At 42.8% G+C, this 288,358-nt stretch overlaps 1 protein-coding gene and 2 pseudogenes across 3 annotated transcripts; all 3 read right to left on the bottom strand.

Moving 5' to 3' along the window:
• Positions 1-61,737: 61,737 nt before the first annotated feature.
• LOC148024325 (uncharacterized) lies at positions 61,738-73,151 on the bottom strand (annotated as a pseudogene). Its single transcript, XR_015693283.1, has 2 exons — positions 72,493-73,151; positions 61,738-64,220 (listed from the first exon to the last, which is right to left on the bottom strand). The product of XR_015693283.1 is annotated as an uncharacterized LOC148024325 (transcript).
• LOC148024326 (uncharacterized) lies at positions 70,758-72,480 on the bottom strand (annotated as a pseudogene).
• A 73,559-nt stretch (positions 73,152-146,710) lies between the features above and the next one.
• LOC148024324 (acyl-CoA) lies at positions 146,711-285,077 on the bottom strand. Of its 2 annotated transcripts, XM_087693943.1 has the most exons (13): positions 284,923-285,063; positions 262,506-262,843; positions 225,277-225,432; positions 224,992-225,171; positions 224,774-224,856; positions 201,440-201,638; positions 172,467-172,588; positions 150,370-150,436; positions 150,236-150,286; positions 150,055-150,107; positions 148,822-149,032; positions 147,104-147,274; positions 146,711-147,009 (listed from the first exon to the last, which is right to left on the bottom strand). In XM_087693943.1, exons 4-13 carry the CDS (start codon positions 225,115-225,117, stop codon positions 146,944-146,946), a joined length of 1,149 nt encoding a protein of 382 aa, XP_087550069.1. In that variant the 5' UTR covers positions 225,118-225,171; positions 225,277-225,432; positions 262,506-262,843; positions 284,923-285,063; the 3' UTR covers positions 146,711-146,943. The 2 variants fall into 2 exon arrangements, with proteins under 2 accessions (XP_087550069.1, XP_087550068.1); XM_087693942.1 differs by lacking the exon at positions 262,506-262,843 and having other exon boundaries at positions 284,923-285,077.
• Between the last annotated feature and the right edge of the window lie 3,281 nt (positions 285,078-288,358).

The raw sequence follows: 288,358 nt of genomic DNA, 5'->3' as shown, positions 1-288,358 counted from the left end.
GATGTTGCACACTCGCCTCCTCCACACGGGTTGGCAGTTGTATCCATGTACAGTATATGGTATTTCAAACACCTTGTCTTGCCAAAACTCTGCTTCTTCCTTTCCCCACAAAGTGGGGGTCCTCTCTCTTTGTTCCAGCCACTTCTGTCCCAGTCGGCTCTCTAGTCGCGATCACCTCCTCCATCACCTTGATCGGTAGGATCCTTCGCAGGCTATTGGACATGAGGAAGCTGAAGGTGAATGGGTCTTTTTCTTTTTCTTGTTGCTCCCAAATTACCAGCTCCGCATGGAATCTAGCAGGGAGATCATTGGGTCACGGTGGGAGGGGTGCGGATGACTGCGTGATCGGTTTGGCTCTTAGTTGCTTCCTAGTTTCTTCAACTAACTTTCTCTGTCTTTCCCTTAATGTAGCTTGTCTCTCCACGGATGGATCAACCTGCTGCAGTTCTTGGACACGCAGCGAGGGGGTTGTGGGATCACCTCTTCTCTAAATCTCCCCATAATGAGTTCAAGCTCGACATCCTTCCCCTGTCGGTCTTCTTGTTGTGTTTCTTCTTCAAAGCCCATTGCATCTATTTCTTAGGGGGTTAGGCTGGCCAATAGTAGGTATTTCTGTTGCTTTTCTAGGCTCAACCTAACCTCCGCAGGTTGGGGTGGCATCTGCAACCCTGCATGCAGGGCTCTACGTGCGATGCTCAGTTTTTTCTGTATGACCTCTAATGACTCCTTTCCCTTTGGCTGGGTCATGTCCAATAGTGTGTTAATAAAGATCGTTTGCTGGGCATTGAAGGCTGTCTAGGCGGCTTCCGCTTTACTCTCTGTGATGATTTTTTCTTTCTCCACCAAAGCGAGGCACCATGCCAGTGTCTTCACCCTTTTTTTGTTCTGTGCTGCCCATTCCTCTACTCTCTTGTTCATTTCTTCCATGCTTTCTCCCTACTTCTGTACCAAGGTTACGAGCTTCTGCTCTTGGGCTTTGAGTTCCCTACTCATGTTCTCTTGCTCTTCCCTTCCTGAGTGTAGCTGATCGGTCATAGACTCGATCTCCTTTTGCTGTTGCTCCCCCTCCTGCTTACTCTCCTCTTCTTTGGCATTCAATTCCTCCATCATTTGCTCGATGTTGGCAATTTTCACCTCCAATTCCCCTTGTTGCATCAGGAGAAGCTTATACTCTCTCTGTATCTGCACCAATTCTTGATTCTCATCCTCGAGCCGCTGCTCGTAGCTCTCCTCCATGTCCTCCTTGGCCTTTAATTCATGTTTGAGGTCAAAGATCTGTCATTGTTGCATGGCTATTGTGCGGATTTTTTCAAGCTGAAAAGCGGCTACCGACTCCTTTTCCGCCACCAACTCAGCTCACAGCTATCTTCTTTTCCTCCTTAGCCTTCTCCAATTGGGAGAGAAACTCAATGCTGTACTCATCGTAATTGGCTGGTAGCGTCACTATTATGTGGATTGGGGTGGTCGAGGCTTCCACTCTCTGACACTGCTAGTCCTGTCTCGACTCAGCATCTGCGGCTAGTCTCTTTTGCCCTGTGGTGGCCGTGGTCTCCGTGCTCTTTCCCTGGGCCATTTCTTTATTGATGAAATATTGCATCCAAGGCACGAAGTTGGTGGGGATGCTAGGGGTGAGGGTGGTTGGTTCGGTGGGGGGCACCATGAGGGTGGGGATAGGATGGAGAAGGGCCTTGCCTTTGCCTTCAAGGACAGCGGGCGGCGTGATACCTGCATGCTGGAACTAGGCCCTTCTTCCCTCAGTGGGCTCCAGGCTCCCAGTTCATCGACCTTGCTCTGCTACTCAATGGACTGTCGTGTGGCTTCGGCCAATTCCTCCTCCTTCCTTCTTAGTTCCTCTTCTTCCTCAACAGCTCTTCTTTGCCTTTCTTCTTCAGCTTTCTTGTACTCTTCCTCCAGTTTTTCTTTTTCTTCATGTTCTTTTCTTTTCCTCTTCCGACCTCCTGTTTTGACACCTTTTTAGCCCTGTTGACTTCGTCATTTGCTTTTTCTTCTTCATGTTTCTTCTTCTTCTCCCTCTCCTCGGCCTCCTTGAGGGATTCTCTTTTTGCCTTTTCCAAATCCTCTTTCTCCTTCTTGCAGCCTTCATCCGACTTCTTTTTCTTTTGTGCCATCTTCTTTGTGGGTTTCTTGGCCTGCTTTTTGCCCCATTGTTCTTCTTGTTCCTGCCCTTCCTTATCAGTCTCGGTCCTTCACTGGACCTCTCTTGGTCCTGGTGAGGGGGTGACATATCAGGCGTTTCTCCTTCCCCTTCTTCTGCATCTTGTGTCTCCTTCACTGCCTCCTAGATGAGCGCAATCAAAATGCTTCTGTAGGCAATAAACGAGGCCTTAGACGAGACCTTCTTTCTTTCCGTGGCCTTGGAAGCTGGGGATTCCCCTCCTGTTGGTGTGCTTCCTACTGCTAGTGCTTTAGCTGCCTGCTTGATGGTTTTGCATACATAACCGTTCCAGTTGACTTCATGCAAGGTGTGAGCCGCTACGTTCTCTAGCATAGGCACGCTGATTCGATGCATTAAGGCGTTGTAGTGCTGACTAAAGAAGAGCGTATGTACTAGCTTCACTTGCAGTCTAGCTTCCGCATCAGGAATGTCCTGGATGCTGATGCCGTCATTAGTTAGCACATCCTCCTTTTTCATTTTCAGCATGGCGTACACATCCCTCTTTTGCTTCTTCTCTATCTTTGGCTCCAGTCCCAACACCTTCTCCACCAAGGCAAGGTTTAAGTGAACCTATACATGGTTGGCGTTTTCTCCCCTTCTTACCATGATGGTGCCGCACTCATTGTCAGGGTCATAAGTCCTGAGAAACTCCACACACTTCGTGTGGTCAGATTCTTGCACAAATTTCTCAAGGTACTTGGTGAGGTTGCATTGTTCGATTACTCTCGTGGCTGCTTCCTCCTTGGCCACCACACCCTCTACGTTGTGAATGGTTCGAAACTTAAGCTGGTTGTAGGCGCGGCTTTCAAAAGTAATGCGGTATTGTGCTCTTTCGTCCTCCGTGAACGGAAGTTAGTGGGCACGGTCTTGCTGCGACATCTTTTGTTCTTGCCATAATCTCAAGTTTCCATTAGTGCTTCCAAATTAACAATTCACAAGAAAAGTCATAGTTAAAAAGAATGACTCTATATGTTTATTGAATGAAAGCATTAAAATCCCATCCAATGTAGAATCTTCCCTTTCGGCTTTAACTTTTTACCCTTTATTTCAAAGTTATCTTGTCGTTTTTCTACCTCGCTCGTTGTTTACGTGTTTATGCGTTTATGCGTTTTGGTTGATTTTGCTTGGTTTTAATTTGATTCACCTCACCCCCCTCCCCTCCTAGCTTGAGAAGAATCCTTCCTAGGATTGAAGGTTTTGGAGGTCGAGGACATTCTGCAATGGGCCTAGGAGTTAATGGTGTAGAAACCAAGTGTAGAAATCGGGGTTGTACTCTAACTGAGCTTCGTGGTCTGGATCAAAAGGTCGAGTGCCCACGTGTGTAATGTAAGTGAGAACATTTGTTAGAAAGTCACCAGAGGCGACGCAGCTAGCAATATATAGCTCTTTTTCTGTCAGTAGGCAATCGAGGTAAGGGTGTCCCTTGATGTGCTCTTCCAGGGGGTGACCATGAAGAGTGATTAACACTCTATACGAGGTTGGTGTGACATAAGTGGGGTCGTACTCTGCTATTTTGATTGTGCGGCACTGCTCAACATTTGTCATGACTCAGCACCCTTCTACTTCCCATTGCAACCTAAGAGTGTACCAGTGCCTCACGAATGAGGATTCAGTCTCAACAAGTTTGGATAATTCAGCAATTTCTTGGTCGATGATTGCAGAAGTGGTTCGCTGATCATATGATGTGATGAGGCGTTGTTTGAGGGCTTGCTCTTTAGAGATCTCGCTGTTGAGCAATACAGCAGCGGAGTTAGCTGCTTTTTCGTTATTAATTTTTCCAAGTGTTTTCGAATGCATTTTTCATGTTTTTTCCATGTGAACCCTTTCTAATTTCCCCCACACTGAGTTTTGATGTGCCAGTCCTGTGAATTCCTTTTTTTCGAACATTTTTCTTTTTTACCGCCTGCTATTCCGACGCATGGTTTTTCCCGTATCAATTTTCGAGTCCATTTTCGGGCCCATTTTTTGGATTTTTTCCATGTGAACGCGTCCTATCTTGATTGGAACTGTGTTTTCTCATGATAAGGTTGTCGAACACATTGTTCTACATACTTTTCCTTCTTTTCGCACTTCGTTCCGATGCATGGATTTTTCAATATTAATTCCCTATGTGTTTTCGAGTTTGTTTTTTGCGTTTTTCCCATGTAAACACCCTGATTTTTTCCCGGAACCCGTGTTGCATGTTTCCAACATTTTTCCCTCGTCTCTCGGCCCATTTTTTCTTTTTATGAATTTTTTATCCGACAAACGGTTTGGATTTTATTAATTTTTCTTCATTTTACGCCTGTTTTTGGTTTTACGTGCCTCGGGACGCCCGGTGGCGTCCATGGCTTTTGTGTTCCCATCCCTACCCATTTGACCCCATCATTGCAAATTTTTTTACCCTTGCCCGCGCATGTGCACGGACCAGGGATGTGTTCTTCCATTTTATTATTTCTTTTATTTTTCTTCTTTCATTATTTTTATTTAAAAAAACAAACAAAAAACACAAACACAGCACAAGCAGAAAAAAATTAATCAAAATAAAAAAATAATTTTAAAAAAGAAAGAAAAATAAAATAATAATACCTCAATTTAAAAAATAATTAAATAAATAGTAAAAATAAACTAAAACAAAACACAACCCAAATAATTTAAAAACACACAATTTTTTTTTAAAAAAACCAATAGGATAAAAAGAAAACCAAGCATAAAGAAAAAACTAAGAAAAAAAAAAGAAGAAACAAAAAGAAAAAAATAAGAGACAAACAAAAGGGAAACAAAAAAGAAGAAGAAAAGAACGAAGCCCTAAATCAAGAAAATGCGTTATTTTTATTTTTTATTTTTTATTTTTTAATTTAAAAAAATTCCCTACATGTCTGTTGCATGTCGCAGCCCTCCCTCCCTTCTCTTCTTCCTCCTTTTCCTTCTCTTCCATCCTTCTCCTCCTTTTTTCTCTCCCCCCTGTCGATCGCCGCCCTCCTCTGGTCGTTGATGCTCCCTCGTTCGCTGCCTTGGATGCCCTCCTCTGGCCGCTACTGCTCCCTCATCCGCCGCCTTGGATGCCCACCATCGGCCGCCTGCACCTCTCCTCGGCCGCCTACCCTCTCACACGGCCTCCTCCTCCAACCGTCGCCCTCACCGCTTGCGGCCGCCTCCTTTCCTTCCGACTCCTCTTCTTCCTCCTCCCCACCCTCCACCGCCGCCCCACCTGCGGCTCGACCCCCTCTCACCGCCTGCGGCCGCCTCCTTCCCCCCCCGGCCCCCCCCGACTCCTCTTCTTCCTCCTCCCCACCCTCCATCGCCGCCCCGCCTGCAACTCGACCCCCTCTCACCGCCTGCGGCCCGCTCCACCTCCACCTCCTCCCTCTCCTCCTCCCCCACCACCTAACTACCCAGGTTGGTTAATTAACCCCCCTTTAGTTACCTAACCCCACTTTAGTTAAATTAACCTAACTTTAGTTAATTAACCCCCCTTTAGTTACCTAACCCCACTTTAGTTAAATTAATCTAACTTTAGTTACTTAACCCCCCTTTAGTTAACTTAACCCCACTACAGTTAACCTAACCTACCTAGAGTTAGTCACTAACCTAACTAGGGTTAGTCTCTACTAACCTAACTATAGTTAGGTCCTCACTAACCTAACTAGGGTTAGTCCCAACTCACCTAACTGTAGTTAGTATGACTAACCTAACTCAGGTCAGTTCCACCTCCCACTAACCTAACCTAAGGTTAGTTGACACCTAACCTCACCCCAATTAGTTACCCCCACTGACTTACACCCTAGTTAGTTTCCACCTTTACTAACTGAACCCTAGTTAGTCAGGATTTGACTCACTACCTCAACTTGACTAACCAACCTAGACTAACTTAATTGACCTAACTAGCCTAGACTAACTCAGACTAACCTAATCAACCCTGACTAACCTAACCAGACCAAACTTGACTTACCCTGACTTAACTGACTTACTTAGACTAACCTGCCTTAGTTGACCTAACTTGACCTCACTTAACCAACTAACCTGATTTACATCATTACTTGATTTAGTTAATTCAAAAATTCAATTCAACTCAGAAAAATTACATAAATTTTTTTAAAACCTCCCCCCTATTTTTGCAATTTTTTTGGAATATTTTTCAAGCGGAAATTTAAACAAAAAAATTACAAAAAATTAACAATTTGAAAATTTCTTCAAATTTACATGAAAAATAGATAAAATTCATTTAAAATTAGTAAAAATACATAAATAAATTCAAAAAACTCTTTAAAAATTCCACCCACCTCTCTACCTTTTTTCTACTAATTTTTCACTTAAAAAATATTTCCATAAAAGGCAAAAATATTTTTTGAAGCACCAAAACCCTAGTTTTCATACTACCCATCATAAAAATTCATTTTAAATCCTCCAAATCATCTGACCATCATGGTTAAATTAACATAAATTGTGGATATTTCCTAACTGGCTGAAATTTCCTTTTTTTCCCTTCATCACATATCCATGTGCTATATATCTTGATTTAATTATTATTATTTAAACCACAAATAATTTTTTTTAAAAACAAATAAACCAAACCACACTATAAAAACAAAACAAACACACTACAAAATAGAAAATTCAAACTAAAATAAAACTCAACAAACACACTAAGGTGTTTTTTTTTTCAGTTAGCGGTCTTTAATTTTGTTTGACTGGATTCATTGCTTTTGGGGGACTCCTTCGTGCGCCTTCAGGCCATTGCATACACACCCCTATCAGGTATTTATTTTTTGCAATTTATTTATTTTCATTACCCCCTTACTCACAATTAATTACTAAAATAAACTTTATTCACTCATCTTTTCCACGCGCATTCGCACTAAACACACCATTTAATAATTTAAAAATTAACCAGCTGTTCACTTTACATGCGCTACGTGCGCTTAAGAGGCACCTTAATTGTTAATCAAAATGAACCAGCCGTCACAAAGAAGCACGTGCTGGCAAAAAAGCGCTCGACATTACTATTAATTTTTAATTTAAAAATTTGCATTAAGAGACCCAGTCTGGAAATCGTAGTCCGGGTTGCGCTAAAGTACCATTTCACCATAATAATTTGTAATTAAAATTTTAAGAAGGAACCGTCGTTTCTTATTAAGTTTTATAACCTAATAAAATGTCACCCATTGTTAATAATTTCTTAAAAGGAACCCTTTATTAAAATAATTCCCCCTCACTACACTTTCTTTCCCTTTTCAATAAACACGCTTCGTGAGATGGGCACGTAAAAGTCTTTTAGTTGACACTTATGATCCAAGTTATGGTTAGGTCCTGAGGTATATTTTTATGGTAGTCTGATTTGTATATGTGTTACGATTACGGAAACGGTGTGTAGTTCTTTCTTTGTTGCCTGATACGGGGATTTGGGTGCTTGTTTCTTGCATCGCATGAAGTTCTCGGTCGCATACGTGTAGAGGTCATGCCGAATTTTTTCTAGGATGTGTATTGTCTGGGGTGGTAAATGGGTTAGTTATGTCTATGTATGTATGTGTGTTCTTTTTTATTGATTTCTTTTTTATAGCCCTTTGGTTGTTTTGCAGGCATTCTTTGCGACTTTCTGTGTTGTAATGTGTGTATTTTCCATCTGAATGGCGCCTCACACTCCTCCCCCTATCCAGTATGTCCCGTTGATTAGTAGGGATTACTCTTCCCTACTGGCTTTTAAGCCTATAGCGAAAGTAGGACTCACGACTTTCGTGGCTGCTTCCTTCCCCTTAATTCCAGAAGATCCATCCATGTGTGATGAGTTCCTTGCCTCATACAGCAAGAAGTCAGCACTGGTCCATAGTGCTTCCATGACATTGACACCCCGAGGCTTAGGGAAGGCTTTGTCTCTTCCCTACAAAGGAGAGCCCTTTGTTACAACTAGACAACTATTCTCCAACGATGAGATTTTGAAGCTGTTACAGAAACAGACCAAGGAAATTCTGGATGTCAGGAAAGTGATCAACACTTCAGGAGTTTCCTTTTCCATGATCATTGATCATGTGTGGAAATTGGTTTGCCAATTTCTCCAAGACAGGTTTATGCGTGCCAAAACGCCATCCCATTACTTGTCCAAAGAGCTCTTTACAGCTTCTAGGATGATGTTAAAAGGAGTAGCTATTGATTGGAGCACTTACCTACTTACAAAGATGGATCAACATTTCGTCAAAGTAACCAGGGGAAATGTCACCAATGTCACCTATGGATCTTACCTATATGCTTTCTTGACGCACTCAAGCCTAAAGAAGGGTGTGCTACTACCTCCTCCATCTGATCCAGTCCCTCCTCCACCACCTTCAAAAGAGTCAGAACCTATTGATATAGAGGATTTCCTCCCCCACTGGTCATTCAACGAAAGCGCTTGAAGCGGGTGGCAGATAAAGCTCCTTCAGTTCTTCCTTCAATTACCATTCCTGCTACATCTGGCAGTGACCTCCCTGCTTATCTCACATGTAACAACCCGTTCAAGGCACATAGAGAGCATTCCCTGGACATATCAGTCCCTTCACTGAACAATTTAGTGTTGGGAGATGCCATTCCATTCCTCTGTAAAGACATTCAAAGTTCAATTGAACTTTCAATGATAGCGTGTGTTCAATAGCTGTATACTTCCTTTTATGAAAAACTGATGCAGTCCAAAGACCAATTGCATAAGGCAACATCAGATTTAGTCTCTGCTAAAGACGCACTTGCAGATCTGTTTAAGCAGATGGAGCAACAAACCCAAATGATTGAGACCCAAAGAGAAGAGATATCTTCTTTGAAGATTCAGTTAATAGAAGCTCAATCAGAGGCCACTAAAATCTCTGAGGAGAAAGAGAGGATGTCCAAAGAAGTGCAAGAGTTTCAAACTCTTTTAGATGCAAAACTCTCAGCCTTACAGACTGCTCAGGACACAGTGGAATCACAAGCTTTCCAAATCAAGCAGTTGCAAGACCAACTGGCACAATCACGGCATGTTCCTCCAAGCCCTAATGTTCCATTGATCCCTTCTCTCTCAAAGCAAGACTTGGCAGTTCTCCAGAGACAGGCTACCTTGTGTCCTTTATTCCAAGATAAAGTGGAACGATTACAGTCCAGGATGGATTTGCTATGGTCTACATTTGAGCATTTCCAAGAATATGTTCCTCCGGACCATTCTTTCTTTGTCCACTGTCAATTGCAAAAGTTGGCCTTTTACATGAAGCTTTCAACGATGGATCTTCCTCTTCCAGAGGATGGTTGGAGTGGGGCTTGGTCTCCTGAGTTACTGACAGAAGTGGTCTGTATGGTGTTTGAAGATTCTATGACGATGGATACCATGTTGCTGTCATATATGTATCTACGAGGTGATCTGTTGATTCCAGATGAAGTAGATATGGCCTGGTATGTGGGAGACATGGTTTTACAAGCTGTTTTGTATGTCAACTATTTGGAGTTGCGGATAGATGACATGTTCCAGAGTTACTCTTCAAAAGTGGCTACTTGTCCTTATAATTCCTGGCACTCAATGGTTGATTTTGTGGTCCTGAATCAACGGCAAAACACAGCTTCTACCTATGTATAGAGCACTAACCAACTGAGGGTGGATCTCTTAGCTCACCTTTCCAAAAATCATCCATTTGATTCAACCTTTTTTTATGTCTATTAGAGAATATCTATCTTAGGTCCCTCTGTTCCTAGCCTACTGTACTATCAACAAATGCCTCACCATTATGATACCTATCTTTCCCTTAATCAAACCAATTCAACAGCAATCTTACCCCTTCTTTTCCAACCTCAATCTTTTCCTTAAATTCCCATATTTACATATTGTTCTTTTATCGAAGATAGAGTATGTTCCCCTTCTCCACCATGCCCTTCTCCATCTATCCATGTACCTTCTACCTTTCCTATTTATCAATTAACACCTTTCCTAACTGATTCCCTAAAATTTTCAGCCACTCCTTCTTTAACTTCTTCCTCCTTTTATGATTTTGCCTACCCCTCTCTTCATCCACTTTTACTTATTCCACTTTCATCTCCTGTCACTTCTATCTCTCAACTCCCTCAGTTGGTTAGTGAATATGAAGGGTTTGATCAGCAGATTTCCAAAAAAAGAGGATGGAGCTCGACTAATTCTCTTACAGGACCTCAAATAAACTAGCCATTAATTTCAGGAGATTGGACAACTGTCAGTCAAGCATACCAAAACTACCTTCATTTTGCTCACTAATATTCACAATCTCTAGATCCTTCGATGAGATTGACGGCTCATTTTGCTTGGTATCTAGCATACATGCATAGGCATTCCCATAATGATTAAAAGGCCATTCCAAAGCTTTGTATGAATGTCAAAGTGAACATTGACTCCCACCTGTTGGATGTCCTGTATTTTCATGCCCTATGTCTCCCTAACAGATACCTTGTTTTGCTAGAAAGGATGTGTTGCCTGAAGTTCTTTCAAAATACTCCAAAGACATTTGTAGATGAATCCTTCTCCATGGATCATTTTTTAAACCACCAAGCCTTCAAAAGGGATCATCTTCATTGATACCTTTGCAATGTATTTTGGATAATTCTTAATTATATATATCTCTTTTTGGAGGTTTCATTCAGATGGTTGTGTTAGTGTGTGTGTGTGTGTGTGTGTGTGTGTGTGTGTGTGTGTGTGTGTGTGTGTGTGTGTGTGTGTGTGTGTGTGTGTGTGTGTGTGTGTGTGTGTGTGTGTGTGTTGTAATAATTGTGTGTGATAAGTTCGTGCTGATTGAGAATAACTTGTTCGAGAGCTCTTTTCAAAAGATTGATAGTGGATGGAAAGCCTATTGGGAAAAGCTGAAGAGAACCTCTTATATCCTTTACAAATTTGTTATGGCTTTTAAATGATTAATTAGATGAGTTATTAAATAACAGAAGTTTTCCTTTAGTAGTATTTTCTATCAGATACAGATGATAAGTTGGCGTCGTGGTTTGGAAAGATTATTGAAGATCTGACAGAAGATAAAATTGAGCTCTTTCATGAACTTATATTTTTTTTTTCCTTAGGTTGCAAGGATGCTTCCTTTCTAAGTGTGGAGATATGTTGAGAGTGGAAAAAGACTGAATTTTTTGACTGATTTTTGTTGTTTTTGAGGTTTGAATGATTGATTTTTGATGGATTTAGAGGTGACGGGTTTAGATCTCCCACGAAGGATTCCTGCCATCATGCAAACTAGTGCGGCGGTCGTGCTATCAAGCATCCCCTCATCTTGATGGCTTGCTCATACACTTTTTTATTCGAGAACGGCAGGTCGACTATAGCAAGGATATGCATCCAATTTTGCTCATCCTCTAGGCATGGGATATACTTGGTCAAGGGCCCATAAGACTTCTTGACTTGAGCGGAGATGGCATCCAAGTCGACTGGTGAGGTCTTTCAAGTGTCCATCTCTACCCTCACAGCTTTCGCTTTGTTGCCTAGGAAGATCAAGCCATTATCCCAATCTTCAACAGCTTTGACATTGCCATCCAGGGTCGGCCTAACAGGATATCGTAGTCCACCCCTTTCATGACTATAAAGTCGACAGAGAACTCGACACCCGCGATTTTCACCGGCCAGTTTTTAAGTACCCCAAATGGCTTCACTCTCATGCCGTTTGTTAACGTGACATTGAACCGAGTGGTCTCAACAAGTGGGTTTCCCCAAGTTTGTAGCATTGCGTGGCTCAACACACTAACCTCGGCTCCCATGTCTACAATCCCCTTTCTCGTTGTGTCGCCTAAGGCTAGGACTAGTAACACTGCATGCATCTCATTGCCTTCCCAGAAAGCATTAACGTGCAAGGATTTTGACATAGAGTGCAGAGTCAGACTCGGTATTTGTGTTTCTACATCATGATCATGCAAATCCATAGCTTGTTCTCGTGACCCCTTAATCCACTGCTTGAGGTCTTGCCATAGGGTGGGATGCTACTTAAGCAGGTCTCCCAGGCTTAACGTCACAGGGGTGGTCACTAGCGTGGTAAGGAGGATGTCGATTGCTCATCTCTCTCCTAAACCGGATTGTCCTAGCCAATGGCCATGACTAATTTGTGGGCCTCTAGCATCAAGGCTTGGCCTAAGCGATGCTGCCTGTGGTGCGGTTGCATCTCTTGACTTTGGTCAAGGGGGTGAGACAGCCCTACTTATGCTGGGGAGATCATCGATCTGATCCTCTAAAAGATGGGCTCAGCATCCCTTAAGTTCTCTTGGGCCTCTTTCACCTAGACCTTCACTTTCTCTATGGCCTCGAGTTGGCGCTTTGGATGCGGGTACTCCCCTACCTTGGTACTTCCCTTTTCAGCTATCTTGGGGACTAAAGTTTTTTCCTCTACATCCGTGACCTTCTTTCCAACGGGCAGAGTCGTAGCACTCTCAGTTTTCAATTTGATCTTAGCTTTCGATCTCTTCTTCCTTCGCCTACGGCTCTTCTTCCCTATCGAGGCTACATCGAGGTTGCTGGGTCCTGGTAGTGATATGCTAGCCTACTTCGTCTGGGCACAGGTCATGACCCGCAATGGGATAGATGTGGTCTCACCATTGAGGTTCTCGACACCAAATAGCCCCAATGGGACAGATGGTACATTGGCTGAACTTGAAGAAGGTTTCCACTTTGGGCAATTGACGAAGAGATGGGTGATTCCACACTCAATGCACCTTAGGTCAGCTTTGTCTCTATTCTATTGCTTCCTCTCAGGGCAACGTGATGAGACATGACCTGGATGACCACAATTCCACCAGATGATTGGATCCTGTGTCTGCCCTCCTAGGCCTCTACCTCATCCCCAACACCATCACCGGTACTGGTCGATAATCCATAAGAACTGTGTTGCCCTCGTCGTCGTGAGAGATAGAAGGGTATAAGTAAGTCTCTTCCTCATTTGGCTCTTCCACGTAGTGGGCTGGAGCGTCACTCGACGGATGGGTAACATAGGGACCAAGCGGTCTAGGTATGCCTGTAGGGTTTATATCCACCCTAGGGATAGCCGGCTTAATGTCGTTAGGCACAGAAAGGGCCAATGGGGCTCCCCTTCCGAAGAGTGGCTGTGGCCTGTTCGCTATAGGTAAGGCTGACCATATGGTTGGGAGTACGGAAGTCTTCTGGAAAAAGGTCTCGACCGAGGGTCTTGACACTCGGTCGGAAAATGGTTTCCGCCACAGTACACACATTGGACGTGTGGGCATGTTGGTCGTCTCCACGTGTCTTGCAGCTTGGCTATCTCCATCTTGACATAAGCCAAAAGTCTTGGTTCGTCTCAGTGGCTTTCCCTTTATCTTGGGATGATGGAGCTTGTCATTCACTAGAGGCTGACGCTCTCTCTGAACTTTGCGAGTTGGTTTCTTCTGAGTTGGAGCCCCTAGAGCTCCGCTCTTTCAACTGATCATCAACTCTGATGGCTTCCTTAAAAACCCTAACTAGCGCGTCTCGTTGCAAGCTCGAGTTGGCTGCCAAAGCCTTATATAGTTCCTCGTTTCGAATTTCGCTAATGAAGACAATTGAAACTACTCTTTCAATCGGTTGTTCGCCCGTAGGAATTCTCTTGAAGTGACTCCTCACGTGGGTTACGTAATCGCAATTGTCCTCCTTTTCTTTTTGCTTAACATTCATCAGTCATACTAGCAGATTGTCAGAGTATCCACGCTCGGCAAATCTCTTGATGAAGAGATTCTTGAGGCTATTGAAATTTGCTCGCTTTGCGACATCTAAGCTTGTATACCAAGTCCTGTCCTTGTCACCTAAGCAGAGCCTAAACGCTTGAGAGCGCTGAGTGAGGCCGTTGGCTTCGCAAACTTGCTCGAACTGCTCTACAAAGCTGTATGGATCGTTGTGGGGTTGTGGTACTTGTCGAGCTGCTTTGCGACTATTGGGATTTTAGACTTTCTCTTAGAGCCTTGGATTGCTCCTAATCCTGCCACTAGTGAGGTCGCCAATGCTATAGCACTTTGCTCTGTTATAGTGTTGTCTAGCAATCGCTTCATAAGAAGCTCACTCAGCGTTAAGTCTCCTTCTAGGGCTCTCTCATGATCCGTTCGATTCCTGCCAGCTAAGTTCAGCACTCCCTGCACCTCATGCAACTCCGTGCTTTGTCTTTTACTCATGGCCTGCTGGTCTCTATTGTATGCGACTATGCTCTGCAATGCTTTGTGGACTAGCTTTCTCTCTTCTTCTAAGTTTGCGATGATAGCATCTATTGTCCGACCATAGTGCTCATACCGAGCATGCGCATCGTAGCTGCTAACCAGTTGTTGCTGAATAGCCTCTGGGAAGATGCCTAAGTCAAGTTCCTCATTAGACCTGTGGTCTGAATTTTCTTATGCCATAGTCGAGTTCTCGTGTTCCACCAAGCTATCGATCACGTTGAGTAGGTTTGTCAAATCCACTTCGTTTGCACCGCTTGCTTGGTCCTACTTCGCATGTTGATGGTTTGTCTCCATCTGTGGGTTCTCTCCTATTCACGGGTTCCTTGAGTGGTTTATCAGAGTGAGTTTCTTGACTTATTAAATGCAATCCTCAATTTATCTCCACTCAGTGCATGTGTTCTTTCTAGTGCACTTGTGCTCAATCAGGCTTTCAATTTTCCTTAAGTGCACTTCAAGTGTAGAAATTCAAGGTGAGTGCAATAAACAGCCTCTAAGCGTCTTACACACCCTTGCTTCATTTCGGGCCTGATAGGCTTTGTCGATCGATTCTCTGGCCGTCTTGATAGGATTTAGGGCTTTTCGATTATGTTGCCTTGCTTGTTTTTTGGGTCCAATCAGGGTTTTATGGCTCAACAGGTTGCCTCTAGGTCCCTAGGTTTCTAGGTCTTGCGATAGCCCACTCAAATAGCTAACCGGCTGCGCCTTACTATTTTGTCTATTCTGCACGTCAGAATCAAGTTCTGAGCGTCAAGAGGGCTTGCGATAGTTTGCACTGCTGAGCTCTAGCTAGGTCAAGTCAAATTTCTGAAAAGTTGAGGTAAATACACACTCGGCCCAACTGGTCCGAATTGCAGGAGCCGAGTGGGTGACTCGGACGGGCCGAATCACACTGGTCCGAGAATGAAAAATTTTCGCGGGCCGACATCCGAGTGCCGTCACTCGGATGGTCCAAGCCAAGTCTTGGGCCGAGGGCTAAACTGGTAAGTGGGATCGAGTGGACTACGGGCCGAGTGTCGAGTTGGTCAAGGGCCAAGTGCCGTCACTCGGACGGGCTGAGTGGACTATGGACAGAGGACCAATTAGGGTTTCCGGGTCGAGTCGACCGAATGGCAGGGTCCGAGGGCCGAGTCTCGGCCTAACAACAGCCACTCGGACAGGCCAAACACGGCATGACGAATGCCGCACGACGACGATTTCTATCAAATCTCTCGATTTAGGCAATCACTCCAAGCACAAACTTCTAGATCCCAACTAAGGTGCCAAGGGAAGTGATTGGTATACCTGAGGTGAGCGATAGGCTCTCCGATGATGAGATCGAATCAAATCTTTGTGGGCTCTCTCTCTCTCTCTCTCTCTCTCTCTCTCTCTCTCTCTCTCTCTGTGCTTTGGTTGCAAACGAGCTCTCCCTTGGCCTCTTGGCTCTTAAACCCCCTTCCAGATAAGGTTTTGATACTCTCAATTACTTACTTGCCGACAATAAGCATTCCAAGCAAGCTTTTTGCCATTTTTTTCACGATTTATGCCCTATTTTGCAACAGTAAACCCTACCCTTTCCCGATTCGATTTCCTAATCCTATCCTACACTAAATGCAACAAGAATCAAAAGCAACAAATTGAAATGATTTCTCCATGTCTTCCAATCATCAAACTAACTAACTAACCCAAAATACTTACTTGTTTTGAAGATCAAAACACCCAAACTTCCTACCTATCTCAAGCTCCATTTCGGGGATGAATCCCTTACTTCGATGCTCAATATGAGGCGCGCAAGTACTCAAGCTTGAATCAATTGGTCCTAGCAACAGAACCAAAATTTTGGGAGCTTTCGCTCAACCGCCAAGACCCACGGACCACTTATTGTTTCAAGCATTCCAAGCCGAGCACTAATGGCTATCTCTCACATAGGCGACGCGTCGTTGAGTCTACGAGTGTAGTGAGCTTACCTTAATGCCGATATGAGTTGCCTTCTCTCTTTCGCACACCGGTAGCTCCACAATCCTAGATGCTAGCTCAATCATCCTCAAGCCTCCTCCATCTCCAAGCTCCATCCACCATAGCCGCACGTGCAAGAGAAGAGAAGAGAAGAAAAGAAAAGAGGAGAAGGGGAGATGGTGAAGAGCTTCACCCTCTTGATCCCTCACTCTCACACTCCATCTCTCAAGAGCACGCACAAGTAAGAAGAGGACAAGAAGAGAAGAAGAGAAGAAGAGAAGAGCTCTTGTTAGCCACACACCAAAGAATCAACTTCCATTCACTTTTTGAACTTCATATATACAAATCCTAAAAACCCCATGGACGCCCATCCCTTTTTACATGACCGACCATTGTGGCAATGTTAATTTTTCTAATTCCCTCTTCTTGCTTCATGCCCTAAGCCTATACGTGTCTATTCTTTTACAAGTGGCATAGGAGGGAGCCTAACGCTCTTTTACAAGAGTTTTTAGAGTTTTTGAGGCACCTTTCCTTAAATTTTCTCTTTTTGCCTCAGTTTAGTTTTAGATGCCGCCTCTACACCTTTGCTCTTTTTCCATTCTTTTTTCACTTTTTCATTCATTCTTCGACCTTCTTGACTTGGGGTTAATAGCTCTGGTGAAGGCTGAATTATTAAAACTTCTTGAAGTCGAGTTCATTTATATTGTGGCTAACAATGAATGGGTTTCGCCCATCATGGTAGTACCCATGAAGAATGGGAAACTTTGAATATGTGTAAATGTTTGAAAGCTGAACTCGAAGACGAAGAAGAATCATTTCCCTATCCCTTTTACAAACCAATTGTTGGACACAGTAGCAGGCCATGAGCTGTATTCCCTCTTGGATGGATTCAATTGATATAATCAAGTCCAAATTGCAGAAGAGGACCAATCCAAAACAACCTTCACCACAGAATGGGGAACCTATGCCTATAGAATGATGCCATTTGGGCTCTATAATGCTCCTGCCACCTTGTAATGATGGTTGCCTTCCAGAATCATCTTCATGATTTCATTGAGGTGTATCTTGATGACTTTTGTGTCTATAGTTTGATTTGTAAGCATTGGGGACACCTAGAGCAATGTTTTGACAGATGCCGAGAGTATGGGATTTCTCTCAACCCCGACAAATGTGTCTTTGGCGTCTCCTCAGGAGTTCTTTTGGGCCATATTGTCTTTGCACAAGGGATTGCAACACACCCGGCGAAGATTGAGAAGATTGCTGCCTTAACATCACCAACAAAACTCAAGCGATTGAGAGGATTTCTTGGCCATGTGGGCTACTACATAAGATTTATTGCACATTTTGCAACCAAGGAAGCCCTCTACACAAGCTCCTAAGGAAAGATGCGAATTTCCTTTGGACTGATGACTGCGAAGAAGCCTTTAATACCCTAAATTAGTGCCTTATCCAAGTAACTATCTTGCAGCCTCCTAATTGGACGAAGGAGTTTCATGTGCATACAGATGCATCAATCGAAGGGCTATATGCTGTCCTATGTCAAAAGAGCCCCTCTAAATTAGATCAACCGATATATTATGCAAGCTGTAAGGTCACTAATAGGAAACGGAACTATACAGTGAAAGAGCTTGAGTGCTTGGCAATGGTGTTTGCACTAGAGAAGTTTTGACACTATCTACTGTCAACACATTTCAAATTCTATGTGGACTATGAAGCCCTATCCTTCCTGATGAACAAAGTAGATGTTAAAGGACGATTGATGAAATGGTTGCTCCTATTCCAAGAGTTCGACTTTGAAGTGGTCACTAAGCCTGGCCATTCCCATGTCCTAACTGATCATCTATCATGGATCTCTCAAACTGCCGAAGAGGAACAGGATGATCCAGACCTTCCTCATGCTTCCTTGTTTCTAGTTGAAACAGTTACTCCCTGGTATGCAGACATAGCCAACCTCCTGGCAACTCAACAGTATCCTCCTAGCATCTCAAGCCATGAGAAGAAGAAGCTTCTGTTAGAATCAACCCCCTACACCTTGCTAGGTGGTGCACTATATAAGAGAGGCAAAGATAAAATGCTACGAAGATGTGTTGGAGGGGATGAAATCGGCATAGTATTGAAAGCATGCCATGACGAACCACATGGTGGACACTTCGTAGGCGAAGTGACAGTCAAGAAGGCTCTATTAGCAGAATACTGGTGGTCGACCCTCCATAAGGATGCACATGACTAGTGTAAAAGATGTGATGCTTGTTAGCGAATGGGAAAACCCACCAAAACAAGTGCCATGCCACTGCAACCTATTCTTCCCCTAAAGCCGTTCGAGAAGTGGGGGATTGATTTTGTGGGTCCCATTGATCCACCCACCAGATGGAAGCAGAACAAATACATCTTAGTATGTACGAATTATCTCACAAAGTGGTGTGAAGCTAAAGCTCTGAAGCGGGACGATGGTAACAGCGTAGCCTTGTTCATGTACGAGAATATTATCACCCGTTTTGGCAGTCCCCTTGAGTTGGTAAGTGACAGAGGTACTCATTTCCTTAACAAAATCATGGAGGAGCTAACAGAGTTATATAAGATCCGCTATCGCAAGTCCACTCCCTATTATCCTAGAGCCAACGGCCAAGTTGAAGTCCCCAATCGCATCCTCTGCTCGATTCTGACAAGAACGATTGCCGCACATCGTCGCAACTGGGATGATCGATCTATAGAGGCCCTTTGGACATACAGGACCTCCCATAAGGCAGTTACAGGACAAACCCCTTTCCACTTAGTATATGGTACAAAAGTCGTCTTTCCTGTTGAACTGGAATTGCCCTCTTTGTGAGTGGCAATTAAAGAACACTTGGGAGATGACGAGTCACTACAACACCACCTCCTGCACTTGGAATGCTTGGATAAGATACAGCGGATGGCCCTACAGTGTATGGAAACCACTCAAGCGCGATGCAAGGCCTATCATGACAGTTTCATCAAGCACAAGGAGTTCAAAGAAGATGATCTTGTCCTAGCCTATGATTCAAGATTTGGTAAGTTTCCTAGCAAGCTTTAACAACGGTGGATGGGCCCATACAAGGTACTTGCTGTCAATCCTAATGGCTCTGTTCAAGTGCAGACCGTTGATGCCTTTGATGATCCTTTCCTAATCAATGGCTATCGTCTGAAGAAGTACTTTCCTACTTGGGGATCTTGACAATCACAATTGACCTAGCCTTCCCCTTTTGGGTGTCGCACTTTTCCTTCTCTGTACTTCTGATAGCCCTTATGATTCTCCTCATGAGGCAGTCTCATTCTGCTAGCCCCTCACAAATACCTCTCAACCTGACCTTGTTCTCTTCTCATCTGATCCAACAACGGTGGCGAGGTTGGTCCTAACTCGTGGAATTTCTAACATTCTCTTTCTTAACGAAAAAAAAAACAAAGGAAAAAGCAAAAAGAAAAAAAATAAAAAATAAATAAAAAAACAAACAAACAAACAAAACTGTTATGGGAGAAAATGAAAAAATTCCATGTCATAACGGCCTCGTTCCAAGAAAATGTGGAAACACCCTTGGGCGAGAAGCTGACTGTGGAAAAGGTGGTAACACCCTGCAGTTCAAGATAGCTGTTCACCCGCAGCACCTTTCCAGCAAATAATTTGAAGCCAACTCCCTTGGTGCGTTGTCTCTGCAATATCAGTCTGTAGCTCAAGATAGCTGACTCACCCGCAGCACCTTTCCAACAAGTAATTTGAAGCCACCTCCCTTGGTGCGCTGTCTGTGCAATATCAGTCTGTCTGTCCTTCTTAACAGACGATTTTTCTTACAAATCATTGAAGTACGAGACTTGTTGGCTACCTCCCTGGGTACGCCTCGTCTTCAAGATCCTGATAACAACCACAACTGACATGATCTTCATCACCAATCCCTTGAGTGATGTGAGCTTTCATCCTGATAAGATGGAGACGTAAGTATGGACTGTCCTCTATATCTATCAGAGAGTGAAATAGAGAGTGGGCTGAGTGACCAGCCTTTCCCTTTAAATCAAATGAGCGGTGAGAAGTGTGAACGGAGTGTTGTGCACACGAGATAGACCTTTCAATGCACAAAGCACAATCTGTTCATGTGCACTGCACCATAAGGCTCCCTGGCCTTCCTTCCATAAGGCTCCCTGGCCTTCCTTCTTGCATTGTATGCCGGCACAAAAGGCAAGATGCACAGTTGCACCATCAATTGCGCACAAGGTATACAAGCTCTGCACAAGTGACAATGAGAATTACATCAATGGGTTTCAGGAATGGGCTGCCCTCTGTATCTTTCAACAGAGCGTGAGACAGAGGGTGGGCTGAGTGTGACTGGTGTTTCTTCAATCAATTATCGAGAGGTGAGGATTAAGGGACGTTACGACCATTGGAGTCATGTACGTTTCTATTTTTCTATGCACCCACGAGATGGGTCTTTGCCATCAGCACAGGACACATCAATATGTTCTCAGTACACTGCACTGCAAGGCTCCCTGGCCTTCCTGCTTGGACCTATGCCAGACAGGGTTGGACGCACTGATGCACCATCAATTGTGCACCCTAGCATACTCCCTCTACACCACCCCCTTGTCGATTCCTAAACCAAGTGTGAGCTCTAGGTTTCATCATTATTCACTCGAGTGATGTTAATAATGGGACGAGTGACTGTTCTTTCATTCCATTTGAGTGATTGTGAGTTGAGTGCAATATCCCTCATCATCGACGAATTTCGAGCAATTCCTTCAACAATCAGCTACCTCCCTGTGTACTGTCGCGTGGTCCTTGCCACGAAGGACGTGTGCTATGAAGACACCTTGGTACCTCCTGCAGCTAACAACGATACAAGATGCAACCCCGATAGTCGACATTACTCCTCAGTAATATGGGCCAAGTTTTCTAATCCCACACCTTCTGTTTCTCAGTGACGGTCATGTCCTAAGTGTGGGGACGTTCGTGGTTGGTCTGATGTATGGTACTAGGTCCTTGATGTTCGGTTTACCCTTCCTGTTTAAGGTTTTAAGTGTGGGGACGCATTCTCGCGCGTCTATGTTGCATATCCCCATGCATATATCCTGCTATGATCAGGCATCTACGCTATGACTTCATTTTACCCTGGTGGGATCCCTTTCCCACTCCTTGATTCTATTTCACCCTATCCCCGGGGCTGTTCTTTCACAGTCTACCTTTATCCTTTGTTTTGCGATTTTTTCATGTGAACGCACCCTACGTTCACTGAGACTCATATCCAACCTTACAGCCATGTTGATCCCTTCGAATTGCCTATTTTTTCTTTTTACCAACCCATGTTCCGATAGCCAGTTCTAAAGTTATTAATTTTTTAAGCAATTCCCGTAAATTGGATGGTTTTCCTATGTGAACGCATTTTTATTACTTTGGCACACTGATCTGATGTGTCAACCCTGTCCTACCCATTCTTCCTAATATTTTTTCTTTTTACTCTGTGTCATTCCGATACACGATTGGTCTGCTATTAATTTTTGCGGATTTTCGAACCCTTTTTGTGCTTATTTTTCACATTTTTTCATGTGAACATGCCCTCTTTTCACCGGAATTCTAGTTTAATTTGACAATCGTGTCCCCCCAGCCTTTCCCCCACTTTTTTCTTTTTCCTTCCCCCTCTTCCAACTGTTGAATTTTTAGTTATTAATTTTTATGAGTGTTTTCGAATGTCTTTTTTGTGTTTTTTCCATGTGAATCCCTAATTTCCCCCAAATTGAGTTTTGATGCACCAACCCTGTGAATTCCTTTCCCTCTGGCATTTTTCTTGTTTATCGCACTTCGTTCCGGTAATTGGTTCTTCTCATTAATTTTTGAGTCCATTTTTTGATCCGTTTTTTGGGTTTTTCCCATGTGAGCGTGTCCTATCTTAATTGGAACTGTATTTTTCTGTGATAAGGTTATTGGACACATTATTCTGCACATTTTTCCTTCTTTTCATACTTTGTTCGGATGCGCGGATTTTCTGATATTAATACATGTATGTGTTTTCATGTCTGTTTCTTGTGTTTTTCCCCTGTAAACACCTTGATTTCGCCCCAGAACCAGTGTCACATCTTTCTATCATCCTTCCCTCGTCTCCTGGCACCTTTTTCCTTTTTACAATTTTTCGATCCGACGTACGGTTTAGGTTTATTAATTTTTTCTTCCTTTTTGCCGTGTGGCCGCATTTCTCATGTCGCGCGTGAACGTGCTTGTTTTTTGTTTTACACTCCTCGGGACACCCCCGTCGCCTCTGTGACTCGCATGTCACCGTCCACACCCCTTCTAATCCTACCGATGCAAATATTTTTACTCTCGCCCCGTGCATGCGCATGGGACGGGGATGCGCTCATTTTAAACAACCATAACAAATTTTTTTAAAAAACTAAAAAAAAACAAACACACAAACAAACAAACCAACAAAAAAAAAACAAAAAAACCACACACAAAAATAATACAAATAAAAATCAAAATCATTTTGAAATTTTTTAAAAAATAGAAAACAATCCTAATAAAACAACAAAATTTAAAACAAAAAAAACCAAAAAAAAAAACACACAAAAACCCCAGCAACAATAACAAACGACCAAAGACAAGAAAAATTAAAAATTTAAAAAATCCTAATGATTAAAACAAAAAATTAAAAAAATAACAAGAAAAAATCAAAAAAGTAAACAAAAAAAGAAAAAAAACCCCTAATCATTTTTTTAAACAAAATGAAAAAAAAAATGAAAGAAAGAAAAGCGAAAAAAGGAAAAAAAACAGCAATGAACTGCCTTACCTATCGTGCCCCGTGCCCTCGCCCTCCTTTGCGCAAGCCTCCCCTCGGCTTCTCCCTTCCTCCATCTCCAACTCGTCTCCTCCCTTCCTCCATCTCTACCTCGCATCCTCCCTTCCTCCATCTCTACCGCACTTTGCCCTTCTCCCCCTCCTACCTTCCCTCCTTCCTCCCTTTCCACCTCGCCTTCTCCCCTGTGGCCTGCAACCCCGGTCTCCTCCCTCCCCTCGCTGCTACCTGGCCCGCCGCCTCCGCCTGCAACCCACTGCCCCTCCTCTTCCTTCCTCCCTTCCCCATGCCTCCTCCTCCCTGTCTCCTCCAGCGCCACCCTCCTCCCTCGCCTCTTCTGCCAAACGCCCCTCCTCTTCCTCCTCGCCGCCACTGTGCTCGCCCTCTCCTCCTCCCATCACGCCGCCACCACGCCATCCACCACCCCCCTTCTTCTCCTAGTTAGTTTGTCCACCCACAACCAGTTTCTTCCTTAACTAACTTAACTTAACCAGTTTCTTCCTTAACTAACTTAACTTAATCAACTTCCTTAACTAACTTAACTTAATCTACTTACTTAACTTAATTAACTTAACTTTACTTAATCTACTTAACCTAACTTAATCACCTTACTTAACTTAACCTAACTTAATTAACTTAATCACCTTAATTCACTTCACTAACCTACATCACCTACCTTAACTTAGATCACTTCCTTCCCTCACCTCTACTAACCACAGTTTCCCCTCGTTTTAGCCCCTGTTCCTGCCCCTTCTCCCCCTCTCCCTCCACTGTTCCCATGTCGTACGGCCTCTTTAGGTGTGACTGTGTGTACGGGCGTGGTAAGCGGGTGTTTACGCGCGACGCACATCCGATTTGTTCGTGCGGTGGTGTGTTGCAGTCAGTCGTTCACATGCAGTCACTAGCAGTTGTTCACACGCAGCTCTAGAACCGACTTTTCATTTCAAAACCCGAAAAACCCTAAAAACACATTTTTAAAAAACTTTCAAAATTCATTTCAAATCCAAATAAATTGACAAAAAAATCCTAAAAATTTTCCAACATTGCTGAAATCATTTGCACTATTTTCTAAAGTGGAAATTCAAGAAAATAAATTGTAAAATTTTCAAAACTTCAAAATTCTTTCAAAAATACATGCAAAATGAGCAAAATTTATTAAACATTAGTAAAAATTTAAAAATACTTTCAAAAAATTTTAAAATTTTTTACAGATCCCCTTGCTCCTTTTTTCAATAATTTCTCAATTGAAAATGTTTCCATAAATGGCCAAAGTATTATTTGAAGCCAAAACCCTAATTTTAATACCTCACCTCATGAAAATTCATTTTAAATTTCAAAAATCAATTGAAAAATCATGGATAAATTCAAACACATTGTTGACATTTGTTGGATTGCTGAAATCCCACCATTACACTTCACAACATATTCATGTGTCCTATATCTTGTTTTAATTATTCAAAAAAAAGAGGAAAAAAACACCAAGAAAATAAATTGTAAAATTTTCAAAACTTCAAAATTCTTTCAAAAATACATGCAAAATGAGCAAAATTTATTAAACATTAGTAAAAAGTTAAAAATACTTTCAAAAAATTTTAAAATTTTTTACAGATCCCCTTGCTCCTTTTTTCAATAATTTCTCAATTGAAAATGTTTCCATAAATGGCCAAAGTATTATTTGAAGCCAAAACCCTAATTTTAATACCTCACCTCATGAAAATTCATTTTAAATTTCAAAAATCAGTTGAAAAATCATGGATAAATTCAAACACATTGTTGACATTTGTTGGATTGCTGAAATTCCACCATTACACTTCACAACATATTCATGTGTCCTATATCTTGTTTTAATTATTCAAAAAAAAGAGGAAAAAAACACCAATAATAAAAAATCGAACATTCACCAAATCACACAATCAAAACACACTAACTTTATTGACATTTTTATAAGATGTTGGTTTTGTTACTGAAAAGTTTCTTTTGTCATAACTTTTCAGTTATTTGCATTTTATTTTTGGGACTCATTTTCATTATCTTGGGATTAAAACATGCCTATTCCATTTCCTTGCATACACACATATCCACTTCCATGTATTTTTCTTTTTTCCTTCTTATTTTTTTAATTTTCACTACTCTAAAATTCACGATTAATTCTTAGAATGAATCCTAAACACCACCATGGCACGTGCGTTCGTGCTAAACACACATTTTTTAATAACTTAAAATCAACCCACCGTTCACTTTTCACGCACTATGTGCGCTTTAGAAGCACTTTAATTTTAAATAAAAAATAAACCAATCGTCACAAAAAAGCACGCGTTGATAAAAAAAAGCTCCATATCACCATTAATTTCTAATTAATGAATTTGCATTTAGAGACCCAAATCTGGGTATCGAAGTCCGGGTTTCGTAAAAGCACCACTTCACCCTAATAATTTGTAATTAAAATTTTAAAAAAGAATCGCTATTTTCTTCTTAAGGTTTACAACCTAATAAAATTTCAACTATTGTTAATAATTTATTGAAATAAACTCGTCACTAAAATCATTCCCCTCACTGCACTTTTTTTTTCCTTTTTAACAAGCACGCTTCGTGGGATGGGCACGTATAGTCCTCTTAGTTAAAATTGTTGGTCCAAGTTCTGGTTATGTCTTGATTAGGTTTTTGAGGTATAATGGTTTGCTTGTGTGATATAATTACGGGTGCGGTTTGTAGGTTTTTTTTTTTTTTGCTTGATATGGGATCTTGGGTGCCTACTTATTGCATCGCATGAAGTTTTTACAATCTAATAAAATTTCAACTATTGTTAATAATTTATTGAAATAAACCTGTCACTAAAATCATTCCCCTCACTGCACTTTTTCTTTCCTTTTTAATAAGCACGCTTCGTGGGATGGGCATGTATAGTCCTCTTAGTTAAAATTGTTGATCCAAGTTCTGGTTATGTCTTGATTAGATTTTTTAGGTATAATGGTTTGCTTGTGTGATATGATTACGGGTGCGGTTTGTAGTTTTTTTTTTTTTTGCCTGATATGGGATCTTGGGTGCTTCCTTATTGCATCGCATGAAGTTTTTGGTTGTATATGTGTAGGGGTTATACCGAATTTTTTCTAAGATGTGGGTTGTTTGGGATGGTCAATTGGTTAGTTACGTATGTGTGTGTTTTTTTTAATCAATTTTTTTTAATAGCTATTTTGTTGTTTTGCAACAAGCATTCTCTGTGATTGTCTGTGTTTTTGTGATGTGTGTATTTTCCACCTAAATGGCGCCTCAAGCTCCCTGTTTAGTATGTCCCATTGATCAATAGGGATTATTCTTTCCTACTGGCTTTTGAGTCTATAGCGAAAGCAAGCCTTGCAACTTTTGTGGCTGCTTCACTCCCATTGATCCTAAACGATCCAGCCCTATGTAATGAGTTTCTTGCGTCATACAGTAAGAAATCAGGCTTGGTTCGTGGTACTTCCATGGTATTGACACCTAGAGGATTAGGGAAGGCTTTGTCTCTTCCCTACAAAGAAGAACCCTTTGTTACAGCCAGACAGTTATTCTCCAATGGCGAGATTCTCAAGCTGTTACAGAAGTAGACCAAAGAGGTTCTTGATATCAAGAAGGTGATTAACACTTCAAGAGTGTCTTTTTCCATGATCACTAATCCTCTCTAGAAATTAGTTTGCCAATTTCTCCAAGACAAGTTTATATCTACCAAAACACCATCTCATTATTTGTCCAAGGAGCTCTTCACAGCTTTCTGGATGGTGTTAAAAGGGGTTGCCATTAATTGGAGTACTTACCTTCTTACGAAGATGGACCAACATTTTATCAAAGTGACCAAAGGGAATGTTATCAATGTCACTTATGGTTCATATTTATATGCTTTCTTGACATATTCAAGCCTTAAGAAGGGTGTGCTTCCCCCCTCCTCCATCTGATCAAGTCCCTCCCCCTCCACCTTCAAAGGATTCAGAACCCATTGACATAGAGGATCTTGATTCTCCTCCTCCATTGGTCATTCAGCGGAAGCGCTTGAAGCGTGTGGCAAATAAAACTCCCCCAGTCATTCCTTCAGTAACAGTTCCTGCTACCCCTGAAAGTGACCTTCCTATCTACCTCACATATAATAATTAATTAAGGGCACATCGAGAGGATTCTTTGAAAATATCAGTTCCTTCACTGAACAGTTTAGTGTCAGGGGATGCCATTCCTTTCCTTTGTAACGACATCCAGAGTTCTATTGAACTCTCAATGATAGCTTGTGTTCAACAGTTATATACTTCTTTCTATGAAGAATTGATGCAGTCCAAAGACCAATTGCATAATGCAACCACAGAGTTAGCCTCTACTAAAGACACTCTTGCCGATCTGTTTAAGCAGATGGAGCATCACACCCAAATGATTGAGACCCAGAGAGAAGAAATATCTTCTTTGAAAATTCAGTTGACAAAAGCTCAATCAAAGGTCACTACAGTTTCGAAAAAGAAAGAGAAAATGTCCAAAGAAGCTTGAGTTTAAGACTCTTTTAGATACGAAACTGTCAACTTTGCAAACTTCTCACCATACAGTGGAATCCCAAGCTTCCCAGATTAAGCAATTACATGACCAACTAGCGCAGTCACAGTCCATTCCTCCAAGCCCCAATGTTCCTATTATTCCTTTTATATCTCAGTAGGACTTAGCAATTCTCCAGAGACAAGCCACATTATGTCCATTGTTTCAAGATAAAGTGGAAAGATTGCAGTCCAGGATGGATTTGTTATGGTCTACATTTGCAGAAGTTGACCTTCTATATGAAGCTTTCAACGATGGACCTCCCTCTTCCAAAGGATGGTTGGAGTGGGGCTTGGTCTTTTGATTTGCTAACAAAAGTCGTCCGTATGGTCTTTGAAGATTCTGTGACAACGGATACTATGTTGCTGTCTTATATGTATCTACAAGGTGATCTGTTGATTTCAGATGATGTAGATCTGGCTTGGTATGTGGGGGATGTGGTCTTACAAGCTGCCCTATATGTCAACTATTTGGAGTTAAGGATAGATGACATGTTCCAGTGCTATTCTTCTAAAGTGGCTACTTGCCCTGACACTTCATGGCATTCAATGATTGATTCTGTAGTCTTGAACCAACGTCAGAATACAACTTCTACTTATGTGCAAAGCACTAACCAACTAAGGGTGGATCTCCTAGCTTATCTTTCCAAGAACCATCCATTTGATTCATCCTTCTTTGATGCCTAGCATAGATGATATGTTTTAGGTCCCTCTGTTCCTAGCCTATTGTAATATCAACAAATGGCCCATCGCTATGATGCTTATTTTTTCCTTTATAAATCCAACTCAACAACTATATTACCTCTCCTTTTTCAACCTCAGGGTTTTTCTCAAATTCCTATATTTACCTATTGTTCTTTCATTGAAGATCAAGTCTTTTTCCCTTCTCCGCCATGTCCTTGTCCATCTATCTATATACCTTCTACTTTTCTTGCTTATCAATTGACACCTTTCTTAACTGATTCACTTAAATTTTCAACCACTCCTTTAGATTATTCCTCATTTTATGATTTTGCATACCCATCTTTTCATCCTCTTTTACTTATTCCATTTCCATCTCCTGCCACTTCTATTTCTCAACCCCCTCAGTTGGTTAGCGGGTACGAAGAATTTGATCAGCAGATTCCAAGAAGAAGAGGATGGAGCTCAACTGATTCTCTCACAGGACCACATATTAATTGGCCATTAATTCCAAGGGACTAGACAACTACTAGTCAAGCATACCAGAATTACCTCTATTTTTCTCACCAATATTCACAATCTCTAGATTCCTCAGTGAGATTGATAGCCCATTTTGCTTGGTATTTAGCATATATGCATAGGCATTCCTATAACGATCAAAAGGTCATTCCAAAGCTTTGTATGAATGTCAATGTGAACATTGATTCCCAACAGTTGGATATCCTATATTTTCATACCCTATGTCTACCTAACAGATACATTGTTTTGCTAGAAAGGATGTGTTGCCTCTAGTTCTTTCAAAATCCTCCCAAGACATTTATGGATGAGTCCTTCTCCATGGATCGTTTCCGTAGTTATCAAGCCTTCAAAAGAGATCATCTTCATTGATGCCTTTGCAATGTATTTTGGATGATTCTTAATGATATATATATATCTCTTTTTGGAGGTATCATCAAATGGTTGTTTTGTGTTTAGTATTTGTGTTGTGGGTTAATTTGTATGTGATGAGTTCGTGCTAGTTGAATAATTTATTCGCGAGCTCTCTTTTCAACTATTGATAGTGATAGTGGACGGAAAGCCTACGATGAAAAGCTGAATAACCTCTTATATCCTTTACAAATTTGTTATGACTTTTTATTGATGATCACATGTATTAATGAATAACAAAGCTTTCCTTTAGAAGTATTCCTTTCTAGAGATACAAGTGATAAGTTGGGGTCGTGGTTTGACGAGATTATTGAAGATACTGAAGAAGATCAAATTAATCTATTTACTGAACTTACATTCTTCTTTTCCTTAGGTCGCGAGAACACTTCCTTTCTAAGTGTGGGAATATGTTGAGAGTGAAAAAAAACTGAATTTTTGACTGATTTTTGTTATTTTTTAGGTTCGAATGATTGATTTTTTATGGATTTAGAGTGATATATGGTTGTTAATGGAAGTGTTTGAGAGTTTTTTGGATTATATTGATTATGTTTTGGAAGTTCATGATGATTCTTAGTGAAAATATGCTCTATGATGTTCTGATAGGTTCTGTTGAGGTTCTAATTGGTTCTGATACCTTCTGTATAGCTTCTGTTTTGTTCTGATTTTCTTATGTATGAAGTATGGATTGATGATTGATGAAGGTTGAAATATTTTGAAAGCTTATTGAATAGTTTTTTATAGTTTGGAATGGTTTTAGTATGAGTTATGAGGATTAGTTGTTCTCTGAAGACCTTCTGTAACCCTCTGTAATAGAGCCTCTATCTATGCTCTGTATCTGTTTTGTCTGTGCTCTGTTCATGTTCTGTGATGTTCTGTAGATCTTTTGTAAGTGTTCTGTAGAATGTATGTGTGACTTTGGGAAAGTTTCCTAACTTTTGGAAAGGATGAATCTAAGTTCAAAAGAGCTAAAACAAATGAAGACTGAAGAGAAAACTGAAGTGACAGTGACAGTAGTGAGCTATGAAGAGACACTGTAGTGGCTCTGGTGCCTCTTCACATCAAACATACCTCTTGGGAGGTGCATCCACGACCTAATAAGGATTATTGAGATTCATTATTAAGTATTGTAGTGAGGAGATGATGTATTATTGAGAGAGAGAGAGAGAGAGAGCCAAAGATATCCAATTCTATCAAAACAGTGTAACTGTATATGAGAGATTGAGAGAAAAAACTATGAAGACATTAAAGATGAATACTATGTGATTGATTTCTATTCAAAAGTGGTGTATTATTTTATATTCATTGTTCTATTAATGGATTCTATGAAGATGTTGAAGATTATGGTTGATTCTATCAAATCCGTGGGAGATATCTACTATGATGCTGCATGAAGGTTTATTGTTTTCTTTGTTTTGATCATTAAAAGAATGAAATAAAAGCTTGTTGATGTTACAAGATAGATTTTCTTGCAGTAGAATCCATTTTTTCTTGGTGTTCCTCTTGGGGCTCCAACGTGATTTCAGTAGGTTGCACCATTTTCTCATCCCGTCAAAAATGTGGCTTTCATCTCCAATACCTCTTCATGCCATTGGCACTACACAAATGTCTCATTTGAGGCATAGGATCATGCTTCAACCATGGCATTGAAGGCTTGAGCTTGGCATTGAAATTTGGGTCTAATATACTTCAGTCCAAGACTGTCATAACAATCCACAAGTAGCCTCGAACAATGCTACATTAGTATTTTATGTTTATGCTTGCTTGGTACTAGCTATTGATGCCATTTGGTACCCGAATCATGCCCAAATGTTATGGAAAGATATGCATATGATATGCCATTGATTTGGTGCTGATTTTGGCTCTGTTTATGCTCAGTTTAACCATGAATTTACTGCTATAATAGAGCAATCCTAAAGTTATTTAACTTAGGTTATGTTATGCATATTGGTCTCGGGTGCTTTCCAGATGCTTGTTATGACTATTTGGATGAAAACGGAGGTTGGTAAATGTCTTGGATGGTTTTGAAATGTATTTTGAGCCTCGTTTGAGCTCTGTATTGGTTGGCACTTACTTGACATCGAACTACACTGGCATGCTTTGTGACAAAGGTTATACCTATGGTTTATGCATGCCTATATTGTTTGAGCTTCTTTGCCACTTGGAGCTTCAATTGGGCTTGTACTTGGATACTTTGGAACTTCTTTTAGATGTTTCTTAGCTTTTCAGAGATTGACTTGGTTTCATACATGATGTACTTGGATGCTATCAAATGCTTGACCGCTTACATGCTCTTGGTGCTCTCATGATGTACAGTCTTGGCTATGAGATGTCTTATGCATTTACATGCTATCTCTGAGCTTGGTTGCTGATTTGCCATTGACTTTTGTGCCAGTGGGAGCTTTATGCTTATGGTCTTGGATTTAACCAGAGCTTGCGTGTTATACATCTGAGCTATTACTTGAGATTTGAGACTCGTATCTCTTACATGTCTTTGACTATGATATTTGCTTGGTAGATGCTTCCATGTTTGCTCTTGGATGCTCGAGTTGATTTGATCCGTCTTCATTGAGCATACACCGACCTTTGTTAGGTATCGTTAGTGGTGTGTACATCTTGCTTATTACTCAAGGGATATATCGGTTGTACTGATGGACTCCCTTGACACATTTGGGTGTTTGGCTCATTTTCATTGGCTGTCATAGTGCCTCTGTCATACCTGCTTGATGCAGGATTGGACTTGGTAGTCAATGTTTACTCTCAGTTACTCGTTGTTTCTACTTGGCACTTTACCTAGGCACTTTACCTAAGTCTTGAGATGTATTTCGCACTGCAATCTGTACCAACAAACTTGATGGGTTAAAATTGCAAGATGTAGAGAGTGCTCTTTTGACTGCAGAAATTAATAAGGAAAACAATTATACTTCCCGCAATTCACATGCTTTATCCGTTAGAGGTGGCAAAAGTGGCAAGAAAGATAATGATTCGGGTGTGTCTTTTCATGTGACCCCCTACCGTGAGTGGTTTCATACCTATCGCAGTGTATCTAGTACTATGCGCTTACCGTCTCTCACTGTTGTTGGCATTGGTGATGTCACTCTACAGTTTCCCTCTGTTAGCACTTTTATTCTGCATAATATGCGTCATGTACATGCACTGACTAGAAGCCTTATGTATGTTGGGCAGCTTGATGATGCAGATTATCATATATGCTTTGGTAATTCTGTATGGAAGATAACTCATGGCAAGCTCGTTCTTGCAAGAAGTGCCAAGTTTAGCACCCTCTACCCCTTGGTTGTATCTGGTACTATTGACCATGTTTTGTCAGTGGGTTCTACCCCACATGTATCTCTCTAGCATGCTCGTCTCAAGCATATGTCACTTAATGGTGCGCAGATCGGTCACAGATAGCTCACGTGGTGAATCCCGGAAGGTCCCCAAGAACAAAGTACTCTACTTTTTAGCACAAAAACCCATGTAAAAGCAAGCACGACAAGAGGCAAGAGACAAATTGGGTTCAATCTCCCCCATGCCTTGTGTGAGCGCTTCACAAAGCATGTATTTTATGTATATTTCCAATCTTCATGCTCAATAATAGCCCAATTACAAAAATATGACAAGCTTTTAGCTTTTGAGTTTGCTTTCTACAAAAATAGTAAAATAAAGCTAATGGACGGTGCCCATAGTGTCTGGCACGCCCAATCTCAATGTCCAAATAGAAATAACATATCCAGGCGCATAAGCGCATACAAAATAATAATAAATAATCGATGTCTCAATAGACATAACAAAATATAGGCGTGGCGCCTATCAAAATCTAATCCAAGAGTCGAAAACCCGCTAGACTCCAATGCTTTCCTCCGCCACTGCTGCTATCTCTACACATCAACTGAAGCATTCACAATCGTTAGTAAAATAACACAATTAAACCGACAAAAGTGAATACCTAGCAGTCTTCAGCTACATAAATAAATCAACTGGTTAGAAATAAATCCTAACCTTAATTTATTACGAGTGCGCACTCTAAACTCATAAACGTTTATTAATTTAATATGCATTTTGCGGAATCACCCGCTATGGAATCACCCATGTACACACTAAATTAATGAAACGCTCGAAAAGGACAGGCGTCCCCATCAACTTCTCGCACAAAGAATCCTCTTTGCGTATGAGCCCCGGTCATCTAAGTTTACGAAATCCACTGTAAAACCTCACGAAATCCACCGTGGAATATGCCTCCTGGCATCATACCCCCGGGGTGGGATAGCAATTGACCTCAATTGCTATTAGCTCAATGTGGAGCTAACAGAGTGGGGAAAGTATTTAGGTCTCTAGCGTGCATCCATTGTGCTTCCTCTACAGGATGGTTCTTAAATTTGACTAGATATCTAGAATACCTTCGGCCAGTTCTAGTGGTCATGTAGTCAGTGTCTATAATGGCTTCTGGTTCAAGTATTTCAATCTCTTCTTCTAGTAAAGGTGGGTTTTCATAGACAGGGTGGATAGGTAATTGGCCTCTAAATGGTCTCAATAAACTAATATGAAATGTATTATGAATTTTCCAATGAGATGGCAGTTCTAACTTGAATGCATTGTCATTAATCTTATGAATGATTCTAAATGGTCCGTAGAATCTAGGAGCTAATTTGACAACTGGATGTCTATCTACACTTTGCAGTCTACGCTTTTCTATTCTAAGCCAAACATAATCATCAACTTTGAAATTCATGGCTTGTCTTTTCTTGTTGGCTTGTTTGGTATATGATTGTTGGGCTTTAGCAATCATATCCTTTACCTCATCAAAAATAGTATTATGCATAACAGCAATATCATCAGCACTCTGTATTCTATTAGACAAAGATGCAACAGGTGTAGATAATCTATATCCATAAATAACTTCAAAAGGTGCTTTCTTTGTAGATATGTGCGGTGTATTGTTATATGCAAACTGTAATAAATACAAATGAGTATCCCATGTCTGTGGTTTAGAGATAGTGTATGCACGTAAAAGATCTAAAATGGTGCTATTTGTGGTTTCTGTTTGTGCATTTATTTCTGGATAAAATACACATGAGAAATCAATCTTTGTGCCTAGATTTGCAAACAGTGTAATCCAAAAATTATTACAAAATCTAGAATCTCTATCTGAAATAATCACTTTCGGCAATCCATGGTTAGTAAAAACAGTTTTCAAAAATAACTGTACTGCTTGTGATGCTGTTAAAGTTTTCTTACATGCAATGAAATATGCTTGCTTACTAAATCTATCTACAATTGCCCAAATCATATCATGGTTAGATTTAGTATTTGGTAAACCAGTAATGAAATCCATAGATATATGTTCCCAAGGTTTAGATGGAATAGACAAAGGCATTAATAGTCCATACTGTTTACCATGATGTCTCTTTATTCTTTGACAAATCAAACATTCAGAAACAAAATTAGATACATCTGCATCCATATGCGGCCAATAAAAATCTTCAGTTAACATGCGTAATGTAGAAATGATACCTCTATGACCTTGATATGGGGGACAATGAATTTCATTCAAAACAAAAGATCGGAATGGAATAGTAACACACAGTCTCTTTTTAAATAACATGAATCCATCATTATATGACAATGAATCAACAGGAATGAAATTATTTTGAACTAATTTTTGCCAATCAGAATGAAAAGTAATATACTGGTGATATGTGTCTTTCATGGCAATCAAAGAATCAAAAGATATGATAGAAATGTTATGAATTGCAGGTCTTCTACTCAATGCATCAGCAACTACATTTTCTTTTCCAGGTTGGTATTGAATGATAGGATGGAAACTTTGAATGAATGAAGCCCATTTGATATGACGGTCAGAAATTTGGGGTTGGCTAAGTAGATGTCTAATGCTTTGTTGGTCGGTCTTTATCATGAATTCTGAACCCATTAAATAATGCTTCCATTGTTTTAATGCTTGGACAACTGCTAAGAGTTCCTTGTCATAAGTGGAATATTTGAGCTCAGAGGGTTTCAACTTAGAACTAGAATATGCTATTGGATGGTTGTCTTGCATTAGCACGGCTCCTATTCCTGATCCGCTAGCATCGGTCACAACTAGAAAGAATGGTCTGTTAAAGTCAGGCAATTGTAGAACAGGGGCATTGGTTAATGCACGTTTGAGTAAGTCAAAGGATTTCTGCTGGTTTTCAGTCCATTGATAAACAATGCCTTTCTTAAGAACTTTGGTCAATGGTAAAGCAAGTAATGAGAAATTACGTACAAACTTCCTATAGAAACTAGCAAGACCAAGGAATGAGCGTAATTCATGTACATTTTTAGGAACATGCCAATGCAATATTGCATCAATTTTCTTAGGATCAACTTTTATTCCTTCTTTTGATACAATATGACCTAGATATTCTATTTCTGTCTTAAAGAATTCACTCTTGTCAGGATTTGCAAACAATTGATTTTCTTTCAGTAATTGAAAAACTAATAATAAATGCTCATAATGCTCTTTTTCACTTTGACTGAACACTAAAATATCATCAAAGAAAACAATCACACAATATTAATATTTTAGAAAAATACGGTTCATCATTCTACTAAAAGTAGCAGATGCATTAGTTAATCCGAATGGCATAACTAAGAATTCGTAATGGCCAAACTGTGTCCTGAATGCAGTCTTAAATATGTCGGATCTATCTAGCCTCACCTGATGATATCCAGACTTAAGGTCAATTTTACTAAATATAGAAGATCCTTGCAGTTTGTCCATAAGGTCATCAACTCTAGGTATAGGATACATATTCTTTACAGTGATCTTGTTTAATGCTCGGTAGTCAATACACATCCGATAAGTATTATTCTTTTTCTTGACTAAGAGCACAAGTGCACCGAATGGAGAACTGCTAGGTCGAATTAAGCCTCTATTTAGTAATTCTTCAACTTGACTCTGGATTTCTTTTTGCTCTATTTGATTGTGCCTATATGGGGCTTTGCAAGGTGGTTGTGTGCCAGGTATTAGGTCAATCTTATGGTCTTCTGGACGTGATGGAGGTAGACCTGGTGGTAGGTCTTCTGCAAAACAGTCCTTAAAATATGCGAGAAATTCCTTATGCCTAGGGTGCATATGATTTTCCTTTGCGTGCAATTCATTTACCCAAATGAGATATGATTTAGTATTCTTACGTAGTGCACGTTTTGCTTGAGTATGCGAAAGCAGTGGAAACATATGAGATGCATGCATACCAAATAATGTAATAGATTTTCCTTGAAAATTTATATTCATTGTGTGTGTGGAATAATCTATATTGGGATTATGTTGGTGTCTCCATGGCATTCCTAGAATAATGTCGCTAGACTGTAATGGGACAACTAAGAAATTTCTTCTTTCAATATATGGACCAATTTGAATTTCTAAATCTTGAACTTCTTGTGTGCCATTGTACCTAGTGCCTAAAAATGCAGCTTTTATACGATAGTGTGTAGGTACAGTATGCAGTTTCAATTCCTTTACCAATTTTGCTGAAATAAAATCATGGGTACTACCGTCATCATGCAATATAGTTCTTTCTTTTCCATGCACCATACATTTCATAGTCAACAATGAATGTGAAGTAGGCATACCTGGTAAAGTGTCAGAAGTAGTAGTAGGATCATCTTCTTCTTCAGTGAAATCTGGCATATCCTCATGCTCGTCTTCGTCCATAGCTCCAAGGTAGTTGATATGTGCTGATGGCTTCTTTGAATGACAATTTGTTGCGAGATGCCCTGGCTGGTGACACTTGTAGCATACGATGGGCTTGGCTTTGGTCACATTATTTGCAATGGCTGGGAGTCTGGGTATATTTGGATTTGCTTGTGGAATAGGTTTAGAATTTGGATTGACAGTAGATGGTAATGCATGTGGTTTAGACCAATTCTTGCGGAAAGATGGTGATGAGAAACGACCTGGATTAAACCTTCTGAAATTGGAATTGAATTGTTTAGATCCATAATTACCGTTTGCTTGGAATGGATGTGGTCGTCGATCTCTTCTGCGTAACTTATCTTCAGTGTCGTGGGCTAAGGAGATGGCGTCTTCAAGGGTAGCAGGCTTGAACATGTTCACTTCAGCGTAGTAATATCCAAGAAGTCTAGACATATACTTCCGCTTATGTGTCGTCTCTGGTACGTCTTCAAGCGTGCGTAGCTGTAGGAGTGCATTCCAAAAACGCTCTGTATACTGTGGAATAGGCTCACGATCACGCTGTTGAAGTAAATCCCATTGCTTGATAGCCTTCTCATGAAATTGCGGTGGTAGGAAATTTTGCATGAACTTCTTCTTGAAATCTTCCCATGTAGCAGGACATTCTATGCTCTTGCGGACTACAGTCCACCAAAGTGATGCTCTGTCTATCAGATGATTAGTAACACACTTGATTTTATCTTTTTCGGGATAAATTTTCTCATGAAAATAGTCATCAAACTGGCTAATGAATAATAAAACAGTCTTTCCTTCTCTTATGACATTGAAAGTGTGAAACTTGAAACTTCATTTACTTATCTTGGATTCCTTGCGAATGGTTTGTGCTTCAAGAGTGGCGTTGATGGTACGGCGAATCAAATCTTCAGCTTGAGGTTCTTCTTTGTCAGTGGACGCTCCTTGTAGCTTTGTCAATTGCGCTTGCAAGGCTTGCCTAGCTCTTCGCTCTTCTTCCAATTGCAGCATGATAAGATCCAGCTTTTGTTCCATGGTAGGCTCAGGTAGATCGTCTTCAGCCATAGGATCATCCATATGTGGGGTAGTCATCCTGTAAAACTTAACAAACCTTTCTCACTCAAAATCGGTTAGCGGGATGAGCATAGCTCAAATTTGGGGTTACAAGGCTATGTATTTTTGGGTATTTTCTTCTTCAATTTTCAAAAATTCTGCAATATTTCTGTCCCCGTTTGTTGAAAGTACTTCAACGAACTTGTAGATAGGTAGAACAGCTTGCTGCGAACAACTTTCCAGTTCAGAGTTTTTGCATACGAACAAGTCTTCTATGAGTTTTAAGCACTAATCAATTCTGATTTAGTCTGACTTGCAGAGTTGTAGACTTAACAGACTTGCAGAGTTGTTGACTTGCTGGACTTAGGCCGACTTGCAGAACTTGATTACCGTCGACTTACAGAACTTGACTTCAGGAGTGCGAGACCCGGAGTTACTGAACTTGTTTGCCCAGTGTGACTTGCAGAGGATTGTGTGACTTGAAGGAAGCTTAGTGATTTAAGCTTTGACTTAAGGATTAAGAGAGCTTAATGGTGGAGAACATGCCACCATTTTTTTCGTGAAGGGGGAGGGCCGTTTTTTCTCCACGCGGAAATTTCGGGGGGTCTTCTTGCAAATCGACTTGAAGTTTTGAAGCTTAATAAGCTTCTTAAGCTTTATCTAAGCTTATTGAAGAAATTTTGAGAAAAACAATGAAGCTTATCTCTGTAACTCCACGACTTGATGAAGGAGTTGGATGCGTGGTCCTCCCCCTGCAGAGCCTGGTCCTTCGCGATCTGACAGTGGAAACAGGGGTTCTTGATCGCCAGAAGTCTGCCTGTATCGACGGTTCGCGATGAGGTTGACTGTAGAGGCCGTTTGTTCCTCGAGCTCCGCCTTCGCCCGAGATTGGTAGCGATTGGAAGCTCTTGATCTCTGCTTCGCTCTGATACCACTGGTGCGCAGATCGGTCATAGATAGCTCACGTGGTGAATCCCGGAAGGTCCCCAAGAACAAAGTACTCTACTTTTTAGCACAAAAACCCATGTAAAAGCAAGCACGACAAGAGGCAAGAGACAAATTGGGTTCAATCTCCCCCATGCCTTGTGTGAGCGCTTCACAAAGCATGTATTTTATGTATATTTCTAATCTTCATGCTCAATAATAGTCCAATTACAAAAATATGATAAGCTTTTAGCTTTTGAGTTTGCTTTCTACAAAAATAGTAAAATAAAGCTAATGGACGGTGCCCATAGTGTCTGGCACGCCCAATCTCAATGTCCAAATAAAAATAACATATCCAGACGCATAAGCGCATACAAAATAATAATAAATAATCGATGTCTCAATAGACATAACAAAATATAGGCGTGGCGCCTATCAAAATCTAATCCAAGAGTCGAAAACCCGCTAGACTCCAATGCTTTCCTCCGCCACTGCTGCTATCTCTACACATCAACTGAAGCATTCACAATCGTTAGTAAAATAACACAATTAAACCGACAAAAGTGAATACCTAGCAGTCTTCAGCTACATAAATAAATCAACTGGTTAGAAATAAATCCTAACCTTAATTTATTACGAGTGCGCACTCTAAACTCATAAACGTTTATTAATTTAATATGCATTTTGCGGAATCACCCATGTACACACTAAATTAATGAAACGCCCGAAAAGGACAGGCGTCCCCATCAACTTCTCGCACAAAGAATCCTCTTTGCGTATGAGCCCCGGTCATCTAAGTTTACGAAATCCACCGTAAAACCTCACGGAATCCACCGTGGAATATGCCTCTTGGCATCACTTAAGAGAATGAAAATGCTTAGTGCTTTGCAGTAACTTCTGCCTTTTGACTACTCGCATTTTGAGTCATGTGATCATTGTTTCTATGGCAGACTGACTAGGAATTTTCATAAAAAGTATGGTATTCCACACATAGCTAAGTCTTTTGTATGTGGACCTATGCCATGTCAGTCATTAGGGGATGCGAAGTACGTTGTCAAATTTATTGACGATTATTCACATAAGGTTTGGGCTTAACCCATAAAGCAGAAATCTGATGTCTTGGCTATCTTTCAACATCGGCTTGCTTTAGTAGAGAATCAAGCTGGGCATAGGCTAAAATGGCTAAGGACCGATAATGGGAGTGAGTATGTCTCGCGTGCCTTTGAACAATTTTCTGACGAGCGGGGTATTGAGCGTCAGTTGATCACCCCTTACAACCCTCCCCAGAATGGTATGGCTGAGCGTATGAATATGACTATCCAGAAATGGGTCTGTAGTATGCTTAGCCAAGCAAGCTTACCACAGGATTTTTGGGCTGAGGCAGTCTCTACTACCATGTATCTCATTAACAGGTCACCTTGCAATGGTATTAACTTCCAGGTGTCAAAGGAGGTATAGACAGGAAAGCCTCCCTCATATGCTCATTTGTGCATCTTTGGATGTGAGGCCTTTTGCCATGTGCCCAAGGATAAACACAATAAACTGGATCCTAAAAGTGTGAAATACATTTTCCTTGGCTATGAAGATGCAAGTGAGATGGGATATCGTCTTTGGGATCCGCAAACATAGAAAGTGATCTGCAACCATGATGTTGTGTTCCATGAGGACAAAATGCATATATAGCTTGAGAAAGTTGTTGAGATACGCAAGATTATCTTTCAAGAGAATCCCCCTCCTTCAGCACAACTAGCTAGACAGCCTGCACAGCTGATCCTCATGGCCAGGATATTAGACAGGATGTTACATGAGATGTTAGACAAGATATTGGATAGGTAGCATAGCCTGCATTGAGGTGTTCTACTAGAGATAGATGACCTCCTAACCTCTATGAGCCCTCCATAAATTATGTCTTGGTTACAGATGCAGGAGAGCCTCTCACCTATGATGAGGCTATGCACAAGGGTGACTGTCTCTTGAGAGAGGGGTATGCAATCTGAGATTGACCCGTTGCATAAGAATCGTACGTAGGATTTGGTTTCCTTGTCTAGTGGCAAGAGGGCTTTGCATTGCAAGTGCGTGTACAAGTTGAAAAGTACCTCTGGACACCCAGACCGGCATACAAGGCCAGATTGGTAACAAAAGGTTTTAAGCAAGAGAATGGTGTTGACTTTGATGAGGTCTTCTCTCCTATGGTTAAGATGACCACCCTACACTTAGTCTTGGCTTTGGTTACACATCTTGACTTGGACTTATATCAATTGGATGTCAAGACGGCTTTCTTACATGGGGACTTGCATAATGAGATTTACATGGAGTAGCCTAAGGGCTTTACAGAGCCTAGCAACGAACACCTAATGTGCAAATGAGAAAAAGTCTTTATGGCTTGAACCAACCACCTAGTGAATGGTATCATAAGTTCGATACATTAATGCAATCACAAGGCTACAGCCGTAATGCTACAGACCCATGCTTGTACACAAAGAAAGTCTATGATGGATCTTTATTGATTTTGGTACTCTATGTGGATTACATGCTTTTGGTGGGGAAAGTTCACGATGAGCTAGATGCTCTTAAGGCTCAGCTCAAGAAGAGCTTTGAGATTAAAGATCTGGAATAGGCCTCTCATATTCTTGGTATACACATTACATGTGATAGGCATCAAGAACTACTCTATCTATCACAAAGAGAGTACATTCATAAAGTCCTTGAGTGCTTCCATATGCAAGATGTACAGCCTATTGGTTGTCCATTGCCTTCTCATGTGAAGATATCATAGGCCGACTATCCGCAGACAAATGAGCAAAGAGCTGAGATAGCCAAGATTCCCTATGCATCTACAGTGGGTAGTCTTATGTATACCATGATAGATCCACCCATCCAGATATTTCTTTTGCAGTTGATGTTGTGGCACATTATATGGCTAGACAAAGCAAGAGGCATTGGGATGCTATGAAGGGTATCATGAGGTACCTAAAGAGCATTGTTGATATATGCATATGCTATGGCAGTCAGGATATATGAGTCATAGAATACACTTAACTCTGACTATACAAGACATACAGATAGTAGAAAGCCCACCTCTGGCTATGTGTTCACTTTTGCTGGAGGTGTTCATAGATGTCCAGGGTGTAGAAATGCACGGCTCTTTCTACTACAAAGGCCAAGAATGTTGCAGCCACTAAGGCTTGCAAGGAGGCCATTTGGTTGGTATGCAATGGATCTCGAGCACACAAATAGTGTCAAAAAAGATATTGATGAGCTCTTAAATGTTGGATTCATTTAGGAGATTGAACATGTGGACTTAATATCACTAATTATTGTTGTGCTAAAAAATAATTACAAAATAGGAGCATGTTAAGAAAGTTAACACCACTACAAAGAGGGTTAAGCCTTTTCTCCCTCATGCGCACATTATGTGCTAGAGAGAGTCATAGGGAAGGAGACTTGTAACTACCTAAATGAAATTTTTTGGAATAATTAAGTGCAAGTCCACCTAAACAATAGGCATAAAATGGCATTTGATCACTAAGTGAAGAGTGTTTGCTTACATAATCATGTCCTTTAGGTTGACTAATGTTCTTACCACCGTCAACCATTCATGTGTACAATGTTCAAGGATATGCTGAGGAACTGACTTGAAGTATTCATGGATAACCTTTGTGTCCACACCAATTGGAAACTATAGTTAGAGAAACTATAAATAGTATTTTATTGTTGTTGACAATACAATCTCTCACTAAACCCTCAAAATGCAAATTCTAACTTAAGCACAAATGTATTTTAGGCATGTTGAGTTGAGGAATGGAATTGACAATACATGATACTACATGTGGTATGTACTAAATTACATGTTAATTGCTAGATCACTATACAAATTGATCATTATCTTTAAATGGATTGAGGTATGTTAGTATATTTGTGGAGTTTACAGAAGGTACTTTCTAAAACAACTATTTTACAAGCTCCAAAATTGGAAATCACATTTCCTATGCATATTGATGCACCTAACTTTGTTGTTGAAGTAATATTATGTGAACTTGGAGAGCAGAATATGGATTTCCCATTGATATTTATGAATAAATAACTCATTGACGCTTAAATGGAATATTCGACCAACCACTCATAGGAAAGGATTAAGAATGATTTTGTTTGTTAAGAAGTTATATCGTTATCTTTTGGCAATGCCTTTTACCTTTTAGTTGATCATTAGATACTACTTTATCACATTAACAAGTTATATGTTGTTAGATGCATTGTCAAATGGTTACTTCTTTTGTTAGAGTTTTATTTTCTATCATTGTTTGGAAAGGCAAACAATATTACATGCCATGTATGTCAAGAGTGATGAACGGAGAACTGGTAGGAAATGGAATTAGGGATGGCCTTCCATATATCCATTTATTTCAAATCTCTCAAGAAGAGAATTTGACTGATGATAATGTTGAAATATTTGAAAAATGAATTCCTAATTACCTCATCAAGGAAAGGTTTAAGCATCTTATCTTAAGACACAACCCTACTACGTAATTGCAAGATAATTACATCTATTAAGTCAAGATAATCTCATGGGAAGATGTGTCTATAAACATGAGATGCATGGTGTACTTATTAAAGTATATGGAAAAAGTACAAAGGATACTTTGACAAAGACAAAACAGAAAGAAAATTCCTTTGTCTTAGTTATGGCAACCCACTCTATTCCCACTTCATGGTCATTCATGAGAAGTTATCACCCTCCTACCCTCAAACACTCACAAGAAGTCATTACCCTACTATCGTTAAGTGAAAAGTCGAGCTAAAGCAATTAACAAAATTTTGATCGATGTTCTAACCAAGATAGCCTCAAACTCTACTAGTGACTAGGATAATAAGCTTATGGCAACTTTGTGGACATATCATACAACCTACAAGACTAAAACCAAACAAACGCTCTTCAAGCTAACATATGGAACAAACATAATCGTACCTATTGATTTCTTCATTCCTAGCTTACAAATTGTAGTGCAAGCAAGCTTAGAGGGTAAGGAAGCTTAGATCAAGCATCTCATCAAGTTGGAGCACTTATCAAAAGTTTGATACTTGGTCACATATATACTCATTTGTAAAAAGGCTTGCAAGAAGGAGCAGTTGGACAAGCACATGAAACAAAGAGACTTTCAGAAATGTGACAAGCATTGCTTTACTCAATTAAAGGACATAAGCAAAAGATGAAGTTTAGAGGTGTGGATCCTTTCCTGTATGGCAAATCACTAGAACGAGCCATCCCTTTGAGGACCTATCTATAATTTTAAATTATAGAATATGTAGCAACTTCTAGCTTAGACTTCAAAAAGTGAGGTGTTTTTTGTCTAAATTTAAAAAAACTTATAATTAGTTTGCTACGAATACTTCCAAGGACACTCATAGATATATAAGACTTTAAAAGTGTTGTTTTTAGACTAGTAATGGTAAAATTGATGGTAAGATGGCAAAAGCATAGAATGAAAGATAGTTTGACCGTGTTAATGGAAAGAAAGCAATACATCTAAAGGAAGGAAAATCACAAAATACAAGATTTTCAAACCTCAACCTTGTTACTAACCAATATTCATAGATAATATAATCATCAATTAGAATGTAATATTAACCTATATTTTCTATTAAAGAGTATTTATATTGAAGTTTATTATATACAAAGAAAATGCTTGAATGTCTCAAACTTATCATCTATTGGCACTATATACTTCATTATTTTCATCAAAGTTTATTGAAGATGGTGGTATCATCAACCTTATATTGATATCCACATTATTTCGTCAAGCATTAGTTGATATCTAACATGATAAAGCTCGATGATATGGAAAGAGCTCTATTGAGTAATGGGAAAGATATAATCGCATGAAAATATCCAAGTTTGTATTTAGTTTGCTAGGTACCTTATTCTTTAAAAACCCCATGAACATTCTTTCATCCTCATTGATCTTAAAATCATCGTCTAAGCCAAGTTAGCAAGCCAAAATTATTTTGTAATCGGGTAATAGCACCTAATTTTGTAGGCTTTGTAAGCTCACAGAAATGATGCCACATAATATCTCCAAAGCATTGTGATTGCTCTAATAATGCATCCCCATCTAGTATTGAGATGGTTTCTTCAAACTTTTGTACTTGTATAGCTTTTCCAAAGTAATATTTAAGGACATGGACTCTTTTCTTAAAATCTACTTAAAGAATATGGATGTCTTGTTGGTGGTCCCAAAATTGTGGATAAAATATTGGCATTGCCTCCAATAGTTCATCTCTTGGGAACCCTTGGTTCCCTACTCCCAAATGAAGCATGGAAATTTGCCCAATTCTCCATAGCCTCCAACTCAAATTTCAATGGTTCCCTACCCACAAATGTAGACAAAGAGACATTGCTTTGATGGATTGAGGAGAACATGGCAAAAGCAATTGTAGCACATGAAGAAGTCATGTCCATGTGTGAGTGTTAAAGGAAATTTGGTGTGAGTACGTGTTAGAAAAAGAAGACTACTCACGCATGGATATGAAAAAGTGATGTCCATGCGTGAGTGTTAAAGGAAATTTGGTGTGAGTGCGTGTTAGAAAAGGAAGACTACTTCCACAAATGGTACTCTTGGAAAGAGTTAGTGGGATGCCTTCAATCATAAGTACCAAATCTCACATTTAGGGTGACAATGAGTTTGCATAAATCAAGAATGCAAAGAGGAAAAAGTTGAAGCATTGACGAGGGAGAACCGCAAAATGAAGAAACAAAAGAAGCAAGAAGCATTGGCCTCTAAAGTTGCAAAAAAACAAGCTTGTGAGGAACAGAAGCTTGCTCATCAAGTAGGTAGAAGATGGGAGACCCAACAAAAAGAAATCGACAAGTATATGAAGTTAGTGTTGTGGGAGGGGGGTGTAGATCATATGCATGGGTTGTCTCTACTCCATGTGTCAACATTCTCGTAAAGATTAATAGAGAAAATCATTTACACAAAATGCAACCAAAAAAGCTCCATGCCATGGATGCATGTACCACATGATAAGTGCATATGTCCAAAGTCCTTTCAATAGCACTTCTCTTCTCCTTGCAACAATTTCTCTTGCTCAAGCTATGTATTAAAAAGGCCTAGCTCCTCATCCTCCACTTTTTTGTTAGATCACTTGTTGCGCTAGCCCTTTATCACAACATGTACATCACTAATCAAACTAATCTATATGTTTGCATATGCAATATGTCAAACTCACACTTCTTTGCTAGCATGGTTGTTAGCTTTGTAATACAATATCCTCTTTAATGACAATGTATCTATCTACTTTTTTATGACATTGCATATGTGCACTTGCTAGTATCTACAATGTTTCAACTAGAGTATTCAATTCCCATGAAGAACCATATTTGCCTCAGCCTACCAATCAAATGGAGGATCACCTTTGCCTCAATTTTCCCAATCAAATGAGGGGCCTCCTTTGCTTCTACCCAACCCTTTGCCTGGTCCAACCAAGTACTTATGCAAATGTAATTCTCAAAAAGGGACACCAATCAAAATGGACTACAAAAGATATGATGAAGGAAATTGTAGGTCATGGGGAAGGTATGTCATTTAGAGAATGTAGTAGGCAATATGGAATGAGTACTTCATCATTAGGAAAGTGGATTGATGGTAGAACAAAGAAAAGGAGGAAGGGCCCACTTGCCATACTAGCTGGTGAAGAAGAAAATGCCCTTGTTGATTGGCCCTTTCAGATGCAAACTGCTAGCCAATTCTTCCTCCATTGACATCTAATATAATGCAAAATCCTAGCACAATTGTGAATTCCAATCTTCTTGAGGTTCTATGAGTGCCAAGGGAGGATATCAATATCAATCAAGCCAATGGAAACACCTTTGTAGACTATTCTCACTCACTTATGCTCACTTCAAACCAATGCATTGAATCTATGAGGGCGAAGAATGCAAAGAAGTTGAAATTGGAGCACCAAAAGGAGGAAAGTTGGATTGAGCAACAGCAAAACAAGCAAGCAAAGATGGCCACTGCTGAGGATAGTAGGAGTCAACAAGAATATGAAAAGCAAGAAAGGGAGAACAAGAAGCAATTGGAGGCACAACTCATAAAATTAAAAAACACATGTGAGCATTCCTTTGAGAGGGATTAACGATGGACATTGGATGCTTGCCAACCCTACACATTCCTGCTAAAACATCTCAATTGAGAAGGGCAACACAAATTGCATGCAATGAGGCAAAAAAGGCACACTAATGTAATTGCATGGTATATTTCACATGGGCCCCTTATCTTTATTATCCTTCATTAGTATGATGAAGTTAGGGCCATCCAAATGATTTGAAAGAGGGTTGGTCTAGCCCCAACCACCATTATTTGGCATATCAGTTGTTGTTGACTCTATCATATAAGTAAAAATAGTAGTTTTGTCCCATATTGTTGATGAAAATCCACTAACTACAGCCGCCCTACTATTATTCTAGCATAGATTATAATTCATCTCCCTGTAAATCAAATGAAGGCCACCATAATTTCCCCTACTTGTGTTTACATGCATGCCACAAGAAGTCCTTTGTAGTGTTAATAACATCCATTTCAAATTCAAGATCCATTGATACTTTTTCAATTTGGGTGGAAAAGTGATCTATTTTATTTCAAAGTGACCAAAATTTATATTTTGATGGGATAGAATTGAATTTCCAAAAATCACAAAAGACACATTCATATAAATTGCTGCAGACACTCGTGACCATAAACATATAATTTGGTCAAATTTTTTTCCATTCAACCATACATAAACATATAATGAGTGTAATCTCCTCACAATGGCTATTTTCACTACCTCAAGATACATAATCTCAACGGTCCGTGTTAGGATTATGACGTTGGTGTGACTCTTATCATATTAATGACCATATTTGCATGTAGATTTCTTCAACAGATTTGATACATAGTGTGTCAAGTATATACCAAGCAATTCCCAAGAGTTTCATGTGCTAGTTCTACTCAAAAAGTTATTAAACTTGAGATTTATGTGGTACATTTGCCTATACATGGCAATAGCAACCAATAGAGCATTGACAGTACCATCATGGTAAACAAGGGCCTTACGACTAGACAAGCTTCACACAAGGAAAAGAACTAAAAAAAACTCAGTAGCTCGAGACAAAGTACCTAACATGTATTTGTATGAGCATTATGTTAGAGATCATCCCTTGGACACAAGCATTTTCCTCTTTCAAGCAGTGTGCGAAGCACGTCAGGGTCAATTTGAGTGCCACATCAATAGCAGGGTGCCACATCATCATTTCTGTCAAGTCAATAGTCACACATGTGATGGGAGATGCTGTCGACACTTTTTTATGCAATCAACTGCATTTAATACAACCGATGCTGTACATTATTTTTTCATTGGCTATATATAGCCAGTCTCTTACACACTCTCATTCATTCACATGCATTCTCAAGAGATCGTGGAGATCCAAGCCTTGTTGTTCTTGAGACGTGTGCGTGTGGTAACATCATAGAGGAGATACACAGACATATACACTGCACCCGTGTACATATCTGCATTCCTTTGTATTCAACATACTTCCTACAGTAGATCTTGCTCTACTATCTCTCTCCCTCTCTCCTCTGTGTTCACTCTCTCTCACAGTCTTGGTCCCACGCTTCCACATCACTACACTCTGACATGGTATCAGAGCAGTGAAGACGGACTAACTGAGTGAAGAACCTACCTGAAGAGGAAAAATTTCAACATGACAAAAGACTGTGTTTCCAACGTTTGAGGACGAGTGGGAGGGCTACGCTTCGGAACAAGGCTAAAGCGAGCATGGGCACACAAGAAAGGAGTCCAATTGGTGAATTTGCTGCTATTTGTTTGCTGTTTGAAGCGAAAGAAGGCTGCGTTTTCGGCCTTCAATTGCAAATTTTACATTTTCATCGCCTTCGACAACTGAAGAAGGTTCGAAAAGTAGAGGAAAGAACCCTAGTATGCTACATCTTCACAATCAGAGGGTGTTGCTTTTGCGTTTGTGCAAGCATTGCAAGTGAAAATGTCTATAAAGACCAGCTTGGAGTTTCAGGCGATCATGGACCGAAAGGTGCCTGTGTTACTAGCTCTTCTATCAAATCAAAAGCTCGATGGTGACAATTACAGCATCTAGCGTGTGATGATGTTGGCCATCCTCTCCTAGAGTCTTACGATTTGGCAAAGGTCGTGACGGAGGAGATCAAATGGCCCTTGGGAGAGATGAGTCCAAACTCTCTACAAATGCTCGTGCGAAGTTGACCAAGGCCTAGTCTCACTCGAGCAAACTAAATGCCAGGATTGGTTCTTTTCTTTTTCTAATTTGTACTACAACTGTGGCAGCTCACATCGAGCACTTAACGGTGGTTCAAGAGATATGGTTGGAGATCGACCACATATACAGCCAGATCACCCTAATGAAGAGGGTTTCTTGGAGGTACAGATGCAAACATTGTACGTGAACAAGCCTTCTTCATTACGAGAGCACATCAATAAGCTGAGGCAACTTCAGATGCAGATTTAGAATGCAGGAAAGCTGATTTTCTTCGAAGACAACGATCACTTTACTATCTTAGTTGCCGCCGTGATTCGATGCCTTTTATTCTGCTCTTATTGCTTCAAGGCGAGAGTCGACGACTCTTTGTTGGGAAGAGTTAGTTTCTATGGTCTTGGACCAAGAGAAACAGTTGAAGGAACAGAATGCTTCCAAATCGGATGCATTGACAAGTCAAGCCTTTCAAAAGAAGGGGAAGGACCAAAAGAAGACGGAGGACAACAAACCAAAGAAGAACAAGAAGGAATCAACATGCCATACATGTGGTAAGAGTGGCCATTGGAAGAACGATTTCCCCAACAAGGACAAGGACACCAAGGACCCGAAGGATTCTGGAGCGGTGGCTGCACCCTCATCAACTGCTTTTCTTCACTTAGCCGTCATTGAGGACTCTACACCGAAGACTTCTGATGCTGCGATGACGGCCCCCCAAGCTCCCAATTGGATCATTGACAATGCCTCACTACACAATTCCTATCATTGGTATTGCCCATTTGCGACCTTCGCGTGGGCAAATTCTCATAGGAGATAGCTCTTCAGTATCCATTGTTGCGTGCGGGGTGAGATGCATTTAATTCCAGATGGACGTGGTGGTACACATACTTCCGAGGTGTTGCATGTACTAGGTTTAGGGTATCATTTACTTTCGATACATAAGATTTGTTCTCTTGGCTTTTTGGTGGAGTTTGATAATGCTATTGTTCGAGTCCTTGATCGTAGATTAAGGAAGGTTCTCTCTTTTGGGTATGAGGAGAACGGCATTTACAAATTGAAATCTTCTACAGCTCTTACTTCTCCTTTTCTTACCTATTAAACACAGTTCGAGCTGTGGCATGCTCGATTTGGCCACCTAAACTATGATTATCTTCGAAGGGCGTCACAAGGATGGCTTGTTCGAGGTTTGCCGGACATAGTGGTGAGTCAACAACCATGCGTCTCCTACATTCGTGGGAAGCAACATAGGGATGCGATTCCCAACAAAGCTTTGAGATGGACTACTTCACCTATGGAGCTTGTATCTACAGATCTTTGTGGCCCGATGAGGAATGAGTCCCTAAAGGGAAGCTTGTACTCCACGTTGATTGTAGATGACTACAGCTAGATGACATGGGCCTACTTCTTAACGTTGAAGTCAAACGCTTTCTCCCACTTCAAGGATTGGCTTCTCTTCGAAGAGAACCAATCTGGTTGGAGATTGAAGACCTTGCAATCAGACAAGGGTGGTGAATTTGTTTTTAATGAGTTTGCTCTTTTTTGTGCAGATAGGGCCATTCACCAAGAGTTTACTAACACCAACACTCCTCAAGAAAATGGCATCCTTGAACGGAAGAACCGTAGTGTGATCGAGATGGCACGCACCATGATGAAGCACCGACAGACACCTCAGTTTCTATGGGCCGAGTCTGGGCTACGACATTCCACATCCTAAATTAATCCCCCACTTCTGCCATTGACGAGATGACACCTTTTGAGGCTTACTTTGGGACTAAGCCTGATGTTTCTTATTTCATGGTTTTTGGGTGTGACGCATATGTGCACATCCTTAAGCCTCAATGAGACAATTTTGAAGCGCCTTCCCGAAGATAGGTGTTCGTTGGCTACAACTCCCAATCCCAAGGATATCGCATGTATGATCTTGTGAAGTGAGATGTCTACACGAGCCAAGATGTGCAGTTCGTGGATGGTCCCCCAGCCACAACAAGGGGTGAGGAGCACCCCGTACTTGGAGATCCAAGGGAGAGTTGGGCTCCTGAGACAGTTCCTTTGAAGCCAAAGCCTCTTAATGAAGGTTCTCCTTCGAATACAGAGTCTTCTCTTCCACCAGCCACCCCAATGGAGCTTCCATCGATGGATGTACTCAAGTCTTCAGCAAATGGAGAGCGACGAGGAGAGATTCGGGAATCGAGGGGGTCCTTGGGAGTGGGTACCGTAGAATGGATCGTGGAGGTAACGAAGGCACTATGCACATTCTACGAAGCTTGTTTACTCTAACTATTGTTTGATGACCTGTGTTATCCAAGATCAAGAGCCCACCTTCATGAAGGAGGCTTTACAGTCTGACCATTGGCAGAAAGCTATGGAAGCCGAGTTGGAGGCTATTGAGAGGAATGGCACTTAGTCTCTCATGCATTGTTTCTCTCATAAAAAGATGATTGGTGTCAAGTGGGTCTTCAAGACCAAGTATCTTAGCAATGGTTCTTTGAACAAGCTGTCACGAGGACGTGAAAATTTGATGCTTTGCTTATGTTTAATTGACATTTGATTAAAGGATTAATCAAATGTGCAATTAAAAGATCCACGTGTTGCACATGTGAGGTGCAAGCTACTTTCTCACAATTAAAGACCGAAGGACCCTGTGAAAAATATGGGTGTCAAAGGCAAAAGTTGTAACAAGTTACACTTGTTAGATTCTAGGTGAATTTTGGTGTCAGTTTGCCCCTAGGACCATTAATTGGCCATTAAGTATCAGTGGTGACACTAGGGACTAGGCATTAATTAATGGATTAATGCTTGTCCAAGGGTCAATTAATCCATAGGACCATGTTGGGTTGCAAATGGTCTAGCCAATTAATTTTTGGATGGGCAATGTCAATTTTCTAGGCATGGATTAAGGGTTGAATTAATTTTCAAAATTAATTAATTTTAACAATTAATTAAAAGACTAAAAATTACTGAAAATGGATTAAGAAAGCTGCCACTTGGCAAAACTTTCCCATGCAAGTGGAGGAAAGGCTAAATAGGGCTGAAGGGAGAGGGAAATCTCGTTTTTTCATTTTGGAGCTGTTGGAAAGAGGTGTTGGACTGTTGCTGCCAGCTTTTGGGGCCAATTTTCAACCATTGGAGACCATTTTGGTGATGGAGATTGCATATTCTTGACCTTCGAAAGCTGACAATTGCTGTTGATGCGCTTTCTCCTGAAGATCACAGTCTCTGATACTCCTATTGTTGTTGGTGCATCCGTTTGGGGCTAGTACAGCAGGGCAGCAACTGATTTTGATCGGTTCTTCGCGACAAATCTCAAAATTTTCTCTCTACAACATTCTCTCATCTCCTTCAGCTATGCTCAGCCATTCTCAGCAATTCTCAACCATTCGGAGGATATCTTAGCTATTTTTGGTGGGCTGATCTATAATTTCTGCAGTAAATCCTAATTCACAGCAAAAATTAGGGTTTAGCAACCACCTTGGAATCCGTGCCAGAGATTGAAGGCTCAAGGGACTGAGAATTAGCATAGCTAATAATTGAAGATTATCAAGGGATTTCAAGAGCCAGCCCATCCCGAATTAATTTGGGGCAGCATTTGGCCAACCAAGGGTCAAATTGGAGAAGAAGTCTTGGGTGAAACAAGGGGCAAACGACCCAAAAGTCTTGCTAGGCATTTACAACAGCAAGAGCAATTGGTTAGCAAGAGGAGATTGAAGAATCTCAAGTTGTAATGCTTCCAATTAAATGAAAGCTAAAGAAATATTGCAAGGGCCGCCAATTTTGGGGCTAACAGGACGTCTACTGTCCAAGAATGCTATGGTAAAGTGTGTATATCATTTTATGTGCATTTATTTATTATTGTAATTAACTCTTAAATCAAGTTATCACCACCCATCTTTTTCACAGGGTCCTTCGATCTTCAACTGTGAAAATGTAGCTTGCACGTCACATGTGCATCTTTTAATTGCACATTTGATTAATCCTTTAATCAAAGGTCAATTAAACATAAGCAAAGCATCAAATTTTCATGTCCTCGTGACAAACCACCCCCTTGAAATCATGACGATTGCAAGGATTTCAATCGTTCTCGATTGCACTGTAATATATCAAAGCAAACAATACTGCACTAGAATTTTCACAATGCATCATAGTCAACACAATATTGGCCACTACTAACTAACTATCTCATATGCCCACCATTTGCTGAAAATTTCCAAGCAACATAAACATAGCATAAAGCTCAACAATAGTCCAGAAATGTTGCTAGAAACTCATCGGATGCATCCCAAACTCTTGTTTCTCAACAGTGCTAACTACACAGCCATAGTAAAGCATAAACCGAGCCGAAACTATGGTTGAATTGTCAATGATATTCGTTTACATGAGACTGTCCATGGAATCAACTGTAAACTATTAAAAATTGAGCATGACCTGATCATAAACTGATCATGGACTGATATGAGAACTGATTACAAATGGCTGCAAATGTGACTCCAAATTGATCACAAGCTGATGGTTTAAAAAAACTGATCATAAACTAATGCAAAAGCTGATGCAAAACTCATCCCAAAGTGATCATAAACGGTTTTCAAACTGATCAAAAACTGAGTAAACACTAATCAGAAATTGATCTCAAAGATGAGACAAAAACTCATATCAAACTCGTCCAAAAACTCATGCCAAACTAGTCCAAAAACTCATACATAAGTATAGTCTCAAAGCCGTAGTGACAACCATACTCATATACATGTATCTCACAGTGATTAATACATCGAGTAGTGACCTCATGGCAGATATACTATCAGCATAGTACCTTGAATGCATGTTGAATACATCCGAGATCCACTACATACGAGAGCTGTCCAAAACCGGTGGAGTGGAAGTGCTACCTCCCCCTTGAGCATCAAGCAATGCTCCGAACGCCCGCTCTGCTGAACCTGAGTAAGCCCAATCCAAAGTCGGCTCTAACTGAAAGGCATCAAGATAAAGTTGCAACAATTGAGAATGGCCTGCCAAGTCATCCTCTTCCATCCATTTTGCATCCATTGGTGAATAATTTTGAAACTTCACCAAATATCTTCTGAAAACTTTACCCCTGACCTTCCTTTCCTTATGTGCCAAAATCTGCTCGGGTACCAAAATCTCATCTAGTTTCTCAACATCTAGCTAAATTTCAGCAGATACATCTTCTGGCACATTACCACGAAAAGGTCTCAACAAACTGACATGAAAGGCATTATGTATCCGCCAATGTGAAGGTAATTTCAACCGATATGCAACATCACTGACCTTTTCCAACACTTAAAAGGGCCCATAGTATCACATGCTTAACTTCGAATACAACCTCTCTCTTCCCTTCATCTTTTTCAGCCTTGCCTTCGAAATGCAGCAATACATAATCGCCCTCTCAAACTACAAAGCACGTCTATGGCGATCAGCTACCCGCTTTTGCTTATTCTGTGATCTCTGAAGTGCATACTTTATCTTTGCATAAGCTGCATCCAAGCTTTCCACAAAGCGATCAGCCTCAAAGATCTTATCCTTAGTATGCAAAATAAGTGGAACCTTCTTGCCACCCTCAACCACCTCAAATGGAGCCTTGCTAGTGGAACTATGCACCGTATTATTGTATGCAAACTCAACCAATGGCAAATACTGCTCCCATTGTGTCTTGCGGTATGAAACATAGCACCTCAAAAGATCCAACACTGTGGAATTTGCTTCCTTAAGCTGACCATCCGTCTCCGGATGGAAGGATGATAAGAATTTTAGCGTGGTATCTATATTCTCAAACAACCCCTTCCAAAATAGACTAGTCATCCGAGGGTCTCGATCATTGATGATCGACTCAGGCATACGATGATACTTGAAAATGTGATGCATAAATAATCGTGCCATATGATCAGCCTTTATCTTCTTCCTCACCGGAATGAAATGGGCTTGTTTGCTAAACCTGCAAATAATAGTCAATTTCCCATCATTCCCTGTAGGTGTCCTAGGAAGCTCAAAGATAAAGTCCATAGCAATGCTCTGCCAAGGCCTATTTGGAATATGCAAGGGCTACAACAAGCCCGACATCTTTTGCATATCATGCTTTACCTTCTGACATATGATGCATGCCCTAACATACTGCTCTATATCATGCCTCAAAGCTGGCCAATAAAAAAAATGCTCCACTGCCTTAATTGTGGCATCAATACCTCTGTGTCCTGCATACAAAGGAGCATGACTTTCAATGATCACTCTAGGCCTCAACTGCTTTGTGGCACACAGTCGTCCATGCATCAACAAAAACCCATCTCTTAACATAAAATGCTCATGCCTTTGACCATTGCAAAGCTGATCATAAACATTAGCAAAGTCTGAATCAGCAGCATATTGCTCTTTCATGGCATCCAACTCAGTGTGATAAACCATAGTGACAGCTGAAATTTATGGCTTACATAATAGTGCATCAGCCACAACATTCTTTTTACCATCAATGTATATAATCTGAAAATGAAACATAGAGAGAAATTTTGCCCATCTCATATGCTTCTCTAACAACTTTGTTTGTGTCAGAAAGTACCTCAAAGTTTTATGGTCTGTTTGCACTGTAAAATCAGCTCCCAACAAATAATGTTTCCACATAGACAGTGCATGAATTACAGCCAAGAGCTCTTTCTCATAAACCTGTAAATTCCTCTCTACACCGTAGAGAATTCGCCTCTCATAAGCCACAACTCAGTCATCTTACATAAGGACAGTCCCAATCTTGTTACCACATCCATCACACTGAACCACAAATGACTTTCTTAGATCATGCAACACAAGCACAGGATTTGAAGTCATCTTTTCCTTCAACTTTTCAAATGCTGGAATTTTCACTGTTGTCCATCTAAATGACACATCTTTCTTTTGCAAAGCATGCAATGGATATGCAATTTCAACAACCCGCATACATACTTCCTATAGTAAGAACATAAACCCAAGAAGCTCCGAATCTCATAAACATTCTTCAAAGCTGGCCATGAACGTATTGCTTCAACCTTAGTAGGATCCATACGAATACCATCAACCGATACAATATGTCTCAAGAAGTGAATTTCATGCAAAAAGAATTCACTCTTCTTGTCATTGATAACCAGCCTATACTTATGTAGCTCATTGAAAACAATATCCAAGTGCTTTCTATGCTCCGTCTCATTCTTTGAACAGACAATCATGTCATCAAAGAAAGTACCCACAAGTGCTCTATGTGACTGAAAGATGCGATCCATCATCCGATTAAAAGTCGCTGGAGCATTCGTAAGTCCAAAAGGCATGACAAGAAATTCATATAACCCAAAAGATGTCCTAAAAGCTATCTTAAGCACATCCTCCAGTCTAATGCGTATTTGATGATACCCACTTTTCAAATCTATACAACTGAATATTGCTATCCCCTGCAATCTATCCATAACATCATCAATCCGAGAGATCGAAAAGCGGTTCTTTATCGTGATCTTATTCAGAGCACAATAGTCAATGCACATACGCCATGAACCATCCTTTTTCTACACCAAAAGCACTGGAAAACAGAAAGGAGATGAGCTGGGTTGAATCGGCCCTTTTTCTAACAGCTCATTTACACAACTCATAATCTTCTCTTGTTGGGTTGCACTGACTCTATAAGGTGTCTTATTAGAAGGGCTACTTCCAGGGATAAGGTCTATGCCATGATCTTCGGGTCTTTCAGGTGGTAGCTGCCCTGGAAGTGACTGAGAGAAGCAATCAACATACATTTTCAGAAATGATATGCGATCATCCTCTAATTTAGACATATTTCCAACATTCTCACTATCATCCTTATCCTTAGCAAAAACTAAATACACTAAAAGATGATTTTTCATTACTTTAGAAATAGCAGCAGCAAATACAACATGGACAGATTCTCCTTTCAACTTTACATCAAGTGTGAGTGTCTTTCCCTTATCTTGAATAGTGATCTCTTTTGCATATGAATCAATCATTGCATGCATACGGTGGCACCATGGCATACCAAGCAACACATCACAACCCTCAAGTGGAGCAATGTAAAACTCTTCGTTGTCCACATATCCATGTATGTGCAACCGAAGCTTTCCAATGAGTGGTGTGACAAGTTTTGCATGACCCTTACATGCCATTCCAACTTCCCCCATGGCTTCCATCTCATCCTCTTTGATGCCTAGACGGACTGCCATATCAATAGAGATGAAGTTGGCTCGTGCACCATTATCAAAAATCAATGCATGTTGATCCCTAATTTTTTCCCATACTCTGCACAACTCACTAACATCATCATTGAGATAATCACTAACAATATTGGGCACCAATCCCACTGATATTTTGGGCCTTTTACCCTTAGGATCTCCTTGATTTTTTGATTTCGCAGCTTGCTGCCTATTGGGACAGTTCTTTGCAATGTGACTCTCCTGCTCACAAATAAAGCATTTATTTGCAGCCATCAATTTCCTACATTGTACCAATGTTTCGAGCCATTTCTTTGCTGTTTTGGCCTCTTTTCAAGCTGGTTTTCAGATATGCCCCTTTTCTCAGCCTTAAACAACTTTTTATTCGGCTTCTCCCCGCTTTCTTGCAAGCCTGAATCCTATCCAAGCAGCAAAGCATCGGCTGTAGCAACAGTCTCTATGAGCTCAGACATGCTAGACACGGTGGATTTTATGCAAAAATCCCTAATTCCTTTAAACCCACGTACATATTTTTTTACTTGCTCATGAAGGGGTACGACATGATAAGAAGTAACGGACAGCAATGTATCCCAAAACTTCTTATTGTATTGCTCTAAATTCTTGCATTCCTTTGCATCAAGCTTGTTCTAAGCTGTCATGATGTCCACCTCAAAGGTACTAGTCAACCAATTCAATGCAAACATTTGCTTGAATTGTACCCATGTTGACAGTGCTCTACATTGCATCAAGAGCGTGGACCACCACTGCAATGCATTCCCCTTCAAGAAAGTGGCTGCCTTTCGAATCTTACAGGATTCGGTGAAGTTTCCCCCTAAATAGGCTGCATCAAACTGTTGAATGAAGGTCAAAGCTTTCAGTCTATCTTGTGCACCACTGAAGGACTCAAACTTCACTGCTTTTCCACCCTCATCATAGTCTTTTGCTTCCTCTTTGGGAGTCAAGTTGTCATACACTAGCTGCTGCAAAAAGGGTGCATTTGTTGTATTTACATCATGACCAAGCCCAAATGAAGCATTTGGATGACCAACAGTCATTCCTTGAGCCCCATAAGCATTCGGGGATGCAGATGCATTGCCAAACATTCCACTTTGTGCCCTAGGCATCAAGTCAATGCTACCATACATAGGATTTTGCGCATTTCTGGCCATACCCGAATACAATGGACCTTGCACACCATGCATTGGCTGCTGCATGCCATAGGGATTTGTGCCATGCATTCCCGTATGCGACCCTTAGCCAACCATTGCATGAAAAATAGTACTATCACCAAAGTATCCTAGCTGCCCCATCATAGCATGCATGCCCAGCTATCCAAAATCCATTGGATTGGCACTTCCATAATGGCCTTGCATTTGCATTCCTTGCCCCATAAGTATCAATTGTTTAGCTTCATTGCCCTCTTTAGAAGCTTCAAGTGAAGGATTTGACACTACCTTCGGTGCACCTTGCCGTCCCAAAGGTGTAGAAGTTGACTTCTTCTTCTTGCCCTTGCTGTCCTTCTTCGGAGCATTCAAAAATCGGGTGAACTGAGAATCCTTTGCCAATTCAGCAAAGAGATTTGCTGTTGCCCTCATCCGATTCTTAAACTGGTCATCAAATTCCTCTTCACTTTGCTGGTCATCTGCCTCATGACGGCTTGAAGGCCTTGCATCAAGCCCAATAGAAACATTTTCAGCTTATTGTCCATCATGAGAGCCTTGTCCAAGATTAGGCATTGCATTTCCTTCATTCCCATGAGAATGCCCATACTAAGAGGCATCATCATTGCTTGATTCCATCTCACTGTATGAAGACATGTTGCTGTAATTTCTCAGCTGAGCACAAAAATTAGCACTAGCACAAAGCTTTGGCTTGCAATCAAGTGCCTCGGGCCCACCAAATCAAGAGATTTGATGTATCCCGGCAATGGAACCATGCAACCAACCTTCCTTCTTGGAATGGGTAGTGATAACCTAATTTAAGAGTTAATTACAACAATAAATAAATGCACATAAAATGAAATACACACTTTACCATAACATTCTTGGACAGTAGACACCCCAGTATGTCTGCCATGAGATCACTACTCTGTGTACTAGTAACTGTGAGATACATGTATATGAGTATGGTTGTCACTGCAGCTCTGAGACTATACTTATGCATGAGTTTTTGGACCAGTTTGGCATGAGTTTTTGGATGAGTTTGGCATGAGTTTTTACCTCAGTTTTGAGATCAATTTCTGATTAGTGTCAACTCAGTTTTTGATCAGTTTGAGAACCGTTTATGATCACTTTGGGATGAGTTTTGCATCAACTTTTGCATCAATTTCTGATCAGTTTTTTTTAACCATCAGCTTGTGATCAGTTTGGAGTCACATTTGCAGCCATTTGTGATCAATTCTCATATCAGTCCGTGATTAGTTTATGATCAGGTCATGCTTAGTTTTTAATAGTTTACAGTTGATTCATGGACAACCGCATGTAAACGAATGTCATTGACAATTCAAACACATTTTCGGCTCGGTTTATGCTTTACTATGGTTGTGTAGTCAGCACTGTTGAGAAACAAAAGTTTGGGATGCATCCGATGAGTTTCTAGCAACAATTCTAGACTATTATTGAGCTTTATACTATGTTTATGCTGACTGAAAATTTTCAGCAAATGATAGGCATATAAGATAGTTAGTCAGTAGTGGCCAATGTTGTGTTGACTATGATGCCTTATGAAAATTCCAGTGCAGTATTGTTTGCTTTGACACATTACAGTGCAATCGAGGACGATTACAAGGATTTCAAGGAGGTAGTCTATCACGAGGATGTAAAAATTTGATGCTTTGCTTATGTTTAATTGACATTTGATGAAAGGATTAATCAAATGTGCAATTAAAAGATGCACATGTGAGGTGCAAGCTACTTTCTCACAGTTGAAGAACAAAGGACCCTGTGAAAAAGATGGGTGTCAAAGGCAAAAGTTATAACAAGTTACACTTGTTAGATTCTAGATGAATTTTGGTGTCAATTTGCCCCTAGGACTATTAATTGGCCATTAAGTATCAGTGATGACACTAGGAACTAGGTATTAATTAATAGATTAATGCTTGTCCAAGGGTCAATTAATGCATGGGACCACTTTGGGTTGCAAATAATCTAACCAATTAATTTTTGGATAGGCAATGTCAATTTTCTGGACATGGATTAAGAACTGAATTAATTTTCAAAATTAATTAATTTTAAAAAGTAATTAAATGATTAAAAATTACTGAAAATGGATTAAGAAAGCTGCCACTTGGCAAAACTTTCCCATGCAAGTGGGGGAAAGACTAAATAGGGCTGAAAGGAGAGAAAAATCTCGTTTTTTCATTTTGGAGCTGTTGGAAAGAGGTGTTGGACTATTGCTGCCAGCTTTTGGGGCCAATTGCCAGCCATTGGAGACCATTTTGGTAATGGAGATTGCATATTTTTTACCTTCGAAAGTTAACAATTGCTGCTGATGCACTTTCTCCTAAAGATCACAGTCTCTAATACTCCTATTGTTGTTGGTGCATCCGTTTGGGGCTAGTACAACAGGGCAGCAACTGATTTTGATCGGTTCTTCGCGACAAATCTCAAAATTTTCTATACAATATTCTCTCATCTCCTTCAACCTATGCTCAGCCATTCTCAACAATTCTCAGCCATTCTGAGAATATCTCAATCATTTTTTGTGGACTGATCTGTAATTTCTGTAGTAAACCCTAATTCACATCAAAAATTAGAGTTTAACAGCCACCTTGGGATCTGTGCCAAAGATTGAAGGCTCAAGGGACTGAAATCAGCAGCTAATAATTGAAGATTATCAAGGGATTTCAGAAGCTAACCCATCCCGAATTGATTTAGGGCAACATTTGGCCAGCCAAGGGTCAAATTGGAGAAGAAGTCCTGGGTGAAATAAGGAGCAAATGACCCAAAAGGCCTGCTGGACATTTATGACAGCAAGAGCAATTGGTTAGCAAGAGGAGATTGAAAAATCTCAAGTTATACTCCTTCCAATTGAATGAAAGCTAAAGAAATACCGCAAGGGGCGCTAATTTTGGGACCAACAGGGTGTCTATTGTCCAAGAATGTTATGGTAAAGTGTGTATTTAATTTTATGTGCATTTATTTATTGTTGTAATTAACTCTTAAATCGGGTTATCACCATCCATTCCAAGAAGAAAGACTAGTTGCACAAGCACAAGGCCGGCCTTGTTGCTAAAGATTTTGCTCAGTACCCAAGCATTGACTTCCATGATACTTTTGCCCCCACTGCTCATATGGCGACTATTCGAGTTGTTCTTGCCTTGGCTGGCCATAGAAGATAGCATGTCTATCAGTTGGATGTGAAGCCGATCTTCCTCAATGGTGACTTGCAAGAGGAGATATATGTGGAGCAGCCTCTTGGCTTTAGATCCTCGAATGGGAAAGTATATAGATTAAAAAAGGCCTTGTATAGCCTAAAGCAAGCTCCGCGTGCATGGAACGAGAAGATTAACTGATTCCTTCAGTCACAATTGAAATATCGACGCTCCAAGGCCGATCCGCAGCTTTATGTACACACTTCTAAGGTTGGTTATATGTTGTTTGTGTTGTATGTTGATAATTTGATTTTTACAGGTGACCGTGCACAGAAGGTCAAAGAGACAAAGACAACTTTACATTAGACGTTCGAGATGACAAACTTAAGTCATGAGATTTATCAATCTTCGAGGGGGATTTTCATCTCTCACCAAAGATACATTCAAGAGCTCTTGGTGACTTTTAAGATGAAGACCTATCAAACCATTTCTACTCCTATCCAAACTGGAAGGCCACTTCACACTCAACTTCTCCCTTGATGAATGCTTCCCGCTACCGTCAACTAATTTGATCATTGATTCGGCTCCTCAACACTCATGTTAATCTTTGTTTTGCTATAAGTAATAGGTCTCTTAGCGGGGTTCATGAGTAAACCAAAACAAGTGCATTGGCAAGCTGCCCTAAGGATTCTTCAGTATTCAAGAGGGTCCTCTGACTTAGGGATTTCTTATCCAACAGGTATAAGTGCTTCAGATCTTGTTCTTGCAGGTTGGAGTGACTCGGATTGGGCTGGTAATGTGAACCACCGAAGGTCTACTATAGGCTATTGTCTTACCTTGGGTACAAGTGTTATCTCATGGAGTAGCAAGAAACAACCCACGGTAGCCCTTTCTTCTACCGAGGCGAAGTATTGGGCCGCATTTTCCACCACATGTGAGGTTGTGTAGCTTCAAAGATTGTTGGAGAAGCTTGGTTGCCCCCAAACTCGTCCTACTCTTCTGCGGTGCGAGAACGAGAGTTGCATTGCCTTGGTCCGAAATCTTGTATTCCATGCCCAGACGAAGCACATAGAGATCCAGTACCACTTCATCAGGGAGAAGCTTCTGGATGCAACCATTGACGTAGAGTACTGCAAGACAGAGAATAACCTTGTAGATTTGTTTACGAAGGCGCTTCCCCAAACTCTTCTTCGGAGACATGCCAGATCCCTCAACCTTATGCCTCGTCCAGGATCTGAGAGGGGGTGTTGATATCATCCCCTGGACACATGCATTTTCCTCTTTCAAGCAGTGTGCGGAGCACATCAAGGTCAATTTGAGTGCCACATCAGCAGCAGGGTGCGACAGCATCATTTCTGCCAGGTCAGCAGTCACACATGTGATGGGAGATGCTGTCGCAAATGCCACGTGGCAGAGGACTGTGCAGTCGGACAGTTTTGGACTTTTTTTTATGTAGTCAGCTACAGCCGACCTGATGCTGGGCGTTATTTTTTCCTTGGCTATATATCACCAGTCTCTTGCACACCCTCATTCATTCACAAGCACTCTCAGGAGATCCTGGAGATCAGATCGTGATCAAGCCTTGTTCTTGATGTGTGCGCGTGTGGTGACATCATAGAGGAGGAGATACACAAACATACGCACTGCACCCGTGTCCATATTTGCATTGCTTTGTATTCAGCATGCTTCCTACAGCAGATCTTGTTCTACTGTCTCTTTGGTCCCATGCTTCCGCATCGCTGCACTCTGACACATTTCACTAATGATTGTAGAACAACTTACTCTCTGAAGCTGAAGTCTAAGCTGGGGTTCTGATTGGTTGGGTAAGAAGAGGAACTAGACTAACCACTATGCTTCTCTCAGGATTGGAGAGGTTACTCCTTCCTGAATATTGTACAAACTCAGCAACTATCGACGTGTTCTTTCCATGACAGTTGCACACCAGCCATACTTGTCTCATGCTCAAGATGTACATAACACCTTTAATGGTCTTACCATCGGGCCCAGTACCACTTGTAGAGACCCAATGTAAATCTAGGAGTGCACCCGAAGTTGGCCTTTTAGAAGCCGGTCCTGCTTGGCAACTGCAGACCTGCTCTGAGATTTCACTTGCCAGCTAAGACTTCAGGCACTCTTCCTCCCATTTTTACCCCAATCTCACCATCTTCATGTCCATACTGCAGACCTGCTCTGAGATTTCACTTGCCAGCTAAGACTTCAGGCACTCTTCCTCCCATTTTTACCCCAATCTCACCATCTTCATGTCCATACTATCATCACGTGGCTTGGAACCTGGAATATAGCTCTTCTCAGATGCGCTCGACATTGGATGACTAATCCTTTCTAGCATCTCACCTTCTGTTCAAGCACTTAAAAGGTTGATCCAAGACATCCTGGCTAAGCGAATTTTGCCTAGCTTGCTCCCTTTCAGGATAAGAATCCTGTTTCACAACAGGCTTTGGTCTCTTCGTATTAGGTTTCTCCGCATGTGGAGGAACTCGTACACGCTAGGTGGCAGGCAGGCAGTTCGCCTATTTCATAGAGGATGCATGGTTAGGTCTCACTTGATCTGTACAAGTGGAACTCATCCTGACCTGCAGTTGAGCAAACTTCTTATCTGCACATGTTCAAGGAAATGAAGTTAGGACTTGCTGTCTCAGCACACATATTGTCATGCAGATGGAAAGCAGATGCAAAACTTACAATGTAAAGAAAAACCACACTACTAGCAAATCCTTATTAAGGCTGAAAACACTTTAATGCAACAAATGTGACTGTTGTTACCTCACCTCTTCCACATTTCTGTTCGATATTGAGCTTGAGAAATAGATAGGCCAAAGCATGAAATCCCTGCTTCCATCATGGCCTTGATTCCACATCTTGGCCTACCTACCATTTTATGAATGCCTTAAAAAATTAGGTATACCTATTTCATCTTGATAGCACCTGTCCAGACCTAGGAAAACCAACCTGAGATTAGCAACTTGCAAGCAATGGAAACTTGAGCTGCCATAAAGACAATACTTGAGCTTGGATTAATTCTGTAAATAAATTTATAGAGGAGGCAATAGGTTGTCATTCTTGGAGACGTTGAATAGAAGTTTGAGCTTTGGTTTGCATATTGAATTTCATCTGCAGAGCAAGGATTGAGCACAGGTGGCCTAAGACTCTCATAAACATTGCTCCCTCAACACAGTCAGCCCCACATAAAAGAGCATCTGGAGGGACTTTCCCTTCTACCACAAGTGGTTCCCAACCACTTGAGGAAGCAAGAATAGATCCTGTACCAACCCATAATACTCTTTCAGAATCCTCTCCTGATCATGCTGCTTGTGTAGCCCACCTGAGGAAGCAAGAAGAGATCCTGTACCAACCCATAATACTCTTTCAGAATCCTCTCCCCATCATGCTGCTTGTGTAGCCCACTGTACAAATCCATGTACATGAAGGATGATACAGTGGGACTTGCTCATACCAATAGAGTGAATGCTGAGTACAATAACGAACACAAGGGCATGGACTCCTGCACATTTCGCCAGCTCTTTCTTGTCACTGAGCACCCTCCATGATTCAAGAGGAGGCCTGAAAAGCTTGCAGATCCTCAACTTGTACACCTTCTGCATTAACCTTACTGTGCGAAGGAAAGTGGCAAGGGTTAGCGAATTCACCATATACCCAACCACTGTTTAAAAAAATTACACAGCGCAGCGAACAGAATCTAAGAAAGAGATAGAGAGTATACAACAGATAAGAGGAGAATAACAAAATTTCTTTATCTCCAAACAACTGATACAAAGACGGCTCTGTCCACCTGTGCCCTGCCACTGTGAAGCTTAGATGGCGATCTAGACCGGAACACTCTGACTAGGTGAAAGATGGATAATTGATGGCTATGAAAGGGTTTAGCTTTTATACCTTGTGAAGGGGGTCATGATGGATGACCTTCCATATGCACCTATGTCTGTTGACCTTCCATGTGCACGTGTTTGTTGACCTTCCATGTGCACCTCCACTAGTTGGCCAGGGAATATTCTAAGGAATATATATTCTAAGGAATATTCCCTTTACCATTGGCTAGGGCCCCTGATAACTCTCTTACCCTACAACTCGATGCAATGTGCCTCGAGTTGCTACCAGCTTAACTACTCTGTCTAACCCAAAGATTAGACCCACGACGGTCACCGTTTTGCCATCCGGTCACATAGGCCTCATCTGACATATAAGTCAGGACTCAACCAATGTCCGGGCTCACATATGGCTTCTCCTCATAATGGGGGCCTTAAAACTTTGAGCACCATGGATCATTGGTGGCACCTTATGAGGGTGGGGCATTGAGCATATCTAACACCCCCCCTCAATGTCCACCCATAGGTGAACTATATCCTCGGTCCAATGTCAAGTCTTTGAAGATGAACTTGAAGCAGATCCTTCGTAAATGCTTTGGTGAAGATATCCGCTCCATTCTCCTCTGTTGGACAGTAGACCAGTTCCACTATCCCATCCTCGATCAAATCACACACACAGTAATACTGAATATCTATATGTTTGGTGCGCGCATGAAACACTGGATTTTTGGCAATGGCGATGCAACTCTGATTGTCACATCTCAGCACAGTTGGTTCTTCATCCTGCACTCCCATATGCCATAGGATCCTTCTCAACCATACTGCTTCACATACAGCAAAACAAGCTGCCTTGTACTCTGCTTCGGTAGAAGGCAATGCCACTGTTGGCTGCTTCTTACTAATCCAAAAGAAAATTCCTGGACCTAAAGAGAAACAATAACCAGAAACAGACTTTCTGGAATCACTGTCTCCTGCCCAAATCTGAGTTACAATTCCCCACAAGGGAAGTTCCGAAACTGTATATGATACCATAGTCAAGAGTTTCCTTCAAGTATCTGAGCACCCGCATCCCAGCTTTCCAATGACTGTCATGAGGTTTGTTTGAGAACTTGCTCAAAATACCAACAGCAAAACTGATATCTGGCCTGGTGTTACACAAGTAGATCAGACTGTCGACCAATCTTCTGTATCTCCCAACGTCTACTAGTGCTGATGTATCCTCAATGGATAACTTTGTATTCACCTCCATAGGTGTAGCTATCTCCTTGCACTCGGTCATGCCAAACGCCTTCAAGATCTCCCATGCATACTTCTTCTAAGAGATGAAGATCCTTCCTGGCTCTTGCCAGACTTCAATCCCCAAACAATAGTGTAGCAAGCCTAAGTCTGTCATTTCAAACTCAGAACTCAAAGCCTTTCGAGTTTGGTTGATCGTATCTTCATAGTCACCTGTAATAAGAAGGTCGTCCACATATAGGACAATCACTAAAGACTTTTTACCATCCTTGTAAACATACAAGTTAGCATCTGAGACATCTTTTGAAGTTTAAGCTTAAAAAGAACTTATCTATCCGCTGGTACCATGCTCTAGGGGCTTGTTTTAGCCCATACAATGCCTTCTTCAGCTTACACACTTTGTTCTCAAAATGGGGGGCCTCAAACCCTGGTGGCTGAGCCACGTACACCTCCTCCTTAAAGTCACCATTGTTTTAGCCCATACAATATCTTCTTCAGCTTACACACTTTGTTCTCAAAATGGGGGGCCTCAAACCCTGGTGACTGAGCCACGTACACCTCCTCCTTGAGGTCACCATTTAAGAACGCTAATTTAACATTCATTTGGTAACTGCTTGTGGGCGGCCACTATAAGTACTGTGCGAATAGTAGTCATTCTGGCAGTTGGGACAAATGACTCTTGAAAATCAAACCCTTCAACCTGTGAAAATCCCTAGGCAACCAATCTGGCTTTGTACTTTTCTAAGGTACCATCAGCCTTGTACTTTACCTTCCAGATCTACTTGGTGCCAATAACCTTCCGCTTTGCTGGTCGATCCACTAGCTCCCAAGTGTCATTCTTCATTATCCTGTCATACTCGACTTGCATAGCTGCCTTCCATGCTGGATCTACAAGTGCTTCTTCCAAGTTAGTTGGCTCCTTTACTTCTCTCATAATCTCATCCATCAAGGCCATATTGACTATGTGAGCAGAAGCCCTCATTTGCTCCTCTATTCTCTAAGACCTCCTTGGTTCGTCTGCCTTCTCCTCAACAGATGCAGGCATAGGATTATTGTGGTCATAGAGCTACTTCACCCAACGCGGCAATGGCTTTTCCGGTAGGGTGATGTCAGGTTGGTGAACTTTTTCCTCATCATCTGAAGATAATGCTTTCTCCTTCTTAAGGATAGGGACAGCTCTCGGTACAGGTTCATAGTGGACTACTTCTTCGCTTGATGATAAAGTGAAAGAACTTGCCTTCTCCTCCTCCACTGTATGCGGCTTCCTCCTCCTTAAGGATAGGAACAGCTCTCGGGACAGGTTCATAGTGGACTACTTTGCTTGATGATAAAGTGTAACAACTTGCCTTCTCCTCCTCCACTGTATGCGACTCCTCCTTGAACACCACATCACAGCTTGCGATGATCTTCTTTGCCTCTTGGTCATATAATTTGTAAGGCTTCTGCTCATCACTATAACCCAAGAAGATACATTTTCTATTTTTTGGTTTTAACTTGTTTTTCTTCTCATCTGAAACATATGCATAACATTCACATCCAAAAATTCTGAAATGTGAGACAGATGGTTTCTTAACAATGTAAGCCTCATGAGGTGTTTTTACCTTGAGAGCCTTTGTGTAGCTCCGATTTAGAATATAGACTGCAGTATTAACAGCTTCAGTCCAAAAATGGTTAGGCGATCCCTTGCCCTTTAGCATGCATCTTGCTATCTCCACAATGGTGCGATGCCTGTGTTCCACAACACCGTTCTGCTGAGGTATGTGAGGCATCGTCAATTGACGCTTGATCCCTTTACTCTTACAAAAGGCTTCAAACTCCTTTGAGTTGAACTCACCACCACCATCTATTCTAAATTTCTTCACACTTTTCCATGTTTCATTCTCAACAAGTTTTAGCAATTCTTTAAACTTATCAAAAGCTTGAGCCTTATCACGAAGGAAATACACCCACATCTTCCTATTGTAGTCGTCGACAATCAACATAAAATAAGAAGATCCCCCCAAGGCATGTGTAGACATCTTACCGCACAAGTCAGCATGCATCAACTCTAGAGGAGCCTGTGCTCTATTCTTGCTTTCTTGTGAAAATGCCTTTCTCTATTACTTGCCCATCATACAAGCTTCACATGGTTCCTTCAATTCAATCATTGTAGGTAGGTGAGCAACCATACCTTGCTTTTGCATCTCCTTCAACACTACAAATCCGATGTGTTTAAACCTTTTATGCCAAAGCTTACTTGTGTCCACTCCAACGGTGGCTGTAAGAGCACTTAGCTCATATAGGTTGTTCTTTCTTTCTCCTTTGCTAACAATTTTGCCAACACTTTCAAGAATTTCTGCACATGTCTTCTTAAAACTCACTTCATGACCAAGATCAGTTATGGTAGCAACTGATAATAGATTTCTCCTAATTTCAAGAACATACAACACATTTGAAAGCTTTTTGACTTCACCATTTGCAACAACAAAAAAAATAGTACATGTGCCCGCAGCAGAGCATTTTGTATCATTTCCAACCGTCACAATGATGGATTCTTATAGAGGCTGCATAAAACTATATAGACCTTTCTTGTTGGTCATGTGACGAGAGGCCCCACTATCCAACACCCATGAGTCAGCGGTAGATTCTTATAGATTTCTCCTAATTTCAAGAACATACAACACATTTGAAAGCTTTTTGACTTCACCATTTGCAACAACAAAAAAAATAGTACATGTGCCCGCAGCAGAGCATTTTGTATCATTTCCAACCGTCACAATGATGGATTCTTATAGAGGCTGCATAAAACTATATAGACCTTTCTTGTTGGTCATGTGACGAGAGGCCCCACTATCCAACACCCATGAGTCAGCGGTAGATTCTTCTTGCGCCGAGGAGCACACTTCCTCAATGGTCGCCATGAATAACTCCAACTCTGCTTCAGCCGTATTGGCTCTCTTTCTCTTTACTTTTAAGGGTACCATTCTTTTCATCTGCCTTCTTGACACGAGAATCTACAATTGCATGTCCTTTCTTCTTGCAGTAGAAGCACTTTCCTTGAAACTTCTTCTTACCGCCCTTCTTCTTTTTGTCCCCATCATTTTTTGTGGAGGAACCACCTTTGCCTTTTACATTGGTAAAGAATGCAACATCTCCATTGTTGCTTCCTTCTCTAGCTTCCAACCTCAACTCCTCCTTCATCAATAATGCACAAAACTCCTCAAAATTCAAAGCTTGAGGACTCAGCTGAGTATTAAGGACAGTTACTAATCCATCAAACTTTTGTGGACAAATCCGAAAACACCTCCGAGCTAGCTCTTCGCTAGTCTTTTGTATCCCAGCGCCAGCCATTTGGTCACGCAAATTCTTAATCCAAGTGATGAATGCTTCAACCGTCTCTCCTTCAGCAAACTTCTCCACTGCTAATTGATTCTCCAAGTTTTGATTCTTTGTTTGGTTTCGTATTTTATATTGACTTCTCAGTACATTCCAAGCCTCTGATGCTTTGGTTGTATGCTGAATCAAAGTCAGAACACTGTCAGAACAGCTTGTAACTAAGGCACACAATGCATCTGCATTCCTTCGTTTCCAAGCTCGTAGAAGATCTGCATTCGGAGGAATCATCACACTAGAATTTGATGGGTCGGAGATAGGCTGTGGTTCTACGTCAGTCCCCAGCACAATCTCCAAAAGCTCATAAAAATCAAGGATAGTTGTAATTTTGAACTTCCACAAGGTGTAGTTTGTACCATCTAACTTGCCTTCGTTGAAGGTTGGTGGACGAATCCTCAGTGTTTGAATAGCTAGTACAGCAACACCACTTTCTGATACGCCAAAACCGCTTCTGAAAGACGACATCGTTCCTCTTTGCTGTTAAAGCCTTTGTCTCTTGCGCACTCTTCGATCCCTAGAGTCTCCTGGGCTTGATACCATGTAAAAAAAAATTACATGGCGCAGCGAACAGAAACTAAGAAAGAGATAGAGAGTACACAACAAATACGAGGAGAATAACAAAATTTCTTTATCTCCAAACAACTAATACAAAGATGACTCTGTCCACCCGTGCGCTTTAACTATGAAGCTTAGATGGCGATCTAGACAGAAAATAGGTGAAGAGCTTAAGGCTAGCTGGAACGACTCTGACTGGGTAAAAGATGGATAATTGATAGCTGTGAAGGGGTTTAGCTTTTATAGCTTGTGAAGGGGGTCATGATGGATGACCTTCCATATGCACCTATGTCTGTTGACCTTCCATGTGCACATGTGTCTGTTGACCTTCCATGTGCCCATGTGTCTATTGACCTTCCATGTGCACCTCCACTAGTTGGCCAGGAAATACCCATTGGCTAGGGTCCCTGATAACTCTCTTACCCCACAACTTGATGCAATGTGCCTCAAGTTGCTACCAGCTTAAGTACTGTGTCTAACCCAAAGACTAGACCCACAACAGTCACCTTTTTGCCATCAGGTCACATAGACCTCATCTGGCATACAAGTCAGGACTCAACCAATGTCCGGGCTCACATATGGCTTCTCCTCATAGTGGAGGCCTTACAACTTTGAGCACCATGGATCATTGGTGGCACCTTATGAGGGTGGGGCATTGAGCATATCTAACAACCACATTTCTCCACCTGCCCTAACTCAATACTGCTACAATGCCATCTGAATCAAACCTAGTTTCACTCAGTACCAACACTGTGCCATCAGAATCAGAGTTTGTGCCGGCAAAGAAAACTTTCACGCCTGTTATGAGGGGAATGCTAAAACCAACAGCTAGCACTCCAGGCATTACAAGAGATATGTAAGGAGTAGAATCAGCATTAGTCTTCACATACGTCAGCTGTCTAATGGTACAGCCCAGTCTGAGACTCAAACTGAGAATGTTGAGACCCCCTTCTAGACTCTTTCTAGACACTCTCTCTTCCCTTTGTGTTCTGAAAAGAATGGGTAATGTTTCAGGATTGATCTGTGGGGGGGGGGGGGGGGGGGGGGGGGGGCGGCGCGGGAGCGGGAAGTTTGTTCTTCTACTGCTGTCAGCAAGAAACACTGTTGGGTTCATGAACACACACACCTTGCATTGGTGGGTGGGTAATCCACTTTGAGAGCTATCTTATAATCCAATCCCTCGTCCAGTAATTTTCCATTTTCTTGGAATGTCTTCCATGGAGCATTCACCTCCCTCCAACCAAGTAGACACAACAGCCTAACAGTAGGATCATGCACACCTTCAGCAGCTATGGCCATCACCTCAATCCCCCAATTCTGTTATCTTGAGCTCAGTAGCAACCCCATAAGGAAAGAATCCTTGCACAACAGTGCAAAAAGAGCTCCATTGATGGAGACTCTTTTTGCACAAAGAGCTTTCTTACGGTTCCCGAGGCCACCTTGGACTGTCGCAAGCAGAACAGACAGGACCACTGGATTTGAAGTGATAATGGGCAGAAACACACAGCTGGGAGAAAAGATCGATGGGATCAAAGTAGTTAGGGTGTGAGGGTGCCTGCAAGCTCTGCAATCTACCTACCACAGCTCTAGGTGTAAGGGAGAGCTCTTTGGGGAAATGAAGCACAGCCATGATCTTTGAATCATCAGAAAGCGGTGGATGCATAATCGAGGCAGGATTAAGCCAGTCCCAGGGATCTGATTCATTTTGGCCTCTGGAAGGAAGTTTGGTGAATCCAAGCAGGCAAAGGAGCTCTCTCCATTGTTTAGTTCAGCATACACTCCTTCCATAAGAATGCCTAAACTTGAGAACCCAGGAACTATCACAAAGCCTTGGAAGGCACTTATCATGCTAGAAAGAGATCCCCGTGATGAGATACGGACCTGTAAGACCACGCTCACATTCAGCATGTTGCCTTTGGAATTGGAGAGTGGAACTCCGTTGGCGAGCTGCATGTCATTGTTCCAATTTGAGACCAGGTGCACAGGTTCTTTATCCACAGAGGGACCTGTTTGATTGTAACCCTCCTGGCATTCCCTGATAAATGGACCTGTTGATTTGTAGCCCTGCTGCCATTCTTTGTTTAATAAGTGCAGCTCCGACAAGAAGGGCATCAGTGGTCTCCTGCCTTCAATGTTGGGGTACTCCTCCGATTTCCCATTCAGGAAACTGAGATCATCTGAGATCGACCGCCGCTTGTCCTCTGCCTCCCACCCAAAGAAGGGGTCTGTGGCGAGGTCCTTGAGGTAGGGCTTACATTGCTGCTAGACTTCTTTGCTGCGGGTGTAGTCGGATTTGAACACAGTACCAGCTGGATATGGCAGAAAGTCAGCAGAGACAAAGGAGGTCGAAAGAGAGGGAATTTGAGGTATCGGAAGAACTAGGACAAGTAATAATGAGGAGAGCTGAAACACGGCTGGTGCAGGACGATGCACTCTCAATCGAGACCGCAGAGGCGCCATGTAAAGACACTAATTAGGGAGATGAGGGTTGATACGCCCCGCACATGAGGTCTTCCAGATCAACCATAGTAGAAGCAAAAAGTCCAACCACAGCACATGGACAGATACAGTTCGTGCCCAGTTTGTGGGCGCAGAAAAACGTGACTTGGCCGCCACGTTTACACACAGGAACAGAGGAGTCGAGGACAGTGGACACTTTTTCTGGCCACCCCTCCCATTAACACAAAGATCAATATTAATGATCAATTAATATCAAAATATGTATTGCTCAATCTCAAATTATTGACATAATAATTAAATTAATTATATATTACTTAATAATTATAAAAAGCTTACCAATTAACATAATTAATGAAATATCCAACTAGAGAGTAGAAGAGTTGAACCCCTTCGTTGTATTGTTAAAGCATGGATCTACCTAACTCTTTGCGAGGTGGAAAGAGGGAAATTTTATTCGATACACCACCCCTCTTTCCACCTTCCCACATGCAATGCAGATGTGATAGTTTATCAGTGGTTGCTATCTTCATCGTCAATAGAGTGATGCTAACTTCAATACAAGATATGCAAATGTGGTCTCTAGTCTCTTTTAAACATCCGATTTGAGTAACTACCTAAAAGCCCCTACTCCATAAATGTTTGTGGTCTAGGATAGGTCCACCAACATGCTCATTGGTCATGTCTTCGATGGGCTATCCTAGTGCGATGAGTAGCCCAATCTCTAGCCCTGCACTCCATCAAAAATTGCAAATACATAATGTTGACGCGCTCATCATCTCAATCACTTAATAGTAGCTCAAACATGGTGTAGAGGCGAGCTCACACTCAACCGCCAACGGACCACTTATTGTTCAAGCGTTTCAAGCAAACATCTATGGCTATCTCTCACCTAATCGACGCACCTTCAATCCTACTGGGGTGTAGTGAGCTTACCTTGATGCCCAAACAAGTTGCATCCTCCCTCAAGCACACCGCACAATTCGAGATGCGAGCTCAAGCATCCTCAAGCCTCCACCTTCAAGCTCCATCTTCCATAGCCGCTCGCGAGACAAGAGAAGAGAAGAAGAGAGAAGATGATGGAGAGCTTCACCTCCAAGATCCCTCACTCTCACACACTCACTCCCTCATACTCTCACACTCCCTCTCTCAAGCACACACAAGCAAGCAAGAAGAGAAGAGAAGAGAATAAGAGAAGAAGATGAGTCCACTTTGCTACACGCCAAAGAATGAACTCCTCATTCACTTTTTAACCTTATATACAAAACCCTAAATCCCTTTTGAGCGGTCATCCCCTTATTTCCTTTTTACATGGCCTAGGCCCTCTTTCCCATTATCCTCCTATCTTCCTAGCTTTCTTCTTACCACCCATCTACTTTTATAATTTGCACAAGAGGGAGCCTTGTGCTCTTTTACAAAAAGTTTTAGGGGTGCCTCGTATTTAAAAATATGCTTTTACTGCGAAAGCTTTGTTAAAATCAAGCTTCAAGAGGAAAGCCCTACACATATTGTGTAAGAGAGAAGGAGAGACCCAAGAAGGATCAAAAGGTTCCGACTTCCAAGTTGTGCAAGTGTTAGCCAATTGTATACCGTGCAAGGAACCGTAATGTTGTTCCCAAGATCTACAAATTAAGAGCTAGTTTATGTGTAATGGAGGAGCTTGCTCCTTGTCAATAATATAACTCCACAAGGGGGGGACTAGCCTATCTTCCAGTCCCTAGTGTGTTCTAAATCTCTCTATGTGTCTCTCTTTCTCTCTACATCTTTCTTTTCTCTCATCTATTCTCTCTCTGTACCAACATAATATTCACCAAATATCTTTTAAGTATATAAGAAGGTCGAGCGTGTATCTCGAATCTTATAACATTTTCCATAAAGAAATTTCGACATTATCTTCTGGCTGCACCCTTTATTTTCTTCGTTGAAGCCTTGCTATATATCTAGTAAACAAACCCTACGCTATAGGACACATAGCTCAATGGTTACTTCAACTTCTCAAATTTTACTTCTCCATCGTCATGCGTAAGGGAAAGCAACACTATATGGTTGATCATATGTCTCACATATCCACGGGAGAAGCCGTTGGACAGGGCATTGGAGACGAATTGCCTGACACACATCTATTCACCCTATCTAATGAAAGAGATCTGTTTAGAGCCGACTTGATGCCATACTAGGCAAACAACATAGTCCAAGTGTTGGAGCACGAACTACCTGGCCGACCCATAGAAAAGGCACGACTGAGGCAACTCATTCTCAAAATCCAACCCTATCAATTAATAGCAGGCCAACTCTATCGACTAGGGTAAGACAAAGAATTGCTGCGGAGATGTGTGTGTGAACACGAAATGAATGACGTACTAGTTGAGGTGCACGAGGGAATTGCAAGAGGACACTTTAGTGAAGATGCGACAGCCTGTAAGGCATTGCAGTCTCAACTGTGGTGGCCCACACTTTTCTGAGATGCGACACGATTCATGAAACATTGTGACGAGTGCCAACGAGCCAAGGTGCCAATTCACAAGGACAAAATGGAGCTAAGTCCCATCATAGCACGACAACCATTCGAGAAATGTTGGATCGACTTCATTGGGCCTATCACTCCCATAGCTCAATATTCACAAGCCAAGTACATTATCTTTGCCACCGATTATCTCACAAAGTGGGTGAAAGCTCGAGCTACCAAGAAGAATGACGCATGAAACACTGCTAAGTTCCTATGGGAGCAGGCAATCTCTCGATTTAACTACCCCATCAAACTTGTCAGTGATCAAGGTACACACTTCATCAATGAGGTGATTGCTCATCTCCTATCCACCTTCCTAATCATCCATCAGAAATCCTCACCCTACTACCCTTAGGCAAACGACCAAGCAGAATCAACAAATAAGATTATGGTAAACTTCCTAAGCAAGATAGTCTCTGCTTCACGCAGAGACTAGGATAACAAGCTAATGGCAGTCTTATGGGCCTATCGGACAGCCTATAAAACGTCTGTGAGGGGATAGACCCCTTCAGGTTAACCTACGGAATGGAGGCAATTCTACCTATAGAATTCTTTGTCCCTAGCTTGAGAATTGCCATTCAAGAGAGATGGGAGGGGAAGAAAGCATGGACGGAACGTCTAGTTGAGCTAGGACGCTTATTGGAAACTTGGCTTCTAGCCACCCATGCGTTGATCTGCAAAAAGGCATGATGTAAGATTTGGTTTGACAAACACGTTAAGTAGTGAGATTTCGAATAGGGAGACTTAGGTACTGTTGTACTCGGTCAAGGGACATAAGCAAAAAATGAAGTTTAAGAGGTTAGGACCTTTTAGAGTTCGCACCATAAGCTGAACTGGTAATGTGGAACTCGAAACCCTAGAAGGTGAGAGCATAGGCTTCTTTAATGGCAGCCACCTGCTAGAAGCCCCTGTCAATGTACGCATAGCCACCATTATGGAGATTGAAGCTGAGGATGAGGAAGCAGTAGCTCCGGCTTACCTTCGCATAACCATTACAACCTAGCAGACATATGCCATTGATGCATTGATCGATGTGGGCGCTGACTTTAATGTCCTGACTCACGATCATTGAACTCAAATTGGCAAACTACAATTACAGCCCATTAACGCCAAACTCAACCCATTTGGCAGCCAATCATATGCACTTTTGGAAAAGTGAAAAGTTGTAGTTTCCATCGAGTCTGAAAGCTTACATATGATATTTTATGTGTTGCCAAACGTGAAAGATGTAGGCTCGAATCGTTGTTAGGACAAACCTTTAAGAAGCAGGCCTACTATAATGTCGACTACCAATCACAGCGCATCCACTTGGCCATCGGTAATGCATGAATTGTCACATCCTTTAGCAAGGGGGTTGCACAACTCTATTATCGTCCACAAAGCCACTAGTAGAGAAACCCACCATCAAGCCTAAGGAGGGGGGTCATGATTCGTCACCACTTGCCAAACCTCAGCACTAGCAAAAAGCCGACCACAAAGAGAAAACCCTTGAACACCAGCTCAAATGGGTGCCAAAACATTGATAACCGCCACCTAGGAGTGCCTAACCACATACTCGCAAGGCTAGAAACCTTCCCTCAAAACCTAGGAGGCCTTGAAGAAACTATAGGCATTGACGAACAGTCTGCCGCAATGGGTCCCCAAGACCTTATTGCAAGCACAAGGCTATTACGAGGATAATACCTAGATTTGGGTACCTAAAGCCAAGATGGCCAAGGACACCACTCAAACGCTGCCCTCAAGCTTGATCACACGAAGCATCATGATGAATTAAGCATTAATATCACAAAAGCCTTTGGCCACAAGGCCCATTATCCTTCCAAAATCTAAACCCTTCGAGACTCAACAAGTCCATAAACCCAAACTGCAGCTTGCTACTCATAAACCACCTCAACCTTGCCCTACTAGCACCCCAACCATGCCACCCAAGCATCTAGTAATGCGCCACCCACCACTACACTGACCATGCCTAGTACACCAAGGCCACACCCTCAGCTGGAACTGCAACTAGCACTGCACCCGTCAGCTACTGAATTTTCAAGTCTAACCAAACCAAAGCCACATGTCGACCATAAACCCTCTTATAAGCGGAGATCCATTCTCACCTTGGCCACCGACTTAGCTGAGAATACAGGCAACGACTTGGTTTCTTGCCTCAGACACTTGGATGCCACACTTATCATGCTCCCTAAAAGCTATGATCAACTAGACCTAGGTTTTTTGGGCAAGCCTTTAGCAACAAAAGTGCGAACGCTACCTTGCTCATTGGAGGAATCAGAATTCGTGTTTGTCAAAGTTGCCTAGGCAGTTGAGGAACTCATTGCCACCGAGCTTTCCATTGAACAAGCATGCAAACAATGCCTTATCACATCTTATGACAAGAGCAAAGTCCTTGCCATAGACTAGGAATTTGAGAAGTTGAATCAGCTTGCAGACAACAACTTCTCTTTCTTACACAAATGGTACACCCTTCGCCTTCAGTGGGCACTAGAAGGATGCCAAGTCATGACAAATGCTGTGAACAGAGATCAAAACCGCGGAGTATGACCCGATGTATGTATCTCCAACTTCCTATAGGGTGTTGACTATCATTTGTAATCGACCCCTTGAAGACCACATCAGTGGGCACTTGTATTTAGATCGAATTCTCATTGAGGAGAAGTTACACATTGCCAGTTGAATCGACTCTCGTGGCTTCCTCACGGATGTTCCCACCTACATCACTTAAGTAGGCATCCGTCCTTGCGACATGGACCACTATGCTAATCTAGCTGAAACTTCTATGATTGGCTCATGCAAAAGTAAAACACTGCAACCAAGCGTTGGACTCCCTTGACCTCTCAAACCTTAATCCTAGGAAGGATTCTTCTTCTTTCCGCAGGGGGAGGGGGTAAGGTGTAAGTGTAAATAAGAATAAAACTCAAAAGCAAAGAAAACAATCAAAACCAATTCATGATTAAGAAAAAGGTCATAAAAATTGGGATGTATGGATTTCTTGAGGAAGAAGTTTAATCCTATAATTAAGCACTTCAATCCGCAAGCATGTGATATTTTTTCTTTGCAAATAATTATCTTAAAAAGTACTAATGGTGAACATGGCTTCATGACAGGCACCCAACATGGTAGGCCAAGAGAAAGCCAACAAGTTGCCATTTTCAAAAGAAGAGCAGGCAAAATATGGCCTTGTTGTGGAAACAAGGGTCTTTAACCGGTTCAAGTTCAGGCACGTCTTGAACTTGAAGGATGTTGCCATGGAGGAACAAGCAGTGAAGAAGATTGTTGAAAATGCCATTTGCAAAAGTACATGGAAGTAGTCAGCCAAGCCGTCGACTATGAGAAGTGCACAGAATTTCTTTGGACCTTTGGTAGAAATCATGGCACTGTGACAGTATGGGAGAGAGAAGAAGCTCGCCAAGTCCAAATCAAGTTAATCCCAAAATTGGTGGAGAAAGCATTGGGCCTAGCCAATAAAGTGAAAAGGAGGCCGAAGAGAGATGTCTACACCATGTTAGGAATGGACAAGGTGGTGGTCCACACAAATGATGGCATCAGCTTGGCAGACATCCCTGACCCAAAAATCTAGCTCTAGGCCAAAATGATGCATGAAATGTTCTCCAACTAGAGGTACAACTCAATAATGAGCCGAATCAACGTGCCTATGTTGGAGAGCATTGCAGTAGGATTTGTTAACGAAGTGAACCTAAATGGCTTTATGTGGAAGACCATTGAGTCTTCAGCAAAAGCATTGGCAATAGGAGGGAGACCAACAGGAGGAGAGTCCCCTGCTACCAAGGCAAAAAGAAAAGTGTCATCCTCAAATGTCTCTACCATCAGATTCAGTGGGATCTTGACAATTATAATAAGGGAAGCACTGGGGGAACGATAGGGTGAAGAAGAAGGAGTCAGAGAAACACCAGAGAGGTCACCTCTTCACCATGAACAATAGCCACACTCCAGTGAAAGGAAGATGAGTGAGGATGAGGAAGGAGAACGAGAAATGGAAAAAAAAAAAGCAGACTTAAAAAAAGCTAAAAGAGAGTCTAAGAAGGAAGAGGAAGAGAGGAAGAAGAAAGAAATGGAGGAGTTGAAGAGGTCGGAGGAAGAATCAAGAAAATCTGAGGAGGAGAGGAAAAGGAAGGCAGTAGAAGAAGAGGAGGAGTTGAAAAGGAAGGAAGACGAAGACATGGCTCTGGCAACATGCCTATCTATAGAGCAACTATGCAAGAAAGACAAGTTGGGTGCCATGAGCCTGTCTAGAGATGAAGGCCCGAGCTCAAGCACACAAGTGCCAAATATCACTCCAACCGTAGTGAAAGAAGACAAGGGCAAGGCCCCAATCGATCCCACCCCTACCCTTATAGTGCTCACCACTCCCACAATCATATATGCACCAAGCTCCACAGCCAAAGTGGATGCTACTAACCTCATGGCTTGGGTACAATACTTTGTTAATAAGGAAATGGCCTAAGGAATGGGAGAGGGTAATGGGAACTAAAAGACCGGCAATAATAACAGATGCTGAGTCTAGGCAGGATCCTAAGAGGCAGAAGAGGGAAACCTCCACAACCTCCATCCCCACAATAGAGCTGCCACCTATAGACTACAATGAATATGTTAAGGAGCTCCTCTCACAACTGGAAAATGAAAAGGAAGATAAGAAGATGGTAGTGGGTGGCTAAACTAGAGGTAGAAAAGGAGGCCATGGCTATGTCACAATTAGAGAAAACTCGTCAAGTAGCCATGTGCCAAGGGAAGATAAGTGAGCTGAAGGAGCAGTTGCAAGCCAAGGACGAAGTAGAAATTGAGTGGCAGGCAAGGCTAGATGAAGAGACTCAAGGCCTAATGAGTTTGTGACGCCATAATGACAAGCTCATAGGGCTCTATGAAGACCTATAAGGGGAGATGGAAAAGGTCCATAAAGCCATAGAAGAGTTAGAAGTAGTAAGAGAGGAAAGGGCACGTAGGTACCAAGAGAAGATCGAGAAATTGAAGCAAGAGGCAACCTCGGAGCAAGAGAAGCAGCACAAGCAGAAAAGAGAGATCGAAGATCAAGAGCAGAGGTTGATGATACTGGCTCAAAGGCAAGGAGAAAGCTTTAAGGAAATGGAGAAGAGAGCAGAGGACTGAGCGAACCATAATGAGAGAAAAGTCAAATCTTTGGCGCACCGTCTAGCTTAGGTGGAAAAGGGCAAAGTCCTAGCTGAGAGCAGTGCAGAGGCCACCACCCAAGTGAGTTTCAAAGCCCAGCAACGCGCCTTCCTAAACACAATGTTGGATGTCACTCAAACGGAGGAAGGGGAGGCCGTTGACTCCATAAAGAAGAAGCTAGGGATTGCACACAGGGCCCTGAGAGTAACCTTGCAGATGTTAGCACAACCTATGGGTGTCAGCCTTGGCCTTGAAGAGCCACAAAACTATCTATTACAAGCATGCTTGACCCCACAAGAAGTCGATGCACTAGGTTTGCTGAGGGGGCACAATAGGCAAGCTAGCAAGAAGAAGAGGCTAGAACAAGCTTTGACATGGGACCTCATAGAGAAGAACTTGTCCCACAACCTCCTTCCCCATGCCTAGAAGAACAACAGTAGGAGGTTGACACCTATGCGGAAAGAAAAGCGAAGCTTAAGAGGAAGAGGCAATGGATGGTGGAGCAAGCAAGGTGAAGATTGAATGTCAAGCCAGTAGTGGTGCCGAACGCGCCCCATGCCACCAAGCCAGAACGATGGCCCAAGTGAGTTTTAATGTCGAACTTGTAATCTTGGAGCAACAAGAGACTACCAGAAGGCCCTTTGACCTTAATTTTCGATTCCCCACCAAGTTGCACAAAGTACTGCCAGTCAAGGTGGTGGAAGAGATGATTAATGTGGGAAGTCGGCTAGGAGACAATGGATCTCAGAGAGAGAGTAGAATCCCACCCTATGGGGGATCAAGCCCCCTTTTCGCACTAGAGAACCTATATGATTCAATAGTCTGCTTCATCGATGAATTCGCTTCCTGTCCCAATCCCGCCTTCATCATGACTTGTAATTATCTTAGACTACTTAGGATACTACTTAGATAGGATCTCGCACCACAAGAGTATCACCTTACGCCCCTCTTTTTTGATCCCGATGGAATAGATAGCTATGCCATGACAAGATTGATTATGCGAGCTGCTCTACTTCCTTTATTTTGCTTAGCCCTCCTAGAAGATATGAATGATAGCTGCTTCACATGCTGCAATCATCCATTTCTTTCCACCACCACTCTCCAAGTACACTTGAACCTCATAGGGTACCTATAGATCTGGCAATTCCTTAGTATATCTCATAATCCCCCAACTTTACCATCTCTCGACACGGATAACACTTGCACAACTTGGAAGTTGGTACCTTTTAATCCTTCTTGAGTCTCCTTCTCTCTTACACAAATGTGTAGGGCTCTTCTCTTGGTGCTTGATTTCAGCAGAGCTTCCGCAGCACTTGCACCTTCTCTTCTCCTCTTGAAACTTGATTTTTGCAGAGTTTCGACAGAGCTTCCGTACCACTTGCACCTTCTCTTCTTCTCTTGGAACTTGATTTCAATAGAGCTTTCGCAGCACTTGATTTCAGTAGGGCTTCTGCAGCACTTGTATCTTCTCTTCTCCTCTTGGATACATGCAAAATGATGCTTCTTTCACCCCTCCCTTATACCCAAGGAGAGCCTCCAATTTTATAGGCTTTCAAGAGCTTCTCTTCTTGGAGAGAGAGTTGAGTTGATCTTCATGCAAGATGTGGTTGTTCCACTCTACAGCACTAATTTCGAGATATCTCTTTGTGTGTTGTTTGGATGAAAAACCATCCAACACAAAAGTTGTAGATCTCGCTGTTTTCGATAATCCTAGCGGCCTGTTTTTTGAGATCATTTTTCTATTGTGAGATATTTAAAAAAATGGATTTTTCAAAAAACATCTTTTTAACTATACTCTTAACTTGTGGTCCATGCAACCACCTTGAGTCATAGATAAGGAGAGTTCATTAGATTGCCTTGGGCCTCAACCTTAATATTGAATTCCATACAAAAGCTTGTGTCATTTTAGACCTTAGAAAGAGAAAATCACTTCTCTCCTCACTTCCAGAGGATCGCGTCTCTCATCTTTCTTAGTGAGAGAATTCCCTCTCTCGTCTTTCTTAATGAAAAAAAAGACCTTAAACCTTGACTTGTAGGGGAGAGGATGACCCCAAATGAATGCAATGCTCATTACACACAAGTAAACATTCCCAAGCGTCCCTAGATGCACACATAAATACATATACACAATGCTAATGCATTTCCTCTTCTTAGAACTCAATCCATCTTCATTTATGTGTAACTCCTTGGTTCTTGTGTACACTCTTACACTTGGCAAACACTTCTTTCCCCCTTCATAACTTGTACTGCCTGTACTAGATATCCCCGTCGCAGTGCTCTAATCACCCCATTAAGTGATGCACTAGGAATAATGGTCTCTAAATGGTCTCATGGCCATGCTAGATCATCATCAACACTTAAAGAAAAGTGAGTCATTAATTTATTGACATAAATTTATTAAATAGAGAATGCATAATAAGCAATCAATTTAGTGACAGTTAGCTCCACTTTTGCCACAGTCACTCCACCTAGGGGTTCTCAAGTTAGGCGTGTTCGATGGCCTTAGTCTGCCGGCTCCATCCCTACTAACCCCCTAGCCCATTTTCATTCCCCACTTTACACTTAGGACACATCAAGGGTAGGATATACCTAGGGAGGTCACATCGTGGTTAAACCTGTCTCCCTAAGCCGCACCCATCGCACCTCCCTTATGCATGAACTGGGTCCTCAAGAGTGGGACAACACTGCATGTTCAACCCAGCTCCCAGTTCCACTAGCATGAGCACAATGCACCACACGGCAAGGTAGACACTCCCCCTAGGTAGTGCACTTCTTTTCTTTTCAGGTACAAACAAAGGCGATAAACCACCAATTTCAAAGGCCCCGTCATCCACTCCAACCATTCTTGGCCTCCACCACCTCAACATTTTGATCAGCTTCTCTCCAACTATACATTCTCTCCTACGTAATATGTGTAGGGATCTCCTCTTGGAGCTTGATTTCAGCAGAAGCTTCCGCAGTACTTGCACCTTCTCTCCTACACAATATGTGTAGGGATCTCCTCTTGGAGCTTGATTTTAGTAGAGCTTTCTTAACACTTGCACCGTCTCTTCTCCTCTTGGATGCATGCAAAGTGATGCTTCCTTCATCTCCTCCACACCTAAGGAGAGCCTCCCTTTTATAGGCTCCTAGAGCTTCTCTTCTTGGAGAGAGACTTGAGTGCCAAGATCGGAAAGTTTGATCTTCATGAAAGATGTGGTTGTTCTAAGACCTACTCTATGGCATTTTGGAATATCTCTTTGTGCATTGGTCGGATTGAAAAATGTCCAACACAAGTTGTAGATCTTGCCATTTCTGATAGCCTTAGCGGGCCGTTTTTAGAGATTGGCTTTCTATCGCGAGATATTTTAAAAATGGATTCACAATATCTTTTTTAAGAAAATCAGATTTTTAAACTCTATCTTAACTTATGGTCCATGCAACCACCTTGAGCCATAGATAAGGAGAGTTCATTAGTTTGCCTTGGGCCTCAACCTTAAGATTGACTTCCACACAAAAGCTTGTGTCATCTTAGACCTTAGAAAGGGAAAATCACTTCTCTCCTCACTTCTAGAGGATCATGTCTCTTGTCTTTCTTAGTGAAAGAATTACTTCTCTCCTTAATTCATTAAGAGAGAAAAGACCTTAAACCTTGACTTGTAAGGGAGAGGATGACCCCAAATGATTGCAATGCTCATTACACACAAGTAAATGTTTCTATGCATCCTTGGATGCACACATAAATACTTATGCACAATGCTAATGCATTTCCTCTTCTTAGAACTCAATCCATCTTCATTTATGTGTAACTCCTTGGTTCTTGTGTACACTTTTACACTTGGCAGACACTTCCTTTCCCCTTCATAACATGTATTGCATGTACCAGATATCCCTGTCACAGTGCTCTGATCATCCCATTAAGTGATGCACTAGGAATATTGGTCTCTAAATGGTCTCATGGCCATGCTAGATCATCATCAACACTTAAAGAAAAGTGGGTTATTAATTTATTGATATAAATTTACTAAATAGAGAATGCGTAATAAGCAATCGATTTAGTGACAGCAAATACCATGGCTAACCCTTCTCGTTCAGTTGTGGATTAATTCACTTATGTATTGGTGAGGTCTACTAGCAAAACTCACTAGATAGTCTAGATTGTGATCACCAGGCTGGCACAACACAGCTCCAACTATGAGTTTCGATGCGTCAATATGAACATGAAAGGTTACATTCCAGTTTAGGGCCCTTAAGATTGGTGCGGTGGTTAGAGCCTTTTTCAATTCCTCATATGTGTGCTGGCATTTTTGAGTCAATTCGAATATTATCAACACCTTGTATAGGGGCCTAGCAATCAATGCATAGTTTAGCACGAACTATAAATAGTACCATGTATGGTCGAGGAAGCACTAAACCCCCTTGTAATTGGTTGGGGGTGGAAGATCGACAATAACCTTGACTTTTGAGAAGTCAGTAGCAATGTTGTTCTTGGACACCACGTGCCCTAGGATGCATCTGTGCTTTACCCAGAACTGGCACTTTAAGGGGTTCAATGTGAGACGATATAGTTTGCATCATTCAAAGACTACTCGGAGTTTTTTAAAGTGTTCCTTCCAGTTGGAGTGAACACATAAGTTGTCAACGAAGACCTCTAACTTTTTCCTAAGCATGTCCTTGAATATTGTGCACATGAGCCTCTAAAAAGTAGCAGGTGCGTTAGTCAACTCGAAAGGCATGACTATGTAGGCAAAGATGCCTCACTCGGTGGCAAAGGTGGTCTTGTGCCCGTCGCTAGGGTGCACTTGCACTTGATTGTATCCTAAGAAGCCATCCAAAAAACTGTAGGCCTTTTTGCCTATTACTATCTCGAGCATGTGTTCAATGTATGACAATGTATAAGTGTCTCTCTTGGTAGCAATGTTTACCTTCTTGTAGTTGATGCACACTCTGATCTTTCAATTCTTCTTCAACATGATCACTATGGGCAAGACCCAATCCGTGTGCTCAATATCGTAAATGAATCCTACCCTTAGCAGCTTTTCAATTTCTTCCTTGACAGCGTGAGCATGCTTGGGATTCATAGGGTATGGTCACTACTGATTGATCGACGTTGTGTTAGGAGTCGTGGGGATATTATGAGTTATGACACTTAGATCTACCCCTTTTAGCTCATTGAGGGACAAAGCAAAGACGTCCATGTACTCTTGCAAGAGAGCAATGAGACTTGCCTCCTCTTCCTCAGTCAAGTCATCAGCAATAGAGACATATCGGGATGTCTTCCCTTCCTTAGCTAGATTAACCTCCTTGACTTTGGTTGGTCCTTCTATTGGTTCATTTGCTTGCCCCTGTCATTTGGCTCCTAGAAAGATCACTACCCTATCACCTTTCTTAAACTCGGTAAATCACTTTGGTAGGTCTTGTGGCTTCCTTTGCTCTTCAGCCTGCACATCCTTAGGTTTCTTGTGTCATTCTTCCTTCAACCTTCAACGCCTCAGGTAGACTGGTAGGTTCCCTTTGGTGTGTCTGGTCTTAGATGGTTGTGGCACCTCAGAATCACTATCTAAACTTACCTCCGACTCAGAATCAAACTCTCCGTCTTCGCTAGAAGAGGGGGTCTTGTATGGTGGTTGTAGTTTAGACGGTGACTCTATCCTAAGTACTGGCAAAGCACTTGATTGGGCAATGCATGCTTGTTTGTAGTCAATTTCCCCTATGTGCTCTAGCATGGCTCGATCGCAATTTATGCGCATGACTCCTCTCTTGAAGGCATTCTTCCTACGCGGGTTGGAGTCAGATTGAATTTGTTCTATCACCCTTCCCTTAGTGTCATATTCCACCATGTCCATCTCTCCTTCACTTCTATCTCATCGAAGGAATAACAATCCTCGTATTCTTCACTAGAACCATCCTTTTCTAATTGCTTGCTGTCTCCTAGGCCTTGATATAGGGCCCTTTCTTCTCGTCAGTGAGAATAAGGCCCAATTGTACGTTAATTTTAGGTCGTGCACTTTGGTCCATTGCCACTTAGGTTTGCCCAAGAGATCTTGGAGAGGTTTAAAGTTAGCGGCTAGATTGCCAGCTAGCTTGCTTTTGTCAGATATTCTAGGATCTCCAGGAGTTCTTGCTTATTACATCGGATGTGGAGTTTGATGGGGTTGGATCGTCAACTCAAGCTTTTGGCCATCATGCAAATTGGCACTAAGGGTGCGTTTCTGGGATTATTAGTTGTCCTTGCAACTTGCTCATACTCCTCATTCACTGTCCGAGAATGGTAGATCTATCATGGCGAGCACATGTATCCAATCTCACTCATCTTCGAGACAGGGGATATATTTGGTTAGTGGCCCTTAAGATTTTCCAATTTGCGCATCACCCTTCAACATGGTGGAGATGGCATCTAGGTCAACTAGTGTGGTCTTCCATGTATCCATCTCTACTTTTATTGCCTCCATTCAATTGCCTAAGAAGGCTAGACCATTATCCCAGTCTTCTATGACCCGTGCATTGCGCATCTAGGGCCGCCCTAATAAGATGTCATTATCCACTTCCTTTATGACTATAAAGTCAACAGAGAATTGGATTCCTACAATCTTCAATAGCCAGTTCTTCAATAATCCAAATGGCCGCACTTTCATTCCATTGGCTAGGGTGACATTGAACCTAGCATTCTCAATAGGTGGGTTACCCTAGTCCTGGAGTACTACATGGCTCAATACACAAACTCCTGCTCTCGTATCCACAATTTCCTTTCTCGTTGTGCCTCCTAGAGTGAGGACCAATAAGACTAAATGCATTTTAGTGCCTTTCCAAAAAGCATTGATGTGCAAGGACTTGGGCACCGAGTGCAGCGTCAGACTGGGTATTTGAGTTACCATGCCATGATTATGTAGATCAGATGCCCCTTGCTCCATTGGTCCTTCAACCCACTACTTTAGTTCTTGCCATAGTGTGGGATGATGCTACCTAAGCAAATCTCCTAGGCTTAGAGTCATTGGGATGGTCACTAGCATGGTGAGAAGATCTATCCGAGAGTCCGATTTTCAAAATCGGATGAGGTCACATGTTTGAGTTTCCGATCCTCAAGATCAGACAAATGGTAGTGGTTTGATTATTGGAGTGTCCGAGTCTGGTGTGTTAGTTCAGGGATTGGTTAGGTTGGTCCAAGTGTTGGCTGTCCGATGCGTAGGGTATCCAAGCGTCTGATTCTGGGAATCAGACCCTTGTAGACCATGTCTGATTTCTTCTGCATGAAAACAATGGCAACAAAAATCACTTTTGTGGCAACGATTTTTGGTCACGTCCACAAGAAAGATTCTCTAGAATCCAAGGGGATAGATACACATAAAGGTTTCTATGCACTTAATCCAAGCAAAAAACTCCTGGGTTCGCCAATTGATTCATCGGAAGTTCCAAGCCTCTCATAAGCTCTCAAGCTCTCTCTGTCACTCTCTATTGCAGAAATTGAAAATGAGGTCTCCCTTTGGTTCCCAGGGTGTTAAACCCTTGCTGGGACTCAACCTTAATCTTCCAGACCACTTCTCATGCAATTCTAACACCACTAAGCACTGTTTTTTTCCAAATTTTCCCTGTTTGTGTCCTGTTTGGCCTATTTCACAACATAAACCTAAAGTTTTTTTCATTTGATTTCTTGGTCCTATCTCACTCTAAATGCAACAAAAATCAAAAGTAAAATACTAAAATGGTTCCTCCTACTTGCCTAATCATAAAAAAACCAAAATACTTGTTGCAAAGATTAAAAATCCAAAACCTCCTACTTATCTTAAGCTCTGGTTTGGGGATGAAACCCTTCGTCCTCGATTTGAGGTATGCAAGTGCTCAAGCTTGAATTTGTTGGTCATCATCCATTTACCTATCAAAAAATACGATAAACCTTTATGAGACACTTTGTGTGCAAAAATGTTAGTAAATTAGACTTATAAACACAAAACAAACAAGGACTCAAGCTTTTAGAAGTTCTTCTTGCATTAATCCTTTTTCAAGCTTTGGATCACATCTAATACACCATATACAAAGGAGGCAAGTGTGTCCATGATAGTGAGCTTCCATTCTTCAAATATTTTCTTTTCCTCTGATATTGCTTTTTGGTTTGGCCAACATTTGTCAAGTAGTGCTAGCCATATCACTAAGAGAGTCCAACACACCACTCACGTCCAAGGCATGTGCATCAGTGACAACATTCACACAATTCCACATATATTCATCCACAAGATCATACTACTATGGGAAGTGATCTTATGATCATTGCTTGATATTGCATTGTGGGCCTTGTCCTTAGGGTAAGACTCATAAATGTGTCTCTCTACCCATGTCAAACTTCGAAAACAATGAAGCTAGTTGTGTGGCCAACTTGGACCAAATATCCACTCCTTGCTTCGGTGGTTTGGAAAACTCTACACTCATGGACCATTGGGTGTGGATGAGCTACACTATCCATGTATTCTTCCATTGGGAAAATTGTTTTTTGGTTGTTGTTGTTTGATCCTGTGCTTGGGATGGGGATTCTTGATTCTTTCCTTTTCATGATCTCTTTGGTTTAGGAGGCTTTGCTACACTAGACTAGAATGAAATCCATCGTGGGCATTGCTTGTTCATAGTTTCAACCTGTGGCACTGAGACACCTGGGTCTCAATAACATCAACATCATTACATGTGCCTTGGGCTGGATCATAACTTGTAACAATTTACGTATGTGTGCACAATGTTGTCCATTCTTGAATCAAATTGAATACATTCCTTAACATGATTTAACATGCATTCTAAATACCCACATGTGTAACTTTCAATCACAAATGGCACTCAAATCAATTGGCGTACATGATGATATATCCATCAAGATCGATCAATGTTGGGGGTAACGGCACCTCCACCTAGCCGCCCGTGTATTACTACACTGACAATACCTGCCACTGCACACACTGCAGGTGGTGGGCGCCTATCACATTCACTTATTCTTTATTCTTTTAGTGACAATTTGAATAAAGGAAGTCCCGGTCACACATTGTGGTTGTTGGAGTTCCCACTTTTGAGTTTCTCTCTCTCTTGCTCTTGTTCTCCATCTGCCATAGAACTCACCGCCAAGCTTCTTCCTCCTAGGCTCTACTTCCCTTTCAATTGGTATCAAAGCAAAGGCATTGGAGCTTGCCCGCCCAGATTTGAAGAGCTTCAACTCGAGCTTCAATGGCAGCCATGGCACCTTCATTTGCATGTATGTTTTGATCTCCCGCCTCCTCTCCGATCTTCCGGCCTTCATTTGGCACCTTACAGGGCTGCATTGGAGGCCCCTAATCATTGCCAAGTGCTTAGTAGCACTGTTGAAGACCCCCCCAGCCCCCAGGAGCAGCTAGCACAAAATGTGGCGCATTTTTAGGGGGCTGGGCTGATCCCCTCCTGGCATTTCCAACTCCTTCCCCGACTTTCCTGCATTTTTTGCAACCTTCCCGATCATCTTCGGACTCCCCGGCATTGGATCTTGGCTCATGTTGATTGATACTAGTGCTTCCACCTTCACTCCTTGCTGTATACATAGTCCCATGACTATAAAAAATAGGGCAACACTTGACATTTAATGTTTGATGCTTCTTGGCATTGCGTGTTTGATGCCTATTGATGCTTGGTGATGCTCGAATGTTATGAGATGCTATGTCTATGCTTTGGGGCTGATTTGGAGTAGATTTGAGCACCGATTGAGATCCATTTAACAGTGGATATGCTGCTGTAATACAGTACGCTAAAGCTCGTTTACTTGGTGTATGCATTGGTTCTTGGATACGGGTTACTGGAGATTTGAATGATCATACCAATGTATTTGAAGATTGTCAAATGCTTCTTTTTGGTTCCGGAATGATTTTGAGCTTGGATTAGGCTCCATCTTGGTCATCATTTACTAGCATTGGGATTGAGTTGGCATGCTTTGGACCGATTTATGCCTATTGTCATTGCTTGACATTTAGGCTTCTTGCATTTATGCTTTGGTCAGATATGGATGCCACTTGGTTTGCCCATGCTTGACAGTCACTTGGAGCTTTGTCTTTGGATGTATTTGAGTATTTTGGACCTACTGGGCATTACATTTGGTTGTCAATTACATGCTATTTGACCGCTTTCAGGCTTATGCTTTACGCCTGCGATATCTTGGGATTTATTCTCCGGATGTACCCTACTTGGATTTGGAATGTTTGATGCTATGTACACGATGTATTTGAGCATTGCTTGCTCTATTTGCATCTGACTTTACTTCTAGTGGGAGTCTCTTGGCATATTCGGATGTACACAGAGTTTTACTTACACTTGAGCTTGAGCTTGTGAGATAGTTACATGCATTTGCTCTCTTGAGAGGTTTATGTCTGCAGTTATAGTCTGTAGTGGGCTGATTTGATACGCCTGTTGGGGCAGGCACCTATCTCTGTCACTATTGTATACATCTTGGATGGTTATGCATTGAGCTTCTTACTCTATTAGTTGTGCTTTGTGCTTGGTCTCTTCTCTTACCCCGAGACCCATTACATGCATGACTTCTAGACCTATGAGATGTCTCTTGCCTGACAGGTCATTGGTTTGACAATTCTTGGTACCTTCTTGCCCCTTGACACTCATTATTGGATGTATCTTGCTACATGGCAGTTGTAATGACATATGTATCAGTGATTGCTTCACTTTGGGACAGTTTTGCATACTACTGTAATTTATTCTAGTGAGCTAAAATCCGCAGATTTCGAGCACTTGTATGAGGGTAATGCTTATTATTTGATGTTATCTTGGTCCTATTTGATGGACAGGTGGTTCTCTTGGTGATATCCACTCTTTTACCCAGTTTTAGTAGTGGTTTAGTGCATTTTTTGCTAATTACAGCAACTTGAAATTTTGCTTTTTTGCTTTGATTTGGGACAGTATGGCTGGTCATCTGAAAGACACAGCCCTCTTTAACATTGCCAAGTTGGATGGTACCAACTATGGGTATTAGAAGTCCCAGATATGGCAGGTTTTGGTGCAAAAGTTGCAGATTAAACCCTTGCATTTCAAGGGTGTTAAACCCGAGGATATAGATGATGATGTTTGGATGGAAGGTGATGAGCTATGCAAGTCTACCATTATCTTGTCATTTTCAGAAGAGGTCCATCATAATGTTGTTGAAGATGAGAATTAGAGTGCATGGGACTTATGGAAGAAGATTCAGAAGCTTTATGCATAGCAGAGTCCTGTGTCACAGATGTATTGGCTGAAGTAGTTAATGGACCCTTGCATGAAGGAGAGGACATCCCTATCATCTCATTTCAGCCAGTTTCATGCTATCATGAAGAATCTATTGTCACAGAGTATTGAGTTCAAAGACAACTTGCACCTGTTGTTTCTGCTTGGTACCTTGCATGAATCATGGGATGTCTTCCATACTACCATATGCATGAACAAGCTTGATGGGTTGAAAATCAAAGATGTTGAGAGTGCTTTATTGACTGAGGAAATCAACAGGAGAAACAATGATGGTTCTTGCTCTTCACATGCATTGACTGTTAGAGGTGGCAAACATGGCAAGCATGATAATGATAATAAGGGCAAGGACTTTCAGAAGTCCAGGTCAAAGTCACGTGGCCACAGTAAGTCCTGTGGATGGAAGTCTGATCTTACCTGCCATTATTGTGGAAAAGCAGGACATATTAGGCCATAGTTCCATAATATGCGCAATGATAAGTGCAAGGAAAAGGGAAAAGAGAAAGTGCATGAAAAGTCTTCTAAGTGTAGTATTGTACCTACAAAGTCCAGTGTGAAGATAGAAGAGGTTAATGTCATGCAAGCCCCTGATTCAGATGAGGATTACATACTTGTAACTTCTTCATGCGATGCCTTACAAGATTTTGAGACACATTCTATATATGCGCAATGCTAGCTTTTGGATTCGGGTGCATCATTTCATGTGACACCATGTAGAGATTGGTTTCATACCTATCGTACCATCTCTGGTTCTGTACGTCTTGGTGATGATAGGTCTCTTGAAATTATGGGCATTGGAGATGTTAGGCTGCAGTTTCCTTTTGGCTGTTCTTTTGTTTTGCATGATGTACGCCATGTCCCTGCGTTGACTTGCAGCCTTATGTCAATTGGACAGCTTGATGATGCAGTGTATTTTGTGTCTTTTGGAGACACTGCATGGAAGATTACTCGTGGCAGGCTTTTGCTTGCAAGAGGTGCCAAGTTTGGCAACCTCTATCCCTTACTTGTATCTGGAGCTACCTTGAATCATATTTTGTTTGTGGGTTCTATTCCCCATGTATCCCTTTGGCATGCTTGTTTGGGGCATATGTCCCTTAAAGGAATGAAAATGCTCCATGCTTTGTAGTATCTTCCGCCTTTTCACTCTTTGCATTTTGATTCTTGTGATCATTGTTTGTATGGCAGGCAGACTAGGAATACACATAAAAAGTCTGGTAAGAAATGCATGGGTAAGCCCTTGGCTCTTGTGCACTTAGATGTATGTGGGCCCATGCCCTATCAGTCACTAGGTGGGGCAAAGTATTTTATTACTTTCATAGATGATTACTCACGTAAGGTTTGGGCTTATCTCATAAAGAGAAAATCCGATGTCTTAGACACATTTCAGCGTTGGCTTGCATTAGTAGAGAACCAGTCTGGGAATAGGCTGAAATGCCTAAGATCAGATAATGGGGGTGAGTATGTATCACATGCTTTTGAGCAGTTTTGTGATGAGTGGGGTATTAAGCATCAATTGAATGCCCCTTACACCCCTCCCCAGAATGGTATTGCTAAACACATGAATAGGACCATTCAGGAAAGAGTTCGTAGCATGCTTAGCCAGGCTGGCTTACCGCAACACTTTTGGGCTGAGGCAGTTACTATTGCAATGCATCTCATTAATAGGTCACCTAGCAGCGGCATGAACTTTCAGGTTGCAGAGGAGGTATGGGCAGGCAAGCCCCCCTCTTATGATCATTTGCATGTCTTTGGATGTGAGGCATTTTGCCATGTGCCCAAGGACAAACACAATAAGTTGGATCCTAAAAGTGTCAAATGCATTTTCATTGGCTATGGAGATGTAGGAGAGATGGGTTACCATTTATGGGATTCGCAAATGCAAAAAGTGATTTGCAACCATGATGTCATCTTTCATGAGGACAAAATGCACATGCAGCCTGAGAAAGTGGTTGAGGTCCGTAGAGTTATCTTTCAGGAGGAGCCACCTGCTCTTGTACAACCCGCTCCACGGATAGCTAGACAGCATGCAACGTCACCTGATGCTCATGGCCCAGATGTTAGATATGCTGATGTTAGACAGGATGTTGATCAGGTAGCAGAGCCTGGGTTGAGGTGTTCTACTAGAGATAGACGACCTCCTGACCGTTTTGCGCCCTCTACGGAATATGTAATGGTTATACATGCAGGAGAGCCTCTCACTTATGATGAGGCTATGCACATGGGTGATTGTCACTCTTGGGAGAGGGCTATGCAGTGACTTGACTCATTGCATAAGAATTAGACTTGGGATTTGGTTTCCTTGCCTCAGGGTAAGAAGTCTTTGCCATGCAAGTGGGTGTACAAGCTTAAAAGTACCCCTGGACACCCCAAGCTGGCATACAAGGCTCGATTGGTTACTAAGGGCTTTAAGCAGGAGCATGGTGTTGACTTTGATGAAGTCTTTTCTCTTGTGGTCAAGATGATCACCCTACGCTTAGTCTTGGATTTGGTTGCATAGCTTGACCTGGACTTGTACCATATAGATGTCAAGACGACTTTTTTACATGGGGACTTGCATGATGAAATTTACATGGAGTAGCCTAAGGGCTTTGCAGACCTAGGGAATGGTACCATAAGTTTGATGCATTCATGCAGTCATAGGGCTACAGCCGTAGTGCTATGGATCCGTGCTTGTACACGAAGAAAGCCCGTGATGGTTCTTTACTGATTTTGGTACTCTATGTGGATGACATGCTTTTAGCAAGGACAGCTCATGAGGAGCTAGATGCTCTTAAGGCTTAGATCAAGAAGAGCTTTGAGATGAAAGATCTGGGACAGTCCTCTTATATACTTGGTATGCACATTACGTGTGATAGATCTCAAGGACTACTCTATCTGTCATAGAGGGAGCACATTCATAAAGTCCTTGAGCACTTTCGTATGCAGGATGTTAAGCCTATTGGCTATCCATTACCTTCTCATGTGAAGGTTTCACAGGCCAATTGTCCGTAGACAAATGAGCAGAGGGCCGAGATGGACAAGATTCCCTTTGCATTAGCTATGGGCAATCTTATGTATGCCATGATAGCCACCCATCCAGATATTGCTTTTGTAGTTGGGGTTGTGGCATGTTATATGGCTACACCTGGCAAGAAACATTGGGATGCCATGAAGGGTATCATGAGGTACCTGAAGGGCATAGCAGATATGTGGATTTGCTATGGCAACCATGATACAGGAGGCGTGGGGTACACTAACTCTGATTATGTAGGACATGCAGATAGTAGGAAGTCCACTTCTAGCTATGTGTTCACTTATGCTGGAGGGGCTATCTCTTGGATGTTTGGCACGTAGAAGTGTATGAATCTTTCTACTACAGAGGCTGAGTATATTGCAGCCATAGAGGCTTGCAAGGAGGCTATCTGGTTAGGCCGTTTGATTGCAGACCTTGGTATGACAGATGCTATGCCTACACTGCATTTGGATTCAATGAGTGCCATTCAGTTGGCCAAGAATCCAGTCTTCCATGCAAAGACAAAACATATTGAGGTGAGGTATCACTTCATTTGCGAGGTCGTTGAGGACAGGTTTGTTGACCTTGTCAAGATTCTGACCGAGTAGAATCTTGCAGACTTGCTCACGAAGAGCCTCACTACAAAGTGCTTTGCCTTCCTCAGGAGATTGATGGGCGTTGGATGAGATGACATCTTTTTCCTCATCCTATTGTATATGTGTACATGTTGTACTGTCCTTTTCTTTTCTTTTCTCTCTCACTGGGGCAAATTCACCTTTAAATGGGAGGCTGTTGGGGGTAAAGGCGCCTCCGCCGAGCCGCCCATGTATTACTACACTAACAGTACCCACCACTGCACACTGCAGGTGGCGGGCGCTCATCACAGTCACTTATTCTTTATTCTTTCAGTGACAGTTTGAATAAAGGAAGGCCCGGCCACACATTGTGGTTGTTGGAGTTCCCACTTTTGAGTCTCTCTCTCTCTCTCTCTCTCTCTCTCTCTTACTCTTACTCTCCATCTGCCATAGCTCTCACCGCCAAGCTTCTTCCTCCTGGGCTCTACTTCCCTTACAATCAAGTTATGTGTCCCAAAATGAGGCACTACATATGTGATCACAATCAGAAGGATACTCATAAGAATGTAGACCAAATTATTTTGTTGAATTTGGTTTAGGTTTTATGACTTACGGTGTTTGTTGTAGTTTTCTCAGTGGAGCATCCTATCAACCAATTACCACTACATATATGATCACAATCGTAAGGATACTCATAAGAATGTAGACCTAATTATCTTCCTAAATTTGGTTTAGGTTTTATGACCTATGATGTTTGTTATAGTTTTCTAAGTGGAGCATCTTGTTAACCAACTACCATTACCACTAAAATATGACAACAATGCTTACCCTAAATTCATCTATCATGACAAAACAATGGCTTCCACAACACACAGTTCCCCATATGCATCTCTAATTGCATTCAACTATCATTAAAAATGCACTAAATGTATAAACTATAATTACAAACCCATTACATATAGCTACATTTGAATTTAGCATCTCTCATTATCATTCTATGCATGATTTATTTATGCATGCAAGGTCTACCCAAGCCCCAACACAAGTGCATCTCTATCCCACACATGCATGGATTAGCAATATTCACTCAATGTATTTTAAATTGAACATAGTGTGGTAGGACCACCCTAAACCAACATGATTCAAAAGGCAATGTAATAATAAACAATGCTGAATGATGCCCTAAACTAGCAAGATTATAGGTTGATAATTAGAGAGAGAGAGAGAGAGAGAGAACCTTCAATCAGAATGTACAATGCATATATTTTGTAGAACAAGGCATGATGTGACCATCTTTGGGACATTTTATAGAAGCATATCACATCTCTTCAATAATATGCAAAATCGCACTTTAAGGATTCCAAAGGCTCTTTCAACTAAGATACCACTTCTTGATTGTATATAGTTCTAACAATAACATTCTCCAGATAGTTCACCCTTGTTGCTACCTTTGAAAGGAGGTAGCATCCAAAAGTGTGCAAGATAAGCACAGTCACCTAGTAGACAATATTTACCCAAAGCTTTGTTTGCACATAGTTTTCCTGAATCTAAACATTGAAAAACATTCTAATCATGCATAGAGTGTGTCCAACCAATGTCATAGTCCCAAACAACACAATTGGTTATCGCAATGATTTGAAGAATCATTGAGTGGAAACCCTTCCTATAAAAACAATCTTTATGGTTTTCTCTTTGGGTAATGATCGATGTATGAATACCATCTATTGCACAAATGACAAATGGTATAGCTTCAATGGCTTGAAATGCATATGCAAATTTTTGCATCTGTTGTCCTATTGGCTACTTTATATATACACCATGCAATCCAAATACAACCAATGTATCACAAATGTCCAAAATAGCCATTTGTGTAAACAATGTCAAGACCTTGTACAACTATGGTATAAGTTCTGAATTCAAGCCACTTGTAAGACGATGTTGGGTCTCACAAACTCACTTCTCAACATGTATTGCTCTTCAATAATTTGTGTCACTGCATTGCATTTGCAGTGCTAGTTTCACAGCAAGATATAGACATGTATATATTATATACATGTTGTTCATTTTATATAGCAGTTTATGCCAAAACTATACATCAATTTATTCCTAATCAATCATTGTTTATGCTTAATCTATATATAACTCTAACCATCAATCTATATTCCAAAAAAACTATTCTCTTGTTTGTATTCAAAGTGGAAGTGCATATGAATGTACAAACCACCATATATTATATATATATATATGTATATGTATATATATATATATATATATATATATATATATATATATAAGGCATAATGGCAGTGCATACATATATGTATTATCATTTATTATTTATATAGATAGGTATATACTATATATATGTATATAGGCATCATGCATTATGGCAACATACGAATGCAAAAAAGTTAAATCATAAAGGAGGATACCTAGACTATGTATTCATGAACAGATTTACATGATACATCGAGATTAGAAATGCACGACTCATTGTTGTGGTCCATTTGGAGAGTGTGAGTACATATCCCCTATGCTTGGGTGGATTGTGTGGTCTATAAGGTTTGCCTCTAAAAAAGAAATCCTAAATCTATATTGAGATAACAAAACAAATCCCATGAGCACGCAAAAACTTCAATGACCACATAAGCAAAATAGAAATTAAAAGTAAACCAAAATACATGATCAAATCTAAAATCAAACTTGTAATCAATTAATCAAGTTTTAGGATGTTGACAAAACATTACTTTTCTTGGAACTACTGATTAAAACTTTGGTGTGCTTGATTATTATCAAACATGTGATCGCAAATTATTGCCTAGAGAACAAGAGAAAGAGCAACATAGAAATAAAACATGGCAATGAACATGCCAATAAAGACTAAGCATATCTTGTGCTATTGAGCATGAAATTCATGATGCAATTCATGATCGATCTCTTGGAAAAGAAGAAGAAGAAGAATAAAATATAGAGAGAGGGAGAGAATATTAGGCTTAGTATCTTGTGAAATGAAGATTAATTTCTCTGCATGCTCATTTGTTGTTGCAGCCTTATAATTCTTGATCAGTCTGTTGGAGAGGAAAAGGAAGAAGAAACATGTAAATCACCAATGATCAATCTCTTAGAGAGGAGGAGGAAGAAGAATTGCATGAATCTTTCTTGAAAATGCATGTGGATTTACCTTTTCAAATAGTGATAACAATAACCCAAAAATCCTTGATGAGCAATAGATGTCATTGATGAATGGAAAAGGGCAAAATTTGATAGCAAGCACAGTAGATGCTGATTAGCAAAAGGAGCAGCAATTGTTGAGTACCTCATTATATTTCAACCTACGTATAAAAAGGCAACGTGGGAACGAGAAAGAGAGGAGCCACAACAGGGAAATGATGCACAACATGATTGGATCGACCAAGCTAATCCCTGATAACCCATGCATATGAGCAACTATGGTCATGTGCACATAAACTATGGTTGCACATGATCCTATGTGGCTTGGATATTCCTGGGCATCTCCGTTCACCATGCCTCTCTCCGATTACCATGGGGAGAGCTCGTGTTCCACCATGCAACTGCAATTTCACCATGCTTGCATTGCCACATGTCGAAGCCCCATGCAAAGTTGATAAATGCAATTTCATTCATTCCTTTTCCTCTCTTTCCACCACTCCATCTCTGCTGAGAGGAACGAGTCTGCTACGTGCTTCCATATTCTGAGATATGATAGGAGGGTCATTGTTTGCTATCATTGCCCTTCCTTGCTTGTCCTCTATCGTCAAAAATAGGTATGATCTCCCTCCCTCCCTCCCTCCCTCTCTCTCTGTCTGTCTGTCTGTCTGTCTCTCTCTCTCTCTCTCTTTCTCTCTCTTTGACATGCATGCAATCATTGGGTATGATCTCTCTATCTCTCTCTCATGTAGGACTTTGCATAGCAGGACTCTACATTCGCTGTGAAGAGGAATTATCGTTTAGCGTCATTGCTTTTGTAGGAAAAATGTCGTGTGTGTTCTCTTGAATAAGTATGCTCTCTCTCTCTCTCTCTCTCTCTCTCTCTCTCTTTGTGGGTCTTGGATTGCTAATCCCTTTTCTCTTGTACACATTTTTGTGGCAACAGCATCTTGGTGAAATTATGATGCGTCTCTGTAAAGTTGTGCAGATTATCGTCATTCAAAGCAAAGAGTGTGATCTGTTGTTGCATCATTGTTTTTAGCATAATCGTGCTTTGCACAAAAAATTTATGCAAATTTACGTGACATGTGCAACATAGACATCTTTCTCCAAAAAATTATAATTGTTTTGATGGATTGAAAGCACCTGGGATGTTATTCATCTTTGTTCCATGTACAATAGAGAGGTGGACGTTAATCTATTCTGCACGAATTGCACAGGTCATTAACACAGACATGTTAATGCCTTGTGTAGTCCACAATCGTGCTTACCACAATAGACTTATGCAAATTTACGGGACACATAAAGCACATACATCTCTGTCCAAAAAATTATAATTATTTTGATGGATTTAAAGCACCCAAGACTTTGTTCATCTTTGTTCCATGTGTAGCACCAGAGGCAGACATTAATCTCTGTTGCATGATTTGAAGCTCTTGGGATGTTGTTCATAACTTCATCAATCATCATTGAGACAATGAGTTTATTTACTTCAGCTCTTCTTGTAGGATTGCCTGAAAATGGAAGGACTAAACCCTTTCTTTTGTCCATGCCTTTGCTTCATTTCGTCCCATGCTTCCTATGATGTCTAGATTGCTCCCTGGTGCAAGCATGCCAAATGGTATGGCAGGTCATGGGACCCAATTGTCTAGCTCATGCTTTGGCAATGCTATTATTATGGAGAGCACCCATGCATCCTCTAGTGGAGTATTGTCATTTGGCTTGACCTTCCAGAGACACTGATGCACGAGGAACTACTAGAGCAACCTCCTTCTTCCCCTTCATTAGTGCATCCCATGGGTGGTGCAAGCTTCTCCATCACACCCAAATAGCACTCTCACCCTTACCATCAAGCCCCATGCAACCCATGGCGTCACAAGCTTCCACTACTAGGGTTGTGGAAGCAATCCCTCCCACTCTTGTTAGCTAGTGCAATGCCAGTGGCAACATTTGAGGTAGGTACAACTCAAATGAGAAAAAGCATGAAATTTTGGACACTAGCCCTCATCGAGGTGTTGTTTGATATATACGAGGACAAGTGGTTTTTTCCTTAATAGGGGTAACTTCAAGGTTAAACATTGGGAAAATCTTGCACGAGACCTCAATTCCTTATACTCCAAGGCAAATCGAACAAGATGGAAGAGCCTTCTTGCTATTGCTTACATGCATGCTTTCACCCTTTGTCATCTTCAACTCATCCTTTGATTGAGCTATGCATAGCGATGGGACTACTTTGATATCATGTAAACAAACTAGAGAAGAGAGAGATCACACAATTAAGAGCACATACATATGTGGTGGAGAATTAAACACACAAAAAATAGGCCTAAAATCTTCATTATCTTCTTTATTCTTCTTCCACACAAAAAAACTTAATCTACAACAAGATAAAATAGGTATATGAAAGTACTAGAACACATTACACATGGTTATTGAGTGTAAACCTACTAAGAATAAATGAGGTGGCACAATTAATGTAACATAACTAAGAGTGGACTATGTGGGTGTAGTCCAACTATAGAATCATTCGCATATCCTCTATGTCGGTCACCTAGCATGCCAGTGAGCAAAGTCCTACGAGAGTCCTACCACATTACCGAGGCATGTAGTGGATGCAAACTCTTGCAGATCTTGACATCTCAACACGAATCTGCACCTGAGTTGGATTTTGTCTATTTATCCTTTATGTTTTTTTTCATATTCTCCCATTCGTACTTACATTGGGTATTGGAGAAGTTTGTTCCACACTTTGCATTTAGATCTTGATCTATCTCACCCCAATGCTTTGACTTGAAGTTGCCCCTACTTAAGGAGATCTAATTGTTCTCATAAAATTCAAGAAGGACATTGATCTGAGAAGTGACCATAAATTTGTGCGATTTCTTCTTTGGTTCCTAGTCAACTCATTGACTACTCTTGGATTTCTGGCATCACATGTAGACAAAGGATCAACATTCTTTATTTGTATTACAATAATATAATAAGGGAAGGTAGGTCACACATTGTGATTGTTGGAGTTTCCACACATTGGCCTCTCTCTTCTTTGCCTAGAACTCCATGGCTTTTGCTTCCCTCTTGCTTTTTCTCGTACGTTCACGTCCACTCCACCTTGTATTTGGTATTAGAGTGGACATTTAAGGAGATTTATCTACATTTTCTTTGACCTATGAAGAATCTTCATTCTATGTTTTCATGGCAACCATTGTCTCATCCCTTCGAGGTATGCATTAGCTCTATTGAGCTTCCCATCATCTGGCTTGTTCTAGGCTTGTTTGGGGACCTTCCAAGGATTCTTTTGAGCATTTCTCAGTGGTCATTGTGCCTTGCATTGACATCCACCCTTTAGGATAGCGTATTTTTGGTAGTCCTTTTCCTTGATCAGGAATCATCCCCTTTAGCTCTTGCTTGAGCTCTTGGGCACTTGGCAACCCTTTGGCACATTCCCAAGGTTCATTGGCTTGCATTTGGCCACTCTTTGGAGATAAAATTGTTGCCATTATTATATATTCACAATAGACATAATGTATATTGTGAGGATAGCAAATATTCATGTGCTTATATTGATGACTTTGTGACATGCTTTTCATACCTGGATGCTCTACTAATGCTCGCGGAAGACATTTGGTGGGCAATCACATTGTAAGTCCCATAGATGTAAACCCTCTTTGGCATGTCAATATTGTGGGCAATACGTTGAATTAGGCTTAGCGCCATAACATGCACAATGAAAAAAGCAAAGGGAAAGTGCAAGATAATGTCAATCTTCTTATGATTGCAACATTGTTCCTAAATCTAGTGTGAAGATAGAGGAGACAAATGCCTTGGAATATAGTTCCAATGATTACATACTTACTGCTTTATCACTAGATGCTATTCAGTTGATTGATGCTTTGTCTTCTTACTCTTGGTGTTGGCTTCTTGATTCAGGAGCTTCATTCCATGTTATCTTGTGTTGTCATTGTTTTCATAGCTACCGTACTATTACAGGCTCTATTAGATCGGGCATAGGTGATGTTAGACTAAAATTTGGTATTGGTGCTCCTTTTGTGATTCATGATGTACATCATGTATCCGTTTTGACTAGAAGCCTTATTTCAATTGGACAATTGGATGATGATAGGTACCATGTATCTTTGGGTGATTCTACATGGTCACTTGTGGTAGTCTTGCTTTTACTAGAGGCACCAAGGTTGGCAACCTATACCCTTTTCTTGTATTTGGATTAGTTGACCACATCATGGGTATGATTGATCTTCCTCACATATCTCTTGGGTATTGCCATCTTGGGCATATGTCCCTAAAAGGAATGTATTGGGAGTAAAGGCACTTGTGCGCCTGAGATAGTGGGATCTTCACTTCATGTCTATGCTTTCTTCATGCTATATATATGTAGTTGATGCCTAGTGGGCTGATTTGCCATTTGTCTTTGGGCCTTGTATTTGGACTTGCACCTACCTTTGTTAGATAGTTGTCAATGATGTATACGTCTAACATGGCTCTATATTGAGCTTGTGTCACTATTGCTTAGTCAATTGTACCTTTGACTGGTCTCTTTTGCTACTTGGGTAAGACCTACTACATGCATGATTGTTGTGCCACTAGATGTATTCCACTTTGACACTTTGAGGTTAACAACTTTGAGTATTGGTCACATATTTGTTGGATGCTAGTTGTTTGTAATACCCTACCTTGTGCACGATATTGCTAATAGTTATAGTTTGTAGTTTATCAATGATAGCTCATATTTGGGTTTGATTTCTTATTGATGTACTCTATTTTCAATATGCTACAATTCTAGTTCTCTATACTATTTATGAGAGTAGTTACATTGTCTTGATAGTTTCGTGACTATAGTTTTTGGATAGCTCATTATTTTGTTAGTATCTCTTGTTTCCAGCTTCATTTGGCAGTGGTTTTGGGGCTAATTTGTAGGATATTACAGCAGCCTCTTTTACCCTTCTGTGCACTTGGTCTCATTATGGGTAGCTAGTGGTTCTCATGACAATGTTATCTTCAATATTGAGAAACTGGATGGGACCAACTATAGCTATTGGAAGACCCATATATGGAAGGTTTTAGTGTAAAAATTGCTTGTTAGACTACTAAAAAATGTGGATGCCAAACTTGAAAACATTACAACCAAGGATTGAGATGAACTGGATGAGCTATGCAAGTGCACAATCAATTTATCACTCTCTAAGTAGGTTCACTACAATGTTGTGACTAAAAATCAAACTATATATGAGCTTTGGACACAAATTGAAGAATCTTTATGACAAGTAGAGTCATGTATCTTAGATATATTGGCTAAAATAGTTGATGGCCTTTCACATGAAGGAAGGGACTTCTATGTCTGCACATTTGAATGAGTTTCACTCTATTATCAAGCATTTAGCTTCAGAGGAGATGGAGTTCAAAGACACTTTGGATCCTTTATTTCTACTTATACTCTACCTAAGTTAGGTGACACTTTCCATATGGATCTATGTGCTAAGGATGGGCTAAAATTACAGGATATTTAGAGTGCCCTCTTGATAGAAGATGTGAATACAAAGAATGTAGATACTTCCCATATGTCACATGCATTGATTGTGAGAGGCCAGCAAGCTGGAAATGGCCATAGTAGAGACTCTCAAAGGTCTCAGTCTAGGACACATGGATAGTCTTATAGTAAGTCCTATGGCTGTAAGTCTAGTCTTACTTGTCACTATTGTGAGCAAGCATATCATATTCAACCATTGTGCCATAAAATGCATGACAACAAGTGCAAGGAAAGGGGAAAGAATAAAGTGCAAGACAAAAATGATGATCTCAGCATTGTGCCTAACAAGTCTAGCATCAAGATTAAGGAGATTAATATGGTATAGCCCGATGTGTTTAATGATCTCATATTGGCAGCCTCTTCCATAGATGCTTCACAATTGACTGATGTTTTGTAAGGATATACTCAATGTTGCTTGATAAATTCATGGGCTTCCTTTCATGTGACCCCTCATAGAGAGTGGCTTCACTCCTATTGCAATATAATAGGATCTATTTGTTTTAGTGACTTGGCATTGGGAATAGTTTGTATTGGTGATTGGTTTAGGTAGCATGTTCACTCTTTATGATCTACATCATGTAATGGCTCTCATGAAGAGCCTTATCTTTGCTGGCACCTTGGATGATGCAAGTTATGTTATCTCTTTTGATGATTCCTCATGGAAGATTACCCATGGGAATCTTATTATCATACATGGTGCGAAGTCTAGTACCCTCTATCCCGTGCTTGTATCTGGGTCAGTTGACCATGTTTTGGCTATGGCTACAATTTCAAATGTATCTCTTTGGCATTGTTGGCTTGGGCACATATCTCTGAAAAGAATGAAAATGCTTACTAATTTGCAATATCTTCCGCCCTTAGACTATAGTTGTTTTTAAGTCTTGTGATCATTGTTTATGAGGGAGACACGTAGTACGCATAAGAAGTTTGGTATGAAGCACATGGCTGAGCCTTTAGCTCTTGTTCATATGGATGTATGTGGTATGATACCCTATCAGTTGCACTAGGTGGTGCAAAGCAAAAATTGGATGTCTTGTCTACCTTTCAATATCGACTTGCTCTTGTTGATAATCAATCTAGGTATAGGCTGAAATGCCTATGGTCGAATAATGGGAGTGAGTATGCCTCAAAATCTTTTGAGCAGTTTTGTGATGAGCAAGGTATTAAGAATTAGTTGATTGCCCCTTACACCCCTCCCTAAAATGGTATTTTTGAACACATGAACATGACGATTTAGGAGAGAGTCTATAGTATGCTTAGTTAGACAGACTTACCACAACACTTTTGGGCTAAGCCAATTACTTTGGCGTACACTTCATTAATAGATTCCCTTGCACTACTCTTGATTGTCAGGTTGTAGAGGAGATATGGACTAAAAAACCTCCATCATATGATCATTTGCATATCTTTAATTGTGAGGCATTCTACCATGTGCCCAAAGACAAGCACAATAAGCTAGATCTTGAGTTTGTAAAATTCATATTTTTTGCTTATGGGGATGCAAGTAAGATGGGCTATCACTTATAGGATCCACAAACTTGCAAAGTAGCTAATGTATGCAAGGTGATATTTTAGGAGGAGCCTCGTATTCTCATCTAGCCAACTAGACAACTTGCCACAACTGATGCTCCAGTGGCCCATGACCCACCTATTGTGCATAATCAACTTGTTTTGAGACACTCTATTAGAGCTAAAGACATCAGTCTATTGAGTGCTTTACGTCCTCCATGGATTATGTTATGGTGATTGATGAAAGTAAGCCTCTCTCTTATGATGAGGCCATGCATAGAGATTATAGTCCCTCATGAGACAAGGCTATGCAATCGGAGTTAGACAAACCATACATGGGATTTTCTTCCTTTCCCTAGTGGCAAGAAGATATTACCATGGAAGTGGGTATACAAGTTGAAAAGTATCCCTGAATGGCCTAAGCCTGCTTATAAGGTCGTATTGGTAGCTAAGGGTTTCAAGTAAGAACGTAGTATTGACTTCGATGAATTCTTTTCTCTTATGGTCAAAATGACAACCCTACGCTTGGTACTAGCATTAGTTACTTAAGGACCTTTATTAGATGGATGTAAAGATGATGAATTTTCTACATTGGGACTTGCATGATGAGATTTATATGTAGCAACCTAAGGGCTTTGAGAAAAAGGATAGGTAACACCTAGTGTGCAAGTTGAGAAATAGTCTTTATAGCCTTAAGCAGGCACCTAGGGAATGATACACTAGGTTTTTTTGGTTGGATTTTGTTGTTTTTAAAGGTTGAATGGTTGATTTTTAATGGATTTTGAGTGATGATTAGTTGTTTTGGAAGTGTTTTGGATGCGGTTTATTATGTTTTGGAAGCTCATGATGACTTTCAGTAGAAAATTGAGGCTTTGTGATGTTCTGATAGGTTATGTTGAGGTTCTAATACCTTTTGTTTAGCTTCTGTTTTGTTCTATTTCTTTTTTGTATGACGCATGGATTTATGATTGATGGAAGTTGAGGTCTTTTGAAAGCTCATTGAATGGTTTTTTTATAGTTTGGAATGGTTTTAGTATGAGTTATGTGGTTTTGATGCTTTTTGTTGACCTTCTATAACCCTCTGTTGAGCTTTTGTAGAGCTTTTGTCCCTGCTATGTTTCTGTTCTATTCTGTTCTGTATGCTTCTATATGTGTTATGTGGAATGTATGTGTGATTTTGGAAAAATTTTCTAGCCTTGGAAAGAGGTGAATATAAGTTCAAAAGAGCTCAAGGAAGTGGAAGAAGGAGCTGCTGAAGACTAAAGAGAAGACTGGAGTGAAGTGATAGTGATGAGCTATGAAGAGTCACTGTATTGGCTCTAGTGACCTCTCATATCAGACACACCTTTTAAAAGGGATATCCATGACCAAAGAAGGATTATTACGAGTGATTATTGAGTATTGTAGTGAGGATATGATGTACTATTGATTGAGAGAGAAAGAGAGAGTTAGAGATAGCCAAATCTATGCAAAACAATGTATCTATCTATGAAAGATTGTGAGAGAAAACTATGAAGATAATGAAGATGAATCATATGTGATATTTTTCCATTCAGAGTGGTGTTTCTCTTGTGTTCTCTTTGTCTATCAATGAAAAATATGAAGAATATGAAGAGCAATATCAATTTTGTTGAAGAATAAAACCGTGGGAGAATTATTTCTATGATGCTGCATGAAGATTTCTTGCTAGTGGTGTTCTTTTTGTTGTTGTGGTTCTCTAAAGAATGAAACAAAAGCTTTTTGATGTTACAAGATAGATTTTCCTACAGTAAAAACCCATTTTTCTTGGTGTCCCTCTTGGAGCTCCATGTTTATGGTGCGCATCCGGGGAAACTTCCCATCAACAAGCATTACAAAAGGTTGAAAATGAGGAAAATGGCATTGCCAAGAAGAGAATAATTCAATGGATGCTTGCAAAGTTCCTTCTACCACTGAAGAATTGGAAATTCTCATTTTCAAAGATACTTTCCACGAGAAGTTCATCCCACAATGGCGGAAACATATTACCATCATGGTGTAGGCTCTATGTGGTGGACTATTTTCTCTTCTTGTTGAAGCAGTAGAAGCTTGCATCTTGGTGGCAAATTGTTTAGGAACAAACTGAAGAGTAGAAACAAAGAGAATGATCATCCATGGAAGATTTGACATTCATTGAGAAGTTTCCCCACATCATCAAGTGGAAGATTGTGAAGAAGCTTCAAGAGTAGGGTCAATGGAGGTTCATGAAAACAAGAAAGAAAGGAGTTGGAATTTGTTCATAGATGCTCAATAGCAGGACACGTGGGATGCCTGGTGCACTGACAATCTCATGTTTGTTCAATTAGCAACCCATTGGAAGTTGATAGATAGAGTGTTCTTCACAACATACACTATTGAAACCATTAGAAGCTGGCATTATTATGATGATGGCACAACAATGATCCTCAGAAGAATGAGTTTTGATACCTTCAAAATGGAATATCTCCCCCTTTGTAGTGGTTTGAAGGCTGAATTCAGAAACGTAGAGAAGAAGGAAGTAGAAGAAATGTTGGCCAGAGAGTCCCATAGAGATTGAAGCTCCCTCTAATTTTGTTTTGTTGAGCATGGACCAACTGGTTGGACCCAACACCCTGATGAATGATGGAATCAAGAGGCAAGCACTAGAATGAGTCCAGAGGTATGTGAGGAGAGAGAAGGAAAAAATCAAGGCCAAGAACAAGCTTGCATTAGAAGCCTCCTTTGATGCCCTAAAAGCACTCTTTACAGAAGTCCTCATGGCGACTCAAGGTCCCCTTCCTAGTTAGATTGGTCTTGAAAATATTGATGACATGCCAACAAATGTAGTTCCATTTGCCAATTTTTAAGGGAGAGTATAATGAAGACCTTGATCTTCATGTAGCTGAGTTTATGGCAACATGTGTGGCTAACTATGTTAGAACCCCTGAGCATTGGTTAGCAATATTCTCCACCACTTTCAAGGGCATGGTATTTTAGTGGTATGAGAGACAAGCATCAAGAACTTTTGGCACATGGGACAAGCCTTGAAGTTGGCCTTCCTCACTAAATTCAGGCGTGAAGGCTTTGAAGAGCGAATGCAAGAGGAATTCATGAATCTAAGTCAATCCTATGGAGAAAGAGTAAAAGCTTATGTCTCACAAATGGAATCCATCATGAAGAGATGAATCAATCATCATTTGGATGAAGGCATCCAAAAAGAAGTATTCCTTAGAGGCCTACAACCAGAAGTTGCAAGTTTGTGGAATTGACAAGACCAGTCAATCTGCAAAAGCTGCAGTGGAAGGTGAAAGATTGTATGACGAAGTTGAAGCAAGGTTGTCAATGACCTCAGGAAAAGGAGTCTTACCTCCTCCCATGCCAGGAATGGTATACCCACCAAATGTAGTTCCAGGGTTAGTTCCCTATCCCTAACCCCAGATGCAAATAGTGCTACAGTACAATGCACCTAATCCACAGTGGCCATAGAGATGACAATGTCTCAAATGATGGTTCAACCACAATAGAAGTGGTCTCAAATAGTTCATCCAATGGCGACTCAACAACAGTGGAATCCTACCCACTGGAATCAACAACTCCAAGTCTCAATAGGAGCTTTGAATCGGAATGAAAATAGAGGATCTCCTGGATCAACCCAACCAGTGTATGTAGTAATCACAGAAGCTTCCCAAAACCCTACTACAAGTACTCCAGGAAGTGAAAATCTGAAGGACTACATATCCAATTTAGTGGCAAGTATCAAGAAAGACCTCATGGATGTGATTACAGAGCAGCTACAGACGTTGAAGGTGAATATCGCCAATATATCGACTCCTGCGGGAGGTGGGAGAGATGTAATGCATTCTAATACATAGTCTCACCAAATTGTCTAATGTATCTCACCGAATTGTTTAAACCCTAGAAGGTCTATGGATTACAAGCCCTTATGCAGTCGATGCAAAGGACAAGGCCACACTTCAAAGACTATCCAAGCCTAGCTCTAGTAAAGAACAATACTGGTGATAACCAGTCCAAGGTCCAAGAGCCTGCTTCCAGTTTGGTGGAATTAGAGGTTGCCGCCATTACGCATGCCGAGAAAAAGGAATCACTTGTCCAGAAAGAAAATAATCCTCTTGCCAAAACAGTGAAGTTCAGTCTTCCAATAGAAAACCAAAACAAAACAAAAGAGAACAGTGCAGTACAGAGCACTACAGTGCCATAGAGAATCACAGAGACAATCCTAGAGACAGAACGAGAAGTCCATGAAATAGAGGATACGAAAGTACCTCCTCATGAAGAAGAAGCACAGATGTTACCGGTCCTAGAAGAAAAAGGGAAGATAAAAGTGGGTGTGGCCCCATTTCCGAGTCGATTGGAAAAGCATGTGGATCCTATCAAAGAGTATGATTTGGTCAAAGACCTATACACTTTTAAACCAAACTTAACATTTCGACAGTTGCTGATGTTGTCTCCTAACTGTTAAAAGAAATTCAAAAGCATATTTACAAAAAGAAGAGGCCTAAGAATTGTTCCCTCCATGGTGATCAGGTCCAACAGAGCCTCAGAACCCGTGAAGGAAGTAGATGTGGCTAACGCCTTCTTGGATCTTGGAACCCCAAAGATTGGCGTATGGATTGAAGGGTGCTTTATTTCAGATGCATTGATTGATAGAGGCTCGTCAGTAAACATAATGATGGATATGACAATGAAGGATGTAGGTTTGCAAGGAATGCAGCCTACATAGTGGCTTATCAAGTTGGCAGACCAAAGTAGAATCAAACCGTTGGGCATTCTCTCATATGTAAAGACAACCCTCGCAAGAAGAGACTATTGGCTGTCATATTTGGTGGTCAAACCAAATATCTACAGGACATCATACCCTCTGTTGTTGGGAAGACCTTGGATTTTTGAAGCAATAGCAAGGACGGATTGGTTCAAAGGGACCCTAACCCTAGGCAAAGGACCCAATAAAGTAGTATTGAAGTTGTGTGGATCGCAAAAAGGAAATGGATCCACATCCATCAAAGTTGTAACCAATTCCTTCGATGAAGTAACAGATGGTACATTAAGAGACGAAGAGGCCATCAAACAAATCTTTTCCAAGAAAATAGAGGCACAGTCTCTAACAATGGACACTATAAGCCAATTCCCAAAAGATGCAAAGTCCTTGTCAATGGGTGAATACTACCTTTCTAAGCCAGGAACAACTTTTGAAATCACTACTGATAGTGAGATAGAAGCATGGATGTATTGCTCTCCTTGTTACATGGCCATAGCATAGCTAATAACAGAGGTAGAAGGTGAAGCAGAGAACCTGTTCTTCACTTACAGAGCTCCTATAGAGGTAGAGTCAAAGCTTGAAAAGGACAATGATGAAGCTAAAGAAGAAGACTATGAAAGCAAGATAGAAGAATCTATTCCATTCGAAGAAGGCATGGATGAAGAGGGAGTCCGAAAAGCCTTAGAAGTAGAAGACTTCATGTTGTTGGACCAGAATGATGATGGTACCCTTTGGATTGGTAAATGGATCTTCTCATATGCAAAGCCTTTATAAGAACTGGATTAAGAAAAATAAGATGTATTTTATCAGTGGTTCTTGCCATCCTCATCTACCCTTGCCAAGAAAGGATGATAATGATGCCCCTTGTTAACAAGCACCAGCCCCAAGGGCCCAATAGACTTTTGAGAGTCCCTGTTATGTGACGTTCCTGGATGCATCCTCAGAAGAGGAATCCTCGAGCTCCGATGTAATTAATACCCAAACCAAATATGAGATAGCCCTGATATCATTTCAGCATCCCAAGGGGCAACCCAAGTCCTCACTGAAACAAGAACTCGGGTCTAGTGGGACATCAGAAGAAGACACCACCCCCTTGAAGGGGTCAGATCTATACCCAGAAGTAGTTAGTGGGACCTTCATCCATGAAGTGGAAGGTGAAAGGCAGTTAACCTTTGTGGATGTAGATGGCACTGAATGCCACTTAAAGGTGGGTAGCAGCGTGCCAGAAGGGGAGCTGTCAATCTTGTACAACTTATTGAAAGAGAATTTAGACATGTTTGCATGGTCCTATAAAGACCTGAAAGGGATTGATTCCATAATATGTCAACATCACATTGACTTGGAACCTAATGCGAAGCCAGCACAACAATGGCAGAGGCGCATGAATCCAAATCACCGCACCTTGATGAAAGCAGAGCTGCTGAAGCTTTTGGAAGCCGAGTTCATCTATCCAGTGGCTAATAGTGAATGGGTTTCACCCATCGTGGTCGTACACCCAAGAAGAATGGGAAGCTTCGCATATGTGTGGATTTTGGCAAATTGAATTCCAAAACCAAGAAGGATCACGTTCCTATCCCTTTTATAGAACAATAGTTAGACATAGTTGCAGGACATGAGTGTTACTCCTTGTTAGATGGTTTCAGTGGACACAACCAAGTGCAGATAGCAAAAGAAGATTAGTCCAAAATAACCTTCACCACATAATGGGGGACCTATGCTTACAGGGTGATGTTGTTTGGGCTCTGCAATGCCCCTATTACCTTCCAGAGAGTCATGATGGCCGCATTTCAAAATCAGCTGCATGACTTTATTGACGTATATCTGGATGGCTTTTGTGTTTACAGTTTGATCCTTAAACATTGGGGACATTTGGAGCAATGCTTTGTTCGATGCTAGGAGTATGGGATCTCCTTCAACCCCGACAAATGCATATCTGGAGTCTCTTCTAGAGTTTTGTTGGGCCACATTGTCTTTGCATAAGGGATATCAACAAACCCTACAAAGATTGAGAAGATCGTAGCCTTAAGAGCCCCAACTAACCTCAAACAATTGAGGGGATTTCTAGGCCATGTGGGCTACTATAGAAGGTTCATAGCCCATTTTTCAACAAAGGTATTCCCCTTGCATCAGCTTCTAAGGAAAGATGCGGAGTTTATTTGGATAGAAGAATGTGACAAAGCCTTCTGTACTCTGAAGCAGTTTCTGATTGAGGCACCCATCCTTCAACCTCTTGATTGGATGAAAGCATTCCATGTACACACTGATGCATAAGTTGAAGTCTCAGGTGCAATCCTATGCCACCAGAAGGGATCCTTGAAGTTGGATCAACCCATTTATTATGCAAGTAGAAAGTTCACCGAGAGAGCAGAACTATACAGTGATAGATCTAAAGTGTTTGGCAATGGTGTTTGCCTCCTAGATAAGTTTCGCCACTACCTACTGTCAACTCATTTTAAATTTTATGTGGATCATGAGGGCCTATCCTTCCTAATGAACAAAGTATATGTGAAGGGAAGAATGATGAGATGGCTCCTTCTATTCCACGAGTTTGACTTTGAGGTAATCACCAAACCTGGTTGCTCCCATGTTCTGGCTGATCATCTGTCGTATATCTTGCAAAATGTAGATGAGGAGCATGATGATCCAAACCTCCATGATTCTTCCTTCCTTGTTTCTAGTCGAAATTGTCACCCCTTGGTATGTAGACATTGCCAACCTACTGGCAACCCAATAGTATCCTCTTGACATATCTAGTCGAAAAAGAAAGAAGCTTCTATTAGAATTAGTCCCCCTACACCCTGTTAGGTGGCACACTGTACAAGAAAGGCAAAGATAAAGTGCTTAGAAGATGTGTTGTAGGAGACAAGATTGGGATTGTGCTGAAGGCTTTCCATGACGAGCCATGTGGAGGCCACTTTGCAGGAGAAGCAACAATCAAAAAGGCTATGTTAGTAGGATACTAGTGGCCGACCCTCCATAAGGATGCCTATGACTACTATAAGAGATGTGATGCATGTCAACAGATGGGAAAACCCACCAAGACCAGTGCCATGCCACTGCAACCTATCCTTCCCTTGAAGCCGTTCGAGAAGTGGGGCATCGACTTCATAGGTCCAATCGATTCCCCCACCAGATGGAAGTGGAACAAATACATCCTGGTATGTACGGATTATGTCACCAATTGGTGTGAATCTAAAGCTCTGAAGCGGGATGATGATAATAGCGTGGCCTTGTTCTTGTACAAGAATATCATCACCTGTTTTGGCAGTCCCCTAGAGCTGGTAAGTGACAGAGGCACTCATTTCATTAATAAGGTCATGAAAGAACTCACAAAGCTGTATAAGATTCGCCATCACAAGTCCACTCCCTATTACCCTAGAGCCAATAGCCAAGTTAATCACCAATCGCATCCTCTACTCGGTCCTGACAAGGATGATTGCTGCACATCACCGTGATTGGGATGATCGATTTACAGAGGCCCTCTGGGCGTACAAAACCTCCCATAAGGCAACTATAGGATAGGCAACCTTCCAACTGGTGTATGGTACAAAAGCCGTTTTTCCTGTTGAATTGGAGTTCCCCTCCGTGCGAGTGGCTATCAAGGAGTGGTCCCTACAACACCGTCTCCTGCACTTGGAATTTCTAGATGAGACTCATAGGATGGCTCTACAGTGCATGGAAGCCATGCTAGCCCTATGAAAGGCCTATCATGACAACTTCATCAAGCACAAGGAGTTCAAGGAAGGTGATCTTGTCCTGGCCTATGATTCGCGATTTGGCAAGTTTCTTGGCAAGCTTTAACAACGATGGATGGGCCCCTATAAGGTACTTACTGTCAACCCTAATGGCTCGGCCGTTGATGCCTCTGATAAACCTTTCCTAATCAATGGCTATTGCCTAAAGAAGTGCTTCCCTCCCTCAGGATCCTGACAATCATAGTCAACCCACCCTTCCCCTTTTGGGCATCACACTGTTTTTCTCCTCATGCTCTTGATAGCCCTTAAGATCTTCTTCATGAGGCGGCCTCGTTCTGTTAGCCCCTCACAGATACCTCCCACCCCTACCTTGTTCTCTTCTCGTTTGATCTAGCAATGGTGGTGAAGATGGTCCTAACACATGGTATTTTTACCATTCTCTTTATTAAAAAAAAAAACTGTTATGGGAGTATAGGAAGCAATTTCCTATCATAGCAGGTCTTGTTTCAAGAAAAGGTGGAAACACCCTTGGACGGGAAGCTAGTTGTGGAAAAGGTGGTAACACCCCATAGTCCAGGATAGCCGAATCATCAGCAGACACTTTTCCAGAAGATATTCCAAAGCCACCTCCCTTGGTGTGCTGTCTCTATACTCCCCGTAGAACATGTGATTCCTTAACATAGGCGACATGATCTCCAGAAAATCTACATTACTAGATATATGGGCTACCTCCCTAGGTACGCCTCGTCATCAACTCCTTGATGCTAGCAACATACAAAGTGATCTTCACATCGACAAACAATTGAGTGATGTGAGCTTTCATCCTAACAGGATGTGGGCTGTGAGTATGGGCTGCCCTTTGTATTTATCAATAGAGCGCGAGATAGAGGGTGGGGTGAGTGACCGGTCCTTTCCCTTCAATTCAAATTAGAGGTGAGCTATGTGGAATGGAGTGTTGCACGCATGTGCTGGGCCTCTCAATGCACAATGCATAATATGTTCCTATGCACTGCATTATAAGACTCCTTGGCCTTCCTTCTCGCACTGTATGCCAGCACAGGGTAGGACACATTGTTACACATCAAATGCACACAAGGCATACAACCTTTGCACAACCGGGTTGCCCTTTTGTATTTACAAACAAAGAGTGAGACAGAGGGGGGTTGAGTGTGATTGGTATGTCCTCAAGACAATCATCGAGAGGTGAGATTAAGGGACGTTACGACACTTGGTGCAAGGTATGTTTTTCCTTCCCTATGCACCTACGGAATGGGTCTCTACCGTCATCATAGGACACATCACCCTGTTCTGTACACTGCAACATAGGGATCCCTAGCCTTCCTGCTTGTATCTATGCCAAGCAGGGTTGAATACACTTCTGCACCACCAACTGTGAACCTTGGCATACTCCTTCTATCCCATTTCCCTTGTCAATTTCTAAACTGGGTATACATTATGGGGTTCTCTGCGAGATTCATCGAGTGATGTATGTTATGGGGCGAGTGACTGTGCGTTGAGTGCAATATCCTCCCCGTTTGAGTGACTGTTCTTTCCTCCCCATTTGAATGACTATGCACTGAGTGCAATATTCTTCATTATCACCCGAATTCCTTCACCTTCCTCAGCAAAGCTGCCTCCCTGGGTGCTACTCCGTGGTCCCTGCCATGCTAGATATATGTTGTGAAGACATCTTGGTACCTCTTGCAGTCGATTACGACACAGGACACGATGTCAACAGTCCATTGCAATGCTCGGCAAATTGGGCCAAGTTTTTCTAACCCTACACTTGATGTTTGCAAGTGACGGTCATGTTTTAAGTGTGGGGACGTTCAAGCACAATCTAATGACACATCTTGTGTTCATGCGGAGTCATTTCACCCTACCCAATAAGGTTTTAAGTGTGGGGACGCGTCCCTGCGCTTCTGTTGAGCATACATCTTGTATATGTCATTCATGGAATCTATGTCTATCCCATGTCTTCACTTTACCTTAATGGGTCCCTTGCCCACCCACCAGCCCTCGTCTCCCTTACCTATGCGGTCGTTCCTATTGTTATTTTTTCTTATACGATATTTTGGTCCTTTTCCATGTGAACACACCCTAAGTTTACAAAAACCTAAATCCAACCTTACGACCATGTGTATCCCTTTAAATTTTACCTTTTTCCTTTTTACTGCTCCCTGTTTCGAGCAATTGATTGAAAGTTATTAATTTTTGAAGCACTTCCTACACATTGGATGTTTTTCCATGTGAATGCTTCTTTATTGTTTCGGAACACTAATCTGACAGCCATGTCCTCTACCTTTCACTTGACATTTTCATTTTTACACCCTATCATTTCGACGTACGGTTTGCCCGTTATTAATTTTTGCGGTTTTTCGTGTGTATTTTCATCATTTTTCCATGTGAACCTACCTATTCTCCTTCGAATTTACTTTTGAGTTGACAGCTTAGATTGGACCCCCTTCTTGCCCATTTTTCCTTTTTCCATCGCCCTGTCCTAACCTACAGATTTTTCATTATTAATTTTTATAGGTGTTTTCGAGCTTCGTTTTATTATTATTTCCATGTGAACGCCTCCTAATCCCATTGGAACTGCATTCCAATGTGTGAGCCCTAAAGATCTTTTTTGTCCTAACATTTGTCCTTTTGATTGCCCTCTTAGACGGTTCCCTCCTCCCCCCTCATTCCCTCCTCTCTCCTCTCTCTTCTTTCTTTCTTTCTCTCTCCTCCCCCTCCCTCTCCCCCCCCGACACCCCCTTCTCTGCTCCTTCTCTCTTCCTCTCGCTCTCTCCTCTCCTTCTTCCTCCTCCTCCTCCTCCTCCTCCTCCTTCTTCTCCTTCTTCTTCTTCCTCCTGTTCCTCCTCTTCCTACCACTACCACTACCACTACCACTACTACGACTACTACTACTACCACTACTACCACTACTACCACTACTACCACTACTTCTTCTTCCTCCTTCTCCTTCTCCTCCTCCTCCTCCTTCTTCGTCTTCTTCTTCTCCACTTCCTCTCCCTGCCTTTGCGCCACTTGACCGCCCACTGTTCGCGCCGCCACTCACTGCTAGTTGGTCGCCTGACCGAACACCCCTGCCCTCTGCTCGTGCCGCCTGCTACGTGGCCTTTCGCATGTGCTCCTACTCCCTGCACCAACCCACCCCCCAATTCCGCCACCCCCATTCCCCCCACCCCTTCCTACACCCCCATTCACCCCCACCTTCCCCACCATCCCCTACTTAGCTCCCCTTCACCCCCCACCCTACCCTTTTCCCCCTTAGTCCCCCTTCATCCCCACCCTACCAGAACTAAAACAAACACACCATCCCCTTGTGTGCTCATGTTCACAAGCAGAAACCTTGGTCTTGTGGGTTTTTCGGCCCTCTTCACGTGCTGCCCCCGTTTCTTCATTGAGCGCAAGCGCATCATGGTTTAATTTAAAGAGCGCCGGGCTCTCACCCATGCAACTTGTAAATGTAGACGGGCGGTGGAAAGGAAGCTAGGAAGATAGAAGGACAATGGGAAAAAGGGCCGAGGCTACAGCCGGCCATGTAAAAAAGGGAAAAAGGGGATGACCACCCAAAAGGGATTTAGGGTTTTGTATATAAAGTTGAAAAGTGAATGAGAAGCTCATTCTTGTGTGTGGCAAAAAGTGGCTCTCCTCCTCTTCTTCTTCTTCTTCTTGTTCTTGCTTGCTTGAGCTTGTGCTTGAGAGAGGGAGTGTGAGAGTGTGAGGGAGTGAGTGTGCGAGGGTGAGGGAGCATGGGGTGGAGAAGCTCTCCATCTTCTCCTCTCTTCTTCTCTTCTCTTCTCTTCTCTTGTCTTGCTCGCGGCTATGGAGCTTGGAGCGTGGAGCTTGAGGATGGAGCTTGCTTGAAGCTTGCACTTGGATTGTGGAGCTACCGGAGTGTGTGGGAGAGGAGGCAACTCGATCGGCATGGAGGTAAGCTCACTACACCCGTAGATATGGATGGCGCGTCGGCTATGTGAGAGGTAGCCATTAGTGCTCGGCTTGGAACGCTTGAAACAATAAGTGGTCCGTGGGTCTTGGCAGTTGAGCGAAAGCTCTCACATTTTGGTTCCGTTGCCAGGACCTACGGATTCAAGCCTTGAGCGCTTGCGCGCTTCAAATCGAGCATTGAAATAGGGTTTTCCCTGAACCGGTGCTTGAGATAGGTAGGAAGTGAGGGGGTTGAAGATGGTATTCGATCTCCTTGGCAAGTAGGTTTTTTACTTTTTTGAGATTTATGTTGTGAGAGGGAGTAGTGTAGGTATTTACTTTGTGAATTGGATGTATTAGAGTAGGAGAAAACAAAGAAAATAAGCATTAGGATTTACTATTGCAAAACAAGGTAAAACAGGGCAAAAATCGTGCAAAAAATGGTAAAAAGTTCGCTTGTGATGCCTAAGATTGGCAAGTGAGTGATTGGGGGCATCAATACCGTAGCTAGGAAGGGGCATAAGAGCCAAGAGACCAAGGGAGAGCTCATTTGTGACCATTTTAAAGAGAGAGAGAGAGAGAGAGAGAGAGAGAGAGAGAGAGAGAGAGAGAGAGAGAGAGAGAGAGAGAGAGAGAGAGAGTCATCGCACGATTCGCTCCGATCTTGCCATCGACGAGCCCACCGCTCTATTTAGGTATATGAATCCCTTCCCCTATCCCCCTAGATAGGATCTGGAGGTTTTGATTGGCTATAATTTGTTAAATCGCAAGAATTGAGCAAGATCGACATCTCGCTGTTGTCGTCGCGCCGCATTCGGCCTGTCTGAGCGGCCGCTTCTGGGCCGAGTCCCAGAATCGGCCCTCGACCTTCTTTCGGTCCACTCGGCCCGAAACCCTAATCGGCCCTCAGCCCAAGCCTACTCGGCTCGTTCGAGTCGACCATTCAGACCAACGACTAATTCGGCCCTCGGCCGTCCGAGCCAAACCGTCCGAGCCATAGGATTCGGTCCTCAGCCACGTGTCATATTCGGCCCTCGGCCCAAGTGCCTCGAACTGTCCGAGTGACCTTGTCCGAATTGACCACTCGGCCCGTCTAAGCCTACCTGTTTGAGCGACTTCGCCCGAGTCTTTGCCTCGGCCCGTCCGAGCCTACGCTGTCCGAGTCCTGAATTCGGTCCTCGGCCCATGTACCTCGGTCCATCTGAGTGACCCACTCGGACCCTACAATTCGGACCAGGTAGGCCGAGTGAAAATTTTTATCAAATTCTTAGAAATTTAACCTGATCCGACTAGAACTTAGCAGTGCAAATTGTCGAGAGTCCCTCTGATGCTCAAAACTTGATTTTGGCACACGGAATAGGCAAAATCGTAGGGAGCAGCCGCTTGGCAGCTTGAAGTAGGCAACAGCGAAACCTAGAGACCCAGACGCAAAATGCTGAGGAGTTAAAACTTGATTGGCCAAAAACAAACGAGGCAACATATTAGAAAAACCCCGAACCCCCGCAGAAGGGGCTTTGCCCTCTCTGCACCTCCCCCAAATAGGTTGGAGAGAAAACGCGCGCCGTGACAGGTCCTCCAAATTAGACCCTAGTGTAGTAATCGCTCTACACGAACATGGACTCTCACTGACAAAAGAGCAATCAAAAGCCCATACCCGAACCGAGAGAAACAGAGACTCGAGAACCTCAAAGGGTCAATCTAGCCAACAAGGGCAAAAAGGACACACTGCAAAAACACATACATGTTGCATTCGGACTACATCTAGTCAAAGCGAAAAGCAACAACATCAAGCTACAATAGGGAGAACGACTGGATATGCCAGTCCTGACAATAGATGCTTCTTGAATAGTACTGCACTGACGAGCCAAGACATCAGTGGAGAATCCACGTTTGGTCGTGCAGTTGGGGACTCAAGGGCATTTGTCAGAAGGCTTAAATTTACAAGCCAAGACCCGGAAGATGAAGACATAGTACCACCTGCTTATCTTAGGGACAAACTCACCGCGAAAAGAGAGCATACTATCGATGCTCTGATTGATGAAGGAGCAGATTTTAATGTCTTGACCTATGAGGCATGGACCCTATTAGGCCAACCAGAGCTGACACCGACTAATGCAACTCTTAGCCCTTATGGGGGACCTCCACAAGCACTAATAGGGAAGTGCAATATCCTTGCAACAATTAAAACTGAAAGCTTGCCTATCCTATTTCATGTTCCTCCAAATAGTGCTAAATATGGTAAGAAAACCCTCCTAGGAAGACCCTTCAAAAGGGCGACCAAATGCGAGATTGACTATGTAGCACAGAGGATACACCTGACACTACTGGGTGTGAGGATAGTCACGACCTTTAGCAAGGGTGACCTCATCGAACCTCAAGGAAAAGGCAAGGAAGGTGCTGACGTAACAGTCAAGCCTACTAACGAGAGTAAGGACTTGTTGGAAGAGTTGATACAAGCACAGGTTGAACAATGAGAACCAGTGAGTGAGGCCATGCTTGAAATAAGAAGGTCAAGAGACAATGCCAAGGATGGGCTTTGGACTTACAAATATAGTAGAAGACCCCAAAAGAAGCCCAAGCCTTATAGACAAAGGCATCGATGGAGGGTCAGCACAACACCGCGATGGATATCCAAAGCGTTGCTACGTGCTCAAGGGTATTATGTAGGTAACCGATGGTTTTGGGTACCAAAATCCCCTGCTAAACCACCTCTATCAGTTGAAGGCCACATTGCATCAAAAGCAACGAAGCACAAGAGGAAATCTAAGAGAAACTCCAGGTCTCGAGGCAAGAAACCAAACATGAGTGTTCGAAAGAAAGAGCCTCAGCCTAGCATGCTTAATAAGCGGATGTTATATGTAACCATTGAGCGTGCACAAAGACCACTAGTGCTCAAGGAGCTTTTGACTTCCCAAGAGGATAATGAGCACCAACGGCACAACATTGCTCATGGAAAGGCTGATCGCTCAACAAAGCAAATGGCACAATCGTCTAATAAGGAGCTTTTGACTTCCCAAGAGGATAATGAGCACTAGAGGCGCAACATTGCTCATGGCAAGGCTGATCGCTCGACAAAGCAAATGGCACAATCGTCTGATAGCCTCGAGCAAATCATTTAGCCAGTACCAAGTCCACCTAAGAGTCCTAGATCTCCTACACCCTCTTCCCCTAAACGGACACATGAAGCACAACACTCGTCAATTGCGGTTACTCAATCCCAATCTCTACCTACATTAGAGCTTCCAAATGTCCAAGAGGCAAGACACGACACCACCCTTAGCTCTCAACCTAAGGATATACCTGTGCAATCCACTGTGGCTAGCTCAACTGATACTCGATCTACGTAAGTGAATGCTCTAAGGGCAACAAAAGACATGACCACTTCCAATTGCCCTAAGGACTTGATACTACAATCCACCAATAGTAGCAAGTCCACTGAACTAGCTACTACTACAAATCAGGGATCACATCAGTCACAACCCTTGGCCGTGACAATGCCCCTTGCGGAACGTGTCCTTAGTAGTTTACCTGTGGAGGAGGTGTCGCAACCAACTTCATTAACAACTCCAGCACTTCCAAAGTGCCTAAAGCCTAGACTGGAGAAGTTAAACAGAAGGGAAGAGCTAGACTCTCCAAAAAGGGAGGTAGTTGTACCCTCACAACCTAGCAAGGCTATTCTCAGTAGGCCACGACTATGTCCCATGAGGACACACTAGAGCAGGGGAAAGTTGAGGCCCAACCAAGCACATCAACGGTTGACCTAGTCCAGGGTCCTGAGTCGTTGAGAGATGCACCTTCACTGACCAAGAAAAAGAGGAGAAAACAACAAAAACAACAACAGTGCAAATGGTTGTGGACCCCAAGAGCATTGAGAATAAGGGCGCTGGAGAGCTGGGGAATAAAGCATCAAGTCCATCCACCAATGAACCCATTGATGCCTCTCCTAATAGCAGTGAAACCGCAGACACATCCGTGTGCTCTGAAAAATCAAAGCAGTCGTTACCATTAAAGGCTGCTGGCAACACTCAATCCACTGACAATAGAACTTGCATTGACCAATCAAGAGTGGACATAACGCTGTCACAACAGGGTGACAAACCTATACCAGTCACATCCAAGGAGAACCATGGCGCAATAACGAAGCCTCAGGAGAAACAGGGAAACCCCAAGAGCGTAAAAAATCCCAACATTGGCCAAACTTGCGCATCAAGGCCTGAGCCCCTAGCTACGCTAAAGCCTAGGCAAACTCCTAGAACCTTGCATGACATAGCAATGGAGCAAGCTCTCGTTGAACATAGAAGTGTCACAGAGTGCTTAAATTGAGTTGGATGCTAAGCTCAAGGTGTTCGCACGTGTCTATGTCCTGGCAGACATGCGTGCATTCCCTAAAGAGCAGGTCGGAGAATACTTGCCATTTACCTTATCTTGGGAAGAGCAAGAACATCTTGACGAGCACTATAACAGGCTCCTGTATGAATGCATGCAACTCATCTCTAGCAATGAAGCCGACGAATTGCGCTTAACTGTCACATTCAATGATGCACTCTACCAACCAAATCTCTTAGAGAAAGAGTAACTAATGCAACTATCAAAGGGCCGAAGTCAATTTGAATAGTGTTGGTGTGAAAACCACGTTGCAATGGCCTAACTAGGAGCCCAGATCATGACAATCTCAGAGGAGCGATTGGCCAAATGGCGGTCTCAAAGAGACCCAACCTATGTGGCACCAACTTCCCTTCGAGTGCTGACTACCATTCGAGGTATGGACTTATCTGAACCTAGCCAAGAGAACTCTCTGTTTGATAAGGTTCTCACTGAAGAGGAGTTACATGTTACCAGTAGACTCGGACAAGGTTCCATGCTACTTGATGTGGCAAAATATCTATCGGTCTTGAGTAAGCTGCCATGAGTACTGGATGGGTGTGCCATGCTCCAGTACATTCCAGAGTTCTACAATTGGCTTTTATCCTCATGAAGTAACATGGATACATGGATATGTATGTAAATAAACAATGACTTTTGTGACCCTGTATAGACACCATCAACGCACACAAGCAATAATAGTCAAGCGCAGGGAGAAGAGTTAGGGTCAACTGGCTAAGCTCGTTAGGTCCTCCTCTCACCACATATTTAGAAGTTGTGTGACCATTTCCACCTCCGGGTGGAGGGCATGCACCCCTCATTACCACCATAGGGAGCCCTGACCAACATCTCTGATGGTGTAGATAGGGTGCAGTTCCTTTCTATACACCTTTTTCCCTTTTTGGTCTATCCTTCCGAGGATGAGCCCTATCCCAATCCATGACCACCAGTCCACGTAACTTAGCATGAGCCAAGTTCTGCTAATGGCTGGAGGCTAAATGAACATCATCATGGGGGCCATCCCTCTACAACAAGCATTACATGCCTCACCCCTTCCCTTCTCGTCATTTGCGCTTGATAACCCACACTATAATCCCTTACATGCGAATGGTTTTATCTTGTATCAAGGACTAATCCTTGGTTCGCATCTTGCAGGTCCCTCTACGAGGAAACATGGAGCACCTAGGGCAGCTGGCTTGACTCTCTCCGCTGTTGAGCCCAACCACACAGGAACCCCTCACCAGCAGAGCTTCAGTCGCCTAACCACCCGGACTCACCCCGCCTTCTTGTACAAATCAAGTAGCCCTTACGATACGCAAGCAGCTTAACAAGCCATCCCGCCATAACTTTTTGTCTTTTGATGATTAAAGGGGCAGGCTTCCCACTTGTACACACTTCCTTTGCCTATCGTTAATATATGCCACGTCTTTAACAAGCATCGGAATAGGCATTGCAATTAGTATCATAGCATTTTGAAAAAGTTATATCTTGACATGATTGCATTTGTTCGTTGTACTTGACGCATGTGACTCGCATATACTTTCATGAAGTGATAAGTGGATGCAGGATGACACAAGTCTTCGTGCAAACGTGTTCAATGTCCAAGTCACCACAAGACCACCAACTATACAAAGAACCACAACAAAGCCACGCTGCCAAATGCAAAAAATCACCCTTGCGAGTGCCCACATCGCATGGCCCAAAGCATATTCATGGGCTACGCTCTCTTCCTGGGTCAAGCTCTATAGTTGGCTCATGGCAGTTGTTACCTCAATTGTACCAACATCGCGTGTCGCAAAGAGGTTTACAATATCTCAAGTGTATCTCCCCATCTCAATAACTGCTTCTCTAACAACAAGGCTAGAGCACAATCATCACTGTAATATCCATTTCCTAAGTCTTCGAAGCTTGACACTTTCCAACCCATTGAAAGGCTGATAGTCTCAACATATTGCAATGGTTGTACTCAGGCAAGTCAAAAAAAAAAACAAACAAAAAGATAAGAAGCACCCACGATCATAGCACAGCACCTAGGGGTCCTTAAATTAGGTACGTCCAGTGACCTTGGTCGACTGGCTCCGTCCCTAGTTCCCTAGCCCTTTAGCATCACCCACAACTGTTCAGGGCACATAAAGGGCAGGACATACCTAAGGAGCTTGTCTCGCCTATGGTTAGACCTGTTGCCCTGACCCACTTGCACAATTCCCTCTTGCACTCTGCCTTAATACCATTGCAATCAATTGTGGTAAGCACCGCACGATTGGCCATGAAAAGTACACCGTCCTCATCAAGCAAGTCCAATAGCTTCCAGCTATCGAAAGTGCGGCGTCCCTGTATTCAATTATGCTACGTCGTGCAATCACAATGCAAAGGATGCCTCATATACCTTCACATGTACTTCTTCTCAACATGGACAACTTTGCTTCATCCACACATTGTTACGAGAAACTAGCCCACGGTCTTCTAACTACGTAATATCTAAGTATGCATGAGCACTCACATAATATCTACACCAAACTATATACACAGTTTGGGTCCTCAAGTGCATGACAATACTCTCAGCTTTCTTAGAGTTTGACCTGTCTCCCAAACGAATTGCACTATGTCTTGTCCACAATCGAGAAGACTAGCACTACCCCTAGGGAGAGACCACCTATGAGAGGTTTTCAATTGCAGGTATTGAAGACTCCAACAATAGTGTCATTCGATCTTCATCGACACCAAACTCTGGATTCTTATCGTTTATCGTTGTGCCGAATCTCCAACAAAGAACAACCCTATCACCAACTCTAACAATTCTACCACCAGCCACCTAGGCCACCAACGTGCCCCCCACGACCTTCCTCCACTGCAGCTGCCAATGTCCCTGCCACCCACATCTTCGGTGCATGCTAAAGCCTGCTACCAACAACGGTGAGTGCCATGGGATTGGCACTCGTCTATGAGGGGGGTAATGTTAACCGTTAGACAAACAAGGTGAAAAATTTGAAAAAGCTAAAGTAGAAGACAAAGGCCAAGGCAAAAGTGAAACAGAAGACGAAGGTGCGCTAAGAAAAATATGGAAGCACAAGAAATGCAGAAAAGTCCTAAATAAAGGAAAAGGGAGTACAAGAAAAAGCGCGAATCAATACTTTTATAAAAGAGCGCAAGCGCATCATGGTTTAATTTAAAGAGCGCCGGGGCTCTCATCCGTGCAACTTGTAAATGTAGACGAGCGGTGGAAAGGAAGCTAGGAAGATAGAAGGACAATGGGAAAAAGGGCCTTAGGCTACGGCCGGCCATGTAAAAAAGGGGATGACCGCCCAAAAGGGATTTAGGGTTTTGTATATAAAGTTGAAAAGTGAATGAGAAGCTCATTCTTGTGTGCGGCAAAAGTGGCTCTCCTCTTCTTCTTCTTCTTCTTCTTCTTTTTGCTTGCTTGAGCTGTGCTTGAGAGAGGGAGTGTGAGAGTGTGAGGGAGTGAGTGTGTGAGGGTAAGGGACTGTGGGGTGGAGAAGCTCTCCATCTTCTCCTCTCTTCTTCTCCTCTTCTCTTCTCTTCTCTTGCTCCCAGCTATGGATCTTGGAGCTTGAGGATGGAGCTTGCTTGAAGCTTGCACTTGGATTGTGGAGCTACCAGAGTGCGCAGGAGAGGAGGTAACTCGATCAGCATGGAGGTAAGCTCACTATACCCATAGATATGGATGGCGAGTCAGCTATGTGAGAGGTAGCCATTAGTGCTCGGCTTGGAACGCTTGAAACAATAAGCGGTCCATGGGTCTTGGGAGCTGTCGTGGGTCTTGGCACTTGAGCGAAAGCTCCCAAGACCCACGGACCGCTTATTGTTTCAAGCGTTCCAAGATGAGCACTAATGACTACCTCTCACATAGCCGATATGCCATCCATATCTACGGGTGTAGTGAGCTTACCTCCATGCCGATCGAGTTACCTCCTCTCCCGCACACTCCGGTAGCTCCACGATCCAAGTGCAAGCTTCAAGAAAGCTCCATCCTCAATCTCCACGCTCCAAGCTCCATAGCCGCGAGCAAGAGAAGAGAAGAGAAGAGAAGAGAAGAGAAGAGAAGAGAAGAGAAGAGAAGAAGAGAGGAGAAGATGGAGAGCTTCTCCACCCCACGGTCCCTCACCCTCACACACTCACTCCCTCACACTCTCACACTCCCTCTCTCAAGCATAAGCTCAAGTAAGCAAGAAGAAGAAGAAGAAGAGGAGAGCCACTTTTTGCCACACACAAGAATGAGCTTCTCATTCACTTTTCAACTTTATATACAAAACCCTAAATCCCTTTTGGGTAGTCATCCCCTTTTCCCCTTTTTTACATGGCCGACCGTAGCCTAGGCCCTTCTTCCCATTGTTCTTCTATCTTCCTAGCTTCCTTTCTACCGCTCGTCTACATTTACAAGTTGCATGGGTGAGAGCCCGGTGCTCTTTAAATTCAACCATGATGCGCTTGCGCTCTTTTATAAAAGTATTGATTCACGCTTTTTCTTGTGTGCCCTTTTCCTTTATTTAGAACTTTTCTGCATTTCTTGTGCTTCCATATTTTTCTTGGCGCGCCTTCGTCTTCTGTTTCACTTTTGCCTTGGCCTTTGTCTTCTGCTTTAGCTTTTTCAGATTTTTTGCCTTGTTCGTCTAACGGTTAACATTAGGTAGCAGATATCTTTACCAAATCACTTGGTAAAGAGAAGTTTATCTACTTTAGACATCTACTTGGAGTTCATGAGTTAGTTTGAGCTTGAGGGGGAGTGTTGAGACTTTGAGCTCAACTTCTCATATGTATGTGTGTGTGAACGATATTACTTACAACTGTGTCAAGTTGTGCTCATGTGTGGGACATTAAATAAGTTGATGTTGACGTAACCACAATTAGTCATGGTTTTTAGTGATAACCTAGTTGTGCTATCTCTTTCATGTTAGTAGAGACTAAATAAGAAGATGAATGAGATGAGTTGATTGCTCACTCTTTGGCTCCACTCTGTCTCTCTTATCTTTCAACACCAAGTGGGTTTGTGCTTATGGGATACAAAGAAATTAGCAATGAGACAAGGACTTCTTCAAGTTTCATAAGAGCTTGAGGGAGTCTTAGTATTGCTGAGGTAGGGAAATGAATCTAATAGTGATGTCATAATGCTTGGAATGGCTTCCTTTTCAAGGACACGTAGAGATATTGTAGCAATTGCAAAGACTGGAGGTGATTAGCCAATGACAAAAAGGAAAAGAAGGCCATGGAATACATTCGAGATCTACAAGCCACTATGCTAATCTGAGGTTGCCTATAACAATGTGTTTGATGTCTATGCAATTAGCTAGCTCATCATTTGCCTTGTTGAGTTTTGGCACTTAGAAAAATGCCTATGGGTGCATTGGGAGCCGGGGGATGCACCAAATGGGCATATGATGCATAGATAGAATGGTAGGCAATGGATTTTATACTCCTGAAGGATAGGGCCATGTGGATTCCTGTGTAGATTTTGAGCACTTCATGAGGGTGGAGTGCCACAAAGGTTCTTTAAAGACACGAAGATGGCTCATAGAGCTTGGCCTTGTCTTGCTTCACCCACTTTGAATAGCCTTGCCTATGCCATTTCTCTTTGTACTTTGTAAAATAGTCTATCAATTTTTGGAGTCTCTACAGCTCATGAATCTATCTATGGATACCTCAATTGGAGGGCTAACTTTTTTCAATACTCTATACTTTGTGAAATACAATCTATTGGTGGGTCGCAATTTGTAATTTGTTATATCTCATTATGCAAATTTGTCATTTGTTATGTTAACTTCTCAACCTTTTATATCTCAATCATTTGTTATACTAAATCATCATAATTTTTGTGAACTTGTTTTCTATCAATCATTATGAAAGAGTAATGATTCCTCATTTGTAATTTCATAAATACTAAAGTTTATAGCTGTAGCTATCTCTCATTGTGCTAACTTGTTTCCTATCTCTCATTGTGCTAATGTATCTCTCATTGCATTGTGGATGTAATGGCTAATAGATCAATAGACTTCTACCTCTCAATTTGTTAAAGCATCACTCTAAATCTCTACCTTTTCAAGAAACAATATGATCGAGAGCTAAGACTAGTGGCTTGCAAGAAAGAAGGATGATGACATGAAGACAATGCATGCAATAAGCATGCTGAAAAGGCAGATGAGTGCTTGAAGAGTGGTCATGTTAGATAGAAGAGATGCTTGAGTCACATCCCAAGAACTCTCACAATGGACTAATCTAGCTCATATCCAGTGGAAGGAGGTTAACAATGTGGTGGCTATTGAAATAGATAAGACAATGTGGCTGTACTCAAATGCAGAGATAAAAAAAGGGTGATGGAAAGTGAGAAAATGCCTTCATGATGGCATCAGGGAGAATGCTAAGTGTATAGCTCTTATGTTTTGGTGTAATATTGCTACTCCATGATTAGAGGTTATTGGTATGACTTTTTGTAACATGCTCACCTGGACTACTTCCAATGCCACAGTTTTCGTGGCCCATTAGGAGTCATTTCTAAGTAGCATCGCTTGGCACACACCAGAATGACACAAGGTTTATCACCTAGGTTCTCGAGTCCACTTTGCAAATAAAAAGGTTCTGGACATTCCCACAAGGATCGATTAGAATATTACGAACTAAATCTATCTACTTACCATCATGGGTTAAGTCATCGATTCTTTTTGAATGTTTGCCTGATTCTAGAATTGACTCTCCTATGATAAATAGTCCATTCTCTCATTGTAGCATCCATACATGATCAATAACAAACAAAAATTTTCTTGAAATATTCTTATTGCAATATACAACTTCCTGAATGAAAGAATAACCATAAATTTTAGGACTTCCATATAGACATGAAGCTTTTATCATAATCTAGTAGAAGATCACCTTGTCTTGAATGTTACATATTGTAGCTTTCTTGAATGAACATGAGCAAATACCATTAGAATTTAGGATTGCTACCTGGACACATAGCATATATCTTGATTAATTGTTGGAACACACTATACTAAATAATACAGGTTACATGTTTCCAAAATGAAGAATAGTAACGGACAACGTCAAAATTTCAAGATTACCATATATATAGGTAGCATACATCCTAATTAACTATAGGAACACACTATCCTGAATGCTACATGTCACACATTTCTTGAATGAGAACATTAGTAGACACAAGCAGATTTTCAAGATTACCACATAGATAGGTAGGATACATCTTCGTTAATTGCAGGAACATATTGTCCTGAATAATATAGGTCACATGTTCCCTAAATGAAGAAAAGTAGCATGCAACATCAGATTTTTAGGTTTAGCACCACATAGACAAATAACATACATCCTGATTAACTACGAGAACACACTATCTTGAAGTTTGCAGGTCACATGGATCCTAAATGAAGGATAAACCACTATCCCTTCAAACAATAAGGGAATTTAATTTCTCAACTTATATGGATTAGGAAAATTGAGGTTTTCATGGTCATGACTAGGATATTATCTCTGCTTGTGTTCGCTATTGTCTCTCGTAGCTCTAATAGCTCCCAGAATACTCAAGCTCTTCCTCTTTGGGGCCATAATGGATGCATGGCTTCTATAGGTTTGATGGACTTGATGAGATTCAAGTTAGATTATTTGAAAAAGTCTTCTTCTTCTCTATCTTTCTCTCTCTCTACCTCTTTCTTTCTCTATCTCTTTCTTTTTCTCCCTATCTCTCTCTTGTTGAGCTCTTGCATTCTCTCTCTCTCTCTCTCTCTCTCTCTCTCTCTCTCTCTCTCTCTCTCTCTCTCTCTCTCTCTCTCTCTCTCTCTCTTTCTCTTCACACACACACACACACACACACACACACACACACACACACACACACACACTCTCTCTCTCTCTCTCTCTCTCTCTCTCTCTCTCTCTCTCTCTCTCTCTCTCTCTCTCTCTCTCTCTCTCTCTCTCTCTCTCTCTCTCTCTCTCTCTCTCTCTCTCTCTCTCTCTCTCTCTTTCTCTTCACACACACACACACACACACACACACACACACTCTCTCTCTCTCTCTCTCTCTCTCTCTCTCTCTCTCTCTCTCTCTCTCTCTCTCTCTCTCTCTCTCTCTCTCTCTCTCTCTCTCTCTCTCTCTCTCTCTCTCTCTCTCTCTCTCTCTCTCCCCCCTTCTATAGTAGCGTATCAGTTTAGTGTGGCCATCCTCCCATCCTTCATCCGGAATGCAACCTTTTATAGGCTAAGGGGAGGATACCCCTCCCTCTCTCTCTATCCACATCCCTTCATGGACTTCTTGATGGTCTGTCAATTTGGCTGCCACATGTGCTGTTAAGGGGAGAGGAGGCTTCAACCCAATTGCCTCATCATCATCATGATGCCTACGATGATGATGATAAAGATGATAATATGACTGATGATGTGGTTGGCATGGAGGGTACATGGAGTGGCAGTGGCTTCTCTCTCTCTCTCTCTCTCTCTCTCTCTCTCTCTCTCTCTCTCTCTCCTTCTATAGTAGCGTATCAATTTAGTGTGGCCATCCTCCCTTCCTTCATCCAGAATGCAACCTTTTATAGGCTAAGGGGAGGATACCCCTCCCTCTCTCTCTATCCACATCCCTTCATGGACTTCTAGATGGTCTGTCAATATGGCTGCCACATAGGCTTTAGCCTAGTTGCCTCATCATCATCATCATGCCTACGATGATGATGATGATGATAAGGATGATAATATTGCTGATGAGGTGGTTGGCATGGAGGGTACGTGGAGTAGCGGTGGCTTCTCTCCATGATAACAAGTAAGTTTTTGTTTTGAAATATTTATTTTTTGTATTTCTTTTAACTTACCTCCCCCCCCCCCCCCCCCAACCTTTGTTTTTATGCGTAGGACAAAAAATGAAGGAATAAGGATTTGAAATATTATTTATCCACAGGGAGGAAAGCTTTGAAATACTTATTTGTGTGTTTTTACAAGACTAATCCCAAGGTAGCATTTCATATGCGATCAACAAAAGGAAAACATTGAGAGTTAAATTTGTAATGAACTCGAGACATTACATCCCTTTTCCCTTAGAGGAACTGAGATGTCCTCATCTAGAAAGAAATTGGGGATACTATTTAGCTAGTGCACTTTTATAAATCCAAGTGGCATCCTCTTCAAGATAATCCTCCACTGGATGAGATATTCTTTAAGGCTTTTGCTTCTTAGTTTCCTCTCCCTCACATCAAGTACTCTATTAGGTTGGAGCTCAAGGATTCCTTGACTCCACATTACAACTTGTTGATAATCAAGAACATGTTCATGATTTGCTACATAAGCTTTCAAGAAGCTAAAATGAAATACATTATGAACCTTCAAGTGTTCAGGGAGTTAAAGCTTGTATGCATTCGGTCTTAGACACTCGAGATTCTTGTAGGGTTCACAATACCTTGGACTTAGTTTCTTGAATTCTCCTAAAGAAAAGATACTCATCTTTGGACTGACACAAACAAAAACCATGCCTCCTTCCTTGAAGATCGGTTCTTGTCTCCCTAGATCTTGAATATCTAGTTTGATAGCTCTGGCTTGGTCATCCATTTTTGCAAATATTTTCCAAGAAGCTTCTATCTTTAGGGTAGGATCAAAGAAGTTAAGAGGTGTAAGTCAATGATGCCCATACAATGCTTGGAATGGAGTCATCTGGATGCTCTGATGATAAGATGTTTTGTAGGCAAACACAACTAAGGGTACATATTGTATCCACCACTTAGGCTCTCTGCAGCACTAAGCCCTTAGTATGTCCTCAATGACTTGATTTGCCTATTTTGTTTGACCATTAATTTGGGGGTGATATGCCATATTGAAAAAAAGTTGAGTCCCAATAGCCTCAAACAAGCTCCTTTAAAAATGAGAAGTGAAAAGTGAATCTTGATCACTCACAATTCTCTTGGGTAACCCATGAAGCATGTAGATCTCTTTAACAACAAGCCTTGCAACATTTGAAACCTTGTAGTTGGTCTTAACTAGAATAAGGTGAGCATCCTTAGTGAGCATATCCAAAATCACCATGATTGAATTGTACATGCCTTGAATAGGGCCTTGAATAGGAGGTATTCCAACTACAAAATCCATGCTAATAAATTTCCATTTCATTTAAGGGATGTCAAGTGGTTGGAGCTTATAGTTTAGGCATTTAGTAAGTACATCATCCTTAAGTTTCTTCCAATAACAGCTTTTCCTGATAGCATTGAGAGTTTTAGCATAGCTAGGGTGTCTTGAGGAAGGTGAGTCACGGGCTTTCCACATTATCTTTTTCTATATAGCCTCATTCTGAAATAGGTAAGTCTTGCATTAACAAAGAAGTGATGATACTTTATCTTGAACATAGGGGAACGTAGGGTCTATCTCTTTGGCTAGAATTTTCCTTAACATTTGGTGGTATTTTGAATCCTTGCTTGCCTCCTCTCTAGCTACCTTGATGATTGGATTCCTAGGCATTGACACCATGGCTGCTAGAGAGTGTGTTGTAGATGGTTTGTTTATTGCTACTTTTCCTGATATGTTATAGTGATGATCTTGAACATAGGTCTGGCTTTGTTATCTGTGCCTGCAAACTGTTGCAACTACCTTGTTTGTGAAAACAGACAAGAGGGGAAAGAGGTGAAGCACTCAAGAGCACACCCACATGCAAAAGAAATGGAGACTTGAGAATAAAGAGAGAGAGGGCTGAAATCTTATTCGTCTTCTTCTTTCTTCTTCACACAAAAGAATCAATCCACTACTAATAAGGAAAGAAGAGGTGGCATTGATTACTAGTTTGATTCAATTGTACATGTGGTCACTAAGTATAAATCCGCTACTAATAAGGAAAGAAGAGGTGGCACAATGAATGTGCTATAACTAAGGATGGACTACATGGGTGTAGTCCAATTGTAGCATCATTAGTATATCCTCATGTCGGTCACCTAACATGCCAGTGAATAATATTGTGCCACATCACCAAGGCACATAGTGGATGCCAACTCATGTAGGATAATGGTATTGAGGAATACCTTGTGGTTTAGAGAATCTACAATGACATTTTCCTTTCCTAGTTTGTACTTGATCTCAAATTCAAATTCCTGTAAGATCTCAATCCACCAATGTTGCCTCATATTAAGATTTGGTTGAATAAAGAGATGTTTGAGACTCCCATACAATAGCAACTTGTTTCTTGAGCAAATCAGTGTGAGGGGTGCAACGATCAAGACATAATCCTTGACAAAAATCCTATACCATCTAGTTAGTCCTAGAAAGCTTCACACTTTTTTAATTGATGTTGGAGATGGCCATTCTAGAATATCCCTGACTTTGGATGGATCCACTGTGATTGCCTTTGCGGATACTATGAATCCAATGTACTTGATTTGCCTTTTCAAGAAGGCACATTTCTTCTTCTTTGCATAGAGCTTACATATCCTCATCATGGTTTTAAGGATGATATGAAGTTGTGGTTTGTGGTCCTCACTGTTCTTGGAGCATGTGAGAATGTCATCAAAGAAGACAAGGACAAAATCATCAAGATAGGGTTGGAAAATTTCCTACATTAGCCTATTGAAGGTGGTAGGAGAATTGGTCAATTCGAAAGACATCACAATGAACTCAAAGTGTTCGTATCTTGTGTTGAAAGAGGACTTTAAATGTCTTCATCATTGATCCTTATTTGGTAGTAACTTGATTTGAGATCGATATTGGAGAAAATCTTTGCCCCTTGAAGTCTATCAAGTAGCTCATTTATCCTTAGAACAGGGTACTTATTCTTGATTGTCACCTGGTTTAGTCGGCAATAATCAATGCAAAGAAAGAGAGTTCCATTCTTCTTCTTTTGAAATAGCATTGGGGCTCTCGATGGTGAATTAACTGGTCTAATGTACCCCTAATCCAATAGCTTTTTGAGTTGCTCCTTTAACTCAATATCTTCTAAGATGGACATTTGGCAAGGTCTCTTGGCAATCGGAGTGACACTTAGTACACGCTTAATCTCATGATCAACTTCTCTCTGAGGTGGAAGTTCAGTTAGCTCTTTGGGGAATATGTCTACACATTTCTTTAGCTAAGATAACTCTTTCTAAGTCTCATCAGAATCACTGAAAATTGGTGATTTGGCCCTTTCTTATGGAGGGTGGCATGTACTGTTCTCCATATATGCCTCAGGGATTGGGTCTTCTTCTTCTTTTACTTTCTTGAGGGTCAGACCTAGACTTTTGGTGTTCATACTTTCCATGCCCTTTAGATCCTGGAATGTGACTTGGCCCTTCCCACAATGGATATGAGCATCATTGGGAAACAACTAGTCCATTTCCAGCAAGCACTCATAGGCTCCTAAATTCATTACTTTAAACCCCATGTTGAAAAATGGCCTCCTAGGTTAAGTTCAACCTTGCTAGTTTGTTGAGTAGAAATAACTTCTCCATTTTCCAATTCCACAAGTAACTTTGATAAACAATGTCTATTCCTAATGTTCTAGAGTGCTTCTTCGTGGGTTTTTTCACAATCAATCAAAAGCTAAAAAGGTTTACCTTGGTAGACTGCTAGGGTCAGAATCATCGAAAATTGGTGATTTGGCCCTTTCTTATGGAGGGTGGCATCTACTGTTGCCCTCTTCATATTTGCCTTAGGGATTGGGTCTTCTTCTTCTACTTTCTTGAGGTTCACTCCAATTTGACCTTGCTAGTTTGTTGAGTAGAAATAACTTCTCCATTTTCCGATTCCACAAGCAACCTTTCTTGAGGGTCACACCAATTTGACCTTGCTAGTTTGCTGAGTAGAAATAACTTCTCCATTTTCCAATTCCACAAGCAACTTTGATACAAACACAATGCCTATTCCTAATGTTCTAGTGTGCTCCTTTGTGGGTGCTTTCACAATCAATCAAAATCTAAAAAGGTTTACCTTGGTAGGCTACTAGGGTCAGAATCACCGAAAAGTGGTGATTTGGCCCTTTCTTATGGAGGGTGGCATGTACTATTGCCCTCTCCATATTTGCCTCAGGAATTGGGTCTTCTTCTTCTTCTACTTTCTTGAGGGTCACACCAGTAGCTCTTCCTCTCACTAGAGTTGCTCCATTTTGGTCATGATACTCTCCTTTGCAATAATTCTAGCCAAGCTTTGTACATTTCCTCTTAAAGTGACTTGGCTTGTTGCAATGGAAACACCTAGGAGCTTCTTTGTTGTTCCATGTAGATGTGAAGTTTCCAACTGCATTAGTTTTGGCCTTCTTCCTCTGGCCAGTTTGGTACAGTCCTTGGGTTCTCTTGACATAGTTCCGTGATCCATCTTTGTTCTAGTAATTTTAGCTCCTGAACTTGCCACTGTTGGGCTTTGTTAACTATAGCTCATGGGTAATGGGTCTTGCTCGAGTTAGGGCATCTTGGAGAGCAGACAGATGCATCACTTGCTGTGAAATGTTCATAGGAGGTGCATACTTTAGAAGCAATATAAATTTTGAGTAGTATGCTTTGAACCTCATCTCTAATTGCTTCGAGGTAAAGAATTCATTCATTTTGGTACTGTCCTTGGGTTCTCTTGGCATGGTTCCGTGATCCATCTTTGTTTTGGTAATTTTAGCTCCTGAACTTGCCATTCTTAGGCTTTGTTAACTAATGGCTTATGGGTAATGGGTCTTACTAGGGAATCTTGGAGATCATACAAATGAATCACCTCAAGGCATGTATCCAAGGGAGGGTTCATACCATGGCAAAACTTGGATACTTACTGTGAAATGTCCATGGGAGGTGCATACTTTAGAGGCAATATAAATTTTGAGTAGTATGCTTTCAAGCTCATCTCTAATGGCTTCAAGGTGAAGAATTCATTCATTTTTAGGGTGCGCTAGGTAGGTGGGAGTTATCTTCCTCACATGACCTCTTGTATCTTTCCCCAAGGGATAGTTGTTTCAGAGATACCTTGGTCTTTACACCACTGCTACCACCACAAAAGGGCTTCACCTGTTAGTTCCAACTTGGTAATCATTTCTTAGTTTGAGGAAGCAACTCTAGTGGCGATGAAGTAATCTTACATGGATTCTATCCATATCTAAGCCTCAGCATTGACATCCTTTCCTTTGCTGTCAAACTCAAGTGGTTTGACTTGCTTGAGGAGGAATTTCTTGTATTGAGCCTTAACAGGACTTGGGGTAAGACAATACCTTGATTTTAACAAAATTTCTATGATTACTTCTCGTGCTCAAAATACTTAGAATTATGTTTTCTACTTAATGATTGCATTACTAAACTTCAACAATTTTTTCTTGAGAATCACAATTTAGTATAATGGGTATGTAAATCATGAAGTAAATGAAACTCAAATTATTATAAGTGGCATAAGCCAAGATTTACATCATGTAAAGAATTTCTCTATGGATAAGAAGAGAAAATATATTTTATCCATAGCTCAAGGGTATTACAACTTTGGGATAGAATCCCTAGGGATAATAGATAGCTAGATCCATCAGATGATAACATGGTGATTCATTGTGGATATCCAAAAGCTTGTATTGTAAAGGAGGGTTAGGAGGATGTTCTATATAAAATCCACAGTGACAGGAATGACGCAATACTGACACTTTATCGATTAGGATTAGTCTTGTCACTTCATCTTTGTCATAGACATAACGGTCCAAGCGAATTGCTTGGCTGTAGATATAGATAGTGGGATTTCTCTTAAATGGGAAAAATATGAAAACAATCCATCTATTGAACTTTCTTTAAGTTGGTCTAGATGTAGTGGAAACAATCGATGTCTATGTAAAGTGAATTGCTTGGTTATAGATATACATAGTGGGATTTCTCTTAAATGGGAAAAATATGAAAACAATCCATCTATTGAACTTTCTTTAAGTTGGTCTAGATGTAGTGGAAACAATCAATGTCTATGTAACAGTAACACCCATTCCAAACCTATCTTCTTTCTTGGTATGGTGGAAACGCATCATACAATCGGTCCAAGATGTGTATCACTTCACTTCTCCATCTATAATCACAAGAATGAATTTCGGATGCATATATGGCTCAAAATAGTAGAAAACGATCCTAAGCTCCCACACTTTACCAAGGTTACATCCCCATTGGTATGAGAAAAACATCTAGAATCCTTAAATCAAGTTAGAAGCTTTTCCATTCCCAAACAACCCTAACTAAATTTATGCTTTGATACCATGCATAATGTGCTCATATGGACTACTTGTAGCAGCATGATTTTAGTGGCTCATCAAGAGTCATTTCTAAGTAGCATTGCCCGACACTCACTAGAATGACATCAAGTTTATCACCTAAGTTCCCCACTTTGCAAACAAAAAGCTTATGGCCATTCCCACGAGGATCAACTTGAATTCAGGCTCTAATATTCAAGTCTTCTACCCGCCTTCTAGTGTCGGTCTTTGAGTGTCCACTCAACACAAGATTATGTAAACAGAAGCAGATTCATGTCACAGCTGGTTCCTTGGTGGGTAGCTTTAGTTACTTAATTACTTATCATAGTTATGTTTGAACATGTCAAACTAGCTTAATTGGCATTTTATAGCATAGTTTTTGTTCACAAAACTTAGGGTACAATACAAAAAAAAAATCAAACTATTGACAAATAACTTTTTTCTTGTTCTTATGTCTGAACATGTCAAACTAGTTTCCTTAATTAGCATTTTATGGCATAGTTTTTGTTCACGTAACTTAGGGTACAAAAAAAAAGAGATCAAACTGTTAACAAAAAACTTTTATATTGTTTTAAAGATTTTCTTACTACAATTTTTCTTCCGCCCATAGAAAGTAATATCAACACAAAGGTTTAGCATCCTCCAAGATTCCACTCTATCAAACTAGTAATCAATCCCAAAAAAAACCATTTTGAGTCACATAGGGATTAGGTAGTTCCTAAAAGGAAAGGAATTTACTAGCCAGAGTCCCCATGGCACCCTTAGCTCCTCCTACCCAATTGTCTTCCTATGGAGCAACCTCTCATAATGGGGTCAGTCTGAGCACCCCAAAGCAGTAATTTTCAACCTTGTTGAAATAGAATCCTTGCAACTAGCCTTGGGAGAGACCTAATATATCCTTCATCAATCTAATTCCAATTAGATTCAATCAAAATCCTAGCTTACACTCATAAGCAATTATTTCTTGCATTGACAGATCGTAACATGCATAACCAAATCTGATTTAACATTTATTTAAATGTTTATTTACCCTAAAAGACAATCTTTGAACAACCTTGGGTTACTCTTTCCCTTAGGTTTTGTTCATTGTTTCAATTACAAACTAAATCTACCTACTTTCCATCATGGGTTAGATTCAATCAAAATCCTAGCTTACACTCATAAGCAAATTTTTCTTGCATTGACAGGTCGTAACATACATAACCAAATTTGATTTAACATTTATTTAAATGTTAATTTACCCTAAAAGACAATCTTTGAACAACCTTGGGTTACTCTTTCCCTTAGGTTTTGTTCATTGTTTTAATTACAAACTAAATCTACCTACTTACCATCATGGGCTGTCATCAAATCTTTTTGGATTTTTGGCCAATTCTAGGATTGACTCTACAATTTTCTTGAAATAAACCTATTGCAACATATAATTTCTTAAATGAAGGAATAACCACAAATTGTAGATAATTTTCATGACTTCCATATAGACATGATGCTTTTATCATAATCCACTACAAGATCACAGTGTCTTGAATGTTATAGATCATAGCTTTCCTAAATGAAGGAACATGAGCAAACATTAGAATTTCAGGATTACTATCTAGACAGGTAGCATACATCCTAATTAACTGCAAGAACACACTATCTTGAATAATACGGATCACACATTTTTTGAATGAATTTCAAGATTACCACATACACATGAAGCATACATCTTGATTGGCTGTAGGAATACATTGTCCTAAATAATAGGTCACATGTTTCCTAAATAAATAACAATAGCAAACACCATTAGATTTTCAAGATTACCACATAAGCAACTTGATTAACTACAAGAACACAGTCTTGCATAATACAAGTTATATTTCTTGAACGAAAAAGTGTAATTTGCAACATTAGATTTTCAATATTAACACAAACATAACCTATATCTTGATTAATTGCAAGTCACATTTCATGAAGATCTTGGAAAATTATATTGTCATCGCGAATACCATCAAGAAAGACAATGGACCCATCATAACTACTATTGCTTGATTCACCTTGCAAATTCCAACCAAGAATCTAATTGTGTTGCTCTAAATGCAACCAATTAGGCCATTTAAAGCTCAATGTTCCATTTATACACATAATGCTAACCCTCCTCTCACAATCCTCCAACAATAGGTGGAGACTAGGTTAATTCTCTTTGCTTGTATTTGCACTCATAGCTCTGATAGCTTCAACAACTCTCCTCTTTTTGCTTGTATTTGCTCTCATAGCTCTGATAGCTTCAATGACCCTCACAAGACTCAAGCTCTTTCTCTTCAAGGTCATAATGGATGCACATCTTCGATGGCTTCGACTTAGATGATTAAAAAAATCTTCTCTATCTTCCTCTTTCTTCGTGTCTACCTCTCTTTGTCTTCTTTCTCTTCTCTCTTGTTGAGCTAGAATCCAACCATGCTGCTTTAAATGCAACCAATTAGGCCATTCAAAGCTCAATGTTCCATTTGTACATATAATGCTAACCCTCCTCTAACAATCCTTTAGTAATAGGTGGAGACTAGGCTATTCTCTTTGCTCATATTTGCTCTCGTAGCTCTTGTAGCTTTGATAGCTCTAACAACTCTCACACAACTTGAGCTCTTTCTCTTTAAGGCCATAATGGATCCATGATTTCTATGGCTTTGATGATATTCAACTTCGATGATCAGAAAACCTTCCTCTCTCTCTCTCTCTCTCTCTACCTCTTACTTCTTATCTCTCTCTTGTTGAGCTCATTCTCTCTCTTTTTTTTCGTAAAAGGTAATTGTATTAATTACGAAAAAAAGGTACAAGATTACATGATTACATGATTACAAGAGACACGAGGGCCCTAGGCCAACGTGTGGGAAATCCCCATACTAATGCACGAAAAAGTTTACACCAATCATGGCAACAACCCAGAGGCAATTGCCATATGCCAGGGAAGAAAATCCTCCCGAGGGAGCAAGTCAGAGTGTCGGATGAGATCTATCTGCCAATGCAAGAGCCCTTTAAGCCTGGCAATATGTCTCAATACATTAGAGGCCGAATCAAAGAGAAAAGCATTGCGCGTGGTCCAAATGTGCCAGCATCCCCAGTATCTGAAAAAGTGAAATAAGATCTTCATGTGCAACTATGGCGGTGTGGGGTACTTTGGGCGCACAAAAACCCAATCGAAAGGAGTTAGTGAGGACCCCACCACTGCGCGCCAAATTTGCGACAAGAGTGACCAGATATTCTTGGCGAGCGGGCAAGAAAGAAATCGATGTCGGGCTGATTCCGCAGTAGTGGTATAGAAGAAACAATTGCCATTCAAGATTCTACGCTTGGAAAGGGCCGAGGCTAGAGGAAGACCACCAATCATTACCTGCCAAAGAAAGACCTTGCATTTGAAAGGTGCCCTATTCAGCCAGCCCTCCATCATCGTTGCCTGCCACCATGACTGCGATTTCCACAGTCCCCAAACAGTATTAGCTTTCACGCCCAGCCATTATTGATCTTGAATGAGAAGATGATACACCTGATTAGTAGAGGCATTTTCCAGACTCAACCGGCCCGCAAGGTCCCAGTCCTGCCAAGGACGATCCACAGCCAGGGCAGGAAAGGGTTGCCTACCCTGAAGCTCCGACAAAAGCTGTTCCCATAAACCACGGTATCCGCGCGGGATCCTGAAAAGTCTCCTAGCAGTCTGAAACGATGCGAGGACATTGCGAGTGGCAAGGATAGCATCCGCAATCGAAGTCACACCTAAATGGGCCATGTGGTTAAATCTCGGTCTGAGCTGATGTTTGTCTTCCCATGAAAGTAATCGCGATACTGCCAACAATTCCAGCAGAAAGGAGTTTGTCTGCAAAGCGGTCCCCCACTGGATGCCAACGGGCCTTTTGGAGCACCACTTTCCAAGAGCCGACCAAGTGCAGTAATAGAGAGGAAGAGGGACTGGAAAATCGAGAGTCAAGCATTAAGGACATGCCACCAGGAGGCTCGAAGTCGTGTATTACCATGGCGTAGCCCGCTGTCCTCAAGAAAATAACGGGCTATAATGGTCCACCGGTGATGATCCACACACATGGCACGAAAAAGAGACCAACGAAGAGCCAGCATATGAGTTTCTGCATCCAAAATAGCTCCACCACCCATGCATTTAGGGGTACATGTATGTGACCATGAAATCCACGAAATACCTGCCTGCAGTGAATCCTTCTTCCATAGTATGAAACGAATGGGATGAGTGAGAGCCTTCAAAGTAGTAGGCGTCCACGGCAGCAATGGCAGGAAATACGTTAGCATTGGTAGCATAATTGTCTGAGCCACTTTGAGGCGGACATGGAATGGCCACGCTTGCGACTTCCAATACATAAACTTCGCCGCCAGTTTTTGTGAAATCCACTCCAGTAGTTCCTTTGGCCATACATCCACCCCCAATGGGTATCCAAGATGCCTGACAATGGAGCCACGGGAAACCACCTGGCCCTGCCAGCCTAATGACTGTAAATCAAGCTCCGTGCAACTGAGTATGGCTGATTTAAAGGCATTGATGCGAAGACCAGAGGCCTAACCAAAGAGCGTCCAAACATCTAATGCCTTTCGAATGTTGTACATGTCCGCCCGCAAAATCATAAAGGTGTCATCAGCCAAAGATTGGCTAATGAAGTGCTGCCCCAAAGGAAGAGACAATCCTGCCAGCTGAGCAGAAGCCGCCATTGAGGATAACATTGAAAGGACCGGGTGAGTCGCTAGGGCAAAGAAGAGAGGACTCAAAGGGCAACCTTGTCTGACCGAGCGTGCAAGGAGAAATGGCTCTGTAACCCCACCATTGAGCATAACTCTTGAAGAAGCCGCAACACTAATGGTGTAGATCAATCGAGACATCCGAGTACCAAAACCCATAGCAGACATGAGATCTGCAATGAAAGACCAGTCCACATAGTCAAAAGCCTTTTCCAAGTCCAATTGAATCAATACCACTTCCTGACTGGAGTGCCGCACATAGTCAATAGCCATTTGCACATTTAAGATATTATGCAGAATGTTGCGGCCCTTAATGAAACCATATTGGAGAGGATGCACAATAGCTGGAAGGTGCTTGTGAAGCCGATTCGCCAGCACTTTGGAGAAGATTTTATACATCGAGCTCATCAAAGAAATTAGTCTCTAGTGTTGCAGCATTGACGGCGAAGGGACCTTTGGAATCAGTTTGATAAGGCCTTCTTTCCATGAGGAAGGCATTACCCCTGTTTCCCAAACCTGCTGAAACATAACCACCAATGGCTTCACCAGCTGCGTAGCCGAGTTCTCAAAGAATTCATTAGTGAGACCATCCCAACCAGGACTTTTATCCTTAGGCAGGTGTAACAAAACATCCATAACCTCTTCCTCGCAAATATCTGCCTCCAAAGTGGCTTGCATATCAAGTGGAACCTGCTGGCGGACCAAATGATAGAAGACCGAGCGGGCATGCGTAACCTGGCTAGAAGGCGAGGGAGAAGAACCAAGAAGTTCCATAAAATAATTTCTGCACATATTGACAATGGTCTGCGGATCAGTGACCATGCGACCTTCCGAATCCTGGAGTCTAGTCATATTTTCGCGAGCAAGAGAAGCATGCAAGGCGCAAAAGAACTTATGAGACTGGCAGGCACTATCTTGCAATGTGTCAGTCAAGTTATGCAGCTTGGCCTGCTGATAAGATTTCAACTGAAACACTTGAATAAGATGGGCCAGACGCATCTCCAGTGACAGCAGAAAATCATCATCTGGGGTATCCACGAGCAACGAACGGACTAAAGCCAGTAAGTCCTCTGCTGCATCTCGACGTCGCCGATAAAGAGAGGCATGATGGATCCCATACTGCCGAGCAACCCGCTGCACATTAGAGAGCAGCCGTGCAAATGAAGCCAAGCCCTCAGCGGCGAAGTCCAATAAGAACCTCTCAATCAATTGCTGCATATAGCCTTGAAAAATTGGATGCTTCAAATAAGAGAAGTTGAAACATAAAGGGAGCCTATCCAACAACTGCATAAAAGGTGCAATAGGTTGTGCTCGCATCTCAAGCTGGAGGGGGAAATGGTCCGACAATGCATATTACTGCAAGACCTTCATTTCCAGCATCTCGGGAAGAAAATCATCCCCTTGCATGATATACATTCGGTCCAACCGCGACCAAGTAGTTGCATATTGTGCGGAATGAAAAGTAAACCCTGAAAAAGAAGGGTGAAGCCACGATCAAAGATCTTGCTTAAGTACGCGCAAAGCAAAGGAATTCCACACCCGGCTTTCCGGCGCATCCATTACCGAATGCCCTGAAGTGGACTGAGAAGAGTCAACACACATATTGAAATCTCCCATCAAAAACCCCCTTCGGCCAAGTGACATCGAGCCCTGCAAAGTCAACCAAAGATCCCGTCGGGATGCGGGATTATTCGGAGCATAGAGGCCCAACAACCATAAAATCTCTCCTTCAAATAAGACTTCGATTACCAGAAAGCGGCCCTGCACATCATTTTTAACAAGAACAGGCTGGTATTTCTCATGGACAATCATCAGCACGCCCGAATAGTGCGTAGCATGTGTCCCTGCATAAAACAGACGGAATCCATGACAATCCACAACTTCTCCTGCTTCACCGTGACTTTTGTGCTCAACTGCACACAATACATCCCACTGGTTTTCATGCAAGACAGTCCATATGGCATGTGAAGTCAGGAACGAGGCGCCTGTTGCCTCGATTTTACCTTTTCCGTGAGAGCATCCAAGACACCCTCATCCAGAAAATCAGCCAAGACTGCAAACAAATTCTGGCGACCTGCTTTAGAGGTAGAAGGAAAATCCGCTGCCTTGGGAGTGGGGCGGAGATAATGCCGATCCCAGGGTGTAATCACATTACCTTTTGTATCAAACGCCAGCTTAGCAGGTGGGCCCTTGGGACCGTTTGTATAGACTTTCCTTGTAGATTGATTACGGGGGGCAGACAGGGCCATAGTACGCGCAGTATGCTGTGAAGTGAACATTTCTTTCCTGCGCATATACGTGCGCACGGAATCCTGTGAAGCATTCGGCCCAGGATCCGCCAGGCCTGTATCCAACTTTTTACCTTTTTTTTGACGTGCCTCAATCCAATCAATGCTACGGGAATCCAAACCCAGGACCTGTTGTTTGCCTTTATCCACGACATTAGGTGTCTGAAGGGCCTCCTGTGCCGGGGCATCAAGCACCATGTCATCCTTAGGCAGCACAACATGTGCATCCTCGGACGACGGTTGTCTTTCGGGGCATTCGGCCATAAAATGCCCCAATTTACCACATGAAAAGCAGTGTCTAGCAAAATTGCCCCATTTCAAGCGAAAATGCAAAGGATGCATGCTAGAACAATTGAGGCGAAGCCACGCAAGCCTTTTCCTGGGATCAACCAAGCTTCTGCGATTGGAGAGTTTGTTTTCTAGCCCTAGTGACTTGACACCCTTCACATGCTCCTAAGACTGACAAAGAGGGACTATGAGAGCGTGGCGGTAGTGGGGCATCCATGCTTCAAACATCTCTATATGATGTAGTAATTACCGCTGCATGGCTTTCTAAATACACAACTTATCTAGCAGTTTACAAATCCTAGAGTTGGCTTGCATTCAGTTCCATGACGACTTCTTCATATACGCATAGACTATGGCTCATGCAACTTAGCACAGACGCAGGGAAGGTCGTCGTCAAGTGCTCTCTCTCTCTCTCTCTCTCTCTCTCTCTCTGCAGGTTCTGCACGACTGCAGATCCAGGCTGTCGCAGGACTGTTTTGCTCGCGAAAGGCAGGCGGAAATGAACAGGACAATAGGCGGCGCCTGCAGACGGGTCAGCAGGTCGATGGATCATGGGCACGATGTGGACTACGAGACAAGCTGTATCGCGCGCAGGTCAAAGAACGCTCAGAACGCCGGAATCGCGTTGCGTGGTCAGGGGGGCAGCAGATCCGCCATCGCCCGCTCCCGTATTCTCTCTCTCTCTCTCTCTCTCTCACCTCATATTGCTGAATAGCTCATTCTCTCTCTCTCTCTCCCTCTCTTTTCTTCTATATAGCAGAATATCAGTTTAATATAGCCACCCTCCCTTCCTTTGTATAGAACACAACCTTTTATAGGCATGGGGGGTACCTCTCTCTCTCTCCCTCTTTTCTTCTACATAGCAGAATATCAGTTTAATACAGCCACCCTCCCTTCCTTTGTTTAGAACACAACCTTTTATAGGTTGTCATGGGGGGTACCTCTCTCTCTCTCTCTCCATATCCCTTTATCGACATCTAGGTGGTCAATGGCAATCAACATGGTTGCCATGTGTGTCATAAGGGGAGAAGAGGCTTCAGCCCATACTAACCTTGTTTTTTACGTGTAGGGCTAAAAAAATCAAGGAATAAGGGCTCAATGTGTTAGCTATGCATAGGGAGGAAAGCTTGTGATGAATCAGAGACATTACACTTTTGATCCCTATTGTGTTGCTTTGATAACTCAAGACTCTTAGGGTTTAGAAGTTTTGACAATTTTCTTATTTCGTTGGGCCTTTTATTGCTGTGCATATGACTTTTGCATTCCAGCCAACCGGCTCTTATGCATCTAATTAAAATTTCGTTCGAAACCCCATGCTATGAACAAAAGAAGAGAAACCTATCTTAGAAAACCAAGAGTTTTTAAATGATTGATGTGCCAAAACTCTTTAATTTCAAGGGAATACTAAAAACCCCAATTTCATTGTGAAGAAATTGCTCCTCTTGTCCTAAGTATATCCTTATTTTGAAGGGCAAATATATTTGTTCTCTTATTGTGATGGATAAACCCCCCTTTGAAGGGCATTGCAAACTCCAAATTTGAGTCTTGTTTATAATAATAACGAGTGTCTGCTCACAGTGATCTCCCGTACAGCCTTTCTCCATTCAAGGCTCGATTAGATCAGGTAGTACTATCCACTTTTTCCAAAGATATTTGAAACAATTCTTTACACAAATATATAGAGAGAGGCACAAAACTATGTTTCAAAGTTTTCTACCCTAGACTAATACATTATCAAACCCTTCTCTGCAAGGGTAAAACCCCCTTTGAAGGGTGTTGCAAATTTTAGGCCTGATAAATTTTAACCACCTACAGCTTCCAACACATCTCAAATTAAATAATGCCCATTCTACAATTGTGTACTAAGAGTCAAAGAGGATATCAAATTTTTCCCAAACAATGCTCTGCAGATAAAGAGAAGAATGAGTTCCTACACACACCTGTACAACTGTACACTAGGGCTTTCCTGTCACCCTCAACAGTGCACCTTTTATAGTGATACAACTTCAAGCATATTTACAAGTATACATTGTTACATACTTTTAGCTTCACCTTTGAATGGTCCAGACACTGTAAGGAGCTCTTTGGCAAGACTTACCTGCACTTAGCAAGATCCACAAGGTTAAAACTTAATATTAGCATTAGTTATTACTACCCAGAACTATTTGCATTAGACTAGAACAGAATCTCACCTGTGATGCCTCCCGTTTTAAAAAGCCTTTGACTGCTTGTTTGAACGTCTCATCGGGAAAATAGTGGGCACTATAGGTGAGGCTGGGCAGATATCCACGTTGAATCTTATGTTCACCTTGTGCACCCGCTTCTACCCTTTTTAGTTTCCATTCGATGGCAGCTTCAATGGCCTGCAAGAATGGTTTAAGGTGTGTCCATCATCTGCTGCCACAACTGTACTGCTATGGAAGCCATTGCTTACAAGAACATAGAATGGGAAAACCAAGTGAAGAAGCCAGTACAGTACCGAGCTTTAGACTTAAAGCTGCCAGCATGTCAAAAATTTCAGAGCAAAGGCTTAAATAGAAGAGGGTTTACGGAAAATTAATGCACAACACAGTCATGCAGGTATATACCAGAAAGCAAACAGACAGTACACATGATGGGTTAATGCCACTAGGCGTAGATTAACGTAGGCCATAGCTGCCTCCTGGGCAGTTCTCCTCAGTACACACATTCAAATGGGTGGCAGCAAGATTGCAAAACAGTGTCAGCATTCAGTGTTCATCTTTACAGTGGTGGTGGTGCTGTGGAGAAGCAACCATATATTAGCCAGCATTTTGCTGCACTAAAAGAGCGATATCCATTCCCCATTCATGCACTGTTGTATTCAAGCTATTTTCAGCACTAAAAAGCACCAGCTCTTGCATCTCGAGCATGCATGAGAAAAGGGTTAGTTTCTTCGTGCAAGCTACACAGTCTACACATCATCTACTAGAGTAGCCATCAAACAGTGTCACACACAAGACTGTTAGATGTAGAGATGTCTAGGGCATTCCACTTTGCGAAATTGTTAAACCTGTAAATATCTTCACTACACTAAATGGAGAAGTCAGAGCTTTGAGAAACACACAATAACAATACTTGAGAAAGGTAGCGAGAGATTGGCCCACGAGCATAAGATTAAAGAAATCTTTGGGTCAAACCTGGCCAAAAAACCTGGATGAACAGATCTGAATGGAAACGACAAACGGGCGAAAATGGAGTTTCCAAGTGAGAAAAGTAACGGACAGATAATTTCTCTGTTTGCATTGAAGGCCAAGCTGAGACGGTGTCACCTAAAAGCTAAACTGAATTGAAAGTTCTCTGGCATGCTTCCTCCATCCTTGTTTTCATGGTGTTGCATAGCACAATTTCTTAGGAAAGGTAGCCCAAAGAGCACAACATTTGTTCAGCCCAATTGTCTCTCGTGGGATTTTCTACAGGGCACCAGTTGAGCGTTTGGTGGCAACTAATCTTGGGGCCACTATGTAATCTTGTCTTTCGCACTCATAAAAGTAGTCTCAAAGTGTTACTGGAAATAGTATCCTGTTCCTTTCCAGCTGCTTTTCAAATATTTCTGAAACATGCAAGACACACAAGGACTACGCTTCTCTCTTCAAAATGACTTGCCTGTACGACAATGTCGATCTCACAACCAATTCACCCGTCCCATTCTTTCTGGCACGTTTCCTTGTGAAAGTTGCTGATCATATGTCAAATATGCAGATCATTTGTTTATTGTGCGAGTTGTTGATCATATGTCAAATATGCAGATCTCTTCTATTATTGTCTAATATGCTGATGCCCAGTTAACGCTAAACATCAGCAGTTACATTCCATGCAATGGCTTTGAGATAATTATGTTGCGACTTTTGAATGATGAGCAACAAAATCAGGATCCAAAAGAGGTCCAAACCTGGTAATAGCAGGTTTCGAAATGAAGGTTTGGATAGTAAACCTTTGGATGGCATCCCCAAAGCCTACCAAATAGCGTGTCACCTCCAATTAAATTTAAAGCTCCTGCTACAAGTTCGCCTTGCTCCTCCACAACTATGAGCAAAACATGATTCCTCATGCAAGAACCCAACAAATGAAAAAACTCCTTTGTCAAATATGCCTGGCCCCACCTGAAAAATAATATCGATTCATAAATGAAAGATCAGGAACAAGCAGTCACGTAAATGTAAGCTTACCATCATTATTAAACTGTTCTATCTATGCATATCCGCCTCCGTTTGAAACCAGGGCCTCTCGAAACAATTATTCTGGCTGGTAAGATATAGGGTTCGTGGACTGTTGGGAGGATCAATAACCAAATAATCTTTCAGACTTCAGGGGAGCAAGCTTGGCTGCTGTTGGAGGTGTGGTGGAATCAAGAGAGGGTTGGGATCGAGAGGGAGATAGGGTTGTTTACAACTTCATCTTGTGATGCACGTAGTTAGTAACAAGACAATAAAAAGCATAAACAACAGCAATAAGAATAAATGGAAAACAACTCAATAATGATGAAAGTCACACAAGATATGTCACAAAGAGAACCACCCAAGTATACTTACAACAAGCTGGAGACAAGTGGAGTACCAATCAAGAGTGAGTAAGTATGTCACAAAGAGAGCCGCCCAAGTATTCTTACAACAAGCTGGAGACAAGTGGAGTACAAGAGTGAGTAAGTATGTCACAAAGAGAGCCACCCAAGTATTCTTACAACAAGCTGGAGACAAGTGGAGTACCACTCAAGACTGAGTAAGTAATGGGAGAGGGAGAGGGAGAGAGAGAGTAAGGTGATTGAAGAAGATAGTGGCTTGAAAGTTGAGCTAAATTGAGGGAGATGGATAAAGACGGAGGCTGATTTGTGTGGTGAGATAGTGGGAGGGGGTTGCCCTTTTAGGCTATAAGGTCTACTAAAGAGGGAGAGTGTGAAAGAAGAGAAGCTTGAATGTGTAACAGCCCAAAAAAAAAGGGCAAAATTTCCAAAAAATGCGCCAATGGATATCTTAAATGGTTTTTTTTTTTGGGGCACAGTTCGAACGCACACAAACTATACCGCACAAAATGAACGTATGGTATGGTGCCATACGAAACGTGTCATACGCGCACGGAATGCAACCATTCTAGTTTCCTTTGTCCTTGTAGAAGAGAGAATAATTACTTGTTGTCTGTGGTGTTACGATAAAAGGTGTAAAATGCATCCCAATGATGTGCCTGCAACAAAGACACAAAGCCACATCTCATGATCTTGACATTACATTTATGTCCTTGAAAAAGTAAGATTGTATCGTCTTTATAAAGCCGGCTGTGTAGCACAGAGAATATGAGAAACAGTGCGCTACCTTGATCTCATCTCCACAAAGCCGTTTGATGTTCAGACCTTGTGCTTTTACCTTTACAAGTTAGACTAAAGATGAGCAGATATCCTTCCATACACAAAGTCTAAAAGGAGAAAATCATGCAGGAACTGAACTACCTTCTTACGTTCCTGGCGAATCAGCTTCCTTTTGTTTTGTTTTAAATCCATCAAAAAATCCTCAAAGCTGTTTTTGCAAATCACAAAATTATCAGGATAAAGATTAGAAAATCACCAAAAAATGAAATTCTATAAAATGAAACCTCAGTGTAATCACCACAAAGGTAGAAATACAATGAGAAAATCTCTCCACATAAGAAAGTGACAAACAAAATAAAGGTATAAATGCTATCTGGCTGCATACTTGAGGAGATATCAAATACAATGCTAGTAGAATAATCAGTCTGGTAGTCTTTAATGCCAAACCATGTTGGAAGCCCCTCAATAGAAGAAGCATGAGTCACTTGTGATGTGGTGTGGCGCGCTGGGGTTGTGGTGTGGGGGGCTGCTGTGTGTATGGGCAACCTACAGGATGCATACAGCAAGGGCAGAGATTGAGGCCATGAAAGACAAGAGATTAGGGTATAACACATCTCCCTACAATATACATCCATGGTATTTGGCAGGCCTCAATTTAATCAATATCCCCCATGATCCAATCAATTTCTTTGTGCTCTCAATCATTATGAACCAATAAGTTTCACTTGTCTCTAAATCCTTGAAGGCTTTAACAAAGTAGATATGCCATATCTGGGTATCCCCCTATAATTACATCCATGGAATCTGGCACGCATCAGCCTCATCAAGATCCAGCATCAATTGCTTTGGTCTCTCAATCATTATGAACCAATAAGTTTATCTCTTCATGTACAATCAGCAACATATGTTCAATGTGGGAATCCCCATCATTTCTCAAACTATCGCAAAATCTTTTTCTTCCTACAAGCACAACGTCCATGATCAATAAAAAGTTGCACAAATGCATATAATTGTCATATCAAGATACCACTGTATACATGCTTACCTTGTTGCAATGATTTTGAGCATGCAATAAACTATGAGTTTGTCCTTGATCACTTGCTTGCAAGCATTCCATGGACACTTGCAGCCTGCATACATGTGAGCTAGCCATCCCTTTTCCCACGAACACTCACTAAACAAAAATTGGGGATAAAATATTAAAATAAAAGAAAAGGACAAGCCCACAAAAAAAAATGTTTGGGTTCCCATGGAAGATAACCATTGCTTTTGTAGTCTTGGTAGGCTCTTGGGCAACCGATGTTTATCCATTGACCCATACCCTAGCTACTTTGGCTTGGGACCTCTCAAAGATGATAATTACTCATCAACTCTCTAGTCTTGGTAGGGCATTGTCCAATTCAATAGATGTGCATCCTTTGTCCGGACTTTGATGCCTTGGCTACTTTGGGGTGAGGCCTCTCAAGCAAGCTATGTCTTGCAGTCCCTCTTAGCTCGAGTATTTGAGCTGCAAGGGGGTGTTAAGAAATGAAGGTTAATTAACTTCAATCCCCTTTTTCAGCTCATTAAACATCCCCAAAACTCAAATATTAGATGTACCTCTAGAGTGTCGGCACCCATACTTAATGCACCCACTTCGATTCAAATCTCAAGCCCTATGTCATGGTCAAGCCTAAACTGTGGGATAGTATTGGCCGTGGGAAGTTGTGGGGGATGCATTGGAGTCCTCAAGCGAAAGCCGCAACCAACTATTGTCTCATGAATGAAGTTTTCCCCTTCCTACTGTTGTGTAGGTTCTTGTGTTGCTGAATTTCCTACTTGTGGTCTCTCTCATGAGGGAAGGAGTGAGGCGAAAGGATAGATAGCCATCACATGAAACAATGTTCCTAGGTTGGGTGGAGTAGAGGTCATTGATGGTGCAGGAGGCAGTTGGCAATGGCTGGGCAGAGGGGTAGGCCTGAAGCAGAGGGTGTGTGCTGTCATGCATGTGCCTAAAGAAGGCAAGAACTAGTGGGAGATAGCTGGGCAGCAGGATACCAACTGATGAATAGGTGGGTGGACATGCAAGGAAAAGAGGGAAAGGGCCATCAAGCAAGAGGCTAGGGAAGAAGGGGTACTTGAAATTGTTAGGGCTGAAGTCAAGCAAGGTGAAGGCAAGACATGGGGGAACTAGAAGCAATAAAGGCTGGAAATAAAGATGGCAGAGCTAGATAGGCTATCGAGAAAGCTATTGGGAAAAGCTCGCAGGGATGGCATGGGATGTAGCAGCAACAAGGTTGACCAATAAGTGAAGGTTTACATCAAAAGGCAGCAGTAATCTAGTGTCATGCTCAATGGGGTGAACTGTCCATCCACACAAATGGGTTGCATCAGGTCAAGTGCAAGTGCAAGCCAATTGTTAAGCAGCTGGGTATGCAGAGATGTCATGGTTTAAGACACATGGATTATAGATGAATGTGCTCCCACAATCATGGTACAGTTTAGATTTTGGTATAATGATGTGTGTGAATACACTTAGGACCGCCAAGGCAATTTTTTACCGCTTTAGGAGGTTTCTTTTCCCTAGGCTTGTATATATGCCTATTCACTTTTAGGGTTAGTCTTCTAAATCATCTCTATTGATACTTTCTCAATACACTTTGAGTTGTGCTCTCTCAAGCTTTTTCTTTTCCAAGCTATATAAGTGCATTGTTGCAACTTTAAATCCATTAGGTACAACACATTGTACAGCCTACAGGTCATGAGGGGAGATAAGGAGAATCGCTTCATGTGGATCCAAATATATATATATAGATCGCCCCCGTGACATATCCGCTGTAGTATGTTACTTTGCCCCAACAAGCTTTGGATATGCTACACAAGGGGAGGAGTCACCCTACCTATCACTGCACAAGGATATTATGCATTACTCCAACATAGGGGATGTTCTACTAGCTAGGGATTTTGATGCACAGACGTGACAGAGACAAGTGCCGTTCTTCAAGAGACATGATCCTATGTATAAAAAGCTAGGATTGGATGAGATGGGACTCAACAAGACATCATAGGATAATGTAGAGTGTACAGACTATGGAGACCATCTCTTGACTCTAGGAGGACTAGCTATTCTTAATGGCTTGGCTAGATAGCTAGGAGCAAATGTTCTCACATGCTTTTCACAAGCATGCATTTGGACAACCGAGATGAGGCCCCTCTACAAGACCTACAAAGAGGCTTGGAGCAAGCACAGTGGATTACCTATTAGGATCCTTAGCTTTCATACCAAATATACACTCTTTTACTGTTTCCCAATATCCCATTTCAATAGTTGCAGACCGTGTCTACCTCCATTTCAACATCATGTGCCAATATGAATCAACCTCATCATAGAGATATTCCTAGCAATTCCCCAGGTATCATTTTACCAGAGAGATGGTGAGTGCCTCCCCCAAAGATGTCATACTACAGGAAGCACTTTACGAGGACTACAACATAGATAGCTTCATTGTGAGATCTAGATACTTGACATATACGTGCCGCATGAGATGCGTCAGCTTAAAGCCTCTTCTCACCATCTTGAGATCAAGACTAGGAGAGCAGCCCGTATCCCTAGAGATGAACAGATCTACAAACTATGCAAGAAGGTGGAGAGCGAGGAGCACTACATCTATAGACGTACAACCTACAATATAGTCTGAGCCAAATACCCCACACTATTCAGAGGGGATGCCTCCCTTAAACTAATCATGGAGTTCCTAGACTAGCACTGACTGGGCTAGTTCAGAGTTGAGATTCAAAGACTCGGCACATCACTACTACAGATAAACACTCTCTAGAAGGGGGGGACAATCATTGCTTACCGACTTCTTCTAAATGGTCACCACACACACAGCAACATGGAGAGGTGACAATCTAGAGAGCTGAGGAGACTAGGGCAACAAGATTGAGCAATGGTATCAAACACAAACCAAAGGCTACTTTAGAGAGAGACGAGGGAGATCTGCCAACGATGACGAGCAGTACCTGACTCTCTCTCTTTCTCTCTCTCTCTCTCTCTCTCTCTCTCTCTCTCTCTCTTACACACACACACACACACACACACACACTCTACAAAACATGATTGAGCAAGAAGAGAGTAGTGAGCTATGGGGAAAATAAGAAGAACAAGAATGAGACCATGATAGCATGAAGGAAACTCGATTGATTTGATAGTGAAGTAAATATATTGTTTTATAGTCTTTTAGTTGTACCACTTTTCCTTCTCTTTGCTTATGGGATACAACCCTTTGTGCCCATAGCACTTAACACTTTTTATCTTTACATTGTTGTGCATTTAGTACAGCCTCTAGCACCATACTTTCAACACCACCACCAATCCCCCCCCTCCTTCTCTCCCCTGGTGCTAGCTCACCCCCTAGACAAGTGCACCTAAGGATGTAGGTTCCCCCCTTGAATGCAAGGCTTTTAGCTCATGAGGAGAGATAATGAGACTCGCTTCATGTGGATCCAAATATATATATAGAACAATACCAATATTTCATGGAGTACAATGCTGCATTGAAAGCGCCAATTTTCACCAGATCGAGAGTATGACTTGGTATCATTTGATCAGATCTAACCCACCGTTTCATAGTAGGTGAGTAGATTTGGGAGCTACGCATTTCTCTTTCCTACTCGACAACATAGGCATCCCCATATGCATCACATTCGCATCACAATTGCTCGTTATAGATGCAGATTGGCGTGTTGACTTAGTCGGAGGTAGCTTGCAGAGTCTTGGTGGATTCCATAGATTGAGGGGGAGATACACTACACTCTTTTAATAATTTTAAACCTAGTTTTTTCAGCTTTTTCAGATTTTTCAGTTTTCCATACTTCTCGTCCCAATCCACCATGTAGACCTACACATTTATCTCTGTCTCTTCTTCTCTCATGAGAGATGATGATACCGGTTGTATTGGTTATGGTCTCATAGGCCATTCTAACCTTTTAGAGACATTAGTAGATCTTATCTTATCTTATCTTATCTTATCTTAGATAGAAGCAACCCCTTAGCTTGTGTTAAGCACCCCCCAAGCTTATAGGTAATGACATCCAAAAAGCAATGGATTGAGCTTTGGGGCCAGCCTTTAATAGCTGTAAAACACATCATTGACAATGGCAACCTTTAAAATATGACAATAAATCAAATGGAGAAGATGTCCTTTGATACCTTACTTGACCCAAACCATTTTCAAGAGAACTACTAGCCTGCACACCCTTCGCAAGCCTTCAGTTGGACAACACCTTCTTTCTTGTCTTGAGTTTCTTCAACCTTGTATGCAACAATGGATGCCTCTCTACCTCAAAGCCTTGAGGAAAGAGGGTTTGATACCATGTTACAAAACATGGTTGAGCAAGAAGAGAGTAGTGAGCTATAGGAGAAAGAAGAAGAACAGGAATGAGACCATGATAGCATGAAGAAGAGTTGGTCAATTTTTAGCCTTTTAGCTATGCCATTCTTCCTTCTGTTTGCTTACGGGATACAATCCTTTGTCCCCAGAGTAGTTAACACTTTTGATCTTTACATTGTTGTGCATTTAACACTACCTCTAGCACCATACTTTTAACCTGTGTGTGTGTGTATGTGTAAAGAGTAATTATATTATATCATGTCAAATCACAAAAGGAGTAAAAAAGTCATGGCAAGGAAACAGAAGAAATTGCCATATGTCAAGGAACCAAATCCTCCCTAGAGAGAAGATTAGCATGCTAAATGAGATCTAACTGCCGATGTAGAAGACCCTTGAACCTAGTAATATGTCCTTGAACACTAGTGGTGGAATCTAAAACACATGCAGTTCAAGTGACCTAGTTATGTCAACAGCCCCAAAATCTCAGAAGGTGGAACAAAGTCTGCATATGTGGCTGCATTAGAGTGGGATATTTTGCCTAAGCCAAGACCCATTAAAAGGAACATAGCAATGGGCCAACCACAACTCTCCAAATATCAAACAAGACGCTCCAGATTTTCTTGGCTAAGGGGTAGGGAATAAATTTGTTGATGAGATGATTCCACACTGCCAATGCAAAAAAAGCAATTGCCATTTGAGATTTCGCACACTTTAAAAGAGCCAAGACAAGGGGGAGTTCGCCAATCAATACTCTCCCAAGGAAGACCTTGCATTTGAACGGAGTCTTGTTTAGCCAGCTTTCCATCACACTCATTTTCCACCAACCCTTAGATTTATGCATGCCCCAAATAGAATTAACTTTGGTGACTAGAGCCAATGATGATATTTAATCATGAGATGAGACATCCGATTAGTTGAGGCCTTTTCAAGATTGAGCCGGCCTACAAGATTTGAATCCTGTCAAGGATGATTAGAATCAAGGGCGGGAAAACTTGACGCACAACCAATTGGGCTGACCATAGGAGGCACTGCATTGGTGGGGTGGTACAAGACTCTGACTAAAGACGAAAAGTTATACTATAGACAAAACATGAGAGCTTGTGAAAATGCCACTCCAACAAGTGCCAAGCGATTGACAAAGATGCAAAGGCTGATTGCAACAAATGGTTTGGATGATGTGAAAGCCCTCATAAGAGGGGAGATTGTAGCAATATGTATGCCAATGATTGACAAGGTGACAAGTGACATAAATGCAATGCATGAAACATAGGGAAAGGAATTAAATGCTAAAATGGATGCAAACTTGAAAGCACGTATGAAGGTGTGGAGTAGTATGCAACAAAAAGTCATGAATGAGATGGATACAAAGCAAAAAGACACATATGACAAATTGCAAGAGACATTCAAAAGGAAACTAAATGCTGCTATATATGCAAACATGAAATCATACATTAATGGTTGGGATGATGCAAAATACAAAGGAATCAAGACTGACCTGCACGTTGATATGACAGATAACTTGAACAAAGTAATTGATGCCTGGAAAGTAGATATGGATGCATTGAAATCAGATACAAATGCATGCATAGCAGCCAAGGATATGGAGATTGCTGAACTGAAAAGGTAGTTAAGAGGCATGTAAGAAAGAATTAGTGACACACAAATCAATGATGGATGCACAAATAGCAATGCTGGTTGCACCAAAATTAAAGAGGTGGAAAGTTAAAAAAAGGGCATGCACACAAGGGTAAATATGGTAGAGGGAGCTCAAAAGAAAGTAGAAAATGTCGAGCATACAATGAAAGAAAATGCACAATGGATTGAGGTAGTCAAAAGAAACAAATGGATGCCTCAAAACAAAGTAAAAATGACGAATGTAACACCAGAAGAGGAAGCAAAAAGGAAACTCCATGCATTACGTGTTCGTGTGGTGGGGTGGGTTGAAAAAGAAACCCTCCTGGAAGATGCTAAAACACTTTGTGCTAAGATGGGTGCGAATGAGACATGCATTATGGATGCCTGGAGGATGGGCGATCCAAGTGACAAAAGAGGCTCGATCCTCATGCTGAAATTTAAGGACATGGATAATAAGAGTGCCTCTCAAAAGGCTTTGAAAGGCGAAAAGGTTTATCTTGATGAGAATCTCATACCCACACATTTAGAGCATAGAAGGACTAGCATGCCAACGGTGTTGTTGGAGGCACATAAGGAAGGCAAGTATGTTGTGTATAGAGATGGCAAAGTAATCATAGCAAAACGAAAGTCACAATGACGGTACGCGGCCTATGAGACATTAAGGATGTCCCTTTGGAATTGTAATGGTTCAATGAGACTTGATGCACATTATTTTGAGGATACTTTCCATGGGATAGACATAGCTATGTATACAGAGACACATCAATGTATAAGTTCTAGATTACTAAATGTTGTGGGATACAAATGGGAGAGTGTTTACAGGTCTTAGCCTCGTAGGCCAAGGGGAACTTGAGGGTCAAGTAGGTTGGCTATTCTTTATTGTGAGAACCTCCAAGACATGATTCATGTGGTGTCACGAGATGTGCAGGCTAGATATATGTGGGTAAGGCTAAGGATAGGACGCTCGAGGGATCTATATGTTGCAGTATGTTACTTCCCACTTGCCTATTCAACATTTTCCCTTGGGGAGGGATCACCATTTGAAGTACTACATGAGGACGTTATGAGGTATGCATCTAATGGGAGACTTTGATGCTCAAACACGAAGTGAGCAGTCAACCTTTTATGATATTGAACATGAGATGTTTAAGGAGTTGGCATTGGACAAACTAGGGCTTGATAGGACATCTCAAGATAAGGAGATGATAGCATATAGATCCCATTTGCTAGCATTAAGAAGTGCTCACAAATTAGCTATATTCAGTGGCTTTTCAAAATGGTTGAAAGCGGATGCTTTCACTTGTTGGAATAACAAAAAGGGAGGCAATATAGTAGACTATGTAATGGGCTCGCCAGTGTTAATTCCATAAATTAACATTTTGAGATATTTGACAAGCCGATCAGTTTAGCAGCTGACCATACAATCCTAAAATTCACCCTAGCATGTGGTCAAATACAGAAAACATGCACAGAGGTACACACATTTCTGCACTATGAGTTTCTAGACAAACTTCGCATATCTATAGTGATGCAGTACCAGATGGCATAAGCCAACTAGACCAACATGAACCACTGGAGGATGTCACTAAATTTCTAGCGTAGGTTTTACATACAATAGCTACAAAGGCATTCCCATGTAAGATGGGCTTTATTGCACCATGCAAATGCACTACCCCTCAAAATGCTTGGTATGATGATGAGTCTAGATAGACAAGGACCCGCCTACAGAGAGGAATGTTACACTAGGGACATGCACAGAATGTCTTCCATTGTCGTGCAAAAAAAGAAAAGGGATTATCTAGCCAAACTAGAGTTTGAGATATATTGGCTCTTTTTGAGCAGGGACAACAAGAAGACATGGAGAAAAAATCACGGTAGACAACCTCCAATAGGGTTGACATCACCTATGGTATGGCAGGGATATGCTAGTGCACTATATGATGTTCCATCACAAGAGCAGATTCCCTGTCCATCAAACACTAGGCCAACATAGTGTGGATTCTTTACAGAAAAAATGGTGAGGTATGCCATTTGAAGGTTAAAGAATGGGAGAGCACATGATCAAGATGGCCTTGTGGCAAAACATTTTGCACATGTAGGCCTATCTTGTCAAATGTCTTCAATAGAGATGTATGTGGGGGGTTTCTAGAAAGTTGGTGTGATCACATAATAGTGCCGATTTTTAAGAGCGGAGATCCATTGGTCGCTAACAGCTATTGCACTATTATGATTGACCATATGCTAGTGAAGATATATGCCTATTGTGGAGCATGAGTTGAGTTGGTTGGCTAAAACAAAGGGGTTATGGTCTGCAGGACAAGTTGGCTTCCGCCAAGGATACAATACATTAGACCATATATTCATGTTGAGGGCCTTGATTGAGAAGGGATGATCACAAAGGAAAAAAATCTATTGTTGTTTCATGGATTTCCACGAAGCTTTTGATACAGTACCACATGCAGGCTCGTGCAGAGGTTGCGAACCATTGGGGTCCCAAAGGATATGCAATGGTGTATTTATACATAGTATGAGACAATGACAGGTAGAGTACGAGTGCCTAGAGGCACAATAGACTCAGTGTCTAGCATGATTGAAGTAAAGCAAGGTTGTCTACTCTCTCCTTTGCTGTTTGGATTGTACATTGATGAGATTTCAGATTACAAACGAAGATGGGGTGGTAGCTGGGGTATTGATACCAATTTTATTATATGTAGATGATATTATGCTCATCTCAAATTCACCTGAGGGGCTATAGCAACACTTGGATGCATTGCATGTGTTTTGTGAAGAGAAAAGCCTCAAGGTTAATCTTGGAAAGACTAAATTATGGTCTTTAACACCTTGACAGCTTGGGTGACATGCTTTGAGCATCACTTTATGTATGACAGTTAGTCTGTGTGGAAATGGTTAGACAATATGTATACCTTGGGGTCACTTTCAAAGGGCCACAGTTTTCACGGAAGGAGATTTCAGAGGCTATGCTTGCACGGGCATATGTAGTTTTAGGCACTCTAGAGCGACAGTGTGCACACATACAGTTCGAGGAGCCCCGTGCGAAATTGTGGCTCTTTGACACTTTAGTTACGCCCACACTACTCTATGGAGCAGCCATAAGCCAATCATACTAGACGGGTGCCTCTCATGGACTATAATAGACTTGAAGCACGACATTATGATGGCTAGGAACATATGAAGAGACCGCTGGTCATGATGATAGCACATATGATAAGGGTGAAAGCCTTAGTGCCACAAGAGATCATCTGAGCAGAGTTGGGTGCAGCACCCATGGTAATGGAGGCACTGTTCTAAGCAATCACCTTCCTCCATAGGATATGGCAGCTCCCTAAAGACTGATACTCTAGGCTAGGTTTGGAGTTTTCAAGACAACTTGCGGCAGCACAGGAAGATAGACGATGCTCATATGCACATATGAGCACGTGGCTGAACTTGCATGGCATGAATATAGAAAGATTGTCACCGTTCAATTATAGCCTTGATTGTCCCACTTTGAGTCTCAGCCATTCATAGTTGAATAGAGTGATCAAGGCAGACATCACTAAAGTGGAGACACAAAGGGCTTGGTCCAAGCCCCCTTTTCCATTAGGCATGAAGATGGCACAATACCTATGCCACTTCTTGCAGCTTTCCCATGATGGTTTCATAATGAGGCCGAGATATATGGATGCTCAACTTTCTCACGGGCTTCGAGTTGCTATTGGACAGATTTGCACCTCATCAAATCGGTTGATGATTGAGACAGGTCGATGAAGCCATGTTGCAACGAATGAGAGGATGTGTCAACTTTGTGGATGGGAGTCAAAGACGGAAGAACACTACATTTGTAGATACAATGTATACTATGATATCCGAGGCTGCTACCACTACCTCTTTAGGGAGGGCTTTCGATCATTGAGACGGGTGATGGACTATGAGGACCAGAGATGTCTGGGCTTTTTCTTATTGGAGCTCCAACGGTGCAAAGAAACATTGTTACAGGATCAGAGGTAACCCTAGCCACATCCACCCCTCCAGAGATCAGTTATAGACTTTTTCAATGTAGTTGACCCCCCCGGCCGCTGCCACCTTAGACACAACATCTCCTATTGATAGGTGCCATCGAAGGACATGAAGGTAGCTGAACAAATATGGGGAATGATTGATCGCTGAACTGCCAATGCAATCAACAATAAAGTTTGTGTATCCCGTGTATCCCATGCTTTTTGAGTTGTTGTTCTTTGGGGAAGTGGTTGAAGTGGAGCAGGCTGAGGTGCCCGTGGTGCACATCCTCCTGAAGGAGGAGTAGCTAGAGCCACAACTCCAGGTCGAGCTTCTTCTCCACTGACATAATCCCAAAGATTTTTAGCCACAAGTACATTCTTCATCATGAAGGACCCAAGTGAATAGTTATTTCCATCCAATTTGTCCTTCCTTGGATACATAGGTGAAAACATCTCCCCGATTTGCCATGATTTTCAATTACCAAAAAATGCAAAAGAGCAATGTTGAAGCAGAACTTCACTGGAAATCTGAAAATTTCCAAAAATTGCAAGAAATAATTTTCTGCAATTCGTGTACAGAGGTGCACTCTGTCAAAACTATATGTTATGCATGCAGTCCAACGTGCAATCAGTGTTCAGCAACACTGTACCAGCAAAATCCCTAAAATTTCCTTGCCTCGGGTTTGTGAAAACAGTCTGTCAGTGACTGTAACTGTAGTGCGTATGCCAATGTTGCCAGAAAACATAAAAGCCCCAAAATTTTTGAAGAATATGCCCAAAAAAATTTGCATCCAATGTGTCCCAGACACGTTTCTGCATGTTGTGCCTGTTGTGTAGGAACCCTTGCTTCCAAAATTTTGTGCTCGAATTTTTATTTTTTTAGTTTTAAAAACGTTCAGCACAGAAAAATCACATGTTATCTAGCGGGTTGACTTGCACTTCAGACGGGTTGTCTGTAGGTGACGTGGGGACCATCGGGCAAGCTGACGTTGGAGGCTGGAGTTGGCGGCACTTATCACGTGTTATCAAGCGATAGATGTCAAACGGGCTGTCGTGTTCAGGTGGCGCTCGAGCTGAACTTGCGGGTGACATGGGGATGTGCAGCAATTGGCAGGCGACGTCAACTCTCGCAGGGCGTGGAGAAGTTGACATGGCGTTTGGCGGGACATAATAGGCATAGGGGCACAATCAATTGGCGAAGGGAAGGCATCAGGCGGCATTGCTGGCGGGCGCTAGTTACAGGCAGGCGGACAGGCGAAGCGCTGGTGCTGGGCGTGGAGCTACTGGAGACGGGCAACATTAGTGTTGGCGAGCAGGGAAAGGGAAGGAGCTGTTGTGAGACTGACGGGCTATGTCAAGCTGAGCTGAGCCGAGCCAATGCTCTGATACCAAATGTAAGAGAGGATAGTAGGATCGAAGCTCAGCACAGAAAACAGTAGACAGTAGAGAGTGAAGCACGACACCCAATGCAATAGACTGAAAGAGTGTAAACTGAAAGTACAAGGTACAACCCTTAAACCTTAGGGTTGTAGGGGGGTGTTCACACCCAAACACAGTAAGTGCCTATAAGTGTGTGTGCCATAAGCACATACGAAATAATACCATAAGTCTGGTGGAAAAAACCTCTCCTACCGAGAGTAAAAAGTGCCCCAATGTCCTACTGATCACCGACACTCCGATGTGAGCGTAGGCGTAAGTGAGGCGTGAGTGAAATATCCAACAAAAATCATGGCAAAGCAATAGAAGAGATTGGTGTATGCCAAGAAACTAAAACCTCCCTAGGGAGAAGATTGGCATACTAAACAAGATTCAATTGCCTATAAGTGTAGGGAAGAATGTGAGAATGACAATACTTTGAACTTAACCAACTTGATCGATTATCACCAAAATTAGAAGATCTCTAGGGAGAGAGAAAAAAGAGAGTTGACACCATGTTGAGAGGGAACTAGTTCCTTTCCCTTTACAAGAATTTATGAAGTAAACGTGTCTGAACCATATGCAAAAGGGTTTATTTGTTGCAATTTTGAAAATTAGGGCTTTGATTTCTGCATACTCTGAGCAGCAAGCTGATTTTCTTTTTTAGTTCTTAGACTAGATCAAGCTAAGTAGAAAGTGCTTCTTGGATGAGTAATAGATAAAAGAGTACAAAGTATATGGCTGAAATTTCAACATGAGAGCTGATTGGACATAAGAGAGAGACCTCAAATATATAGGTGTGGGCCTTGGGTACTCAAAGGTGGAAAGTAGAGGCTACAAATGACAATTGTTTGTTGAAAATGACAAGTGTAGAGACACTTGTCTCTTTAATATGACACATGCCTTATTCTAGATGCCACATGTCACTTTTCTAGAGGATGAAGCTTCTAAATCTTCTACTCTAAAAATCTCTCAAACGATTAAGAATTTGAGATAGCTGCTGAAGACAAAATTATTCCTTGTGAAATTCTAGAGCCATTGATATGAACAGAATTTCTATTTTAGTAACTTCCCAAAATAGTAACCTCCTAAATTTTAGGAGTTGCCAAATTTAGATTCTAGAGAGCTTTGTATATAGGTTCACTGGTTTATGGTTTGTTTCTTTGATCATGAGCATCTAGGTTTACTTTCTAAAACCACTCATTATATGGCTTCTAGTCAATGTGACTACTTGAGTATTAAAGTCTTTGTCACCTGAGCTTTTTGGTCAATTTGACCACCCAACTAAACTTTTGGTTTCTCTTTGGCAACTTGTCAATGACAACCCAAGAATAATTATAGGGCATTCTAGCCATTGGCCTCCCTTGAGTAGAAACATGAACATTTAATCATATTTTTAAAACACTCAAATAATATCACTTGCCTTTCAAAGTATATGAGTATAAAATTAATTTGAATCATTGAGCCAATATGTCTTGGCAGCAATCAAAACACAAAAGGTTAGCATTAGCAATAGAAAACAAACCCAGGTGTGCTATATGATTGAATATGTAACAATCCTCCAATTTTCCACCCCAAGAGAAAAAACGTGATATAGCCAATAGCTCTAGCCTAGAAGAATTAGCCACTAGACAATTATTTGATCGATGCTAGCACGCCTTTGGAAAGGAGCCACCAAGAAAAAACTAAATGACACACCAAAAGAGAGGAGGATGTCGGAAATTGGACATCAAAGTTTAAGTATGTGCCACTATGAAGAAAACTGCTAGGGTTTGCACTGAGGAAACACAGTGTATGACCACGACAGAAACACAAAGAGACAGACACGGACGCAAAAGCAAAACTTAAAACTCAAACACAAAAACTCAAACACAAACAGAAGAAGGGAAAGAAGAACACAACTCTGAAGTGAATGAATACGCAAATGAATGTAAGAGTGTACACATACTCAAGGGTAGAGCAATGTGCCAGAGAGTGACGTCCACCGGAGACGAATCCCAAGTCAGTGACCACTAGTCAGAGTGTAGGATGAAGAGGATGCAGCAAACGTGGGTCTCAAGACGACATGAAGTACCAAACGCAAGCTAGACAGATGACGAAGAGGGCTAACAACTGTCACCTGGTGTACAGGAGCTATCACATGATAGAGTAAGCTATGGCTTGGAAAGATGACATCAAACACAAGTTGTGGATGCAGTCGCGAGTTGCTGCTAGGTGTAGAATAGGTCCAAACGCAGCAGTGGAAGGTCGCCTGATGATGGAGATGGGCTGCCAACTGTCGCCTACACACTGGAGGAGCAAACATAGCAACAAAAGGTGTGGCAGCAATATTGAAGGTTGGATAGCTACGTAGAGGTAGACTGATGGCTGAAATCTGCACTCAAGGGTGTGAAACCTGCACAGACGGAATAAGGCTAAATGGGGGCAGCCTATCTATTTATAGATGTTAAAGGGTGCCCCAAAGAATTAGGGTTTTTGGGGGACCATTGAAACTCTCTTGAACCGCTCCCCTTTTTAGGGTTTTTCATTAATTAAGTGTGTTTTGGGGCTGTTTTAAGAATGCTAATCAATTGAAAAGTGTGTTTTAGCTCAACAGCCACCACGAGGCTTGTGTGCTAGTATTACCATGTGCAAGTCCCTTGTCTTCCAAGAAGAAGCAAGCACTAATGACCTAGGGGTGACAGTTAGCCCATATAGCTTTGAAGAGTGACCAACTAAGAGCCGCTATATGAGTTTTCACATCCAGATTAGCCCCACCCCCTATGGTTTTCAGCGTATAGACATGATTCCAAGAGCTCCAAGAAATTTTTGCATGAAAAGAGTCCTTCCACAACATGAAACTGACAGATCTCATAAGGGCATTCAAGGAAGCAATATTCCAAAGGAAAAGTGGCAAAAAGTAAGTGTGGCATGATGACCTATGCAACTTTTAGATGTACATGGAAGAGCCAAGCCTGGATTTCTAATAGACAAATTTAGCCTCAAACTTCCATGAGATCCATTCCAGCAAATGTTTCGGCTGAACATCAAACCCCAAAGGGTACCCCAAATGCCAAATAACATTGCCATGGGGTATCATCACACATTGCTATCCCATCGACTAAAGATCCATTCCAATGCAACTAATAAGGGAGGATTTCATAGTATTGACATGGAGGCCAAAGCTTGGCCGAGGAGATTCCATACATCCAATGCCTTCTTGCAAAGATTATCCCTTTCTGCATTGAGGATCATGGAGGTGTCATCCGCTAACGACTGAGCAACAAAATGCCGTCCAAAAGGAAGGGACAAACCAGATAACTATCTAGTGGCCACCATATGGGATAACATGGTAAGCACCGGGTGGGTTGCCATAGCAAAAAACAAAGGACTCAAAGGGCAGCCCTATCTGACCAAGCATTCAAGGTGAACAGGAACAATGACACCACCATTTGACATGATCTGAGAGGATGCGTCAGCACTGATTGTGTATATCAATTGAGACATATGCGGTCCAAAGCCCATGATACGCAAAAACAATACAAGAAAGCACTAGTCCAGATAATCAAATGTCTTTTCCAGATCCAGCTGCAGTAATACCACCTCTAGGTTAGAATGCTTTGCATAGTCAATCCTCATTTGCACATTCAGTACATTATGCAAGATGTTTTTGCCCTTGACGAATCCATACTAATTGGAGTGTACAATATTGAAACTCCCTAGCCTAGAAGACTCCGCCCTCCCCCCTCAAAAAAATCTCCAGTTTAATTGTTTTATTTGAAGTGAGCGATGCACAATGGCAATGCAATGTCCAGCGATGAAAATGTGAGTTAGAGAGCAAAAAGTGAGCAAGAGAGAGAGTAAGAGTCAAAGAGAGAGATGCATGATGTTCTTGGGTACAATACTTTGTGTGTACCTCTAGGTTTTAGATAGATACATATGAAAGTACAAATGTGCTAAGGGTGTGTTCACACCCGTGCACATATAAAAGGCATGATAACCCTTTATTCCCAATAACCTCCCATCTAAAGGCAACGTGCCTTAAGAGGAGAAAATAATCAGCTAAGTCTAGGTATGTACAAAGTTGAAATACATATATCTATCCAAATCCCATCATCTGTCCGCAATGAGTAAACCGCTCTCCTAGAAGACCCTTCGTGAGAAGATCTGCAGGATTATCATCTGTATGCACTTTGACAAGCTCAATGCTCTTGCTGTCAAGTACATCTCTAATGACGTGATACTTCTCCTGTATGTGCTTCATCTTTGCATGAAAGACGAGATTTTGTGCTAGCATGATAGCACTTTGACTATCACAATGGAGAACAGGTAACTCTCTAATGCCAAGCTCTCCCACCAGACGTGAAAGCCATAAAGCCTCCTTGCATGCCTCAGTGGTAGCCACATACTTTGCCTCTGTAGTAGACAATACAACACACTTTTGTAGAGTGGAGATCCAGGTGGCTGCTTCTCCTGTGAAGGTAAACACATACCCAGAAGTGGACTTTCTGCAGTCCACATGACCAGCATAGTCTGCATTCATAAAGCCAATGACAGATAACTTCTACTTTCCAAAGAAAATGCATAAATCCTTTGTGTCTTTGAGGTATCTCATAATACCTTTCACTGCTTTCCAATGCTTTTTCCTAGGATTTGCCATGTATCTGCTAACCACTCCCACTGCAAAGGCAATGTCAAGACGTGTAGCAACCATAGCATACATCAAGCTGCCAACAGCTGAAGCATATGGTATGTTGGTCATTTCAGTCTTCTCATCATGAAATGTAGGACTGTCCTCTGCACTAAGTTTCACACATGGAGGCAATAAAACCCCAATCGTTTTCCCCCCCTCCATATTGAAACGCTGCAAAACCTTGGAAATATACTCTTGCTGAGATAGATAGAGTAATCCTTTTGACCTATCTCTGAGTATTCGCATGCCAAGAATGTGATTCGCATCACCAAGATCCTTCATCTGGAGAGAAGATCTCATCAAAGTCAACTCCATGTTCTTGCTTGTATCCCTTTGCAACCAATCTTGCTTTGTACTTTGGCAAGGAACCAGAAGTACTTCATCTTGTAAACTCATTTGCATGGAAGGGTGTTTTGCCCTTTAGGCAACTGCACCAAGTCCCAAGTGTCATTTTCTCAAGAGATTCCATCTTTGACAACATGGCTTTATATCATTTCTTGCTATCTTGTCTTTCCATTGCTTCCTTGAAGCAAGATAGTTCACCACAGTCTGTCAACATGTCATAATCAGCCACACTGTTTGCACCAGGAACGAATCTATCAGGTTGTCTGGTAGCCCTAAACGATCTCCTAACCCAATGATCATTGTTTGCTGGCTGTTGAGCCTGCAAATTTCCATTTTCAACTTGCTGTCCTCGCTGTTCCTGCACATCCAATGGCTCATCATTATGGGCAATGGCTGGTTGATCATTTCCAGCATTATTTTATGCATTTGCATGTTCATTTACAGCAGGTATTTGCTGCTGTACAGCGGGCACCTTTTGCTGTCCAAAAGGTATTTCTTCCCGGAATACAACCCTACGAACCTCCTTAATCTTTTCAAGCTGTTTATGCATGCGATCTTCCTGAAAGATAACATCATTGCTGCATTATTTTTCTTTTCTAGGAATCCCATAATCTGTACCCCATTTCACCCTCGTCACCATATCCTAGGAAAATGCATTTATAGGACTTTGGCTCAAGTTTGCTGCATTCTTCTTTACATATGTACACAAAAGCTTCGCAGCCAAACACTTGCAAATGAGCATAAGAAAGTGGCTTGCCCGACCACTCTTCCTGAGCAACTCTCCCCTCCAAAGACCTGTTCGGTGACCTATTAATTAAGTAAACAACTGTCATAACAGCCTCTGCCCAAAAGTCATGCGGTAATGCAGCACGAGACAGCATCGTATGGACCTTATCCTGTATGGTCCGATTCATACACTCTGCAACTTCATTTTGGGGTGGATTATGAGGGGCGGTGAGCTCCCTCTTTATCCCTTTGCTATCACAAAATGCCTGAAAGGCCTTGGACACATATTTTCCACCATTGTCAGAGCGAAGACGCTTAAGTGTCTTATCAGTTTGATTTTCAACCACTGCCAAAAAATTTTGAAACTTGTCAAGCACTTCGTCCTTGCTACGAATAGGGTAAACCCATACCTTCCGTATAGCATCATCGACCAAGGTGACAAAGTATTTCTTTCCCCCCTAAAGATAACCCTGGCATCTGACATACATCGGAATGTACTAACTCTAGAGGAGAAGATTTCAACGAAAGAGACTTCTTATGAGACGTCTGTGCATGTTTACCATAAACATAATGATCACAATGCTCAAAATCAGGATAACGAAGACAAGGCAAGTAACCCAAACGAGAAAGCACTTTCATTCCAGTTTGACTCATGTGTCCCAACCGGCCATGCCACAAAGAAACACTTGGCTGCTCGGTCACGGCAACAACATGGTCATACACAGTAGATACATGGAGAGGATACAAGGTATTACTTTTACAACCTCTGGCAATCACTCTAGATCCCTTACAAATCTTCCATTTTCCATCACCAAAGGTGGTATGAAATCCATCATCATCTAGCTGCCCTGTGCTAATCAAGCTCTTCTTGAGCTGAGGTACATGCCGTACATGGTGAAGTGTAAAGACAAAATCATGTTGAAACTGCAACTGCACACTGCCAATACTTGCAATGTCACATGCATAGTTATCTCCAAGATTGACAACACCATGTCGACCCCTTATATAGTCAAAAAACCACTCACCATGAGGAGTGACATGAAAGAAAGCACTTGAATCTAGAATCCAAGTATGCATGTCATCATTTGTATCTGCAAGTAAAGCATGTATACTAAAGTGTGAAGAGGCAAAGAGTACGTCATTCCCACTGTCACTGTCATGAGTGACTACATTCACCTCTTCAATTTTGACACTGCTCTTCTTAGGCTGATTCTCTTTCTTCTCTTCCTTGCTATCATCTGTCATATTGCCCTTTTCTTTCTCTTTCTTCCATTTGTAGTAGTCACATTTAAAGTGACTCTTTTTGCCACAATGATGGCATTCAATATCCTTACCATGTGATTTACTGCGTCCCTTGCTATCAGATTTGCTTTTCTGCTGTGATCTGCCCCTAGTATGCAAAGCACTAGAAGACTTACTCAATGCATTGTTTTGCCGATTCATTTCTTTCATGAGTAGAGCACTCTCTACATCAGCATACAAAAGTATCGCATTAGAATTACTCATAGCAATCTTGAATGTATTCCAACTCTCTGGTAGACTTCAAAGCAAGAATGTAGCCTTAAATTCTTCATCAATCAGAACCTCAAGGCAACCAATTGGCTGAAAATGGAGTTAAACTCATTTAAGTGAGTAGACATTGTTGTACCCTCTTTCATACGCAAATCCCTAATCTTTTTCAGCTTGTAAACTTTGCTTGCGGCACTCTTCTAGGCATGTGGTTCTTCCAGTCAAGTCCAAATAGCATAGGCAAAATCTAAACCTTCAATGTTAAACAACAAGGCATCAGAAATTGATAGCTTGATGGTTGAACGTGTAAGCTCATTTAACTCATCCCAGTCTTGCTATTCCATATCAGTAGGCTTTGACCCTTTGGTCTTAATCGGCCTTGTCTGCTTCTTCTGCAACAAGATATTATAGCACTGATTTTGCCAAACTGCAAAGTTATGTGCTCCTTCAAGCTTCTTAATGTGCACGAGATGATTGTTGTCATTGCTGCCAGCCATGATTTTCAGCCCAAATGTGACAAAAAAATTCAGTAAATGCAGGCCCAAACTATCACACAAGTGAGCAAGGTACAAACAAGTACCAACCAACAATAAATAACCATGTAAAAGCAGAAATTTCAGATCTGCAAATGAATTTTCAGAAGCACTAAACCTTGTGCTACAGCACTCCACAACTGATTACAGTTGTTCCAAGGACAAATGCATCACATTACATGAGAAGTCCTAAATTTTAGCTGCAGTTTCTGTTGTACATGCACCCATAGGCACAAAATTTAACAACACGGTCAAAAGCCCCAAAATTTTTGTGCTCAAAGCATCAACCATACATCTACGCTGTCTCTGACATGCATAGAATAGGCCAATTTTGCCAAAATAGAGCAATTTTAGTAGAACCCCCAAATTTTTCCAAGTGCTAGATGTCCAAATTGCATAGAATTAAATCCGCATGTACATAAAATGACCAAATGGCACACAAATTTCACCCAAAAAGCAAAAGCCCCAAATTGCACGGGGTCCAATGTGCATCAATGCCAAGAAATTGGGTAAATTTCAGCCCAATTCTTGCATGTACATGGAAAGCCCCAAATGTTGGAGGCAAAATGTCACAAATTCCTGCAATTACTAAGACAAATATCACTGTTCTGTCTTGCTCGCATCAAATCTGGACAAATCCCCAAATTTTTGGCACAAATCTGCCCAAAATTCTGAACTGTGCTTACATGCATGAATGCCCGTTAGTGAGCAAAGGACTTGCTTACAGGGAACCTTTGAAAAGTAAAAATTTTGCAAAAGAAAAGTGACAAATCTGCCCTGTTTACAGCCACCAGCCCGTCGCCTGCTCGCGTGACCTACTTGTGACATGAGAAACGGCATTTTGACTTGCGTCTGACTGAAAACCTAGCCTGTTGACCTGCGCCTGACTGAAAACGACATTTTGACCTGCGTGCAACCTGGAACTGTCACCTGACTGAAAACGTGGCCTGTTGACCTGCGCCTGAATGAAAATGACGTTTTTGACCTGTGTGGACTCCGAGAAGTGCGAACACCTTAGCCGCAGCTCTGATACCAGTTTGAAGTGAGCGATGCAAAATTTCCGGCGATGAAAATGTCACGTAGAGAGCAAAATGTGAGCAAGAGTAGAGAGTGAGAGTCAAAGAGAGAGATGCACGATGTTCTTGGGTACAATACTTTGTGTGTACCTCTTTAGGTTTTAGATAGATATATATGAAAGTACAAATGTGCTAAGGGTGTGTTCACACCCGTGCACATATAAAAGGCACAATGGCCCTTTATTCCCAACATTATTTTGATTCGTTGCAGTTGTGAGTGAAATTTACTGTAGTTTGCAGCTGAGGTAGATTTATTGGAATTTTCTTTTCTTAGGGGGCACTTTGGTAACCATGGACTCAAGGTCAATCTTGATAGACCTTATGAGTGAAGGGGTTTTTCTCCTTTCAGGTGCACTCTTTCACAACTTTGAAATCCTAATCCTGATTCCTATTTATAACTTGCACATCCTTATGAAGAAGTATATGATCCATCAAGTTGAGATTTAAATCTGAAGGTCTAGATGGACCAGATTCATCTCAATACTCAAACGAATGGCTGAGTGTATCCACCAGGTTATGTACTCAATCAGCTAGAGCGATCCAAACTTATGTAATCACTCTTGGAGAAAAGCTGATGAGATGAAATTGGAAGTTTTCCATTTCAAAGTTTCTGGAACATTGGAAATGTGAAATTTTGCTTCCCTTTGTAGTTTCATCTACCAAGGATATCATACTATCTAGTCTTTGTCATCTAAAAACATCTCTTGTTATGCATTTTTGCTTGAAAAACCCCGATGTTCAATCAAAAAACCTTGACAATGATGTTTTGTGGTTCATGGGCTGTAGGACTACAGTTGTAGATTCTCATGTTTGATAATGCAACAACATTTGCCGCCTCACAAATTAAAATATAACAGGCTTCATCATTTTTCTTCGATGTAAATCATGCACCGTATGCAAAGACAATGAATGCTTCAAACCAAACAAGAGAGTCAACCAGTGTCGATTGATGCTACCTATTATAGTTATGATTTACCCAATGGTACTGCATACCAACCCTCTGCAAAAATCCTAAGTCACCCATCTTCTTCCATTCTTTTTCAGTTGGAAATGTGACATGCAAGGATGATACCTTAAACTGCAGAAAGAAAAAATAAGAATCAGTCAAAAACTAAAGTGAAAGAGTGAACCAACATTGCACAACACAAATCAGTATGAAGCAGCAGAAATGAAAAGATATCAACACTGAGATATCCCATTCCTAAAATTTGTGATAGCTTCTGATTTTCAATTTCTAAATGTAAAACACCCCATTCTATAATCAGAAATTGAGGAATTAGCAACATGCATACAGTTTAATCTTATGGAAGTGCCTAGAAACCATCAACTCAATCCTCTTTCAAGCTTCCATTTTGATAACTAATTGTCTGTCCAACTTTTGCAGAAGTGTTTTCCTGCTACTACGTAAACAAAGTGTATATCATCAATTCTCCATGGATCACTGGCAAAGCGTCGTTTGCTTTCGGCACGATACAGAGATCATCAAATGTGGGTTACTTTTGGCAAGGCGGTGTGTGTATGCCCATTAATGAGGATATTCTTGTTAGTTCCAAGTATGATGCACTATGTGCAAGAAACCTGGCATACAGTGGACTTTAGCCTTGCAAAGCCGATACCTATTTTAGTCCCACCATAGGGCTTCTGTTCAAAGCCCCGTGGCGTCTAAGTTCACTATTAGCGAACAGCACTAGTAGGGATCATTATTTCATTTGGATGGTTATTGGTTGCTTCTATTAGCTCCACCATCAACAGCCAGAAGTCTTTCACTCTCTATGAAAGAGTTCTATGGTTTGCCCACAAGAATTAGCAATAATTGTAATCCTAGGTTGCTGATAATTCTTGGCAAATGGTCTTGTCCAGTGGAAGACCTGTTTCTTTAAGATATGTTGTTCTCCACAGATGTATAATCTTCCTAAGATTGTGTTCATCTATGACAATCCTAGGTGCTTGGCTACTAGCCATAGCCCACACTATGTATGCATATGAGCTGATAGTAATTGGCTGGGCTTCTCATCCCTTGCAAATTCCTATTGGATCTTACATCCTTGGAATGTTGGAGGATTGCCACATATAGCCATGGCTATGATGTAATCCAGGTCCTCATGGACCAATTGTCATAGACGGTCCATCTCACATTTGCAAGATAGACCCTGCAAAACCATGGATTGGCTTACTTATTTGTTGCGCCTTGGAACTAGTGGTGGGTTGCCCACGAAAATTAGCAATGACCATTAGTCTACTGCTGTTTCTGACAACGAATCAACCAGCAGTTGGAGACATATATGTTACTTTATTTGCCAGATGAAATCATCAATGACCATCTTTCATAGTTTACTAACCCTTTTGGCAAATGGACTTCCATTCTTGAAGTCTCCCTTCTTCTACGAGAGCGCAGAACACAAGCGGGAGCAATAAACACAAGTCACAATACACAATACAATGAACAATAAGCAAGAAAACAATAGCCTCTACCTCATGCTCTGTAGTAGGGCTGCCAAGTGCTACTATGAAGAAATATAGATGCACACATAACAGCCTAAGTATCTCACTCAAGTGCTGCAAGGGACACAAGTGAAATCCTCATGTGGCTTCCAACCTAGCTGCTGAGCATCACAAACCCAAAATCCATAGAATCTGTGCCAATTACTAATGGCTCCTGAAGCTTTGCAAAAAACCTCCATGGCAACTAGAAAGGCTCTAAAATTCTCCTCACTCCATCCAGGAAACATCTGTCTTTTACAAACTCTACATCCAACAACTCAAACTCTAGGATGGGGAGTCCCATGCCTTGAATGCCTATAGCTCTCTCCTCAAGAAAGAACTCATGGCCTCTACAACAAATAAGAAGAGAAGAGGTACAAGGGAGCACCCCCATCTCACCAACCTCTAAACACTAAATCTATCACCTCCAGCCTAGCCAATTGAACCTCGCTATGAGTTGAAGAGTAGAGAGCCATTGCACACGTGATCCGAGGAAGTAGGACATCACCTCTGCAAAGAGTAAGAACAGATACAGGGAGAGAGGACAGCCCTGCCGGACAGATCTCTCCAGCCAAAACTCGTCCCCCCTCCTACCACCTATGAGAACCCTGCTAGTGGCCGATCTATAAAGTGCAGAAACCCTGCAGATCCATGCCTGGAGGAAGCCCAACCTCACCATGGTGCCCTCTAAGAAGTCCCAGTCAACCTTGTCATAGGCCTTCTTGAAGTCCAAAAGGAGTACAACCATTCCCTGACCATTGTGTTGAGCCCACTCGGTCGCCTCAAAGAAGGTGAAAACATTGTCTAGGATGCTCCTATCCTAGACAAAACCTGTCTGTGTGTCATGAATGATGTCTCGAAGGACGGAGCATAGTCGATTACTAATCATCTTGGCCAGTGCCTTATAGGCCACTGACAACAAGGTGATTGGTCTCCTGCTGAAATAGGTGTTTGTAGTAGTCAATGCAAATCTCCATCACCTCATCTAGGCTAGAGCGAATCCTCCCATACTGATCACGGAGGCTACGAATCAGATCTCCTAAGGTGCAAGACTGATGCACCTGAAAAAACTCCCTGCACATCATATCCCCCTTCTGCGCCCAAAAGGCTACTAAGGTACAAAAGGAAAACTTCGAGCACTTATCCTCAAGACCAACAAGGGCTGCCCATGTGTGCACCTCCTGCTTGTGGAGAGTGGGATCCCATGGTGCCTCCTGGAGTAGTCTCTGTGTGGCTACTAGGTCTCGCCGGAGTACTCTCTCCTCCTGCCAACTCTGCTGCCTGGCTTGTAGGGCTGCCTCCTGGCAGATCTTGCTCGACTCGGCTAAGACCTCTGCAACCTCCTTTGCGATCCAGTCCCTCCTATCCCATTCCCTAGTCCAGAGTTGCTCAATCTGCCTCCTCACCTCCAACCTCCTATAGATCGAGTCAGGGATCCAACAGGTTCGCGTGTCAAGGGCTGAAACTAGAGCATCAAGTGTGAAGAGAACTGGGCAGTGATCAGACAAGGTGGTGCTAGCCAACTGCCCTACCTAGCCTCCTTGAGAGCACCCGCACTCTCCCACATTAAACCGGTCCAACCGTTTCAGGAGAGCTTCGCCCAACTACCTGTATCCCCAAGAGAAGTCGAGTGACCTCTCCCTCCTGTGAAAAGCTAGGTCCGCCAGGCATCAAGTGCTCCTAGCGCGAGGAAGACTTCCCATGCCTCTTGCTCCTCCCCTGCCATACCCTGTTAGTCTCTGCCTCTGCCTTGCTAGTTCTCTATGGCTTCCAAGTTGTTGAAGTCTCCTCCAACAATCCAAAAGTCCACCTCTGGAAGTCCTGCTGCAATCTCCATCCAGAACCTACTCCGTGCCCTAACCTCCGTGGGAGCATAGACATTGAGGACTCCAAGGCATGAATCCCCTATGTCTAGTCTGATCCATAGGACCCTCCCTTCCACAATCATCCCATGGTCACGCACGTAGGCGATAAGCCTTGGCGGCCAATAGAGGTGCATATGCTTCCACTCCTGCCATGGGCACCGATGGAGTACTCCCAGTAGGTGTGTGAGCTTGTGCTCCTGCAGAAGTAAGATGTCGATCTCTGGCAAGGGCAGGCTGCAACTCCTGCTGAACAATCAACTTCGTGGAACCACGTGCCCAACTGTAGTGGAGGCTATTCACATTTCAGGATGCTAGGTGTAAACTCATTGGGAGAATCCGTGATTGACCGAACATGAATCCATTCAATGTGCAAGCTACTGATGAAGAAGAAGAGCTATGGGGCATGTGAATGCCCTTTTCCGCAAGCTTGGAAGGTGAACCCCATTCCCCCATGGTGGCTCTCAAGCGGACCATGGGGGTAATAGAAGCTCCAGGTGGTACCACCAAGGCATCTATCAGCCAAGCTGAGAGGCGTGACTTTGTACACTGGTAGAAGTGGATAGCTTGTGCGAGGGGCCACTCGATCACATCCATTAGTGCTCTCCACTGTGGAGAGGCTCAAAAAATAATGCTCAGACGTGGGACCTCAACTCCAACCCACCATTTAATGTCCATCATGCACCCTAGCCATTGCTGGGAAAAGAGTGTTGGTCCTCCTCTCATCCACTAGGAGATGTGGTCTGCAACCTGGCCCTTCACCTCCTCCTTCTGTGTCATCATCCAGTCTCCTGAATGAGAGATCTAAAACAAAAAAGCATAGTTTGGTCCATCTGCCGGTGCTAGCAAATGGGTCTTGCTGCTTCCTTGACTTGCGGACCACGAAGATCCCCACCTCCAAAGGTAGTGGAAACTCTCCGGGCTCCGCAACTCTCAAGTAGGACCACGGATCACTGCGGAAAAACTCGTGGGAGCAATTGTGCCTGCCTCTAGGGAAAGTGTGATGGGTGGTTGGGTTTGATGAGCTAGTGGCTGTTGTATGGGGGGGGGGACTAGGCTGTTGGTGAGGAGAAGATATAGACGTATGAGACTCATCACCCCCTATGGTAAAGGGGGGGGGGAGGGGGTTTCACATGTACTGGGTGAAGATCAAGAGGGACTGATTGGCGGGGGAGATGGTGGGGAGGAGGAGGATCGAGGACTGGTGGGGTGATCGACGGTATGAGGCAAGTGTGGGGAGGGGGGGTGGCCCTGGAACGGGGAGGTTGTGGGATAGGGTCAGGGGTGGGTTCCATGAGGAGGGGGTGGGTGTGGGGGCTGTGGGATCTCGAGTGGGGTAGCCTGTGACGCCTCCGTGGGTGGTGGAGGTGGAGGTCTGTGATCCTGCTAGGTGGGATGAGCTAGGGGGTGCTACGGGGTGCTCTACTGAGGGTCCATCGCTCACCCTCCTACTCTCTGCTACCGTGGCTATGTCTGAGGGGCTGACTGAGGCCCCCCCTACCGTCTCCCTCTCTGTCGTCGTTGGACCCGTGTAAAACCATCAACATCCATCTGCAGGCTTGTCAACGGAGCCGCCTTGGCAATGAAGTGCGTGCAATCTGCTGCGTGATGCCCAAAGTCATGGCATTGCAGGCACTACCCAAGCTGCCCAGTCACAATAACCTACTACTTGAAGGAGTGTATGCATGCCTCAATCTCTAGAAGCTTAGGTATGTTCTTTGTATCTTTCACAGCCACCCGTACCTTTAGGACTCCTATGACTGTTACTACATCCGCGAAGGAGGTAGGAAGAACTATGTTGAAGAGCCATCCAAAGTCCTCCACTAACTGACGATACTCTACCGCCAATCTGGGGAATAGTAGGGTGACCGGGTGTCTAAGAAACCTGTTGTGAAGCGTGAATTCCTCCACTCTAAAGCCACTATACCAGGGAACCATATAGATGACCCCCTTCGTGGAGGCATAAGGTGAGCTATCCACTAGCTCACGGGCTACGTCCGCGGAGGTGAGTCGAACCATGAAGATCCCTTGATCCATGAGAACTGCCTCCGCGATCTGCACTATGCCAATGCGTAGCGTGGAGTGAAGCCAATCCCGCAGCTGGGCCCTGGATGGGAAGTGTCCTACGACCTTACCAAAGATTGTTGTTTCTTTCAGTTCTAGCTCTCTGGCATGGACGGCTAAGAGCTGTTCCTTAGAAAGGACAATACGCAAGGTGTTTGACTGGGGGCACTTGTAGAATCCATCGGCATCTAACTAGAGGTTTCCATTATGCATCCCTGTTGAGGACCTACCGATCAAGCTGCTGTGCTATCGGGGGGGATGTTACTGCAGATGGAGGGAGCAACTGGGGGAGGGGGGGTAGTCGAGGGATAGCTTGGAGATGAGGAGGGGTCGTATGGTAGGGGGGCGATGGCGAGGAGGGACAAACGTGCGGGTTTTTGGTGGGGAGTGGGATGCAGCACGCCATGGGAGGGCAGACGGAAGAGACAGGAGTAGTGCAGGGGGCATGAATGGATGGGAGCCGCAGAGGGCGAGGGAGGCATGGGCAGCGCGGGGGCCCGATGGAAGGGGGGGAATTGTCTGGCGGGAGCGAGAGGCACGACGCACTACAGGGAGGTAGGGCAGGAGAAACAAGGGGGGCGCAGGGGCGCGATGGCAACAATAGCAGCGCGACTTCACTTCATTATTTCATTTCTTTATTATCTTGTTCATTTGAGTTTCTCTTCTCTTCTCAATGTTTGTCGTACATACTCTTTGTGTTTTTCCTTGCAAACACTATTGTCTCTCTCGTTGCTCAATCATTTCTAGACACCAACAACCTTTACAACTGGAGAGAGGGGAGACAAGAAGGAAAGTGTACTTCAATGGTAAGAGGGGGTATCTTTAGAAGGAGTAAAGATTCCAAGATACTAGTTGTAGGGACCGATTATGCACAGAGATCGAGATAGATTGTCGTTACGCGTAGTGAGAGATGAAGAGAGTGAAAGAGAGCAGAGTAGAGAGTGAGCACGTTTTTAGGTACAATGATGAGAGTGTACCTTTAGGTTTTTAGAAAGATATATATGTGTAAGTACAAGTGCTAAGGCTGTGTTCACACCCGAGCACATTTAAAAGGCACGAGGCCTTATTCCCAACAACCTCCCACCTAAAAGCAATGTGCCTTAAGAGGAGAAAAGAATCAGCTAAGTCTAGGTATGTACAAAGCTGAAATACATATATCTATCCAACTCCCATCATCTGTCGGCAATGAGCAAACCACTCTGCTGGAAGACCCTTCGTGAGAAGGTGTGCAGGGTTATCATCTGTATGCACTTTGACAAGCTTAATGCTCTTGCTTTCAAGTACATCTCTAATGAAGTGGTACTTCACCTGTATATGCTTTGTCTTTGCATCAAAGATAGGATTCCGTGCTAGCATGATAGCACTCTGACTATCACAATGGAGAACAAGTAACTCTGAGATGCCAAGCTCTCCCACCAGACGTGAAAGCCATAAAGCCTCCTTGCATGCCTCGATGGCAGCCACACACTCTGCCTCTGTAGTAGACAATGTAACACACTTTTGTAGCTTGAAGATCCAAGAGACTGCTCCTCCTATGAAAGTAAACGCATACCCAGAAGTGGACTTCTGCAGTCTGCATGACCAACATAGTCTACATCCGTAAAGCCAACAACAGATGCCTTTTGCTTTCCAAAGCAGATGCACAACTCCTTTGTGCCTTTCAGGTATCTCATAATACCTTTCATTGCATCCCAATGCTACTTGCTAGGGGTTGCCATGTATCTGCTAACCACTCCCACTGCAAAGGCAATATCAGGACGTGTAGCAACCATAGTATACATCAAACTGCCAATATCTGAAGCATATGGTATCTTGGCCATTTCAGCCTTCTCATCATCAGATTTAGGCCTGTCCTCTACACTAAGTTTTACATATGGAGGCAATGGAACCCCAATTGTTTTCCCCTCCTCCATATTGAAACGCTACAAAACTTTGGAGATATACTCTTGCTGAGATAGATAGAGTAAGCCTTTGGATCTATCTCTGAGTATTCGCATACCAAGAATGTGATTTGCATCACCAAGATCCTTCATGTCAAAGCTGCCATGAAGACTTTGCTTCAATGAATCCAAGGCATGAGTATCCCTGCCAACAATCAGTATGTCACCAACATACAAAACCAAAATAATCAAGTTGCCATCTGCTGCCTTCTTGGTGTACAAGCAGTCATCCACTTGACTTCTATGAAAGCCTTAAGATTGCATGAATGTATTAAACTTATGATACCATTCTCTTGGTGCTTGTTTCAACCCATACAAACTCTTTTTGAGTTTACATACCATTTGTTCTTTCCCTTGTTCAACAAACCCTTCAAGCTGTTGCATATATATGTCTTCATGCAGATCACCATGTAAAAACGCAGTCTTTACATCCATCTGTATGAGCTCCATATCCTCAACTACAACCAAGCCCAAAATGGTTCTCAATGTAGCCATCTTGACTACAGGAGAGAAAATCTCATCAAAGTCAATTCCATGCTCCTGCTTGTACCCCTTTGCAACCAATCTTGCTTTGTACTTTGGTGAGGAACCAAAAGTGACCTTCATCTTATAAACCCATTTGCATGGAAGGGTTTTCTGCCCTTTAGGCAACTGCACCAAGTCCCAAGTGCCATTTTTTTCAAGAGACTCCATCTCTGACAACATGGCTTTATACCATTTCTTGTTGTCTTGTTTGTCCATTGCTTCCTTGAAGCAAGACGGTTCACCACAGTCTGTCAACATGACATAATCAACCACATTAATTGCACCAGGAACAAACCTGTCAAGCTGTCTAGACTATCTCCTAACCCAATAGTCATTGTTTGCTGGCTGTTCCTACAAATTTCCATTTTTAGCATCCTGTCCTAGCATTTCAGCTTGCAAATCAGTATTAACAGCTTGCTGTCCTAGCTACTCCTGCACATGTAATGGCTCATTTTCATGGGCAATAGTTGACTGATCATTTCCAGCATCATTTCTTGCATTTACAGGTTCATTTACAGCAGGCATTTGCTGCTGTACAACGGGCACATTTTGCTGTCCAAAAGGTATTTCTTCCCAAAATACAACCCTACCGACCTCCTCAGTCTTTTCGGACTGTTTGTGCATGCGATCTTCCCGGAAGATAACGTCATTGCTGCGTACTACTTTCCTTTTCTTGGGATTCCACAACTTATATCCCATTTCACCCTCGTCACCATATCCTAGAAAATGCATTTACAGGACTTTGGCTCAAGTTTGCTGCGTTTTTCTTTACAAATGTGCACAAAAGCCTCGCAGCCAAACACTTTCAGATGAGCATATGAAGGTGGCTTGCCCAACCACGCTTCTTGGGGAACTCCCCCCCCCCAAATACCTATTTGGTGACCGATTAATCAAGCGAACGGCTGTCATAATAGCCTCTGCTCAAAAACCATGGGGTAATGTAGCATGAGACAGCATCGTATGGACCTTATCCTGTATGGTCCGATTCATATGCTCTACAACTCCATTTTGGGGCGGATTATGAGGGGCAGTGAGCTCCCTCTTTATCCCTTTGCTGTCACAAAATGCCTGAAAGGCCTTGGACACATATTACCCACCATTGTCAGAGCGAAGACCTTGGACACATATTTCCCACCATTGTCAGATTATGAGGGGCAGTGTCTTATCTGTCTGATTTTCAGCCAATGCTAACAAAATTTTAAACTTATCAAGCACTTCATCCTTGCTACGAATGGGGTAAACCCATACCTTCCGTGTAGCATAATCGACAAAGGTGACAAAATATTTCTTTCCCCCTAAAGATAATCCTGGCATTTGACATACATCGGAATGTACTAACTCTAGAGGAGAAGATTTCAACGAAAGAGACTTCTTATGAGACGTCTGTGTATGTTTACCATAAACATAATGATCACAATGCTCAAAATCAGGATAACGAAGACAAGGCAAGTAACCCAAACAAGAAAGCACTTTCATTCCAGTTTGACTCATGTGTCCCAACCGGCCATGCCACAAAGAAATGCTTGGCTGCTTGGTCACGGCAACAACATGGTCATGCACACTAGATACATAAAGTGGATACAAAGTATCACTCTTGCAAGCTCTGGCAATAACCCTAGATCCCTTACAAATCTTCAATTTTCCATCACTGAAGGTGGTATGAAAACCATCATCATCTATCTGCCCTTTGCTAATCAAGCTCTTCTTGAGTTGAGATACATGCCGTACATGTTGAAGTGTAAAGATAGAGCCATGCTGAAACTGTAACTGCACACTGCCAATACCTGTAATCTCGCATGCATAGTTGTCCCCAACATGGACAACACCATGTCGACCCCCTGTATATATGGAGAACCACTCACCATGAGAGGTGACATGAAAGGAAGCACCTGAATCGAGAATCCGGGTATGAATGTCATCATCTGTATCTGCAAGTAAAGCATGTGCACCAAAGTGTAAGAGATAAAGAATACATCACTCCCACTATCACTGTCATGAGTGACTACATTCACCTCTTTAATTTTTACACTGCTCTTCTTAGGTTGACTGTCCTTCTTCTCTTCCTTGCTATCATCTGTCTTCTTGCCTTTTCCTTTCTCTTTCTTCCATTTGTAGCAGTCACGTTTATAAAGTGACCCTTCTTGCCACAATGATGGCATTCAACATCTTTGCCGCGTGATTTACTGCGTCCCTTGCCATCATATTTATCCTTTTGCTGTGATTTGCCCCTAGTATGCAAAGCACTGAAAAACTTATTGGATGCATTGTTCTACCGATTCATCTCTTCCATAAGTAGAGCACTCATCCAAAAGGATTACATTAGAATTGCTCAAAGCAGTCCTGAATGTATCCCAACTCTCTGGTAGAGTGCAAAGTAAGAAAGTAGCCTTAAATTCCTCATCAATCACGAACTTCAAGGCAACCAGCTGGCTGAAAATGGAGTTAAACTCACTCAAGTGAGTAGACATTGCTGTACCCTTTTTCATACACAAATCCATAAGCTTTTTCAGCCAATACACTTTGCTTGCAGCACTTTTTTGTGCATATAGTTCTTCTAGTCTAGTCCAGATAGCATATGCAGAATCCAACCTTCAATGTTGAACAGCAAGGCATCAGAAATCGATAGCTCTATGGTTGAGCATGCAAGCTCATTTAACTCATCCCAATCGTCCTGTTCAATGTCCGCGGGATTTGCCCCTTTGATTTTGATTGGCTTTGCCTGCTTCTTTTGTAATAGGATATTGTAGCACTGCTTTTGCCAAACTGCAAAGTTATGTGCGCCTTCAAGCTTCTTTATGTGCATCAGATTACTGCTGTCATTCCTGCCAGCCATAAATTTCAGCCCAAATGTGACCAAAAACCAGCAAATGCAGACCCAAACTGTCACCCAAGTGACCAAGGTACAAACAAGTACCAATCAGCAATAAACGACCACGCAAAAGCACAGATTACAGATCTGTAATGAAATTTTCAGAAGCACCAAACCATGTGCTACAGCATTATCCAACTGATTACAGCTGCTCCAAGGGCATATGCATCACATTACATGAGAAATCCCAAAATTTCAGTTGCAATTTCTGTTGTACATGTACCCACGGGCATGAAATTTGACAGGAATGGTCAAAAGCCCCAAAATTTTGTGCTCAAAGCATCGACCACACATCTGCATTTTCTCTGTCATGCATGGGACAGGCCAATTTTGACAAAATAGAGCAATTTCAGCAAAACCCCCAAATTTTTCCAAGTGTTGATGTCGAAATTGCATGGAATTCAACTTGCATGTACATAAAATGCCCAAATGATGCATAAGTTTTTCCCAAACTGCAAAAGCCCCAAATTGCACAGGGTCCAATGTGCATCAATGTTGAGAAAATTGGGTAAATTTCAGCCCAATTTGTGCATGTACATGAAAAGTCCCAAATTTATGGGCCCAAAGTGCATGAAAATTGGAAGCTGTGCCTCCACACGTGAACACCTGTCAGTGGGTAAAAGGAATTTTAAAAAAAGATTGATTTTGATAGAAAATTTTGATGGATCCATTAACCCGCCACGTGTCGCGTGACACTGACGGCGCCTGCTCACGACGACGCTGCCCACCTACTCGCGCTTGTCGCCAATCGCTCAATCATCACACGACGATGCCTGCTCGCCTGCTCACGCTTCAGCTGCTGTCCGTCACGCCCCTAGTCCACGTCAACTTGAACCAGTCGACTGCTCTCTGCTCCTGTCGACTGCCTCTCAACTGCTACTCGTCGAACTTCTGCAACACACAAGCTTGCCTGCGACTCCCCTGCACCTATCGACTGTCAACTACTACTTGTCGAACTCTTGCAACACCTTGGCTGTCTCTTGCCAGCTCTGATACTCATTTGTAGGGACTAGTTAGGCACGGAGATCAAGATAGATTGTCATTACCCGCAGTGAGAGACGAAGAGAGTGAGAGAGAGCAGAGTAGAGAGTGAGCACGTTTTTAGGTACAATGACGAGAGTGTACCTTTAGGTTTTTAGATAGATATATATGTGTAAGTACAAGTGCTAAGGGTGTGTTCATACCCGAGCACATTTAAAAGGCACGAGGCCTTTATTCCCAACACTAGTGGCTTCCAAATAAGAGGCAAAGGTAAGGTTGTCTCTAAGTCATCATCTTGTTTGACAGTGACTCCAATTTCACTTCTACGCCCAAGGTTGTTGTGACCACACAATTTTGTTTTCTAGCCCTAATCACTTGACACAGCTCGTGTTACTAGGTTAGAGAGGGATTATGAGAGGTGGTGGTAGTGGAACATGCATGTCTCACACATCTCTATACAATGCAATGGGTCCTCGAGCATGGCTTTCTAGAAGCACCACTTATCTAGGAACTTTCAAATCCTCAAGTTGGTGAGCCTTCAAGTCCATGCTAGGATTGCAATAACAAGTTTCTTTGGTTTACTTGAGCCCCTTTGGAAAGATGGTTAAAGGCAAGGAATACATGGACTTTTGTAAGGTTATATGAATGAGTAAAAAGATTCTACTATTTCTACTTTCTATGAAAAAGGTTAAAGTATGATCAACATTGACTTCAATGTCTTCTCTGAGGAGGCACCAATTGGGTCAATGCTCAATTGCACATATACACCCACACACTTATAGTGAACAATGAACAACATAAGAGGAAAGATTGCTGGAAGGCGACATCCACTAATGTAAGAATGATGGAATGAAAGTAGAATCCCTATGGCATTATAATACCACACCCCAAGAGGGTGTTCACACAAGATAAACCCTTGTCTAGCTAGAAGGTAACAAGTGGTTATGGATGAGGGAGTGTTCACATCAAAACAATGAAGAAACACGATAGCCTTACTAAATACATTTGTCAAACTGTCCTGTGTAGGGATATTAATGAAGTCAATATCCCCAACATAGAGCCTCTCTCTGGTATAACATTAGTGCACCTCAATGTGTTTAGTGCAAGCATTAAACACTAAGTTTCTCATAACTACCATGGCACTCTCAGTATCAATATACATAGGAGTAAGTGATTGTTGTCCTATAGTGAGATCAACCAAAACGCATCTAAGCATTGCACGTTCCAATGTAGCTGTAACTACTACCCTCTATTTAGCTTCATAGTTGGATATGGCCACTATAGACTCCTTGCAAGGATGAAACGATTACCATCAGTGGACACCTGGCTGTCAAAGCAACCAGCCCAATCACTATTTGTGAATGCATGCAAGCAAAGAGAATAAACTCGAGAGTAGAAGATGCCCAATGAAAAAGTACCTTTAAGATATCAAAAGATGCATTTTATTGTTTACCAATGCTTAGTGCCAAAGCTGTGCATGAAGCCTACCAAATGAGAAACTCCAAACTAAAATATTTAGTGTGTATTACAAAAGTACAAAAGGCAACCAACAACCTAATTATAGAGAAATATCAAATAGATCTACATCCTCAAGTGTAAAGCTCTAGCATGTCTCAATTGGAGTAGACATACGCTTGCAGTCTTGGATCTAAAAACGCTCAAGAAGCTGTCCAATGTACTTAAGACTATCTCAAATCAATGCCCCCTTTAACCACAGTAAATAACATGACAAGATAATAATGCAAATGGCCAAGATCTGTAATATGAATGCTGTAATTCAGCTTTCAAGGCTGCAATATGCATCCATGGGGCCCATTAACAGCATATCATCCACATAAAGAATGAGAATCAACATATCATCTCCATTCCTACAAAAATAGAGTACACTCCCAATGTGTGAATTACTAAAATCAAGCACAATCAAATGAATGTGTATCTTCTTGCACCATGCCCTAGGTGCCTATTTCAAATGGTGCAGGGCCTTATGTAGATGGGACACCTTGCCTTATGCCCCTTTTTGAACAAATCTAGGAAGTTGAGTGATATAAACCTCCTCATGTAGATCACCATTCAGAAAAGCAATCTTCACATCTTACTAATGCAAATACCAATCAAAGTGTGCAACCAATGCAATGACACTACAAATGGTCATCATACATGAAGTGGGGGGAAAGGTCTCATCATAGTCAATCCCCCATGCTGTTGGGCATACCCTTTGGCAACAAGCCTGCCTTGCAACAATGAATCCGACCATCAGATCTGTGTTTACTATTGGAGACCCACTTCATGCCTATAGCACTCTTGCTAGGAGGCAATTCATATACCATGAATTTTCGCATGGTATTAGATGTCTAGTTTGTGCTAGATCCCGTGTCTTTTCTGGCTGCATTTTGTCTTTTTCAGGTTGCAGCAACTTGTGTTGCAGTAGTCACATCATCTTCCGTTCTTATAGAGCCCCACCTTTCATTGGGTGGCTGCATGGGTTCCTCTCCCTTGCTGTCCCTATTCTTGGGCCTTCGCAGCTGTTTTATGCTGCTATTGTGGTAGATAGCTGCATCTTCACCTTCTCACTGATCCACCTGAATTTTCCGGCCTTCAAATAAGGTTCTTCTATGTTGATTGAGTGTTCCTTGAATCTCCACTAAATGGCATTCACTGTTGCACCTATTCTGATTATTACAAACATGTGCATAGTGGCCGTTCTTCAACTGTGAACTATTAAATGCCAAATCTTGTGTTGTTTCTTGGTCTCTTGACCGCTCAGTGGCTCCAAGTATCTATCTATTTCCTGATTTCTATCTTCAATATTTTCCTTATAACACCCCTGTGTACTAACAATGAGAACAAGCTTCAAGGTGTGAAGAAAACTACTAGGGTTTGCAATGAGGACACAGAGTGTACGACCAGGACAGAAACACAAAGAGACAGACCACGACAGAAACACAAAGAGATAGACACAGACACAGAGAGCAAAACTCAAACCCTAAACGCAAAACTCAAAACTCAAACACAAGTAGAAGAAGGGAGAGAGAGAACACAACTCTGAAGTGAATGAATGCTGTAAATGAATGTAAGAGTGTACAGTGTGCTCAAAGGCAGAGCAATGTCAGAGTGTGACATCCACCGAAGACGGATCCCAAGTTTGTGAACACCAGTCGGAGTGTAGGAGTGCTGAATAGTGAATGGCAAGAGGCTGGTCACCAAAACGCAGCAATCTGGAGGCTGGAAACTGGTAAACGCAGCAATGTACCACCGATCAAAGGCTGGAAACTGCACACAGTCTGCTGTAAACAGCAGACTGAAACAGTGTCTGATGTGGCTGGCGATGACTGGATGATCAGATCGCAGCAGATGATGATGTCAACAGCAGCTAACATCAACATGGATGAAGGCGCTAGTAGCAGCAGTTCGAGGGCTAGACAACCACGTGGGAGGAGCAGCGTGTCTATTTATAGATGTGGAAGGGCACCCCAAAAATTAGGGTTTCCACTGAACTCTCTTGAACTGCTCCCCATTTTAGGGTTTTACTCTAAAAGAGCATTTTTAGTGTGTTTTGGGGCTATTTAAGAGGCTAACCAGTAAGTAATGCATGTTTTAGCTCAACACCCCCTCTTAGACCCAAAACTCAGCTAAAAGGTTAGGCCAACCATTGTGATGTTTACTTACCCCAAGGCGTCCCACCCCAAAGCAGTCAAGGCATCGAACAAAGGATGCACGTCAGTTGCCCAATGGCCTACCAAGACTACAGAGGCAATGGTTATCTTACCAAGGGAATCCAAATAGTCACCCTAGAGAGGACAGGGCATCAGACAAAGGTTGCACATCAGCTGCCCAGTGGCCTACGAGGCCCTACAAAGGTGGATGAAACTACATGGAACTTTTTTTTTTTGAATAAGTGAGGCAAATTTTATGGGATGTGGCCAAGTGAGTAAAAGTGAACCAGAAGACGGGAGTAGGGAGAATACACCCAACACATCACAAAACAGTATAAGCTAACCCATCCACTCAGAGTGTCGATGATGAGGAAAAATAGGTGATGAGGTATCCATGTAATGGAGGATGGTGGTGTGGTAACAACAACTACCGGTGGAAACAGCTTGGGATCCGCTTAAGTGGTGCTCTGCACAATGAGATGAAAAGTATGCTACATACCGAAGAATTCTCATGCAGCAGGTGCCACTTAGACAGTGTCCCTCATGGAGAAATTGTTCACTTACCCAAGCGCCCTAGTATAAGGATAATGAAATCATGCAATGCAAAGGGTAAGGTACAAGAAGGAGAAAAAGCCGATGTCGAAGACAAAGTGCTGAAGCATGTAGAATACTAAGAAGGGTAGGAACCCCCTCTCAACCTGGATATAGATACCGAAGAAGGAAGAGAAGCCTAATGTCGGTCTTTGGATGGTGCCGAGAACCATAAGGAATGAAAGAAGAGGAAGTGGATGAAGTGGATGAAGCACCCCGCTAGAAGAGCAAGGTAGAAGTCACCGCTAGGATAGCATCGAGAGAGATGCAACACGATCCGCCTCGCGAGGGGAAATCGCCATGCTGAAAGAAAAGCAAGCACTCCTAGATGATGAAACCATGAAAGGAACGGTGCGCATAACCATGTCTCTAGCCCAGGTAGGACCAAAGCAATCTGCAAGTTAGCCCTACACTGAAAGACAAAACCCTGCAAAAGAGATGAGAATCTACAAACACAAAGGTTAGTGGTGAGATGCTCCAAATCAAAACATAACAGAATGAAAATCTAACTCAAAATGAATGCAATGAATGTGTATATGTGTGAGTAAATGCAGCGGAAGTCAAAATAATGGAAAAGCTAAAGACAATGAATCCTATGGGCCCGACTCTAAGAGTGCGAAAAATGAATGCTAGACTCACCTAGGTATCCCAAAGGACCTGGAGACATGCTAGTCTAAGAAGGTGGCCACCATTGCGTATGTCTAGTAGCATGGCTCTGCCAAGGGAATGCCTGATGAGGTGGGGAGGACGGTGAGATAGATGCATGAAGTGCAACGGGATCGGAACCTACAGACCAATCAACCAGTCCCTCAAGGATAGTGAAAGAGATGGGCTGTTGAGGCTGTATTCAAGCCACGTCTAGCAGTAACGGCGGGTGTTGAAGAAGCAGATGAAGCAAGAGCGAAAGGCGTAGCCCCATTAGACTGTGCAGTCGCAACGGTCTGCTAAGGCTTTTTAGGTGGAAGACCTTGGGCCTTGGAGCAACACTCCTCGCCCACATGGTCTGCTCTCTGGCAATGTGTGCAAAACCAGTTTTTCTTAGGGAGTTGCTGCCAAATAGGTCTAGATTCTTTGGTTCCATCTGAGGAAGAGAAGTCACCCTTTGATTGGCTTGCCTTCGCATCTTGCGAGTTCTTGCCACTGGTGGTTTTCCCTCTTGAAGAAAAGGAAACTAATCCCCTGTGCTCTAAATAAGTCTGTGATGAGGATTTCTTGTAGACTTGATCATGCAGCCTTGCCTAACGCAAGAACTGGCATTCAAACCCATAGAAGGTTGGCAATCGAGGTTGGGAGATGAGGTGTTGAATGAAATTGAAGTATTTTTTGGGCAACTTATTCAAGAAGAATATAACCTGATCGTCATTTAAGTTTGGAGAGCCAGTAGTGGCGAACTTAGCAAGTAACAGCCTATATTCAGCCAGCTTGACTTTCAGATCATCCCCTTCCTTAATAGAGAACTCTTGAAGCTCAAAGTCGAGATTGATGCACCAAGTACGATCACGAGCCGCATAGCGGTCGAGAAGGTGACTTCAACACTTTGACACGAGCAAGAAGTGATGCAACTGAGAGTGAAACTCAGGAAGCAATCCCTATATCAGCTCAACATTGGCTATGGCATTGCGGGCTCTCCATTGACGGATGTAGTTAGGGTAAGCTAGTCGAGGGTCCGGCATAGACTCTAGACCAATGACGAGGTCCCAAAGACCTTGAGACTCAAGCACTTGTTGTATAAAATTAGACCAAGTGGTGAAATTCGACCGGTTAAAACGTGTCTTGTCCATGAAGGCATTCTTGGCCGTTGCAACAAGAGTAGTAGTGCTCGAAGATGGATAGTGTGAAAAAGTATAGTGGGGGTAGGATGGGGCAGTGGAGTACACTTGGAAATGGGCCCCAGAGTGCCCATCAGGCATGCAAGTAGTGTGTAAGGTGGATCCATAGGTTGGGATGGGTTGACTAGGCATGGGCATGGTAGCCACATAAGAAACCCAAGGAGGTGGGATGGAAATACGGAGCAGAAGATGGAAATCCCTACATAGGTGTAACCCAAGGAGAGTGTGAAGATGTACCATAAGCGGAGGATGGAAACCTTTGCGTTTGAGTGGTCATGTGAGATGTGAAGTTGGGGATAGTGAGAAGGATGCCCATCACAGTCGACCCAAGAGTTATGGGTGTGCTCAGTTGCTGAAAGATGAGAGACACTGTGTTAAAGGGTGGCATTCCCCCTAACGAAGTACCATGGTGCAAAGAGGTAGAGAAAGAGGTGGAGAAGGAGAATGTGCTAGAAGTGGAGATGGAAGATCCAACCCCTAGGGTGTGTGATGCAAATGTGGAGTGTAAGCCAAGGTTTTGGAAAGACGATGAGAGGTGATTAAAGTGTGATATAGAAGAGGGTAGGATGGGAGGAAAATGAGAAGTGTGTGTGATATGCTCAAATGAAATAGAAGCTGTAGATGTACCTAAATTCCATCTGCTTTGTGAGTCTCCCTCTAAAGAATTGTATAAACCTGACATTGAACCTGGCTGAGATGATGAAGATGGATTGCAAGACGTTCCGAATGCCATATGTCCTCCATGATCGGAGAGGTGGCTAGTCTCACCAACCGATCCGAATGTGGTAGCAAAACTGGTAGGAGGGGTGTAAACATCACTGTACTTGTTGCAATAGTACTCCTCAAAGTCCTCCTTTGTCATGTTAGTAAAATCTAGAATAGGAGTAGAAGAAGGTGAAGGTGAAAGTGGAGTCACGAGTGTCGTCCTCCTCATCGAGTCCATAATGCTGTCTCATGGCCTCCAATGATGAAGAAGCCTGATAAGACATCATAGGAATTGGAGAAGAAGGTATCTAGGACATTGTGATTCAGTTACGAGTCGTATTGTGTGCCTTGCACAAAGACTCGGTCTCCACAATATCCGCAAGATACTCTTTACAAGAGCACCGGCTTTGATACCTGAAACAATGTTTGATGTGGCTGGCAATGACTGGATGATCAGATCGCAGCAGATGATGATGTCGCCAACAGCTAACATCAGCATGGATGAAGGTGCCATCAGTAGGAGCAAACACGGATGGAGTGGCACCAGTCTCGAGGGTTGGACAGCCACGTGGGAGGAGGCTGATGGCTGAAATTTGCGCGTGGAGTGAGAAACCTGCACAGACGGAATGAGGCTGAATGGGGGACAACCTGTCTATTTATAGATATGGAAGGGCGCCTCAAAAATTAGGGTTTCCACTAAACTCTCTCGAACCGCTCCCCATTTTAGGGTTTCCACTGAACTCTCTCGAACCACTCCCCGTTTTAGGGTTTTACTCTAAAACAGCATTTTGAGTGTGTTTTGGGGCTGTTTAAGAGGCTCATTTGGTGGAGATTAGCTTCTACAAGGTCCCTCCTGAGTATGATGGTGTGATGAATGCCTTAAAGGGTTTAGACCTCATCTCAGTTGGTAAGATTTCAGCATATGACATCCATGTTGTTGAAGCATAAGTCTACTCTCATGTTACAAGAGAAATTGTTGTCGCACACGAAAAGTGGCTATCCAATTATTGTTCGAGAGAAGGGAGACAAGAAGAAGAAGAAGAGAAAGTGCTGTCATCAAAGGGCAATCTTCAAAAGGATGCAAGAAATTAGTGGCTTCCAAGAAGAAGGCAAAGGGCAAGGGTGGCTCTCTGACTCAACACAGATTGATCATGTTCATCATTTCATACAATGCAAATGAAAATTTTGACATGGCATGAATATTGACATGCATCATGGTTCATTATCCACCATGAAAGAAAATTCTTACAATCAATGCAGATATCATCACATTGTGTAGAAAGAATCCATGCAATGTGATGAAAGAATCCATGATAAACGCTGATTACAAAAGTTTGGATATTCTTTATGGTAGGGTCTTTTTTGAGAGTTAAATAGGTGTTTCATACCTTTATGAAAAGCGCAAGTATGAAACGAGTTTCCTAACCTTATGAAACATGTTTCTTGGGAATTATGGAGCTAGCCAACCTACCTCATTCATTGCTTTGTGTGTGGCCATACATAGCTTGCCTCTCTTTTCATTTATGTATTCATTCACTTGTAGAGAGAGAGGGAGATGCAGAGCACTGTTGCTGGTCACATGAGCGTTGTGTACCTATTGGTATTGTACTATGTTCTCATGCTTTATGTGATGGATCCCATAAGCCCATTTTTCCTCATCTCTAAGTTTTTGGTTTTCTGCATCCACTGTGTAGTGTTCAATGTCCATGTGCTTGTGTTTTACGCGTCCACTTCCATTGCCCAGTCTCATAGTTGGTTGAGATTGATTTCCACAACCACAACCTACAATTATTCATTGCAACAAATAGAGCTGCCTAGCCATTGCCAAGACTCCTATGTTTTTTTCTTTTTTGCAAGTAAAATGTGGCTGATTATATTACTCAAAAAAACTGACTACAACGGAGTGCTCATGCTCAACATACTAGCTGGAGCTGATGAAAGTCACAAATACATCATGTATACAAGCCTCTCAAGGCAGTCTGGGGGGGATGGGGGCAAGAAGCCATGGAGGGGGGTTGTATCGCCATCTGGGGCTGCCTGCCTACATCACGAAAAACAGGTCCTGGCCGCCCCAAGTGTGCATGAAATGACATTGGAGCTCCTGACAAGCCCTGGACTCGCCCTGCACCTGATCCCATCAGCCACGGAGGGAGTGGATGATGGAGGTCCAGAGCTCTATTAAGGTTGCATGTACTGAAAGTCTCTCTTCACGGAAAGCCTCCTGACACCACGCCTTTTAGATATGCCAACCAGTAAGACTCCCTATAATCTCCCATACCTCAGAGCAGTCTGTTGTGGACTCCAATACTTGGCAGATGGGTAGAGCCTCCAAACCGACCACTGCGCATGACCTTGCCTCGATAATGAACATCATGTCCTGCATCCCGGCCTCATACAGAAGGTGACGGCCCTGGCTAACCGCCTGCCAGCAGAAAGCTCCCCATGAGATACATCCAAGGCTGGGTGCTATACAGCAAAGGATACATCATGCTCCTCTACACACGAGTTGCGCCACCTCACACAACCAAAGGCAATGCTTTGGGTTTTCCAGAGGCTGCTGTGTGCAACGCTTACAACCTCCCTCCTGCATCTGGGCAAGCTAGCTTCCCACTACCAAGCCTCCATGTGCCAGTAGCCATAAAGAATATGATACCCTCCTCGGCCTCCAGCTATCCCATAGGTGACGCTAGAAGGTTCGTTGGAAAGGCTCCGTGATGCTGTGCTCTGCCCAGTGCCTGCTACATGACGGTATCCAATCCATATTCTCTTGCATCAATATGTGTCTGCCAATCCTGGCAGTGTACTCCAAGAACCTTGGTGGCTTCTTGGCAACCGCAATGGCCGGCCATAGCCACTCTCCCGGATCCCACTCCAGCTCATCAAGTGGCATGCCCTCCCAGATCCAGAGGCGCCACTCCCTGAGGTCCTGCCAGAAGACAAAAGGGTCCAGCCACCATGTCTTCCCCTGAAGGCCAATCACCCGAATCCTCTTCCATGAAAGGACAGCTATCCCCTCATCTTGCTACCCTGTGTCAAGAGCCAGATGCCCCCCCCCCCCTTCTGTACGGTGAAGAAGGTCCCACGTGGAGCGCCACCCACTCTACTTGCCACCTATAGGGGGATGCCTGTTGGTGAAAACCTAGAGGCCCATACCTCCCTGGGCTCTATCAGCTCTTGTATCGGGGAAGCAAGCCACTCTTGAGATATTGCTGCGTCTATCTCCCTTCTCCTCAACTCCACTCCTCTCTGGAAGCCTAATACTCGTTGCAGCACCTCCTCATCTACCATCCTGTACACCTCCCACCATGTCTTGATGGTACGAGCGGGGCCAGCCTCCCAACCAGCCCACTAGATGTGGGGGCGCTCGCTAATTTGTGCCCCTTCTCGATCTCTGACCTAGGGGTTCTAGATCACCAGACAATTTATCTCCTCCTGGAAGCCTGGAGGGCTTTGGATTAGGGCCTTATGGAGGCCCTGCCGCACACGGAGCAAGTTGCGTAGGAAAGGTAATCTAGGGGGGGGGAGGGGGTGATCTAGGTTGACGTGAATATCTATCTCACGGACAGCCTCCATTCACCGCCAAGCCTAGGTCTACAATCCTGAAGAGCCTCCTACAATAGGACCTTCCAGGTCTGCCCGCCTGGTGTGAGGCCGCAGACAACTAGCTTGCCCAAGAGGGCCATAATCTGATACTCTGGATCTATGATCCCAAGACCTCCCACTGACCGATGCCGTATGATGGTCGCCCACGCCACCTTGGCCCTGGAATCCCTGGATCCATCTGACCCGTACCAAAGGAAGTTCTATACTAGATGGCGAAGTTGCACTACGCAGGATGAGGAGAAGCACCAACACGAGGCGATGTACCACGTCGTCGCTAGGAGGACTTGGTTAACCGCCAGGGCTCGACTGGCTAGTGAGAGGCGAGCCGTGCTTCAGTAGGTCAGCTTCCTCCAAATAGAATCAAGGATTGGAAGAAACTGCTGGGCGGGAGTGATGTCGAGTCCCACGTGGAACCCTAGGTACCGGACGGTTTGCCCTCTGCTCACCCATCTAAATCCCAAATGGACGCCCCACTCCGTGCTAGAGTTCGGGTTTGTGAGGAAACCAACCGACTTTCACCAGTTGATTTTCGCTCTTGCTACATAACAAAACACCTCAAGAGCCAACCTCACTCTGTCCAGCATCAAATCATCATCCTCTATGTAGAGTGTTGTATCATCTGCGTACTCTGAGTCTAACAACTCTGTCTCCTCTCTCACTGGAAGTCGGAGGCCGCATAATCCGCTCACCCGTGACCTGAGGAAGTGAGATATCGCCTCTACAAAGAGTAGGAACAAGTATAGGACCATGGGGCAGCCCTGTCGGACCAATCTCTCCAACCGAAACTCCTCCCCTCACCTACCACCTATGAGAACCCTATTGGTGGCTGATCTATAAAGTGCGGAGACCCCGCAAATCCAAGCCTGGGGAAACCTAACCTCACCATGGCGCCCTCTAGAAAATCCCACTCCACCTTGTCATAAGCTTTCTCGAAATCCAAGAGTAGTACAGCCAGTCTCTGCCCACTATGCTGAGCCCACTTTGTCGCCTCAAAGAAGGTGAATACATTGTCTAGGATGCTCCTATCTTGGACAAAGTCTGTCTGTGTATCATGGATGATGTCTAGAAGCACGGGGCGTAGTCGCCTACCAATCATCTTTGCCAGTGCCTTATAGGCCACTGACAATAAGGTGATCGGTCTCCATTGGGAAAGCTCCAACCGGTCTCCCCCTTTGGGAAGAAGACTGATAAGGCCTGCCAAAAGACTCTGTGGCATCTGTTCTGAAGTGAAGATCTCCTGGAAGGCCATCAATAGGAGATCCTTCACCACTTCCCAGTAGGTAGTGAAGAAGGCCTTAGAGAGGCCATCCTCTCCCGGGCATTTCTACCCATCCTGTGTATGGAAAGCCTCCTCTAGTTCCTTCTCTGTGAAGGGGGCTAGGAGGGAGCGTCCCATCTCCTCTGTGACGAGGGATGGGATGTGATCCCAAACCTACTGTCTACATCGCTATCCTCTAGCTTAGGCTGTCTCCTACTAGAAAAGGTGCCTGTAGTAGTCGGTGGCAATCTCCATCACCTTGTCTGGGCTAAAACGAGTCCTCCCATACTAATCTCGAAGGCTGTGTATTTGCTCTCCCAAGGTGCGAGGTTGGTGCACCTAGAAAAACTCCTTGCACATCGTGTCCCCCTTCCGCGTCAAGAAAAGCTGCTGAGGTGCGAAAAGAGAACTCCGAGCGCCTGTTCTCTAGGCCAACAATGGCTACTCATGCGCGCACCTCCTGTGCGTCGAGGGTGGGATCCCCTAGTGCCTCTTGTAATAATCTCTGTGTGGCTGCAGGTCTCGCCGGAGTGCTCTCTCCTTGTCCCAGCTCTGTTGCCTAACCTGTATGGCTGCCTCTTGGCAGATACTGCTTGACTCAGCTAGGACCTCTACAACCTCCTCTGCGATCCGGTTCCTCCTACCCCACTCCTTGGTCCAAATCTACTCTCTACCTTGTCATCTCCTCCCTCCTATAGATTGAGTCAGGGATCCGACAGGATAGTGTGTCTAGGGTAGATGCTGGGGGATCAAGTGTCACAAGAACCGAGCAATGATCGGACAACGTGGTGCCCGATCCCCCGCCAACTGCCCAATCTGGCCTCCATGAGAGCCTCCCCACTCTCCCACATAAAACATGTCCAACCGCTCCAACAAGACTCCACCTAGCCACCTATATCTCCAAGAGAAGTCCAACGACCTCTCCCTCCTGTGGAAGGCAAGGTCTCTCTAGGCATCGCGTGCTCCTATTGCCAGTAGAAAGACCTCCCATGCGTCCTGCTCCTCCCCAGCCTTGCCTAATAGTTTCTACCTCTGCCCTGCTGGTCCTCAAAAGCCTCCAGGTTGTTGAAGTCTCCTCCAACGATCCAGGAGTTCACCGCCTCTGGGAGTCCATCCGCGATCTCCACCCAGAACCTGCTGCATGCCCTAACCTCCGTAGGGGCATAGACATTGAGGACTCCAAGGCACGAGTCCCCAATATCCAATCTGATCCATAGAACCCTCCCTGCCACTATCATCCCGTGATCTCATACATAGGCGGTGAGACTTAGGCCAATAGAGATGCATACACCTCCACTCTTGCCGTGGGCACCTATGGCGTGCTCCCAGTAAGCGTGCGAGCTGCCCGGGAGTACCTTCCCTACCCACAGGGCCTGGGTAGGAGTGAGCTTGTGCTCTTGTAGAAGTAAGATGTCGATCCGTCCGGCAAAGGCAGGTTGTATGGCATGCTCGCAGTAAGTGTGCGAGCTGCCCGGGAGTACCTTCCCTACCCACAGGGCCTGGGTAGGAGTGAGCTTGTGCTCTTGTAGAAGTAAGATGTCGATCCGTCCGGCAAAGGCAGGCTGTAGCTCTTGCCGAACAATCAACTTCCTGGAACCACATGCCCCACTATAGTGGAGACTATTCACATTCCAGGATGCAAGGTGTAAGCTCATGGGGACACCTGTGACAGACTGAACAGGCATCTGTTCGGTGTGGAGGCTGCTGATGAGGGGGAAAAACTATGGGGCATGCAAGTACGCTTTGCTGCACGTCTAGACGGCAAACTCCAGTCCCCCATGTTGGGCCTCAGCCGGAAACCATAGGGGTGATAGATGCTTCGGGTGGTACTATCAATGCATCTATCAGCCATGCTAAGAGTCATGACTCTGTACACTAGTAGAAATGGGCCGCCCATGCCAAGGGCCACTCGATCACATCCCTCGGAGCTCTCCACTGTGAAGGGGATCGAAAGATAATGCTCAAGTGTGGGACTTCGGCACCAGCCCACCAGTTAATGTCCATCAATTCAGCCAGGCCACTGTTGTGCAAACACTACTAGTCCTTCTCCCATCCACTGGGAGATGTGGTCCGCCACCTGACTCTTCAACTCCTCTATCTGTGTCATCATCCAATCCCTTGAGTGAGAGGACAGAAAGAAAACAGCATAGTTTGGTCCATCCGGTGGTGCTAGTAGATGGACCTTGCCCCTCCTTGACTTATGAACCACGAAGATCGCCATCTCTAGAGGTAGTGGGAACTCTCCACGCTCCGCAACTCTCAGGCAGGCAGACCATGGGCCACTTGCGGAAGAACTCTTGAGGCAACAACTGTGCCTGTCTCAAGAAAGTGTGACGAGCGGCAAGGGTAGATGAGCTAGTGGTTGTGTGGGAGGGGGAAAATTGCTGGTGCGATGAGGATGTAGGCATGTGTGGCTCATCACCTCCTATGAAAGGAGGGGAGGTGGATCTGGCGGGATCACCTAAACCGGATGCGGATCAGGGGGGGGTGCTCGCCAAGGGAGGTGGTGGGGGGGAAGAGGATCAAGGGATGGTGGGATGGTGGGATGGTCGGATGTACGTGGCAGGTATGGGAAGGGGCTGGTGGCCCTAGAAGGAGGGGGCTATGGGCCAAGGTTAGTGGGGGGGCATGGGAGGTGGAGGAGTGGGTGTGGGGGCTGTGGGAACTCAGGTGAGGTAGTCTGTAGCGCCGGTGGTGGATGTGGGGGATTGCAGTCTTGCCGGGTGGAGTGGACAGGGAGGGGCTGCGGAGTGCTCTGCTGAGGGGGGGTTGCTTACCCTCCTTCTCCCTGCTCTCGAGGCTGCGTCTGAGGAGCTGGCTATGGCCCCCCCTGCCGTCTCCCTCTCTGTCGTCTCTAGACCCATGTGAAGTCGTCAACGTCCACCTACGGGCCTGTCGGCGGAGCCATATTGGCTCCGAAACGCATATAATCTGCTGCGTGATGCCAAAAGTCATGGCACCGCAGGCACTGCCCTGGTTGCCCAGTCACAATGACCTGCTGCCTAAAGGAGTGACCTCCAGCCTCAATCTCGAGGAGCTTTGGTATACTCTTTGTATCTTTCTCGCCCACTCATACCTTTGGGACTCCTGCAGTTGTCACTGCATCCACGAAGGAGGCAAGAAGAACTATGCCAAAGAGTCGTCCAAAGTCCCCCACTAACTGGTGGTACTCTACCACCAGTCTGAGGAAAAGTAAGGTGATTGGGTGTCTAAGAAATCTGTTGTCAAGCACAAATGTCTCCACTGTGAAGCCGCTATACCAGGGAACCTTCGTGGAGGCATAGGGTGAGCTCTCCACTAACTCATGACCTGCGTCCACAAAGGTGAGTCGAACCATGAAGATCCCTCGGCTCATGAGGACTACCTCCACGATCTGCATTGTGCCAATGCGCAACGTGGAGTGAGCCAATCCCGCAGTTGGGCCCTCGATGGAGAGTGTCCAACGACGTGACCAAAGATTGTTGTTTCTTTCAACTCGAGCTCTGTGGCACGGGCGGCTAAGAGTTGTTCCTCAAAGAGGATGATGCGCAAGGTGTTTGATTGGGGGGCACTCGCAGAATGCGCCAGTGTTTGACCAGAGGTTTCCATTGCGCGTCCCTGCTAGAAACCTACTTTTCAAATCCGTGGTGTAACCACCTGGCCAGGCCTCAAGGCGGGGGAGGCGGGGGGTGGGCTTCAATCGATGGTGACAATGCCACTGGCAGGAGGCACAGGCAGGGACGAAGAAGTGGGGGTCAACGGGCTGTGTGCTGGGGGGATAAGCGGCGGACTGTGAACAGAGGTGACAATGGCAAGTAGGGGGGGACAAGCGCAGGATACAGCCACAGGCTGAAACGCAGGCAGTGTGGGACGGGACGGGACAGCGGGTGGACAGGCGTGTGTCATTCAATCATTAGACTTCTTCTATTTTCCACCTTCATTCTCCCAGTCCCCTCACTGGAGTTACACCACTATAGCACATGCAATGGCTGTCCTTCTATCAGCCTTCTTTTGCATCAGTCAGGGTTCTTCATTGCCTTCATCATTAATGTTATTGTCTTGCTATCATGTTTTCCTCTTTCAGTGTCATTCTAACACAACATCCCTATAAATAAGCAAGGTTTTATCGCTGGAAGATTCCCCACTCCTCTTAGAGACTTCAATAGTAGATGGGAGGGGCAAAAATGGAACAAGAACCTTTGTCAAAGAGAAAAACGGAACATGACGTTGAGCAGATTGAGGTCCCAGTGATTGCTCTAGCCCTAACAAGACTAGCAACAATTGTAGAATATAATTCTCCTTGTTTGATTGTAAGTGGGACAATAATACCTTTATCTAGCTTTGCACTTGATGGACAAATCACTCCTATCTTTTTTTCTAGTCAGCTTTTCAGCAAGATAGTCACAGCTGACTTTTCACACACAAAGTGGACAAAGGGGCATTGTCACTGATGGAACTGATAGCCAATGTCATTGCTTGGTTTATTTGAACCATCAGATGTCATGCTATAAATTTACTACATATATCCACTGCACAGATTCTCTCCACGATTTGGACAAAGATTTTGTCAACACTCTCAAAGGTAGATGGGAAAGGCTACAAGGTGACTTGAAGACTATGAGGAGTAGACATGCTTTTTTCAGGATTTCAGACGCGGGCACTTCTAACACTATAGACCCCCAAATCGATTATTCGCTCAAGCATGATAATAGAATTTCCCTTTTTGTTTTACATTTTTTATATCTTGGAATCCCTTACAAGGCTAATCGTGTACTTCACCTCAAGAGATATGAATCTGATGGGATTTATTAATAGATCTAGTATTTTCTGCCAAAAAGAGAAAACGGATGCAAATCAATTAGAACTCTTTGTAAGGGAGATGAGACAAAACCTTCGAACATCGTGGGTGCAGACTGCTCTTTGGATGCTTTTCACGTAGCTTTCCACATAGCAGTTGTTTAGGTACAGTTGCTTGGTCATCTACGTGAAGCCTAGGTTCCAACTCTCAGAAATAAGGATCTTCTACCTGAATAACATTAAATTAGAGTTAACAGACACTCATCCCCATTCCCTATCTCTCTAGATACAATGGCAGTCACAACACAATCAGATGTGGAGATAATCAGCACTGGAGATCATTAAGGTAACCTGTCTAAACATAGAGATGCACACAAACGATTGAGCATCTCCTTTTTCATCTAAATACGTTGGACATCATCCATCCTTGAGAGGCCATTGGGAAAGCTACAAGGAAGACTACAAGATAAGAGCATAATGGCATATTTCAGAGCCTCAAACCATTCCTTCTCTGAAGAGGAGTACAAATATAACGGCTCTTCCTTCTCCACACCTATTATACGAGGTACTTACCAAATACCACGGCCAATATAAAGAAGCTTTCTACATTATTTGTTCACTTTGTGTTCCAAGGAATTAATTGTGACCCTTCAGATACATTCAACTAATAACGCATCCTTTCTAAGGGTGAAAAAAGAAAGCAAATCTCCATTGGTAAAAATAATATTGCCAACAGGCTTTTGTATGAGTTATGTAACATGTTGCTGTTGATAACAAAAATAATTTCCTTACTTGGTGTGCAAGTTGTTGCATTGCTTTTAGAAGACCATCAGTGACATGTTCCTTGATTGAACAATCACGAACAAGTATTCTTGGCCCTGTTACTGGAGTGAAAGGCACACAACTTTGTAGCTTGGGATAGTATGATCCCCCAAACTGATAAAATGCACTTGCCCAAGAATGATCAAACACATACTCCCCATAAGAGTGGCTGCACATTTGACATTTCCAATGAAGGTTACACACTCACTTCCACAGATGCTTCCATTCCTCAGATTCTCAGATTATCTTCCAGCAAAACCACCTCTGAATCTAGTGAATTGTGCATATACACACAGAAATCCATAAGGAAAAAAACAAAGACTAAACCAGTAGAGGTACCCTAATCTACTGCTCTGTATTTACTTTGTGACTTTTGAAGAGAGACAAAATTCAAAAAATTGGATGGTTGCTATGCCGTCTAAGTATGATGCTATTATCAAAAATGGTACTTGGTTCTTATGTAATTTGCCTCCTGGCAAGGAGGCCATTGGTAACAAGTGGCTTTACAAGTAAAAGCACAAGCCAAATGCTTAGGCTGTATGACAACTATTTGTAGCATCTGCACATTAGCAGCTCACAATGATTTGAATGTACATCAGTTGTATATTAAAAATGCATTTCTAAATGGTGAATTACATAAGTGTATCTTTTTGAGCCTCATGGTTTTTGTGCAGAAGGGGCAAGAAAACAAAGTGTGCAGATTGAAAAAGGTTTTGTATGGTCTAAAGCAAGCACCTCAGGTGGTATGAAAAGATACATGCATACTTGCTTGCATATGGTTTTGAGAATAGTCCCACTAAGAGCACATTATATGTTAGACATGAGGGTAATGTGCCTTTAATCATTGTGGTTTATGTTGATGACATGCTGCTCACCAGTCCTAATGAGACATATATTGCTTAATTTAAGGTTGAGTTGAATTCAACCTTTGACGTGTTGGATTTGGGCCTATTGCATCATTATTTGGGTGTTCAGTTTAAGCAATGTAATGGAGATATTGCTCTGTGTCAAACGAAGTATGTCGAGACAAGACATTATTGCAAAGATTTGATCTAGAAGACTACAAGCCTATTGCTACTCCTATGGAGACAGGTTTAAAGTTAAGCCTTCATGATGCCAGAAATGGTTTTAATGTCTTCCTCTATCGACACACTGTTGGATGCTTGATTTATGTATGTATTACCAGGCCTGAGTATGCAGTCTCACAGATAAGCAAGTTTATAAAAGCCCCAAGCACTAAGCACTAGCAAGCAATGATGTAGATCTTTCGCTACTTGAGTGGTACTTGATGCCTTGGGCTGTTTTATCCCAAGGAGAGATCATTACCGCCAACTAGTTGCTATGATACTCACGTATCCACAAATGGTTTGTTGGAATTTTGGTACTTCTACATGTAATCATGAGCTCAAGGACAACTATGGCAAATGATACCTCAAAGTGCTCATGGTTGTGTGTGAATGTGGATGTGTGTGTGGAAAGAAAAGAGAGCAAGACACAAACTAGATGCAAAGTAGAAAAGTATTCATGATGATTGATTAAAAAGCTGTTTGTTACAATGAGAATGAGTCTCTTGTATAGGTTGAGGCAAGTGGCTTGCTTACATCATCAGTGATGTCAAGATCACATGGATCCAACTACTTCTCTCAAAAGAGTCTAAATACATCTCTCCCTTTTTTCACCAACTAGGGGAGGATTCACATGAGCCTATTAGAGAGGCATATTTCAATATGGTTATTGTTTCATGCTTGGCATCTCATGCATATTTGGTTGGGCAACCACTGTGGCCACTTTTAGTGGTGAAGCTAAGTACATGGCAGCTTTCACAACTAAGGTTAAGTGTGTTTGGCTCAGATGCCTCTTGGCTGATTTGGGTGTTGAATAGTCATTTACCACCACTATCTTCACTAACAATCAGCGTGTGTTGGCAACTGCAGAGAATCCAGTGTTCCATGCACGTATTAAGCACATTGAGGTGCACTATCATTATGTCAAGGAGAGACTCTCTACAGGAGAGATCAATTTGGTTTATGTGCCAACACAAGCCAATCTTGCAAATCTTTTCACAAAGGCTTTACCCATGAGAAGTTCAAACCTTTCCGCAAAGCTTTGGACTTACTCCCCTTTGTGGATTTTTCTAGCATGCTATGCATAGCAATTCTCTATACGTCACTCCCAGGGAGAATTTGTTACTATATTTTGATAGTAATATGTGTGAACACACTTAGGACCATTGGGGGACTTTCTTTTCCTCTTTTGGAGGTTTTTTTTCCCGAGCCTAATATATATGTCTATTCACTTTTAGGGGGCCAAGGCATGCTTAGTCTTGTAAATCTTCTCTATTGTTACCTCTCAAAACACTGAGTTGTGTCCTCTCAAGCTTCTTCTTTTCCTAGCTACATACTTGCATTCCTACAACCCTAAATCTAACAAAGGTCCCTGTCCTGCTAACTCTTTCCCAAAATGGTGGAAAAAATTATAGCATCTAGTGAGTGATGATGGAAGCCATCTTGGAGTCATATGATCTAGTGGAGGGGGCCAAGGCATGCTTAGTCTTGTAAATCTTCTCTATTGTTACCTCTCAAAACACTGAGTTGTGTCCTCTCAAGCTTCTTCTTTTCCTAGCTACGTACTTGCATTCCTACAACCCTAAATCTAACAAAGGTCCCTGTCCTACTAACTCTTTCCCAAAATGGTGGAAAAAATTATAGCATCTGGTGAGTGATGATGGAAGCCATCTTAGAGTCATATGATCTAGTGGAGCTCATGACCGAAGCCATTGACCATCTAACAATCAAGGAGACTTCAACCCTTCCTCAAGCCACAAAATCATAGTTGGAGAAGGCCCAAACACATTGGATCAAGCTGAATGCTCACATTTTCTCATTCTTATTCCTCTCTTGTACGATGAACGTCATTACTAGCATCCAACATGTGATCAGTGCTCGTCACATATGGGTGCATCTTAATCAGCTATATAATAATAGGATGATGCCTACGAAGATTGTCTCCTTGGAGATTAGATGTGGACATTGGACCCAAACAAGCCCACATCTTTGCGGAATCACATCAACAAACTTTGGAAATTGCAAATGGAGATTCAAAATGCTGGAAAAGTGATCTCCTCAATGGAAATTCGAGCAAGTTCCCATGATTTTGGACTAGGAGAAAAGCTTCAAGACCCAAAACCCTCAAAAATCTCATTCAGAGACTCTTATGGGTCAAAACTCGAAAGACAAAAAGGAGGGGAAGAAGAAGAAAAAGAGTGACTAGTCCAAGAAGGATAAGGAAACCACTTGCCATAAATGTGGCAAAACACTAGTCATTGGAAGAAGAATTGCCCAAACAAGGATAAGAAGGAAAACAAGAAGGACTTTGAGTCATTAAGAGTGGTCGTTACTCCATCTTCATTTGGAGGTGATAGAGATACCTTCTACATCTAAAGTGGCATCGACGACCCCTCAAGCTAGAGAGTGGACCATGGATAATGGTGCTTCTGCCACATAACTGCATCCAAGAAAGGCATAGCCCGCTTGCATTTGATTAGGGTATATTCTTATTGGATATAGCTCTCCCATCCCCACACATGGCATTGTTCAAATGCAACTTATTTCCAAGATAGATATATGTAGATCCATCTCATTCTACTTCCAAACACAAGTTGATGGATGCGCTCGAATGTTTGGACTGAAATGCTTTTGCATCTGTAACACAATCTATTGTCTTGGTTGTCTCCTCATGAACAAGGTTACACTTTTCATTCAATGCAACATTTGGACACATGGTAGTCGTTTGGATCACATATATGTTATGCATGATGTTTCTTTTTGCCACAAGTTCTAGAAGGTTTTGCAGCACTACATCCTTTCTGATCATTTCTTGGTAGTGTTTGAGATGCTTAAAACATCATATTCATCCTTTTCAGTGTTTATTGAGCAAGCTAGCATTGCAATTTAATTTCTAAGTTCTCTTTCCTTCAACATGACATATTTGATGGCTACATGAGACGATTATCGAATCACTTCTCACTAGAACTTGGGGCTGCATCCTTTGAGTTGTTGGTCTCTAATGTTCAATAAGTTGCCTGACAATATGGCATCCATCACACTATGCTCCGTAGACAAAGATTGCATGCTACAAAATAGCTTCCAACGTTGGTGCATTCTTTGTTAATGGACCCACCAGATGATCATCTCTTCCTCTCTACCTCTACCCACTCTATCAACAATCTAACATTGTTGCATTATCATAGGGATTATAAGATAGTAATTACCAATCTCATAAATTTTACCATGGTTTGAATGTCGTGGGAGGCTGCAAAACTCTACTAGTGAAATCATTATAGACCCCCAAGCTATTGTGCATAAACTATATCTTGGAGACTAGTGCTTTTGACCGTCTTTATGTCACTTCTTGGAAATCATTACAGTTTTGGGTCCATAAAGATGGTCAGAGGCACAACTAGTCGCTTCTTTTGCTACTAGTCTTAAAATTGTCAAAATCATTATAGACCCCCAATCCTACGTCGCATCTTGGAGAGATGGTGTCATAAAGTTGATTCTAAAATTGTCGTCCCCTTCTGCTCTAAAGCATTGGAGACCAACTTCCTCAATGGGCGCCATGTGTAAGATTTTTACAAAAGTCTTGGCTAAGAGATTACATGAGTGCCCTCCTAACATTGTGCACCTTGCTCATTATGGCTTTATCAAAGGGAGAAATATTCCACATAACATCTTGACTATCCAAATGGGAATACACTATACACACTATATCAATCATGAGGTAGTAATGATTCAATTGGATTTGGAAAATGCATTTGACCATCTAGAAGGGTCATTGATTTATACTATCAACCAAGATTCTATGAGAGTGCACGATGGAAAGAAAAGTGAACATGGAGAGGAGGAGACTAAAGAAGAACACAAGTGAGAGAAGGAACAATCTAACTGAAATGGCTAAAGGTACGAGGTTACAATAGTCAACCCCAACACGCAGCTCTACACACTTAGTGTGGACACTAGACGGTAGCAAAGGGATGAGAGAATGAGGAGGGCTAGCTGACCACGAATGATCAATGATGGATAATGAGAAAGAGAGGACAAACTGCCTATATAGGCAAAGTGGAGCCACAACTGGTAATAAAGTGGCGAGTCCCAAAATGTGGATGCCAAGGACAGCCTAAAGTGCCCAAAAAGATTTGCACTGATGTGCCCTCCATCTAAAGTATCTAAAGCACATAAAATGATAGACAAAGACAACAGCACCAACAAATCACCTCGTGGAGTCATATGATGCGATGCACTATTGCTCAAAAGACGAGATAGTAGAGGAAGGCTCCTCCACCTAATAAATGTGTAGAAACATGGACTTGGTGGTAATAGCAAGAGATAATTGATGCCCAAATATCTAGATCCAGTAGAGAGATGTCAATCTCTTCCAAACCTCTACACCAATGTGGATACCACTTATATGCAAAAGCACAAAATTTTCACAACTCAAAAAGAGAAAAGAGTGGGCTCTCACATTCAACCAATCCCATAAAGCCACCGAATCCAAGGTCATGCCATCACAAGGATTGAAAGTCGGGGTATAGGAACAGTAACAAAATTCCAAAGGTCATAGGTGTAGAGGAGGCACTCCATTCAGCACAACCAGACAAGGTAGTTCATCCCATCTGGCTTCTCAAATGCAGGTAAAGAGGGTAGGACTGGTGCTTGCTCAAGGGATGCTATCAATGCCAAGCGGGAACTGGAAACCCCGGAGGAATATAGAGGGAAAGAGTAATAGGATGGTGGTCAATCTGAATTGTCCTGGACCACACAATGCCCCAAAGCAAACATGTCGGCCATAGATGTCCTTCAAGAACACCTGCAAGACAACAAAAGAAGATGCTACCATTGGGATGCAAAGCAAACAAGAAGAGGTGTCCTTGGAGTAATTGGGATCCATCGGGCCCTGGTACAAAAACACTAGCAAAGTAGACGGGGAGTATTCGATGCCAAAAGAGACACACAATGCCAAGCAAAAAGAGCTGGCTGCCAAACACAAATGTAAACAGAGCTTCACCTTGTAAACACAAACAACCAAGGGCTGGTAGGAGACCAAGAGTACCCAAAGTTGCAAGGGCCTGCTGTAAATGCAGAGAATGAAGAATTTAACACCTGCAAATGGCCGCCCAGCTGAAGAACAGGGCCACCCAGTAGTAGACAACTATCCTGGTACAAAACTCAGCACCCAAAGGCAGCTATCTGCTCAAAACACAGATCTGCCCAGTTGCTGTCCAGGAAAACAGGCTGCCCAGCCTGCAGAAAGTGCCACCCAGGGTGCTAATGAGCCTCTATCCCATTTTGACAATGTTGTCACACTCAGCTGCGAATGTTGATGTAGTTAACCTCTCCCTTCCTTCAGAAGAACAGTTAGTTGGTCTAGCTTTGGCTAATGACACCTTTATGTTTGTGAAGGCTGACAAGGATAATATTCATAAAGCAATGGCATAGTTGTCACGTACGAAAGGTATGATATGGTACAGTACGATAAAATATGGTACTAAATGGTACCTTATGATTTTATAAGGTGCGGTACGATATTAGTACCCCCAAAAAAAAAACATGATTTTTTTAAAAAACATAAATCATTAAATGATAGAAAACATGTTAAAAGTGGAAATAGCCATTTTATTACAAAATAAAATGAATACATGAGGGTGACCATCGTGGTCGCATGGGCTGCCCAAAACATGCGATATAACTAAATTCTAGACTCTAGTGTGTCATAGTGGCATCATGCATGTGGATACAATGAAAGTAGATACAAAAAAGAGAGAGACCTATGAATCTATGATGAGACATCACTATCATTATCATCATCATCATCATCAAAACCATCTAAGCGCCAATTGATTTTCGCTCTAGCTGCAGCGCAAAACAACTCCAGAGCTAGTCTCACTCTCTCCAGCATCAGCACATCATCCTCTATATAAAGGGCACTATCATCTGCATACTCTGAATCAAGCAGCTTCGTCTCCTCTCTCACCGGAAGTCGAAGGACACATATCCCACTCACACGTGATCGGAGGAAGTAGGACATCGCCTCTGCAAAGAGTAGGAACAGATGTGGGGCAAGAGGACAAGCCTACCAGACAAATCTCTCCAGCTGAAACTCCTCCCCCCTCCTACCACCTATGAGAGCCCTGCTAGTGCTTGATCTGTAGAGTGCAGAGACCCCGCAAATCCATGCCTGGGGGAAACCCAACCTCACCATGGTGCCCTCTAAGAAGTCCTAGTCAACCCTATCATAGGCCTTATCAAAGTCCAGGAGTAGTACAGCCAACCCCTCACCACTGTGCTCGGCCCACTCAGTCGCCTCCAAGAAGGTGAAAACATTGTCTAGGATGCTCCTATCCTAGACAAAACATGTTTGTGTCATGAATGATGTCTAGAAGCACAGGGCGGAGTCACCTACTGATCATCTTGGCCAATGCCTTATAGGCCATTGATGACAACAAGGTGATCGGTCTCCACTAGGATAGCTCCAACCGATCTCCCCCTTTGGGGAGGAGGCTGACAAGACCTACCGATAGACTCCTAGGCATCCGTCTTGATCTAAAAATCTCCTGAAAGGCCAGCAATAGGGGGTCCTTCACCACGTCTCAGTAGGTAGTAAAGAAGGCCTTCGAAAGACCATCCTCTCTCGGGCATTTCTGCCCATAATGTGCATGGAAAGCCTCCGCAAATTCCTTCTCTGTGAAGGGGTCTAGGAGGGAGTGACCCATCTCCTCTGTAACGAGGGTTGGAATGCAGTTCAAAACCTGCTATCTACAATGTTGTCCACTGGCCGAGCTTGCCTTCTGCTGAAAAAGATATTTGTAGTAGTCAGTGGCAATCTCCATCACCTCATTTGAGCTAGAGCAAATCCTCCCATGCTGATCACGGAGGCGACGAATCCAATCTCCTGAGGTGCGAGGCTAGTGCACCCGAAAAAACTCCCTACACATCGTGTCCCTCTTCTGCGCCCAAAAGGTTGCTAAGGTATGGAAGGAGAACTCCGAGCGCATGTCCTCAACATTGGCGAGGGCTGCCTGTGCATGCATCTCCTGTGTGTGGAGAGTGGGATCCCATGGTGCCTCCTGAAGTGGTCTCTGTGTGGCAGCTAGGTCTCGCCGGAGTGCTCTCTCCTTCTCCCAACTCTAGTGTCTGGCCTGTAGGGCTACCTCCTAGCAGATCCTGCTCAACTCGGCTAAGACCTCTGCAACCTCCTCTGTGATCCAGTCCCTCCTGTCCTACTCCCTAGTCCAAAGCTGCTCAATCTGCCTCCTCACCTCCTCCCTCCTATAGATGGAGTCAGGGATTCGACAGGATCGCATGTCGAGAGCTAAAACTGAAGCATCGAGTGTGAGGAGAACCGAGTAGTGGTCAGACAAGGCAGTGCCAGCCAACTGCCCTACCTGCTCTCCTCGAGAGCACCCCCACTCTCCCACATAAAATCGATCCAGCTGCCCTATACCCCCAAGAGAAGTCCAGCGACCTCTCCCTCCTTTGAAAAGCTGGGTCCCGCCAGGCATCGCGTGCTCCTTCCGCAAGGAGGAAGACTTCCCATGCTTCCTACTCCTCCTCAGCCATACCCTAGTAGTCTTTGCCTCTGCCCTGCTAGTCCTCTAGGGTTTCCAGGTTGTTGAAGTCTCCTTCAACAATCCAGGAGTCCACCTCTAGAACTCCTGGTGCAATCTCCATCCAGAACCTGCTACGTGCCCTAACCTCCGTAGGAGCATAGACATTGAGGACTCCAAGGCATGAGTCCCCCATGTCCAGTCTGATCCATAGGACCCTCCCTTCCACTATTGTCCCAAAGTCACGCACACAGACGGTAAGCCTTGGCGGCCAATAGAGGTACATATGCCTCCATTCCTGCCATGGGGACTAATACAGTACTCCCAAAAGGTGTGTGAGTTGCCTGGAAATACCTTCCCTACCCGTTGGGCCTGGGCGGGGGTGAGCTTGTGCTCCTACTCAAGTAAGATGTCCATCCGTCATGCAAGGGCAAACTGTAACTCCTACCGAACAATTAACTTCCTAGAACCATGCGTCCCACTATAGTGAAGGTTGTTCACATTCCACGATACAAGATGTAAACTCATGGGAAAGCCTGTGACTGACCGAACAAGTATCTATTCGGTGTGCAAGTTGTTGATGAAGAAGAAGAGCTATGGGGCATGCGAATGCGCTTTGCCACAAGCCTGAAAGGTGAACTCCATTCTCCCATGGTGGCTCTCAGGCAGACCATGGGGGTAATAGATACTCCAGGCGATGCCACTAGGGCATCTATCAACCAGACTGATAGGCGTGACTCTATGCACTGATAGAAGCGGGAAATCTATGCGAGGGGCCACTCAATCACGTCCATCGATGCTCTCCACTGTGGAGGGGCTCCGAAAATAATGCTTAGATGTGAGACCTCTGCTCAAGCCCACCAATTAATATCCATCATGCACCCTGGCCACTGCTGGGAAAAGAGTGCTAGTCCTTCCATGCACTGGGAGACGTGGTCTGCAACCTGCCCCTTCACTTCCTTTTCTATTTGTGTCATCGTCGAATCTCTTGAATGAGAGGACTGAAAGAAGATAGCATGGTTTGGTCCATCCGGTGGTGGTGGTAAATGGACCTTGTCGCTCCTTGACTTGTGGACCACAAAGATCCCTATCTCCAGAGGTAGTGGAAACTCCCCGCACTCCACAACTCTCAAGTAGGACCACGGACCACTACAGAAGAACTCCTGTGGGAGCAGCTACACCTATCTAGGGAAAGTGTGGCAGGTGGTTGGATCAAATGAGCTAGTGGCTCTGTGTGTGTGTGTGTGTTTTGGGGGGGGGGGGGGGGGGGGAAAGGGGAGCTAGGCTACGAGTGAGGAGAAGATGTAGGCATATGAGGCTTATCATCCCCTGTGGGAAGAGAGGTGATGGGTGGGTGGGTGGGGAGTCACATGTATTGTGTGAGATTTAGGGGATTGATCGGCAGGGGGGAATATCCACCGGGGATCAGAGATAGAAGTAGAGGATAGAAGATGGAAGAGAAGAAAAATAATAGACAAGAGGTAAACACGATAAAGACAAAGCACAATGAATTAAATCACTATGTATTGATAGAACCCAAAATCCCTTGTCTGGCACTACTCAGAAGCAAACTCCAAGCATTAGATCTCCTAGAGCTTGCTCATAGACCAAAAATGTACATAAAAAACTAACTTCTACTCTATTGCTCGGAACCTGAATCTGATGGTTCCGTTGGCTCCAAAAGGGAGGTAAAACTGCAAGACCCCTGCTCAAAAATCTCACAAATCACTCCTTTTTCCACTTCAAAGTGTTGTTTGCTGCCTGTCAACTGTGATCGCGGCGCATGCGATTTCACCCTTCTTCTTTTTTCTTGAAAAATTCAAAATTAACTGAAAAAGCCACTTGTTTTTTGCATGCCACCCTATTCTAAAAGTTTCCCTAGCTTTTTAGAATATTTACAATAAATGATATCCAAAATATCAAAAATATGCTAAAATTGTCTAAAAATCTAGTATTTTTGAACCATGCATACTATAGACACTAGCACTAATCACTATGATAACATTGACTCGCTAGATCAATAAGAAAGTCGGATGATGATGCACTCCAGAGTTTTTCACACTGTGTCCGCGTAGTGGCACGACATCCATCCCCTCTGAATCTGCACATCCTCTAGTATGTGCCAAAATCCTAGTTATCACCAAATTTTGAGTCCTTCTCATCCTTTACAACCATATCCTTTGCTTCTTCATCTTCCATACCTTCCTAGCTAGCCCCTATATCATGGCCACTATTTTCTTCCAATTCTGGCAACTCACAAGAAGTAGATTCCCACCTCTTGAATAATTTGATTCTTTTCCCTGCTACCGGAAGTTTTATGGCTGTCCCATCCAGCTCATTTAATGCATAAGTAGCATTATTAAACACTTGTCTTACCACATAGGGTCCAAACCATCTTTTGGAAACTTTACGCATGGCACTATGTTAATTGTCTAAACTGCTATCATAAACCAATACCCAATCCCCATCTTGTATAGTTCTTGGCCTCAATCTATGTCCTTTATCAAACCATTTCTTGTTCCATATCCTTGTTGCCCTTAACTTTGCAACTGCTACCTCTATGTCCTCTAACCTTCTTTCCAATTGTCTAATGCATAAGGCTAACAAATCTTCTCGATTCAACTCCTCTTCCCAAGGTGGCACACTCCATATCACTGTCATCTCTTCTATCGGCATGACAAATTTTTGACTATACATCAATTCAGCAGGCATATATCCTGTAGCAGCACTATGAGTTATTTTCTGTCAGTCCACAGAGCATAAGGGAGAAATCGTAGCCACTCTTTTACCTTCTCTCCACATGCTTTTGCCAATGTCTTTACAATAGATGGATGACCTCTTTCACTTTTGCCGTTTCCTTCAGAGTTATAAGTTGAAGTTAAAACAAGCTTTATCCCCAACCATGCAAAGAAATCATGGGCTTCATTTGCATCCAGTTCACCCCTATCTGTAGTAATTTTTCCCACATAGCCATACCTACAAAAGATCTCTTCTAAGAGAAAAGTACACACGGCATTTGTTGTCTTAGTACATAGAGCTCTCCCTTCCACTTGATTAGTCAAGTCTTCACGGGCAAGTACAAGATATCTAATTTACCAAAGACCTATAGGCATCGTGACTAAATCCACCACCCACTTAAAATGAAGAGACAAGGGATATGTGGACTGTAATCCATCCCGATGTCTCACAGATGAATACATTTGACATGTCCTACATGTTTCCACAAAGTGAGCAACATCCTTATACAAACCCCGCCACCAATATCTTTTTTTGATCTTTACAAAAGTACCCCAAACACCTCTATGGCCAGCCCATAGGCTTTCATGAAATTCTTGCATAACATTTGTTTGTGCAACTCTATCACCTAAAACTCGCAATGGCATACCCTGTTTCTTTTTAGCATGTTTCCATAAGTATTCATCTTTTAAGAAAAACCCACATGCTTTCCTCTTGATCTTCTTAAACTCCTCATCTGACCATTCATCTCTCTTTGTTAATGTATTGAGGTATTGACCAATTCTCAGCCACTCTCTTGCATATTTGTCTTCTAGAAACACTTCTACACAACATACAAAACATCTAAAGTGTCTTCTCTTTGTTGTCCAAGCTTCTGTTAATGCTGTAGCAACTCCTTGCATTGCTAAATTCACTCTTACAACATCATTTTCAGCCACAAAAAAGTCATCTTCTTCCTCCTCATTCATCATCCCATCTTCATTCTCAAGCGTGCCCAAGATAACATGACTGCCACATATGCTGAAATTCAGGGTTCAAAGATTTGATATATGCAATCCACCAAAGCATAACAATGTCTGAGGTAGCACAACTAGTAATAATACCCAATACCGGCAAACAATCGGTCTCAATGACTACACGAGCACCCATAAAATACTCCTTATCACATTTAAGGGCTGTCCCAATTCCCCATAATTCTCTTTTTACCTATGGATACCTTCTCTATCGTTCAGTCAATACTTTAGCACCAAAGCGAATTGCATATCTTTGCCCTTCCTCATCATCTTGCCCAATTGCCCATCCAATCTTGATTGGGCTTATATCAACAGTAATAATGATAGGCTTTCCATGTGAATAATCAGCCTTTCTCAATGTAGGAGCAAATTTTAAGAGTTGCTTCAATTTCTTCATTGCTTTCTGATGCTTCTTTTCCCAATGAAATCTCTGGCCTTTCCTTAAAAGCTAATATAGAGCATCAGCTACATGTGCAAAGTGAAGAATCCATATCAAATAGAACACACATGCACCCAAGAATCTACGCACCTCTAAGACATTCATGCATACATCTTGCATTCTATCAATCCCATCTATTTTTGCTGGTGATGGTCTTCGCCCATAGGGCCCACACATATGCCCACAATCAAAACCTCTTCAACTCCAAAGACAGACTTTCGTCCAAAAAGAGTTAAATGCAACTCTTCTAGACACGTCAAAATCCTTTCACAATCCACAATATGGTCTGTAACAAACTGTATGCACCCATGAGCATCCATCTCTTCATTCTTCTCATCCACCGCATACCCTTTGATTGAAACATTATCGAAGAAGAGCATTGTCGATTGTCGTATAAAAGCCATGAGTACTCTATTCATAGCATTTGTCATGTGTGCCACTGAGTTTGTTGCACCCTACACGAGAGTACACATCTGTACTAACCCCAAAGGAGTCTCCATGGTTATGATATTCCTGCTCTCAATTGCAAGCTGAAACTGATCATACCCCCCGAGTAAAAATCACCCAAAGAATAGATCGCTCTGCTTGCAAAAGCCTCTACAAATTCATCAACCACAGGACCTACACCCACATTTATTATGGTCACTTTATTGACTGGTTGCATGTCTTGAATAAATCTCAAAGCCCCATTCTTTTTGGGTACAGTAAACCAATGATTTGAGTACGGGGCTGAAGAGGGCTCCAAGAACTTCATGAGAATCTTTTCATTTACAAATCCATTAGCTTCATAGAAACAGGGAACGCCCATTCTGGGCCTTAGAAACAGATTAACGTGTTCTAGCATGTGTCAACCGGCGAAACGCCCATGGAACGTTCCTGCCCGTTCCCAGCCCCGTTACGGGCCATCCCAGCAGCCGTTCCTTGTTTGGAACGACCGTTCCTTGGAATCAGACTATCCCCCTTGCTCCCGCCTCTGTCGCCTACCTTGCCTGCCTTGCCCGCCTGCCTTGCTTGGGCCCTACCTGCTCTCGCCTCTCCTGCCTAGCTCGCCTATCCCTACCTGCTCCCGCCTGCCTTGTCTGGGCCCTACCTACTGCCGCCTCTCTTGCCCGCCTGGCCTGCAGTTCCCCCACCTCTCCTACCTACTTGGCCTGGCTCTCCTGCTGCCTACCTGGCCTAGCCTCTCTTTTTTTTCGTAAAGGCTGCCCTAGCCTCTCTCTCTCTCTCTCTCTCTCTCTCTCTCTCTCTCTCTCCCACTTACACCCTCTCTCTCTCTGAGAGGAACAGAGTCATCAGACAGGAGATATGGCATATTTATATACAGAGGACATGGGTCAGCCCTGCACAGCCACTGCCATCGAAGATGGCACATTATTATACACAGTTCTTGAGCATATCAGAGCAGGGATTCATAGAGATTCCGAGATATATGCAGATCTATATGCCACATCGATTGAGAGTTCTTATTGGACAGCTCAGGGTATCATCACATCAGCTTATGATTGAGAGTGGAGAGCCAGTGGCATCCCACGGGAGGAGAGGATATGCCCCCTTTGCAGATCAAAGGTGGAGAGTGAGGAGCATTTTGTTCTCAGATGCCCGGCATACTCAGAGTTGAGATCTAGATACACATTGGGCAGCTCACTTCAGGGATGTATGACTGATATGGATCAGAGATCATTTGGCCGTTTTCTGGGAGAGGCATGGCACATCAGAGAGCAGAGCACACAGCGGGTCCCAGTCAGAGAGGGGCCCACCCAGACGACTATTACACAGTTCTTTCAGACAGACAGAGTGAGAGCTACTGTACCAGCCTCCAGCCAGACCTCCGGGCTCACACTACAACAGGCTGAGGACCAGCGTACCCGACGCCGCACGAGGATCCGTGGGTTTCGGACCCCACAGCCACACCGACAGGAGATCCGGAGGATTCTTGATCTACATCGACAGCAAACTGAGATCCGACGACACTCGACACATTGGATCTCAAACCTCCAGTTTGCTCTTTCTCCACCGCCGATGTACCACATCCTGCATCCAGGAGGGATCACCTGCTATTGCTTGGTGTGTTTGCCTGCAGGCTGAAAGTCAGGAGCAGTGGGCATCTCTTCATTGCACGGAACCATATCGTCGGGTTCCTCGGTATCAGAGTCCGGACCAAGCGCTGCCACCATTTGGTCTATAAAATCCAGATCCAGACCAGCCATATTGTATCACTGCGTATACCGGTCAAAGACCGAATGAAGATCTCACGGGAGACAGGAATGCGCAGGCCGCTCTCCCTCTTTCCTAGGCAAAATGGACCCGACACTGGACTAACGAAGAAGCTTGGGAAGCGCGTGCGCAGAAACAGACGGCCGTTGTGCAGAGAAGGCACGTCCGCAGGCAGAGAAGGGCTCGTTTCCTTTGTTGGCTCATGCTGTCGCGCGCTCTGTGTGGCAAGCTGGGTGTGACTAGCTGCTGCCCCTTGGTGGCAAAACGGGCAGATCAGGGCGGGCAGCAGGCAGAGGGTGACGGAACGTCCAAGCAGAGGGCACGCTCTCTCTCTTTCTCTCTGTCTCTCAGGCGGGCGGATCTGAGTGCGAGCGGGTCCGACGACAGTGTCTGATAGTGGGCAGGTCTGATGACGACTAACGACGACCAACGACAGACGCAGGTCTGACGATGGACGCAGGGCTAACGATGACGGACGACAAGCGCAAGTCCGAAGAGGACGAGCGCAGGACTGACGAGGGGCGCAGGGCTGACGCGGACGGGCGACTGGCGCAGTTCTAGTGCGCAGGGCAGACGGCGACAGATGACGGGCACAGGTCTGAAGAGGACAGGCGCAGGATTGACGAGGGGCGCAGGGGTTACGCGGACAGGTGACGGGCGTATGTCTGGTGGCGACGGGCGGTCTGACGATAGGCAAAGAGGAACATGCGTGACAGTGGGCCGGTCAGGCGTGACGGCCAAAGACCAGGCGTGACGATGGGCGTAGGTCAAGGCACCGACGGCCGAACGGCACGCACAGGCGGCGACATCTCCCACTCCCGCCATCTCTCTCTCTCTCTCTCTCTCTCTCTCTCTCTCTCTCTCTCTCTCTCTCTCTCTCTCTCTCTCTCTCTCTCTCTCTCTCTCTCTCTCTCTCTCTCTCTCTCTCTCTCTCTCTCTCTCTCTCTCTCTCTCTCTCTCTCTCTCTCTCTCTCTCTCTATATATATATATATATATATATATATATATATATATATATATTCATTCCCCGTTCCTGGTAACTATGATTAGCTTTTACAAGCTTTAGGCACTGGAATAGGCCTCAAGTTCCATGGTACATATGACACAGTAAATATTACCATAGGAGAGACAACATTTAGATCCACACAACCTATTTGGCTGAAATGCAAATGCATTTCCATGCCTAGCCAACATCTGCATAAAACAGTCTCTTTCAGCAGGCAAAAGAAACCCTTCTGCACCAACTTTCAATTTCTATAATGTTTCAGATATAAACGGATGACCTATATCTTTGGGATCCCGTAAGCTTGGCTACCTTGACACTTTTTCATACAAACCCTCACTTTCTGGTGGAAGCGGCAAAGCAATCGGTTTCACCTTTTTGCAACTGTCTTATACTTTGTCTCCACAAGTGCTTTAGCCTATTGTAATCCTTCCTGTTGAGCAAACAATGCTTAAACATCATACATGTCCAAAGAACATATTGATAACACTGTTTTCAGCCTCATTTTCTGCATGTATAGTTGCTGAAATTTCAGTCATAGTGTCATTAATATTCAACCCGTAAAAGATGCCTAAAATGCCTTCATTTTCAACTAACAGTCCCAATGCTCTCACCTCCTTAGTAGCCTATTTCATAGATATGCGTTCAGCCTTGCACATAGCTTCCATAGGCTTAAACCAACATGAACTGTTTGCAGTAAACTAAGAATAACCAATAGTAAATACATGCTTCATTCCATCAAGAGACGAGTACATCCTCTGAGCAACACTACTATAGCCCCATATTACAGCAGTGCTTAATGAAAATCCAAGTCTTTGAATTCCCTTGCATTTGGAAGCAAATGAGACTCTCAAAACGTATCCCTATTCCTAGAATGATTAACACAAGCAGTAAGAAATTTGACTACTTTCCTCCCATCCTTGCTTCTGACTCTTGCATAAGCAAAACCATCATCAAGCACCTTTGTTTCCATATGCACTCCTGTAGTATAGGGTTGTCCCAAAATCACTGCATATGAGGAATTATCTTGCACAAAGAAGTATTGCTCTTCTTGTACATTACCAGCCATCACTTTTACATTAGGATATGTAGCATAGAGATCCCCTAAAGAATTATTTGCAGCCCTCATACGCCAACCACGATCAGTATCTACAAGACATGCACCATTTTCATACAATCCACACTCAATGACATTAATCTCAGACCCATGGTTAAGCAAAGCAATACAAGGAGTTTCACACTCCCCTATTTTCATTACCATTTCAGTGGTAGCCCTAGCCCAGTGATTTCTTGTGTAATGACTTCGAGGAATAAATCCTAGAGTCTCTTCTTCATATTGTTGTATCTGCCTTACTCCACCATGCATATTGCTACAAAACAATGCATTTTCAACCCTTTTTTTCTCTTTTCCACATGCTACCCACTGATTAGTAGCATCCTGCATAGATAATCCAGTACTTACTTCATACTCATATTCAGCCCGAATACCTAACAAACCAATTTCCTCTTCAAATTGCAGTAATGCACTAGTGGTATCACTAAGAAACCAACGCTTCCTCTTAATCATGTCAATGATCTCATCATGAAATTCCCGCTTGGTGATGCGGAGTACCTCTCCCAAGGTGAATTCCGCCCGACTGTTTAAGATCGGTTCTTCAAGAACCTTCTTAAGATCTGTGGTTGTCTTAATATCAAACTACAACTTATATCCTAGCTGCTTGTCCTTCTTTTTGCCCTCTTGTTTGCTATCCTGTTTTTGCTCCTGGCTGACCTCTTCCACATCATGCTCGCAAGGAGGCTGATTTGTAGCTTTAGGTTTAATCCACACTTCTTCTCGTCACTCTTTTAGATATCCCTGCATTATCTTCATCTCTCTTTCGTTTCTCTTCCACAAGTACATCCGTATTTTGTACCTTTGCTAAATATGCATACATTGAATATGCATCTACTAGTGATTCCCAAGCCAGTTATGTCACGAATGTCTTGCCTTGCATGAGACATTTCACTATCAGTAACTTTTCTCTTTTCAGATGCATACAAAGCATGTGTCCATATCGCAGCCTTTGGACATGCATTCTATCCAATTGTAGACCAAAAGTAGAAGCATGTACAGCCATATAAGTATTTCGGACAGCCAAGTCTTCCAATAACTTTTGCATACCTCCCTTTCCAAAATTCAAAGCAAGAGGCAATCATGTTTCTTGTGCATGGATCTTACCATCTTTACAAAAGATGAGTTGTCATGCCAAGGCCTCTTGATAAAGCAGCACAATTTTTTCTCTCATACTACAAACTATCACACTGCATACATCTTTTTCCTGGTTTAGGGGTTATTGCCCGTCCCCTTTCCTCTTGTTATTTTTCATCCAATTTTGCAACCTTTAATTGAAGATCTCGCATGCCTTTAACCAATTCATCTAATACATCTTCCCTAACAGTAGAAACAACACGCAGAGCCATAGGTTCAGCCACAGAAGAGGGTAGGTAATTGGATACATCAACTGTTTTGCCCGTAACAGTGGGCAAGCGAGAGACACCAATCTTTCTCTTCTTCTGTGCTTTTTCACAAGTGCAGTAACAGCTTCCTTGACATGCCTCCACTCTATTTTAAAACCTGACTCTATAGTTTGATCCTCTAGCAAATCATCAAGCCTCTCTTAAAGCTCAAGATCTGCTGCTTATAGAAACAATTCAATTTTCTGACTTGCAAGAGCTTGTTGTTCTGCAAGATCTAACTGCTTAAATCGACTTTCAAATTCGAAGGAGTATCACAAACAGGCATCCCTCACTCGTTTTTCTTCTCCTTGACTTTGCACTTTCTACACTTAGTGATATAGTAGCCTCACTTCTTGCAATAATGGCATTTTTCCTTCTTGGCTTGTGTGCACCCTTGTTTCTTATTACCCTCTGAAGTGCCTGAAATCCCAGAGCTCTGCAGAGCATTCTTTGCTTGGCTGCCCTTGCCCTTCTGTCGTGCCATAAAAGCCTGCTCAGAGGCTATAACATCCACACCACTGTTTCTTCTTGTCTGCTTCTCCTCTAAGAGCAAACTGACTAGCTGAAGAAAAGTAAGTGGCTGTGGGGCAATCCTCATGGTGAGGTTCAAGGCCGTATGAAAGGCTAAGTACAAGGGCGGCAATGAATTCAATGTAGTGGACATCATCTGTGCATCTGAGTAATGCTCATCAACATTCATAAGCTGCTCAAGCAAGTCCTGAATTTTGTTTAGGTGATCCTGCATAGAATCACCCTTATCCATCTTCAATGTCTCAAGCTTTTTCTTCAAGAAAGAGATGCAAGTCTCATTCTTACCAACAAATATTTGCTCCAAGGTCAGCCAGGCTTCTCATGAAGAAGTTGCAGACCGAATATAAGGGATAATAGACCACTAAACTACCAATGCAATCAGCAACAAAGCCTGTGCATCCCGCGTATCCCATGCCTTTTGTGTTGCTGATCTTTAGGAAAGTGGCTGAAACTGGAGCAGGCTGAATAGGTTAAGTTTCCCGTTGTCCACGTCCTCCTGGAGGAGTAGCAGAAGCTACAACTCCTTCATCATAGAAGACCAGAGTGAATAGTTGTTACCATCCAACCTGTCTTCCTTGGATACATAGGTAAATACATCACCTCCCTGATTTGCCATGATAAACAATGCAAAAAAGAGCAAAAGAGCAACGTCCTAGCTGGACCAACCTAGAAATCTTAAATTTTCCAGAAATTACAGCAAGTAATTTGCTGCAATTAGCAAACTGAAGTACACTCTATCAAAATTGTCTGTAATGCACGCAATCCAAGGTGCAATAAATGCTCAGCAACACTATAGAAGCAAAAGCCCCAAAATGCTTCAAAATGGTCTATTTCAGACTGAACCTGCTTTGCATGTACCAATGTCTTCACAAAACCCAAAAGCCCCAAAATTCTTGACTTACTTACAAAGAAATTTCTGTATAAATCGTGTCCCAAACACATATCAAGACTACTTGTGCCTGCCCACGCAAAAGCCCCTTCTCCAAAGATGAATCTAGAATAAAAAATAATTTTTACTTGAAAAATTTTGTACCTGGCACAGCGAACCGGGTGTCGCAAGGCACAGGAGGAAGCTGTCGGGCGCTGATCAGGGGCAGTGGCGTAGCTCACAGCTGCGGGCGCTTGTACAAGCGGGAGCAGGACTGGGGACTGGTGGTGCTGGACACAAGAGCACAAGCGGACAGTAGTCAAGCACAAGGTGGTGCAGGCGGGCACAGCACAAGGCAGAGGCAGCTCAGGCGCAGGGGCAGCGCTAGACACAGGCGGGCAGCAGTCTGGTGCAGCTAGCATAGAGCAAAGCTGCATGCGCTGGAGCTGGCGCTGTCTGGAGCTGCAGGTTGCTCGCTGGCAGGAGCTGACAGTTCCAGCTGAACGGGTGGTTCCACAGGGACTTAATTAAGCTATACTTAGAGAGCAGACTGAGCTGTACTCAGCTTTAATACCAAATGTGAGAGATGGAGTGGATCGAAGCTCAGCTGAGAGTGGAGTAGACAGTGTGGAGAGTGGAAGCACGACACCCAATGCAATAGACTGAAAGTGTAAGATTAAAGTACAAGGTACAACCCTTAAACCTTAGGGTTGTAAAAGGGTGTTCACACTCGAAGTATGTGCAACACGATAAGTGCCCGAAAATGTGAAAGTGTAAGATTAAAGTACAAGGTACAACCCTTAAACCTTAGGGTTGTAAAAGGGTGTTCACACTCGAAGTATGTGCAACACGATAAGTGCCCGAAAATGTGTAACATAGGCACATAAAACAAAGAGAATAAATCTGGGGGGAAAAACCTCTCGTACGGAGAGTAAAAAGCGCCCCAGTGTCCTACTGAGATCACCAACACTCCTCTGTGAGCGTAGGCGTGAGTGAAACCCGATAGTGTTGGACAAAGTTATTTGGCCAGATACAGATACTAAAGTGGATAGATATATATTTACCACTGTGAGCTATGCAAAAGTCAAGATGGCTAACAAAATGTGTCGATTTGGCTACTCTATTATCCAAAGTGTCAATGGTTCGTGTGTCTCCAAAACCCTTGTGCTTAGCCTCACATCTTGTATTATCTACAGCATATACCTATAATAAAATATTGATGTTTTGGATTCTAAACCTTCTACTTATGGTCAAAGCAATGTGTAAAAGAAAAGCAACAATGCATATTTTATTGGTGTCTGGTTGAGAGAACTGTGCAAGTCTTATTTATGAAGAGCTATTATCAAGAGAGGTTCTCGATGTCCTATTCTTTTATTTTAAGAATATTAAGGAGCAAAGCTTGCATACAAGGGCTTTATAGTGCTCTTCTTTGTTTCTCAAATCATCTCCCTTGACTCCCTGTTATATATATATATTATATTCATTGATAAGTTGATAAGGAATCTTGTACCAGGTAATCTAGCTAAGTGATAATTTTGACAAAGGCATTTTTAATAGGTCAATTTAGCCTCTTGAAAATACTAATACGTATTTTCTTTATTTACTTTTTCTCTTCTTTGAAGAAAATAATATACTTCTCTCTTTATTTCGCACATTTTCAAATTATATGATTTGCCAAAGAGAATTGTGAATATGGTTCATGGATGCTCTCAAGAAGGCAAATTTGCCCTTCTCCACAACTTTATAGAGAGAATTGTAACTATGCTTCAATGCTTTGTATTAAAGAGCATGAGTCCCACTAGATCATGCCATCAATAACACTATCCAAGCATCCACTAAAAGGACACCCTTTCATATAATCTACACGTACCCCATGGAAATTGCCTTCAACAAGGCCATATAGACATTTCAGAGAACACTTGATTAATCATACTGTGCAAGAAATAGAATACACTACAAATAAGAGAAGAACAAAAATTTCTTTTACTCCAAACAAACCGATATGAAAATGGGTTTGACCACACATGCACTTCCACTATGAAGCTTAGATGGCAATCTAGACAAATGATAGGTTAACTTAAGAGTAGCTAGAAATGACAATGGTGCTGAGGAGGTCTCCTTTTATAGCCCATGAAGCCACTTTTATGGCCCCCAAATCCCAAAACGAGGGTGCTTGATAACTCCCACAACTCACAACTTGATATAGTGTGCCTTGAGTTGCTACTAGCTTAGCTACTATATCCAACACAAAGATCACCTTTTTTCCAACCAATCACAAAGACCTCATGTGACATACGAGTTAAGACTCAGACAATGTCCAATCTCATACACCACTCATAATGGGAGCCTTACAACTTTGAGCACCATGGATCATTGGTGGCACCTTACGAGGATGGGCATTGAGCACATCTAACAGACTCAACAAATGCAAAGGTAAACCTCCATTGAGTGCAACATGGGAGGTGACTCTACAGTTGCCACAAGATGATTCAAAAATAAGCCTTGTGCTCTAGCAATTACACTTTCACAATAGCAGTTTGACTGAATACTTTCAGACTATTTCACAGTCAGCAGCTCATTAGAAGACAGTGTTGGCAACAACGATAAAAGTGACAATGGGTCCAAAATCATGGACTTTCATTGTGCCAAGAGTAAGCTGCACTAATACAAGGACACCCATTACAAGGAGACACTATACTTGTTGAAACTCATGGCATAATCTACTTTCTACAATTCAAGGAATGTCTCAAAATAGTATTGAAAGTGAGGTATTACCCAGAGATAATAGATTGTTTCAGGTATTTAATCAAAATCATGAGCCTTGTTCTGAAGAAAGAATTGAACAAAGGATTGCAGAGAGTGATAAGCAAGGGGTTAAATATAGATCAAAAGCAAGAGGAAATAATAGTAGGCAGCAAGACGAAAACCCAGAAGATGAAAACACAGTAAGTCCATAGAGAAGAATGATGCTATGCACAGCAAGGTCAAGACAAGCACGTCCAACTCCCCTTGTTATTGAGTTCAACCCACTGACTAGCCAACCCCAAAAGACCCCCAACAGTAAAAAGAATAATCATCTCCATGGTTTCAAAACTCCAAAAGCATGTGATATTCTTAATCTAGAACTGATCTGCTTATCTCACTTCAATATCTCACTGGACTATCATGAAGACTGCTTATAAATAACAAAAAGTTTTCTAAAGCTTCTGCAAGCATAACTATGCACGTTACCAGAAATTCACTTCAAAGTTAAGAAAAACATGCTAAACAAGTACGTAGAGACTTGAACCCACGAGCAAAACTCTAGGAAAGTGCAACTATTCTCAATCCTTCTCCTCAGCCTCAGTAGCAAAGTGCTATGAGAAGAGTAGGCAACCCATATCATTTCTTCAGAACACTACCTTTTCAGATACAAAGGTACGACTCCCAAAATATTTTCAGATTCGTCTCTTGCAACTAAATGTTGTGGCAGCCAACCTTCTTCCTGAAATGCAAACGGTCACAAAGGCAAAGCATGAAAACTATCTTTGCAGACTGAAAGTGAAAAAGTGGAAACTGGCTTCACAAGCTGAATGTGATATATGGACACTGTGAGCCACATCAAACTTGAGGGACTTACCGCAGTAGCAGAACCACTGACTTCAAGAGCAGACAAGAATGCATGCATCAAAAAGGGGCTCATAGAATCTTCTCCTGCTGACTCGATGGCACATAAATCCCAATCTTTTGAGGGGATCAATGACATGGATGACACCACAGAGACACTGATTACTGAACCAGCTTTATCGGTTGTCCTTCCCTTCACAGATCAAAATCATAGCATTGAAAACATGGGCAGACTTTACTTCTGCACCTTCCCATTCAGATCATCCACAGACATAAACATGCAATAAAACTATAGCACCTCTGCATCTGGTTCAGAAAATTGCTCTATGGAATTAATAAAACCGCCACTAGAGAGATAAGCCAGATGTATGTCTGTATCTCGGCCTAGAGAGAAACCATAAGAAAGAGTCCTTGATATCTTTGTTTTTGCAGTCAATCCTGGTGTAAAGACAACCTTGCAAAAGAAAGTCAAATCGGTCATTTAGTAAAAACCAACAGTTTAAGTTCCATTTTTACTCATACATATACTAATTAGGACAGGGCAGACATTTAGGTCCCTAGGTTACAAGGGATAACAGCACGAGTAATGACTTTTTGTCTGAAGCAAGATTCCTATTAGTATAGACATCATCCAACATAGACAAGAAATGAATGAATACTAGCACACAATCATTGGTTGCTCTGCAAGGGGATGACAAACGTAAATACACACTAGTAGTGATTTTAATGCTTGCAGCATAATGGAAGCCACTCGAGCATGTTGTATGGTTTCAATTCCTGGACTTTAGAGCAAGTTCAATGAGTAGAGAGCTGATAATCAACAAGTACCCTTTTAAAAAAATATGAAATTCCACCTTTGTTGGGTCTTCAATAATCATAACCTTTTTAATTAATACTCTTGCATTACTTAATGCATGAGAAAGAATAAAACAACCAGTCTACTCCTGCCTGACTACTTGGTGGGATGATTAGCCTACAGAAAAGAAAGCACAGTTATATGACAGGTGGCAGAGGAAATAATCACCACAAAGGATTAGTACCAGTAAATGTCTGGCAAATGCTCTATAAAATCTTGGCCAGGCTTCAATCTGGAAAGAATGGAGAATTGACATTCAGCTGCTTAGTTGATGTCCTCTTTGTCAAATTCCCATGGCCAGCATGGAGTGCACAAAGAAGATTTAACCGCACAGTGAAATGTGAACCAGAGTGTTTAATAATGCTCAGTGCCTGCCCAGTAACATACTTTTCAGATATGCCCGTGAGAGTGCACAGCAGAAAAGAACAAGAACTTGGCGTGAGACGAGAAGATGGAGACAAAAAACGTAGTAGAATCGAGGGAACAAAACTGACTGATCACGAAGGTATAAGGCTACAAGTCTTTGCAGCAGAGATCATCAGTGGGGACACCAGACAAACGTAGGAGACAAAGTTGGCATGCTAGTTTGACTATTGAGAGCCATCTGAGTGCACAGCAGAGATGGACTAACTGGCAGCTCAAGAATAGCGTGATCTGAAGACAGCACAGCTGGCAGGGAAGTGACTAAGTGTTGGTAGTGCCGGTGGTGCAGCTGAAACAGGCAGCAATAGGTGTGCTGAAACAGGCAGCAGTGGTCAGCTGAAAGAGGTGGCAGTAGGCAGCTGAAACAGGTGGCAGAAGTCGAGCAGAACTGCTGATGATGAGCAGGGCAAGTGATGAGCAAAGGTACTGATGGTGCAACTGCAGGAATAGGTGGCAGAGGTCAGGCAGAACTGTTGATGACGAATAGGGCAGGTGACAAGCAGAGGTGCTGATGGCACAGCTGTAGGTGGTAGCATTGGTGCTGCTGGTAGTTGACAAGCAGGATAGGAGTATTGAAAGGCAGCACAGCTGTAGTGAGCAGGATACATGGGAACTAGGGGTCAGACACTTAGTCACACTGACCCGGGTATATAAGGTGTAAGAGACCCAGTTTAAGGCATCCAATTATTATCAAAAGCATACTATTCACCTTCATCTCCAGCTTCCATGGCTTCCTCATTCTTTCTCCCCTCTTTCCTGTCTTTCTCTCTCCTCTTCTAAACTCTCTTTTTCTTCTTCCTCCTCTCTTTCTCTCTCTTCAGCTCATTCTCCTCTCTCCTCTCAACTTCATTTATTACGAGTGGTATTAGAGCATCAGGCATTGGTCCTTTTCTTCTTTCCTCTTTCTCCATCCAGCCCCCTTTTTAAATCTGAAAACCTAGTTACTCAGGTCACAAGTACACGTATAGCAAGAAGGACCACAGTAGGTTTCACTTTTTTGGAGCAAGCAAAAGCTATGGCTGAAGAGTCAGAATATATGGAGGTAAAAGGGTTAATTTAGCAGGTCATCACTCCTTTTCATGCAAATTTTAGGGGTTCCAGAGCAAGTTGGAGGTTTAGGGGTTTAGAGGAGGGTAATGTGAGAAAAAGGCAAGAACGAAGCTCAGCACAGAAACTTAGTAGACAATGTGAGAGTGAAGCATGACACCCAATGCAATAGACTAAAGAGTGTAAAACTGAAAGTACGAGGTACAACCCTTAAACCTTAGGGTTGTAGCGGGTCACCCGAACACGGTAAGTGCCTGTAAGTGTGTATCATAAGCACATACCATAAGTCTAGGGGAAAAAACCTATCCTACCGAGAGTAAAAAGTGTCCCAGTATCCTACTGATCACCGACACTCCTATGTGAGCATGAGTGTAAGTGAAATACCCAACAAACCCCCCTGGAGTGAAGGGTGATCAGGAGTACAAGGATCATCCGCCACCAAAGGAGATCAAATTTAAAGCATTGCGAAATGCTTCAAATTTGTCACAAGGAAGAGCCTTGGTGAAGATGTCTACCACATTACTGGTTGTAGGACAATAGAGAAGGCTGATATCACCTGCATGTAGCCTCTCTCTGACAAAGTGATAATGTATCTCGATGTGTTTCGTGCGTGCATGAAACACAGGGTTCTGTGCCACTGCAATGGCACTCTGACTGTTAGTGAACAAAGGAGTAGGCTCCGTAACAGATACATCCAAATCAGCTAGCAAGCATCTAATCCATACGCATTCAACTGTGGTAGTGAAAGCTGCCTTGTATTCAGCTTCACATGACGATGTGGCAACAGTGGACTCTTTCTTGCTAAGCTAAGATATGCAAGACGAGCCAAGAAAGAAACAATTGCCACTAGTGAAGTGACGTGAATCATAATCACCAGCCCAATCAAAATCACTGTAAGCATGCAACTGCAATGGTCCCCCCTTGGCATAAAGCAATCCAAGAGATCTAGTACCCTACAAGTAACGGAAGACACACTTAACAGCTTGCCAATGTGACATGCATAGCTAATACATATATCTACTCAAGGCAAAAATTGCAAACTATATGTCTGGCCTAATGTTCCATAGGTAAATAAGATATCCAACTACTCGAGCATATGTGTGTATATTAAACAAATCACTGTCATCATGTAATGACAGCTTTAGTCCAAGTTCCATTGGTGTACCTACTGGCTTGCAATCTTGTAAGCCAAGCTTCTCAAGAAGTTTACCAATGTATCTTGACTGTGATAACCCAATACCTCTAGTATCATGTATGAACCGAATGTCCAAGTAATAATGTAAAGACCCCAAGTCTAACATGTCAAAGGTTTGCTGCAAATTTTGTTTAAACACTGAAATTTGATCAGCATGTGTCCCTGTAAGCAAGAGATCATCAACATATAGACAAATGATCAGCATGGATCCCCCCCCTTTACATACGTAAAGGGTAGACTTAGATGAGTTGTTTATGAACCCTTGGCTAAGTAAGAAAGCATCTATCCTTGCATACCAAGCTCTAGGAGCTTGTTTCAAACCATATAAAGCTTTTTTCAGCTTGCAAACCAAGTGTTCTGATCCCTCAACTGCAAAACCAATGGGCTGTTGTACATATACTTCCTCATGAAGTTCCCCATGTAAAAATGCAGTTTTAATATCCAATTGATACACAATACATACATAATGAGCAGCCAAAGCAACCATAGACCTGATGGTCGTCATGCGGGAAGTAGGAGCAAATGTCTCCTCATAGTCAATGCCTTTCCTCTGTGCATAGCCTTCACCTATAAGCCTTGCCTTGTATTTATCAATGGATCCATCTGCATTCCATTTCAGCTTGTAGACCCATTTTGTTCCAATGGCTTTCTTCCCAAATGGCAAAGACACTAAATCACATATTTGATTTTTAGTCATAGAATCCAATTCACCTTTCATTGCTGCCATCCAATGCACACTCTGTTGTGCATCCTCAAAACATGCAGGCTCCTCTTCGTTAAGGGTACTTGCTGCCATGACAAACTCCATGGTATGTGCAGTATCATGCATACGAGCTTACCTTCTAGTATGACCAGCCATGGGTGCATCCAAATGACTATCTTTCATAGTCTATAAATACCATCTAGGAATTTGTCTTGCCTCTTGATTGTGCATAAGCTCTTGCTGAATTTCAATTTCGGCACTTTGCTGAATATTCAGATCAGCCAATGGTTGATTTTCTGCATTTTCCGAAGGAGCAGCTGGCTGAACATTGAGTTCACTTGCTGAAACTCCAGCTGAATCACCAAATGTAATGGGCAGCAGCCCTTCAAATACATCACGGGCAGCCTGATATGTGTCTAAACCAGCCAGGGACAATTCTGATTTTTCATCAAATAATACATCCTTACTGACAAACACCTTTTTAGAAACAAGATCATAGAGTCTATAGCCTTTGCTTTCACTGCTATAACCCACAAAAATGCATTTAACAACCTTGTTATCCAACTTCTTTCTGAGTACCTGTGGAATGTGTGCATATGCAAGACAACCAAAGGTACGAAAGTGTCCAACAGAAGGTTTCCGACTGTTCCAAGCCTCAAAAGGTGTAATTTTCTTCAAAGCTTTGATGGGGCATCTATTCAAAACATGGCAAGCAAACATGACGGCTTCCATCCAAAAACTCTTGAGGCAAGCTCTTTGCCTTCAGCATACATCTGGCCATCTCCATGAGTGACCAATTCTTTCTCTCTACAACCCCATTCTGTTGTGGAGTATAAGCAGTAGTGTACTGATGGACAATGCCCTTCTACTTCAAAAAAGAATTCAGCATAGAGGACACGTATTCCCCCCCTCGGTCCGAACGGAGAGTCTTAATTTTACAACCAGACTGGTTTTCAACAGGTGCAATAAAAGCTAAGAAGACATTATACACTTCTGACTTTTTGACCAAAGAGTAGACCCAGCAAAATCGAGTAAAGTCATCAATAAAAGTCACAAAATAGTAACATCCTCCCAATGACTTTGTCTGCATAGACCCACATACATTTGAATGCACTAACTGCAACCTAGCTATTGCTCTAAAAGCAACATCACGGGGAAAGGAAAAACGATGCATTTTCCCCAAAACACATCCTTCGCACAAGTGCTCAGGAGGTCTCTCTAGTAGAGGTAATCCATCTAGCATCTGTGTACGTTGTAAGAGCATCAAGCTGCCAAAGTTCACATGCCCCATCCTAGCATGCCATAACTCTACCTGTATCATAGTAGGAGTAAGAGTGGATGCCAAGTACACTGACTGATCAATTGAAAGAGTATCCAACTCGTATAATCCATGACATAGAGTGCCTGCCAAGACCAAAGTCATGTGTTCTTTGTCTCTCATCATGCATCTGTCATCATCAAATGTGGCATGCAATCCATAATGTGCCAAAGAAGAAATAGAGAGCAGATTCTTCTTTATACCTAGCAAAAACAAAGCATCCTGTAGGCAAAGAATAGAGCCATCAATGGTTGTAAGCACAATCTCCCCAATACCTCTAACAGGATATGATGCATTGTTAGCACACTGTATAGACTTGCCAACTGGAGCTGCACCAACATAAGCAAATAAATCTTTGCGAGATGTAATATGTCTAGAAACACCACTGTCAAAAAACCAAGTATTTGCATCCTCAGTAAAGCTAAATGCTCGATCAGCCCAAGAAGTATCATAACTTCATGTGTAAAAGCAATAGTCCCTGTCTGCAACAAAGGACGCGAACTCAGTAGCAGTGGAAGGAGCATCAGAAACAGGCATTCCTGACTCCTTCTCCTTGGCAATGCGCTATCTACACTCAGTAATGTAGTGGCCTAGCTTCTTGCAATAATGGCATTTTCCCTTTTTGACTTGCGTGCCCCCTTGTTTTTTTACTTGTCTATGATGTGCCAGAAGTCCCAGAACTCTGCGAAGCATTCTTTACTTGGCTGCCTTTGCCTTTCTGTCTAGCCATAAAAGCTTGCTCAGAGGCTATGGCATCCACACCACTATTTCTTCTCCTTTGCTCCTCCTCTAGAAGCAGACTAACTAACTGAAGAAAAGTAATTGGTTGTGCAAAAAGCCTCATGGTGAGATTCAAGGCCATATGAAAAGCAAAGTATAAAGGAGGTAATGAGTTCAAAAGTGGTAGATATCATCTGTGCATTCGAATAGTACTCATCAACATTCATGAGTTGCTCACGCAAGTCCTAAATTTTGTTCAAGTTATCCTGAATAGAATCACCCTCATCCATTTTCAATGTCTCTAGCTCTTTCTTTAAGAAAGAGATACGAGTCTCATTCTTGCCTGCAAACATCTGCTCCAAAGTTAGCCAAGCTTTTCGTGAAGAAGCTACTGAACGGATGTGGGGAATGATTGACCAGTGAACTGCCAATGCAATCAACGACGACGCCTGTGCATCCCATGCATCCCATGCTTTTTGAGCTGCTGATCTTAGGTGGAAGTGGCTGAAGTGGAGCAGGCTAAGGTGCCCGTTGTGCACATCCTCCTAGAGGAGAAGTAGCTGGAGCCACAACTCCAAGTCTGGCTTCTTCTCTCCACTGACATAATCCCAAAGATTTTTCGCCACAAGTACATTCTTCATCATGAAGGACCAAAGTGAATAGTTATTTCCATCCAATCTGTCCTCCTTGGATACTTAGGTGAAGACATCTCCTCCCTGATTTGCCATGATAATCAATTACCAAAAGAGACAAAAGACAATGTCGAAGCAGAGCCAAACTGGAAATCTGAAAATTCCTAGAAATTGCAGGAAATAACTTTCTACAATTAGTATACAAAGGTGCACTCTGTCAAAACTGTCTGTAATGCATGCAATCCAAGGTGCAATCAGTGTTCGGCAACATTGTATCAGCGAAATCCCCAAATTTTCTTACATCAGATTTGTTTAAAATAGTCTCAATGATTGTAACTGCAGTACATATGCCAACGTTCTCAGAAAATATAAAAGCCCCAAATTTTTTTATGAATATGCCCAAAAAATTTGCATCCAATGTGTCCCATACACCTTCCCTGAATTCAGTGTCTGCTGCGTAGGAACCTCTCTTTCCATAAATTTATTCTGGAATAAAAGGATAATTTTTTTAAAAAGAATACCTTTGTGATGACGGGTTGTCGTTGACGACATGCGGGTGTCAAGGGGAGTGACGTGGCTGACGTGAGGACAGTCGGGCAGGCTAGACGTCGCAGACTAGCGGGCGTCAGAATTGTTGTGAGCTAGCGTGGTCAAACATGAACAGCGTAGCACACAAGGGCGTGCGCTAGTCCAAGCGAGCGCAACACAAAAGGCGGGAGCTGGTCCAGGCGGACGCAGGTGGACATGTCAACTGCTGACAGGCAGCACTGGCGGGACGTGTGCAGTCTGGACTGGCGGAGCAGCAGCTAATGTACGCCTGATGGATAGCAGGGCAAACTGGATTGGCAGGCTACAAGTTGTGGCAAATCTGACGGGGCAGAGTTGAGCTGAGAAGAACCTAAGCTTCAGCTGAACAGAGTAAATGCTGCTCTAATACCAAATGTGAGAAAAAGGCAGGATCGAAGCTCAGCACAGAAACTCAGTAGTAGACAGTGTGAGAGTGAAGCACGACACCCAATGCAATAGACTGAAGAGTGTAAAACTGAAAGTACAAGGTACAACCCTTAAACCTTAGGGTTGTAGTGGGTGTTCACACCCGAACACGGTAAGTGCCCGTAAGTGTATGTCATAAGCACATACAGAATAATACCATAAGTCTGGGGGAAAAAACCTCTCCTACCGAGAGTAAAAAGTGCCCCAGTGTCCTACTGATCATTGACACTCCTATGTGAGCGTGGGCATAAGTGAAATACCCAACATGTAAAAGTGTCAAAGTGAAGCAATCCGGAAGCGAATGACAGAGCCAGAGTGAATAAAAGAGAAGAGAGAGAGAGAGAAAGAGACAGTGAAACGCAGAAAATCTGCAGTGAAGAATGTTGTATAAGGATGCAAAATTATACACAGGTGTAGAGAGAATACCTGTGTATGTCTCCACCTCGAAGATCTCGGTCTCAATCAGCCCTGAGAGCAATCTCTGCGGTCTGCAGCCTAAAATCTATGAGACACTGTTGATCAAGGCTGTTGAATACAAAGCTTATTTATAGGCTGAAAATAATGGCCAAAAATGCAGGTCGGCTGCAATTAATGCAGCCGACTAGACAGCAGTTGTCCAACTAACAGTCGACTACTGTCCGATTGCCAAACTGCCACATGGCACACATCCTACCCCTGTTGCCTCTGCTGCACAAGTGCTCAGAAGAGAAAGTGCATTAGCATTGTGTATATGTATTTATGTGTACATTCAAGGACACATGGGAACGTTTACTTGCGTGTAATGAGCATTGCATTCATTTGGGATCATCCTCTCCCTTACAAGTCAAGGCTTAAGGTATTTTCTCTCTTAATGAATTAAGGAGAGAAGTAATTCTTTCACTAAGAAAGATGAGAGAGGTAATTCTCTCACTAAGAAAGACGAGAGACGTGATCCTCTGGAAGTGAGGAGAGAAGTAATTTTCTCTTTCTAAGGTCTAAGATGACACAAGCTTTTGTGTGGAAGTCAATCTTAAGGTTGAGGCCCAAGGCAATCTAATGAACTCTCCTTATCTATGGCTTAAGGTGGTTGCATGGACCATAAGTTAATAATAGACTTTAAAAAGTTGCTTTTCTTAAAATAAACATGGTGAATCCATTTTTAGAATATCTTGCGATAGAGAGCCGACCTCTAAAAACAACCCGTGTGGATTATCAAAACGGCAAGATCTACAACTTTTGTGTTGGACTTGTTTCCATCCGAGCAAAGCACAGAGAGATATTCCAAAATTGGTGCTTGAATGAAGATCAACCTTTCCAATCTTCGCACTCAAGTCTCTCTCCAAGAAGAGAAGCTCTTGGAGCCTATAAAAGGGAGGCCCTCCTTGGGTGTGGAGAAGGTGAAGGAAGCATCACTTTGCATGCTTGCAAGAGGAGAGAAGGCGGTTGGAGTCTCACAAAGTGCTGTGGAAGCTCTGCTGAAATCAAGCATCAAGAAGAGAGCCCTACACATATTGTGTAGGAGAGAAGAAGAGAAATCAAGAAGATCAAAGAAGCCAACTTCCGAGTTGTGCAAGTGCTTGCCAGTTGTATACCGTGCAAGGATTTGTGTAAGTTTAAGCTCGCCAACCCTTGAGTTGTGCAAGTGTTGCAGAAGCTCTACTAAAATCAAGCACCAAGAAGAGAGCCCTACACATATTGTATAGGAGAGAAGGAAAGATTCAGGAAGGATCAAAAGGTGCCAACTTCCAAGTTGTGCAAGTATTAGCCGGTTGTATACCATGCAAGGAACCGTGATCTTGTTCCCAAGATCTACAAGTTAAGAACTAGTTTATGTGTAACAGAGGAGCTTCCTCCTTGTCAATAATATAACTCCATAAGGGGGGGGGGGACTAGCCCATCTTCCAGTCCCTAGTGTCTTTTTTTTTTTTTTCGTAAAAGGTAATTGTATTAATTACGAAAAAAATACAAGATTACTTGATTACAAGAAACATGACGACAATCCAAGCCATCATGTGAAGAGGTGCTAAGTACTACAAGTTACAATTTCATGGCAAGGTTGCGGAGGAAATTGCCATATGCCAAGGACGGAAGTCCTCCGTAGAGAGCAAATCAGAACGATGGAGAAGGGCTAACTGCCAATACAAGAGGCCCTTAAGCCTCACAATATGCCGTTGAACATTATGGGCGGAGTCAAACAGAAAAGCATTCCGAATGGTCCAGTTATGCCAACAGCCCCAGTATCGAAGAAAGTGATACATGAGCTTCATATGTGGCTGTGCGGGAGTAGGGTATTTGGGCTGGCCCAAAACCCAATCAAAGGGGCGCAGTGTGATACCAACCACCCCTCGCCAAACGGCTGACAAAAATAACCAGACTTTCTTAGCGATGGGGCAAGAAATAAATCGGTGGCGGGCGGATTCCATAGTAGTGGTGCAAAAGAAACAGGTGCCATTGGAGATTCGTCGCTTGGAAAGAGCCGAAGCAAGCGGAAGACCCCCAATCATCACTCTCCAAAGAAAGACTTTGTATTTAAAGGGTGTCTTGTTGACCCAGCCCTCCATCACAGCTGCCCTCCACCATGACCGGGATTTACGCAATCCCCATAAAGCATTCGCTTTAGTAACTAGCCACTGATTATCTTTAATCAGAAGATGATACACTTGGTTAGCAGAAGCTTTGCTCAAATGCAACCGGCCTTGTAGGTCCCAATCCTGCCAGGGATGATCCAAAGCAAGAGCAGGAAAGGGTTGTCTGCTCTGGAGCACCGTCAACAGCTGTTCCCATAAAGGCCTATATCCACGAGGGATCTGGAAAAGCCTCCTAGCAGTACGAAACGATATAAGCACATTGGTACTGGCAAGGGTGGCATCCCCAACTGAAGACAAGCCCAAACGTGCCATCCGGTTGAATTGTGGTCTAAGCTCATGTTTACCTTCCCACGAAAGTAAACGCGAGACTGCCAGTAATTCCAATTGAAAGGAGTTAGTAGCCAAGCGATCCTCCGTTGGGTGCCACTGTACTTTTTGAAGGACGTGTTTCCAGGAACACACCAAATGAGTAAGCAGCGATGAAGAAGAACTGGAAAACCGCGAATCAGCATTAAGAACGTGCCACCAAGAACTCCAGAGTTGGGTATTGCCATGCCGAAGCCCATGGCCCTCAAGGAAATAACGGGCGATAGCGACCCACGGATGATGATCATCCGAGCACATGGCATGGAAAAGGGACCAACGGAGTGCCTACATGTGAGTTTGGGCATCCAAAATAGCTCCGCCACCCATGCATTTGGGGGTACACGCGTGCGACCACGAGATCCAGGAAATACCTGCATGCAATGAGTCCTTCTTCCATAGCATGAAGCGAATAGACTGAGTGAGAGCATTCAGAGTCGTAGGAGTCCAGGGCAATAATGGCAAGAAATATGTGAGCATTGGCAACATAATTATCTGGGCTACTTTGAGGCGAACGTGAAAAGGCCAGGCCTGAGACTTCCAATACATAAACTTGGCCACCATTTTCTGAGAAATCCACTGCAGAAGCTGCTTTGGGGGAACATCAACTCCCAAAGGGTATCCAAGGTGCCTGACAATGGAACCTCGAGGAACAACCAGACCCTGCCAGTCCAAGGACTGCAAATCCGACTCCGTGCAGCTTAGAATGGCTGATTTGAGAGCATTGATACGAAGGCCTGACGCCTGACCAAAGAGACCCCAAACATCCAATGCTTTTCGAAGGTTATCCTTGTCTGCACGCAAAATCATAAAAGTATCATCCGCCAAGGATTGGCTAATGAAGTGTTGTCCTGTAGGAAGCGACAGTCTGGCCAACTGGGAAGAGGCGGCCATATGCGATAACATGGAAAGAACTGGATGTGTCGCAAGGGCAAAGAATAAAGGGCTTAAAGGGCACCCCTGTCTGACAGAACGGGCAAGGACAAATGGCTCAGTAACGCCTCCGTTCAGCATGACTCGCGAAGACGCCGCAGCACTAATGGTGTAGATCAGAGGAGACATCCGAGCACCAAAGCCCATAGCAGACATAAGGTCAGCAACGAAAGACCAGTCCAGATAGTCAAAAGCCTTTTCCAGGTCCAGTTGAATCAGTATCACCTCCTGATTAGAATGCCGGGCATAATCAATGGCCAATTGGGCATTCAAAACATTGTGTAGAATATTTCGGCCCTTAATGAAACCATACAGGAGAGGGTGCACAAGGGCAGGGAGATGCTTATGGAGCCGATTCGCCATTACTTTGGAAAAGATTTTGTACATTGAACCCATCAAAGAAATGGGGCGCCACTGTGTCAACTTAGATGGCGAAGGAACTTTTGGAAGCAGTTTAATAAGTCCTTGTTTCCATGAGGGAGGCATGATCCCCGTTTCCCACACCTGCTGAAACAAAGCCTGCAATGGTTTCGCCAGTTGGGTAGCGAAAGCTTCAAAGAACTCATTGGTGAGACCATCCCAACCCGGACTTTTATCTTTGGGCAAGTGTAACAAGACATCCATAACCTCTGCTTCACCAATATCTGACTCCAGAGTAGCTTGCATGTCCTGCAGAAGATGATTGCGGACCAGGTCATAAAAAACCGAACGGGCCTGAGTAATTTGGGCTGAAGGTGGAGAAGCGGAACCGAGAAGGTCACGGAAATAATTCCTGCACATATGCACAATAGTCTGTGGATCCAGGATAAGGTGGCCTTGTGCATCCTCGAGTCTGGTCATATTCTCTCGAGCAGGAGAGGCATGGAGAGCTCGAAAGAACTTATGGGTCTGACATGCACTATCTTGCAAAGTCTCTGTCAGATGTTGCAATTTGGCCTGCTGATACGATTTTAACTGGAATTCTTTAATAAGATCGGCCACCTGCATGGCCAGTGCAAGCAGAAAAGCATCATCCGGAGTGTCCACCAGCAGGGAGCGAACCAAAACCAGCAGGTCCTCCGCTGCCTGTCGACGGCGCCGACAAAGAGAGGTATGATAGATCCCATATTGCCGGGCAACCCGCTGCGCATTAGAGAGCAATCTTTCAAATGACGCAGTGCCCTGAGAGGAAAAGTCCAAGAAGAATCTGTCAAGCAATTACTGCATATAGCCCTGAAAAATTGTATGCTTTAAGTAGGACGAGTTGAAACGCAAAGGGAGTCTCTCCAGAAATTGCTTGAAAGGGGCAATGGGTTGTGCAAGCAACTCGAACTGCAGAGGGAAATGGTCCGACAAGACATATTGCTGCAACACTTTTATTTCGAGCATCTCAGGCAGAAAATCATCATTCTGCATGATATATATACGGTCCAACCGCGACCATGTTGTGGCATACTGGGCCGAATGGAAAGTAAAGCCTGGAGAAGACGGGTGTAGCCAGGACCAAAGATCTTGCTTAAGAACAGCAAGAGCCAACTCTTGCCACATACGACTTTCCGGCGCATCCATGACCGAGTGCTCTGATGTCGACTGGGAAGAATCAACACACATATTGAAATCCCCCATGAAGAAGCCCCGTCTACCAAGTGACAAGGAAGTCTGCAAAGTCTGCCAAAGCTCCTGGCGAGATAACGAATCATTCGGAGCATAGAGGCCAAGTAACCATAGGATTTCCCCTTCGAATAAGATTTCAACCACCAAAAAGCGGCCATGAACATCATTTTTAATAAGAACAGGCTAATATTTGGCATGTACAATCATGAGCACACCCGAATAATGCATGGCCTGTGTTCCTGCATAGAACAAACGAAAGCCATGGCAATCCACAACTTTACCGGCGTCACCGTGACTCTTGTGCTCAACAGCGCACAAGACATCCCACTGATTCTCATACAATGCAGTCCACATGGCATGTTGCTTGTGGCGAGAACAAATTCCTCGCACATTCCACGTGGCTATTTTCATGTGTATACAAAACACAATCAGGTACGAGGCACAGCTTGCCTCGATTTGACTTTGTCGGCGAGAATGTCTAGGACTCCCTCATCCAAGAAATCTGCCAACACCGCAAAAGAGTTCTGAGGACCAAATTTAGAAGTAGATGGCATATCTGCTTGCTTGGGGTTGGAACGTGGGTAACGACGGTCCCACGGAGTAATGACGTTGCCTCTGGTATCAAAAGCCAGCTGTGCAGGTGGACCCTTTAGACGATCCGAATACATTTTCCTGGCGGGCTAATGACGGGGAGCTGAAGAAACCATAGCAGGAGCAGAGCGCTCGGAAGACGTCATTTCCTTCCTGCGCATATATGTTCGCATGGAATCTTGTGAGGTAGTTGGCACAGTAATCTCCATGCCAGCACCAATCCTGTTGCCTTTTTTGGCACGTACTTCAATCCAATCAGTGGCACGGGAATCCAGACCCGAAACCGGTTGTTTACCTTTGGCCAGAACTTGGGGCGGGTGGATAGTATCCAGCAACGGAGCATCACACACCATATCTTCCATGGGCGGAGCAACATGAGCCGCATCTGAAACGTGTTGTTGCTCGGGGCATTCAGCCATAAAGTGCCCCAACTGTCCACAGGAAAAGCAATGGCCTGCAAAATTGCCCCATTTCAAACGAAAGTGTAACGGATGCATGCCAGAGCAGTTGAGGCGTAACCAAGCAGGCCGTTTCCTTGCAGTATCCCATAACATGCACAAGCGGTTGCGATTCACAGCCCTGAGACTGGGAGGACCAAAACCGTGCCCACAGCGGCCATAGCATCCTTCAATAGCGGCCAATAAACAGCCGGACAATTTTCCACTTCTACCCACACAGGGCATTCACGTTGCAGGAGGCGCTGGAAATCTGCCATCGGGCTCCATGGAACCACATGAACCAACCAGCGATCAAAAAACAAAGGCAGTTTAGACAGGAGAGTAACACGGTGCGGCTCTGTTTTCAAGAGGACCTCAAAAAAATCTCGGGGTCCAACAAAAATCTCTTCTACACATTCTCCTTGTAGCAGACTCTGCAGCCATTGGCGAATACGGGAAAGCAGCGGGATTCGACCAGTGAAGAAGAGTATCACCGCGCGATCATAAAATACCGAAAAGGAGCGTAGGACAGTCTTTGGGTCGATGGTAGCTTCCAGAACATCGTCTGGAGCCGAGTCAGAGAAGGCTTCCTGATTATGTTGAACATATTCACCAAGCAGAGTGTTGGCAAATTCCAACAGATGCTCCCAGTCCACCTCCTGAGAGTCCACAGAATCCGAAGCAACCTGCGCATAGGAACGATCCGGAGTAACACCTATCTCTTCCGGGGTATGCTTGGTACGTTTACCCGCAGGCTGGATGTCAGGACCCGGGGGCAATTCTTCAGTGCACGGAACCATATCCTCCGGTTCCTCAGCATCAGAGTCCGGGCCAAGTGCTGCCACCGTTTGGTCTATGAAATTCAGATCCAAACCAGCCATCATGTATGACGAGCTGTTCTCAAAGAAGGATTGACCGACAGTGCAGATCAGGACCGCTCTCTCTCTCTCCCTCTTTCTCTCTGTCTCTCTGTGTACAGAGCAGGGGGCACGCTATCCCGGACGCTGCCTCTCTAACGATGGTCAGGTTTAGGGTTTTACAGGAGCTGGGCGCCTCTGCACGAAAGGAGGAGCACATGCAGGCGGAGCCTCGAACAGCAGCACAGGTGAAGTTCACAGGGCGGCTGCAAACGTTTCAGCGGGACAAGCAGTAGACAAGGCGGAACGAAACAGGGTGATGCGCAGGGCTGAGACGTAACAGACGTGGGGCTTCGTGACTGAAGGGCGACGGCAGGGGTCCCCGCGCCCAGGACAGATGACTGACGGGCGAGGGCGAGGGCAGGGACAGGACTGGGCGGCGTGGCGACGGGGCATCGTGGCTCGTGGACGAGGGGGCGCGCAGGCTTCGGGGCAGGCAGGCGACTGGGCGCGCAGCGAACGGGCCGCTCAGTCAACAGGGTCGCAGATGACAAGAGGGCGACGGCAGTCAAACAACGACGGGGCACGACGGGTAGACAGGTGATAGGGCGCGACGGGCCGTCAGGCGTCGGGCAGTCAGACGACGCGACGGGGCACGCAGGCAACAGGGCGCCATCGCCTTCCCGCCATCTCTTCGACTCTCTCTCTCTCTCTCTCTCTCTCTCTCTCTCTCTCTCTCTCTCTCTCTCTCTCTCTCTCTCTCTCTCTCTCTCTCTCTCTCTCTCTCTCTCTCTCTCTCTCATAAAAGGTAATTGTATTAATTACGAAAAAAAGTACAAGTTTACATGATTACAAGATACAAGGTGGCTCTGTGCCATCGTGTGCAAGAACTCTCTCTCTCACTACAAGAAGTAAACAACCCAAGAGTTACAAAAAGTCATGGCAAAGACGCAGCGGAAATTGCCATATGCCAGGAAAGTAAGTCCTCCTGAGGGAGCAAGTCAGAGAGCCGAATAAGATCTATCTGCCAGAGTAAGAGACCTTTAAGCCTCGCCATGTGCCCCTGAACATTAGAGGCGGAATCAAAAATAAAAGCATTCCGAATGGTCCAGTTATGCCAACAAAGTGAAACAAGATCTTCATATGTGGTTGTGTCGGTGTGGGGTATTTGGGCTGCCCAAAAACCCAATCAAACGGGCGTAGCAAGAAACCGACCACCGCGCGCCAAACTGCCAACAAGAAGAACCAAATTTTCTTAGCGAGAGGGCAAGAAATAAATCGATGACGAGCCAATTCCACACTGGTGGTACAAAAGAAACAATTGCCATTGGAGATGCGATGCTTGGAAAGGGTTGAAGCCAGCGGAAGACCACCAATCATTACCCTCCAAAGAAAAACCTTATATTTGAAAGGTGTCTTGTTCAACCAGGCTTCCATCACCGTTACCCTCCACCACGACCGAGATTTGCGCAATCCCCATACAGTATTAGCTTTAGTAACCAGCCACTGATGATCTTTAATCAAAAGATGATACACCTGGTTAGCTGAAGCCTTTTCCAAATTCAGCCGGCCTGCAAGGTCCCAATCCTACTAGGGACGATCCGAAGCAAGGGAAGGAAAGGGTTGTCTGTTCTGGAGCATCATCAAAAGCTGTCCCCATAAATCCCTGTATCCACGAGGGATCCTGAAAAGTCTCCTGGCTGTACGAAACGCTATCAACACATTGCGACTGGTAAGGGTGGCATCTGCGACCGTAGTCAAGCCCAAACGTGCCATGCGGTTAAATTTTGGTCTAAGGTCATGTTTCCCTTCCCAAGAAAGTAACCGCGAGACTGCCAACAATTCCAGTTGGAAGGAGTGATGAAGGAGTGATGGGTATTACCATGCAGAAGCCCGTAATCCTCAAGAAAATAACGGGCTATAACAACCCACGGGTGATGATCCAAGCACATGGCGCGAAAAAGAGACCAACGAAGTGCCAGCATATGAGTTTTGGCATCTAATATAGCCCCACCACCCATGCATTTCGGGGTACATACATGCGACCAAGAAATCCATGAAATACCTACATGCAAGGAATCCTTCTTCCATAACATGAAACGAATATACTGCATAAGAGCATTCAATGTAGTAGAAGTCCAAGGCAGCAATGGCAAGAAATATGTGAGTATTGGCAACATAATTGTCTGAGCCACTTTGAGGCGAACATGGAAGGGCCAAGCCTGTGACTTCCAATACAGAAATTTCGCTGCCAGTTTCTGTGAAATCCACTCTAGGAGCTACTTTGGCGGCACATCAACACCCAAAGGGTACCCAAGATGCCTGACAATGGAACCACGAGGAACAACCATTCCTTGCCAGTCCAATGACTGCAAATCCGACTCCGTGCAACTAAGAATAGCTGATTTCAAAGCATTGATGCGAAGACCAGAGGCCTGACCAAAGAGAGCCTAAACATCTAATGCTTTACGAAGATTATCCTTGTCCGCACGCAGAATCATAAAGTTGTCATCAGCCAGGGACTGACCAATGAAGTGTTGTCCAGAAGGAAGAGACAATCCAACCAACTGCGAAGAAGCTGCCAAATGAACTAACATCCAAAAAACTGGATGAGTCGCAAGGGCAAAAAAGAGATGACTCAAAGGGCAACCCTATCTCACAGAGCGGACAAGGACAAACGGCTCGGTAACACCTCCATTCACCATGACTCGCGAAGAAGCCGCAGCACTAATGGTGTAGATCAAACGAGACATCCGAGCACCAAAGCCCATAGTAGACATAAGTTCTGCAATGAAAGACCAGCCCAAATAATCAAAAGCCTTTTCTAGGTCCAATTGAATCAGCACCACCTCCTGATTAGAATGCCTTGCATAGTCAATAGCCAGTTGCGCATTTAATACATTATGCAGAATGTTGCGGCCCTTAATGAAACCATATTGGAGAGGATACACCAGGGCAAGAAGATGCTTATGGAGCCAATTCGCCATTAGTTTGGAAAAGATTTTATACATAGAACCCATCAAAGAAATTGGCTGCCAATATTCTCTCTCTCTCTCTCTCTCTCTCTCTCTCTCTCTCTCTCTCTCTCTCTCTCCATCTTTCTTTTCTCTCATCTGTGCTCTCTACGCCGGCATAATATTCATCATATATCTTTTAAGTATATAAGAAGGTCGGGTGTGTATCTCAGATCTTACAACAGCACGCAGTACTTCTCTCCCTTGGCAAACTTGACCTCCTCTTGCCCCTTCTTTCTTGGTGAGGCACCCTGCTGTACACTAATTGGAACGGCCATTAAAGCTCAGCCCAAGCTCTCAAATCAGCCCACAACCCCTAGAAGCTCATCCCTCAAGAGATCCTTCGGCCCTTTTGACCTTTCTTCCCTAGATTGAAAACATGGAGCTCAGCATGCAGGGATTTCTTGTGGGTGGCCATGCAAGCTCCCTTTGAAGCTTTCCATTAGTGAAGAATAAGCTCAGGCACAAGCATGGGGGCCCCCACCATCAAAGGAAGTATCAAATACTTGAAGGCTTCATCCATTGGAGTGCTCTAATCAACCAGACTTGCTTAATGTAGAAATTGGCATCATGGTGAATCATGTTTCATCTATCTTCCTCAAACACTAAAAAGATATGTTAATCCAATTTTAATCTCTCATCTTAATCCACTTGTTGAGCTTAATTCATTTTGTTGGAGAGATTATGGTTGCACATGCTCTATTAGTTCAATCTTTCATTATATGTATGTATCCACTTGAAATCAATGACCCATTTGCTTTAAAATGCATAATGATTAACTCTAAATCAATTACTTTTGCCAACATTAACTCTTTCCTAATCTTGTATGCTTTGGATTAATCCCAAGTGGATAGTAATTCATTGTAAAAAGGGTAAGTAGCAGCCAATAAGTAATTGGACTGCCAAGGTAAGCCCTACCCAAGCCCTTATTTCATCCTTGCATCTCATAAAAAGGTCCAATGCACCTCATTGTTGGAACTGGAAGGACACAACTGAGAGAGTTTGAGATCGAGCAGGAGCGTATGAAAGTGATAGCTAGAGAGAGCGTGAACAGAGTGAAAGTCTGAGATGATAAAAGTGTACCAACAATGTGTTGGTACACAAAGAATAAAATGTATTTATACTTAGGGCACGTAAAGGGTGCATTCACATGTACAGTGTACTTGTACTATATACACGGAGGTCACCGGTCTTTTATATCCCAACAACCTCCTACTTAAAGGTCCGATATGAACCTCTAGCTAACCAACTCCCACTAGTCGAATGCAATGCTCATGCTGAGCTCTGCTTCGACTTTTAGTGAGAACATCTACAAGGCTATCTTGTGTTTTAATCTTGGTCAATGTGATTTGACCATCTTCCAGAATCTGTCTCATGAAGTGATATCGCACATCTATATGCTTTGTGCGTGAATGATACATGGCATTCTTAGCCAAATACACAGCACTCTGGCTATCACATACCAAAACTGCAGTACCCATAGACATGCCGAGATCATCTACAAGTCTGCTCAACCATATAGCTTCCTTAGAAGCTTCAGTAGCTAATATGTAATCTCAATGTATGAGAGAACACAATTTAGTTTATGAACTTGACCATGTATGTGGAGAGCATTAGTGATGATACCAAATTGCACAAGTACATCTATGGGTTGAAACCAAGCCTATTGGCAGATGTTATGGCTCAAAAGCCTTCTACACTATTTAATGCAATTGAATTGGCTGAAAGATATGCAAGAAAGTATTATAAGAATGAGTTTTCAGCAATGTTATGGACAGCCCCCACCCCATTGAGGTCAGCCCCATATGGGGGTGGTTTTAGAGGCAATTCCATGCCTAATAGCAGCCCCAAAATACCCACTTACCCCCCCCCCCCCTCTTTCCATGCTGAAAGAAAACAAACACTTTTGGGACACCACTTGGCTCTAATGGTAAGAGTAAATATGCTAAAAATAGACACTACACTACATCACCCTTGAATGGTTCAAGTGGTCAAAGGATCACTTCCCCGAATGTTGTAAAGGAACGGAAAGAAAGAGGCCTATGTTTTAAATGTGGGGACAAGTACACTACTAACCATGTCTCCAAGTGCCCTTACAAGATAGCCAAGCTCAAAGTTCATAGCATGTATGTAATGGAAGATTGGCACAACAATGAGGAAGACTTACCTGTTGAAAATGAAGAGCGTACTGAGGATGTGGACCAGGAGCAGTTCTATGACCTGGAGGATGGGTTTCCCTTTGGCCTAGACAGTTGCCCATCCCATGCTCTTAATTTGGCATCCCACCCAACTACCACCTCCCGCTGCTCCATCTCCCTGGATGCTTGGACTGGTTCTAAGAGCCCCATTACTGTACGCATTCAAGGTAGTATTAATGGGAACCATGTATTTATCCTTGTGGATAGTGGTAGTACTCACAGTTTTGTCAATAAATCAACCATTGACCGGTTGAAATGCAACCCTACAGAATTGCAAGACCCCCTGAAAGTTCAAGTAGCAAATGGCGAGGAAAAAATCCATTGACCAATTGAAATGCAACCCTACAGAATTGCAACACCCCCTGAAAGTTCAAGTAGCGAATGGCGAGAAAGAAATCTGCACACATGTATATTCCACAGTCCCCCTATGCTTAACTAAGAATTATGTGGCATTGGTTTACTTAATTGCATTAGACATGAACCCATTGATATTGTCTTGAGTTGTGATTGGCTAAAACAATTGGGGAAAATTGCTATGGACTTCTCTCAACTCTACATGGAGTTTATGATGCATGGACAGCTCATCCGCTTAGAGGGAGTTCACGATAATGCTGATTTTCAATTAATTACAGCAAAGCAACTCAAACAGAAGTTTAAGAAATACTCCCAGATCTTTGTCTTGCACTTGAATAAGAAAAATTCAGATCAGCCCTCCAAAGTATCTAAGGATTTAGTCTTGCACGCTACCTTACTTGAGGAGTATAGTGATTTATTTCTTATGCCTAGAACCCTTTCCCCTAAGAGGCACATGGACCACCCACTTGATTTAGAGCCCCATTCCAAGCCAATGAACAAGCCACCTTATAACTCTCCAAGTGTGAACGTAAAGAGATTGCAAAACAAGTCAAGGTGTTACTTGAGATGGGTTTCATTGAACCGAATTCTTCCCCTTATGCACCTCCGTCCTGTTAGTTAAGAAAAAAGATGGCTCTTTCCATATGTGCATTGACTACAAAGACTTGAACAAAATCACCATGAAAAACCAGTATCCCATCCCACGGATTAATGACTTGTTGGGTGAGTTGAAAGGGGCACACTTTTTCACTAAGATTGACCTACACTCTGACTACCTTCACATCCGTACGAGAGAGGGTGATGAGATGAAAACAGCTTTTAGGACTGATCATAGGCTTTATCATTTTCTAGTGATTTGACTAACGTCCCCACCACATTTTAGAGCCTCATGAATAAAATTCTCCACCCCTTCTTGTTCAAGTTTATGCTCGTTTTCTTTGATGACATTCTCATTTACAACAAGTCACAAGAGGAGCACTTGACACATATCAAGGGTGTTTGATATCTTGAGAGAGCATCGACTCTTTGCTAAGAAACGTAAATCCATCTTCATGCAGATATCACTGGAGTACTTGGGACACATTGTTAGCAAAAAAGGCATACAAGCTAACCCCAAGAAGGTGCAATGTGTTAAGAACTAACCCATTCCATTCACGACCACTTCATTACATGGTTTCCTTGGTCTCTATTCATTTTATAAACGCTTCATTAAGCATTATGCCACCACTGCAACACCTTTGACTAATCGGTTAAAAAAGTAATCAGTCTTTTGGGATGCTACTACTGATCACAGCTTTAAGCAATTGAAGGAAATGCTTACTTCAATCCCCCATCCTCTTATGCCCTGATTTCTCCAAGGAATTTACCATTCAATGTAATGCCAATGGCCAAATGTGTTCCATGCCAACAGAACAAGGACAACACACTTAAGACCTGCTAGCCTCTTGCAACCCTTGCCTATTCCTGAAGGGAAATGGACATATATTACCATGGACTTCATCATGGGCCTCCCTATTACAAAGAAAGAATGGAACAGTATATACGTGATAGTTGACCACCTCACCAAGGCTGCCCACTTTATCCCCACTAAGACCCAATACACTGTCTCTCATGTGGCCACTCAGTTTATGGAGTATATTTTCGAGTTGCATGGATTACCACAGTCAAAGTGTACGATCGAGATACCAAGTTTATGAGCAACTTCTAGCAAGCAGTTTTCACGTCTATGGGTACCAAGCTTGCTTCATCCACCACATACCACCCATAGACAGATGGCCAGACCAAAAGGATAAATAAATGGCTTGAAACATACCTACGGCACTTTTTCCATGATATACAAAATAGTTGGGATACGTGGCTCCACTTAGTTGAATTTGCATATAACTCCTCCACTCACTCTAGCATTGGAGTTTTCCCTTTTGAGGCTTTATATAGGTATAAGGTCCCCCTTCCAATAGTCTTATTCAATGATAAAATCAACCCTCAAAGTAAAAGCCAAAGAGTAAAGCCGAGTTAGATCGCATGCAAGCCCTACTTCAGCAATGCAAAGTGAATCTTCAAAAGGCACAAACCCACATGAAGCTCTATGCTGATGAGAAAAGAAGGCATTTGGAATTTCAAGAGAGAGAGCTGGTCCTCTTGAAAGTGCCTAAGTCTCGTTACTCCACTCTCAAAGAAGGCAAGAGTAACAAGCTAGCCCACTATTTCTATGGCCCCTACCAGATTTTCAAGTGAGTTGGTGACTTGGCCTACCAATTAGAGCTTCCTCCTACCACCAAGATTCACAATGTGTTTCATGTCAACCCGCTAAAGCCCTTCATTGGCACCTCAGTGGACTGTGTGGAAGAGCTTCTCCCATAGACAAAGAAGGTATCATTCAATACGTCCCTGAGGCAATCATTGGGTAACAAGATAAACTCTTAAGATCTCAATCCATCAAGAAATACCTCATCAAATGGTAAGGCCTATCCCTAGAAAAAGCCTCTTACCGCCCAGCCACTACTGTCAATGAATATCCTCACCTCCAAGATGCACAACGGGCTCAAGACTAGCAAGTTATATTCCCTTTTGACCACACCCTACCTGCAGACTGCACACTGTTTTAGAATAGTTTTGTACTTTCCCAAATCATAGCCATGTGTTTCCTACATGGGCTGAAAGTACACGTCATAAGCTCCATTTCAACATGCAACACGCCCCATTTGGAGCAGCCTATCAAAAGTTATGGTAGATTTACCTCAACATGCCTATAGTGGACAATATACTGTCCATAGTCTTCACCCACCCACTTTCATTGTAATGTGGACCAAAGTAGTACTCTACACCCCAATCCTTAGCCCTTCTATCAAGCCCCTCCAATTCTCTTTTGTTTTTTAGAGAAAAATTTTTCAATGTGGGGATGGATTGTAACAAGCGAGATACACAGGAACTAAGGGTTAGATAGTCAATCACACTGATCAGGATATCTAAGATATAAGAGACCCAGTTTAGGACATCCGGTTATTATCAAGAACATACACTTTACCTTCATCTCCAGCTTCCATAGCTTCCTCCTTTCTCCCCTCTTTCTTGTCTTTCTCTCTCCTCTTCTAGACTCTCTTTTTCTTCTTCCTTAGCTCATTCTCCTCTCGGCTTCATTCATTACAGAGCTGCTAGTGGTGCAGCTAGGAAAAAGAAGCTGCTGGTCATGCAGCACTACCTAGATGAGTCACCGACCTACAAGGCAAGCTAGTTACAAATCCCGAGAAGCCACAAGCTGCTTTTGGCTGACCTGAGATAGCAGCCAATTGAGGCAAACTTTGGCAGCTGAACAGAGTGAGAGGAGGAGAGAAGGCCAATCTCAAAGGTCAATGACGTCAGTGGCTGCAGCAGCTATGAGCTGAGTGGTTGCTCTTATACCACTGTTGGGTCAATGCTCAGCTATGAGCTGAGGGGTGCCAAAGGGGAAGGTGACCACAGATCAGCAAGACAAAGGGTGTCATCAGTTGTACGGATCTTGAATAAGATCAATCATATCACTAAAGGGAGGATGATCCCAAACTGTTGTATCTAGAAGCCAATCATAAACGAAATCTGAATTTGGCTGTAGCACTTAGTCAGAGAGCACCAAATTTGTGTTTGGAGGGGCAGGATGCCACATCACTGATGAAGATGGCTGCATGGAAGGTCCAAAACTGCAGCATGTCAATCTAGAGCAGTCGCTAGGCAATGAAGCTGCTGCATTTTGCAAAACTAGCAGATTGGTAGAAAAAACACTAGTTGTTGCAAAGCAGTAGCTCTTGGTTACAGTTGGCAGCCTGCATCCTGGTGGACAGCAGCTGCACTGATGTACACATATATTATGGAGGCAGCTAGAGAGGTCACGGAGGCAGCAAGGGGTCATGCCTAGCAACAGAGCAATCATGATGCTGATGTGTTTGGCATGGAAGGCTAGTCGCTAAACGGCAATTAAGATATTGCCAATGAAACAAGGGGACTGTTGAGACACCAAAGCCATTGAGTTCATTGTATTCCATTAATTCTTATTTGTTTTCCATTTATAGTCCAAAAAAGGACTTATTTGTATCATGTTTTAGTGTACGCACTACCAAGAGAGTCAGGGCACTGCCCTAAAGAGTTCAGTAACTTGTGTGCCTATAAATAGGGCATGGCCATTCATCACTTTACACTTATTCTTTCATTCATTATTCATCATTCCCCCATCACACCTTCAGCCTCAGCCCTCTACCACTGCTGTCCACACCCCTACCCTAGCAGATATCTCAATAGTTCGTGGAGCTGTCCAGCTAATCATGACACCATACTAGCAAAGGTGATTTCATTTTGGAGGTCTTCACATCGAAATCAGCTCTAGAAACTCCAAATTGCTGTGTTTTGGGTCCAGATTATCACATTTGCTGGTTTCACTCCTCCCTAGACTAGTAAATGTTAAGCTAAAATATGCATTACTTGTTGATTAGCCTCTTAAACAGCCCCAAAACACACTAAAAATGCTCTTTTAAAGTAAAACCCTAAAACGGGGAGTGGTTTAAGAGAGTTCAGTGGAAACCCTAAAACGGGGAGCAGTTCGAGAGAGTTTAGTGGCAACCCTAATTTTTGGGGCGCCCTTCCACATCTATAAATAGACAGGCTGCCCCCATTCAGCCATCATCCTTATTTGCAGGTTACACCAGCCCACACACCCTCTACTACTGTCGGTGCCCAGTTTCCAGCTTGCAGCCCGCCTCCATCTGTTGTCCAGCCATCATCGACTGCAGCCACATTATCTTCAGCCTGTCCATTGCTGTAGGCGATGGCTCTCAGCTGCTGCGACTGCTCCAGACTGTCCCAGATTGTTGTTCAGCTTGTTGTCCATCATCTCCAGTGTCAGCCAGCCTACGTTTTCAGCATTGCAGGCCCTGACACTCTCAGACACTGTTTCAGCTTGCTGTTTACAGCAGACTGTGCACAGTTTCCAACCTCCAATCGATGGTACACTGCTGCATTTACCAGTTTCCAACCTCCAAACTGTTGTGTTTTGGTGACCAGCCTGCTGCCATTCTCTATTCAGCACTCCTACACTCCGACTAGTGGTCACAAACTTGGGATCCGTCTTCAGTGGACGTCACACTCACATTCATTTACAGCATTCATTCACTTCAGAGTTGTGTTCTCTCTCTCCCTTCTTCTATTTGTGTTTTAGTTTTTGTGTTTGAGTTTTGAGTTTTCCGTTTAGGGTTTGAGTTTTTGAGTTTTGCATTTAGGATTTGGGTTTTGCCCTCTGTGTCTGTGTCTGTCTCTTTGTGTTTCTGTCATGGTTGTACACTCTGTGTGTCCTCAGTGCAAGCCCTAGCAGTTTCCTTCACATGGTATCAGAGCCAGTGCTCTTGTAAAGAGTATCATGTGGATATTGTGGAGAGTTAGTCTTTGTGCGAGACATACAATACGACTCGTAACTGAATCACAATGTCCCAGACACCTTCTCCAGTTCCTAAGATGTCTTATCACGCTTCTCCATCATTGGAGGCCCTAAGATGGCATTATGGACTCGGTGAGGAGCACGACACTCCACCTTCACCAGATTTCACTAGCATGACAGAGGAGGACTTTGAGGAGTACTATCGCAACAAGCATGGTGATGTTTATACCCCTCCTACCAATTTTGCTACCACATCCTGATCGGTTAGTGAGGCTGGCCACCTCTCCGATCATGGAGGACATACGGCATTCGGAACGTCTAGCGATCCATCTTCATCATCTCAGCCAAGCCCAATGTCAGGTTTGTACAATTCTTTTGTATTGCATGAATCAAAACCCTCTCCTGTTTCTTCTTTTGAGGTACAGGACCCGGATGGCTTTGAGTATGAGAACTTCAATAGAGGGGACTCACAAAGCAGACGAAATTCAGGTACATCTACAGCGTCTGTTTCATTTGAGCATATCACACACACTTCTCACTTCCCTCCCATCCCACCCTCTTCTATATCACACCTCTTATCATCTTTCCAAAACCTTGGATTACACTCCACATCTGCATCACACACCCTAGGGGTTGGATCTTCCATCTCCGCTCCTAGCACATTTTCCTTCTCCACTCCATTCTCTACCTCTTTGCACCATGGTAATTCGTTAGAGGGAATGCTACCCTTTAACACAGTGCCTCTCACCTTTCAGCACATGAGCACATCCATAACTCCTGGGACGACTGTGATGGGCATTCCCCTCACTATCCCCAGCTTCACATCTCCCATAACCACTCATACGCAGGAATTTCCATCCTCAGCTTATGGTGCGTCTTCACACTCTCCTTGGGTTACACCTACGCAGGGATTCCCATCTTCTGCTCACCGTGTTCCCATCCCACCTCCTTGGGTTCCTCATGTGGCTACCATGCCCATGCCTAGTCAACCCATCCCTACCTATGGATCCACCTTGCACATTACATGCATACCTGGTGGACACTCTAGGGCTCATTCCCAAGTGTACTCCACTCCCCCATCCTACCCACACTACGCTTTTTCACACTATCCATCTCCGAGCACTACCACTCTTGTTGCAATGGCCAAGAATGCCTTCACGGATAAGACACGTTTTAACAAGTCAAATTTCACCACTTGGTCTAATTTCATGCAACAAGTGCTTGAGTCTCAGGGTCTTTGGGACCTCGTTATTAGTCTGGAGCCTATGCCGGACCCTTGACTAGCTCACCCTGATTACATCCATCCATGGAGAGCTTGCATTGCCACAACCAATGTTGAGCTCATGCAAGGATAGTTTCCTGAGTTTCACTCTCAGTTGTCGCACTTCCCGCTCGCGTCAGAGCGTTGGAGTCACCCTCTCGACCGATATGTGGCTCGTAATCATACTCAGCGCATCAATCTCAACTTTGAGCTTCAAAAGTTCTCTGTTGAGGAAGAGAATGATCTGAAAATCAAGCTGGCTGAATATAGGCAATTACTTGCCGAGTTCGCCACTACTGGCTCTCCAAAGTCAGATGACGATCAGGTTACATTCTTCTTGAATAAGTTGCCCAACAAGTACTTCAATTTCATTCAACACATCATCTCCCAATCTAGAATGCCAACCTTCTACGAGTTTGAGTGCCAATTCTTGCGTTACGCGAGACTGTATGATCAAGTCCACAAAAAATCCTCATCACAACCTTATTCAAAGGAGAGGGGGTTGGTTGCCTCTTCTTCGAGAGGGACAACCACTAGTCGCAAGAACTCGCTAGATGTGAAGGCAAGCCAATCAAAGGGTGACTCCTCTTCCTCAGATGGAACCAAAGAATCTAGACCTATCTAGCAACAACTCCCTAAGAAAAACCGGTTTTGCACACATTACCAGAGAGCAGGCCATGTGGATGAGGAGTGTCGCTCCAAGGCCCAAGGTCTTCCACCTAAAAAGCCTTAGCAGACTACTACGACTGCACAATCTAGTGGGGCTACGTCCTCCGCTCCTGCTTCATTTGCTCCTTCCGCACCCGTTATTGTTGCTGTTGGATATGTGGCTCGAGTACAGCCTCAACGGCCCATCTCCTTCACTAGCCCTAAGGGATTGGCCAATTGGTCTGCACGTTCTGATCCCATTGCACTTCATGCCTCTATCACACCTTCCTCCCCACCTCGTCAGGCATTCCCTTGGCAGAGCCCTACTACTAGACGTACACGATGGTAGCCACCTTCTTAGACTAGCATGTCTCTAGGTCCTTTTGGATACCCTAAGTCAATCTAGCATTCATTTTTCGCACTCTTAGAGTCGGGCCCATAGGATTCATTGTCCTTAGCTTTTCCCTTCTTTTGTGTTCCGCTACATTTACTCGCACATACACATTCATTGTATTTATTTTGAGTTAGATATTCTTTCTGTTATGTTTTGCTTTGGAGCATCTCACCACTAACCTCCATGTTTGCAGATTCTTATCTCTTTTGCAAGGTTTTGTCTTTTAATGTAGGGCTAACTTGCAAATTGCTTTGGTCCTCCCTAGGCTAGAGACGTGGGAATGCACACCGTTCCTTTCATGGTTTCATCATTCTAGGAGTGCTTGCTATTCTTCCAGCATGGTGGTTTCCCCTCCCGAGGCGGATCGTGCAGCATCTCTCTCGATGCTATCATGGCAGTGACTTCTACCTTGCTTTTCTAGCGGGGTGCTTCATCCACTTCATCTTCTTTCATTCCTTATGGTTCTCGGCACCATATGAAGACCGATATCAAGCTCCTCTTCCTTCTTCGACATCTACATCCAAGTTGAGAGGGGGTTCCTACCTTTCTTGGTATTCTACAAGCTTGAGCACTTTGTCTTCGACATTGGCTTCTTCCCCCTGTTGTACCTTACCCTTTGCATTGCATGATTACATCATCCTTGTACTAGGGCGCTTGGGCAAGTGAACAATTTTCCCACGAGGGACACTCTCCAAGTGACACCTACTGTATGAGCATTCTTCGCCAGGTAGCATACTTTGCATCTCATTGTGCGGAGCACCACTTGTGCGGATCCTAAGCTGTTTCCACCACCGGCTGTTATTACACACCACCATCCTTCTTCATCACATGGATACCTCATCACCTATTTTTCCTCGTCATCGACACCCTGAGTGGATGGGTTAGCTTGTACTGTTTTGTGATGTATTAGGTGTACCCTCCCTACTCCCGCCGTCTTCTAGGTCACTTTTACTCAATCGACCACATCCCATCAAATTTACTTCACTTATTCACAAAAAAAAAAAAATCCATATAGTTCCATCCGCCTTTGTAGGGCTTGGTAGGCCATTGGGCAGCTAACGTGCACCCTTTGTCTGATGCCCTGTCCTCTCTGGGGTGACTACTTCGATTCCCTTGGTAAGATAACCATCGCCTCTGTAGTCTTGGTAGGCCACTAGGCAACCAATGTGCACCCTTTTTCCGATGCCTTAGCTGCTTTGGGGTGGGACGCCTTGGGATACATAAACATCACAATGGCTGGCCTAACCTTTCAGCTCAGTTTTGAGCCTAAGAGGGGGTGTTGAGCTAAAATATGCATTACTTGCTGATTAGCCTCTTAAATAACCCCAAAACACACTAAAAATGCTCTTTTAGAGTAAAACCCTAAAACGGGGAGCAAACAGGAAGTGGTTTGAGAGAGTTCAGTGGAAACACTAAAACGGGGAGCGGTTCGAGAGAGTTTAGTGCAAACCCTAATTTTTGGGGCACCCTTCCACATCTATAAATAGACAGGCTACCCCCACTCAGCCATCATCCTTGTTTGCAAGTTACACCAACCCACACACCCTCTGCTGCTGTTGGCGCTCAGTTTCCAGCCTGCAGCCCGTCTCCATCTGTTGTCCAACCATCATCGACTGCAACCACATTATCTTCAGCATGTCCATTGCTGTAGGCAACAGCTCTCAGCTACTGGCGACTGCTCTAGACTCTCCCGAACTGTTGTTCAGTCTGTTGTCCATCATCTCCAGGGTCAGCCAGCCTACGTTTTCAGCATTGCAGGCCCTGACACTCTCAGACACTGTTTCAACCTGCTGTTTACAGCAAACTGTGCACAATTTCCAGCCTACGATCGGTGGTACACTGCTGCGTTTACCAATTTCCAACCTTCAAACTGCTGCGTTTTGGTGACTAGCCTGCTGCCATTCACTATTCAGCACTCCTACACTCCGACTGGTGGTCACAGACTTGGAATCCGTCTTCGGTGGATGTCACACTCCGACATTGCTCTGCTCTTGAGCACACTGTACACTCTTACATTCATTTATAGCATTCATTCACTTCAGAGTTGTGTTCTCTCTCTCCCTTCTTCTGTTTGTGTTTGAGTTTTTGTATTTGAGTTTTGAGTTTTGTGTTTAGGGTTTGAGTTTTGCCCTCTGTGTCTGTGTTTGTCTCTTTGTGTTTTTGTCGTGGTCGTACGGTCTGTGTGTCCTCAGTGCAAACCCTAGCAGTTTCCTTCACAGTACAGTCGAACATCTTCATCATTATTGTATTTTTCTAGCTCCTCCTGCCAGCCCAATACCTAGCCGACAGTTCCCAGCCATCAACCACTTTATATGGAGGCTTTGTTTGCAACAAGTTCAGGCCATCCACAATAGATTACACCCTCTTTATCAGCTCTACATCAAATACTTGTGTTTTTGTGTTTTCTCCACTCTTAAAGGGCTGCCTAGCAGTTGCCTTGATAGCAGCCATCATCCCGACAAGATTTCAGTATATCCTTCCTCTCCAACAACTCCTCAAGACTGTGTTTCGCTCCCTCTATTGTTGTCCTTCATCTTCTAGCATCTACTCCAACATTCCACTACCCAAAGATTACATTTTGCTCCCTCCATAGAGCAGCTCTTTTTCTTGTCATCAACACCTCTTCCTAAGGGACTATGTTTCCCTTCCGTCGTAGTACAAATTCCTTCCAAGTGCTGCCACACCTGATCAGCCAAGACAATGTAGTCATCTTTGAGCTATGCTCCATTATATCAACATTGCTTGCCATACACTCTATGTTTCTCCCCACAAACTCTACCATTCCTTGATACAGTATCAGAGCGTAGTGTTCCATTGCTCGACATGGTATCAAAGTATACCATTCCGTTTCTTGACATAATATCACAATAGAGGTGCTCAAAGAGCTAAAGATCCTATTCGTCAAAGAAGGCAAAGAAAGGCTGCAAGATAAACAACACTTTCACGTTCCAAATTATTTCAAATGCATTATTTGGGAAAACATTATCTTCTTCCCCCTACCATCCTCCCTTTATAGGTTAGACACACAAATGTTATGGCTTCTCCAAAGAGGAAAGCACTATTAGAGATTAGTCATCCCCTAGACTAGCATTTCTCAAGATACCATTGGTGCAGTCAATTCTCTCAGAGGGTATTACGCATTAGTTAGTGGGCATTTTCAACATTCATAGTGTACAGGCACCTTTTCAAGCAAGCAACTATGCCATGTGGTAGGCAGGCTGGTCAACGCTAATAATTTATTTCATTTATGTTGCAATCAGCTGGTTCTCATCAAGTCGACCAATTTTTGTGGGCCCCTTGCATTATTTTATGGCTTTATTTTGGGCTATTTATGCCCCACTAGCAGCCTGCCCTCTTCACTTGCTTTCAAGTGTTGGTGAGAGAGATTTGGCTTGAGAAGATGCATCGACAGCCCTTGTACATCTGCCCTCTTCATTTCAGCACTCATTGACTGCAGATTTCTGCACTCTTCTATCTCTTTTGTCTCCCGCTTTCTCTCATGTTCGTTGTCTTTCAGTCTTGTCCATACACTTCCACATTCGCTTCACTGTGACAAGCATGGACCACTAGGTGCTACTTCATGGCAAGAATGATCACACCTCAGCTATTGTCATCATCAACCTTCGCTCCCTACCCCACTGAAGTAAATGCATCTACCCCTTAGCACTCCTTGTGCCACCTCGTCATTCTAGGTAACAAAGATCATTTTGCATTTTATGCTCAAGGCAATAAGATGTATATGATGTGCACTAAGCCCTTGCAAGGAAAAGGAGGCTCTAAGACCTCATGAGGTGATAAACCCTCTTGGAGACCACCGCAACATGCTACAGAGCTCTTCCCCACCTACTTTTGGATCCAATGGCTTCCACGGCCATGGCGCTGCAATCTGCTCCACCAACAAGAGACAAAGGCTGTTGGATACTACCTTTTCAGCGGTCTACTCCACCAACAGACAAAGGCTTTTCAAACTCATTTGGCTCCACAATCCACTCCCCATGAGAAATGGCACCAGCTATGGAGGAGAGAAACGAGAGACAGTGACAGTGTGAGCTGAAGGAAGAAAATAGAGTATACTTGCTAAACTAAAAGAAAGATTGAAAGTACAACTCTTGTTTAGGTCAATGGTTGACCTAACCAATCTTCCATCAACTAACTAGAGTTAGGTTTATTTACTCTACATCCTAGTGTCACTACTTTAATGTTCTAAGACGCTAGGTGTACACACACTCCATTGACACTATAATAAGTGTTCACACCATGCAAATTGCACTGGACACTCCCCAGAATTGGCAAATTCTAACACCCCCCTGCAATGCCAATGTGATAAAGTATAAGGATAATCAATCACCAAACAATAATAAGTTTAAGAACTTTTGAAAAGCCTCAAAATTCTCACACGATGATGCTTTGGTGAAAATGTTTGCAACATTTTCCTATATGGATACATACATCAAGCTGATCTCTCCTACATAGCATCTCTCTTGAACATAATGCTAATACACCTCAATGTGTTTCGTAAGATTATGAAAACAAAGATTTTGTGCCACTGCAATAGTACTCTTAACTGTTAGAAAGAATGGGTGCAGAAACCTCCAATGGTATGTGTAGATCAACCAACAATCTATGCATCCATATACATTCCACTGTTGCCATGAAGGCTGCTCTATACTCAGCCTCACAAGACGAGGTAGCCATTGTAGCCTGTTCCTTACTTGGCCATTAAATGCATCAACGGCGCAAAAGTAAACAATGTCCACTAGTAGACTACATAGTGTCTCAATCACCAACCTAATCTTTGTAAGCCTGTAGATGCAACTCTTCCCCCCTCCGCAGCAAGCATGTGATTGAGTACCTTGCAAATATCTAAAGATCCGCTTAACAGCTTGCCGATGTATAGTCTACGAGCTCTGTGAAATCAGCCTTCCTCCTCGGATAGGGTGGTAAATAACTTGATTAAGCACTATTTACAGCAATTAACAAATTCACAAAACTGAAATGCACACTTTACCACATAATCTTGGACATTGAACACCCTGTTGGCCCCAAAACCGATGCCCCTTTCGGTATTTATTTAACTTAATTGAAGAAGTTGATATATAATGGGATTCTCCCAATCCCTTTCAGTATTCCAACTCCCCTTGCTGTCCAAAATGACCAACAAATATTCATTGATTTGCTGGTCCCTCCACCTCAATTTGGCTGAAAACAGCTTTAGCCCTATTGAATCCAAGTCTTGGAGCTTCCAATTTCTGGTACACTTTCCGAGGCTGCTGCTAAACCCTAGTTTCTGCTACAAATTAGGGTTTACAACAATAGAGAAATCCAAAATTTCTCAACCTTTTTGTGATCTCAATGCTGTAATCTTCAAAGCAAAGCTTTAGAAAGGCTGGGAGATGAGAGAGAATACTGAGAAGAGAAAAGATTCGGACTTTCTTCGCGAAGAACTAAAGAAAATTTGACATTTACTGCTGCTGCCCTATCTCAACAGCTTGTGGATGCAAAGAACTTTAAAAAATCAGTCATTTACTGTTGCTGCCCTATCTCAACAGCCTATAGATACTATCACCTGCTACTGATTGGTCTTCTCCTACCCTAAGCTGCCTTAGAAGGTCTTCCAATGACTGCAAAATCAAACCAACAGTATCTCCTCCCCCTCTCTTGTAGACTGAATACACCAAAATGTCTCTCTCCAACCTCTAAAGACGTTTTTCAGTCTTGCATGGGTATTTTTTACAAGTGGCAGCCTTTCCAAATGGTTTTTCCAATATTATCCATGACTAAATATTAATTTTCAGTCTTTAAATACTAAAAATTAATCTAATAATTATATTAGTACCCTAAAAAATAATCTCACCAGTCAATAGTTAAATTGGTTAGGCAACCCATTCTTGAGTGTCTCTGCGTCATCTTTGACCATCAAATTGGCTTTAAGTACCATTAAATGCTACTTCTCTAGAATCACCAACTGACACTTATGGCCAAATGAATGACTAGGCCAACAATTGGCACTAAATACCACCAAGTACCTATACGGCATAGCTTATAGCAACTTTTACCTTTGATATCCTATGATTTTCTCAGGTCCCAAGCTCGTAAATTTACTCTAACCCCAGTTACACCTCACGTGCAACATTCACTTAACCGTGTGATTAAGAAGTAATCCACATGTTAAGTGAGGTTTCAAAAATACGTGTCCTCATGACAACCCTCCCCCTCAAAATCCTTGCAGTCGTCCTCAATCGTACTGCGAGATACATCAAAAGCAAAATACTGGACTGGAATTTCCACCAGAGGCACCATAGTTAACACAACATTGTGCACTATTGCTCAACCATTCCATATGCCCAACACATGCTGAAAATTACCAACCAATCATAACATAACATAAGACTCACAAAGAATCTCAAAAAACATTGCCAGATTATCATGTGATATGTCTATTTCTCATGAGCTCAACTCATCTGGCAAAACCAAACCATAGCATAGCATAACCAAGCATAAACCATGGCTAAAACATCAATGGCAACAAAACATATGCTATTGTCCATGGAATCAGATGTAAACCATTGAAAACTGAGCATAATCTGATCATAAACTGATTACTTGCTGATTTGAGAACTGATCATAAACTGCTGCAAATGTGACCCCAAACGAATCACAAACTCATTGCAAAAACTGACAAGCAATCAATGCAAAAATTGACGCAAAACTGATCCCAAAAGTGACCATAAACGGTTCTCAAGTTGATCAAAAACTGAGCTGAAACTTATCAGTATTTTTGTCTCAAAATTGAGGCAAAATTCATACCAAATTGATTATAAGCTGATACAAATGTATAGTTTCAGTGCCCTAGTGAAACTCATACTTATCTGCATACATCTCACAGTGACTAGTACACTAAGTAGTGACCTCGTGGCAAATATACTATAAAGAAATGCCCTAACACAGAAACATAAACGAAAACCGTACAACAAAGCACAGACTAATAAAAAAACACAATTAGGGTTAGGGTAACTCAGAGACAATGAATACAGTAAATAAATGAAGTGATATAACTACTGAATAATACCATGTTCATGCAACAAACACACTATGCAGTGAATGAATACTGAACCTCACTTGTATCTCAAGGATCAAGGCAGGGGTAATGAGTTGGAGAGTGTGTCGTACTTCAAACGGATCCCTAAACGCAGCAAGGCAACCTCCGAATGTCGAACACCAATAATCGCAGCAGTAAAAAGATGGATCTTATGCAAACAGTAGTGAGGAGAGAGAAAGACTAAAAATGAAGACAGGATAGCCTACAGGAGAGAGAAAAGAGAAAGACCAAAAACGCAGGCAAGACATCTTGCAGGAGAGAGAAAGACTAAAAACGTAGGCAGCAGGTGAGAAAGACTGAAAACATAGATAGCCTGCAAGAGAGAGAAAGACTAAAAACGTAGGCAGGATAGGCTGTAGGAGAGAATAAAACTAAAAACGCAGGCAGGACAGTCTATAGGAGAGAGAAAGACTAAAAATGCACTAAAAACGCAAGCAACAAGATTGTGATAACGTGTAGGCTGTACAGCAGCAGGTCTGCACAGGAACAGAAATCACTTGGCTCGAATCAGCTTCAAACTACGTGAAGAGGGCTGAAAATCAAGCACCAACTAATGGAGACAGCAATGGACAGCTTCGACTGAGATGTCCACGAACAGGGTATAGACAGCAAGCTAAAACACCTGAAACCTGCAAAACGAGATTAAACAAGAGTGGAGGGCTGGTTGCCTATTTATAGAAAATTAGAATTCTAGATCCTCTCCCACTTAATTCTCTCGATCCACTCTCCATTTTAGGATTTTGGCTAAAATAAGCCTAAAATAAGCATGTTTTGGGACTGTTTAAGTGACTAAGTGCATTTCTTAGCACAACACCCCCTCTCAGGTCCAAAATAGAGCTAGAAAATAAGACCAACCTAAATTTTGATTTATCCCAAGGCGTCCCACCCCAAAGCAGCCAGGGCATCGGACAAAGGGTGCACGTCGGCTGCCCAGTGGCCTACCAAGACTACAAAGGCGATGGTTATCTTACCAAGGGAGCCCAAGTGATCACCCCACAGAGGCCAGGGTATCGGATCAAGGGTGCTCGTCGGCTGCCCAAGGGCCTACCAAGTCCTACAAAGGCAGATGGAGACAACAATAGACTTGTTTGTTTTGTTTTGGTTTGGTTTTTTTTTTTAAGTGTTTTGAAAATACATAAAAAATATAAGGGTAGCGGCCGATTAGGTGACAGATAGGAAAAGATAAAGAGAGTTTTAAACCCAAGTCATTCACAAAACTAGCAAGCCAATCCCTCACACTGACTAGGATAAGTATCTAAGGATTATAAATGTGTATGTGTGTGTGTGTACCAATCATGTATATGGAGAGAGACAAAAAAGATTATGGTGGGCTTAGCAAGACAAGCAAAGCAAGCAAGCAAGCAAGGGTAGGAAAGCTGCCTTTAGGAGAATTGCCATGTGTTATGCCACAAATATGGTGGATCCTAGAGTCAACCACTCTAAAAGACCGAAGAGGGATAAATACGCACAGATACATGTTTCCATAAACAAAATGCCAATGCATGGGGTAATGCAAAGGGAGATGCAAGATGTCATGCTCATGCAATACGCTATGCAATGGTGCCACTTGAACAGTGCCCTCGCATGAAAATTGTTCACTTGTCCAAGTGTCCTTTTACAATCAGGTCATCCTGACAGTGCGGATGAAGTTACAAATGTCCATAATACAATATAAAAGAATAAATGAATGTAATGTCTAAAAACTGTAAGCATCATCACTGTCACGATCAAGAGTAGAAGCCGCCTCCTCTCAAATTGGAAGGGAAAAAAAGAGAAAAGCACCCTCTCCCCGTCAAGCTGAAGAAGTAGGAGCGGGTGTACCCAAGCTGATCCTGGGTAGCAGGTACTGAAGAAATGACCGGTTGACCGCTTTGGTCAAAATGTCTGCAAAATTATCTGATAAAGGCACAAACTCTAGGCCAATAGTACCTACCTCAACCTACTCTCGAGAAAAGTGAAAGTGGAGTCCCACATGCTGCGTCCGTAGTGTGATGATCGGATTGTCTGCAAGGGCGATGGTACTCTGGTTATCGCAGTAGACAACTGTGGAGAGACACAAGGAAAACGAAGTGCCGCCAGTAAACTCCTCAAATCGATGGCCTGGGTGGTGCCATCAAAGAGAGTCTGGTACTCAATCTCGCCCGAGGAAGTCACCGTCGTCTCCTACTTACGGCTGGACCAAGAAATGGGAGACGTGCCCAAGGCAAAGAGTTAGTCGCCATGGGAACGGCGAGTATCAGAATCTCCTGCCCAATAAGAATCAGTGTACCCCTGCAAACATAAACCAGAACCATATGTCAGGCCATAAGAATAAGTACACCGTAAATAATGCAATACATGAAGACATGCAATCCAATGTTACATCCTAGATGCTGTGAAATACTGATTGAGTATGCTAACTGAGTAAGTTAAATCTGGCCTAGTATGAATTAATCAAATAAGTTTTCCTACAACAGAGCGATAGGTATGTGCATGTGCCATTTCCATGACTATCCGGTTCCTACGCTCTACGACTCCATTGTGAGAAGAGGAGTTGGTAGAGATGAGCTGGCAGGAGATGCCATGCTTCTGTAGAAACTCGGAAAACTTGTGGAAGATGAACTCACCACCGGTATCACTCCTCATGTAACCAACACAACGACCAGTCTGGTTATGAACCAGCAGCACCCAAGCAAAAAAGTATGTGAAAGCATCGGACTTATGCTCGAGGAAATACACCCACATGTATCTAGAATGATCATCCACTATCAAAAAGAAGTACAGTGCGCCATGTTAAGAAGAGTGCTAGGGTTTGCACTGAGGACACACAAAGTGCACGACCACGACAGAAACACAAAGACATAGACACAGACACAGAGGGAAAAACTCAAACCCTAAACGCAAAACTCAAAACTCAAACACAAACAGAAGAAGGGAGAGAGAGAACACAACTCTGAAGTGAACGAATGCTATAAATGAATGTAAGAGTGTACAATGTGCTCAAGGGCAGAGCAATGTCGGAGTGTGACGTCCACTGAAGACGGATCCCAAGTCTGTGACCACCAGTCGGAGTGTAGGAGTGTTGAATAGTGAATGGCAGCAAGCTGGTCCAATCGGAGTGTAGGAGTGCTGAATAGTGAATGGCAGCAAGCTGGTCACCAAAACGCAGCAATCTGGAGGCTGAAAACTGGTAAACACAGCAATGTACCACCGATCGGGGGCTGGAAACTGTGCATAGACTGTTGTAAACAGCAGGCTGAAAAAGTGTCTGAGAGTGTCAAGGCCTGCAATGCTGAAAACGCAAGCTGGCTGACCTTGGAGATGATGGACAGTAGGTTGAACAGTACTGTGGGACAGTTTGGAGCAGTCGCCAGCAGCTGAGAGCTATCACCTACAACAATAGACAGGCTGAAGATAATGTGGCTGCAGTCGATGATGGCTGGATAACATATGGAGGCGGGCTGCAGGCTGAAAACTGGCCACCAACAGCAACAAAGGGTGTGTGGACTGGTGTAACCTGCAAAACAAGGATGATTGCTGAATGGGGACAACCTGTCTATTTATAGATGTGGAAGGGCGCCCCAAAAATTAGGTTTTCCACTAAACTTTCTCGAACCGCTCCCCGTTTTAGGGTTTCCACTGAACTCTCTCAAACCGCTCTCCGTTTTAGGGTTTTACTCTAAACGAGCATTTTTAGTATGTTTTAGGGCTCTTTAAGAGACTAATCAGCAAGTAATGCATATTTTAGCTCAACACCCCCTCTCAGGCCCAAAACTAAGCCGAAAGGTTAGGCCAGCCATTGTAATACTGATGTACCCCAAGGCGTCCCACCCCAAAGCAGCCAAGGCATCGGACAAAGGATGCACATCGGCTGTCCAGTGGCCTATCAAGACTACAGAGGCGATGGTTATCTTACCAAGGAAATCCAAGTAGTCACTCCAGAGAGGACAGGGCATCGGACAAAGGGTGCACGTCGACTGCCCAATGGCCTACCAAGCCCTACAAAGGCGGATGGAACTACATGGAACTTTTGTGTTTTCTTTTTTTTTTTGAATAAGTGTGGTAAATTTTATGGGATGCGGCCGATTGAGAAATAGTGACCCAAAAGACGGGAGTACCGAGGGTACATCCAACACATCACAAAAAAGTACAAGTAAACCCATCCACTCAGGGTGTCGATGACGAGGAAAAGTAGGTGATAAGGTATCCATGTGATGAAGAAGGATGGTGGTGTGATAACAACCGTTGGTGGAAATAGCTTAGGATCCGCTCAAGTGGTGCTCTGCACAATGAGATGCAAAGTATGCAACATGCTGAAGAATCCTCAAGCAGCAAGTGTCACTTGGACAGTGTCCCTCATGGGAAAATTATTCACTTGCCCAAGCGCCCTAGTACAAAGATGATGAAATCATGCAATGCAAAGGGTAAGGTACAACAGGGGGAAGAAACCGATGTCGAAGACAAAGTACTGAGGCCTGTAGAATACCAAGAAGGGTAGAAACCCCCTCTCAACCTGGATGTAGATGCCGAAGAAGGAAGAGGAGCCTGATGTCGGTCTTCGTGTGGTGCCGAGAGCCATAAGGAATGAAGAGGAGGAGGAAGCATCCCAGCTGGAAGAGCTAGGTAGAAGTCACCGCCATGATAGCATCAAGAGAGATGCTGCACAATCCGCCTCGAGAGGGAAAGCCTCCATGTTGGTAGAAGAGTAAAACTCCAAGGATGATGAAACCATGAAGGAACGGCGTGTATCCCAAGTCTCCAGCCCAGGTAGGACTGGGCAAACCTGCATGTTAGCCCTACACTGAAAACAAAACCTGCAAAGGAGATCAAAGTCTGCAATCACAGAGCTCAGTAGTAAGATGCTCCAAAAACTAAACTAAACTAAAATGAAAAGCTAACTGAAGAAACAAGTGCAAAGATACAAATGTGTATGTGTATGTGAGTAAATGCAACGGAAGACTTAAAATGTAGAGACAAAAATCCTATGGGCCCGACTCTAAGAGTGCGAAAAATGAATGCTAGACTGACCTAGGGTATCCGAAAGGACCTAGAGACATGCTAGTCTAAGAAGGTGGCCACCATCGCCTACATCCAGTAGCAAGGCTCTACCAACGGAATGCCTGACGAGGTGGGGAGGAAGGTGAGATAGATGCATGAAGTGCAACTGGATCGGAACTTGTGGACCAATCAACCAATCCTTCAGGAGTAGAGAAGGATGGCCACTGAGGCTCTCCGGGTGCCACATGTCTAGCAGTCACTGTGGGGGCTGGAGGAGTAGATGGGGTAGCAGCGGAAGGTGTAGCCCCACTGGACTGTGAAGTTGCAGCAGTCTGCTGAGGCTTTTTAGGTGGAAGACCTTGGGCCTTGGAGCGACACTCCTCATCCACATGGCCTGCTCTCTAGCAGTGTGTGGAAAACAAGTTTTTCTTAGGGAGTTGCTACTAGATAGGTCTTAATTCTTTAGTTCCATCGGAGAAAGAGGAGTCACCCTTTGATTGGCTTGCCTTCGCATCTAGCAAGTTCTTGCCCCTGGTGGTTTTCCCTCCCAAAGAAAAAGCAACCAACCCCCTCTGCTTTGAATAAGGCTGTGATGAGGATTTCTTGTGGACTTGATCATGCAGCCTTGCGTAACGCAAGAACTGGCACTCAAACTCGTAGAAGGTTGGCAATGGAGTTTGGGAGATGATATATTGAATGAAATTGAAGTATTTTACGCGCAACTTATTTAAGAAGAATGTAACTTGATCATCATCTGACTTTGGAGAGCCAGTAGTGGCGAACTCGGCAAGTAACCGCCTATAAGCAGCCAGCTTGACTTTCAAATCATCCCCTTCCTTAATAGAGAACTCTTAAAGCTCAAAGTCGAGATTGATGCACCAAGTACGATCACGAGCCGCATAGTGGTCGAGAAGGTGACTCCAATGCTCTGACACGAGCGGGAAGTGCTGCAACTGAGAGTGAAACTCAGGAAGCAATCCCTGTATCAGCTCAAAATTGGTTGTAGCATTGCGGACTCTCCATTGATGGATGTAGTCATAGTGAGCTAGTCGAGGGTCCGGCATAGGCTCTAGACCAATGACGAGGTGCCAAAGACCCTGAGACTCAAGCACTTGTTGTATGAAATTTGACCAAGTAGTGAAATTTAATCCGTTAAAACGTATCTTATCAGTGAAGGCATTCTTGGCCGTTGCAACAGGAGTGGTAGTGCTCGGAGATGGATAGTGTGAAAAAGTGTAGTGGGGATAGGATGGGGGAGTGGAGTACACTTGGGAATGGGCCCCAGAGTGCCCACCAGGCATGTGGGTAGTGTGCAAGGTGCATCCATAGGTAGAGATAGGCTGACTAGGCATGGGCATGGTAGCCACATGAGGAATCCAAGGAGGTGGGATGGGAACACGGGTAGCACAAGATGGGAATCCCTACGTAGGTGTAACCCAAGGAGAGTGTGAAGATGCACCATAAGCTGAGGATGGAAACCCCTGCGTATAAGTGGTCATAGGAGATGTGAAGCTGGGGATAGTGAGGGGGATGCCCATCACAGTCGACCTAGGAATTATAGGTGCGCTCATTTGCTGAAAGGTGAGAGGCACTGTGTTAAAGGGTGGCATTTCCCCTAACGAAGTACCATGGTGCAAAAAGGTAGAGAATGGGGTGGAGAAGGAAAAGGTGCTAGGAGTGGAGATAGTAGATCCAACCCCTAGGGTGTGTGATACAGATGTGGAGTATAATCCAAGATTTTGGAAAGATGATGAGAGATGATCAAGGTGTGATATTGAAGAGGGTGGGATGGGAGAGAAGTGAGACGTGTGTGTGATATGCTCAAATGAAACAAAAGCTGCAGATGTACCTTAATTCCGTCTGCTTCATGAGCCTCCTCTATTGAAGTTCACATACGCAAAGCCATCCGGATCCTATACCTCAAAAGAAGAAACAGGCGAGGGTTTTGATTCATGTAACACAAAAGAATTGTACAAACCTGACATTGGACGTGGCGGAGATGATGAAGATGGATCGCCAGACATTCCGAATGTCGTATGTCCTCCATGATCGGAGAGGTGGCCAGCCTCACCCACCGGTCCGAATGTGGTAGCAAAACTGGTAGGAGAGGTGTAAACATCACCGTACTTGTTGCGATAGTACTCCTCAAAGTCCTCCTCTGTCATGTTAGTGAAATCTGGTGAAGATGGAATGTCATCCTCCTCACCGAGTCCATAATGCCCTCTCAGGGCCTCCAATGATGGAGAAGCCTGATAAGACATCATAGGAGCTGGAGAAGAAGGTGTCTGGGACATTGTGATTCGGTTACGAGTCGTATTGTGTGCCTTGCACAAAGACTAGCTCTCAACAATATCCGCAGGATACTCTTTACAAAAGCACCGGCTCTGATACCATGTTAAGAAGAGTGCTAGGTTTTGCACTGAGGACACATAGAGTGTACGACCACAACAGAAACACAAAGACACAGACACAGACACAGAGGTCAAAACTTAAAACCCAAGCCCTAAACGCAAAACTCAAAACTCAAACACAAAAACTCAAACACGAACAGAAGAAGGGAGAGAGAAAACCCAACTCTGAAGTGAATGAATGCTGTAAATGAATGTAAGAGTGTACAGTGTGCTCAAGGGCAGAGCAATGTTGGAGTCTGACGTCCACCGAAGACGGATCCCAAGTCTGTGGCCACCAGTCGGAGCGTAGGAGTGTTGAATAGTGAATGGCAGCAGGCCGGTCACCAAAACGCAGGAGTCTAGAGGCTGGAAACAGGTAAACGCAGCAGTGTACCACCAATCGGGGGCTGGAAACTGTGCACAGTCTACTGTAAATAGCAGGGTGAAACAGTGTCTGAGACAGCAACAATTTCAGCTTGTTGTCCATGGTCTAAGCCTTGTCCAAGGTTAGGCATTGCATTTCCTTCATTCCCATGTGAATGTTCATACTGAGAGGCATCATCACTGCTTGAGTCCATCTTACTGTATAGAGACATATTGCTATAATTTCTCAGCTGAGAATAAGCACTAGCACAAAGCTTTAGATTGCAATCAAGTGCCTTGGGCCCACCAAATCAAGGGATTGAGTGGTAATCCCAAAGATGGAACCATGAAACCAGTCTTCCTCCTCGAATAGGGTGGTAAATGTTGGGTGTAAAGGCCCTTTACGCGCTCTCCCGTATATAAATTACTTCACACATGTGAACCCACCCTAACAAGTGTAAGTGTACCGTACCCTAAGTATACATACATTCTTTTATTCTTTGTGTGTACCACACTGGTACACACCTATCTAACAACTCACTCTCACTCTATCACTGTCAAACACTATTCAGCTCTGAGTTATTAAACTCCTTGATTACTGTGTCTGCTCTCAGCTCTCTTTCTCTTTCTGCTTTCTCTTTGCCTGTGCAAACTCGTATCAGAGCCAATGGCTCACGCAAGCCGTTGAGGAGTAGACGAGCAGGCATTAGGTCGACTGACTGGTCGGGCGTAACGTGCAAGTGACAAGTTGGGTATAGGCATAACGGGGACTGACGACCGACAAGTGACTGCTGCACAACGCAGCTGCACAACAAGGCTAGAGGCAACTGCCGCGTGACGAGCGACAGGGTATTCGGCTATACGAATGACAGGCAGAGGCAAAAGGTCAACGGGCCATTTTTTCTCTTTAATTTACTTCATCTTATTTTCCCCTCTCTACCAAGTGTTCACACATACAAGCACAGAGTACAAATCTATGCAAATCTGTCTCTTAAAATTTGGGGCTTTTCCCAAATTTGGTACCTGACACATATTACAGTGACCTCTGGACCGTAAATTGCAAACATTGAGTGCACAAGCCTCATAATTTTTTGGGGATTCTCAAATGCAAGTGAAATTTTTGCTTGGATGAGTCAATTTCTTGGAAATTGTGCATTGTTGGACCCCAAAATTGGCTTTTGCAGAAATCGTGAAATTTCTGCAACATTAGCCCGCACTTAATGCTCGGGAAGATGTATATATGTAATTGGAGCAAATTCACTGCAGAAATTTTGGGGCTTTTCACATTGATGATGTATTTTTGAGTCGTTTTGAGACTGGATAGTGAAATTTGCAGCAGATTCACTGCCGAGTGGAAGTCTTTAGAGTTTTGGATGCTTCAAATGTTGAAAAGGGCAGCTTCTCTTGGTACATGTATTGCTAAATACTCATTATGAAGTGAAATAGTGGTAAGTACAGCATTTGGCTCATTGCATATGGGAATTTTGGTGATGTACCACTGAAGTGGGAGCTATTCTTAATGTAAATGTATCAAATTTGATTCGTGCATATGCTGTAATCAATACTTGAGACTGAAATTTGCAGGTAAACATCTGCTTTTTGGACACTTTGGAAGTACAAGAGTGTGTATTTGCTGTTACAATTCAGAAACCTTGCTATTGGTTGAAAGCATTCAGCCCTTTATTGCAGTTGTGTATTGTTGAAGATGGCTGGCATTGAATCTACATCTGACACAAAGAATCTCTTTGAGATTCGTAAATTTGAGGGAAATGGTTTTGATCTTTGGAAAGATAGTATGCAGGGTATACTCTTTCTAAAGGATTGTGATGATGCTTTAGAAGAACATAAGCCTCTTGCTTTATCAGATGAGAATTGGGCTAAAATGAATAAAAAGGCCATTACTTACATTAAAATGGCTGTCACATATGATATCTTGGTTGATATAAAGGGGCTTGATATTGCCTATGGAAAATACAACTCCTGTCAATTAGGTACATCTCATGCGGAAGTTGGTCAACTTGAAGCTTGATGAGTCCAAATCTACCTCAGAGTATTTGAATGCTTTCACTCGTATTTTGAGTAAGTTACAGGATGCAGGTTTGCCAGCCTTTGATCCTAAATTGAGGGCTATATTCTTGCTCATGACCTTGCCCGATTCATGGGAAGCATTGGTTGTGTCATTGAGCAATAACCCCAACTTGACATTTGATGGTGTGCATGATTCTATTCTGAATGAACAGATTAGATACAAGACAAGTGGGGAAAACAATGGATCAGCCTACAATGTAAGAGAAAGACCTCAAAAAAGGTATAATGCTACAAATAAAAAACAAAAATCACAGCAAAAGCAAGGAAAAACAGCAAGATGTAACTTGTTATCAATGTGGTCGCAAAGGGCATAAAAAGCCCAATTGTAGGTACTTTAAAAAGGAACAAGAACGTAAGAAGCAAGCTAATGCAAAAGGCAAGAAGAATGACAAGGATGGCAGCTCTACCCATAAAGAAATAGAAAAAGAAAATGTGGTATCTAGTGTTGTTATTGAGGAAATAGAAGATGATAAAGATACTGATTTGCTGGTTGCATTTTCAGATCCGCTTGCTATGACAGTGGGGGACATATATATCACTAAAACAGATGTGATAGATACCTTGTTGGCAACTCATGATGGTTTGTCACAATCGTGGATTATTGACAGTGGTGCTTCTTTTCATGTAACTCAATCTCTGGAGTGTTTTTCTACTTATGCAGAAGGTAAACTTGGAAAAGTCTACCTTGGCAACAATCATACATGTGATATTGAAGGAATGGGCACCATATACCTGGCTCTAGAAAATGGTCAGAAATTGATTCTTCATAATGTTAGGCATGTTGTTGGTATCAAGAAGAGCTTGCTTTCTATTGGGCAGCTAGACAGCAAAGGTTACTTCACTACTTTTGGTGGTGGTATGTGGAAAATACAAAAAGGATCTATGCTAGTCACTAGAGGTGGTAAAAAGAGAACTCTATATTATCTCTAGTACAAGGCACTTCCTGGAAAGTTTATTGCAGTTGCTAAAGTACAGTCACACATGGAGTTATGGCACAAGCGTCTTGGACATATGAGTCAAAAGGGTTTACAGGCATCTCTTCACTTGGAAGAGTTGATGTGAAAAGCTCAAAGCTTGACTTTTATGATAATTGTATTTTTGGTAAACATGTAAAGAGTCCCTACTCTCATGGAGCCTCTAGGAAGGCAAGTATCTTGGATTTAGTCCATTCTGATGTTTGCACCATGCCAATAAAAACTCATAGTGATTTCCGTTATTTTGTGTCTTTTATTGATGACCATTCTAGGAAGCTATGGGTCTACTTGCTTAAGCAAAAACCTGATTAAGCACTATTTACAGCAATTAACAAATTCACAAAAATGAAATGTACACTTTACCATATAATCTTGAACATTGGAAACCCTGTTGGCCCCAAAACTCGTGCCCCTTTTGGTATTTATTTAACTTAATTGAAGAAGTTGATGTATAAAGGGATTCTCCCAATCCCTTTCAGTATTCCAACTCCCCTTACTGTCCAAAATGACCAGCAAATCTTCCATCTAATTTGCCCCTTGATTCAGGCATTCAATTGGCCGGCACTTGCATTGATGGAGATGGAAAATGCCCCAAATTCATTGATTTGCTGGTCCCTCCATCCTCAATTCGACTGAAAACAGTTTCAGCCCTATTGAATCCAAGTCTTGGAGCTTCCAATTTTTGGCACACTTCCCGAGGCTGCTGCTAAACCCTTGTTTCTGTCTACAGATTAGGATTTACAGCAGCAAAGAAATCTAAAATTTCTCAACCTTTCTGTGAAATCAATGCTGTAATCTTCAAAGCAAGGCTATAGAAAGGCTGGGAGATAAGAGAGAATGCTGAGGAGAGAGAAAATTCAGACTTTCTTCGCAAAGAATTGAAGAAAATCTGACATTTACTGCTGCTGCCCTATCTCAACAACTTGTAGATGCAAAGAACTCAAAAAATTAGTCATTTACTGTTGTTGCCCTGTCTCAACAGCTTGTAGATGTTGTCACCTGCTATTGATTGGTCTTCTCCTACCCTTGGCTGCCTCAAAAGGTCCTCCAATGGCTGCAAATCAAACCAACAACATCTCCTCCTCCTCTCTTGCACACTAAATACACTAAAATGCCTCTCTCCAACATCTAAAGACATTTTTCAAACTTGCATGGGCATTTTTGACAAGTGGTAGCCTTTCCAAATGGTTTTTTCAGTATTATCCATAATTAAACATTAATTTTCAGTCTTTAAATACTGAAAATTAATCTAATAATTATTTTGGTGCCGTGAAAAATAATCTCACTGGCCAATAATTAAATTGGCTAGGCAACTTCCATTCCCAAGTGTCTCTACACCATCTTTGACCATCAAATTGACATTAAGTACCATTAAACGCCACTTCTCTAGTATCACCAAACTGACACTTATGGCCAAATGAATGACCTAGGCCAACAACTGGCACCACATACCACCAAGTATCTATGCAACATAACATATAGCAACTTTTGCCTTTGGCATTTCGTGATTTCCTCGGGTCTTGAGCTTGTAAATTTACTCTAACCCCAATTGCGCCTCATATGTGCAACATTTACTTAACCATGTGATCAAAAATTAATCCATATGTTAAGTGAGGTTTCAAAAATACATGTTCTCATGATACTATGCATATACCTACTCACCTGAGATACTGCATACTCAATGTCAGGGCATGTGTTACACAAATAAATAAGACAACCAACAATTTGGCTGTAAATTGCAACATCAGACATCTCTTCACCATCATGTATAGACAGCTTTAGGCCTAGCTCCATAGAAGTGCACATAGATTTGCAATCTTGCATGGTAAACCTATGTAAAAGCTTATCCACAAACTGTGACTGTGACACCATGATGCCATGCTGATTTTGGGTAAATTGAATACCCAAATAGTAGTGTAGTTAGCCCATATCTAAGTAGCAAATGAATGTTTCAATTCCGCCTTGAAATCTGCAATTTTATCATCTTTAGGTCCGGTAAGCAACATGTCATCCACATAAAGAATGATAATCAACAAGTCCCCTTTTCATTCTTAATGTATAGAATGAGAGTAGTTGGACTATTTGTGAATCCTTTGCTAGCCAAATACACATCAATTTTAGAGAACCATGCACGAGGAGCCTATTTGAGACCATAAAGAGCCTTATGTGATTTGCAGACCATGTGCTATTTTTCGTTAACCACAAACAGTGGAGGTTGTGAAACATAAACATCCTCATATGGATCTCCATTCAAAAATGTTGTATTTATGTCCAGCTGATGTACTTTCCAACCATAATTTGCAGCCATAGCAATGACACATCTCACTATACTCATACGGAATGTAGGAGCAAAGGTTTCCTCATAATCTATACCCTTTTTCTATGCATAGCCTTTTGCTACCAATTGTGCCTTGTACCTATTAATAGTAGCATTAGCCTTGCATTTGAGTTTAAAAACCCATTTTGTGCCAATAGCCTTTTAACTAGGTGGTAAGTCCATAAGATCCCTTATAGAGTTAGTGGCAATAGAGTCTAACTCTTCCTACATGGCTTGCATCCAATATACATCTTGCTGAGTTTCATCCAAGAAAGTAGGCTTATCATCATCTAAGAGTAAGCTCACAAACACATCCTCATCACAAACTTCATCTACTTCCCAAAAATCGCTAATTGTGCCCTTGTTGCATCATGTGCTACATGTCTAATAGCCATTCTAGTGCGCTAAGGTTAGGGAGTATCCATTCTACTCTTTTAGAGAGTTTGTAGCAACCATCTAGGGACCGTTTTAGCTGCATTTACAACAACCCTTTCATGTTGTACTACATCTTCTGTCAGATGGGAGAGGATCGAGGTGCAGCTGAAGTGCAGTAGACAATGTGAGAGTGAGAGACAGAGTTGAGCACGACACCCAATGCAATAGTACTGAATAGAGTGTAAGCTGAAAGTACAAATGATAACCCTTATACCTTAGGGTTATAAGGGGCTGTTCACACCCGAACACAGTAAGTGCCCGTAAGTGTGCACCACAAGCACATATAAAATAGTACACATAATCTGGGGGAAAAAACCTCTCCTACCGAGAGTAAAAAGTGCCCCAGTGTCCTAGTGATCACCCGCACACTCCCATATGAGCGTAGGCGTAAGTAAGGCGTGTGAGATACCCAACAAACCCCCCTGGAGTGAAGAGTGATCAAGTGTACAAGGATCATCCACCACCAAAGGGCGTCAAATTCAAAGCATCGCGAAATGCTTCAAATTTGTCTCGTGGAAGAGCTTTGGTGAAGATGTCTGCCACATTGCTGGTGGTAGGACAGTAGACAAGGCTGATATCACCTGCATGTAGCCTCTCTCTGACAAAGTGGTAGTGAATCTCTATGTGTTTCGTGCGAGCATGAAACACAGGGTTCCGTGCCACTGCAATGGCACTCTGACTGTCAGTATATAAAGGAGTAGGCTCCGTAACAGATACATCCAAATCAGCAAGTAAGCGTCTAAGCCATACGCACTCAACTGCAGTAGTGAAGGCTGCCTTGTACTCAGCTTCACATGACGACGTGGCAACAGTGGATTGTTTCTTGCTAAGCCAAGAAATGCATGACAAGCCAAGAAAGAAACAATTGCCACTAGTGGAGTGACGAGTATCAAAATCACCAGCCCAATCAGAGTCACTGTAAGCATGTAACTGCAGTGGTCCCCCCTTGGCATAAAGTAATCCAAGAGCTCTAGTACCCTGCAAGTAACGAAACACACGCTTCACAGCTTGCCAATGCGACATACGAGGCTGATGCATGTACCTGCTCAAAACTGAAACGGCAAACTGTATGTCTGGCCGAGTGTGGCATAGATAGATGAGACATCCCACTGCTGGAGCATAAGTATGGATATCAAACAAATCACTGTCATCATGTAATGACAGTTTGAGCCCAGGTTCCATGGGTGTACAAACTGGCTTGCAATCCTGTAAGCCAAACTTCTCAAGAAGTTGCCCAATGTACCTTGACTGACATAATCCAATGCCTCTAGCATCATGTACAAACTGGATGCCCAAGTAATAGTGCAAAATACCCAAGTCAAACATGTCAAAAGTTTGCTGTAAATTATTTTTGAATGCTGAAATCTGATCAGCACGTGTTCCAGTGAGCAAAAGGTCGTCTACATATAGACACAAAATCAGCATGGATCCCCCCTCTTTATGTACATAAAGGGTAGACTCAGATGGGCTGTTTACAAACCCCTGACTAAGCAAGAAGGCATCTATCTTTGCGTACCAAGCTCGTGGAGCTTGTTTCAAACCATATAGAGCTTTTTTCAGCTTGCATACTAAATTTTCTGAGCCTTCAACTGCAAAACCAATGGGCTGCTGTACATACACTTCTTCCTGAAGTTCCCCATGTAAGAATGCAGTCTTTATATCCAGCTGATGCACTTTCCAACCAAAATGTGCAGCCAAGGCAATCATAGACCGAATGGTCGTCATACGGGAGGTAGGAGCAAAGGTCTCCTCATAGTCAATGCCCTTTTTCTGTGCGTAGCCTTTAGCTACCAGCCGTGCCTTGTACTTATCTATGGATCCATCTGCATTCCTTTTCAATTTGTAGACCCATTTCGTACCAATGGCACGCTTGCCAACTGGCAAAGACACCAAATCCCAAGTATGATTCTTATGAATAGAATCCAATTCAGCTTGCATGGCTACCATCCAATGCACAGTATGTCGTGCATCCTCAAAACATTCAGGCTCCTCATTATCATGAGTACATGCTGCCATAACAAACTCCATGGAATGTGCTGAATCATGCAGTCGAGTTTGCCTTCGAGTACGACCAGCCAAGGGTGTTTCCAAATGACTATCTCTCATAGTCTGCGTGTACCATCTAGGCACCTGTCTTGCTTCCTGACTGTGTACAAGTTCCTGCTGAATTTCAGTTTCAGCAATGTGCTGATTTACTGCATGTTCCATAGGAGCAGCTGGCTGAACATTAGGTTCATTTGCTGAAGTACCAGCTGAATCACCAAATGTGATGGGCAGCAGCCCTTCAAAGACATCACGGGCAGCCTGATATGTATCAAAACCAGCCAAGGATAATTCTGATTTTTCATCAAATACAACATCCCTGCTGACAAAAACCTTCTTGGTCACGGGATCATAAAGTCTGTAGCCTTTGCTTTCGCTGCTATATCCCATAAAGATGCATTTTACAGCCTTGTTGTCCAACTTCTTTCGAAGTACCTGTGGAATATGGGCATATGCAAGACACCCAAAAGTACGGAAGTGGCCAACAGAAGGTTTGCGGCTGTGCCAAGCCTCAAAAGGTGTGACTGTTTTCAAGGCCTTGGTAGGGCATCTGTTCAAAATGTGGCAAGCGCACATGACGGCTTCCATCCAAAAACTATGAGGCAAACTCTTTGCCTTCAGCATACATCTGGCCATCTCCATGAGTGACCGATTTTTCCTCTCTGCTACCCCATTCTGCTGTGGAGTATATGCAATAGTGTACTGATGGATAATGCCCTTCTGCTGCAAATAAGAATTCAGCATAGAGGACATGTATTCCCCCCCTCGGTCCGAACGGAGAGTCTTAATCTTGCAACCAGACTGAGTTTCCACAAGTGCACTGAAAGCCAAAAATGCATCATACACTTCTGACTTCTTTTTCAAGCAGTAGACCCAGCACAAACGTGTAAAGTCATCAATAAATGTTACAAAATAGTAACAACCACCCAATGACTGTGTCTGCATGGGCCCACAAACATCCGAATGCACAAGCTGCAATCTGGCTGTTGCTCTAAAAGCAACATCACGGGGAAAAGAGAAACGATGCATTTTCCCCAAAATGCAACCCTCGCATAAATGCTCAGGAGGTCTCTCCAAGAGAGGTAATCCTTCCAACATCTGAGTACGCTGTAATAGCATCAAGCTGCCATAGTTTACATGCCCCAAACGAGCATGCCATAACTCTGCCTCTAACATAGCAAGAGTAAGAGTGGATGTCAAATATGCAGACTGATCTACCGAAAGAGCATCCAACTCATATAACCCATGACACAAAGAACCTGTCAAGACCAATGTCATGTGTTCCTTGTCACGGACCATGCAACGGTCATCATCAAAGGTTACCTGCAAACCACAACGTGCCATAGAAGAAATGGAAAGCAGATTCTTCTTAATGCCAGGCACATACAAAGCATCCTGTAGGCGGAGAATAGAGCCATCAATGGCTGTAAGCTGAATCTCCCCAATACCACGAACAGGGTATGATGCATTATTAGCACACTGAACAGACTTCCCAACGAGAGGTGCACCAAGAGAAGCAAACAAATCTGTACGAGATGTGATATGCCGTGAAGCACCACTGTCAAAGAACCAAGTGTCAGCATCTTCTGTAGAGCTAAATGCTCTAGCAGCCCAAGAGACATCATAACTGCAAGTGTAAAAACAATAGTCCCTGTCTGCAACAAAGGACGCGGACTCACTAGCAGTGGAAGGAGCTACAGAAACAGACATCCCTGACTCCTTCTTCTTCTCTTTGGCGATGCGCTTCCTGCACTCAGTGATGTAGTGGCCAGGCTTCTTGCAGTAATGGCATTTTCCTTTCTTGGCTTGCGTGCCCCCCTGTTTCTGACTTGTCTGTGAAGTGTTATTACTACCAGAACTCTGCGAAGCATTTTTCCCTTGGCTGTTTTTACCTTTCTGCCTTGACATAAAAGCCTGCTCAGAGGCTATACCATCCACACCACTGTTCCGTCTAGTTTGTTCCTCCTCTAGAAGCAAACTGACAAGCTGAATGAAAGTGATGGGCTCTTTCGAAATCCTCATAGTGAGGTTCAAGGCAGTATGAAAAGCCAAGTAAGAGGGAGGCAGTGAATTCAATGTTGTAGAAATCAGCTGCGCATCTGAGTAGTACTCATCCACATTCATGAGTTGCTCCCGCAAGTCCTGAATTTTGTTGAGATGATCCTGCATAGAATCACCCTCATTCATCTTTAGAGTCTCTAGCTCTTTCTTCAAGAAAGAGATGCGAGTCTCATTCTTTCCTGCAAACATTTGCTCCAATATCAACCAAGCTTCTTGTGAAGAAGCTGCTGAACGAATATGAGGAATGATAGAACGCTGAACTGCCAATGCAATCAGCGACATAGCCTGTGCATCCCGTGTATCCCAAGTTTTCTGAGCTGCAGTTCTTGGGGGAAGTGGCTGAGCGGGCTGAGGTGGAGGGGGCTGAGGTTGCCCTCTTGCACGTCCTCCTGGAGGAGGAGTAGCGGGAGCCACAACTCCCGGTCGTGCTTCCTCTCCACTGACATAATCCCACAAATTTTTTGCCACTAATACATTCTTCATCATAAAAGACCAAAGGGAATAATTGTTCCCATCCAATCGGTCTTCCTTGGACACATAGGTGAATACATCTCCTCCCTGATTTGCCATTATTTCCCAAAAGGCAATAGAGCAATGTCAATGCAGTACGGGCTGGAAATCTGCAAATTTCCAGAAATTGCAGCAAACACAAGTCTGCAATTAATGTGCAAAGGGTACTCTGTCACAAAAACTGTCACTGATGCACGCTTCCCAAGGTGCAATTAGTGCTCAGCAGCACTAAAACATCAAAAGCCCCAAAATTTTCTGCCCAAAATTTCTGTCACAAATGTCTGTTACAAAAGCCCCAAAATGTGCATTCAATGTGTCACAGACAGACACAGCACGTTTCCCAATGTGCAAACAGTGCAGTGCAACACTGTTATGAATAAATCCCCAAAATTTTGCCAAAATCTCTGTCAAAAACAGTCGGTCTGTGACTGTATCAACAGTTTAAATGCATCTGTCCTCCAAATACACAAAAGCCCCAAAATTTTCTGACCATTCAGTCAGAAATTTGCATGAAATTTACTTTTCCAGTAAATCTGTGCCAACTGCGTGTGAACCGCCGCTTCCAGAATTTTATTCTGGGCTGAAATAATAAAATTTTTGAAAATTTTACCTGGTCGTGTGGCAGAGTACTGACGTGGAGCAGGTCGTTTGACGGGCGGGCTGACTGGCTGACGTGGAGCTTTACAACGGCGGTAGGCAGATTGGCGGGCCGCGCGAATCTGAAGCGGGCAGGCAGGTCGTCTGACGGGCGGGGTAAGACTGTCGCGAGCAGGCGTTGACTCCGCCTGCACGAAACAGGGCGCTGGCGGACTGGTGGAGCTGCTCGCGAGCTGACGAACGACTGCTGACGGGCAGCTGCTGACGTGGACGACTGTAGTGAGAAGCCTGCGCTGACAAACGTCAGCACCTGCAGCTGACGCAATACGCCTGCTGGTGGCGCGCTGGGACAGGGCAGTGTTGCGTGTTGATTGTTGGAGCTGCGCGCAGGGCAGATGCAGAACAGAGGTGGCTCGAGTGCGGTCAGGACTGCACGTTGCAAGCAGAAGCTGAGCTCAGAGCTGAGCTCTGATACCAAATGTCAGATGGGAGAGGATCGAGGTGCAGCTGAAGTGCAGTAGACAGTGTGAGAGTGAGAGACAGAGTTGAGCACGACACCCAATGCAATAGTACTGAATAGAGTGTAAGCTGAAAGTACAAATGATAACCCTTATACCTTAGGGTTATAAGGGGCTGTTCACACCCGAACACAGTAAGTGCCCGTAAGTGTGCACCACAAGCACATATCAAATAGTACACATAATCTGGGGGAAAAAACCTCTCCTACCGAGAGTAAAAAGTGCCCCAGTGTCCTAGTGATCACCCGCACACTCCCATATGAGCGTAGGCGTAAGTAAGGCGTGTGAGATACCCAACATCTTCTACTACATAAGGCAATCCAAGACCAAATTCATGCTATTTGGGAAAAAGTGGTGCAGCAACAGCTTGCTGTGTTATGTCTATCCGACCATTTACAGCAGGCACAAACCCCAAAGAAAGTGGCAGAAAACCCTCAAAGGCATCAACAATGTCATAGGTGACTGGCATCTCAAACTAATCATGTGAAAATGCTGCATTTTCAGCGAATATAAGATACTAACTGACAAATACTTTCTTTGTACGTGGATCGTACAAAAGATGTTCCTTGCTATTTGAACTGTAGCCAATAAAAATACATTTTATAGCTTTGCCATTGAGCTTTCCACACGAAGCTCTTTCGAAACATGTGCATAGGCTATGCATCCAAATACCCAAAAGCAATCAACCTTGGGTTTCTTGCCATGCCAAGCTTCAAATGGTGTGATTCTCTTTAGTGCTTTGGTGGGTGCACGATTTAAGACATGATTTGCACACTCAAAGCCATCATGTCAAAACTTGTGTGGCAGCCCTTTGCTCTTAAGCATATAACAAATCATTTCCGTAAGTAACGGATTTTTCCTTTCAACAACTCCATTTTGCTAAGGTGTTACTCTAACACTAGCTTGATGTGTGATGCCATTTTCAAGCAAAAATGTCTCAAAAGCACGAGATATGAATCCCCCCCCTCCCCCCTTCTATCCATGCAAAGCACTTTCAAGCCAGTTTTAACCTCAAGCTTTGCAACAAGATTTTTAAAATGTTAGCAGATTAGTCAATTCATGGTTGAGTCTGTACTTGTGGTACAGCAGGTTGGACTTAGAGATTATTCACGCATTTTATTTGCCATTATTTATTGTGGTTTGGCATTATTTACAGCCAGTCGGCCAGCATTTAATGTTGGCCAACCAGTCATATTTTTGGCATTTATTTGCCCTATTTATTGTCAGGCTCCCTCCTCCTCATTCATTCATCACCTAACAGTTCTTGGGGAGAGAGAGCATGTGCCAGTGCCTCCACAGTCGGTGACTCAAATTGCTTCTGTACTGTCTCATGTCTTGGTATATGGATTCCATTTCCCAAGCATGCTTTTGAGTTCTCATCTGTATTGTGTTCAACATACTTCTGAGTTCTCATCTGTATTGTGTTTTTTTTTTCCCTTTCTCTTTCGTCTTGTATTTCAACAGTTTATTACAGCTTATGTTTACACTTTCATTGCTGCACCACTTCTAACATGGTATCAGATTTCAGGATTTGTGTTTCTGTTGTGTTTTCTTGCTGATTTCAGGCCTATTTTCACCCTTGCTAATCAGGCGGTTGCTGCTCCAACCAAGAGCCCGTGGTGCTTGCATTTTTTGCTGATGTTAGCATCCTACAGCCTGTGCATTCGTTTCAGCCTGCGTTTTGGTGTCTCAGTATCTCCTCCTGGCTGGGCGCTTGCATTATTAGGCCGTTTTTGCTGTTTTTGACAATTTTTGACTGATTTTTTGACTTTTTACAGTAGCTTTTGTCTTATTTTGGTCAGATTTTGGGTTATACTATATGTGAACTCTTGCTTTTTGTAGTCTGTGCTCATGATTTGGCTGTGTTCCCTCTCCAAATCCCTTCTTTTCTCTACTTTTCTAAATCCTCTACAGATGGCTCCTCCCTACACATCCACTGATGACAAGCTCCATGGCCCTGATTATTACACCTAGAGTGCGGTGATGAAGGTTTGGTTTATCCAGAAGCGGTTATGGTACGCGGTTGGCGGAGCTATGGCACATCCTCAATAGCCTTCTCCTTTTCCATCTAATTTTGATGAAGACAACCATGAGGAGGTAGTGCTTACATGGGATTCAGATGATGCCTGTGCTTATTCGGCATTACTTCGATGTATTTCCAAAGAAGTCCTACCGGCGGTCACCTCTTGTAGGACAGCTTCAGATGTATGGTTGAAGTTGCAGTTAATGTACAAGGCTCCTTCCACCATGAGGGCCGATACTCTCTATGGCCAGCTCCAGCAACTGAAGTTTGAACCCAAAGGTATGCTTCAATCATTCCTACTTCATATTATCCAACTCCAGGACCAGCTTCGCACTGTGCAATCTACCCTATCAAAGGCACATCTTGTTGGTACGGTACTCTACAAGCTTCCTCGGGAGTTTGATGGAGTGACGAATGCTTTACGAGCGCAAACATCTACGACTCCTATCAGTTTTCTTCATATGTCCTCGATGCTACTTGAGCATAAGGCTACTTTGCGACTACAGGGAAGGCTTCCGTCACATTATGGAGGTTCAAGTGAGGCTCTTGCCACTTCAGAGAGGGGTTTGAAGACAAAGAAGTCAAAGGCCCAATATTACCACTGTGGCAAGAAAGGTCATTTAAGGAAGGACTGCAAAGAGTTAGCAGCTTTCAGGAAGAAAAAGGAGCACAAGCCAAAGCGGGATGTGGACTCCTCCAACGAGTATCATCTGCCTCAAATTCCAACATTTGCAACCAGTCGGCCAACATTTAATGCTGATTGACCAATCATATTTTTAGCATTTATTTGCCCTATTTATTGTGAGGCTCCCTCCTCCTCATTCATTCATCACCTGACAGTTCTTGGGGAGAGGGAGCAAGTGTCAATGCCTCCACAACCGGTGACTCACATTGCTTCTATACTATCTCATGTCTTGGTATATGGATTCCATTTCCCGAGCATACTTCTGAGTTCTCATCTGTATTGTGTTTTTTCTTTTCCTTTCTCTTTTGTCTTGTATTTCAGCAGTTTATTACAGCTTATGTTTACGCTTCCATTGCTGCACCACTTCTGACATAAAATGCATAAACACATCAAATTTTGCTTTCAACCCATACACCCATATATACTATGTTGAGGTAACACACACTTTTAGCTTATTAGCATTTTTAAATGGCCCTAAAACACACTTAATTAATGAAAAACACAAATTTGGTGTGCGATTCAAGAGAATTGCAGTGATCCCCCAAAACCCTAATTTTTTAGGGCACCCTTCAACATCTATAAATAGACATGTTGCCCACTATTCAACCTCGTCCTTTTGTGCAGGTTTCTCAATCTACTGTGTAGATTTCAGCCATCAACCACCTATCATCCACTATCCAACCTTCATTGACCTTGCTGTTTAGAAATATCCATCTGCTACATTATCATAGCACATGATCAACCTGCATTTTCAACATCTGGTGCCAGGCGACAGACTGCTGCCATCTCCCCCACCAGGCAACTACTACAATACTTGTGTTTTTGCTGTCTAGCAGGCCGTCTACATCAATAAACATCCTTGTGTCCCTTTCATCTTCTTTGGCCTTCAACCACATCCAAGATGTGAGAGGGAATATTAGCAATCATGAGTGTCTAGCACAATTATCTCCTACCTGCGAGCCTCAACTTGAAAAAGATAGGGACATTAGAAGTTCTGACATTCAGTCTATCATGTGTTTTGATGGAGAAGGCAGCTCTTTCCAAAGCATGTATTTCTTTTTCAGTCGGATTTAGGAGTGTTCACACTAGTTGGTTATTTTCTGGCTCAATGTATACCTTTTTTAGTGGGTCTCAACTATGTTCACACTGGTCAAGATGGAGCAAGCAGCATTTATAATAAAGATCAATGTTTACCTAATTAATTTATTCATGATGAGCAATCAACCAACACATTTATGGCCTTCAAGAGAGCAAGTCGGCTAGTTTTGGCTAAGTTTGGCTATTTATAGCCAGCCTCCACACTTGGCAAATCGCTCACAAGTTCGTCCTCTGTAGGTTTTAGCACACCTTAATGTACCAGGACTATTCTCCTCCATCTTCTGATGCTACGATTTGTCGTCAACTTGATCTAGTGTCCTCATTGATGCCTTGGCCTACATGTAAGGACTCATCAATCCTCTTTGTATTAAACATTCTTTTGAGTTTAGTGGTGATTTTCTTCTTCCATTCTCTTCTTTCATTGGAGTCTTTCTCTTCCCTCCTCTCTCAATGTTCATGTTTCCTCTTTTGTTGCACACTCTCACATGTTCAAGTACCTTCTAAACCCTATAGCCTTTTCCTTTGAAAAAGTGTGCATGGAAGCCAAGTAATTAGGTTCATTAACGAGATCCAAATGGCACATCAAATTTCCACATGTAGTTTATATGTTCCTTTTTTCCTTATATCACATATGCTTGAGACCTAGAAAATCTTTGGTCACTATAGTTCCGAATGATATAATCAAAAATGGCAATATCCCCAATCAGTTGTTTCCTCTCAAATAATGTTGCTTCAGTTCCCCCTCGCACGTACCAACAAATAGATATAGCACTCTCCCGAGTGTACCAACATATAAGTGCACTAGCCTGTAATAGGATATGCCAACCTTCTCGTCGTAAGTCCTTGAGGGCATTGTGTCCTCTCTCTCTCACAGGCGAAATCACACGTATCTACACATCTAGAAGATAGTTGCAACATGCTCCAACATATCTCGTATCCACTGAGGCAAACAAAAATGTTATCATGGCAGATAATCTTAAAGCACAACATCCCTCCATTCGCAAGCCTACACTTGCGTGAGTCAGAAACGCATTGTAAATAATCCTGCTAGTTGCAAATATCCGACACACGAACGTGTCGTTGCTGGCTGCAAATAATCCTGAGGCCTGAACATGAGGGGCTGATAAGTACCGGAAGATAGCCATTAAAATCGGGACTCATTACAGGAACAGACGATCAAAAGAGGAGTTCGCACGCACGCGCACACACACACACACACACACTCTCTCTCTCTCTCTCTCTCTCTCTCAGAGAGGAAGATGAACTCATACAGGTGCAAATGGCTGGTAAATGGCGCGCTGCTGTGCGGCCGCTGATCCTGCCGTAGCCCAGCGCATCGCCATAGCCGCCACCTTGTTCTGGTGATCTCCACGAACGTGGAAAGTGTCTTAGCCACATATATTTGCCAGCATCATTTCAACTTTGAAAGAGCTTGATTAATTTTGAATTAAGGGCAGTGTTATTGTAATAAGATCGATAATTTCCTGTGGAATACCGTATTCCCTCTAGTATTCACAAAAATCTCACTCTCTCTCTCTCTCTCTCTCTCTCTCTCTCTCTCTCTCTCTCTATGGGAGACTTGGATGACTTTTTAGGGATTTCTTATATGTTTTTGTCTTTTCATATTTCCTTAATCATAGGTTTCTATCGATTTTTTTCACTTCTAGTCATATTCTAATTATACTCTATGTTGAGATACAACCTCAATCGTACTTTATGATTAGGCCTCATAGGTTCTTAATAGATCTCTCTCCTTTTTTTTCTTTTTAGTAAAGAGTAATTATATTAATTATGATAGAAGAGTACAAATGTCACAAAGAACTAAGAATATGACAAAACTGCTGGAAGGAAACTCTCACATGCCAAGGGACTAAATTTGTTGGGGTAAAGGCCAATGGCCTATAGCTGGGCGAGCACCCCTCATATATGTATACACTATACAATCATATATAAGTGAAAATAACAAAGAATAAGGGGACCATTCTTTTTGTATCCACTTAACTCTATTGTGTTCTTCTCTCTCTCGACCCTGTTGCAGTTTATAGCTTCTCTCATCCCACCATTGCTTCCCTCTCAACTAATATCTCAGAAACATTCAGTGTTCATGGGAGCTCGTGCTTTGAGCCAAGAGAGCAAGGAGTGAAGCTTTGTCATGAAGGCCAAGGATTTAAGCTTTTTCTTCAACATTGATGCTTGGTGCCCACATCTTGCTAAAGTATTATTCTCATCACCATGATCTAGAATTTAGCCAATAGCCCAATTTGCCATTAATTTGAGCCAGTAATGGCTAGGATTAAAGCAAAAACAACTTGCCTTTGGATCTTTGTACATGGTTTTTATATATGTAAGCATAAGACTTGATTAAGCAGGGCGCAACTTACCTCTTAGAAGTAGACAACATGCTTGTTGCAAGCAAATGGTTTAAGGAAAGGGCCCAAGATGGAGCCTTAAGTAGAGGCTCTACTTATGTCTATAATAGAAAAAAGAAAAGAGGCATAGACTTGATTATTTGTTAAGATCCTGATGTCTATGGACTGATGTTTTTGGATTGTACTATTAGTTCCTTGTTTGAGAGTTGGGACAATTTCATGACTACCACTAGTAACTTGACACTCACAAATGGTCTTATGAGTGCTTGTGCGGACAACAACTTACTTGCTAAGGAGGTGAACAAAAAGAATAATGCAAAGTCAAAGAGCTCCATTGTAGTTATAGTGTGAGGATGGTCAAATACCAAGGGAGAACTCTCATGAGAGAGGCAAGTCACGTAGCAAAAAGAATGAAGAATGCTTGTTTTGTAATAAGAAGAGACATGTAAAAAAAGATTGATACAAGTGAAAGAGTAAGAAAAATGGTAAAAAGATAGATAAGAATGATGGCGATAACGAACAAAAAAGCAAGGCAAAGATAGAGGAGATAACTGCATATAATAGTGACAATTGTGATATTTTGCATCTCTTTGGGTGATGTACTCTTGATTGCCATGGATGATGGCATGTCTTAGAACTAGCTTCTAGATTCTAAAGCATGGTTTCATGTCACCCCACAAATGAAGTGGTTCTATACTTATGATATTGGAAAGAGAGGATATGTTTGCCTTGACTCCTTTTCCTACTCGGGATTGAGGCCCCATAATAGGGAAGCACTTGGGTAGGTATTCCCGCTTTCAGAAGGCTTTGAAAGGCTTAGTACTTGCAACTTTAAGCTTGCTTAAAGGTAGTAGCCTGTGGAAGTTCTTCATTGAAAGAGAATGCCTTAAAGATCTTCTTTCAAGGCCGCGCCAACGATTCCAAAGCTTGGAATAAAGGCAATAGCCTATGGGATTCCCTTTGAAGGCTCCTAAAGTTTAGGGATTCCAACTTTTTTTCAAGGGCTTAGGCTAGGTATTCTAGCTTCTTGGGCAAGAAGGGCAGGGCTAGTCTAATCGTTGATTCTTATAGCACTAAAGAACTTATTGTTTGAAAAATGCCATAAAACGCAAAAACGTTAGTCATAGAACACAAGAACGACAAGGTGTTGGGAAAGCAGCATTTCCTGGAATGCAAAAATGACAAGGTGCTTAAAAAGCTAATTATGCTTGCTTTTATCATGCTCACATCCATTATGCTTGGTAATAACTATGAATGCAATATTGTTAGCATTGGGGATATACACTTATCAATGCTAAATGATTCTTATTTTGTCTTGCAAAATGTATTATATATTTCAAACTTGAACCATAAGCTGCTTATTGGTACTTTCAACTTGTCCATTGGCTTGCGGATTATAGTGTTGAGATGGCAATCTCAACATGTGCAGACATTGATGCTGATGGACCGCCTGGCTAGATGGGTCTGCACGTCTACACTTAGCACATTGGTGGTCATTATGATACTCACATGGCCATTGACTTATCACTTATTATATTTAGTTTGTTACACCTACCTACAGCTGGCAAAGATATAGTGCCAGTCGATTAGTGTAGTCAGTTATGCACTGTTTGACTTAGTAGGCCACTTTTCTTTATGTTGTATCTTATCTATACTTTGTGTGCATTGTATAGTGTGTGGAAGAAGAAGAAGAAACCATCAAGAAAACGTTTTGGCCTCCATCTCTCTTCTTGTGTTCTTGAGTGAGCTTCCTCTTGTGTATACAGTGTGTGTTTGGCGTAGCAGCTCAAGCAAGTCCCCCCTCCACACGATTTTTGACATATAGGGGGTCGTCTTATTATGCTTAATTTTCCATGCTTCAGATGCAAAAATTTGAATCAAATCCATGGAATATTATTTTAGTGCTGCTAGAATTGTCCCAACTAACCAAGCCATGATAGCTAAGCTAAAATTAATTGACGAAGCTCGACTCTGGATTCTTGGTTATTGTAGGTAAATGTAGTACATCATGCAAGCTCTTTTTCTTGCCATCAGGCACATCAATAACCGGAATAGTTCTTGTGTGGTGAATGTCATGTTGAGTGTCATTCCCAGTACACACATAACCATGTGAACCTCCAACCATCTCATCAAACCATTATCCATGGGGTGTTATATTATTTGAAGCCCCTGAATCAATATACCATCTCTGATCTCTGTTCTACCTAGATGAATTCTTAGACACATGTTGCATGGCAAACACTCTGTCAACCTGCTCATCATTAGCATCGCTAGAAGATGCATAGTGCCCATGTTGTTTTCCCTTTGCCTTCATATCTCCTAGGCTCTTGTAACAATC

This window comes from Lygodium microphyllum, chromosome 15, assembly GCF_053477565.2.
Source record: "Lygodium microphyllum isolate KBCC chromosome 15, Lygodium_microphyllum_v1.1.10, whole genome shotgun sequence".
In the NCBI taxonomy this organism is placed as follows: Eukaryota; Viridiplantae; Streptophyta; class Polypodiopsida; order Schizaeales; family Lygodiaceae; genus Lygodium; species Lygodium microphyllum.
Note: the sequence above shows the minus strand (reverse complement) of the source record. Positions and strands in the feature narration are given on the sequence as shown.

What these genes read in the sequence shown, in the direction of transcription:
- LOC148024324 (XM_087693942.1), bottom strand. Translation starts at nt 284,994, where the DNA reads ATGGCGATGCGCTGGGCTACGGCAGGATCAGCGGCCGCACAGCAGCGC. An exon ending in GTACCTTTGTATCTGAAAAG is followed by an intron (nt 201,639 to 224,773) that starts GTAGTGTTCTGA and finishes TCAAATGTGCAG; the next exon opens with CCACTCTTATGGGGAGTATG. An exon ending in TAAAACGGGAGGCATCACAG is followed by an intron (nt 147,010 to 147,103) that starts GTGAGATTCTGT and finishes TGCTAAGTGCAG; the next exon opens with GTAAGTCTTGCCAAAGAGCT.